The sequence below is a fragment of the Vicugna pacos genome, chromosome 19 (assembly GCF_048564905.1).
Source record: "Vicugna pacos chromosome 19, VicPac4, whole genome shotgun sequence".
Taxonomy (NCBI): Eukaryota; Metazoa; Chordata; class Mammalia; order Artiodactyla; family Camelidae; genus Vicugna; species Vicugna pacos.
The window spans coordinates 46,333,449-46,582,925 of NC_133005.1; the positions used below are offsets into that span (position 1 = coordinate 46,333,449).

The 249,477-nt window shown below is 60.4% G+C and overlaps 15 protein-coding genes, 1 long non-coding RNA gene and 1 other non-coding gene across 36 annotated transcripts; 8 read left to right on the forward strand and 9 right to left on the reverse strand.

The window, feature by feature from the left end:
- Window positions 1-5,858: 5,858 nt before the first annotated feature.
- EEF1A2 (eukaryotic translation elongation factor 1 alpha 2) lies at window positions 5,859-13,790 on the reverse strand. The gene is made up of 8 exons (XM_072943616.1): window positions 13,709-13,790; window positions 12,540-12,761; window positions 10,831-11,010; window positions 10,039-10,335; window positions 9,082-9,232; window positions 7,716-7,972; window positions 6,872-7,106; window positions 5,859-6,257 (listed from the first exon to the last, which is right to left on the reverse strand). The coding sequence occupies exons 2-8, from the start codon at window positions 12,681-12,683 to the stop codon at window positions 6,130-6,132; spliced, it is 1,392 nt and encodes a 463-aa protein (XP_072799717.1). The 5' UTR covers window positions 12,684-12,761; window positions 13,709-13,790; the 3' UTR covers window positions 5,859-6,129.
- Window positions 13,791-26,599: 12,809 nt separating this feature from the next.
- PPDPF (pancreatic progenitor cell differentiation and proliferation factor) lies at window positions 26,600-28,221 on the forward strand. Its single transcript, XM_072944580.1, has 5 exons — window positions 26,600-26,755; window positions 27,222-27,300; window positions 27,506-27,583; window positions 27,672-27,768; window positions 27,844-28,221. The coding sequence occupies exons 2-5, from the start codon at window positions 27,246-27,248 to the stop codon at window positions 27,959-27,961; spliced, it is 348 nt and encodes a 115-aa protein (XP_072800681.1). The 5' UTR covers window positions 26,600-26,755; window positions 27,222-27,245; the 3' UTR covers window positions 27,962-28,221.
- PTK6 (protein tyrosine kinase 6) lies at window positions 28,069-36,698 on the reverse strand. 6 transcript variants are annotated; one of them, XM_072944574.1, is made up of 9 exons: window positions 35,967-36,698; window positions 34,468-34,521; window positions 34,206-34,327; window positions 33,793-33,953; window positions 33,060-33,213; window positions 32,296-32,457; window positions 31,082-31,263; window positions 30,195-30,348; window positions 28,069-29,979 (listed from the first exon to the last, which is right to left on the reverse strand). In XM_072944574.1, the coding sequence occupies exons 1-9, from the start codon at window positions 36,194-36,196 to the stop codon at window positions 29,795-29,797; spliced, it is 1,404 nt and encodes a 467-aa protein (XP_072800675.1). In that variant the 5' UTR covers window positions 36,197-36,698; the 3' UTR covers window positions 28,069-29,794. The 6 variants fall into 6 exon arrangements, with proteins under 6 accessions (XP_072800675.1, XP_006209725.2, XP_072800676.1 ...); XM_006209663.4 differs by lacking the exon at window positions 34,468-34,521; XM_072944575.1 differs by lacking the exon at window positions 32,296-32,457.
- A 135-nt stretch (window positions 36,699-36,833) lies between these two features.
- On the reverse strand, window positions 36,834-45,888 carry SRMS (src-related kinase lacking C-terminal regulatory tyrosine and N-terminal myristylation sites). 2 transcript variants are annotated; one of them, XM_015243887.3, is made up of 8 exons: window positions 45,200-45,888; window positions 41,768-41,889; window positions 41,103-41,254; window positions 40,298-40,424; window positions 39,974-40,132; window positions 39,337-39,518; window positions 39,079-39,235; window positions 36,834-38,853 (listed from the first exon to the last, which is right to left on the reverse strand). In XM_015243887.3, the coding sequence occupies exons 1-8, from the start codon at window positions 45,559-45,561 to the stop codon at window positions 38,660-38,662; spliced, it is 1,455 nt and encodes a 484-aa protein (XP_015099373.3). In that variant the 5' UTR covers window positions 45,562-45,888; the 3' UTR covers window positions 36,834-38,659. The 2 variants fall into 2 exon arrangements, with proteins under 2 accessions (XP_015099373.3, XP_072800674.1); XM_072944573.1 differs by having other exon boundaries at window positions 39,331-39,518.
- A 2,495-nt stretch (window positions 45,889-48,383) lies between these two features.
- FNDC11 (fibronectin type III domain containing 11) lies at window positions 48,384-49,720 on the forward strand. The gene has a single exon (XM_006209662.3). It carries the CDS (start codon window positions 48,663-48,665, stop codon window positions 49,662-49,664), a length of 1,002 nt encoding a protein of 333 aa, XP_006209724.3. The 5' UTR covers window positions 48,384-48,662; the 3' UTR covers window positions 49,665-49,720.
- Window positions 49,721-50,847: 1,127 nt separating this feature from the next.
- On the reverse strand, window positions 50,848-77,175 carry HELZ2 (helicase with zinc finger 2). The gene is given in 44 exon segments (XM_072943538.1): window positions 50,848-52,278; window positions 52,360-52,527; window positions 52,616-52,775; window positions 52,909-53,127; window positions 53,196-53,336; window positions 53,468-53,660; window positions 53,742-53,796; window positions 53,799-53,857; window positions 53,983-54,022; window positions 54,025-54,129; window positions 54,216-54,254; window positions 54,257-54,364; window positions 54,445-54,543; window positions 54,591-55,285; window positions 55,287-55,779; window positions 55,782-56,639; window positions 56,642-56,770; window positions 56,773-57,099; window positions 57,102-57,195; window positions 57,197-57,692; window positions 57,694-57,966; window positions 58,025-58,271; window positions 58,274-58,351; window positions 58,354-58,406; window positions 58,529-58,603; window positions 58,832-58,979; window positions 58,982-59,017; window positions 59,020-59,198; window positions 59,200-59,428; window positions 59,431-59,600; window positions 60,345-60,378; window positions 60,381-60,471; window positions 60,473-60,825; window positions 60,828-60,955; window positions 61,042-61,105; window positions 61,108-61,203; window positions 61,206-61,400; window positions 61,403-61,483; window positions 61,486-61,534; window positions 61,898-62,005; window positions 62,088-62,220; window positions 62,530-62,651; window positions 62,903-63,590; window positions 77,099-77,175. Coding segments are annotated over 44 exon segments (8,277 nt in total). The 3' UTR covers window positions 50,848-52,186.
- Window positions 76,101-100,755, reverse strand: GMEB2 (glucocorticoid modulatory element binding protein 2). 5 transcript variants are annotated; one of them, XM_072944584.1, is made up of 11 exons: window positions 100,538-100,755; window positions 97,649-97,778; window positions 91,679-91,856; window positions 89,127-89,224; window positions 88,505-88,632; window positions 84,167-84,270; window positions 82,076-82,233; window positions 80,156-80,227; window positions 79,706-79,843; window positions 79,363-79,485; window positions 76,101-78,726 (listed from the first exon to the last, which is right to left on the reverse strand). In XM_072944584.1, exons 3-11 carry the CDS (start codon window positions 91,807-91,809, stop codon window positions 78,068-78,070), a joined length of 1,611 nt encoding a protein of 536 aa, XP_072800685.1. In that variant the 5' UTR covers window positions 91,810-91,856; window positions 97,649-97,778; window positions 100,538-100,755; the 3' UTR covers window positions 76,101-78,067. The 5 variants fall into 5 exon arrangements, with proteins under 5 accessions (XP_072800685.1, XP_072800682.1, XP_072800684.1 ...); XM_072944581.1 differs by having other exon boundaries at window positions 76,101-78,750; XM_072944583.1 differs by lacking the exon at window positions 97,649-97,778 and having other exon boundaries at window positions 76,101-78,750.
- Window positions 100,756-100,778: 23 nt separating this feature from the next.
- LOC140687497 (uncharacterized) lies at window positions 100,779-109,043 on the forward strand. Its single transcript, XR_012061895.1, has 3 exons — window positions 100,779-100,998; window positions 107,835-108,726; window positions 108,860-109,043. It is a non-coding gene; the product is annotated as an uncharacterized lncRNA (long non-coding RNA).
- Window positions 107,555-107,661, reverse strand: LOC140687512 (U6 spliceosomal RNA). The gene has a single exon (XR_012061902.1). It is a non-coding gene; the product is annotated as a U6 spliceosomal RNA (small nuclear RNA).
- Window positions 109,044-111,200: 2,157 nt separating the features above from the next.
- On the reverse strand, window positions 111,201-122,919 carry STMN3 (stathmin 3). Of its 2 annotated transcripts, none has more exons than XM_072944596.1 (5): window positions 122,895-122,919; window positions 114,147-114,242; window positions 113,704-113,879; window positions 112,283-112,474; window positions 111,201-111,581 (listed from the first exon to the last, which is right to left on the reverse strand). In XM_072944596.1, exons 2-5 carry the CDS (start codon window positions 114,226-114,228, stop codon window positions 111,522-111,524), a joined length of 510 nt encoding a protein of 169 aa, XP_072800697.1. In that variant the 5' UTR covers window positions 114,229-114,242; window positions 122,895-122,919; the 3' UTR covers window positions 111,201-111,521. The 2 variants fall into 2 exon arrangements, with proteins under 2 accessions (XP_072800697.1, XP_072800696.1); XM_072944595.1 differs by lacking the exon at window positions 122,895-122,919 and adding an exon at window positions 120,201-120,343.
- On the forward strand, window positions 122,719-151,203 carry RTEL1 (regulator of telomere elongation helicase 1). 7 transcript variants are annotated; one of them, XM_072944587.1, is made up of 36 exons: window positions 122,719-122,890; window positions 123,378-123,635; window positions 124,601-124,793; window positions 125,026-125,119; window positions 125,620-125,701; window positions 125,920-125,980; window positions 129,089-129,164; window positions 129,659-129,743; window positions 131,826-131,891; window positions 132,507-132,660; window positions 137,722-137,760; window positions 137,846-137,924; window positions 138,627-138,724; window positions 139,099-139,154; window positions 142,399-142,473; window positions 142,601-142,682; window positions 143,568-143,700; window positions 143,781-143,894; window positions 143,973-144,013; window positions 144,159-144,244; window positions 144,377-144,454; window positions 144,822-144,899; window positions 145,318-145,464; window positions 145,529-145,644; window positions 145,754-145,877; window positions 145,964-146,108; window positions 146,261-146,418; window positions 146,920-147,015; window positions 148,320-148,518; window positions 148,686-148,826; window positions 149,351-149,467; window positions 149,632-149,865; window positions 149,949-150,110; window positions 150,238-150,372; window positions 150,462-150,565; window positions 150,710-151,203. In XM_072944587.1, exons 2-36 carry the CDS (start codon window positions 123,534-123,536, stop codon window positions 150,869-150,871), a joined length of 3,912 nt encoding a protein of 1,303 aa, XP_072800688.1. In that variant the 5' UTR covers window positions 122,719-122,890; window positions 123,378-123,533; the 3' UTR covers window positions 150,872-151,203. The 7 variants fall into 7 exon arrangements, with proteins under 7 accessions (XP_072800688.1, XP_072800689.1, XP_072800690.1 ...); XM_072944588.1 differs by having other exon boundaries at window positions 145,562-145,644; XM_072944590.1 differs by having other exon boundaries at window positions 122,720-122,890; window positions 150,702-151,203.
- A 396-nt stretch (window positions 151,204-151,599) lies between these two features.
- TNFRSF6B (TNF receptor superfamily member 6b) lies at window positions 151,600-153,167 on the forward strand. Its single transcript, XM_006209710.3, is given in 8 exon segments — window positions 151,600-151,801; window positions 151,804-151,999; window positions 152,091-152,125; window positions 152,128-152,187; window positions 152,190-152,291; window positions 152,816-152,921; window positions 152,923-152,979; window positions 152,981-153,167. Coding segments are annotated over 8 exon segments (849 nt in total). The 3' UTR covers window positions 153,072-153,167.
- ARFRP1 (ARF related protein 1) lies at window positions 153,137-159,942 on the reverse strand. 2 transcript variants are annotated; one of them, XM_006209660.4, is made up of 7 exons: window positions 159,809-159,942; window positions 159,462-159,549; window positions 159,149-159,231; window positions 155,915-155,996; window positions 155,624-155,694; window positions 155,042-155,142; window positions 153,137-154,972 (listed from the first exon to the last, which is right to left on the reverse strand). In XM_006209660.4, the coding sequence occupies exons 1-7, from the start codon at window positions 159,899-159,901 to the stop codon at window positions 154,885-154,887; spliced, it is 606 nt and encodes a 201-aa protein (XP_006209722.2). In that variant the 5' UTR covers window positions 159,902-159,942; the 3' UTR covers window positions 153,137-154,884. The 2 variants fall into 2 exon arrangements, 1 of the variants encoding a protein (XP_006209722.2); XR_012061897.1 differs by lacking the exon at window positions 153,137-154,972 and having other exon boundaries at window positions 155,624-155,689.
- Window positions 159,943-160,276: 334 nt separating this feature from the next.
- Window positions 160,277-170,078, forward strand: ZGPAT (zinc finger CCCH-type and G-patch domain containing). The gene is made up of 7 exons (XM_031687613.2): window positions 160,277-160,437; window positions 160,759-161,408; window positions 167,577-167,710; window positions 167,940-168,095; window positions 168,845-168,964; window positions 169,052-169,460; window positions 169,649-170,078. The coding sequence occupies exons 2-7, from the start codon at window positions 160,822-160,824 to the stop codon at window positions 169,785-169,787; spliced, it is 1,545 nt and encodes a 514-aa protein (XP_031543473.1). The 5' UTR covers window positions 160,277-160,437; window positions 160,759-160,821; the 3' UTR covers window positions 169,788-170,078.
- A 78-nt stretch (window positions 170,079-170,156) lies between these two features.
- Window positions 170,157-173,055, forward strand: LIME1 (Lck interacting transmembrane adaptor 1). Its single transcript, XM_072944594.1, has 6 exons — window positions 170,157-170,687; window positions 171,553-171,671; window positions 171,850-171,907; window positions 171,978-172,065; window positions 172,142-172,497; window positions 172,596-173,055. The coding sequence occupies exons 1-6, from the start codon at window positions 170,157-170,159 to the stop codon at window positions 172,830-172,832; spliced, it is 1,389 nt and encodes a 462-aa protein (XP_072800695.1). The 3' UTR covers window positions 172,833-173,055.
- Window positions 173,056-173,665: 610 nt separating this feature from the next.
- Window positions 173,666-177,307, forward strand: SLC2A4RG (SLC2A4 regulator). The gene is made up of 8 exons (XM_072944599.1): window positions 173,666-173,935; window positions 174,226-174,356; window positions 175,261-175,370; window positions 175,856-176,031; window positions 176,106-176,206; window positions 176,288-176,561; window positions 176,646-176,719; window positions 176,806-177,307. The coding sequence occupies exons 1-8, from the start codon at window positions 173,825-173,827 to the stop codon at window positions 176,915-176,917; spliced, it is 1,089 nt and encodes a 362-aa protein (XP_072800700.1). The 5' UTR covers window positions 173,666-173,824; the 3' UTR covers window positions 176,918-177,307.
- A 181-nt stretch (window positions 177,308-177,488) lies between these two features.
- On the reverse strand, window positions 177,489-230,214 carry ZBTB46 (zinc finger and BTB domain containing 46). Of its 2 annotated transcripts, XM_072944597.1 has the most exons (5): window positions 230,024-230,214; window positions 209,296-210,265; window positions 197,413-197,697; window positions 181,280-181,455; window positions 177,489-180,630 (listed from the first exon to the last, which is right to left on the reverse strand). In XM_072944597.1, the coding sequence occupies exons 2-5, from the start codon at window positions 210,230-210,232 to the stop codon at window positions 180,256-180,258; spliced, it is 1,773 nt and encodes a 590-aa protein (XP_072800698.1). In that variant the 5' UTR covers window positions 210,233-210,265; window positions 230,024-230,214; the 3' UTR covers window positions 177,489-180,255. The 2 variants fall into 2 exon arrangements, with proteins under 2 accessions (XP_072800698.1, XP_072800699.1); XM_072944598.1 differs by lacking the exons at window positions 177,489-180,630; window positions 181,280-181,455 and adding an exon at window positions 189,283-191,733.
- Window positions 230,215-249,477: the final 19,263 nt, after the last annotated feature.

Below are 249,477 nucleotides of genomic sequence, written 5' to 3' on the forward strand. Positions count from 1 at the left end.
TGAATTTTCTCCCTAAAGCTCCTAAGGATACCTAAGCCAAGGGAGGAGAGCTTTCACAGGCAAGGAGGAAGGAGTCTGGGGTGTTGGGAAGGAGAGCAACTCCCCCCACTCCAGGAAAGGCTTTGGGTGGTGAGTATCTGCCAAATGGCGACAGGATAGCTCCTCACCGGAGTTCAACAAAGTAACCCTAGGTTTTTCCACGTTGCTATTTTCTAGCCTGATGACAACGTCTACCTTTATACCATCACAGAACAAGGAATCTCTGCTTCTGCTTCCCAGCTCACTGGCTTACTCTAAGTGCATCACTAGGCCAGCTGTGAGCCTCTCTGTCCCTCCATCCCTCAGCCTGTACATGGTGGGGTGATGCTGCTAAAGATGTCACGGGAGTGTAATGACAGTGCACAGCACCTAGAACAATTCCTGGCATGAGTAAGCGTTACATAAGCTTCAAAGTAAAAATAAATGAATCGATTCCAGGGCCGGCTCTGAGTGATCACATTTCCAACGTGTACCCCCTTCTTCGACACCAGGGCTGTGGATCCTGGGTGTTGGGAGACACACAGTAAAGGAAGGGCTGAGAGGACACCAGAGGCACCTAGTGTCCCCAGAGCCCGCCCCTACCCCAGCAGAGGCCGCTGCAGCCTTCCTTCTGAGAGAGCTGGGGCACAGGCAGCAGCCCTGGTCTCACCCAGACCCCAGGCCTAAAGGTGCATAGAGCCCCTATTCAGGCCCTTCCCACTCCAAGGAGCAGGAAGTTTGCTCAGAGACCTGAGACGGAGGGGGAAATTTTATAAAACCCCACTGTGGGATTCAGGAGCACCGCCCCACCCCTCTCCTCTCCCTCTGCCTGTCCTCCAAGTCCCCATGGCTCAGCACTGTGTCTTACTCTCTGGACAGCTGAGGCCTGGACCGCAGGACCCCAGCCGGCAATACAGGCCCAGCTTCAAACAGCAGCTGGTATGATGCTCATTGCCAGAGCCTGGGGTGGGCTCCCTGGGCCAGGGAGCTGGGCCCATCAGGCACTCGGGGCTGGCACAAGCCCAGGGCACAGCCCCCAGCCCCCAGCCCCCATGGGGCTGCCAGTGTGCCTGGCAAGGCGGCTTTCAGAGGCTGGGGCCACTTCGCCAAGCATCTTTAGAGACGGCCCAGAGCGTATGATCTGGTCCCTGCTCCACTGACCCTTCCAGGCCGCCTACTCTACCCAGAGTGGACACAGGACAAGCAGGGCCTGGACAACCTCTTGCCTCCTCCTGGTCTTGGCGCCTTGCTCACTGCTACCTCAGGCCCTCTCAGCCCATGTGCAGGCCAGGCCCTGGTGTGAGGCTGACTGGACCGCCATTCTGGTAGCAACCTTGGCTGGACTCCCAGCTGATGAGCCCACATTTGAGCTGTTTTTCTCCTCGTGCAGTCATGGCCACCCCCAGCCCTTCTCTGCCTCCTCCCCACCTGACCCCCACAGAGAGACACCAAGAGCAGGAAATAAAGCCAGGAAAGGAGGCAGCTCCCCCTTTCATGAGCTCCATCCCTCCACAACCCAGCCCAGCGGAGTCAGGAGCAGCGTGGACTCATACTCTACCCAACAAGTGTGGCTGCCTGGCTGGCTTCTCCCAACATGGCTGCTGGGCCAGGAGAGCTGCCCAGTGCTGCTCTCATGCAGCCAGCCATGGGCACCCCCAGGGGTGCAGTCCTGACTCCAGGCAGCCAGCCATCAGCGCAGGTGGAGCCGAGACACAGCTGGTGTGTGCTCACACACAGTCATGCTCAGGTACTCATATGTGCATGCACACGCATGCTCTCCTGAGCACGCACAAGATGCACGTGTATACACACACGCACACACACCTGCACACATTCACTGCCCCAGCTCCCAAGGACTCCGGTTCACTCCACCACGTTCTGCCCACACTCTACACAGCAACACGCAGATGTGCACGGTTCTCACACAGGTCTGTACGGCTGGGTACACACCCCTGGGGCACATGTGTAGTCTGACATACCTACGGTCCCACTCAGAGACATGCTAGGGCACCCAGGAGGAGACACACCCACAGCCACCCACGAAATGAGAAACCCTGGGGTCCCGTCACTGGAGTCTGAGGTCCCTGTTCAGACACAAAACTGTTACCACCAGGGTCACCCCAACCCCTGGAGGAGGGAGGGAAGGTGCTTCCTGCCTTCAGGGAAGGGCGCTGGGAATCCTGGGGAGACAAGGGCAGGAGAGCCAACCAATTTGCCCAGCTCAGCAGGACCCTGCAGCTCCACGGACTCATTAATTTTTCAGAGGCACCAAAAGTGCAGATTGAAGTTGCCAATCCGGTCATGGCGGGTCCTGCTTTAAATTATTCACCAGACCAGCAGAGCGGGAGAAACCTGGCCCCAGGCCCCAGGCCCCAGGCCCCAGGCCCCAGGTTCCAGCTTCAGGGGCCACTCGCCCTGCCTGGGCTTGGCACCAGCTCTGTGGCTTCGGAGAGGGCAGCCCCCTGGGCCCCTACGTCCTCCTTGGCAGCCCAGGCTTTCAAGCTGGGTGTGAGCACTGGTCTGTGTCCCCGGTTTGGGCCCCGGCCCTGAGGCTGTACCACTGCCCCCACCCCAGGGTTCACTGTCCGGGCTCTGGTGGCCCACCCCATCCACCCGCCGCCCCGCCCCCAGGCTCGGTGGACTCCGCCCCCTACCCTGCTCCTCTGCCCCAGCCTGCGATGGGAAAGCCCGCTGGACCAAAGGGAGGGCCCCCCACTCCAAACGTTTCACCGCGCCGCCTCAGCCCGGACTCCAGGGCCCGCGCTGGGAGCTGGACAGCGGCAGGGGCAGTTGGGAGGCCACTGCGCAGTGCCAGCGAGCACCTGACCGCAGCGGCTCCTTCCGCCCTCCACCTGCTCCATCCGCGCGCGCGCATTGGGCGTCCGGGGAGCCTATGCCGGAACCTGCACCCTTGCTTCCTGCACTGCGGTTCTTAAAGTTCAGTCCAGGCACCCCAGGGCCCAAGAACCTTCCAGAAGGCCCTCAAGGTCAAAGCTGTTTTCACAGCAATACCGAGGCCTGGTCTCTGTCCAGCCTGCTCTCCCTCCTACAGTGGGGTATTCGGGGCCACGTGCTGTGTGATCTTGTGCTTCATGCATTTCTGATTTTATTTCCTGGGCACAAAACCCATGGCTACGACCCCAGTGGTGTTTGACACTGAGGGTTTGAGAACCGGCACCCGGAGTGTGATGAAGGGCTCAGCTGTCCCACCCAGCCCTCCCCTCCCGACTGGGGCACATCTTCCCGCTATCAGGCCCCAGGTGTGGCCAGAGCCCACCCTTCCCCCAGAAGCCCCTCCGGAACAGCCCAGAGACCCTGGCTTCTGCCCACCCCCATCTCTGCAGGGTACTGGTGGTAGGGGAGCTCCAACCCGGAGGTCAGCGGGAAAATCCTGGGAGAAGTGCTGTGTGTGCTGCCCCCGCGTGGACACTGGGAGCTACTGCATGTCCTCACCAGCTAGGACCCAATTTCTCCTCCGCCCCCGCGGACTCCACTTTGAGAAAGGCACCAGGGGCGCAGCGAGGTACGGATCCCTACCAGGCAACAGAGTAGGAGCCTGTACCTTCCTGGGCCTGGCTTTATTACTCCATCCCCAAAGGGGCCCGAGGCGCCCAGATCCTCCTGAGATACCCCACCCTCCACCGCTGTGGGGACCTCCGTCTGCTTCAGATTACGCTGGGCACCAGGAAACGCTTCCACTTCTGTCCTCATGCCATCTTGGGAGTCCATGGGCCTGGAAGTATCTGTGCCCCCACACCAGAAACACGCCGACCAGAGGGGCGGGCAGTGTGACCCCAAGGGCAGCCCTCTGGTGGGCAGGACAGGTTGACATTGCTCTGCCCATGACATCTCGATGGTCAGAATTTGCTGGGACCAGAGAGTGAGTAAGGGTCCCCTCAGGGACCACACAGGGGGCTTCCTTGGACCCCAGCTGGTTTCACTCTTACCTTGTCTCAGGTTGGCAAGTTTCTCTGGCTTGACCCTAATTCTAACTGGGCCAAAATGTGTCAGAACAGCTTCCCGGGGCACAGCCTGTAGGATCACACCAGGTTCCTCTCACCAGCAATGGTGGCTCAAGGAGGCCCAGGACTGCCAGGGCTCCGGAGAGCTGCAGGAGGCCCCCAGTTTCCTTGGGTAGGGCCACCAGATAAAACACATAGTCCACTTTGAATCTCAGGTAAGCGACAAATACTTTTTCAGTGCAAATATCGTATGGGACATATTTACATTGAAAAGTTATCCACCATTTATCTGAAATCCAAATTTGACTGGGGATTCTGTGTCTGTGTTTGCTGACTCAAGCTGCCTTCCTTGGAGGCCTCTGTGGGTCAGCTCCGACCCTTCCTGGCTACCAGCACGACCCTGGGAAGGGCGTCCTGACCCACTTTCTGCCTGGCCAATTCAGCTGTCCTTTTCCTGGTCCTTTCTCTGCGTGCAGCCCATCCCCACTCCAAGAGGCCCGTCCCCACTTTGGGACTGGGTGGGGAGACACCAGCAGCCCCTCCATGGGCTTAACCCTGAACCACGTGCACCCTCCTCTCCTGGCTGGCCCCTTGTTTGCCTGCACAACTCCCATCCCCACCTACTGTGGTGAGCTGGTTATGCTCCCAAAGACTTCAGGCCCAACCCTGGAACCTGTGACATGTGGCAAGAAAGCGTTTTGCAGAAGTGACTGAATCAAGGGTCTTGAGATGAGATTATCTGGGATTGGTCAGGTGGGCCCTCGGTGCCCTCATATCTGTCCTTGTAGGAGGGAGGCAGAGGAGACTTGACCCAGAGAACAGGAGGCCATGGGACCATGCAGACAGATTAGGGGCATGCGGTCACAGGCCAAGGAAGCTTAGCAACCACCAGAAGCTGCAGGAGACATGGGATGGACCCTTCCCGAGAGCCAGTGCAGGGCGCGGGCCTGCCCACACTGGATCTAGTCCCAGTGGTGCTGACTGTGGACTGAGAGTTCATTGCTACTGTGTTAAGCTGCCAGCTTGAGGTCCATTTGCTGCCGCAGCCCCAGGGGTCTCACACTAGGGTGCCCTGCGATTGGCCCAGTGCTCACCCTGGAGGGGAGCCTGCACCCTGCAGCCCAGTTCCCGCTGAAGGCAGACAAGTCTGCACTGTGCACACTGTCAGGGAATCTGCTCACCCCCACCCTGAGCTCGGTCTGCAGCACCAACACCTGGCACAGTCTGGCTGTGTTCTGGGAGCAGAAGTGGCTGAGATGGGAGTGGTCCTGCTGCTCCACCCCCTACTCCCACCCCCACACCCTGTGCTCGCTGACCAAGGTCAGGGCTTGCTCTGGGGTTCCTGGGGCTGGAGTTCCTGGGTGTGCCAAGGGCCCCGATGCGAAGCAGGATGGATAGGAAGCTGTCTCCAGCCACAAGTGACCGGCTGGCAAGGACAGTAAGACAGGGCTTCCAAGGGCGTGGGAGCTGGAAAATCCGGGTTTTCTGTGTGTGTGTGTGTGTGTGTGTGTGTGCGCGTGTGTGAGACAATCACGCGTGGGGGAGGAGCCCTCAGCCCATCTGTCCTTGGAGAGAGCCCAAGAACACTCAACCCCCTTCTGCGGTCCGAAGTGGCTTTGTCCTGGAAGCCCCCACAGGGGGAACGCCAAAGCCCCCTCACCAGCTGGACTCGGGATCCAGCGCCCCACGGCCCACCCCAGGTAGCCCGGGAGGACACTGGTCAAGGCGCCGGCAGGGCTGGTGGACCCCGGGCGAGACGCCGAGCGGGGAGAGGCCACCAGCATGGTCGGGGACCTGGAAGGGGCCCTAACAAGCACCCTCCTGCAGGACAGGCCGCCCCGCCCCACCCCACCCCCAGCAGCAGGCGCACACGGCTCCGGGGTCGCTCAGTTTATTGGTAAAACGGGCACTGAGCGTGGTGAAGGCTGGACGCGGAAGCCGGGGCGGCAGGGGCGCTTTTCCTCTTAAAGAACTTCCACTGGACCTTGATGGCGAGCATCCAGTCGCTGACGGAGAGCCTCTTACAAGCGGAGGTGCAGACATGCGCCTGGAGGGGGGGCGGGGCTCCGGGGCCGCGCCGGGGGTGGGGCCGGGGGCGGGGGCGGGGCGCGGCGCCGCCGGGGAGGGTCGCGCCGCGGGCGCCCGTGCTTCACTTGCCCGCCTTCTGCGCCTTCTGCGCCGACTTGGTGACCTTGCCGGCGCCGCCGCTCTTCTTCTCCACGTTCTTGATGACGCCCACAGCCACCGTCTGCCGCATGTCGCGCACGGCGAAGCGGCCTGGCGGAGAGGGCGTGAGGCGCGGGCCGGGATGCAGCGCGCAGGCGCACTAGCGCCCGCAGCATCCGCCCCAATCCCTGCGCCGGTTTGGGGTGGGGGGAGGGGCAGTGGAGTGGGAAGCTCCCGTCTCCTAACTTCGGTGGCAGGAATGACTCACATAGAACTCGGCCAAGGCCTTGTTGTGAGAATTAAATGGCATGTGACCCGTCCTTAGAACATGCCTGGCACCGAATGTGCCCTTTTAGCTATTTTAACAATGGCCAGCAACCTTGCATAAGGCAGCTCTCCGATATAGATCTGTGGGTCATCCTGTGGGTATCTATCTGGGGCGGGCCAGCTGGAGGTGGGTGGTTAATCCTAACTCTGCTACTAGACTAGCTGTGGACCTTGGGCAAGTCACTTAGGGGCCTTCATCTGCAGGGAGGGACACCATCCCAGACCTGCCCAGTGGAGCCACCTGTGCTTCTGGAGACAAAGACCAAGGCTGGGGGCTTCTGCTAAGCTTTAAGCCGCAGAAGAAAAGTGCAGGACCCACCTCCCCCAGCAGGGGTCCTCCACCCTTGGCCTAGATTGCCCCCCTCTCCCCCCAGCCCCTCCTTCACCACCCAACTCACCGAGAGGAGGGTACTGGGAGAAGCTCTCCACACACATGGGCTTCCCTGGGACCATCTCTACAATGGCCGCATCGCCGGACTTCAGGGACTTGGGGTTGTCCTCCAGCTTCTTGCCAGAACGCCGGTCAATTTTCTCCTTCAGCTCGGCAAACTTGCAGGCGATGTGGGCTGTGTGGCAGTCAATGACCGGTGAGTAGCCGGCGCTGATCTGCCCAGGGTGGTTCAGAATGATGACCTGTGGGCAGGGTTGCACAAGGCCATCAGGCAGGCCCAAGGTGGGCACCTGGGGAGGGCACCAAGTTGAAGGAGGCTCTGCCCACCTCCTGGGTCCCTGGGGGCAGAGTGCTGAGCATGGGGAAGGTCAGGCTGGGGGGGGGACCCAGGCCCCCAGACCTGGACTTATGATCCTCATCAAGCCCCTGAAAAGCCACAAGAGACAGACAAGGACAAAGGCGCTGGTGATAAGACTGGACCTTGGTGACCATCTTTCAGTTGTATCTCAGTAAAGCCAATTTTAAAAATTGTAGTCATGTACGAGGTGACCAAAGAGGGCATAGTGAAAATGTAGAGAATAAGAACATCACAGACCTGTCCCAGCCAATAAACTGATAAAAGTGTTCTCAGGACCTAAGTGGGACCTCAGTGAGGCTGGGAGCAACAAGACCTGGGCCTGCACCCATCTGCTCTTTCTGCAAGCACCCTCAGCCAGGGTGGACCCCACAGGCTCAGCGGCCCCCTTGGTATAGTGGGGATCTGGGTCCTCCCTGGCTCCAGGCAGCCACCTCACTGAGGACAGCCCTGGTGACGACTTGGGGTGGGCCCCCCTGGCCACCAGGCTGCCCACCTGGGAGGTGAACTGGGCAGCCTCCTGGGGTGGGTCAGACTTGCTGTCCCCACACACGTTGCCCCGGCGGATGTCTTTGACGGATACATTCTTCACATTGAAGCCGACGTTGTCGCCGGGCAGGGCCTCGCTCAGTGCCTCATGGTGCATCTCCACTGACTTCACCTCCGTGGTGATGTTCACTGGCGCAAAGGTCACCACCATGCCTGGCCGAAGGATGCCCGTCTCCACCCGGCCCACGGGCACGGTACCAATGCCTGGGTGAAAGGAAGGGGCCATGAGGGCAGGCAGGGGCCAAGGGCTTCCCCATTCTCCCTGGCAGGCAGGGGTGGCCATGTGGAGGGAGGGAGGGGACAGGGAGACACTGAGCGAGGCAGACACTGAGACATGTGGACAGAAGTGGAGGCTCCCCCGGCCCCACTAGGAGAAGAAGGGACTGAGGTAGCAAGTTCCCAGAACATAAGGAAAACAGGCAAGGGGAGGCAGTCTGGAAGGGCCCCACCCTGCCCCTGGGTGGCAGCAGTCCCCAAGGAGGCACTGGGGGGTGGACCCTGCCTGTGGGCAGCAACATTGAGCGGGCCCCACTGGGGTGGCCCAGCTGGCCCCAGTGCTGCGGTCTTGGGGGTCTCGGGGCCAGTCCTGAAGGGCACGGGCGCCCAACACTTGCCACAGTCTGCTTACCCTGCAAGGCTACTCAGTAGGTGTCTGGTGCCCCCCAGAGCAGGGGATGGGGGCTCCACCCTGGCCTCCTGGGCTGTGACAGAGGCTCGCGTGGCCTCACGGAGACTGAGGTTGGTGGCTGTTCTCTGTGCTGGGTGAGCGTGATACCTGCACCCTGCACACAGGCCCCCAACGTCTCTTACCATAGCCGCCTGGCCAGGAGCCCCTATTGCCACCCCTCACTGGCCTCATACTGATTCATGGTTTCTGTACCATTTCACAAACAGCTTTTCCCATCCCTGGAAGAGACCTTGTCTCCCACAAGACCAAAACCTCCAGGTGAAGGGCAACATGTGACTGACCCCATGCCAAGGTCCTGGCTGAGGGCTGGGCACTTCTCTGGAGGGAGGAAGTTCCTGGCAAATATGAGATGGACTGCTGGGTGGGTGGGGGTAGGTGGGCGGATGAATGGACAGGTGGATGGACACATGGACAAATGGATACTGGATAGGTTGGGGTGAGGTGGACCGGTGGACAGATAGATGGGTGGATGGAGACGGGGGTAGATGGTCCCCCAGAGAGTGTGCAGCAGAAGGGAGAGGCAGAGATAACCCGGCCATGGATGGTCCTTGTCAGGGGCCTGTCCTCAGGAGGAGGTCTGAGGGTGGAGCTGGTGGGATGGGCAGATCATGGTGCCCTCACTCACCGCCAATCTTGTACACATCCTGCAGTGGCAGGCGCAGGGGCTTGTCCGTGGGGCGTGTGGGGGGCAGGATGGTGTCCAGGGCCTCCAGCAGGGACACACCGCTGGCGTTCCCTTCCTTCCGCTCCACCTTCCAGCCCTTGAACCATGGCATCTGGGCAGGAGGAAGAAAGCACTGTTGAAGGTCCGCCCGTAGTTGGCTCAGCCCTCCCTATGTGAGATCCAGTGAGGGGAGTGCCATCCACAGCACCAAACACGCTGCCCAGCCAGACCCAGGAGCCCCCGACCACAGAGTTCCAGAGCTAGGTCTCCCCTGGCTTCCCTGAAGTCCCCTCCATGTCCGCCTCCCTCAGTGTGGGCAGCTGCAGCCTGACCAGGATGAGCCCACCCTGCCGGGCCAGGGGTGTCCTCTGGCTTGGCTGTGCAAGGCACTGGGTCCTGGGCTCCACACATTCATAACAACCAGGCTCCACTCCTCACTCCCTGTTGAGTCAGAGTCCCTGGGACACGGGCTGCCAGGGCCCCCAGCTTCCTGGCTGACTAGCAGAGAGCCTGACCTGCTCCAGGCTTCGGGGAGGTACCTGGGAGCCCTCTAGGCCCTGGCTCCCATGGAAGATGAAAACTAACCCCACCACACAGGTGTCCCAGAGATGTGGCAGGTGGGCCTGGGCCACTGCCCACACAGTGTCTGCTGGGGGGGTGTTGTCCCTGGCCAGAGAAGGGGCTGTGGAGGCAGCCTCATGAGGAGGCTGGACTGAGGGGCAGAGGCTGGGGCTCCCCACCAGCGCAGACACCCACCGGGGCTGGCACCGCGCTAGTACAGACCCAGGGAGCCAGATAGAGTCGAAGGGAGCCCAGGGACGGCCCTCCGACCTCCCGCTCCTGCTGTCTGTGCCACACCCTGACCCAGGGTCGTCGGTGAGGGGTCTGAGCAGCCCCTGCCCCCCGCCGGGCACTCACGTTGGGCGAGGGCTCCAGCATGTTGTCACCATGCCAGCCGGAGATGGGCACGAAGGGCACGGTGGCCGGGTTGTAGCCGATCTTCTTGATGTAGGCGCTGACCTCCTTGACGATCTCATCGTAGCGCTTCTCACTGTAGGCAGGCTCCGTCGAGTCCATCTTGTTGACCCCCACGATCAGCTGCTTCACGCCCAGCGTGTAGGCCAGCAGTGCGTGCTCCCGGGTCTGCCCGTTCTTGGAGATGCCGGCCTCGAACTCTCCCACTCCCGCCGCCACGATCAGCACAGCGCAGTCCGCCTGCCGCAGGTCCCGTACGGTGAGCCCAGCCCCGCCCTGTGCCCAGGCCTAGGCCCCCGGGGCAGCAGGCGGCGGGCTGGGCAGTCGCCCTGGGGTAGAACCTGGGGTCTTGCCCTCAGGGGCAGTGTCTGTCTGTCTATGAATTCCTGGCAATGTCGGATTGTCGAGGACCGTCTGTGTGCATTTCTGCCCACATTTGCAGTGTCCCCATCCTGGCCTGTGTCCGTGTGTCTGTGAAGGTGGCCCTGACAGTGGCCGGTTGTCCATACAGGCATCCTCACTGGGCTGAGATGCCAGGAGACTTAATTAGTTCTTGGTGGGGGGCAGTGGTGACAAAGGTGAGAGGTCTCAAGCTCTGGCGAGGACGCAGAGGAGACCCAACTATCCTCAGTGACTCGGGACCCCAGTGTTCCCAGGACAGGTGCCCTCGCCCCACCTTTGGGCTCCGCCCACCTGGGCACCCTCGCCCCACCCCAGGCCCCAGGCCCCGCCCACCTGGGAGGTGCCTGTGATCATGTTCTTGATGAAGTCGCGGTGGCCTGGGGCGTCGATGATGGTGATGTAGTACTTGGTGGTCTCGAACTTCCAGAGGGAGATGTCGATGGTAATGCCGCGCTCCCGTTCAGCCTTCAGCTTGTCCAGCACCCAGGCGTACTTGAAGGAGCCCTTCCCCATCTGGAAGGGTGGGGGCGTGGCTCAGGACGGGACCCGGACAATGCTGGCCCGGCCAGCGGGTCCCCCTGGGCCGTGGGAGCAGCATGTCACCGCGGAGAAGCCCCTCTGTCCTGCTGGGACCCTGGGACTCTGGACCCATCTCTGGAACGGGGCATACCCATGCCCCGCTGGGCCAGCCTCCGCCGCCTAAACGGGCGCCATTCGAGCGTCCACCAGCAGGGGGCGCAAGGGCCTGGGAGCCACTCTCGGAGAGAAGCCGCCAGGCGGTTTCGACCCCTCCCCCACTGCCGAGGGCTCCCCTTTATCTGAAGCCAGCCCCCCCCACCCCTGTGTCGGCTGACGACACCACTGGGTTTCAGACTGTCCAACCAAAAAACCCCTCTGTGATTTTTTTTTAAGGGAAAAAGAAAGACATGGGATGAGGCTGCAAGGAGGGGCCTGGCTTTCCAGCTCTTTCTGCAGCCCCTAAAGCGCCCGAGTGGCGCCGAGGCGCCTCCTCCCTTCCCTGCCCAACCTGAGCAGGGGAAGCAAGGCCTGGGCTGCCCTCTGCCAACACCTGTGCCCAGAGCCCACGAGACCCCAATGCCCAGGGCCAGGGCTGCAGTCAGGGCAGCAGCTGTGGTCACTGCCCAGCTGGACAGGGCTCTGCCCTCTAAGGAGGCTCTGCAGCCAGGGCCCAGCTGGACCTGAACCAGACACCCTGCTAACACCCTCAGCGCCCCTCAACACCAGCCCCGCAAGGAAGGGGAGACGTAGCTATGGGCCCAGGAGCACCCCCACCCCCTCCGCAAGGCTCAGCCCAGGCCAGCCACTGCCCCCTCCTGAGCCCTGACCCCAGCCCTGCCATCATCCAGGTGAGAGCCCTCACAGCTCCCCTGGACGGGCCTTCTCCTATGAAGGGACACAGAGAGCAGATCCCCACTCCGTGGACACTTCCCACAATGGATCTCGGCCATGTGAGAGGACCGGCTTCAAGAGAGGGAGGTCAGCCAGTAGGGCCCTCTTATCCTCACCAGGCGACCAAGACGCTGCCCTCCAAGGGCGCCATCCTGGATAAACAGCCTGCCCCCACCCGGCATGGGGAAGTGGAGCTGATGGGCTGGGTGCCCATCGGTCAGCTATAAATAGCCACCCTGAGTCCTGGCCCAGCCCTGGGACAAGCCAGGACAGCGCCACCTCCAGCCCCAGACCTCAGCCCTGGGGACACAGGAACCCAACCCTGGGGGCTCAGAGACAGGCCCAGACCTCTCAAGTCCAGTGAGCCTGCTGTGGACCTGTGCCCAGCAGATGACAGCCTCCAGCCACTTCCCACCTCCCCCAGGGCCAGGGCCAGCAGGCCATCCCACCTCCTCCGCCAAGCACCGTCTCAGAGAACAGCCACCTCTGCTCCCCCTACACCACTCCCACCCCAACACCCTGACATACAGGTCTCCTATGCAGGGTCCTTTGAGGCTCCTGCTCCCTGCCCTGGAGGAGATCACCTGAGCCCCAGGCCCTGCTGCCGTGTGGGGGCCCCTTCCCGGGCTCACCTCAGCCGCCTCCTTCTCAAACTTCTCGATGGTCCTCTTGTCAATGCCTCCGCATTTGTAGATGAGGTGGCCGGTGGTGGTGGACTTGCCTGAGTCCACGTGGCCGATGACCACTATGTTGATATGGGTCTTCTCTTTGCCCATGCTGCCTGGGGGGTGGGGAGGGGCTGGCACGACCTGGGGATGCTCCGGCTCGGGGGGAGGGGGATGCTGAGCAGGACTCTGTGGGGTGGGGGGGGCACAGGTGATGGAGGGCCTCAGATGGAAGCCCAACAAAGACACTGCCCTGCACTGGCTGGGAACACACCCTGCCCACAGACCAGGCCCTGAGGTCTCCAAGCTTAGTGGGGGTGGAAGAGCCTCCCGAGCCTGTGCTTGGCCAAGCAGAGCCCGGTGGCAAGCCCAGACAGTCCAACTGCCCGCAGAGATACCCCTCCACGAAAGAAATTCACCCCCATCTGGAGGGACCGAGAAACACCCGGCTGGGTGAGCCCCATGACCAGTCAGGAGCCTGCTGATGAGTCACCCTGCCCTGTCCCCAGGACTTGCTCCCCCACCCGGAGTCCTGGGCCAGGACACTGCACCCGACCCCACCCCACCCCCACCCGCAGAGCTGCCACCAAGGAGAGACGGTCAGCGTTTCCCACTCCCCATCCCGAGCAGGGACAGCGCCATCTTCCTCTCATCCCTGCCCAGCTGGCTGGCACCAGGGGAGACAGGCTGGATCAGAGCTCAGGCACGGTGATGCGATGCCCAGATCAGGGGCCCAGAATAGCTCAGGCCCTCCCGGGATCTGGACGGGGGCAGACAGTAGGGCGGGGGGGGGGGTCTCTGCTCTGTCCAGAGGAGGGAGAATCTGGCCCCAACAGCCAAGCTCAGCAGACGCCAGACAGATGCCTCAGCCTGGTGGAATAAGGGGCCATCCCCTCCTCCTTCCCTCTGGTCACAGGGTCACAGCCCCTGCCCCATTCTGGAGGTTAGTGAAGAAACCTAGGCAGGCCAGGAGGGGACAGGTGGCTGGGGGAGGGAAAGAGGGTGAAAACCGTGCACCCTAGGGTGGGGACACTGGGTGGACATGCCGGCATGGCAGGGGGCAGGGTGGCAAGGACCCCTCGGGTCTCACTGCCTCCCTCTTCCCACTCCGTCGACAGGGCACCCCCAGCGCCCACCTTTACCAGCCCCAGCGCTGACGACCCTGCCCCAACCCGCAGGGCCCCAGGTGGTCCCAAGGTCACAGCTCCAGGGCGATCGCAGCAGCCCAGGAGACCAGCCCCCGCGGCAGCTGCCGCGTAAATAAGCGCCCTCGCTGTGCCCCTACCCCACGCCCGGGGACTGACCGCCCGCGCCGGGTCCGGGAGTGCGAGGCCGCGGCCGATCTCCGCGGTGAGCAGCGCAGCCTCGCCAGGCGCCGAGCCTGGCCCCTCTCTGCCCCTAGGGCCGGTCCCCAGGGAAAGGACCCTCTGCGGAAAGCTGGGCGCGGGGGCGGGGACCCGGAGGCCCAGCGTCCTTACCCAGAGCCGAGGTCTCAGCCAGAGGGACTGGCAGCACCGGCGCCGGCGGTTTTATCTCTCCAGGAGGGGGTCCACCTATTGACGGAGCAGGCGCAATGCACTGCGCCCCTGCAGTACGGCAATGCGGTACCCGCGCGGGCGGGGCCGGGGGGCGGGGACGCAGGGATGCAGGGATGCAGGGATGCAGGGAAGGCGGCCCGCGGACGCTTGCGGGAGCGGCAGGGGCGTGAGAAGGGGATGCGGCGAGGGAGCGAGCTACAGAGGCAGAGAAGAGCCCCCGAGGAAGGGCGGCGCGTGGAGACAAACACCCGCGGAGGCAGGGGAGGGGTGGGGACCCGGAGAGGGAGACAGAGGGAGGGAGGGGCGGAGATGGAGAGAGGCACCGGAGAGACACACAGCCAGAGGCAGAGGACAGATAAAGCGGAGACTGAGGCACCAGGCTCAGGCGCGTGGAGACAGGAGCAGTGGGCCCCACACAAGACAGAAAGACATTTTAATCATAAAAGGAGGCCCAAGGATGAGGCTGGTCCAGGGAGGGGGCAGGTGGGGCAGGGGAAGAACCGGTCAGGTCTGGGAGGGGGTTGCTGAGGTCGGGGGTCTGGACAGCTGTCCTGCCTGCGTCTCCCAGGGCCAGGGCTGGCCCTGCATGTCCTTGGTGCCTAATTTTCAAATGGAGCTGTGTTCTGAGACTTCTCCCGGAGGTGGCCTGGGGGTTCAGGCCGTCCTGGTGAGACCCCAGAATCGGCTTGTTTCCAGCACCCCTGCCTCAACGTACCTGCCGCACGGGCTCACCTCAACAGGCCCTCAAAGCCAGGTTCTCCCTATCTGCCCCATGATTTGGCCCTGAACAGGGACCTCCAGGGTCCCCTCAGCTGGCCACGTGGCCTGAGGCGCCATCAGCAGGCCCAGTCAGACCACCTCCCTCAGAGGCCCCTGGAAAGAACTGTTTTCCACCCGGGGCCCCCCTGAGTGCAGGGAATACTTTAAGTCCACCCCGAGGGCCCACCGAAGTCTTCAAGGGCTGCGCTAGTCTGCACGCATAGGCGAGGGTTCCCAGGGAAGCAGAGTTTGCCAGTGAAACAATCAGTTCCCAGATAGAGTTCCAGGCTGTGGCCCCTCGGCCTCCCTCACTCCTGGCCCTGGTGGGGTCACAGTGCCGAACCACAGCCAGTCTGTCAGAAGTGCGATGGTCACTGAGGATCCTGGTCATACCAGCGTAGTGGCCAAAACAGACCTTGAGGAGGGGAATGGGGTAGCGAAGACCAAGGTTGTGGGCCTCTACCAGGGACCTCTGATCTTGTCAGTTCACCCATGACTGCATCTCCCCGTGGCCACCCCTCCTGTCTGCCTCAGATGCGGAGGACGCTTGCATCTTTTCCAGCTTTGTAACCACAGGGTCCAGGAGAGGGTTAGGCAGGGTTTAAAAAAATGTGTGTTGAGTGGGTGAGAGCGGAGGCCTTGTGCCTAGCACCTTCTGATGGGCAGTGCCCATGGAGAGCCCCAGAGATGGGACCTCCACCAGGTCAGCAGGTAAAGACGGGCCCGGGGCAGTGGCTGGGGCCGAGCAGGTCTCCCCAGCCCATGGGGAGGGTCTCTCAGGGAGGGGAGGGGCCCTCCTTCCGGACTGTCCCAGAGTCTGCCTCACAGAACAGGCAGGGAGCAGCTTGCAAGGACCCAGCCCTTCCAAGTGCTGCTGATACCACCAAACGGGAGCCAGGGATTAAAAATAAACGCCTGCAGAGAAGGCGTGACCCGCCCCACCCTGCCCAGCTGGCCTCTATATTTACCACGTCCCCTCTTGCTGAAGGTTAGGCAGGATTTGGGAGTTGCTGTGACTGGCTGAGGCTGGGATGGGACAGACCAAGAGGGCAGGAGGCCTGGGTCCCTGTGGATGCCACCCCAACTCCCCCCAAGGGACCACCAGCTGCCTGCAGCCTCAGAGGGTGTCTATCAGACACCCCCTACACAGGTCTGAGCCTCGCCTCTCCACCCCCTCACCCACAGCTGGCAGTTGGCAGGAATCAAACCGCAGTGGGGTGCCCGTGCCAGGGGCTAGTCTGTGCTGGGAGGCCCGGCTGCCCAGAGCAGTGGCCACTGCTGGTGGAATGCAGTGTACTCCCTCGCTGGCCCTGGCAAGGGGTCTCCAGTGGTTTCTCCAAAGGGCCTCTGTGTCCCCAGGACGTGCCCATCAGCTGGACTGCCTCCGGGGCCCCGGGAGTCCAGGCCGCTGGGCCATCTGGAGACACTTGGGCTCATGCAGGCAGTGAGACTAAGGAAGGTATGATGCTAAATACTGACACACCAGCAGTGCTCACCTACTAACCGAGGCATGGCACAAGTAACTGGTCAGCAGCTCCTAACCACTGCGTCATATAAATAACTAGCAGACAGCTGCCACCGCTGCGTGGTGCAAATAACTGCTAAACAGCTACTAACTACGAAGTAGCACTTGATGTCTACTAGCGACTGATTCGTACTTAGTAACTAGTGAATAGTACTAACTTACTGCTAGTCCCTAACTAGTACTGAATAACTACTAACTACTAAGCAATACCGCTTACTGCGTCAGGTACTGAATTGCCACGGTCACCAAGCCTTGCAAGTTCGCCGAGTGCCGGGGGGTCCCCCAGGCAGCCTGAGGACCCGTGGGCCAAGAGCCAGCTGGACACAGAGAGGCAAAGCACAGCGCCCAAGGCCACAGAGCAAGGAGGCCGGGCTTGCAGCTGGCTCGGAGGGCCTGAGCCAGGCCCCTGTTACTTCCAAACGAGCCCTCCAGGGCCCCACCCGGGCTCTGCCCCTCCCCAAGGTCAGGCTCCGCCACCCCAGCCACAGCGGCTTTCTCCCACGTCTGAGCCAATGGGCACAGCGGCCCCAAGCAGCCCAGGGCACGGGCGGTGGAATGGAGGGGGGTCCAGCCAACCAGGCTAGGGCAGCCTCCCAGCACGAAGGGTGCAGGCCCCGCCCCACCTCCTTGGCCCCGCCCCGTAGCTCCCAGGCCCAGCCGCGAGCGGTTAGGGGCAACACAGGCAGCCCCCTCTTGGCTGGACTGCGGGGGTTTCACGAGCCTGGGGAAAGAAGATCCAGCTAAAATTAACCGTTATCAAGCTGTCAGCCCTGGAAATAAACCCGCCTTCCATTGGCTACGAGTGATGTCACCGCGGACCAGGTTAATAATAACCTGCCAATGCAGAGCTTTCTACCTGTGCCGCCTTCCTGGGGGCCGTGGCCAGCAGGTGGGGCTTGGGGGCGGGGTGTCTCAGAATGACCTCACCTCTGGCCTTGGGCCGCGGGCTGCCCTCTGACCCCTAAGCATCAGGTGCACATCCTCACATGTGGGTCAGTCTCCCAGCCTGCCTGGGCAGCAGGACCTCAGATGGCCTCAGAGGCACGTTCCCTGCCCCCAGCTCTCCAGCCCAGGGGTCTGAGCTGCCCTTGAGGCAGAAAATTAAGTGGTCTCCATGGCAAAGAAGAGCTCTTGGCTATAGAGCTGCCCTCAGAAAAGCGAGGTCACGACCCCTAATCAGAGAAGGGGGGCTGGGCTGGGTGGGGCGGGGCCATGTGCACACTAGCTGGACCCAAGGCCAGTCAAGGCTGCACAGCCTGCCGGCGCTGTGCTCAGTCCCTGGGCCAAATGAAATGGGGAGCTGGGGTGACTTACTGGACAATCCAGGCTCCCAAACACTCCACCCTCCCAGACACAGTGTCTGGGAGGGTATGAGGCCGACCTGAGTCACCTAGGGAAGGAGGCCTGGAGAGGGGCTCACAGCTCCTCAGAGAGGGGGAGGGGCTGCCTGGCCTGCCCCACCCCCAGCCGCGCTGGGGCCACCTGTACCTGCAGTGCTGAAGGAGTAGGTGGCCCCTGCGGGCTCCTCCCCAGGCCCTCACCCCACAGGAGCCCTCAGACGTCTGAGTGCAGCCCTGCTCACAACCACAGGCCGCCACCGGCTTCTAGGGAGCAGAGAGGGGGTCTGGTGGGCCGGCGCCCAGGGCCAGGGGCTCCAGCCTGGAGCTAAGAGGAAGGAGCGGCCAGGCTCCCCATTTGGTCCATTGCAGGCTGGGAGGCCAACCAGAGGTGGGGGTGGGGGGCGGGGATCAGCCTCAGGGGCCAAGAAGGGACAGGCGAGCTCCTCCTGCGGCTGGATCCAGATGCCCTGGCACTGGCACCGCCCTGGAGCCCTGGAGTGGGGGAGGCGAGGCCTCAGCACTCAGCCAGCCTCCCCACCCCCAAGTTCAAGGGGTGCATCTCCAGGCAGGAGTTGCCCAGGGGAACGTGAAGCTCGTTAGCATCTCCCAGCCCGTGTTTTCTCCTCTCTGAACGGAGCTCCCCTCAACTGGGCATTTGGGAATAACCTGGCCTGGGGAGCCCCACAGACGCTGGGGCCTCTTGGGATGGGCTGATGCCAGAGATGGCGGGCGGGGCAAAGGATGGGAGGGAGACTGAGGGGGACAGTGCCCCAGCTTGTCCCTGAACAGACCTAGAGACCTACAAATGTGCCCCGCCCCCAAGTCGGGAAACAGCCCCGCCCTCCCGCCCTTGAGAGCACCGCTACCTTGGCTCCTGCCGCGCAGACAGCGCCGCCTGCTTGAGCGCTGCGGGGATAGTGTGCATGGTGTGTATCCTCTGGGCGGTTTCCCTCACCTGCCATCATGCTGACGGCTGTGCCCAGGCTGCTGCGCTGGGGAGCTGTTAGTTTATTTTTGCTGCTGGGTGTCATTCCACTTCCAGCTTGGGGCTACAGCCAATAAAGCTGCTCGGAACCTCCCTGCGTCCCACCTGTGTGCGTATTTCCATTTGCCGCACACACAGCTGTATGTACATCACGCCAGTCTGCCATTCACTGCCTCTTGGCTGTAAGATCCCCCTGTGATACCTGGTCAGTGACACCGAACAAAATCATGGTGGGCATTCCTCCTTTACAGCGAGCAGGTCTATTTTCGCAGAGCAGGCAATGACAGGTGAATTTGCAGCCAAGAGGAAACGGATAGCTGGTGTTCTTCCTCGACAAAGAGGAAATTGTCCTATTGTTTTGCATGTCTGACGATTTGGGGCTGCATACTGAGCATCCTGTGAAGACCCCGGTCCCGACTCCTCCGGACTCCTTGGGAGACCGCTGCTTCGCGTCCCAGCGGCTGTTTGTGCTCATGCGCTGCTGCTGACCTGGGAACCTCGAAGTGCCTCCCAGGCCCTCGACTCGGTGACACTCGGACTCCAGTCTCTGCCCCCGCAAAGCTCTCTGCGGGACTCAGCTGTAACTTTCTTCGGTCGGGCCCGGGGTAGGCGTTGCTCTGGGTTGTAGCCTTTGCTCCTAAGAAGTAAGCAAGCAGGTCTCTCCCCTCTGGCTGGGCCCGAGCGTGGGGGCTGCCGCGTACGCGTCGTCGTTCAGTTGTACCACCGTCTCGTCACCACCTTCCAGTTGATGGGCATTCGAGTTGTTTCTTCTTTTTAGCTAGGAGGGACGCTGCTGCCACGCCAGTCCTGTCCGAGCTTTCTCGCTGGGTATCTTCGTCTTTCCCGGGTGGACATCTAGGAACAGAACTCCTGGGTCTTTTGGTGCCTGTGACCTTTCAAGAAACTGCCAGACGGCTTCCCACAGCGGCTGCACCTTTTCACGTCCCCGGCGGCCGGGCGGGAGGGCTCCAGCACCTCCACAGCCTCACCGGCACTCGCGACTGGTCTGTGCTTTTGATCAGAGTTCGTCTGTGAGTGTGAAGTGGCGTCTCGCTGTGGTTTGATCTGCATTTCCCTGAAGACTGACGATGCTGAGCGTCGTTCCGCACGTGTGGCCATCTGTGTACCTCCTCTGGAGAAGCGTCCGTTCGGACCCTTAGCCCGATTCTAAGTGGCTTGTTTATTCTCTCAGCACTGAGCTTTGAGGGCTCTTTGTGTCTTCCGGATACAAGTCCTTTGCAAGTATTTTCTCCCCGTCTGTGGCTTGTCTTTTTATTTACTTAACAGCCATTCATAGTACCAAAGCTTTCAATTTTGATGAAGTCTGATGCACCCACCTTTTTTCTTGCGTGGGATGATCCACTGACACTGGCAAACCCCCAGGTTTAGGACCTACGGCTTCAAAAATTTCGCTGAGATTTTTATCAAAACTGTATGAAATCTGGACGTCAGTTTGGAGGGAACGGGTGTCTGTTCTGCTGTGTTTCCACTCACTTAGGCCTTCTTTGATTTCTTTCATTAGCAGTTAGTTCTCGGCGTGCGGACCCTAGACATGTTTTGTAAGGTTTATACTTAAGTGTTTCATAGCAGAGGGTAGCCATTATAAACGGTATTTTTAAAATTTCTGCTTCTCACTGTAAATCACTAGTGTGTAAGGACACGGTTGGTTTTTGTGTGCTGACTTTGTATCTTGCTAATCTCATTTGCTCAGTTAGTCTTTTTGTGGGTTCCTTGATGACGGGCCACCATGTTGTCTGTGAAGAGGCACAGTTTCATTCCTCACTTTTGATCTATGTGCCCCCTGTGTCTTTCTCTTGCCCCACCGTACTGCCTAAGGCTTCCGGGGGGTGCTGGGTAAGCCTAGCGAGAGAGCCCCGCCCCGGGAGGGAGCCTGTCTTTCTCCCTCAAGCACACGTGGCCTTGCTCACTGGGAGCTGGCTGGTGTGAGCTCTCCACTGACGCTCTTTACAAGATCGAGGACACCCTTTTCCCTTCCTGGCTTGCTGAGTTTTCATCGTGAGTGGGCCTACCAAAGCTCATTGCCCATCATTTGACAGGCGTGCTCACGGCTGCCAGCTGGTGCATTTCCACAAGCACTGCTTTAAAGCCTCCGTCGGGTCCCCGCAGCGTCAGGGTTCGTCCCTCCAGTGCCACTTCCTGGGGTTTTCCTGGTGCTTTTATGCCGAGCGATTTAGCTCTTATCCCGAAGTTCAGTGTTTCTGAAGAGTGAACACTCTGTGGTTTGCTGTACACCTTGAGCTGAATTCCAGGGCACTGAGATCTCGTTTCTGACAGTTTCTCCAAGGCTCCTATTTGCTTTTCGGAGAGGGAGTTTTTTGACCTCCTCACTCCTTCGTGCTGGGAATCTGTAGTATCCCTTACTACACGACTCACCTTTTCCTGCTCAGGGCTGATCTCCCTTAGCCACTGGGGACGCAGTGGGTCCAAGCCTGGCTCTCACAGATTCGACTAAACCAGCAGGAAAACCGTGAGGTCACCGCTGGTGGGAACAGCGCTGCAGCTGGTGACCACACCTGACCTCCACGGAGCGCCTGCTTTGAGCTGGGCCCTGGTCTACGCATCCACACCAAGCCCCACGAGTCACGCGCGTCCTGTCTCACAGACGAGGAAACTGTGGAGTGGCGGGGCCAGCTGCGGCTCCCCGAGGAACCTTCTGGCCGCACAAAGCGACCCCCGCGATGAGCTCTCATCAAGTACTAGTCAGTAGCTTCATTTCTTCTGAGAACAGTGACATCACCGACAGAGGCTCAGCTCCTGCTCGAGGGCCCAGCCGCGGCTGTCACCCAGGGAGGCATCTTCTGACCCGAAGGTAGGGCGGGGCTGTGTGCCATCCTGATGGGAAACATCTCTGGCCCTCCCAAGGGTTTTCCTGTCCCCACTTCCCAGGTAGCTGGAGGCTCAGGTGCTACGTCCTGACCCCGGGCCCAGCCCTGCCCACCTTGAGCCCCAGACAAGCCTCCAAGCACGCGGGCCACCATCCCTTCGGGGCCGGTGGAAGGCAAGGGCTGACCTCTCTCCCCTGAGCTCAGCCCGTGCCAGACCTTGTCGTTACCGCCCACTCTGAAGTAGCCCCCCTTAGGCGGGGCAGCCAGCGTGGGCAGGCGGGTTCCAGCCCAGGCCTCAGGGCTCCAGAGCCCGTCTTCCCCCAGGGCTAGAGCCATTCCTAGGAGAGCCAGCAAGACAGCGTCCCCGAGGTCAACTCAGCAACTCCGAGGACGCCAGACGGGTGTGTGGCCACCTTGGGGTCATCCCAGATGGTCCACACACAGGCTGGGGATGGACAGAGGGAACCTGAGACCCCGAAACCCCACCCCTTTCCCCACTCTCACCAGGATGTGCCCCCATCCCCCTCAAGACCGCTGACCCAGCTCTGGGGAGGGACTGGCAGAGCCCCCACCTTCCTAGCTTAGTACACACAGCTTTTACATGTTCACTTAAAAAACCCTCTCTTCAGGTTGCCTGTTATTGAAGTCACCATCGGTGAGGCTGAGAGTGGGGGGGACTGGGGCAGGCTGGCCAAGCAGGCAGCTGGAAGGTGACCTGGGAAGGTGGGAGACACACTCATCAGTGCGCCTTCAGGGAAGGTGTCCAGCCGGGAATGGTCTGCAGACGGCCCCACTGCCAGCTCCTTTAGGGCAGGCCTTGGCCACAGAGCCACCGTGCCCAGGGCTGCTTCCCCAGGGGGCCACATGGGGCCTCACGCAGGTCACCCCCGACGGCGGGCCAGCACCCGAGCTGACATGTCCCCCGACTGAGCCCGTTCCCAGGTGTGGGTCACCAACACACATCCTGCATCCCAGCCTCTGTCCCAGCCTCTGCTCCCAAGACCTCAGCTTGTGACACTTGTGCAAGCAGGAGTCCCAGACGGGAAGTGGCCACGGGGGGTCACAGCCGAGTGCCCTGCCCACCCAGGCTCCCTGACCGGGCCTGCCACAGGGTGACCCCGGCCTTGCCCTCAGCCCCGAGCACAGGCTCACTGGCTCTGCCCAGTGCTCGGACCCAGCACACGTCCGCGCCCAGCGCGGGGTGTCACGTGGCCTCAACAGGCTGGGGGAGCCCTGCCGGCTGGAGCCAGGGGAACTGGAGTGGAGAGAACAGAACTGAATTGAGGCGTGCCATGCTCTGAGCATGGAAGAGGCAGCAACTGTCCCCAGGAAGTGTCAGCTCCCGGGGAGGAGAGGACAGCCTGAGAACTCCTTCAGGTCTCTCTCACGAGGGTCCGAAGCTTCCAGTCCACCCAGGAGGTGAGCTCTGCCCAGGGCAGGGGCAGCAGGTGGAGAGGGCTCCATGGTTTCCTGAAGAACGGAGGAGGGGTGTCAGGATCCCAGCCACCCAGCACTTCCCTTCTCCCCAGCTGACCAGGCCTGAGCCAGGCCCAGGGAAGCGCCAGGAGGCAAGGCCTGGGTCCCACGAGGAGCAGGCGCTGGCTGTGGCTGCGTCAGTGTCGTCCCAGGGGCCCAGCACTGTTCATGAGCCCTGTGGGAGGAGAGGCTGCCGAGGCCCCAGGGGCAGGACCACCAGGCTGTGAGGCCCGCATGAGTGACTAGGGTGTCACAAGCTCACCCACCCCTAGGGAGCCACTGAGACATCTCCTCTGCTCCCTGCCAGCAGAGAGCGCCTGACTTCAACCTCCCCACACCCACAGCCCAGTGCACCAGGGCTCTCTCCAGTCCCAAGCCCCTCCCAGCAGAAGCCCTGGTGGCCCTCCTGCCCTGGTCAGGGGGTGCTAAGCTGACCCTGTTCTCCAGGGCAGACCCATGTCCCTGCTCTCTGTTCAGACCCTGCCATAGGATAAGTCTGCCCCAGGGGTCCCACCCCATCTGGGATCTCACCTCCCATATTGCTGCTCCCCACTCCCCCCAGGGTACACTGCATCCGTCCCGCGGGCCCTCAGGAATGGCACCCGCCCTCATTTCCTGAGCTGTGCCCCATCCTGAGCAACTACCAGGCCAAGGATTCTGAGCAGACACCTCACCAAACCTTGCTTCCTGACAATATGAGCTGTCCATGGTCCTGGGCAGGCGCCTCACGCCGGCCTCTCCAGCTCCAGGCCCCGGAACCCCAGTCCTATTGGAGGCACCAGCAAGGGGCATACCACAAGATGCCCACACACCTGGCCGCCAGCCACGGGGACACGGGAGTCCAGGGAAGGGGTAGAGCCCTGTGGCTAAGGGTTCTTCAGAGCGAGACAAGACTAGAACATTCTTGCCAGAATGTCCCATCCTCCTGCTGTCAATTGCACTGACCAGTCTGCCTTATCAATGACCCCTCAGGGCCCCAGTGAGGAGGCCTGACTACCTGCCTGTCCAGCACACCTGCCGCCCTGCCCTTGCCCAGCTCTGAGCACTGGGTCTCAGAGTGTCTGTGCTGGCCCTGTCCCAGCGCCTCCTTGCTTGGCCCTCAGCTTAAGCCTGACACCCCGCCTCCTGTCCCTGCTCACCAAGGAGGGGCCCTGCCCTCTGGTCTGGCCCCTCTGCCAGAAGGAGCCCCCATCTGACTCCCCAAGCCACCCCCATGCCTGGCTGAGCTACACATACACAGAAGGTGCCTTGCCAACCCGAGGGCTGAGTGAACAGTGTGGTGCACGGTCCACGCAGGCCCAGTTTCACCCAGAGGCCCCCTTCAGTGCCCCTGCCTGGCTCTCCTGTCCTCACCACGAACTCACAAAGGCAGGTGCCGTTGGCCTCAGTGTCCTCAGCCTGGGGCGCACAACTGGTACCCAACCACCCCAATCACCTTCGTGAACCACAAAACACGGAACCCAATCATGCTGCAAGCCCACTGGGGGCTGCCCCTCTCTGGGGGAGGGGTCTGATGCCCAGCATCTCGGGGGGGGCATGAGGGGCAGATACTCGGGTACCAGGCAATTTGTCAGCTGAGGGGAGGGTGCCCTGTTGCCCATCCCAGGCAAGCATGTGGTCAGGGGCCGGCTGAGAGCTAAGACCAGAGGGGAGAGGCCACTCCACACAGCGGGCAGCTCTATGAGGCCCCGAGTAGAGTTGACGGCTGGAGCTCGCGTGAACCCAAATGGCCAATAACCCAGCCACATGGCCCTGGTGCATCTCATCCACTACCAAGCTCAGGGTTTGGTGAGTGTACGGGGGCAGGGGAGGGCAAATGGCAAGTGGTAAGAATTAAACTTGATTTTAAATTTAAGTAAAGTCATGATCCAGAACTAATGCCCTGGAGGGGCAGGAAGCCGGCCAGGGCACGGCTGTGGGTGACTCTGGGAAGCGAAGGTCTCTGGCTGTGAAGTGGGGTTGAGGTGGGAGCAGTGGGGGGCCATGTGCCTCTCCTCTGAGGTCTGGCCTCACTTGAATGGGCCACATCTCTCGCCGTGAGCACAGTTATCTTGGAGGCCCACGAAAGGCCCAGCTGGACAGGTGGCAGGGAGAGCCCCTGGAACTGTCCTTTTCCCTGTGACCAGCCAGGGTCCAGTCCGTGGGGACGCCAGGAAGAGATGGAGGACCAAAACTCACCTAGGCCAGGTAGCTCTCCTCTGAGGGTCCTCCCAGCCCCGCTGCTGCCCAAGGCAGGTCACAGTTAGAAGTCAGCAGCCTTGACCCACCACCCAGACCAATAAAGGGCCACATCCAGGGGCACCCAGATCCCTCCCCTCCTGGGGCCTTGGTTTTTTCGTCTGCTGCGTGAAAAGTCGGACTGAGGTGTGAAGTTATATAGAGCCCAGCCAAGAGGATTATGGGCTCTTCCTGGTGGCCCCCCTGAAGCCCCCACAGATCTCCCGAGACCTTCCCGACCACCAGGGCCGAGACTGCCCAGCCAGGGCCTAGCGACAAAGAGCCAGGGAGAGTGCAGGGAGACTTCCCCCCCTGCAGAGGGAGGCTGGGGCCTGGAGGAGGTTGTGCGGTGGAGGGGGTAAGCTGGTTTCCACACTGAAAAGGAAATCCTCCTCCTGACTGAAGAGGCAGGGTGTGGCAGGGCCCAAGCACAACAGGGAACATTCTGGGGTTGCCCAAACCAGAGGGCCTTACCTCCAGCTACTGGAGGCTTCTCCTGACAGCAGCTCTTTACCTCATCCACTGAAATAAGCCCCACTTTGCCTGCCCTGATTTCCACTCTCCCTCCCTCCCCCACGCCCCACAAGCAGCTGGATGCAGGCTGGAGCTGAGAACTGGGAGTGGGTTCCAGAACCCCCAGGGCTGTGAGGGGTCATGGGTGGTGGGTTCCGCAGCTTCCCACCCGCGGTGAAGTCCCTGAAGGGCTGGAAAGCTCAAGGCATGCAGCCTGTTCTGGGTACCACCGTGTGCCCGCGGGGGCTCACGTCTGGTTGGAGGGCTGAGCACGCAGAAGCAAAAACCCCCAACCTGTCTTGGGTGAGAAGGGGCGGGCCCCATCCTCAGCGGAGAAGGCCAGAGCAGAGGGGCACTGCGGGGCCTCGGCCTGAAGGGCTCAGCCCAGGGCTGTGACAGCAGCAGAAACGGACCAGAAACGCAGGGGCCATCGTCCAGCTGCTCGCCGCCCCCACAGAGCTGGAAAGGTGGGGGCAGGCTAGACCAGCTGGGGGCCAGGGCCCAAAGCAATGGCCAGAGCCCGGGAAGGGGGGTCCAGGAGGTGGGAGGGAGACAGGCTGTGCTCTAGGACTGGGGCGAGGGTCATTGAACTACTCCAACTCCAGGCCACGCCAGGGGGCGCTGCCTCGGAAGCCCAGGTCTGACCGACGCCGCAGGACTGAACTTCCGCCGGCGCAGGCCGGCGAGAGCCAGGCCAAGGGGGCGGGGCAGGGAGGTGCTTGGGGCGGGGCCGAGCCGAGGCCTCGCAGGGGTCCTGGGCGGGGCCTGGATCGAGGCGGGGCCTGGGGGCCAGCTCGTCCCGCCCCCCGTGACGAGACTGCGGCGCCGCCGTATAAGGAGACGCGTCCGCGCGTGCGCGCCCCGCGCGTCTGGGTCGTGGAGCTGTAGCTCGCGGTCGCTTCTGCAGATGGGCTCCGTGGCCTAGCGTCCCCGTCCCCGCCACCTGTGATCGTGCGCCGAGGCCCACGAGGGGTCGCCGCCGAGGTGAGGAGCTGGGGCGGCGCGAGGGTGGGGTCGAGCGGCCCTCATGGGCGGCGCGGGCCGGCCCGTGCGCGACGGTGGCGGGGCGGGTCGCACGGCGGCCGAGAGGACGGAAGGGCGGGCGGGGTCGGGGCCGCGGGCGGGCAGGGGCGGCGGGCCGGGCCCGGGACGCGGAGCTAGGGGCGCGCTGGCCGCTTCCACGAGCCCCAGGCCTGCGGCCCCGCGCACAAAGCGCCTTTGTTACCCCGCGCGGCCGGTTCGGGCTGGTTGGAACCGCCCGCGCGGAGAGGGCGGGCCGGGAGTTCCCGAGCCCCGCCTCGGTTGGGTAAACAAACCCAGCCTTTGTGCCCCGCCCCGGAGCCCGCGGGGCTGAGCCTGGCGTCCCGACCGGGCGGCTCAGCCCGGGTGGGGAGCGTCCCTCTCGACGGGCAGCGGTGACCAAAGGGGTTCCCCGACGGCGCCTTTGCAGGTTTCCACCAGCCCAAGCAAGATCATGGCAGCCATCCCCTCCAGCGGCTCGCTCGTGGCCACCCACGACTACTACCGGCGTAAGTAAGCCCCTTGCTCGCCCCCTCCCCAGGTCTCACCCAGCCCGTGGCGGCAGCTCCAGTGTCTTGAGAACCCTTATCTGGGTGGGGAGTGAGCTGCTAAAGATCCCTGGCACTGGCCCTGTGCTGCCAGCAAAGCCAGCATTTGGCCTGGTGGGCAAGGGGCTCAGTACCCTGCAGAGCTGACTGGGCCTCTTCTCTCCAGGCCGCCTGGGCTCCACTTCCAGTAACAGCTCCTGCGGAAGTGCAGAGTACCCTGGGGAAGCCATCCCCCACCACCCGGGTGAGTGGAGGTCCTGTTCCCGTCTGTCCCCAGGGGCCCTCTGGAAGGAGCCAGCTGCAGCATCCTGACTTCACTTTGCTTCCTTCAGGTCTCCCCAAAGCCGACCTGGGACACTGGTGGGCTAGCTTCTTTTTCGGGAAGTCCACTCTCCCATTCATGGCCACAGTGTTGGAGTCCCCAGAGCAGTGAGTCCACTTTCCTGGGGGGCAGTGACGGGGTGGGCAGGTGGAAGCAACCTCTGACCACACGCTCTCCCCCAGCTCGGAATCGCCCCAGACTTCCACCAGCGCGATCACCTGTGACCTGGTTCGGGAAGCCGTGGGGAAGCAGCAGCCTGGCAGCCAGCCTGGCAAAACCAACTCCAGGCCCCCGTCCTGAGTGGCTGCCACCAGCTGCCAGGCTTCCTTCCAAGGCGCTAGGCTCATAAGAGCCCTCCCCCTCCCCTTCCCTCCCCTCCCTGAGACGAAGCAGGCTACAGCCAACAGAAAAGTTGGGTTCTTTAATATCAAAACAGCAAAACGCCAAAAAGGAAGTTAAGAGAACCACGCTCTTTACTGTCCAAGCCACACGAGAGCCTTCCTGACACTTAATAACCCCGTGCCTTGCACCAAGTAGAAAATAAACTCCAGGCAGCCTGATGGTGTGTGTGAGCTGTGTGCCCCCCCGCCGTGGGAGAAGTCACCCATACTCTCAACCTTCTCACTTCCTGGGCGGTGGGGAACTGGCCTTGCTCCCTGGGCCTTCCTGGGGCCCCTCCCTAGGCGGCCACCCCCAAGGTCTGGCCCAGGTGCACATGGGGAGGCAGCTCTGGTGAGCATGGAGCCTCGCATCTGAGAAGGGGTAGGGTGCCTTGCTATGTTGGGGAGCTGGGGAGAGCAGGCAGCCCAGGAGCTGGACTGGAGGCCTCCAGGGCAGCCACTGAGGTCAGGGCCCTCTGTGACTGCACCCCTTGTCCCTGCCACTAATGCTGGGGGCTGGGCCTCTGGCTCTGGATTCAGGAGCCCCAGCTAGAGGGGCCCAGTGCCCCTTGAAGGACCTTGAGGAGGCCGTCCTCAAGCTGGTGTCGGGTGGTTCATGTGCCACGTCTTCCCAGGTGCCTTCTGGTAAGGGGTCACCTCTTCTAGCCTCTTGAAAGATGCTCTCTCGACAGGATCCCCCAACCCTGGGGGCGTGGCCCCAGGCACCCAAAACTAAGGCTGAGGAGTAGGAGGTGTAGGACTGCCCTAGAGGGGCCCTGCCACCAGGGACAGCCCAGCTCTGGGTAAAGTCCAATTCCAGGGGCTCTGTGTATGGTGGTGAGGTGTGGCTCATCCTCTGCTGGCCTCCTGGTGGTTGGCTGGTGGTGTCCAGCAGAGGTGGACGGGGGGAGTGGAGGGAGGCTTGGTGGGAGGTTAATGGGCTGGGCTCAGCAGGCCCTTGAAGGAGCCCATCCTCTGACCTCCCCATCTGCACTCTGCCTCATTCGCACAGGTCCATTCCAAGGCACTTGGATGGCTAGTGGCCTCCAAAGGCTGCACCCTCTGTCCTGCCTGCCCTCGGTGTGTCCAGACAGACTGCAGGGTTGGGGGGTGAGCTCCCCTGTGGTCCAAAGGCTGGTAGACAGTGATGAGCCAGGGGGAGGGGGCATACCTCCAAGGCTAGCCTGAGACCCACCCAGTCTTTTTGGCCACAGTGTCCAGATGAAGCCCCCACATCCCCTGGTGGCAGCTGCTGATTGCTGAGGCAGGTGGCCAGGGACAGCCGCCTCGCACCAGGTAGCAGGCATCAGGGCCCCTGTCAATGCAGAGTGCTGGAAAGTCCATGCCCCCTCAAGTTCAGGGGTCAGGCAGGGCCAGGTGGCAGAGGGAGTGCAGCCGAAGCCTAAATCCCCACCGTGCACAGCCAGGGAGGCTCAGTCCTGTCCTGACAGCCAGTGGGCTTCGGGTCAGGACCAGGGACAGGTCCCCTCCCTTAGTTCCAGAGCAGGCGTGGGCTCCAGAGGGCCTGGCACTTTCCAGAGCTGGTGTCTTGAGGAGTAGGTGGGAGGAAGGGGTAGTCTGAGCCCCAGACTGCACTGGGTGAGCTCTCCTGCCCCGGGACAGGGCGGGCCCAGTGCTGCCGGGGCCCCTACCTGGGAGTGTCCAGTTGGTTCAGGAGCTGCAGCCTTAGCACAAATCCTCAGTAACTCAAGGTCAGCCCACATCCTTGATCCGCGGTTGCTCAGGCCCTTCCTCATGGGTTGTCATACCTGGTGCAGCTGGAGAGCTGCTCCCGCAGTGCTTTGAAGCCAGGCCTCTGCGTGGGGTCCCTGTGCCAGCAGCAGAGCATCAGTTTGTATGTGGTGGGTGGGCACTCGGAGGGGCAGGGCATGCGGTAGCCTGCTTCCACCTTCAGGAAGGCCTCGTGGTTGGACATGCCTGCAGGGGGCAGAACAAGAGGGGCTGTGGAGGCAGAGAAGCAAGTATCCTGGGGCCCTGCCCTCACCCTCTGCATCCCTGGCACCTCCAGGGCCCTCCCTCAGGACAGCGAACCCTGGGAGGCATCCGGGTGCTCAGTGAATGGTGCAGGGGCCGTGTCCGGGTGACGGCCGCCTCCCCCCTGCCCACAGTTGGCAGCACTGGGTACCCAGTACCTGGGTAGGGCGTCTGACCCCTGCTGAATATCTCATGGAGGAGAACCCCGAAGGACCAGACGTCGGACTTGATAGAGTAATGCCCTCGGGAGAGCGCCTCAGGGGCAGTCCACTTGTAGGGGATGCTGTGGTCGTGGGAGAGGTAGATGTCCTCCTGCAATCAGATGTGTGCTGGGCGCAGGTCTCGGAGGCCACCGGTGCCCTCCCCCTGCCACGTGGACAGGCTTGGGGAGCCCAGTGCATGGCGGGCAAGTGTACAGTCGTGACCCACACTGTGTCATGGCCTCCTGGGACGCATGCCTGCTGAGCAGGAAGTCCCCACCCATCCATGCCAACAGGCCCCGCCCCAGAGGACCCTTTTGCAAAACCCGGGACAAGGGGCAGAGTTTCTCCCAAAGTGAGCTGCTAGGAGACCCTGGGAGGAGTCATAGGTTAGCAGCCAAGCAGGCACGGCGGGGTTGAGGGGCCGCTCAAGGAGCAAACTGCAGTGGCTGGGTGTGGTTTGCGAGAAGCTGGAGCTGCGCTCTGGGGCATCACGACTTGAAGGAATCCCTTCAGTTTCTGTGTTGCTGGGGTTCCTGAGAGGCTGACGTGCGCAGAGCTGGACAGTGGCCGGCGGCGAGTGAGTGGTGGTCCACTCCTCCCCGCCGCGCCCCACCCTGCACAGCTGTCCTCTCCTCCTGCAGCTCCCAGGCTCATGCCTCCACTGCCCTCCCGGAGCCCCGTGGCCCCCGTCATCTCACCCATCAGAGTTGCAGCTGCCTCAGCTTCCTGTTGCCCCCGACCCGGGCTCCTTGAGGGCAGGAAGCCCATGGGAGTCTCCAGCCCCCTGCCCAGAGGCGGCCCTGCGCCCCACACCCCCGTTCTCCACCCTCCCGCAGCCCTACCTTGATGAGCCTGGCCAGCCCAAAGTCCCCAACTTTGCAGGTGTTGTTTTCCCCCACGAGGATGTTCCTGGCCGCCAGGTCCCGGTGGATGTAATTCTGCGATTCCAGGTAACACATGCCCTCGGCCACCTGCGCTGTGATGCCCACCAGCTCCGAGGCCGGCAGGGCCTTCTCGTCAGAGTCTGCAGAGGCAGCGAGAGGCCAGGGTGAGCGGTGCGGCCAGGCCGAGTCCACTCTGCAAGTTCCTGCCCTCAGTGAGGGGCTGGGGCACAGGGCAGCTGGCCTGATTCAAAATTGGAACTGTGGGCCCCCTGCCATCTTTCTGGAAGGCACTTCTGTGTCAGAGCCAAACACAGTCCAACATGCCTTCTGGGATTTCCTTCTGGGAATCCACATTAAAACAATAGGAACTCAAAGGCATTTTTAAGGACGAGGGTGTTCATCACAGCATTATTTACATGACTGAAAACCTCAAAACTGTCAACAGGCGCCTGGCTAAGCGGACGCAGCACATCACGTGGTGGCGGGCAGACTGTCAGTTTCACATCTGAAGAGCATTTAAAATGGGGGCCGTTTGCGATGATCAAGCTGATGTGACAGCCTTCCCCGTGCCGGGGCGTGACGACGTCTGTGGACATGCACCTGTGCACACTGGCTGTCACCCTACAGTGCCCGTTTCCTCCCATTTAACGTCTCTGGGAACTGGGCCGCATCTGCACCCAGCGCACCTCAGCGGATTGGCTGCGATTGTCTGGTTTTGGTGTTCAGTGAAGTAATGGGACTTATGCAGGTGATGAGATATGTGTGTGGGTGTGTACACAGCGCAAGGAGGCACAGTGCCTTCCAGGAAGAGAAGCGCGGTGAGAACCGGGCCCGGGTGCTCTGGCAGCGGGAGGGGTGGGCAGGCCACGCCAGGCTCTGACCAAGGTGGCCTCAGTCCGCTGTGGGTGTAGGAATTCTGAGGGACTTCTCTTGTCTTTGTTCTCAACTGTGTTTTCTCCAGCTCCTCCAAGGACAGATGGTACATTTATCACAAGCTATTTTCAGTCCTTTCTCAGACAGGAAAGGCGGACGAAGCACCAAGGTTCCCAGGCAGCCCTGTGTGTGGGTGGGGGTCGGGGGTTCTCTCTCTTCCTGCTCACGTTTCCTGTTCCCTCCCACGAGCATGTGTCATTCTGGTCCCAGGAAAGGGGCCCAGGCGCCCACCCGCTCACCCCGCAGCAGCCCCAGCAGGCTCCCCTTGGGCATGAGCTCAGTGATGATGTACACGGGGTCCCCCACGGAGGCCACCGCGTACAGCGCCAGGATGTGCTTGTGCCGGAGCTTCTTCATGGCCTGGATCTCTGCCCGGAACGTGCGCTGGTGCAGGAGGTCGTCTGTGAGGACGAGTGGCCTCGCTGGGTATGGCCCTCGGAGAAGGTGGGTCCCCATCCCTGCTCCCTCCACCCACCTGCACGCCACAGCCACTCAGGAAACGTGGGCGCCTTCCCCCAGACGCCCTGGCTCCCAAGCCCGGTCCCCCCCATTCACACGAGGGTCTGCCGTGCCCGCCGTCTGCTCACCCCACACCCCAGGCACCGCCTGCACCCCGACTTGGTTTACGCCTGCGCAAGCCAGGGGTGGATCCAGGACGCTCCCCAAGTGTGTTCCCGGGCACCTGGCCCCTGGTCCTGAAGCAGAGAATCTAAGCCTCTGGGGGGGTCCCAGGACACTTTGGAAGAACCCATCCAGGCTTCCAGTGATCTGCTTATTTTAGTGGCTTTCCTTCCATTTACATGGAGAATTTTAAATTCCCTTCAAAGATAAACGCACTTAGGTCAAAGCAGGAAAGGAGGAAGCCGCCCAGACGCAGCGGTAGGTGCCACACGTGGTACGAGGCAGGGCAGCGTGCAGTCTGCGGGCGCCTGGACCCAGGGCTGGACAGGCCGCCCCAGCCCTGGTGAGCAGGGCAGGGGCGCCCGGCCTGGAGCCCACTCACCTCGGGCAATCACCTTGATGGCCACTCGGACCTTGTCCTTCCAGAGCCCCTCAAAGACCTCCCCGAAGTAGCCGGCCCCAAGCTTCCGGCAGAGCGTGAACTCCTCTCGTGGCCTCTCCCAGTCGTCGCAGGGGGGCAGGGGCTCAGGCACGTGCTGCAGGGATACGGCAGGGATGCCGGCGGGTCAGGAGTCCCCACTCTGACCCCAGCAGGGGGAGCCCCTGGTCTGCCCTCAGATGTAGGGCCACGTTCTGCTTGGGAGCGTCCCAGTGTCCAGTGTGTGTGCCAGGGGCTGCCCCCAGCCTGGTGGACCCCTACTGTGTCCTGTAGACAAACACCACCCCCACCACCTGCTCCGGGCCGGTGGCATTGGCCTGAGTCCCACTCACACAAAACTCCTGTCCAGCTGCTGGCTGGGGCACGTGGCCCCTGTCGCCTGTCCCCAGGCTCCCACCCCCCAGAGAGACTCAGGACGTGGCAGAAGCACAGCTGACCTCTCACCTGCCTAGGGGTGAGAGTGACCAGGCAAAGGAGAGCGTGTCCCCTGCCCACCCTCCTGCTGCCACGCACAGCGGTGTCCAAGCACAGCTCCCTAGGCTGAGTCTCCCTGAGTGGGCCCCGCTGATCAGGGTGTCAGGACCCACCCCTGCCCGAGGGCTGTGCGCCTGAGGAGGGAAGAGCTGTAGGTGGGCAGGGGCTGCGGCAGGGCCTGGCGGGGGTGGGGCGGCCCTACCTTACTGCAGGGCGAGGTCAGCCGCAGGCCATGGGACAGGCTTTGGGCCTTGTGGTGGTCCAGGAGCTCCGGCAAGCTGCAGAAGGACACGGCCTCGTTGAGGTGCAGCCGGCCGGCCCGCCGCCAGATCCTGTAGTGCCGCACGGCCTGTGCGTCCCGCACTGGATGGAGGGGGGCGCTCATGAACAGGCGCAGGGAGGGGCCGCAGGCGGAAGCTCTCCCAACCAGGGAGGGAGAAACCTGCCAGGACCTCTGGACAAGCGCCCACCCGGGGGTCGGAGCTCCCGGAGCAGCGCGGGGGCAGGGCAGGCCAGAGTGGCTGGGCTCTCTGCATGCAAGAAGGGTTTAGGGACAAAGAGCCCCAAAATCAGGCACGGGGGCGCTACAGTGTGGACGAGGTGGGAAGGGGGTACCCGAGAGGACGTAGTCGGCGCCTGGCTTCTCGCTGACCCTGATCAGGAAGGCCCCCCGCTCATTGCCCTTGGCCTGCAGTCGGTGCGAGGCTTCCGAGCGAGAGATTCGGCCGAAGAACCACCTGCAGGGCGAGGATCCTGAGCAGTGAGGACCCCCACCCATGCCCCAACCCTGCCCACCTGGAGTCCCAGCCCCCAACTGACCCTCTGCCTCCTCACGCCCCCAACCCTGGCCCACAGCTGCCCCCTGACACTCACTGACCTCGAGTCCCCTTCTTTGCCGGACACCAACCCCAAATGTCCCACGTGGCTGGTTCTGGACACAGGGAAAGGCCCTCGCGACTCAGCAGTGGAGAAGGCCCCTCCCACCACCCTGCACAGTGTCCCATCTATGGGGACAGAGCCGCCCCACCCTGTGGGTACAGCACCCCCCACAACCTCGGATGTGGCTTTTTAGCCACACTTAGGTCATGTCACTCTGTGACTCTGTGGCCACCTTCTGCACCCAGGCCACAGTCATGTTGTGCTCTAGTGCTGTGGGACTGGGACCGAGTGTCTGAGACACATACGTGCACCCGCACGCTCACACATGCGCACACGCGCACACGTGCAATCACACGCATTCTCAGACACCAGCTCCCAGTGCGGGGCGGGGGACAAGCCCTGGACTCTGGAGGGCAAGGTGGGGCCTGTGGAGTTCCCCAGGCGGCCTCTGCTGCCAGCTCCATTGCCCTCTGCACCCCCAACTGCCTCAGGCCCCGCTGGAATGCCAGCCCCTGCAGGGAAGATCACGGCCTGGCACAGAGCCCTGTGGGGTCCCATCCCACCCCCAGCTGACCCAGCACCTCTGGAATCTCCCCTATTTGCTCTTCCCAATTGTCCTGCCACCTTCCCACTTCTCAAATGTGCTGAGTTCCCAGGGCCTCGGGCCTTTGCACCAGCCACGCCAGCCCCTGCACTGCTGCTGTGGAGGCCCCAGTCTGCAGCTGGCTCCTTCCAGGAGGAGGTGCCCTGCGTGTGGCCACTGTCTGCCCTGCACACAGCAGGCAGGCAATCAGTGGTGCATGGGGAGAGGAGCTGGGTCATGGGGGCGTGCAGCAGGTCTTGGGGATCCCTCCTCTGGACCCTCCCTGCCCAGAGCTCAGAGAAGCACCTCAGGTCGTTGTGCACATACCCATGCCAGGCTGCACCCCTCAGGCCCGCAGCTGCCTGTGGGAGCCACCTTGCCGGTGCTGGGGCAGCCATGCTGGGACAGGGAGTGTCTGCAGCCCACACCCCATGCAAGTGTGTCGCAATGGCCCTCCCACTCCCTCTGACGAGGCCACCCATCTGGTTTCGTGTGTTTGGAAGGTGAGTCAAACTCCTCTCCCCAAAAGGCCCAGTCTCTGCCTCCGACCCCTGTGCGGGTCCCGTCACTGTCAGCTGGCCGCCCTCTCTGGCGCCTGGCACTGTGAAGTGGTCCCGAGGGAGCCCAAGGAGGGGCCGCAGCCTCAGCAGCCCCCGTCCCCAGGTGTCAGGCAGCAGAGCCCAGTCAGGTATCCCAAGACCAGGATGGTGGGTCCAGCCACATGGGGGCACGGGGGACAGAGCCACGGGCCCCTCACCCCGGTCAGCCCCATGCCCCTGTCCACCCCGAAGCCCGGCCACCGTGGCACAGAGCTCTGTCCTGACAGCTGCCCTACCCTGAGCTCATGAGAGGCAGCGGGGCCCAGGGAGTAGAGGCACCCTGGAATGACCAGCTGGGGCGGCAAGGACACTCACGGCTCAGACTCCACTGTTTCCTCTTCAGCCAGATAGTTGAAGGGCACGTAGCCCTCGGCCAGGGCGCTGCCCGCCGCGTCCAGCAGCACGGCCCACCACCACTCCTCCTCCTTCCTGGCCACGCGGAAGAGGTTCCCTGCCCGGAAGCTCAGCTCCTCGGCTGTCCGGGCCTCGAAGTCCCAGAGGCCCACGTACCTGGGCCCCCCGGTAGCCTGGCCTTGGGACCCCATGGCCGGTACAGCAGCAGAACTGGGCCTCCTGGCCTCGCCGCCTTCACTGGCCCAGCTCAGACACCGCTGGCTAGGAGCAGCGTGTGGGCAGGGCTGACGCTGACAGGCCAGCCCGCCCCACTGGGCCACTGCCCACTTCCCTGACAAGGTGGTGGGGCTGGCCACTCCTGTGCCACCAGGACGGCCTCCCCCAGGCCTCCCCAAGCACCCTGGACTCCTCCCTGAGGGCCCCAGCAGCTGCCCCCCATTCTCCTACCCCTGGGCCAGATCAGTCTGGGCACTCATCTTGCCTCCCTGCTGTGGGGAACCTGCCCACCAAGCAGCCACTCAGGTGTCCCGGACCTGAGCACCAGGGGAGGGAGGGTGGGGTAGCTGATCGAGCCAGGGCGCTCCCTTCCCAAACCTCCCAGGGCTGCTGGGACTGAGCCAGGACACAGCATCAGGCAACTCTCAGCAGAGTGGCTGCTGGAAGCCCCGGTGGGCACTGCGTCTCTCCCCACGACCGAAGGGTCTTCAAGTGCCAGGTGCCTCCTCCTCACCACGGAGCCCGCGCAGTCCCTGAGCCCAGCAGGGAAACCCTGCCATGACAGGATGGCGGTGAGGACGAGGACCAGGAGAAATCACACTCTAACCCTACTTCCTGGCACTTTTCCTTTTATTGAGACGAGACTGGGACCACTCGCTTCACTGAAACCAAGTCCAAGTGTCATTTCCCAAGTTCGTGAGCACACAGAGCAGCCCGCTCAGTTCTGAGCAAGGAGGGGCCAGTCCCGGGGGCAGGGACCCAGGGCTGGGCGGTGAGCTGCTCGGCCCCCCTGGGCTCCAAGGCCCCACCCCGCACGCCCACCCCTCACCGCTGCCGGGACACCTGGGCGCCGCATCCAGGGCCTCGGCCGGCTGTGCGGGGGGTTTCCCGGGGCCACACCGGGATGCGGCCGCGGGAGGGCTCTGAGGTGGAGATTCTGGTCCCTCCCTAGGCACCACCACCAGACCTGTTTGGCTTGTGCTGAAGAGATGCCCCAGGGATGTGCCAGTGACCCCAACCCTGAGCACACCCGCCTCGCCGGTCACCGCCCAGCACAGCCCTCCAGCCACAGTACACCTGCCAGCCCCGCTCCCCACATGCCACAGTTTCCAGGAAACAAAGCGGGTGAGCCCTCCAGCGTGGCCAGAGCCCTGAACCCCACGCCACTTTATCTGGGAACCACCCAGAGCCGGGTCAGGGGCTGCAGACCAAGGCAGACCCCCTAGCTGCCTGCGGTCCCAAAAGGCTCAGGCCAAACCCACCTGCCCCTACCGTCTGCCTGGGTCGGGAGGACGGTGTCCCAGGCTCTGACCCACAGCCAGGCCGACTGGGGCCCTGAAGTGGCCTGTTCCTACCTCCTACCTAGTCCTTTGGGCTGCCTCTGCCCACAGTGCCCACCTCTCCCCTCTGGGAAGGCTCCAGTCCCCGCCCTCCACTGTCTGCCTCTTGGAGACCAAAGCCATCAGGGTGAGCTGGAACCAATGTGATGTCCTGCCCAGTCCACATTTGGTGACACTCTGATGTGGCTTGAAACCAGCCCTGTGGGAAGTCGCATCCTGGAAACTGGCTGCTTCCTTTCCCAGGGGAGCTGGTCATCACCCAGGTGCCCAGACGACATGGCCTCTGCCCCACCCCCACCTGCACAGCCAGGCCAGCACCCAGCCCCACGCCTGAGGCACTCTGCCTCCCTGACCTTTGTCCCACCCCCAGAGAACCGACCCCCAGCATAACTTAGTCACCTTCCAGTGGCCTGACCCATCCCACCCCCCTCCCCAGCCCTCTCTGCTCCAGCCCCAGGGAGACGGAAAGGGCTGTTCGTACAGCTTCCGCAGCCTCAGCCGGTTCCTGCCAACAGCCCAGGAGTCGTGCTGCCCCTGGGTCCCTGGTTCTGGGCGCAAAGATGCTTGCGGGTGGGGACCAGCTCTTCCTCCGCTGTGGTAAGCCAGCTAGGGGACCATGCATCAGCTCCAGCTCCTGCTCTGATCTAGGGGCTGATGTGTGTGCTGATGGCCGCGCCCCGCCTGTGCTATGTGGGGCCAGCGCCCCGATTCCACCAGAGAGCCCCAGCACTGCCGCTTCAGCAAGGCCACAGCAGGACTTTGGAGACACTGGGAAGCCCACCTCTCACTCTTGACTCTGAGAGAGCTGAGGGGGCTCCATCTGGCCTTCTCTGCAGAGATCCTTATCCCACCAGGGACACCAGTCACACCAGGAGAGGACCCCAGCCCCTCCTCTGTCTGAGCAGGTGTCTGCATATGTATGCCTTGCATGCACATGCAAATGTCAGAGCGTGTCAGGGCGTGTGGCCCAGGGCCAGAGGCTGCGCGGGCTGGCAACAGTTTTGGGGCACCAGAGACCCCTGTGTGTGTTGACCCGTCCTATGGGTTGGGAGGCTCCTCGGCAAGCGGGTGGCCCTGGCCAGGTGTCTGGGGCCCGAGTCACGTGAGGGCGGGGTGGCGGCGCCTGCCAACGGCACCCAGCTTCTCCTGCAGGGTGGCGAAGTCCGGCCGCTCCTCAGGGCTCCGCTGCCAGCACTGCAGCATGAGCGCATAGACCTCGGCGGGGCAAGCAGCCGGGCGCGGCAGCCGGTACCCTCGCATAATCTGCTGCAGAGTCTCCTGGTTGCTCATTCCTGGGGAGGGGGATGAGGGGCTGGGTGGGGGCTGCCTCGCCTCTGCCTGGGGTCACCGTGGAGACCTCCCCCCAGCCATCGGCCAGACCCTGCCAAGCAGGCAGCCTTGAGGCCTGGAGCCCCTTCCAGGGTCAGTGACCCCCGGGGCAGGGACACCTCTTGCTTCGGGCTGGCTCCCGCGCTTCCTCCCTCAGACTACGCCTCGCCTCTGGCCTTGAGGCCCACCTTCGTAGGGACACTGGCCGTAGGTGAAGACTTCATAGAGCAGAACTCCGAAGGACCAGACATCCGACTTCTGGGAGTACAGGCAGTAGTGGGCTGCCTCAGGCGCCGTCCACTTGACAGGGATCTTGGAGCCACTGCTCGGGGAGTAGATGTCGTCCTGGGTGAGGCAAGACCAGTCAGGCAGTGGGCAGAGTGGCACCCTCCCCTCCCAGCCGCTCGGCCGCCCCACCGTGGTCCACGGCCAGAGCTCACCCTGACCTTGAGCAGCCGGGCCAGGCCAAAGTCAGCCACCTTGCAGGCCAGGTCGTCGCCCACGAGCACGTTCCTGGCAGCCAGGTCCCGGTGCACGATGCGCCGCTCCTGCAGGAAGCTCATGCCCTCGGCCACCTGGCAGGCAAAGGTCAGCAGGAGAGGCGGGCTCAGGGCCTGGCCTTCGGGGCCTGCAGGCAGGGCCGACAGTCAGGGCGCAGGCATCTGCCCGTCACTTCCCTCCATGCGCCAGTCTAAGACGGGGCGGAACAGCACTGCCCACCGAGGCTGCTGAGGGCTCTGTGCTGCCGCAGTGACCCCACGGGCAGTGGCCACTTGGAGCAGGCGGCTCTGTGGCAGCCTGGCCTGGGTCAAGAAACGGACCAACATTGGGAGGGGGCGCCCAGGGCTGGGCGGGGCCCCTGCTGACATTGTCCAGGGCTGGTGACATGGAGGCCCGCCCCATCTGCATCCCACCCAGCCCAGAACACAGTGCCCAGACCCCAGCCCGACCTCGCACGTGGCCAGAGCCCACCACGGCCATCCGAGCCTCAGACGATCGAGCGTCCAGGATAGAGGCCTGGAGCGCAGTCAAAGGCAGGCACGAGCCCAGGCTGGAGTCCTCGTCCCCTCCGCAGACACTCACTACCCAGGAAGGCCTGCAGGCTGCCCCTGCGCATGAGCTCAGTGACGATGTACACTGGCGCGCCCACGGAGCACACCGCATGCAGCCGGATGAGGCGCTGGTGCCTCAGGCTCTTGAGCGTCCGGATCTCCTGGGCGAGATCGGTGAGCTTCATGTCGGCTGCAGGACAGAGCAGAGCTCCAGGACCCACCCCTCCCTCCCCTGACCCCCCACCCCAGGCTCCAGGGGCACCACCCCTCCCCCATGCTCTCCCACCCCAGGCTCTGGGGGGCCCCCGCTCCTCCCCTGTGCCCCCCCACCCCAGGCTCCGGGGGCCCCATCCACCTGGTTTGATGACCTTGATCGCCACTGGCACAGAGCCCAGCCACAGGCCTTCCCACACCTCCCCAAAGTAGCCTTCGCCCAGCTTCCTCTGCAGGGTGAACTCAGAACGTGGCCGCTCCCACTCGTCCTGCTCGGGGGTGGGGGGCACTCAGCACCTCTGCACGTGGCTCCTGGGCAGAGTGGGCACTTCCTCCCAGGGTGCCAGGTCTCCCACCCTCTGCCCCTGCATCCCAGCTCAACCCTGGTCTTGGGTGGGGTAAGTGGCCCAGCTGCTGACCTCCCCAGGCTTGGCCCTAATTGCTTCCGGACCAAAGTGGCACCTTTGCTGGCGGTAGGCATCAGCTCACAAACACTCATCACCACCCGTCTTGGCTGTCATTAAGAGACCAGAGGAACCAGATCGCCGCCTGGCCCCTGGCAGGACTGCTCGCCCAGGATGGTTGCAGAGACACTGTGGCCCCAGTGCAGGTGTGGCAGGGTCCCTCCCGCATCCCCCACAGCCTCCGCATTGGCCTGGGGCTGCTGTGGGCGCCTTCCCCAGACTTGTCCCTGCCCTCCTGGTGCTCTACTGCAGAGCTGGGCGGTGGGAGAGGGCACCCTACAGGCCTCTCTCCCCCTGTGCCAGGGATCCCCTGAGATGGTGAGAGCAGACCCAGCCCCAGGGCAAGGCCCCAGCCAGAGTGTGGAGGAGGCAGTGGGACACCTGAGCAGCACCTGGCCCAGGCCAGGCCAGCCGGATGTGCTCCGGGCAGCATCTCAGGCCTGGCGAGGGGCAGCCTGGCAGGTGGGGGGTCAGTGGGCTTACCTGGGGCACACAGGGCTGGATCAGCTGCCAGTGGACCTTGTAATAGGCCAGGAGCTCCTCCAGGCTGGGGAAGAGCTGGTCCTTCTGCAGGTAGAGGCTGCCGTCGGCTGCCATGGAGATGCGGTAGTGGTGGACTTTGGCCTGGGCCCGGACTTGGGGGCACAGAGAAGGAGGCTGTGTCTTGGCTGCAGCCCGCCCTAGGCTGTCCCAGCACCCCAACCAGATGACCCACCCAACCCTCCTCGGGGCCCGGCTCAGCCCCCGCCTTGCGGCCCTGAGATGACTGCAGCTGCGTGGAGGCCACAGGGGCAGTGGGAGGGCCGGGGGGTCCCTGCTGACAGTGTGCACAGAGCAGGTGCTCAGTGGATACTCGGGGGACAAACGAGTCCACATGTGGGTGGAGGAGCGGGGGAGCGGCAGGGTGAGTGAATCGAGGTGAAGGGACCAGTCCAGGGGTGAACGGGTGGGCAAGCACGTGAGTGAGTGGTGACGGGAGAATGGGTGAGTGTGTAAGTGAAGAAACACATGCGTGCGGGGGCGGGGGATGGGTTCGCCAGGCCCGTGGTGGCTTAGGGGCTGCCCTGCCTGGGCAGCAGCCACCCAACAGCCGGGGCAGTCAGCCTGGCGGGAGCTGGGCGCGGGGCCTCAGGGCAGGGACACGGTACCTGACAGCGAGAAGTCCCCATGGCTGCTCTCACTGGGCCGGACGAGGAAGGCGCCTGGCGCGTTGCCAGGGGACAGGAGCAGCTGCTGGGCCTCAGCCCGGCTGATGCCACTGAAGTACCAGCTGCAAAGGGTGAGCACAGCGGTCCTCACACAGGCCCCACGTGGGTCTGAGGCCCTGGAGGCCCACCCTGTGCAGATAGCAGAGCCGAGGCCCGAGGCCCTGCAGTCTCTCAGGGAGAAGATGCACACGGTACCCGAGGCTGGTGGCCCAACCCAGGGTCTTGCACCTGCCCCAGCCCCCAGGGCTCAGCCTCTGGGGTCGTCAGGGACCAGATGGGAGGACCACTGGGCTGGCAGAGGAGTGACACAGCCACTAGCAGTGACCTGTGTCAGGTGACTGTCCACCACCTCAGCCATAGGCTCTCCTGCTCGTAAAATGACCATGAGCCCAGGCCACAGGCTTAACCCACCGAAGTCCAAGGCTGCAGAGTGGAGGACTGCAAAGGGAAGGGGTCCACCAGGGACCAGGGGGCCCTGATGAGCTGCCCCCTGTGTGGGAGGGGCTGCAGTTGTGGCAAGGAGGACCAGCGCACCACCCGGCTGGACGCAGCCCGCACACCTTGGGAGGCAGACAAGTGAAGTGAGAGAAACAGGACTCGCCCTGGAGTGGCTGGAGAGGCTGTGGAGAAGCTGGGGGAGGCCAGAAGCATCGCATGTCCGCCCCTGAGGGGCCGTGCCCAGCGCAGGCCCCCGCCCCCAGCCCTCTGCACACACAGAGGTGCTTCCTCTGTGAAGCCAGGTGTGCTGAGGTGGCTCTGAACACCAGGGCGGCAGGGGCTCCCAGGCACCCACTCCCCGGTCTGTGTAGGATGCTCAGACACCGGGAGCTCAGATACCTGAGCACAGAACAAGAGCAAGGGCCTGCCTGGGGCTCCCCCATCTGACACCCCATCCAGGCCGACTGGCTACCTAAGTGCAGCTCCCTGGTTCCACATTCTGGGGAGGAAAATGGAAAAGCCCCTAGCCCCACTCCATGGCCTGTGCCTGCTAGCCGAGGCCCAGAGTGGGGACCCCACCCCTGAATCAGCAGCTTCCTTCCTGGAGCCTCCTGCTTCTGGATGCCTGCCCCCCGGGGTAGGGGGCACTGCTGCCCAGGGACAGTTTAGAGAACACAGCCCCTCATCCATCCTGATGGGGGGACGGCAGAGGGATCTGGGGACTGTGGAGGTGGGGCAGCTCTCAGACCACTGTGGGGTGGGCAGAATCAGCAGGGACCCTGGAGGACCCAAAGCATGATTCAGTAAGTCAACACAAGGTGGGGGTGTCCCCAGACGAGGGGACGAGGTAAGCAAAGCTGGCTGTCCTGGGCAGGTGGGCACCGCTGGAGCCTGGGGTGAAGTTGGGGCCTGGTAGGACAGGAGCCTGTGCCCACCCTGGGGAGATATGGGGCTAGGCTGAGGCTGGAGGGAGCGGAAAGCTGGAGACAGGAAGAGGTAGGGCAATGGGGGCGGAGAGGCAGAGGCCTGGGTACATTAGGAGCTAAAATCAGCAGACACAAGAGGAAGGGTTAAGAACTTGAGGACGTGGGACCACAGAGACCAGACCTGGCTGGGCAGCAGGCTCGGGGAAAGCCGACACATTTTTGGGTCACTTTGATTCGGGAGCAGGAGGTGCAGACGTGAGGCCGCTGGGCTTCGTCCACCAAGGGCCTCCACAGCCAGGCCTTGCCCTCCTTCCGGGGTCCTCAAGCCAGGAGAGCCTCCCCCACCGTGAAGGGGCTACAGGGGCCCTTCCCAGGCCTGCCGTGCTTCCCAGCCCCCAGCCCGCCCCGGACCCACAGCAGGGCCGGGAGCAGGCTGAGCCTCTGTGCACACCCGACTTCGGCGATGTTCTCAGAGTGGCTCCCCCTGCCCAGCTGACCCAGGGGCTAATGACACTGTGGGTGTAGTCAGCCCTTTCATCCCAGCAGAGGCAAACAGTCATTAGCTCTTCCTCCCAGCAGCCCCTCCCCTCCCCCCGGAACCCTACCATCACCTCCAGGAGCTGTTCATGGGATCTGTCCTCCACCTGGAGTGACTGTAGGCCCCTCCGCACCAGAATGGCTGGGCACGGTTGGGGCTAGAGTCCCCTCAGAAGGCACCTTCCTGTGATTCAGGCTTTCCCCCAGTTGCAAATCCCCCAGGAGACTGTGGGAGCACCGAGGGGCCCCAGGAGGCTGGAGGTAGCTGGAGTGAAGCTGAGAACGGATGCTGATCGGCACAGGCCTAGCTTGGTGCGGGACCAGGGGCCCATGTCAGGGCGAGAACTGGGTGGTGGGCCTAGCTTTGCTAGCCCTGTCCACCAACCAGCTTCTGGCCTCTTCTCAGCCAGTACGTCACCCCTCTGCAGGCTGGGGCCGGGCAGAGGCATCTCCGCCCCGAGGGTTCTCTGGCCGGGGCCCCATCCGCCTGAAGTCAGGGATTACAGGGCCACGCATCCAGAGGAGACAGGTAGGGGCCACGCCCAGGCTTTGGGTCAAACGCTTGAGGCCCACGTACCATGTCCACAGCCATATGGCGGGGCCGTGCTCAGAGCCGGCACACAGCTGTGCCAGGAGGCTACCCTGTCCTGAGTGCAGACCCTGACCCTGGGCAGAGAGGTCACCTCCTCTGAGGAGCCCTCTGGGAGAGTGCCCCACTCTGCTTCCCTCCATGATCACAGACTGGCATGCAAATAGCCAAGTGTCTGTGCCAGCCGCTCCCTTCCTGTGGACTGCCCTGGCCCCAGGGGCCTTGAGGACTCGGGGGAAATGGGCAGGTTCCCCCAGCTGTATCCACCCCCCCCAAACAAGCCTCCTTGGGAGCAATCCCAAAGGCCAGGGCCATGCCTGCCCCAAAGCTAGCCCAGCACAGGAGGCGGGGGCACTGCGGGAAGGAGGACAGGTGAGAGGGGCAGGTGAATGCCTCTCTCTGACCCACCTTATCACCCCTTCCACCCCGGGGTCACCACCTGACCCCTCACAGCATAAGGACGGCCTCTCCGCTGATTCATGTCCTCACTCTCAGTCAGAACTGCATCTGAGATCGTGGCCCCTGGCCCTCTAAGCAGTGGCCACTCAGCAAACACTGCTCAGTCCCTGTGTGAGAGCAGGAGGACCTGGCCAGCAGGGCAGGGCCCTAGAGTGACAACCATGCCGGGTGCCTGGCCAGCAGCACACACACACACCATGCAGCTGACCCCTGGCGCCACCTAGCCACTCCTGCCAGACGGCGTCCTTGCCGCCTTCCCTCCCAGGGGTACCGGGCTCGGCTTGAGGTCACAGGCTGTCTGTGCCCCAAGCCTGTGTGCTTGTTCAGCTCCGAGGGGCAGGGCCTGGAGGCGTATCCCTGGACGGGCAGCCCCCCGACTCCATCCTGTGATTATTCCTGACTCCCCCGAGCGGTGGTACTCACGGTTGGTCCGAGAACGCCTCAGGGGTGACCCTGGTCACGCACGTGACGGGCACCAGCCCGGTTCTGGGCGGGCAGGAGAGCCTGCGGGCGAAGATGTAGCCGCCCTGCTCCCTGAGGGCGTAGAGCCTGTCCCCGCGGCCGACGCTCAGCTCCTCCGCGCTCCGCGCCCTGAACTCGCACAGCACCCTGAAGAGCTGCGCGGGCGCCGGGGGGCTGCAGGGCTCCGCGGAGGGGGGCTCCACCGCCGCGGGCTCAGGCTCGAGGTCGGCATCGGGGTCCAGGAACCCCGGCGCGCCCGCCGGCCAGATCTTGTCCCAGAAGAAGGACAGGAAGGTCAGCCGCTTCCTGAGGAAGGGCTCCATGCCCCGCGACGCGCCAGGCCCCGCGGGGCACCCCGACGGGACACCAGAGGGGCGGTGGGATGGCGAGCGGCGGGGCCTCGCTGCGCGGGGCCTCAGCTGGCGCGCGGTGCTGGGGGACGGTCTCCCCAGGGGCTCCCGGCCAAGCGCGCAGAGCCCCCGCCCGCTCCCGGCGGTGCGCAGACCAGCGCAGGGGCCCCCAGCCCCGCATACACGACGGCGGCTCCTCTCCCCGGCCTCGAGGGTGTCTCGCGGGCCAGACTGGCCCGCGACTGCTCTGATCCGGCTGCGGCTGGGGTGGGAGCCGCCGCAGAAGCGGAGTCGAGGCGGCCTGGAAGAGGGTGTCCCAAAACCGGCGTCGGGGCGGGGCTACGGGGCGGGGCCTGGTGGGTGGGGTCTCGTGGGCCGTAAAAGGCGGAGTGGGGAAGTCCCTCTGGGGAAGGAGTCGCCAGCGTCTCGGCTGTGCCAGGGTCACTCTGCCGGTGTGACCTTGTAGGACAGTTCTGCAAGGTGTTTCCCTTCGGGGAAACTGGCAAAGGGTACTTGGGATCTGTGTTATTTCTTACAGCTGCAGATGAATCTACAATTATCTCAAAATGAAAGTTTAATTTTAAAAAATTAGCTGAGGAATGAGAAATGGGGAAAAAAGAAGATCGGAGCTGCCAGAGGTCCAGGACATGCCTGGCCCAGAGGAGAAAGGAAGGCTGCGCTGCCCCTCCACCCCCTCTCTGTGCGTGGGCCGCAGGTCTGGGGCCTTCCTCCCACTACTTTTCATTCCCCCCCCCCACTTTCCAGGTGCCAGGCACCCCTCGACCTTCAGACAGCACCTTCCTTTCCACATAATCCAACTCTTGCCCCTCGGACCTCTAAGTAACCATAACAATGACAGACCGTAATTACTGAGTAAGCGCCCAGGTCTCTCCTTCCCAGGCCCGACCTGCGGGGGCTTCGACGCTCAGGCCTGGACCCAGAGGACAGGCTGACTGGGGCTTAGCCTCCTCCCAAGAGTGAGGTCAGTAGGAGGGATGGGGGTGCCGAGGGGAGGCTCTGCCGCAGAACAGCCTGGGCGGGGAGCCAGGCGCAGACACGCCATGCTGGAAGGGTTCCCGCCACTGACCTCCCAGTAGTTGGAGGCAGAGGCGTCCCTTGCCTTGAGGAGGCTCCCGGGTCGTGACGCCCCAGGTTCCCAGGGAAGGGAGTCAAGTCTCTGGACGGTTCGTCCAAGCTGAGACCAGGAGGCGGGCCCAGGGCTGAAGATTCGGCTGGGAAGAGAGGTTCCCTCCATCGGGGTCCTGGGACCCGGGACCGCGCGGCGCGCTATCTTGCCGCAGCCCCTCCAGCCACGGGGACCAGGTCCCCACGCCTTGGGCTCTCCGCCCACCCTGCCTCCACCCCCGGGAGGGCGGGGCGTCACAGAGGCCGGCGATCCCCATGGCAACCGGCTGGACGCCGAGCGCGCGAGGCTGGGCGCCGGTGGCTCTGCGCACAGTGGGCGGCACTGCTCGGCGCGCTCCGGGAGGCAGGGCAAGTGGGCGGGCGCGGGGAGGCTGGAGGCTCGAGGCGGTGGGGAGGCGGGCTGGGGGTGCAGGCGGAGGTGGGCAGGCAGGCGCGAGTGGAAGTTGATTTAGGGGCAGTGGGCTTGGGGTCAGGGGTATGAAGTTGGAGGTGGAGTAGAATGTAGGTCTGGGAAGGCCCGCCAGGGCAGGCAGCTTCTTTCCCAGAGTTCACCAGCAGCCCCTCGACAGTTTTCCAACTGAGGCCGCTGGCAAATGAACACACTTCTGTCCCGTAGCCGGATCTGGAGAAAGAGTTCCCTCCAGAGGTGGCCTGAATCTGCCACAGCCTCTGGCCACCATGGGACTTGGAGTCCTGGGTCCTAGTCTCTGTTTGCACCTCACCCTGATACCCTCTCTGCAGCACCAAGGCTGGTCTGCCTCTGCCCCAGGAAGTTCAAGGCCTGGCCTTTGCCGGTGGGGCAGGGGGGAGGGGGCAACGGAGGGTGGGGGGACCAGCTTGAGTCCCAGCCTCACTTTGCACTTAGCAGTGCAGACTTGGGCGGGTCCCTTAGCCTCTCAGCTCCCATTTGTAATTCATCCAAACTTCAGGGGATTGGGACAACCTGAGATCTCCCAAGTGAAACCACTGGGTCTGTCTCACTGAGCTTGGAAGTGGCTGGGACCTGGGACAACAGCCAGGGATGCTGGCTCCTTCTCCAAGGAGCCCCAGCCTTGTGGCCATGGCCTGCCAGGCCTGGGGGGTGCACTGGCCCCCTCCCACTGACACACAGAGCTGGGAACCCACATGGGGGAGGGTGCAAAAGGAGACCCAGGCTCTGGGGTCCCTGCTGGGCTCAAAGCCCTGACTGAGAGCAAGCAGCAAAGTGTCCTGGCCTCAGGCACCCGCCCTGTGAGGCAGCGTGATGACACCTCACCACTTAGGGGCCTTTCTCCTGGAGTCAGTGAGCTCTCCAAGTTATACCTGAGACCCCAGGACACACCCTCAGCCATCAGGAGCTGGCACGATTACTCCTCAGAGCTGAGGCCTCGGCCAGCCTGCCCCCCGATCTGGCCCCGTCCCCAGCTGCCTTGTCTCTCAGAGACCTTGGTCCTCTGCTCTGTGCCTGCAGTGAGGCATGGAGGGTCTGCAGGACAGTGGTGTCCCCCACTGAGGTCTGGTGCTACTCAGACAGGATCACACTGAGTCCTCTCAGCTGCTCCAGAGGGGCACCGCGACCCCATCCAGATGTGGCTGCACCACTGGTCAATGGCTGGGTTCTGCACGGGCTGTTCTGGCCCCAAGCGCAGTCTCAGCCCTGCTCTATGCCATCAGAGCCAACAACCAGTAGTGTTGGCCCCTCAACGTCCACTTGCACCCAGATCTGCAGCCTGCCCGCCTGGCCCTCCAAGCAGCCTCTTTCCAGAGAGTTGAGCCCTCCTCCCCCGGCCCCCGGGGAGGGCAGAGGGCCCAGCAGTGGGAGGGGAAGTGGGCCTGAAGTCACCCACACACAAACACTGCCCCCAGCGAGCCCTCAGGTGGGTGGCAGAAGCCGGTACGATGGTTCTAGCTCATGCCCTCCCCCCTCCCCCTTCCCCGGCTCCCAGACCATGAATTTCCAGGTGACAGGCCTGGGCCTGGACAAAATGAAGCTGGACAGCCCCCAGTCCTTCCTGGACCAGGAGGAGGCAGAGGAGGCTGAGGACAGGCAGCTGCTGGAGCCCGAGGCCTGGCGGACCTACGTGGAGCGCCGCAACGCTCTGCGTGAGTTCCTGACCTCAGACCTGAGCCCCCAGTTGCTCAAGCGCCACCATGCCCGCATGGAGCTCCTCAGAAAGTGCTCCTACTACATCGAGATCCTCCCCAAGCCCCTGGCCCTGGGTGACCAGAACCCGCTGGTGCTGCCCAGCACCGTGTTCCAGCTCATCGACCCCTGGAAGTTCCAGCGCATGAAGAAGGTGGGCACAGCCCAGACCCAGATCCAGCTGCTGCTGCTTGGGGACCTGCTGGAGCAGCTGGACCACGGCCGCGCTGCGCTGGACTCCCTGCTTGAGTCGCCCGACCCTCGGCCCTTCCTGGCCGGCTGGGGGCTCGTGGAGCGGCGGCTGGCGGACCTGTCAGCCGTCATGGACAGCTTCCTGGCCATGATGGTGCCGGGGCGTCTGCACATCAAGCACCGCCTGGTGTCCGACGTTGGCGCCACCAAGATCCCGCACATCCGGCTCATGTTGAGCACCAAGATGCCCGTCATGTTCGACCGCAAGGAGTCGGTGGCCTACCAGGACTGGGTCAGCCTGCGCTGGTTCGTCACCATCCAGCCAGCCGTGCCCGAGCAGTTTGAGCTGCGCTTCAAGCTGCTGGACCCACGGACACAGCAGGAGTGCCTGCAGTGCGGCATCATCCCCGTGGCCGCCTGCACCTTCGACGTCCGGAACCTGCTGCCCAACCGCTCCTACAGGTTCACCGTCAAGCGGGCCGAGAGCTACACGCTGGTGTACGAGCCCTGGCGGGACAGCCTCACCCTGCAGACCAGGCCAGGGCGCCCCGAAGGGCCAGCCCCCAGTCGGCTGGGCAAGCCAGGCCTGCCCCTGACCACACCTTCCGAGAGATGATTTTCTGATATTTATCCACTAATAAAGAGGAAAATAAACACATGCACACAATGAGAGAGACCAACCTGCTCAAGCTTGAAAGGCGGCAGCAGCTGTGAGCGTCTTTCCTGACCCAACCCAGCCCACCCTCAAGCCCCAGGCCTCCAGCTCCTGCACCTTTTCCAGGGAAAGCCCCGGCCAGTCTTTCCAGGACACTGACCCCTGGAGCGAGAAGCTTCAGCCCAGCATGCGGCTGCCCCGAGGGCTCCACCCCTGGGCCCCAGCCCCTCCCACATCTCCCCCACCCACCCCCTCCATGACCAGCTGTGGGCCCAGCACAGGCTCCGCTCTTTCCCGCCTCCTGGGCTGGGATTCCCCAAGGGAAGACAATACCCCCAGGCCCTGCCCAGGCCCCACTGGGGGCCGTCACCGCCCTGTTACCACCGCCCCAGTTCCACTGCCCCCAGTACCCCCGCCCCAGTTCCACCGCCCCAGTTCCACCGCCCCCAGTACCACCGCCCCCAGTTCCACCGCCCCCAGTTCCACCGCCCCCAGTACCACCGCCCCCAGTTCCACTGCCCCCAGTTCCACCGCCCACAGTACCTCTGCCCCAGTACCACCGCCCCCAGTACCACCGCCCCAAGTACCTCTGCCCCCAGTACCACCGCCCCCAGTACCACCGCCCCAAGTACCTCTGCCCCCAGTACCACCGCCCCAGTACCACTGCCCCCAGTACCACCACCCCAATACCACCGCCCCAGTTCCACCGCCCCCAGTACCCCCGCCCCAGTTCCACCGCCCCAGTTCCACCGCCCCCAGTACCACCGCCCCCAGTTCCACCGCCCACAGTACCTCTGCCCCAGTCCCACTGCCCCCAGTCCCACTGCCCCCAGTACCACCGCCCCAAGTACCTCTGCCCCCAGTACCACCGCCCCCACTTCCACCACTCCCAGTTCCACCGCCCCTAGTACCACCGCCCCAGTACCACCGCCCCCAGTACCACCGCCCCCAGTACCACCGCCCCAGTACCACCGCCCCCAGCTTCACCGGAGACACGGGGCCCATGGCCAAGAGGACATTTCTTTTAACGAAAATTAAAGTCTTATCTTCTCCCCAAACGAAGCTGAAGTTCACTGCAGCCCCACCCAGGGTGACGCCCACCCGGGGTGGCCGAGGTCCCAGTAAGGGAGCCTGGCCAGGTCTTGTTTGGGTGGTCCTCCCTGCAGTTCGTCAGCGCTTCCCACCAACTTCCAGCGTCCAGCCCGTGCGGGTGACCTGGGGAGTCTGTCCTCGTCCTCTGTGGTCGTGTCACCCCCCAGATCGGCCAGCAGCTCGCTCCCTCCCCGCACACACGTCCACTTCTGGAAGGCGATGTGGCCGTTGCGTCCATGGGTCCAGGAGCGACAGCCCTGGCTGTGCTGTGTGCCCCGGCTATGGCTGAGGAGGACTGTCAGTGGGAAGAGGCCCAGAACCACCCCCAGTACACTGATAACTAGCTTTCCGCCCCTCACCACGGACACTATGGTGGTCACCACGACAGACCTCTGAGAAGAGAAGGTGTGGCCAGGAAGACAGCCCCCCCCACTGACACGTGGCTGGTTGAGGGGCCCCCAGCTGTGCCAGGAAGGCCCAGCAACCCCCTCCCCGGCTGTGGACAGTGCACTGCAGGGTTGGGGCGGTCTAGCCTGGGGCCCCCTCCGAGGCCTCTTCAGCCTCTGACGCACTCATGGTGCTGTGTGCTGGCCAGGGGCTAAGCCATACTGTCACACGCTCTGCGGCATCACACGGCAGGACACAGACACGGCCTGAGGGGCAGATCCAGGTCCTCAGTACTGCAAAGAAACGCAGACCCAGCTGGGTGGCCCTGCCCTGGGAGCAGGCCCGAAGCTGCGAGGGGGCTGCGGAGCTCAGAGTAGAGCCCCATGTCCACAAGGGGCTTGTCACCTGGTTCCCCTGCCTGAAGGACACAGGGGTGTGGGTCTGAGTTAGATGGGGCACTGATGGCCGAGAAAAGGCCCTGTCTTCCCTCCGGGGAGGCCTCCCTGCCTTGAGTTTGGGCTGAGGACCCTGCTCCAGTAAGAGACGCTAGCTTTTGGTTTATTTGAAACTAGAGAATGACTCGAGCCCCACAGACCACACCCAGTGTAGTCAGAGACGGTCCAAGAACAGCCCCGACGGGGTTCCCGTCCTGACCCCAAACCTTCCCAGTGACACTAGAACCACTCCAACCCGAGATGCTCCCTGCCACCAAGTGCCCCAGTGCAGCAGCTCAGGAGGGTGGAGCGCAGACTCGTCCCCTTTCCTCCCAAGTCTGCACACAAGGCGAGGCTGGCCTGCTCCCAGCCTGGGTGGTAACTGTGCACGGCCACAGCTGGCCCCCCGCGACCCCTGCTCAGTCTGGCAGTGACCACTGAAGGCCCGTGGGTCCTGCTGAGAGGGGCCCGCCAAGGCGGTGGCAGAAGAGGGCTCTGGACTCTCCCGTGCTGTCCTGGAAGCCTGAGGGCAGTGAGGTCTTCAGGGAGAGTGTGACTTCCCATAGACTTTCACCTCCGAGGCGGGGCCAGGCTCTGCTGGGCCTCACAGAGGTCCAGGAGTCAGGACCAGACCGGGCAGCAGCGCAGAAGGTGGTGGTCTCCTGCGAGGGGAAGCAGGAGTCAGAGGTAGCCCTGCCTGCAGGAGGAGCGGCCCCAGCCCTCCGTCCCTGACCAGCTCTCACCGATGACACAGAGCCCCTCCTGGGCCCGGGCGAGGGCCACGGTCACTTGGATGGGGTCCGCAATGATGCCCAGGGCGTTTTTCAGCCAGTTCTTAGTCGGTCGCGGGTCTATGTCACTCTTGTCACAGGTGCGGACCATGCTCACTATAACATAGTGCCACTGGCTCCCTTGGAGGCGAGGCGAGTCTGGTGAGGCCCCTGCCACCCACCCACCTGACCCCTCGCGCACAGGCCTCCCGCCTGGTGCCAGCCCCACCCTGACTCTTGGTGATGGAACACACGGTCACTCGTGGAACATCTTCCTGATGCTCAAGTCTCTTGCTGATCTCAGCCAGCTGGGCAATGTAGGGCGTGAGGATGGCAATGTTCTTGGGGCCCACTGTCCCCCTCAGAGGCAGCTCTCTGGCGATGCAGACCTGAGGGACCAGGGGTGCCGGTGAAGCCAGCCCTGATGTCTGTCCCACCCTGGGCTCCCTCAGCGACTCTGCCTCCTCCCCCAGGGAGCCCTCCCAAGCAAGGGGTACCAGGGAGGGCCCGGGGGAGGGCCGCCACCACTGCCATCTCCTCATCCTTCGCCTTGGAATCCTCACCCTCTTTGTCCGTAGACAGCAGCCGGCTCTTCTCTTTGCTCTGCAAGTGGCCAGAGATGACCGAGCAGCCCTTCTCATCAGCGTGGCCCAGGACACTGGGCGGCCTGCCCAGGCCCTGCCAGGTCTTCAGTTCCCTTTCGTAGAACTCCCCTGAGGGGAAGGCACAGATGCGCTCATGCTGGAAGGCAGGGACAGGAGTCAGGGCCAGGCTGGCCCTCGCCCACCTTGGGCCCAAGAGCTCTGGGCACTCAGCATGTGGTACTGCACGTCCCACAGGCAGGCACCCCTGAAGTACCTCTGTCACAGATACCGGTCCAGCCCCAGCTTCTGCAGCAGCTCACTCTTGACCACAGGCCGCAGCTGCTTGTGGTCCCCGAGAAGGACCACCTGGGAGGACAGGCAGGCATGGTCCTGACCCCTCGGCCAGCAGCGCCCCACCCTGGAGCTGCCCACGTATTCCCTGCACCTCTGCACCCCCAGGGACACACGCCTGGGCTCTCAGCTCCTGCTTTACCCACCTTCTCAGCCTGGGAGAAGTTCACCAGGGGAATGACGGTCTCTGGCTCCGAGGCCACACCCGCCTCATCCGCAAGGATCTGCCGGATGTCCAGGTCCCCAAGGCTGGCGGAGCCCGCATGCCAGCACGTGCACAGGACGGTGCAGTGCCGGTCAAGCTCGAATTTCTAAGCCTGCCCTAGGACTTTCCTGTACCTATGGGGACACCATATGGTCGCCCAGGCTGCACCCCTGCACCCTAGGCCAGGAGGCAGCCCCATGGCTTCAGCTGCTTACCAGCTGAGGTCCTCCTTGGAGAAGATCTCCCCTTCCTGCAGCCGGGCACCGAGGCCCTGACGTCAGCCGCATGGGCGTTGGAAGACTGCCGGACCCGGTGATGCAGGGCGATGCTCCTGCGGCGGGTGGCAGTGAGAAGACCTGTGTGAAGCCGTGTTGGCTCCTGCCCGAGGCAGGGCCAGCTGGACAGCCCCCGCCCCTCGCCTCCACCCTGTATAGAACAACAGTGGAGAGGCTGCACCTGAGGGTCTGGCTGGGCCTCCCCACCTGAGGGGTCTTCTTAGGGGGCCCCTGCTGCCCACACCCGGCACTGGGCACTCAGTGGCCTCCTCCTGCTCCCTGTGCACGCGAAGGGGCTTCAGCTTTGCCCTCCTGCTCAGGAGAAGTGCTGGGGAAGCCAGGGTGTGAGTGACAGCTCCCGGACCCAGCTCCCCCGGGCAGAGCCCCTCCGGCTGCCCCGGTGCGCCTGCCAGCACGCCACCGACTGGTTGGAGGGGCTGCAGCACAAGATGGGGGCCCCCACAGCTGGCCACTGTGGGAGCCATAGGCTGGCACCTGCTCCTTGTTTGACGTGCAAAGCCAGTAGGCAGTGTGGACACCCAGCACCGTCTTCCCAGAGCCTGTGGGCAGAGCATGGGTTGAGCAGAGCCCCCACCTGCCTGCCTGGGCAGTCCCACAGCTCCCCCAAGGTGGGTCCCCCCTGGTGGGCCCCAGATGACCGTGAACTGCTTCTTCAGAGCCTCCCTAACGGCCTTGTTCTGGCTTGGGTTCAGCTTGTGATGGCCTCCAGGAATGTCGAAGGCTGGTCATCCAGGAAGCTGCTGGGGGTCCCTGAGGAAGGAGGCAGACCTCTGAGGACTGGCCGGGGCAGGGCCGGAGAGGTGAAGCTGAGGGCTCCCCATCCACCCACCTCTGTGGAGGGGCTGCTGGCTGGCCCTGGGCTATGCTGATGACCCACGGGGATGCACGCTTGAGCCAACGCACAGCTTCTTCTTGGCAGCTGGGGCAGGTGGGGGTGAAGATGGATACCAGACACCAGCAGGATCTTCCCGGGCAAGGAGCACTGCCCACGGGCCACCACCCCAGAAGGAGACGGGGGTTCCCAGCACACCCAGCCCACCCGCCAGCCTCTCCCCGGAAGCCACTCACAGGCCCCGGGCGGTGAAGCGGCCCCAGGCCTCAGCACCTCTTCCAGAACCACACCCATGGCCACGTGCTGAAGGAGGAAGGGCACCTGCTTAGGTGCATCCCGCAGGTCGGCCCAGCCCTCCTTTGGGCTCCAGTCCTCCGCCAGCCCGGGTGTCACCCAGGTATGTGTGTCGGGGTCATTGTTTCGGACAGGGATGACGCAGCTGGCCGGGGGGCGTGGTGTGGCCAGCAGCCCTTCGAATCGGATGCACGGGTAGCAGTGGCCAAAGCTGATGTCAATGCCATGCTCCCGGAGGAAGGCGGGCTCCAGGCAGAAGGTGCCCTGCAGCTGCCCCTGGGGCGTCTGCTCCGCCCCACAGGGTATGGCCACATCCTGCAAAGTCACAGGATCGTTCTAAGCCTGGAGTCAGCGTGGGCAGCCGACTCCAGGCTTAGTCTTCCACGTCCTGGTGCCAGTCCCGACCCCCCTGGGGCACACAGGGCGAGAAGCCGTCCCCTGGCTGCTCCACGTGCTCCAGGCAAAGGCTGAGGTCAGGCGCCACAGACCACAGCTGCGGGACCGGCTCCAGGAGCCTACGCTACAGGGCGGCACTGAGCTGGAGCTGTACGTGCAGTGTATCCCCACTACCAGCTCCCGGGCTGCCTCCACGAAGGGCCGCAGGCGCTCCACCTCGCCTGTCCCGGCTCCTGCTGCTGGGGCTCGAAGCTGGGCTCGCCCCACTGTCCACCCTCGGCTTCTTCATCAGCCTCAGCAGCTGCTGCCACTGGGTGGCGTCCACAGGCTGGACACATGGGTCAAGCGGGGTGCCGGGCAGTGGGGGGCACCGCCCACCGGCCTGCGTGGAGTAAGCGTGGTGCCGCCATAGGAGCTGCAGCTGCAGCCACTGGCCAGCCACAGAAGTGCCTGGCCGGCCGCAGGGGTGCGTAGCCGGCTGCAGGGGTGCTTGGGTGGCTGCAGGGAGCTGCAGTGCACGGGGTCGAGGTCCAGAAGGGTCTTGTGGCTGGCTGGGAAGAACAGCTTGAAGCAGGTGTCCTCCGCGGCCACCACAAAGCCCAGCTTGCTTTGCGGTTGGGTCTTGAGCCGGGTGGCCAGGTTCAGGCCGCGAGCCCAGCGCTGGAAGTTCTGGGCGCACCTGTACTGGCCACTGAAGTCCTGGCAGAGCTCGTCAATGTCTCCGGGCGTGCAGGGGGACCCTCCTTGGCCCAGTGCCAGCAGGATCTGCCGCTGCAGCACCACATCCAAGTACCTGCAAATGGGTGAGGTGGCCCAGGTGTACCTGTCCACCTGCAGCAGGTAGTGGCCATCCAGCTCCATGCCCTGGCGGCTGAAGACTGTGCGGCCTTGGGCCCTGCACAAGTCAAGGAGGGCAGGAGCCAGGCAAGGGTGCACATCGTCCGTGGCGATGAGATCCGCCAGTCAGATGAAGCCCTGGGCGTGGGCTGCAAGCTGGAGTTACCTCTAGACGGAGACCAGGACGTGGAGCTGCAGGTCTGGGGAGATGTAGGAGCTGAAGCTGCCCAGCCGGTGGTGGCAGAGGTGTGGGGACAATGGCACCCAGTCCTCCTGGTCCTGGCTCAGGGCTCGGAGCCAGCTGAAGCTGGGCTCGCGCTGCACCCGCAAGGGTGTGACCCCCTTTGTACCCTCACTGTCCACCAGGAATTTGGCCACCTGGCTGTTGAACTGGACCATGTACTCCTCGACCATCCTGTGGGCCACGCGGAGGCCCAGCACGCTGTCCCCGTCAGCTGCTTGTAATGACCGTCGCCCCTGAGGCGGCGCTGGCGCAGCAGGCGGGAGAAGTAGCACGCGGCTGCCACGCAGGCGTGCACAGAGTCCAGGCAGGCTGGCAGCTTGAGGCCGGCGCCCCGGTGCCCCCGGTCACCAGCTCCGCCTCCGTACGGGTCAGCTGGTGGTCAGAGCAGATCACAGCGGGTGCAGAGCACTCGCTCTTGAGCTGGCTGCTGCCCTTCTCGGTCGTCAGGAAGCGGGAGACGGCTAGGTGGTGCTGGCCTGGCAGGAGGCTGGCTGGCAGCATGGACCCTGCTCCTGGTCAGGGGCGTAGATGGTGGCCCCCCCCCGCCTGCAGGCCTCCAGGCCCAGCGCCCTCATCCCTGGGCATGCAGCTGGCCATGTCAGCGATGTGCGTGGCCACCTCATACATGGGGCCCCGGTCCTGGGCGCTGATGGCGCCGTCCAGGTTGCAGGTGAGCGGGGGTCCACGGCGAAGGCCAGGAAGCTGCTGCAGCCCTCCAGGCAGCTGGGCGCCCGGCTGAGCTCAGCGTGGTGCCTGTGCAGCGCCTCCGCGGACCGAGGCCGGGTGTGGGGAGGCTCCTTCAGCCTGCAGGCCAGGTCCAAGATTTGGAGACTGCTCCCAGGTGGTGGCCTCGGGCAGCACCTTTAGGACGCCCAGTGGGTAGTAGAAGTGCTCCCACCACAGAAGGACACACACCCAGAAGAGGCGGCAGTGCCGGGCCTCCACCGAGAGCGGCTCGTGCCCCACGCGCTGCACGCGGCCCTGCAGAAGGTGGTGGACAGGCACCTGCAGTGGGTCCTGCAGCCCAGCCACGAAGACCTTGGTGGCACAGCCATTGACGGGGGTCATGACGCAGGGGTCCCACTCGTCCACATGGCACACGAACGCCAGCTGGCGATGCTCCCTCTGATGAATGCTCAGCACGCAGCCCTGAGGCCACCCGGCCCAGCTGAGGACCTGCACCAGCGCCTCGTCCCCAGGGAATGCCATCCCGCAGTGCAGGCGGCCCTTGAGCTGGTTGGGCCCAAACTTCCCATCGTCCAGCGGACGCTCTCACCTCCCGGAGGCTCTCTCGCAGGAAGGCGCAGCGGCAGTGCTGCTGGGGCCACTTGTGGAGAAGTTTCTGCTGTTTGGCTTCCGGCAGGTTCACATACTGCCACGCCGGCTGGGGAGACAAGGGCCGGGCGAAGCTGTCCAGCAGCCCATCCTCCTGGACGGTCACTGTCACGTCCCGGGGGTGGTCCAGGAGCTGCTGCGGGCGGGGCTCGTTGCTGCCGAGCTCCCTGTCAGAAGGCCAAAAGCCCACAGGGCCCTCGGGCTCCCTGATCTCTGGGGCTGACGGTCCTGCCACAGCGCCTCTGGGGACCATGCCCCTCCCACATGTGCTGTGGCCCACCCCCCACTACCCCCTCCTCTGGAACAGTGTCCTTGGCATCTGCTGCCACAAACCTTTCTGTTTCTTGGGCCGCAGGCTGCCAGCAGCTGGCCCAGCTCTGCTTCTGGATCTGCTCCAGCGACAGGCCCTCGGGGCAGACGGCGCCGTGCTCCACACACTCACGGAGGAAGCTCCCCCAGAGCTTGCTGCAAGCCTTCAGGGAGCAGAGGGCCACAGCGTCGCCCACGCCGCCACCTGGGCCTGCGTGTGGGTCGTGACGGTGCTGAGCACGCGGGCGTCCGTGAAGCACCCTGGGGCCGGTGCCCCCGGCTCAGCAGGCTGCGGGTGGTGTGCAGCGCGCCCAGCACCACCACCCGGAAGTCCCGCCTGAGAGGGGGGCAGTTACAGGGTCAGGCTGGGCCAGAAGAGGGAGAGGAAGGGAGGGGGGAGGGGAGGGGGAGGGGACAGGAGGGGAGGGGAGGGGCCCCGCTTCCCCCAGCACCGATCACCCACCTGGCAGATTCTCAAAGCTGCCCACAGACACCTGGCCCAGGTCCCTCTTCCTCAGCTCCTGCCTCAGCGCACTCACTGGAGACACACCACCAGGTCAGGTGAGGGGCCCCAATGAGGCATAGCGTCCCCTGCCAAGGACAGGACCCTGGCTCCCAGGTCCTGGGAGGTGAGTATCTGAATATCTCAGACCCTCGTATGGAAGGAAAGCAGACAGAGGAGGCCTACCAGGCCACAGGCGGAGGGAGGCTTCCCCGGGAAACGGGGCTTGGGGGAAGCTGCCCTGGGCAGCAGGGTCTCACCTGGGCCCTGTGGGACACAACGCGGTGCTCCTCTGCTCCCGGTGGCCCCAGCACTGGGGCCAGGAGTTACAGACCTCCTGTACCTTCTCGACAACCTGAAGAACCTCGGCTGCATTCAGCCAAGACGTCGTGGAGACGTCGCACTGGAGCTGCCCACCACGCAGCAGAACTGGAGCGGGTACCACCGGGGTGGCCAGGGATCTTGCCGCTGGCCTGGATGGAGCGGCCGCTGGCTAGGGAGACGTGGTCGAAGACAAAGCAGACAACGGTCTGGGTGGAGCAGTAATTCTTGTACAAAATAATGCAGCTCCTCTGGGCGACCTGGAGTGTTTGCTGCCAGTGGTGCTCGAAGAGGCGGTGCAGCAGCATGTCTGGCCCCCGGGCGCCCTACCACACTGAAGAGCCGGGGCGTGCCCTGCACGTGGTTGCCCGCCAGCACCACTCGGGTGCCGGGCGCAGCGTAACGCAGCGGGGTGAGCGTCTCCCACTCCAGCATCTGGGAGGCCTGGTCAATGAGGATGTGGGAAAAGAAGCCAATGGGCACCCCGAGCTCGTGTGTCTGGGAGGTGCTGGCCAACACAATGTGGTGCCGCTCCATGTCGGCAGGCGAAAGGCCTGGTGGTCCTCGGTCAGGCAGCAGTACCTCAGCGTGGCCGCGTCCGTCAGGCTGGGCGGGCAGTCCGTGTGCACCACCCAGAGGGGAGCGGCCTCAGGGTGACTGCTGCTGACGTAGGGGCGGAAATACTCCACAGTGTAGGTGTCAGCCGCCCTGTGGTGGAGAAGGGCACAGCGCCTGTCTGCTAAAGTGCCTCCCGTGCGCCCCCCCTGCCCAGACAACAGGCAGTCCGACCCTGCAGCAGAGGGGACAGACAGAGAAGCAGGAGGTCAGTGCCCGATGAGAACCAGACAGCAGCAGAGCCCTGGGGAGGGCGCAGCATGGGCCGGGCCACCAGGGCGGCCCGAGACTGGGTTGACCCTGAGCAGCCAGGGAGCAGCAAGACCTGGCACCACCTCTCCGAAGGAGACAGGACCACCAGCTAGGGCCTCTGCCTGACACGGGCCCCTGGAGCCCCAGTCCTGTAACCAGTCAGCCCTGGCAGAGATGGGGAGCCCCGTGCTGGAGCAGCTGTCCATCTGGGGGGAACTATGACAGGATTTTCAGAACACCCAAGTCTCGCCCCAGGAAATGCTGGGGTGGGGGTCAAGCCACAACCCTACCCACCACTCTGCCTGGCCCATGTTCCTCTGTGGACAGGAGACCATGCACCGGGCTTGAAGCACAGGCGTCCCCTGTCCTCAGCCCGGTACTGACTGTCAGGGAGACTCTCAAGTGGCTGGGACTGGCCCCAGGGGCTTCACTGCCACCAGCCCAGCCCCCACCCTCTCCTGGAACTAGCCGCTGAGATCTCCAGTGAACCTGGGAACCAGCCCGAACCCCAGACCCCCAGGTCCCTCCTCTTCTCCTGGGGCGAGGCCGGGGAGCGGGGAGAGCAGCCCAGCGGCCCCAGCTCACCTGTTGGTTCGCGTACAGAGGAGCACCTTACGAGGGGCTGGCAGGCGACCTCCAGGGAGGCCATGGCCAGCGTGTAGGTCTTGCCCGTGCCAGAGGGGCCACAGACGAGCAGAGGCGCAACAGGCTGCCCCTACCCCAGGGCTGGTCCCTGTGATGACCGCCACAGCCTGCTTCTGCCTGCGGTTGCCCTGCAGTGTGGGTGAGACAGGCCCAGGGCAGGGCAGGGTGCAGGCTGACAGGTCAGGAACCACCAGGCCCTCCTCTGGCAGTGCGTCCACTGCCCGGTGCCAGAGGTGGAAGGGCAGCAGATCAATCTGGAACTGCACTTCCAAGATGGGGCGCCCAGGCTTGGGCTGTAGCCCCAGGGCCGCGCAACAGTGGGCAGGCAGCAGCAGCCACAGCACCTGCCCCGAGTTGGGCCGCGTCTCCACCCACACCCCGCACACCCTGGGATCAGGCCCAGGCACGGGGGCCACGAGCGCCTTCTCAGCAGAAAGCCCTCGTCCACGTCAGGCATCGAGGAGGGGATGGGGGTCTCAGTGTGCAGGGCTCCCCGTGGCGGCAAGAGTGCGTCCAGGACTGACGTCTCCTGTGCTGTCCGACAGTTCAGCCTAGGGGGAGAACATGGGTCGGCTGACCAGGCCCGCGGTGCTGCAGCGGGCACCAGGCAGCCCCTGCCCCCGCCGGCCCCACTCACTTGGCCACCGGGTGTCGCTGAGCAGCCTCCTCCTCACACAGAGCCCAGTGCAGCTGCTGCCGGGGCCGGTGGGAAAGATGGGGCCCTGGTCAGGGGACTCCAGGGCTGGAGCAGGCCCCGTGGACTTGGCCACCTGGGCACCGCCATCCTCTCCAAGCCAGGCACCACGTGGCGGTTGCCTGTGTTCCAGCGGTCCGGCTCCTCAGGGAGGTGGCCAGGTGGGCGTCGCCCAGGGCCCCGGAAGTGCTCCCAGCCCGCCTGCAACTCCAGCTTCCTAAGCAGCACCGGCCGGCAGCCAAAATCAAAGACCACCCATTGCTCGAAGGTGCCTGGGGAAGCGCTCTGCCCGAGCACCCCACCCGGAACATGGCCAGACAGCCGGGCACGCAGAAGTGCTCTCTCTGGGCAAAGACCCGGCCTGTTGAGAGGCTGGGGGCCACCGTGAGAAGTCTGCTCCAAGGTCTTGCTTGAGCAGGGCCACACATCGCAGGGGCTCTTGGGGCAGAAGATGGATGGTGAGGTGGCCCCTGGAATCCACCCTGCCCATCAAGGTCCAGGCTGCAGCACTGACCCCTCCCTTCCCTCCTGGCTGTGACCCCAGCAGGGCCCTTGGCCTCTTTGAACCATGAGGCTTCCTCTGCAAGATGGGGTCACTGAGCCAGCCTGGATAGCCATTGTGGCCCAGGTGATGGGGGCAGTGTGGGGCGCTCAGTGGGGACCAGCCCAGCACTCCCTCTCTGCACCAACCCCAGCGGGAGACACAGGCTTGCTTCAGATCCCAGACTCAGGAGAGGCTGCCCAGGGCAGAGCTCCGGACCCCAGACCCCAGCTGCCCCCTGACTGTGCAGCTGCTCACCTCAGAATAGATGTTGAAGGTCCAGGCGTGCGCCGCCTGCCGTTCCCAAGTCCACCGCACCAGGGGCCGCTTGCAGCCGACAGATACATGGTCAAGGGTCTCGGCCAACTGCCCAGGAAGCCAGGGGTCAGCAGGGCAACCCTGGGTCAGCTCTGCCCCCATTCTCACAGCCCCCACTTACCACCAGTACCTCACCGGCACTGTCCTGGCACTCAGCCAGCAGCTTCTCGCAGTGAGACCCCAGCCCATCCTGCCAGGCCGCTGACCACCTCAGCTTCACGGTCCAGAATTCTGGGTCCACTCCTGCAGCTCTTGCTTTGCACCTTGTTTCAGAAGTCCCCGAACTCACAGAGGCTGGGCCTGGCGGGAGCAGGGGTGATCAGCAGGCCACACGGGGGTGAGGGCCCTCAGCCCAACACTGACCCATCCACGTTGGGGAGCAAAGCTGATACCAGGCAGAGGGCAGGGAGCACCCCCATCCCACCCACTGCTGCACACCCAGAACCCGGCAGGAGTGGCCTCCGTGGACCCCCCTTCTCCACCCCTCAGAGGCCACACAGAAGACAGGGAATCCTGGTTCCAGCTGAAGGGGGTTCATCCCCCATCCCCAAACCCCGCTTTCCTGTCCTTACCGCAGGCAGAGCTCCAGAGGGGCGAGCCCAGTAGGCAGGCTGTGGTGCTTCAAGGGCACGACTAGTTTCGATTCCAGTATCTGTGCATGCTCCAAGGAGGAGCAGTGGTTCTCGGAGGCCTCCTGGGAGTGGCAGGTGACAGGCAGGCATGGCAGTCCAGCTGGACTCTGGGGCGCTGCCCATAGGGGGCTGTGTGCCCATCCCCACTGAGGGCAAGGGCCGTGAGCAGGCCCTTCCGACCGAGCTGGGCCTCCCACACAGGCACCTCCACAGTGTTGTGATCACAGCGGCGGCGGGACATGCCGTGCCGGCACCAACACCCTCGCTACACGCATTCGCAGTAGGCCAGGGGCTGGTGGCCCCAGACACCTACCTGCACCACCAGGACTTGTTTTCGACAGCCCCCCGTGCTCACATGAGCCAGGAGAGTGGGGCAGTTCCCATGATCGGGGCACCAGCCTTGGGGCTCCACTGGACAGATGCGCGGGGGGCGGTGCTGGAAGCAGGGAGAGCGGAGTGTCTGGAAGGGGCCACCAAACTCCGCGAGGATGGCATCAGCCGGGGCCAGCGGCTTCCCCTGGGCCGCGCCGCTCTGCGCCCCCACCTTCACCCACAGGTGGCCGACGTTGTGCTCGAGCTCAAAGGGCCAGACTAGCGCCCCCTCGGGGCTCCTGGCGAAGGTGCACCGGTTGCCGTGGCGCCTGCAGCCAAGCCCCGGGCTGTAGTAGCGGCAGACCTCACCGTGCACAGGCTGCGGGAAGCTGGGCGGGCAGTCCACCTTGCGCTAGACACTGCTCTCGGAGGCTCTCTTCAGGCGGGCCAGCAGGATGTCCCAGGCACAGCTGTGCTCCACCCTGCTCTGCAGATAGGTGCTCTCACTGAGATGTGGGGTGCAGCAGGAGCAGGCCAGACACAGGTCCACCAGGGCGCACAGGCTGGCCAGGGACGGCTCCTGGGTGGCCTTGGGGCTGGTGGGCTGTGTGACGGACCCTGGCAACTCCATCTCTGCTGCTGGCCTGGCTCCGGGGGCCCTCTGGGGATGTTCACCAAAAGTGGGAAATCTGGGGCAAGAGCAAGGAGTGAGGTCAGGAGAGCTGTACGCCCTGGGTCCAGGCTCAGACACACTCTCCTCTCCCACAGGCCAGGGGCCAAGGGAGCAGCAGCAGGGTCGAGAATTCTGCTAACGTGACGGGAGAGGGGTGTCTAGTCCAGGGAAGCTGGGCCCCATGATGCTGACCTGACTGAGACCAGCCCAGCCCTGGCCTCTTGAAGGGTCTCTGGGTCCTGCCCACAAGAAGCCAGGCAGGCTGCACGGGAAGGAGGCTGCCCAGAGACCAGGGAGAGCCCTGGGAACCCAGGGCTCCCGGCGCCACCCCCCAGAAGCCCCGCTTCCAGGCCTTTGCATTCCAAGGTCCCTCGGGCTCTGGGTCTCCTGACTCTCCCAAGGACAGCACCCCTTTTTCTGTGACATGAAGGTTGTCTCCTGGGAACAAGGCACCCACACCTGCCTGGATGGGGCCGTGGGAGGGGTCAGGAGAACAGAGCAGGTGGGAGGCAGGACCAGCAGCACCAGGGCTGCAGGAGGAAGCCGGACGGCGGGGAAGGGGTGGTGCCCAGCATAGCTGGGACTGAAACTGGTCCCTGCAGACACTGCTGGGCCTCAAAGGGAACTTCCGAGGGAAAGTTTGAGAGCGACACGAAGATGATGTTTGACAAGGAAATGATGGAGCCCTGAGCGCCCTGGGCTGGAGAACCCTCCTGCTCCAGGGATGCCAAACCAGGGGCCGTCTGCAAATAGGGGTAAATGAGGGAATGCAGGAACAGGAAGAGCCGCCAAGAAGCGGCAGTTCAGCAGTAAGAGCCCTAGTTCCTCCTCAAGGGACACCTGGACAGCTGACACGGTCTTGAGCTCTGCAGGAGCCAAGGCCCCACCAGGTGGAGGGCGGGTTGATGCTGACTGACTCTCCTGGCTTCAATCAGCCAAAGCGTGGACTCCGTCGACCCTGGCCCCAAATCTGCTGAATTCTCCTTTGTTTGGGCCCCTTAACGAACACGCGCGCGCCCTCAGCTTAAGATTCCCCAGTTTCGCTGCTGAGGACACACTGCGTGGGATTCCTGCTGCCCTGACCTGCTGCAGCTAGTAACTGCTTCCTCCTCTCGATCTCTGGCTCAACACCAAGAGGTAAAGTCCGCTTTGGGTAACAAAATGTTCTGGCATAGTTTTTCCCAAGAGCACTTGTTAAAGAAGGAAACAATTGTACAAAACTTGCTTACAAAAATCAGAAGTACGAACAGAGAGACAACAACAGCAGCAGAAGTCAGAAGCAAGCCACGGGGCTGGGACGGAAGGCAGCCTGACCCTGCTGTGCTCCGAGGTCACGTCACACGCCTGCGTCCTGCTCGGCGGGAAGGAAGAGTGTGCAGAAGGCGTCTCAGCACATGCACATCGTGACCTGTCCTCCAGGCCCTCTCTGGGTTGATGGGAGGGAAGGGGGCAGGGCACAGCCTTCAGAAGCATGACGCGGCCACTGGGGGCGCGACATGAGCTGCTTCGCGCCAACAAAGCCCACGATGGTGGAAGATTGGACTTCCAGTCGACCCTGAGCCTCATGATGCACTCACACAATACTTCAGCTGCCACGTGACACCCCCACAGGCGCCGTGACAGTCCTGAGCTGACCATACAAGGCCCCAAAGTGGACTCCGGGAAGTCCCCGCCCCTTTCCCAAAATAGTTGGGATAATCCCCCCACTTGTTAGCGTCTAAAGTTCCCGAGCCCATAAAACCACCGCACCCAGGGCCTGTCGTGCTGGGACGGCCCACCCTCTGTCCAGGGACTGTGCATCTCCCTGAATAAATCCGCTTTCATTTTACTTCTGAATTCTTTCCTGCATGAAGCCAAGGACCCTCACTCTCAGGGACTTCCTGGAGACCAGGGACATGACCACCCTCACAGACCCCCATCACCCTGCATCGCCCTCTGGCCTCACAGGCATCCAGAGCCAATAGCCCGTTTCCTCATCTCAGCAGGAATTCTCCCCCAAACTCCAGGCGCAGGGTTCCTCAACCTCTTCAGCCCTCCCTCTCCTTGTCAAGCAGGCCTCACCCTAACCCTGGACCCCTCTGCCCTCCCTACGTCATCAGCAGGTCCGTCCACACTGGCCTCCCTGTTAGAACAGTCCTTTCAAAACTCTGCTCTGGGAGGGACGTGGAGGGACGTGGAGGGACGAGGTGGGACTAAGTCTAGGAAAGGACAGTGGCCACAGCCTTCATCATGTGAGTGAAGCACGGAGTCTCCGTATCTCCCCAGGGTCCCTACCAACCACAAAGGGAAAGGTGGCTTTGTGGTGCAGACGCCCAGGGACAGGATGTCAGCACAAACAGGACAGCCTGACTTCATGGGCTCTGGGCACGACGCACAGGGGCTCACAGGCAAACCTTAACCAGTCTCAAGGAAACATCACAGACTCGGCAAATGACCCTCAGAACGTCCAGACGCAGAACGTGGCCTGGGTTCTCAGAGGGGATTTGTCAGGAAAGCACGCGTGTGAAATTACTAGACGGTTCCAATTTGAATTGGCATCTGTAATATTGCATCGATGCTGAACTTCCTCTTGACAACTGACAAGAAGCACCAGTTCCCACATGAAGCAGGAGGGGTAAACGGCATGGTGCCTGCAACTTGCTCAGACGGTTCAGAAATGAAAGTTCTTACAGACGACAAACCACACAGGACACGATGTGAGCAGCTGGTCAGTCTAGAGTACATGAACGTTCTTTGCACATTTACTACACATTTGTGTGCATTTGTTTGAAATGACATTAAATTAAAAAGTCACAGAATCATCCTCTGACCCCCTTGCTAACGCTCCCCTCTAAGGCCCGCTGCCTTTGCCTGAAGACACTGGAAAAGCCCCAGAGGCCCCCCGCGGCATCTCCGTAGGGCCCAGCCACGTCCACCTGCAGTATGGTCTGGTCCTCGGCGGGGCCCAGCAGCCTCACCCAGCAGAACCCACCCAGCAAGACACCCACCCCAGCAGAACTTTAAGGGCCGTCAAGAACCCCCCAAGGACACACCCAGCGACCCTCCCAGAAGGGAGGGCGGTCACACCCCGGCCCAGGAGCAAGTGGGTTGCTGAGTCCACGGATGGGAGGGTCCCCGATCGCATCAGCATCCCAGGGGGTCCTGGTTTAGCTTGTGGGGAGGGATCAGCCTTCCCCTGGCTCATGGGGAAAGGGTCACAGGGGACACATCCCACTGGGAATAGGGGATGGGTCGGGGGGCGATCTGACCACGAGGTGACACCCCAGGAAGGGTCTCCACCGTGGCTAGCCCCCGCTGCTCTCCCTGACCTGACTCCAAAATGCCTCTGCATGGTGGGCTCTCACCTCCACCCATGCGCCCCCACCCCACAACCTGAACCTCTTCAGGGGCCCCCAGACCAGTCCCTGAGCAGAGGGCCATCCTGGTGAAGACGCTGGACAAGCGCACCCTCCCCCCCAGGAGGAGCTGGCAGCTGCACCCCTTCCTGCCCCCACCTGAGGTCTGACTACTGGCAGGTCCTCCTCCAGGGCAGGGCCTTATGGGCTGAGGGTTCCTCCCTGTACCCCAGGCCCACCGCCCACCATCCTGGGTGCCCTGTCTCCATGGGGTCTTCCCCAGAATGACCTGCTGGAGATGCCCCAGTGACAACGAGGGAGGGTGGGGTGGGCTGCACCCCAGTCCCACAACGCACCCTGACCGAACACGCGGACTCCAGGCAGGGCCTGTGCGCAGAGTCTGCCGTGACTGGGGGTCCAGTTGGGCCTCCAATGCCAGAGCCCGCATCCTGCCTGGAGACGCAGACGAGGCTTGCTCCCGAGGCCGGAGATCTGAGTTCACACTCCTGGCCACACAGCCCACCGGGGTCTCCAGGACCTGCTGCTGCAGGAGGGGTTGGCCGCTGATGGAGTGTCATCTGCGTGGCAGATGCTGGGCTGCAGGGGACACGATCCTGCCTGTGGCCCGGAACACGTGGAGCGCGGGACAGAGCCCACCGCCCATGCTGGGGGAGGCACGGGGCAGGGGGAGGGGTCCCACGCCCACAGGCCCTCAGCTGGTCTTGGAAGGGCGCTGGCCCAGGGCAAGGGCAGGCCACCCCACGGGCGCTGCTGGGGCCTCTCACCGAAAGCAGCTCAAGGGAGATCATCAGCATCTAAGCTGAATCGCAGAGCTTTTAGGAAAAAGAACACTTCACAGCCTTGGGGCAGGCAAATATTTCTTTCAAAGGACATGAAAAGCACTTTTAAAAAGATCGATAAACTGGATTTCATAAACATCGAAAACTTCTGTTCTTTAAAAGATGCCCATGAGAAAAATGAAAAGACAGAGCATCGACTGAAAGAAGAAGCTCAACATACACATATTTGATGAAGAACTGTATTTTCTGAATCTTAAAACTCAACAAATTTGAAAAGCCCAGTTTTCTTGGAACGAACAAAATAATTGAACAGACACCTCATACTGAAAAGTATACAAGAGACCACATGCATGTTGAAAAGGAGCTCAGATCCCTGGCCGCCAGGGAAATGCCAGCCAAAGCCAGAGCGACACGCTGGGAACCCGCTGGGAAGGCTCGGTTTGGGAAGACTGGCGGTACCGGTGGACGGGGCGCCGCGGGGCAGGCGGTCCCGGAGAAGGAGGACCAGGCCTAGCTTTCTTGGCACGAGAAGCCGTTTTCGGCCTCCCCGTTCCATGATCTGAGCTGTTCCCAATGCTTGGCCTTGAACAGGAGCAGGTCTCAGTAATAAGATTTTTTCTATTCATTTTTTATTTTGGGGGAGGCAATCAGGCTTTTATTTGTCTGTTTATTTTTAATTAATATTTTTAATGCATGCTAGGCACATACTCTGACCCTGAGCTACATCCTCCCCAGGATAAGACCTTAAGGGAACAGAAGAACAAAGGACTGGAACCAGCGGGAGAAGCGGCAGGGGCAGTGCGTCAGCCTTTCTGGCTCTCCCGGCTTTCATCGCTGCAGCTCAGACTCTGTGTGCCTTAGCCCCGAGTCTACGCCGAACTCTCCCCCCCTGCTCAGGCCCCTTCACCAACATGCACGCAGCCTTAGCTTAAAACCTCCCCGGGTTTGCTGCTGGGGAGCCACTGCCTGGGAAAGGCCCGCGGTGCCCTCCTTACCCGCTGCGACTCCTGCACCTTCCTCCTGGCCATCCTTGGCGCCGTGGTCTGTCAGCTTCACACCCTCCGGGAGTGCGTGCTGGTTCCGGGAGCAGAGCCGGACTCAGCCGCAGCACCGTGCCGCCCCCACTCCGCCCTCGGGACGTCGTTCCGCCCGCACCTCTGAATCAGGCTATGAAATTAATCCTGGGAAATTGTGCCTCAAAGGCCAGACGCTTCCTGTGCGGGCAGCTGATCAGCTGGGTTTACGTGTGCTTGCGAGTACTTAGTTGACAGCTGAAGGAAATCGGGCCCTACGTGGCCAAGATGGGGTTCTTCTGGGCTCCGAAACTGAGTTTTGAGCACGCGGTTAGAGCTGGCAGCCTTCTTTGCCTGCAGGGTCTGCTGGAAACAGCCGTGGTAAGTGTTTGCCCTTTTCTGAAACTAGATTAGCGGGGGAAACACAGGGCTAGCCCTTGGAGCCTTGGGATTGGAAGGTCTGCTAAATTGTTGAAATTTTAGAGAGCTCTCATCTCATACCATTGCACCCATTTTCTTTCTTTATTTGTTTCAACTTTTCAATCATAGTGCACACCCCCTCCATTTCTTCTTCTTTTCCTTTGATCCTATCTGACCAGGTGTTTTGAAGCTTTTCGATATTTTGGACAAAGTTCCCAAGGTCAAATTCTAAATGAAGTTCACTTGACCTCCAGCTAACTTGAAGGTTTTCCAGAGGGTCACAGGAATACCTCAGAACACTCGTTTTTCTCTCCATCTCAGAGACAGAGATTAAATTAACCAGGCTTGTTGGGTATGTCAAATTACATGGGAAACTTTACCTAATGAGTGGGGATACAGCGTCTTAGGTTGTGCCATACAGGTGAATGCTATTAACACAGATGTTCTAGACATCATATGGAACTCCCGAAGTTCTGGTGTGTCCTGGTAAATGAGCTCAGTCACGATTTTAGTAGTTATCGTAAATTGTTGTATGTCCCAGGAACCACCTTTCTTCTTGTCAGTCGCATTGTAATCAGATCTTTAACCTCACATTTTTAAAGACTTTCGTCATTTATGGACAGTTATGATTTTATCCTGATGTTTTGGCAAAAATGCTTCATCTTCAAAAAGATTCATAGAAGACTTTTTGGCAGGTACAGGTTTCTGATAACTTTCAGATCATAATGCTGAACTGGGTAAGAAATTAAAGAATTTCTTCTGGAAAATCTGATGGCTGCATAAAACTGTTAACAGAAGATCACGGATCAGTCACATAGGGCTGAGCAAACGTATGAGTATGGGTATAATTTTAGTTTTTCTCTCTGAAATATTACTTACTGGGTTTTAATCTGCGTTTTCCAGATACAAGGAACCCTTTGGACTATACCCCGCAAGTAGAATTGCAACATTGATCCTTTCCCTCTACCTGATCCCTCCAGAATCTGGAATCTCTTAGGTTCCCAGCAGCTTTCTCAGGAATATAAAGAAGTCCAACTCCCAACTGGTACAGGAATCTCCAGGCAATCTGGGGACGTCAAGGAGAGAGGAATTCACCCACATCTGTCGATATCACAGATGGAGTCCACGACACACCTCTGGCCTGGCTTTCTTGGCCTGGGTGTTTTTAAAGTTTAGCCTGAGGATTCCTCAGGAGAAGTTTTAGCACAGCCAATTTAAAGAGTCTACGTGGTCAGTTAACCAAACTTATCTCACAAACAATTAGTCTTAATTTGGCTATATTTGGTAGGGAAATGAGGGTAGTTTTAGAGAGAAGGTTGTGTTTCAGTGGGTATTAAATTCTGGTTTTGCTAATTGAGGTCTGTGTCTACTGGCTAAGACTCACCTTCCGGACCACGCCCTGTAAAGTTTGTTATTAAAAGGTCACTCTAAGTTTGTTTCTGAAGCTCATCACGAACTTTGGAAGAAGACTGGATTCACCACGACCTGCAACCAGGAGATTACTCATGCTGGACAAGACATCAGATAAAGTGCTCTTTGCAGCCGGTTTGGAAGATACCTCATCAAGCCTCTCCCGAATGAACTGCAAGTCCTGTTTCTTTCTTTCTTTCTCTGTCTTATGAGGGGGAGGTCATTGAGTCTATTTGTTTATTTATATGTGGAGGAGGTGCTGGGGATGGAACCCAGGACCTCCTGCATGCTAAGCGTGCTCTCTGCCACCTGCGCGGCACCCGCCCCCCGCAACTCCTGCTTCTGACCTGCGGCTTCAGTTGGGACCAGCACTGCCCGACCAGGACGAGACGATGACACCCGAAGCAGACGGCTGAGCCAAGACGCCAGGCCAGGCCTGCAGCACGTAAGGTGACAACTGCTCACAGTTTTGCTTATGAACCAGTGTATTTCCTCCTTGGGCTCAATCATACGCAAGTTTCAAAAATCAATCCAAATGCTGAGTTTGTGGCCAGTTACCTACGCCTAGTGCTCCCAGGTGGACTTGGTGGATTTCTCTCCTCCAAGGCTCTAACTGAACGGCCTTGAGAAATTTTGTTTTAAAAGCACCGTACGAGCTAATGTTACCACCAATATCACTAAGCGAGACCCTCTTACTTGGCCAATTAGCGGGGACTATACTGAACTGGGCCATAAATACGGCTTTTCACCAGATGTTGACTATTGAGTAGCTCCTAACAGGACCCAGTGGTTGAGGAAGCACGGTCACGAGCTTTGTTCGGGGTATGCACCGTTGGTTTCCTCTGAGCTCAGGTCGCCTACGGGCAGCCGTGCAAACAGCCCCTGTCAATCTGCGACATCAGTCTGTAACATGAGCAAGCTGGTTTCTGTCAGGTTCCCAGTGATATGATCGTTTGGCCACAGTATTTGTTGACTCATCTTATGACCCATCAAGTGTCAGATTTCTGCTCTGAATGATCTTCCCAGTTCGGAGAATACCAGGGAAATGGTTTAGTTCAGGAAGATCTTGACTTAAATCTTTGCTAATGACATTTTGGTGATCATCGTGAAACCTGTAAGGTGCTAGCTCCTTGCCTTTCATGGTGCGTCGTCTGCTCTAAGATAATGATGCCTAAGCGACCTGAAACTATAGATCACGTCTAGAGTTCTCTATATCGTGATGGACATACACCATGCGCATGTGAAAACACAGGCTTCAGTCTTACTGAACTAGAACTGGCTCTCAGTCCTTGCCGAACAGTCTTCTAGTATAGCCCCCACCCCCAGGCCCGAGAGAGAGAACTGGCTGTTAGGACCCTGCACTGAGGGGCGCGACGGGCCCGAGGCAGGCAAGCAGCCACCCTGGCATCAAGGGACCAAACGTTTGCTCGCCTAAAGCTTTCTGCTGAAAGACTAATGATCAAAGAGGGGGAAGTTGTGAAACAAAATTCACATTTTACGGCAAAACAAGGATTTAAACGTGGTTTTTTTCTCTGCCCGTTGGCCTCTTCTCTCCCAGCACTGTGCACTGTGTGTCTGCGTTATGTGTTGACCAGACCTCCCCGCTCCTCAGAAATGCCTGCCCGACCGTAAAAAGCAGCGTTCTCCCAGCATCAGCGGGACGTCTCCTTAAAGACAACACTCCTTCTTGGTCCCGTGAGGGGCCGTGACGACGCTTAAACCTGGACTGTGTGAACCGTCAGTGAGGCGCCGTGTAACATGCAGCCCTCTGTCTCAAAGTTCCCTAACTGCCTTGACTCCCTGTGGGCAGAACCGTTCTCAGAGGATTCTGAGATGCTGTTCCTGGGTTATAATCCTCAATTTGGCCCAAATAAAATTTCCATTTCTTTCTTAGATCAACTGATTAACTTTTCATCCGCACAACCTAGAACGTAGTGGGGGAAGCCCACAAAGTAAACAGGATGAGGAGGAAGTGTTATTCAGTGCAAGTGGGAACCCACCAAAAACAGTGTTTTTCAAACTTTTTGCCTGGAATCTGCAACCGAAGTTTCCCAAGTACCACTTTGACTCCACGTGACGCACACTGCGCCTTCTATCCTGCTCTCCTTGTTCCCTCTGTTCGGCTGTATCCTACTATCTTCATGTTTAAGAGAACACAATCTTCTAAACTGACTCCACAAACACTAAAATGTTACCGTCTGTTTGAAAGACAGTAACCAAGAAGCTATGTCAACCATTATCAACCAGAAGCCAAACCTTAAAATACACAGAGCACCCAGTTTGACCTATAGATTTAGGGCAATCCCAGTCAAAGTCCCAGCAGGTTATTCTGTGGACATCGGCAAGGGTCACGTCGGGGGGAAACAAAAGACCCAGAAGAGCCAACACGATACTGAGGAAGAAGAACGAAGTCAGAGGACGGACACCGCCCGACTTCGAGACTCACTGTAGAGCTGCAGGAATCAGGACAGTGGTGCTGGTGAAAGAACAAACAGATCAATGGGGCCGAACAGAGAGCCCAGAAACAGACCCACAGACAGACTCCAGTGGTCTTTGACAGAACAGCAGAGACAGTCTCTTCAACAAACGGTGCTGGAACCACCGGACGCCCACCCACGTGCGAAGGTGAATCGAGACCCAGGCCTGGCACCACGCACGGAACGAGCTCAGAGTGGGTCTCAGACCTAGAAGCAAAACGCAACACTCCTGGAAGGTAACACGGAAGAAAATCTAGGTGATCCTGGGTATGGCGATGACTCCTAGGTACACCACCAAAGGTGTGATCTGTGAAAGAAATGCTAGATAAGTAAGACTTCATTAAAATAAAAAAATAGGTCCTGCAAAAGATAGTATTAGGAGAACTAGAAGACACGCCACAAACTAGGGGAGTATATTTGCAAAAGACACACCTGATAAAGGACTGTTACCCAAATACACAAAGAATTCTGAAAACTCAACAATAACAAAACAAACAACCCGATTTAAAAACGGCCAAGTACTTTAACAGACACCTCACCAAAGAAGACATACAAATGGCAATTCTCAAAACTCAGAAGCAACCAAGACGTCCTTCTGCAGGTGAATAAATAATAAACTGGGGTGCATCCAGACAGTGGAATATTATTCAGCACTAATCGAAATGAGCTGCCAAGTCATGAAAAGTCATGGAGGAAACTTAAATGCACTTAACTAAGTGAAGAAAGCCGGCGTGAAAAGGCTACAGACTGAGTGAACCCAACTGCATGACATTCTGGAAAAGACAAAACTATGCAGACGGCGAAAGGATCAGGGGTTGCCAGGGGCTGGGGAGATGGCAGGAGGAACAGGTGGAGCCCGGGGGACTTCAAGGCAGTGAAACCCCTCGGTGTGATGCTGTGCTGGTGGGTGCACACCACCATACACGTGTCCAGATCCGCAGATGCACAAGCAAGAGTGAGCCCTGGCGTCAACTTCAGGCTCTAGTGACAGCATCCTGTCCGTGTAGGCTCACTGGCTTTAACAAATTTCCCACTGTCATGAGGCTGTTGGAGAGGCCTTGCCGGGGGTAGGGGGCATACAGGAAACCTCTGTATTTCCCACTCAAGTTTGGTGTGAACCTAAAAATAAATATGAATAATAAATAAATAAAATACATGATGTATTTTAAAGTATTTTATTTAAGAGATGTCAAATCAATTCACTGGACAAATTGGAGACTGTAAGTCACCTCTCTCAGAAACCAAAAGATCAAGCTGAACAAAAAACAAATCCAAGTATAGAAACAAAAAACAAATCCAACAGCTAGTTAACTAGCCTGTTCCAAAAGATGCGAAACCCACTTGGCCAAGAGAAAACACACGTTTTGTTTTCAAGCACACACGGCACTTACAAGAACTGATGTGGTACAGGCACCCAGCTGGGTGGTGGGGACCCCGAGATAGGGGACCTAGGCTGGGGCTGCGTGGGGACTGGAGGGACATTTGGGAGATGAAGATCATGTGGGACAGGGCGGGGAGTCCCTCCCGAGGACACCTGGGCTCTGGAGACCCGACACGCATCTGGTCCGCACACCCTGCCATATACAAGTGCCCCTCCCAACCTGCGGACTCCCGCATCGGTTCTGCCAACGTGGGGCCCAGCCACACTGCAGGGAGTGCGTCTGGGATGGACCGTGCGCTCCCCATGTCCCTGGGAGGGGTGGGCCTTCTGTCTGTCGACTGGCTGTGTTGAGGCTGCACCTGTGCCCTTTGACCCTCTTCAACGTTTTCACTGATCAAAGAACAGGTTTTTGTGGGTGTTCTGCAAATCACTGGAGGATAAAAGTTGAGTTAGAAGGGCCTGCCTCACCTTCAAGCCCCCACCCTTTCTGGACCCTGCTCCCCACCAGCCCTGCTCTGCTCCTGGCAGTCCTGGCCAGCCCAAGGCTGCAGGAACCAGTGTACACAGGCCACAGCTGAGTGAGGCGCCAGGTGCAAGCTGGATCCACTACCAGAGTTTGGACCTTCAGAGGAGGAAGCAGCTTGGTGCTTGGAGTCAGGGTCCCCGCTGCCCTGGGTCCAGGTGCTGAGTGTCCGCCACCCTGAGCCTTGGTGTGCTTCCCTGCACGCCTTCTCCACAGTAACGACACTAACAAGTGCTCAGCCACACCCCTCCCAAGCAGCCTCGTAGGGGTCCACCCCTCCCTGGGCATCTGTGGGCCCTCAGATCTGGTGGCCCAGGAGACAGTTCTGGGGGCAGCACCATCCACCCAGTTGCTCCGGCCAGCCTCCTAAGACCTCCCCTCCAGACGCGGCACCCTCCGCCACTCCGGGGCCATGGGGACTGCACTCCTGCCCTCCCACTGCCCGCCCTCCGCGCAGTGGTCTCTCCTGGCCACCCAGATGCTCCGTTCATGTCCCTACACCACCGTCCACTCCTGACATTTCCTCTTGGGTGGTTCCCAGGCCAGAGGACGTGAATCTTTGAGCAGGAGCCTCAGCCTTGCTCAGAGGAGGCAGTGCTGAACTGTGCCCACCAAACGGGCATCGCACAGGCTCCACACCAGCTGCTCCACGGCTGAGGGCACGGTAAGGGCAGCAGGGCCACCCGCCCATCTGGGCTACGGAGCCCCCTTCCCACGCCTTGCCCACGCACACGCGTGAGGAGGACCCTGAGGCGTGGCCGGGGGCTTTCCTCCTTAGTAAGGAGGGGGCACCGTGGTCATGAGACCCCTAGGAAGGGCTGTACTGGGAGCAAGAGACCGAGGACACAAAGGGACCCACTTGGCCACCACTGGCCTAGGCACTCGAGGCTCGGTCAGCAACTGCCACTTCCAACTCAGGGCCAACCAGGCAAAGCCGAAGGTGCCCCCCAAACTGGTTGTGAGGCCAGCCACCCCCGTGAGCCGCACAGACCTTCGCTGCCCCAGCTTCCCAGCTTCTGCGAGCATGTATCTGTTCTCTGCCCAGGCAGGCAGGCCACGAGCACAGGTGCTGGGGACATGGCAGGAAGACCCCAGCCCTGGGTGCCGGCAGAAGCTGCATCCCCAGGGACGGGCCCCAACATGGACAGCCTTTCAGCACAAGAGGCAAACACGAGATATGAAAAATGTTTTAATTTTAAATCAAAGTACCAAGCAGATACTTGCAAAACAGCATACAAAGTAGAACTCAGATGCCTCCCGTCCCCAGGCTGCCTCTGAGCCCCTCAAATCGAAACCCAAGCACAGGACAGCCCCTGCTGCCAGGGCTGAAGGGGAGGAAGGGGCGGGTGCTGACAGTGAGATGGCCTGACCCCCAGAGCCGGTGGTCTCTCAGAGGACAGTGGGCCCCTCCCCACACCCTGGGGCTTGGGGCCCGCCAGGCACAGTGTCCGCGGGAGTGGCTCCGGGCACCTCCGAGCGGGCAGAGGTGCCATGAGGGGCTGCGAGTTGACTCTGAAGCCTCCGTGGCTTCCATCTGTATGGCTCTGAAATGAACTTTCCACCCAGTGCCCCACGGCCTGCAGGTGTGGGCGGCTTTTGAGGACACGGCAGGTCTGACTGGGACAAAGGTTCCAAGGACAAGACACCCAGTTTTGTTAGCGACACAGCCTGCCACAGTCTGAGCCAGACGCCCACGGGGCCCCACCGCTGCGTGTATCAGAGATGAGGCTGGAGGAGAAGCGCGTAACAAACGAGGAAGTGACATCACGCAGGAACCGGCGACCCATGACAACGGCCGGCCAAAAGTGACGAACAAGACAGCCTCAGTGCTTGATGTGGGGCAAGGGTGCTGAGGCGGGGTCCTGGGCCCCTGACGGACACAGGACGGATGGACGGAGCCCAGGTCCCTTCAAAGTGCAAGGCGGACAGTGGCTTCTCTCCGGGTCTCTGCAGGTGACAGGAGGCCCGGGGTGGCCGTGGGGACCCCCTGCTGCAGCAGCTTGAGGCAGGGCGGCCTCTGCCTGGTCTTCTCCTGAGTCCAAGATCAGAACTGCAGCTAGCCGGCTGGTCCACACAGCCTTCCGCGGGCATCTGGGCACCTGCTTTGCCCAGCGCTGGCCCCCAATGCCCTGGGGCACAGTGTCAGCCAACGGGGTGCAGCTCACCTCCAGGTGGCGACAAGGTCCCGGGGGCTGAGGCTGCCACACCGGCCCCAGCAGCACAGGCGCTCGTGGGCCCCCATCGAGGCACGTAAGCACTGGGTGTGGACCCGCTATCCCACGCCCGGCCCAGGACTGACGCCCAGGGCTCGCCCGCCAGCACTCCCTGGAGGCCGTCCCTGCAGCCCCTGTGGACAAAACACTCTGGAACCAGAGCAGACAGGGAAGCCTAGGCACTCAGCATCGCTTAGGCTGAAAACACTATAAATCTGACTCTTCCTAGAAGCCGACTAAGGAGTTCACTTAAAAACACCCACAGAGCGTGTGCAAGAGCCCGAGCCCCGAGCGTCTGCCGGGTGGTGGGGGGCGGTGCCCCACCCTGACCCGTGCTGCTCAGGCCCCTTGGCCCTCTGGCCAGGCGGGTGCCGGAGGTCTCATCCCGACTCCACAGCCCCTGAGCCACGACAGACCTGCTGACACCTGTTCCGGGGACGGGAGGACAGGGTGCTGGCCACACTAGCCCTACAGAAAACTGTGGGAAGAAACCAAATCCATAGGATCCATGAGTCTCCACACTTGGGGGCAGTTCCCAAGACACGTGCTAGCGACGGCCTCCCAGCCGGCGGGCAAGGGCTCTGCTCCCCGCTGCGCGCACGCCACCAGCCACACCTGGGCCTCCATGGCCTCCCCCGTGGGCTCCCGACCAGGGCCCAGTGTGTAAACAGTATTAATAAGCAACAAGTGGAAAAATATATTTCCCAAGAAAACAGGAGGAGGCTCGGGACTCGGAGACCATGTGCCAGGCCGTTGCAACGCCCCTTCCTCTCCTCACGTCTGTTTTGGCGTTTCCTCTCTTTGGTTCTGCAGCCCCACGTGGCCCCGTGGCCACTGGGCGCTAGCGCCGAGCTCCCACCCGGCCGCAGCCTGAGAGGCGGCCAGCCCTGTGCCCGCGAGGGCCTCACCCTCCGCTGACAGCTACTTGTGCTCGTGGCCCTCTGCCATGGCGGCCACCTCGATGGTGGCTGTGTGCTCCTCGGGCCCCGGGGCGGCCACGGCACTCTCCATTGCCCCCGTGGGCACTGTCACGATGGTGCTGCCCCCGGGTGACACCTGGGCCACGTTCTGCAGGGTGGGGCCCAGGCCGGGCAAGGTGAGCAGCTGCAGAGGGCTCACAACCTTGACCACAGTGCTGCCATCCTGCATGGCGGCCGTACTCAGGACCGTGAGGCTGGAGGCGTCCGGGTGAATCTCCACCGTGTTGGGGAAGGTGGTGCCTGAAGAGGCCAGTACCGTGTAGCCCCCCAGCAGCGGCGAGGCGGGGGAGCCGGCCGGAGCAGCCTGGGGGGCAGCCTTGCCCAGCACGGGGGAGGGCAGGGTGGACACCACTTTGCCCAGGGGCACGCCGGCAAGCTGGGAGACGGGCACGCCCGGGGTCAAGGCGATAGGAGCAGACTGGGCAAGCACCTGCGAGGCGATGGCAGCCGGCCCAGACGTGGCCCTTGCAAGCCGGGGCCGCTTCACTGGGGGCGGCAGGGAGACGGGCGTCAGCGTCATGAGCACGTTGCTGAGGTGCTGGGACTTGTGCTTGAGCTCCTTGGCGCGGCGGCGGTGCTCGTCACACTGCTGCTCCAGGGCTGCGGGGACAGGGCGCGGAGTGACTGTGGGGACGGGGGTGGGGGCGTGACTGGGGGGACGCGGACAGGGACAGGGTGCAGGCGTGATCACGGGGCCAGGGTGTCCTGGGGGGCAGCAGACCACACACAACCTGCCCTGACCAGGCCTGTGCGGACTTGGTGTCTGACCGCCCCATCCCTACGGTGACACCCTGTCCTGTCCCCGCAATTCCCCTGCAGTGACGCTCTCTGAGGGCCAGTCTGATGGGGACCTGCCGCTCCACGGAAGCGTGAATGCGTCTGAGGCAGCACCTGCCAGCTGCCCGGCGTGGGGACAGCCTTCCCTGTCCTCTGTAATGCCTTCTGCCCTCCTAATGTCTGTGTGGGAAGCTGCTCTCATGACGTGTTAAGACACAAAGATCACGACAGACACGTAACCTGCCTGCCTCACACACACCCACAGGCGTGTCCCCAGTTAGGCGCCCCAGGAGCAGGGAGGGAGGCACAGTCTTGCGGGTGAGCCGTGGGGCTGCAATGCATCCAGGGGTGGTCTGGCGAGGGTCGTCACGGTGTCAGCAAGCCGGGTGCCCCCAGAGCCCCCTTGGGAAGAGTGCTCCCATGCAGCGGTGCAAGGGCCCGCAGGGGAGACCAGCATACCTGCCAGGTCGCGGGCGTACTGCTCCCGCGAGCGGTCCATCTGGCACTTGTGGCTGGCCAGCACCTTCTTCACCAGATCCAGCATGCCGAAGTTCTGCACGATGTTGTTGAGAAGGACGGCGTCTGGTGGGGGGTGGGGGGTGCACACGGTAAGGACACCGCCTGCAGCAGGCCTGGGGGGCACCGCGCGGCCCCGAGGCAAGGAAGGGCCTGGGGGGCGTGGGTTACCTGCCCCCCACCCCCCACCCCCCAAGCTGAGGTGGCTGGGCTCAGCTCTGAGCTGGGAGGAACAGGCTGCAACCATGGGCCCCCCACCCCGCGCAGAGCAGACACGGCCCCTCACCTCGGAGCTGCAAGGGAGGGTCCTGGACCCGCTGTTGCAGGCCCTTCATGGTCTCCAGCAGCTCCTGCTGGAACTCCTGGATGACCTCGTCCAGCAGGCCAGCATCCTTGAGCCCTCGCCAGAAGGCAAACGTGTCATCTGTGAGAGAAGGAGGGGCTCAGAGACGGGGGCCTGTACTGGCAGCCCCCCGCAGGCTCAACCCCAGGGAGGAACAGAGAGCCGTCTGGAGGACGAGGCTCTGCGGGCAGCAGTGTCCCCGTGATGACAGGCGGGAGTCCGGTGGGTCGGCCAGGCGGGAGACGGCATTGAGCACGCCTCCAGACACTAGGACAGTTGCCAGTGCCCGGCCCCGGGCAGAGACCCCACAGGCCCGTGCCTCCACCGGGAGGGCTCTGCACGGCCTTGCCCCGGGGCCCTCCACCGAGAGAAGCTGCAGGAAGGGCCCCGTACCTCCGATGGCCGTGGTCCAGTCCCCAGGGTCCTCACAGGTCTCTATGGTGATGGTAGCGGGAGACCCGTTCACTGCAACCAAGACGGGACGGCGTGAGCGTCTCTTGCGATGGGCCGGCATCCCCCACACTGCACCCCAGCTCGAGACTCTCCTTCATCCCATTTTCACAAAACTGCCGGACGTGCACGAGCGCGACAGAGGACTCACGTGCCTCGGGTTCTGAGCTCCCCCTTAGGCACACAGAGGAGCAGGCACGCCCCAACCCGCCAGTCTCCTCAACGCCCCGCCGCTCCTGTCATGCCGACAAGGAGCTGCTGCACCCGCCAGCCGGGGCCACAGGGTGGCCTTCCTGCCCAACCTGCTCTCAGGCCTGCAGCCTGGGGCCCTTTGCATCTGCCTCACCGACACCATCGTCCATTGGGGCCACTACCACGCTTCCATTTTTGTAAAGCCCCAAAAGTGGGACGTGGACCGCTGTATGCCACCCAGAGGTTCACCTCTGACCCCGTCTCTGGCGTCTGCAGAGCCCTGGACACGGTTCGGATTTGGACACTTGGGGCTTAGAAATAAGCCCAGCAACACAATGTCCAGGTAGACTTTTTGGCCTCTCCCACAGCTGACGGCGGTCCTGCCAGGGGAGGCCAGATGCTGGGAGTAACTCTCCTAGTTTGGGCTCACAGGGAACCTTCACGCTACAAGTGAGTCTGCGTTCTGAGGACCCCAGCTGAAGAAACCACCACGTGGGTGAGTTTAAGAAAAGCAACAGACTCGTCCAAACCATCGCGGGATCACAGGGTTCAAAGAGCTAAATCCCAAACCCTCTACCAGACACAGCACCTGAGGTGTGAGAACCCGGTCCCTTCCGAGAGGTGGGTCACCGCGGACGCCTTCTGTAAGGCAGAGCAGAGTCTGCACCCTGAGGAGGCCCTGTTCTTGCGGAAGCCACCAGCCCACCAGGAGTGGGATACGCATCTCCTGGTGTCTTCTGGGGTTGGGGCCTTGCCATGACCCAGCCCCACCCACACTGCCTCGTGCAGTCCCAGGGGCCAGACCAGGACCCAGACCACTTGCAGACAGTGACCACTGGATGAGCAACGGGCCAACGAGGGCTAGGCCCCAAAGCCAGTAGCCTGCGTGTCCCTGGAAGGATGCCACGACGGGGCCACTGCCAGCCAGGCTGCCAGGCAGGGCGTAGCGACTGCACAGGGGATGAAACCCTGGCCTCACCTATGCCCCCAGGTCTCCCTCACCATCCTCCCAGGTACAGGGCAAGGCGCCTCGACCAACCACCGTCCAGTCTGCGATAAGGACGGCCCCTGGCCACACGGCAGCAGGCCCAGACTGGCCGTGGGGTCACAGCGCAGGGACACTGTGGCTCCCATCTTGGGAAGCATGGCCCCACCCAGTTCTCAGTGGGCAAAGCGAACAGGGGCCTCATTTCATTCCAACTGCAGTTTTAAAAAGAATCTCTACTCAAAACCCTGGAAGAAGTTCCAGGGAGTGTTTAGTCCTTCCACGCTTCAGAGCTACGGACACCAACACAAAAGAGTGTCACACATGCGTCAGCAAACGCAAGCGGCAGGGAACACTGAGCGGGAGCCTGGCCACGCAGGCCTGCGGCCCCAGGGCGAGGACGGAGGGCAGGCCGGGCGCTGCCCGTGTGGCCGGAGCGGGGCTGGGCCCTGGATGCTTGCCTGGTTCTTCTTTGTACACATCTCTACACACGAACAACTGTATCTTACAATGAGAATGGCTTAAAAGGAGAACGCGCTTCAACCTTCCCTGTGGAGGGAGCTGCCATTCAGCCAGACTTCCTCGGTGGGGAAGAAGGAGGTGGCCACTGACCCCTGGGGCCCAGAAGGGACAGTGAGTAGGTGGGGAGGCCCCGCTCAGGCTGGTAGCAAGGGCCCAGCACATACCATCGGCCGTGGCGGGTGTGAGAGGGATGTACTCGGCTGGCGTGGGGCTGCCCAGGGACGCACGGGCCCCTGAGAGGTCGATCTTGGTACTGCGGCAGGTGTTGGAGCAGACCCTGTCGTGCTGGTAGAAGTCCAGCTCTCCGGAGTCCATGATCTTCCTGTGCAGGCGAGGGGACGAGAGCTTCATGGGGGGCCCAGGCGCAGCTGGACGGCCTATGTGACTGGACAAAGATGCCCCCCTCACCCCTGCCCACAGGCATGTGCTCAGATCCGTGGAAGGAATTGGGGGGCCTGACCTGGGCAGGTCCAGGGTGGCCTCTCCAACACCCCAGCCCAGCTCCCTCAGCCAGCCGCCCTGGCCATCTGCGTGGCTCTGTGGGAAGTGGGACCATAGTGGCTGGTGCCCGAGGGAGACACGAGGCTGTCCTGGAGGTGCAGTCAGCACTGTGGGGGCTGGGCAATCCCCCCGGATGCTCTGCTGCCTGCCGGCCCCAGGGACAGCCCCAGGGCTGACAAGGTGTGGATGACGGCAACCCTGCCCAGTGCACAGCTGGAGAGGTGGAAACCTTCCACCAGCACCCCGGCTCCTCACTGCCCAGAGGCTGCATCACGCCCGCACCTGCCCCGATGGCCTCCCTGGCCCTCCTCTGCAGCCTGGCCCAGAGGTCCTGGATTTAAGTCCAGTGTCTCAGCTCATCTGCCCTGAGCTGCCCTGGGGCTCCTGCCACCCTCAGCCTCTGGGCAGCGTGACTGCATATGGGTGGACACACTTCCCAACTGTGCTCTTTCAATGAAATGGCTGCGGCTAGGCCACCGAGACACTCAAGATTGGTGAGCAGCGCCTCGAGTGCAAGGCCCCGGGCCAACAGGAGGGCGCAGGGCGGCTGCTCCAGAGGGAAGCTGGAGTGGGGAGCTGCAGGGTGCCCAGGGTGTGCTCCCTGAGGGCAGAAGACAGCTGGGTGCCAAACATGCCTGCAGACGGCAAGAAGCCACTCCTCCCAAGAACAAATGCACAAAGGAGAGGAGCAGAGCAGCCCCCCAGCTGGGCCGGGCCCCGTGAGAACCAGCAGCCCCGTGCACAGCCGCACAGAGGGCCCCGGTCAGAGGTCTGGCTCTGGCCGAAGAGGAAACGTTAACATGGGGAAACGAGGCGCTACTATTCCAGGGCCGTCCACTCAAAAGCTCAGTTTGTCCTCAGGCTTCTTGGAAGGGGCACCACCCCTCGTGTCTCATGGGCGCAGGGAAGCAGTCAGAACCCCCCCACAGGAGAGCCCGAGCAGGAAGCCCCAGACCTCAGACTCCACGTCTGTGTGCGGTGGGTGGGGGCCGGCCCGACGCTCCCCACAAATCCCGAATCAACCTCAGCGGGAGGACGAGGTGTCGGGAGAGAGCGAGAACAAGACCTCGGCACCCACAAGGGCCATCACGCCTGACTCCAAAGACAGGGAGGTTGGGGCTCTGGGCCGAGGCCCCCTGAAAGGTCAACGTCACAACTGTCACAGCATCACACAACAGTCAGCCTGGCGCAGACCAACACGGCCAGGGAGCACAGACGTGGCCCCGACGGGCCCCTTGCCCGGCAGACTGGCCGTCCAGAAGGGACAGTGACTGAACAACGGGCCAGACTAACGCACCGCAGCTTAGACGGGGCATGCTCTCTACTGGGATCCAAGTTTGGTGACGGTGGTGGAAGAGACGAGCTCGCTGCGCCTGCAGGGGACGCACGGGTGGGACGCACTCACAGCAACCTGTGGGTTTCGCACGCCCACTTCAGGAAGAAGTACAAACCAACAAGGCATGGAGGCTACACTGAGAGATCAGGCCCAGGTGCCTCTCCGACGTGCAAAGGCCGTACGGCAGCACTTACGTTTCACTGGGAAACAGCTGCGAGTGCTTCTGGTAAAGAGCTGGCGGATGTCAAACTGAGACAGAGGCCCTTGCAAGCCTGACACGGTCGCACGCTGGCAGAGGTGTGGGCCGTTGCAGCCCCAGGGATACTGTCCGCGCTCCTCGTGGGTGCAGCGCACCTCACGGGGTCAGCTGTGCTGCATTGGCCCCGCCCCACCCACCGCCCCGCCCCACCCCGCCCACCTGAGCATGATGCCGTTCATGCGGATGGCTCGCTTCCAGTCCTTCAGCGTGGACTTGCCCGCCAGGTGCACAAATTCCTTGGGGCTGATGACATGCTCGTCGTACTGAGGGTAGAAGAGCAGCCAGGGTCAGGACGGGCCCCACCACCCTCCTCACCAGCCTGGTCCCCCGTCCAGAGCCGGCCCCGGCAAAGGGCACCACGCAGGCCGCAGGCCGCTCTCCACCTGACACTCAGGATCCAGCACTGGTGACTGGTGGGCAAGAGCACCCCGTTGAGACCAGCCCAGCCGGCATGCACAGTGGCCACAGCGGGTGGCCAGGTGCCCAGCCCGGGAGAGAGCTGAGTGCTTGGCGGCCTCCCCAACAACACCCCTGGGCCCAGCACTGGGGAGGGCAGAGGTGACCACATCACTCAGAAAGGCATGGCACACTCCCCCTCCAGACAGCACCCAGCAAAACTCCTGACGCGTAATTTAGCCCAGATGGGCACACACATCACACCGGGCGCGGGGCGATACAACGCACCCACATCCGGCAGCTGCGGACGTCCCCTCGGCCGCTGCCCCGGCCCAGCAGCACCCGCCATCACGGAAGCACACATCATTTCAAAGTCAGGGAACTAAGAAAAGAAACGCTGACATACTGAGGAAGTCATTCTGGCTTATTCAGTTGTTCCCTTAAACTTGATGCTAACGAAAACAGCCTATTGTGACCCATCAAGCAGGTATTACACGTCCGCTTTATTATTACAGAAAAGAGCGCACTGACCAGAAGAAAAGAATGCCCATGTTAAAAGTAAAGGTTCAGTGCCCCGATCCTGGGTGCCAGCGCCAGTCCTCTCTCGCCAACGAGCCTCCCGTCCCGGGTGCCGAGGCCACGCCGTGCGTGCAGCACGTGCTGGGCTGCTTTCTGAGACCTCGAGGAGATGCGTCCTTGGCTTGTCTGATGTCCCCCGTTCTGACGGGACACGAACCTGTGCTGGAGGCCCTGCTTCTCAGGAGCAGCTTCTGGGCTAGTCCTCCATTTGGCTCAAATGAAACTCTTTTCTCTTCTTCTTGTACATTGATGATTCTCAACACAGCTGCCCTACCCACTCACAGGGTTCTGCCGGTTTCCCCCAACGGTGCAGCACAGACGGCCCGAGAAGGTGAAGCGTCCTCTTCAACCTTGTTAAAGACCCGAAATAAAACTGCACTGTCTCAGAAAACAAGCAGGAGGGGCTGGACGAGTCCCCGGTCTCAGCAGAGGCAGAAACCAAAGTGCCACCTGTGTCCGGGCGCCCTGCTGGGTGAGCCCAGGTCAGCCCAGATCACTGGCCAGGGGAGCAGAGCCCTCGGTTCTCAGACGGGTCACACTGTCCTCGTCACGCCACACAGATGCAAGGGTTTTACACGCTGAAGGTTTGCTGCAAACCTGTGTCGAGCAAGTCTCTCGGCACCATTATTCAGCAGTGTTTGCTCAGTTTGGGTCTCTGGGTCACAATTTGGTATTTCTCACATTTCTACCTTTTTCATTACTATTATATGTGTTACCGTGATCTGTGATCAGTGACCTTTGATGTTACCACTGTGACTCGCTGGAAGCTCAGGTGACGGTTAGCATTTTTTAACAATAAAGCATTTTTAAGTTGAGGTATGTAAACTGGTTTTAGTCGTGATGCTATGACACCATTAACAGACTACAGTCCAGTGTAAATGTGGTTTTTATACGTGCAGGAAAACCAAAACGTTTGTGTGACTCCCTTTATTGTGACAGTGGCCTTGTTAAGGTGGCCTGGAACTGAACCCACAGTGTCTCCACCACACTCGGTCTCAGCAAACGCGACCCACCCGGGAACCCTCTTGATGGACGTGGTCGTCCTCATTTCCAGAGCACCTGCCTGCGCGCTGAGTCAGGAAGCCACTCCCTCCCCTCGCTCAGCTGGTGGGGAGATGGCCCAGCCCAGGCAGGTGGAATTGAGGACCTCCCTGGCCGTGGCCCGAGCACACAGGTGCGCTGGTCATGCCCCCTGACCTCCCTGCCCCGTGGCATGTCGAGCCTCCCGGGACGTGCATCAGGGCCAGGAGGAGCCCCTGCCTGCAGACTCACCCCGCCTCCTGCCACCCCGAACCCTGGACCACCTTCCCTCTGCCTGAAATCATTTCTGAGAACATCCCTAGTTATGCCTTGCTGGTGGCAAACATAGTTTTGTCTGAAAACGTCTTCATTTCCCCTAATTTTTGAAGGTGGTTTCACCGCGTGTGGCTGACCCGGCACTTCTAGGGCCTCAGCTGCGGGGGAGTCTTCTCTTGGCAGCTCCAGCGTGGCGGTACCTACGGTAAACCTCTGGGCTCCTGCCCGCTGCTCTGCTGGGACTCCCCCCTCTGCAAGGTGGGACAGCACAGGGCCACCTTGAGACACTTGCGTGAGCTGCTGAGTCTCGCCTTCACTCCTGAGAGCAAGGCTCCCATGAACATGCACGACTCTCAAGGCCAGGAAATTACTGCTGACGCAATGCTGTCTAACCCACAGGCACTGTTCCAACCTCACCAACCGTCCCAGTGACAGGCTCTGTGGTGACATTTCTCTCTGAGCAGGACCGCACGCCACACTGGCTGCCGCATCTCTCCTCCTCGAACCACACGGCTCCTCAGCCTGCCCACGTCCTCCTGACCCCGACGTCGTCCGTGAGGCACGTGGGCCAAGGTCTTGTAGACAAGAAGCGTGTCCCTCAGTGTATCTGATGCTTTCCCTCAGTGGAGCCAGGCTGTGTGTTTCGTCAGGAGCGCAGAGTCCTGGCCACTCCATCAGGAGGCCCGAATGTCGTCCATCGTTTGGGGAGCGATCTGCCGGGCCCCACCAGTGTTCTGGAAGCAGGACCTTCGTGACGGGGACACCCTGAGACAGCCATTCCTCGGCCAGCTCCCCGGACGTCCGGCTCCAGCGCCTCCTCCACGGTAGTCAGCTGGCACACGTACTGATGTCACAAGCAGTGAAACACGCTGCAATAAACGAGGGCTCGCAGATGCTGCTTCCACCCGAGTCACAGCCCACGCTTCTCGCTCACCACTCTGACAGTGAAGTGTCTCAAGCAGCCAGGGGAGGTCCTCCGGGCTGGCACCTACACAGCTTTCTGAGTAGCTGGTTTCTCTTCATTCACTCAGTCTGGGATGTCAGACCTCTGTAGGCCACTCTCCTTCCGTGGTTATGAGAGCCCTCAGCCCGGGGACGTCTCGGGGGCTGGTACTCTGAACAAGGTCCTCACGTCTGTCTTCCAGTTCACTAATCATGCCTTCAACTGTGTCTAACCTGCTGGAAAATCTATCCACCTAGGGCTCAGTTTTAACTTTTTTCATTTCTAGTTTGTTCTTCCAAATCTGCTCATGCTTTACTCATGTTTGAGCCTCTCTTATTTCTTGAAATAAACACAATTGCTTTATATTCCATGTCTCAAAACTCCAACCTGCAGCATTTGTGTGTCTAATTCTGCTGCCTGCGGTTCCTGTGTGCACTCAGGCTCTTGCTTCCTTGTGTGCTCAGGGCTTTGTTTTGTTTGACTGTGTGCTGCTCCTTTTCTTGGAACTTTGTCTGCTAAAATTACTTGAAACCTGGGATAAAGATGAGTTCTTCCAAAAAGGACTTTTCATTTGCTTCTGTCAGATCCCTGGGAGAGCTGCCAGCCAGGACCCACTTACACCTACATGCTCGGCCTAAGTTTTCAGACTGTACAGGCCACGTGTGAAACCTCAAGGGGCCCCTGTCCGCCCGGTGCTAAGACATGAGAACATTTTCCTTGTCCTGGGGGACAGAGGGGCTGGGAGGACATGCGCAGTGGTCACCCAACACTGGAGACCTTTGGAAGCAGCAGCGTCACAGAGACCATCCCCGCCCCCAGCTTGAGGAGGCATCTAGAAGGTGCTTTATGAAGATACCTCAGGTAGCACTGCCAGGTGCTTTCAGAACAAGGTGAGTCTGGACACCTGAGCCACAAGTGGCAGGAGCACACCCTCCCCTTCATCCTGCTCCCAGCTGCTAACCGCCCAGCCACTCACCCTGCCCGACAGCCACCACCAACCCCAATCCCAGCAAGAACAGAGCTGCCTCCTTCCCAGCCTCTCTCCACAGCTTCCCTCCAGGAACAGATCGACGTGCCCTCAGTGAAAACCCTGTCTGTCCTTGGAGGCTCCTCCCTCTCCCCTCTGCTCTCCCAGGCATAGGATTTGGGCCTTCTCAACCCCTACCCCGCAGGCCACCCCCCAGAGGAGGGGTCTCCTCTCGTTTTCTTTTCTTCGCACTGCAGTTCGGGGAGGCTCCCTGCAGCCAGCCCACGCGCTCGGTTTGGCTGCATCAGACCCTCACCTGCACACACTTCACGTTGATCCCAGGACACACGAACTTCCTCCAGATGAGGTTGGCCCTGCTGTCCCCGCAGGTGATGGGGTACACGATCTCAGCCTCCAGGCCTTCCTCCTCCTCAGCCATCTTCACTTCTCAGAGGTGCAGAGGCAGGGAAGGGGCAAGACAGAAGATCAGTCACAACTTCCCCAAGCACTTCCTGCAGGGGCACAAACCTAACTACCAACCTGCAAACCAGGCATCACAATCCGGGAAGGACTGAGACAGGACCCGGGTGGGCAGGGCCACGTCGCATCAGCCCAAACTACAGAGCCCCAGAGGAAACAAACTGCCTGCAGTGACTCCAGAGAAACCTATTCTTAGCATTTTGGTGAGTTCTGAGGCCTTTGATGAGGCAGCAGCAAAGGACCAAAGGTGAGAGAGAGTCCCCATGACCACTCACAGATGGCGCAGTACGGAGAACCGCAAACCTGCGCTGGCCCCTCACCCCAGGCCTCCGGAAAGGAGCCGCACGAGGGCCCCGGGGACCTCGATGGTCAGCCTGCAGCCAGGAGGACCACTGCCTTGGGAAAAACTGTCTGCAGAGATGCCAGCAGGCCCCGCGGCGGGAAGGCAGGCTCCCTACCTAACACAGCTTCCTTGAGCTGTGAGGACGCAGTGAATGCAGCTGCAGCAGCCGCCGCTGCATTTTCTGTCTCCATGTTGTCTTCTGTCAGGTCACCCCTGGGAAGGAAGGAGAGGAGAGGGGGAGACATTAACACCCCGAGACAGCGAGCCCCGCAGGGGCCCGTCCCTGCACCGCCATCCCCACAGGTGCTTCTCCAAGTGGCCTGTCTTGTTCCAGCTGCATCTCCGGTGCCACAAAGTGCCCGGCGTGTGACACCAGCACAACACCTTTGGGGGAAGCGATGACCACAGGACCGGGAATGCTTAGCCTCCACAACTTCCTTTAATAAAGGTTTTAATTTCTATCATAATGATTTCATATGATTATAGAAACTATCAAAAAGTATAAAATTTCAGAATGAAGGAAAAAGAAATCACCCTTGGCCTAACCTCGTTTTATACAAAAATATAAGACAAATCAAATGTCAAAGTAAAAAAGGTGCAACTATAAAAGTGTTATAAGGAAAAAAAATTTTTTTAAATCATTGCAAAGTGGTAAAAAGGTGTTTTTTTTTTATGTGACACAAAATCCAGAAATAAGAGACAAAAAGTTTGCCTTAAAAAATAAAAACTTTCTGTGTGGGAGGAAAAAAACCCAGAAACAATGTTTTAAAAGAGAGAATTGGGGGAAACTTACACAACATAAGGAAGACAAACAACTCCCTTCCTCATAAGACACAAAGAGCCCCAGGGGAGCTGGCCAAGCCCTCACTGGGGGCCTCTTCCGACTTTCAAGAGATGCAAACAGAGGCCCCACCCAGCGACCAGGGACAGTCAGTCCTGGACAGGGCACTGCCTGCAGCTTGGAGATCAGGGACCTTTGACCAGGCCTCCCTTAGGGAAACTAACCGTGCAGAGAATGCAGTCCCACGTGCGGCCCTGTGCAGGACATCTCAAATGGGGCTACAGTCTGGCTCCTGGAGCCCAGGAGGAGACCCGGACGGTGGGCGGGGCCGGCGGAGCTCCCCTGGTGACCACTGAGGGCACAGCGGTGCTCTTTTCTGCACGAGCGCCAGCCTCAGGCAGAGGGGCACTTGAAAGCAAACGCCCTCTCAGGGGGGGCTCCTGGGCGTCCAGAGCCTCGCTGCCAAGCGAAAGGGAAGGGATGGGCCCTGAAAGCAGCAGGAAACCCTCCGGTCTTTAAACAGAGCAACACGGTCAGGGCAGCAGAGACAGAGATGGATTTCAGGGGCAGGAAATGGGCTGGGGAGGCAGGTGGGAGGCTTCCCAGTATGGACCTCGGCAGCAGAGGACGGGCACAGCAACATGTCCCCTGCTGAGGGGACACGCGGACACCTCGGGTGCAGCCAGGGCAAATGGGAGGCTGAGGCAGGGCCCATGCAAGACAGGCTCGGACCCCCTGGGGCAGCCCTCCAGGGTCCCTGTGGTCACTGCCCCCGGGGCAGCCGCCGACCCAACTTCCAGCACCACAGACCAGGTTTAAGGCCCCTGAGCTTCCAGAAACTAAGTCAGAAAACAGCCTCCCTGGGGCCAAACGCAGCACTCCCCGTTCCCTTGCAGGAGGAACTTTGCGCAGTGGATCTGCAGTTCGGCCAGGGTCAGGGCTTGGCTGGATGTGGGGGTCACCGCGAAGCCTTGGTTGAACAGAGAATCCCCTGGGAAAGGTGAGCAGGAGAGAGCCCACCTGAGCCCAGAGGGCCAGCATCTAAGCAGCAACAGAGAAGGCCAGGCCCCCAGGAGGGGCTGCTGCGGAGATGGAGGGGCGTCTCCAATGCCGAGGGCACTGGCCAGGGGGCCCCAGGCTCTGCCAGAGGCCCTGTGCTCAGGGCAGCAGTGGTCGTGGGTGCAAGGAGAGGGGCAGCAGATGCAAAGGCACTTCCTCAGAGAGTCACACGCCCTGCAGTGAACACGGGCGTCGCCCCGGCGAGCTGGGGCAGCCTCCCAGAGCCAAGCCTGCCACCACTCGGCCCACAGGAGGGCAGGTCAACAGCCTCAGTTCCAACGTCAGAACTCCAAAGCCCTGAAGGGGCCCCAAGGGCCAGGCAAACACGTAACAGCCGCAAGTAAACTGTGTAAAGCAAAAAAATCCAGCGCCCTGAGCCAGGGACAGGTCAGTGCTTTGCTCTCAAGAAGGAAGCCAGCAGCTAGATCAAAAGTCAGCTTTTTGGGCAAACAACACCCCATGTGGATGGGTAACAGGAGAGGTCAGGAAGGGGGCTCTCCACGTCGTGGTGAGGAGGGTCCAGAAAAACCTCTGGCTCCTCAACTTCCTTCTGACGAGACCATCCCCACGGGGCCCACTGCGCCCCCTCAAAGGAGACATGAGCGGGCGTCTGGGAAGTGAAGGCGCAAACGCGGTGCCAGGTGCCAGGGAGAAGAGGCGGAGCAGCCTGTCCCAGCCCCGCTGGTCCCTGCACTCCCCGCTCCGGCCCCGACGTCCTTCCCTTCAGGGTCCCCGCGGCCAAGGAAGCTCCTGGAGCCCCCAGCTGCCCCCACCATGGCCCAGATGCCCTCCAGACTGCAGCTCCAGGGACAGGTGCCCGTCCTCACCCATGAGGGGCCAGGTTGGTGGTGACCAGCACGGTCTTCACCTCCTCCACGCCGCTGCCATCCACCGCCGTGTCAGGTGTTGTCACCACCACCACCTCCTCCATGTGGACGCTCACGTCGGGGGCGGCCATGGCGCAGCGGGAAGGGAGCAGCGCCAGCGCCCCTGCCCGGGCGGGTCCTGCAAGGGCGACAAGGTGGCAGGGTGTCTGCACAGGGACCGCGCTGCTCTCCACAGCAGTGGCGGTGACAGAAGGGCCATCCTGGGGCTCCTGGCTCCAGGGAGGGTGGGATCAGCTCTGCCACCATGAGAGCTCCGACAAGGCAGGATGCGGGGGCGCCCCACGAGCGCTGGGGGGCTCGGGGTTACCCGGCAAGGAACCAGGAGGAACCAGGAGTCGGGTTTCTTGGTTGTTACTGGCCCTGGTGTCCCCAGGCATGAACTCAGGGCTGTGCACAGAAAGCCCTCAAACACAAGCCCTGTCTCTGGTGGGAAATCCTCCCTACTACCGTTCTCACCTTTGCTGGCTTCGCCCTCCCAGCAGTCCCTCCAAAGCCCCGGGATGGCAGAGACCAGGCAGGCACCTAAAACTCTGAGGAACTGGAGGCACGTCAGTCCACCCTCTGATGCCTGGCTCAGGGCAGACCACACACCGAGGTATCACAGCACAGAGGACACTAAAAGACCTGGTTTTTAGCCAGAGGACAAGGAAGCGGGCTCTGGGGTCAGAGAGTGAGGGGGACTGCAGAGAGGAGGGAGGTCAGAAAGGGCTCACACCCAGGGTGCATGAGGGCTTGGATCACTCCTTATCTGCCCGTGTGAGACCCTGACCCTAAACGACAAACTAGAGGCTTCGAGAACTGACCTACAGGGTCAACTACCACACACGTCTCAGACTGGCCATGGGGGGACCTACAGGGCAGACCCAAAGAACCCTGCACAGGCTGGAAGACTGAACCGATTAAGGCTCACGCCCACAGGAGGGCTCAGAACCTGCAGCCTCCACCTGCCCGGGTCCACCTCCTGCTATAACAGAACACCACATTCTCCACAAGACTCGCCCGGGACGTGGAGCCTCAAACACGACATTCAGAGTATTCAGAACACAATCCAGGCTTATCTAACAAACAAAGAACCAGGAAAGTCTGACCGATTCTCAGAGGAAACAATCATCAAGAGAAGCCCACTCACAGGCGACCACCGGGGTCAGCAGTGACTTCAGAGCAGCTGTTACTCCTGCTTCATGAGGGGAGCCAGACGTCCCTGAAAGTATCGGCACAGGAACAGAGGTCACAGCCAAGTGGAAATTAGAGCTAAGAAACATAACAACAACAGAAATAAAAAACTCCCTGGGTGGGCTCAATATCGGAATGGAGAGGAGAAAGGAGGGAGGCAGTAACAGATCAATACAAACCACCCAGCCCCGGTGACAGGAAGGAGGCGGACGAGCAAAACGAACAGAGCTTCCGGGAGTGCAGGACGGGACTGAAGAGCTGGACGTCTGTATCACTGGGTCAGAAGGGAAGGAACGAGCGTGACGCTGAAGAAACACTTTGAAGCAGTGATAGCTGAACGCCCCCCAAATTTAGTGAAAACATAAACGCGTACACTCAAGAAGCTCAGCAAATCTCAAGCAGGAGGAACTCGGAGAAGCCCACGCCCAGGTCATAACCAAGCTGCTGAAAACCAACGACAAAGTAAAAACATCCCAAGATTGAAAAAAAGGCACATGTTTCCCACATGGGAGGAATGGGCAGCCCGCGGACTCTGGTCTCCAACGTGCAGGAGGAGAGAGCTCCCAGCGCTGCGTTCGGCAACAGTGGAGAGATCCTCCGGAAGTGAAGGCAAAATAAAAGCATTTTCAGACACAGGGAAACTAAGAGAACTGGCCACGAGCAAGCGGACCTGCTCTAGAAGAAATGCGAGAGGACGCACTTGAGACAGAAGGACAAGGGCAGCAGCGGGAGGCCTGGAGCCTCAGGACCGCGGGAAGGGCACCCAACGTGGGAACCGCTGGATGAGGAGACAAGCTGTGGACGGAGACACACCTGCAAACCACGCGTCTCCCAAAGAACTGGCACGCACAACCCGCAGCAACAGTGCAGCGTGAGAGCAGACAGGGGTCAGGGCAGACACCTCAGCAAGAGACGTGCAGAGGCAGGCAGGCGCACAGAAACGCCCGACATCACCCCCACGACGCACCCCAGCCCTGGCAGCACCGCTTGAAAACCCAACAACCAAAAGTCGACATTCGAAGAAGGTGAGGCAGTGGAGCGACCGGAATCTCAGACACAGCTGGTTGGTGCAGCTCCTGGGAAAGTCTGGAAGTTTCTCATAAAGTTTCATGCACTCTCAATACAGGACCCACCAACCGCATTCCTGAGTACCTGCCATGGCAAATGAATACCTGGGCTTCCCCCAAATCCCACACACACATTTTCGGGACAGCTTTATCCGTAACTGGCAGAACAGGAAACAACTCAACAACCTTCAGCAGATGAAACAAGCAGAGAAACAGACTATGGTCCACCCATACAAAACAGGACGACTCAGGGATAAACAATAACGAGCGACATGCCAGCCCCAGCGGCTCTGCAGGCTCGTGCGGGCGGGCCGCACGGCCGCCCGGGGACAGCGACGCCGTGGCGGGGCTCTCGCCCACAGCAGGCAGCTGCAGATGGCAAGGAAGTTCTCTGGTATGCTCACACCACACTGTACAAGTCTACAGAGCTTGTAACGCATTATGTCCACAAACAACGTACACTCCCTGGTGAAAAAACACTGCATCGTTAAAAATGCTAACCACTGTCTGGGCCCTCGGTAGTAGCAGCAGTGACAGCAAAGACTGCTCATCACAGGCCACCACAGCAAACACGGGAACAACAAAGAGTGTGAAACAGCGCGAGAATTACTGAAACGTGACAGACACCGAAGTGCACAAGTGCTGCTGAAAAGACGGCAACGAGACTTGCGCGACGCGGGCTCGTCAGGCCTCCGCAGCTCGTGAGCAACGCGGGACCTGCAAAGCACACAGAAAGAGGTGAGCCTGTGCCGCGTGAGCCCCTGCAGGGCGTCCTGGACGAGACCGAACCGGGCGCTGCGGAGCAAGGCCGGGGGCCGGCTCAGGGAGGACACGCCCACCAGGAGAACACCAGGAGGGTCTGGAGGGCCGGGACTGCTCTGTCTTCCGGTGGTGGGGGTGGCTACACGAATCCGCACGGGGGTAAAACTCAGAACTGTACCCCAAAAACCATGAAAGGTTACTTTACCACTTGGAGATCTTTTTAAAAAATTAAATTGGCCAAAACATGCTATTGCACTCTCACACACGGTCAACTGATTTCTGACAAGGATGCCAAGACCACTCCAAGGGGATGCGGACTGTCTTTTCAACATGTGGAGCTGAGACAGCTGAACACCTACATGCACAAGAACAAAGCTGGTGCTCACCTTGCAGCACATTCAGAAGTTAACACAATGTGGGTCAAAGACCCAAACATAAAAGCTAGAACTATGACACCCTTGGAAGAAAACATAAGGGAAAACCTTCATGACGTTGGATCTGGCAATGATTTCTTGAATACGACGCCAAAAGCAGAGGCTTTTAACTCCGTTAAAATTAAAAATTATGTGAATCAAAGACATTCTCAAGAAAGTGAAATAAAATGGAAGAAAACACTTGCAAAGCATGTATCTATCTGGTAAGGGACTAATATCCATAATATAAAAAGAGCTGTTACAATTCAGCAACAACCAAACAACTTAAAACACGGGCAAAGGACTCAGACATTTCTCCAAAGAAAGCATGCAAATAGCCAGTGAGTCAGTGAGAAGATGTTCAAGCTCCCTTATCACTAGGGAAATGCAAATTAAAACCACAAGGAGATACCACTTTACACCCCTCAGGATGGTTATTACAAACACGCAAACAAATGGAAGACAAGAGTAGTCGGGATGTGGAGAAGCCGGAGCCCCTGTGCATGGTCAGCAGGGGAGCAACAGGGCGAAGCCGCTGTGGAAAAGCCCAGCAGTTCCTCAAAGAGTTAAACGTACAATTATCATGACCCACCTGTTTCGATGTGATTTCTTTGCCGTTATGATTCCTATGTGAAACGCACAGGATTCAGGCTGTGTTAACCCTATGCTAAGTAGCTAAAAATGGAGCCTTGGTGGCCAGTGTCAACTTCCCTGTTGGTTGTTTTAAAACATCCACTGCAGAACTGCAAGAATGCTAGAGTGATAAACCCGGAGTGCTACTTTAGATAAGAAATGTGTTTGGTAACAAACATCACTGGAACAGAAGGAGCAAGGGATGGAGACAGACTCCCTGGGGCGTAACTGCCACTCCCACTGACAGACTCCTTAAGAGACCTTCAACCTCCAAGCACAGGGTCCAGAGGCTCTCCGTGGAGGACCAGCTCCAGGCTGTCACCACGCCCACACTCCCTGGTCTGGAGGTCGCAGCCGCATCGCCATCGCGGCCCACTGCTCCCTCCCTCCCGCTCCCTGAGCGCTTCTGTACCCCTTCCTATCTTCCCTGCTTTGGCTAAATTGTGCTGTGCTCACTGTGTGCCACGAACTGAGTGATTCGTGAACTGAAAACTGGCTGTCCCGACCCCGCGACTCTCAGGTGGCCCTACCCCAGCCCCACCACTGGCCCTGCAACAAACACCAGCAACCCCAGACACTCTGGCACGCGCAATAGTCACACACAGCCTCAGCTCTGTGCCCACTGACGGATGAAGGGATAAGCAAACGGTGGTCCATCCACACTGCGGAATGCTGTTCAGCTTTTGAAAGAAAGGAAATCCTCAACATGCTACAGCACGGATGGACCACGAAGACACGGTGCTGAGTGAAACAGGCGAGACTCAAAAGAGCAAATACCGCATGATTCCACTTGTACGAGTGATATGAACGTGAATCATCAAATTCACACAGACAGGAGGTGGGACAGAGGTCACCAGGCGCTGGGGAGATAGGGTGGGAAGAGGGTCAGTCTGAGAAGACGAAAAAGTTCTGGAGGCCAATGGCGGTAAGTGTTGCCCAGCAATGTGACTGTATCTAATGCACTGAAATGTACACTTAAAATGGTTAAAATGGCATATTTTGTGTTATGTACATTTTACCACAGTAAAAAACCTTTTTTAATGCTACTGCAACAGAATGACTTATTAGGACTAGATACGGGCTAAAAAGAAGAGAATACATTAAAAATCTGCTAAAAAGGAAACATTTTTAGAACCTCATTTTTATCACACTTGTTCATGTGCAAGTGACATCACCTGCCCGGCATGGTACCAAACGGGGAGCAAGTCCAAGGTCGGGTGGGGACCACCCTGGGCAGGCACCTGCTCCTGGCTCCCTGGGCAAGCTCTTCCAGAGGAGCCATTGCCCTCCAGGCCCCTGCGTCCCCAGCTCACTCACTGTAATTAAGCCTTTCCCATCAGAATTAACTGGCCCAAATTCAACCACCAAATACAAAACTTGGCCTCAAGGGCTCAAGGTTTTTGCTAAATCACACTCCGAGTACATTACCTAACACGCCAACATTTTTGAAAGTCTGTCGGAGAAGGAAAGGTCTTCAGACTCTCCTTCATTTCTTGGGTCCTGGGACTCGGCAGGCTTCACTCCTCCCCAGCTGGGAACAGGTCACTGACAACACTACGGCCACCGGCCCAGGTAAGATAGTGCGGAGAAAGGAAAGAGCCACCCACAGAAAATGACAGCAGTCCCCCAATTAACCCCAGGCCCCGATGTGCCAGGAATCAGGAAGCGTGGTGACTGCAGAGAAAGTGGATCTTAAAGAGACACCGTTCTCAACCAGAAAGCACAGGCAGTTGAGGGAAAGGCCACAGGTTCCGGGGAAGAGCAGTGAGTTCTGCTCCACCCACAGCCCTGGACCCGCTGGGTGGGGGCCCCGGGAAGCTGGGTAAGAGGAACACTCAGTTAGGGGATCCACGTCAACTCACCACAGAGAGCTCGCTCCAAGTTGGTGAATCTAAACACCAGGACGACTGACGAGATGCTGGAGACAAGAACACACCCCCTTCCCTCGCTTTAAGAGGGTATAAAAGATGAACCACGCAAGGAAAGGCTCATCTGAAAAAATGAGGAAAAATAAAATACTTTAAAACCTCAGAATGACCTCACACAGCAATCCATTTACTATCACTCCAATTTAAACCCGCAGCCACCTAACAGGACAGGAAACCTCCAGCCGCCAGAGCTGCTTGTGCTCAGGTCTCCCAGACTTCATGACTGGCTCTGGATGCTCCTCAGCCGGGAAAGCTGCAACAGTGCATCTGGCCACAGGGACAGACTTACAGCTTTGAAACAGAGAGCTTTACACAGTCATGAATCAAAGACCACTTTAAAATCACCCCTAAAGGGACGCTGCTCTAGGGTGTGCGCTTCCCAGGATTTAGCAATCTCACCGAGGCACCTCCACTTTCCTTAGGTGGGCTCCATCGGGGCTGCGAAAGTCACGCTTCAACCAAAAGCTGCAGAAGGGCAGGGACCCACCGCATGGGCCACTGTCCTCACCCAAATTTCAAAACTCACAGAGTGCTAAGTAACGCAAATGCACAAAACAGTATTCCTGCCAATCCAACTGGCAACAGTATTAAGTTTTTGGAAGACACACACAAAAGTTACTTCACAGAAGATAGTTTCAGTCCTTGATACAATAAGGTTTAGACACAAAGCAAGCACTGGAGAGAGCAGTCACGAGCCTGCTGCGGGCATTCCACCTCCCTGGTGGGCACACATGGCCCCCGCAGCCCCTGATCCTAAAGCCTGGGTTCCTTACTAGTATGAATGGAGCCCCAGTTAATTCTGAGGTAAGTAAGCTATGAGGAAATATTTTTTAATAACATTCTTCGGCATAAAAACACAAAAATAAGACAAAAATGATAGCGTGCAGTCATTACATCAGATTCAGATCTGGCTTTCTGTGTCTTCTGAAAAATCACAAACGTATTCCCTTGATAAAAATACCACTAGAAACATATCAGAGGTCACACACTGGTGACCCACAGGTACAATTTCTTTGATACTCAGTGTTTCAAAATTTTTATTAGTTGCCAACTTTTCAACATTTACAGGGTTCACATAAAAAAAAACAAAAACTCCAGATTTCCAGCTTCTCTTGAAAACTGTCAGAAGCCATCTCTAGAGGTGGTCCCTCCAGTCCTGCCTTCCCTTAAGAATCTGGGCTTCCGTGGTCGTGCCCTCCTGGGGGGGGCGCAGGAGGCAAATGCAAGAACTCTCCAGTGTCAGCCACATCCTGCACATCACACGCAGCCAGGCGGGACCTGGCTCTTAAGTGTATCACAGCATGCAAATTCCTCCCCCGTCCAGGGTGTCTTCCCAAAGTTTTAAGACACTTCCTGTAAAGAAACAATTTCTAAACAATCAGTCTGCTTAATTTATCGTTACATTTGGGGTTTATTTAATCCATTCAGTTTTATCTTAGGTAAGACTGATGTACACTGTGGTACAGTACTGTGGCCTGTTGGTGGGAATACAAATTGGTGCAGCCACTATGAAAACAGCAGGGAAGTTCCTCAAAAGACTAAAAATAGAACTACCATATGATCAGCAATCCTACTTCTGGGTGAATATCCAAAGGAAATTAAATCAAGGTCTCCAAGAGATGTCTACACCCCCCGTTCACTGCAGCATTATTCACAATAGCCAAGATATGGAAGCAACCTAAGTGTCCATGGACCACTGAATGCATAAACTTTGGTATATACAGCAGATAATTTAGCCTAAAAAAACAAGGAAATTCTGCCATTTGTGACAACGTGGATGAACGTGCAGGACATTGTGCTAAGTGAAATAAACCAGACTCAGAAAGACAAAATACCACGTACCCCTCACAGGAGGAATCTAGAACAGTCAGAGAGGCAGAGGGTGGAAGAGTGGTTGCCAGGGGCTGGGGGAGGAGAAATGGGACAAACTAGTCAAGAGTGCAAAGTCTCAGTAAAGCGAAATGAGCAAGTCCTAGAGGTCCGCAGTAGAGCACGGGCCCACAGTTACTAACACGTGTTGTCGACCTAGAATTCTGCTAGTTAAGTGTTATTATCACAAAATGATAATAAATAAGAGCAGGAAGAGGCCCCTGGAGGTGACGGACGGTTTATAGCATTGACTGCAGTAATGGTTTCATGGGTATATGATCTCCAAACTCCACACTGTATACATTAATTATCTACAGCTTTTATCCATGAAAAAGAAAAAGACTCATGTAATTGAAACTTGTATTTGAAGTGTCAGCAAAGAAAGAACTTTGATTCACTGTTAGAGTCAATGGACTAAATAAATCATGAAGTGTTAACATATCAATACTGGACCCACATTGATTGGTCCCTACCAAGGGGTCCACCAAGGGGTCTGGACGCACGAGGTCCCCACGGGAGGGGAACACCCACGCAGCCCCACTGCAGAGGGGACAACCACGTGGCCCCCACGGGACGGGGGACAACCTCGGGGCCCCCACGGGAGGGGGAACATCCACGGGGCCCACGAGAGGGAGGACCCCCACGGGAGGGGGGGAAACCCACGCGGCGCCCACGGGAGGTGGGGGAAACACGCGGCCCCCACCCACGCGGCGCCCGCCCTCCCGAGCTCCAGAGCTCCCGCCGCCCGCCGCCTTCCGGCAAGATGGAGGCCGCGCCGCCGCCGACGCGCCTGACGCGGGCCCGTGACGCCCGTGACGCCCGCCGCGCGCCGCCGCCCCTCCCCCGCTCCCCTCCCCCCGCCGTAACGTCCTGACGCTCCGCAGGGACCCCTGACTGGACGGCGGCGCGCGGCGGAGCGAGAGGCCTCGCCGCGGGGGGGCGGCGGGCGCTTACCTGGGCCGCGGCCGGACCTGCGCGGGCGCCGGCGGGCGGGCGGCGGCGGCAGGCGGTGGCGGCGGCGGCGGCGGCGGCGGCGGCGGGCTCCGCTCCTTGTTGGGGATTCGGCGGCGGCGGCGGCGGCGGCGGCGGCCCGGGCGCGCGCTTCCTTGTGACGCAGGCGGCGGGGCCGCGCACGCACGGGCAAGGGCGAGTCCGGAGACTTATTTGGCGCTAGGCGGGGGGAGCGGGCGGTGCCGAGAAATAAGGCCCGGTAGGGCCCGGCGCGCTTGCGCAGGGGCGAGGGCAGGGCCGGAGGAGGACGCGGCGGCCCCGCCCCCGTCGGCTGGCTCTGCTGACCGGACCCGCGGACGCTTCTGCCCCAACTGGACCTCCGCGTGGGTCGGAGCGAGGGGACAGGACCCGGGAGAGCATGCGTAGGGTGACTCGCTTGGGGTGGAGGGAAACATGCATGACCAGTAAGTGACCAGCACCAGGTGCAAGTGCCTTTGTGTCCCGCGTGGGAGGGCCGCGCGTCTCTGCGTCCTTCTGCGCGTCTAGTCCGAGTCCTGCGATTATCACGTGTCACTTGTTATAGTAAGCCTTAAGAACGGTTTTGAGCATTCCCATGTTCGAGCCCGCGCACTGCCTCCCGGTGTTCCGCGTTGCCCGCCGCCGAGCTGTCCTGTGCTGCAGCCACTGGCAAAATGTGCTTGCTTAAGTTTGCATCAGAGTAGAGAGAGTTCCTCAGTTGTCACTGAGCCGTAAACGACGCTCTGGTGCAGGGTTTGGAACGCTCTGAGAACGCTCCCCTTTTTAAAAAGTAGCTGGAACATAAATGGGGTTTTCCAAAACGGGAGAAGGCGAGCCTTGCGCAGCCTGCATGGATGGCCTTTGCCTTGCGAGCCAGTGCATCTGTTTGATGGAAGGTGCGGCGGGGGCCCTGCCCGAGCCGAGGCCGGTGTCGGGCACTCGGATCTTGCCCCCGAGAACTCCTGGAGGAGGCGGGCACGGCCCCTTGTTTCCCTGAGCTGCTGCTCCTCACCTGCGCCTGGCAGTTAGGGGGGCCAGGGGGCGGCGGGCACGCCAGACTCTCCCAGCTCAGGCGCCGGGTGACCGCTCCCACTCGGGGCGGAGAAATGGACACACGTGCCTTCTTTCGAAGCAAGCCGAGAACCTGTGTTTATACTTAAGTGGGAAGAGCACTGAGGCCTTTTCCCGGACCGGGACATTTTCAAGCAAACTTCATTTCAGCGATGTTACAACTGGGAGAGTTGCACTTTCATTCTGTTTTCAGTGATGTAGAGTTTACTCAAGCCAGTGATGGGGAGGTCTTTCTTTCCAAAGATTAAACTGCGAGCTTATATCAGCGTTGCTGTTGTACTGTGTTTTACATGAGCGGGTGTGCTTGGCCTGTGTGTCATTTATCAGTTTCCCTGTCCTCGCATTCCAGAAGGAAATGCCAGTGTAGTGGAAGGAAGAGGACTTGGAACCACGCAGGAGACAGGACCAGGCCTTCGTGGCACCTGTGTCCTGTGCCTGCTGTTGGGCGGTAGGGTGAGATGTGGCTGCTGGCCCGGAGTCTCTGGCCCCGACTCCCCCGTCTTTTCCCACTGCTGCGTGGCCTCCACCTGTTTCTGCCGCAGGACGCCAGACCTGGCGTTTGAATCTCCGCTCACCTCTTGTGTCTCCGAAACAGTGAGGTTACAGCCCTGGGCTCTGCTTGGCTGACAGGATGGATTAGTTCGTACGTGTGGAGGGGGTGCATGAGGGTTTCTCCCCAGGAACACCCATGTGACATGCCCGGCCACCCTGGGCTCCCAAGGGGAGGGGAGCTTTCACTCTTGGTCAGTTACAGAGGAGGGGAACCCGGGAGAGAGTGTCATCAGCAGGCCCCGGATGCTGTGGGATTGCTACACCCCGCCCTGTACTCACACCAGAGGCAGAACCAAGGCAGGCAGGCCTAGCTCCGCCAGCAGCCACCTGTCCCTTCTGTCCATCACTCTGCAGGCCACAAGGTCCAGGCAGCCCTATCTGGAGGAGGGCGGCCAGTGCACCAAATGTGACAGAACCCTGCACGGGGAAAAGATGCATTCAAGTGCAAGACACACCAGTCAACCGATCCAAGAGTAAAGTTGATTGATACGGTTTCAGATTCACACTGCAGCCAACTTTTAAGAAACTACCTCTCACCTAGCTTTGGTTTAGTATTAAAGAACAAGCTGATAAAGTACACTTTCTTTTTCCAACCAAGTATCTGTGTAAGGCCAGGTTTTTTTTTAATATACTCCAACCATTCTCACAATTTTTTTTTTTTAGGAAAATGTCATTGTTTTTCATTTTAAAATGTTAACATGTTGGGGGAGGGTATAGCTCAGTGAGTAAAGCACATGCTTAGCATGTACGAGGTCATGGGTTCAATCCCAAGTACCTCTGTTAAATAAAAAATAATAAATAAATAAAATAAACCTTGTTACCCTCCCCCGAAAAAACCCCAAAATAAAAAATAAAATGTTAACATGTAATGGGTGTATTATTTTTAAATGAATTATTATTTTTACATTTCTGAGTTTTAATTTCTAACATGATCACTGTTGATGTGTGTAACTCACATAGACAAAGCTCTTTGGGGGTCCTCCATAAGTTTTTAAGATTATGAGGCCCCTGAAACCAAAGAGTTGGGAAAGTTTTCTCAGAAGTACTAGTACATCCATAAACTAGATGATCATGCAACAGTGAAGTGACATTTATGAAGATGTGGGAAGAGCGCTAACACGTTAGCATGTGGGCTACACAGAGGTCTGAACAGTGGCCACCAAATCCCAATGGGCAAATCCTCTCCAGGGGGACAGGGTGTTGGTGCATCAAGAAAAATGCGTCAAGATTTTTTTCTTTATACTTTGCAGTGATACAGTGAACATGTATTATGTTTGTAACCAGAAAAAATGTTAATAAAATAATGCCTACTCTATTTTCCTCATAGTGGGCTTTGTGAAGATTAAAAACATTTTGAAATGTCTTGAAAAAATTATAAAGCACTTTAAGTATATAAAGTTTTATTGAGTAACATGCAGATTCTCACAGGGCAGGACTGGGTCTTCCAATCTGTCTCTCTTCTCTGCAGTGAGACACATACGTAGTAAACATTAAACTAACATTGGGTACGCACTAAGTGTTTTAAAGCTATGAGTTATGTATCTACAATTGCTGGTCTTGGTTGAACTCTATCTTCCAAAGTTACGTTGATGTCTCAAGTCGAAGTCCCAGGACCTCAGAATGTGACCTTATTTGGAAATAGGGTTGTTGCAGGTTTAAGTAGTTAAACAATGAGGTCGCGTTGGGTTGGGTCCCAATGACTGGTGCCCCATAGAGACACACACAGAGGTGAAGCAGCGCTGTGACAACAGAGGCAGAGATGGAGTGATGCCCTCTAAGCCATGATGCCAAGGACACCAGCCAGCGCTCTGCTGGACACCCCAGTCCCGGGGGAGGCCCCCAGCTGCAACAAGGAGAGCAAAGTTCATTGCAGCACCAGCCCTTCAGGCCGGGGTAGGTGGGGCAGAAGTTCAAACACTTCTGGCCACAGCATTCTGGCAAGAGCGGTGGCCGAGCGCTGACAGAGCAAGCCCTACTCAAGCAGAGACCTGATGGGCGTCGTCCCCACACCGGGCCCCTCCCCAGCCTGTTGGCCTGGCTGCACCCTTCCAGTCCTACAGGAACAGGACCTGACCCTCCCCGTGGAGTCTGAATGCTGAGTGCTGGGGTGCCCTGGGGTGCACCCATCTTGGCAGGAAGGATATCCCCACAGGCTGTGGGCCCCCATCTGTTGAAGTGTTCCAGGCCCCAGCCCTTTTTTTTATTTTTTCTTTTTTATGTGTGTATTTATTTTACAATATATTTTTTAATTGCAGTATAATTGATGTATAATATATGTTACAGGTATACTACATAGTAATGCGTAATTTTTAAAGGTTATACTCCATTTATAGTTACAAGACATTGGCTGTAGTCCCAGTGTGTACTGTACAGCCTTGTAGCTTATTTTACACCTCCACCTCCGTGTTCCCCCTTCCCCTTCCCTCTCCCCTCTGGTTCCCTTTCCACCTCTGTGAGTCTGTTTCTTTTCTGTTATATTTACCAGTTTGTTGTATTTTTTTAGATTCCACATGTAAGTGATGTCTTAATGTATTTGTCTTTCTCTGTCTGACTTACTTCACTCAGCATAATGCCCTCCAGGTCCAGCCATGCTGGGCACCAGAAACTAGTACAACATTTTAAATCAACTCTACTTCAATTAAAAAGCAAACAAGCAAACAAATCATTTAATATATGGGCAGAAAAAATGAATAGACATTTTTCCAAAAGAGGAGATGCAGATGTCCAACAGGAACATGAAAATTTGCTCAGCATCACTGATACCAGGGAAATGCAAATCAAAATCACAATATCATCTCACACCTGTCAGAGTGGCCATGATCAAAAAGGATACAAATAACAAATGTTGTTGAGGGTGTGGAGAAATGGGAGCCCCTGTACCCTGTTGCTGGGAATGCAAATTGGTGCAGCCACCATGGAAAACAATATGGAGGTTTCTCAAAAACCTAAAAATAGAACCACCATATGGCCCAGCAATTCCACTCCTGGGCAGATATCTGCGGAAAACAAAAGCATTAATTCAAAAAGATACATACACCCCGCTATTAACAGCAACTTTATTTATAACTGCCAAGATAAGGAAGCATCCTAAGAGCACATGAATAGGTCACATATAAAGAAGATGTAGTATATATGTGTAATGGAGTACAACTCCCCCATGAAAAAGAAGAATATTTTGCCATTTGGGGCCCTTCATTCACTTTTTTTTTTTCCACTTCAAAAACCAGAAATTTTTAATTGGCATAAGCATTTCCATTGCATCAAAAACAACAAAATACCTAGAAATAAGCTTAACCAAGGAGGTTACCTATACTCTGAAAACTGTACAACATTGATGAAGGAAACTGAAGATGATACAAAGAAGCAGAAAGATTTCTTGTGCTTTTAGATTGGAAGAATCAACATTATCAAAATGGGCACACTACCCAAAGTAATCTGCAGATCCAATGCAACCCCTGTCAAAATACTCATGATTTTTTTTTGCATAACTAGAACAAACAAAATTTATATGGAACCATAAAAGGCCCAGAATTGCCAAAGCAATCTTTTGTAGGTCTTTTTTTTCTTTCTTCTTTTTGTTCTCTTTTCCTATGGTTTGATGACTAGAGAAGTTCTTTTAACATTTGTTGTAAAGCTGGTTTGGTGGTACTGAAATCTTTCAGCTTTTGCTTGTCTGTGAAGCCTTTGATTTCTCCATCTGAAGTCTGAACAAGAGCCTTGCTGGATAGAGTATTCTTGGGTGTAAGTTTTTCCCTTTCATCACTTCAAATATATCGTGCCGCTCCCTTCTGGGCTGTAGAGTTTCTGCTGAAAAAGCAGCTGATAGCCTTACGGGAGCCCCCGTGGGTGTTATTTGTTGCTTTTCTCCTGCTGATGTTAATATTTTCTCCTTCTCCTTAGCTTTTGTCAGTTGGGTGACTATGTGCCTTGTTGTGTTCCTCTTGGGTTGATCCTGTGTGGTACTTTCCGCACTTCCTGGACTTGGATGACTGTTTCCCCTCCTAAGTTGGGGAAATTTTTGGTGATTATCTCTCCAAAATATTCTCAGGTCCTTTCTCTCTTCTCTTTCTGGGACCCCTGTAATGCGAATACGAGAGTGCTTCGTGTCCCAGAGTTCTCTTAAATTGTCCTCATATCTTTTCATTCTTTTTTCTGTTCTGCAGTAGTGACTTCCACTAATCTGTCTTCTAGCTCATTGGTCAGTTCTTCTGCCTCATTCAGTCTATTCTTGGTTCCTCCTAGTGTGTTGTTCATTTCAGTGGTTTTATTCTTCAGCTCTGGATACTCTATATTTTCCAGCTCTTTGCTAAAAACTTCACTCTGTGCATCTAGACTCCTCCTGAGTTCTCTGAACATCTTCACCATCATTACTCAACTCTTTCTTGGATAAATTGCCTATCTCCTCATCACTTACTTCTTCTTCTGGGATTTTATCTTGTGCCTTGGCCTGGAAGGTACTCCTCTGCTGCCTCATATTGTCTGTTATTCTATTTGTATTTTTAGGTAGGTTAGTTACATTTCCCGACCTTGGAGAGATGGCCCTCTGTGGGAGACGTCCAATGTGTCCCAGCAGTGCACTCCTCTCTAGTCACCCAAGGGCCATGGTCCAGCCAATCCCAGTGTAGAGTCTGGCCTGTGTTTGTGGATTCCTTCCACAGCCTTTGGGATGTTGTTTTCTTATTTCTGGTATCTGCCCCTAGTGGATGAGGCTGGAGTACAGCCTTATGCAGGTTTCCTGGCAGGAGGAGCCGGTGTCTGCCCACTGCTGGGTGGAGCTTGGTCCTGGACCTCTGGTGGGTAGGGCCGTGTCTAGAGGCCTTTGTGGCTCAGGAAGTTTGCTAATGGATAGGGCGGTTCCCACCCAGTATGCTGTTTGGCCTAAGGCTTCCCTACGGGCTGTTGGTTGGGACTGGGTCTTGGTACTAATGATCCAATCAAAATGTCAGTCTCCAGGAAAGTTCATGTAGATGAACACTCCTGGATTGTCTGCCACCAGCTTTTATGTCCCCTGGGTTAGCCACAGCCATCCCCTACCTCCCCAGGAGACCTTCCAAAACCAGGAGGCAGGTCTAGCTGAGGTTCCTATAAAGTCACTGCCTCTGCCCTTGGACCTGGAGCACTCGAGATTCTATATGCTTCCCAAAAGAATGAAGTCTCTGTCCTGTGGGGCTTCTGGAGTTAAGCCCCACTGGCTTTTGAAACCAGATATCCTGGGCTTGGGCGGAACCCTGGGCTTGGGTGGGGCTCAGAACTCTCACTCCTGTGGGAGGGCCTCTGCAACTTAATTATTCTTCAGCTTGTGGGTCACCCATCTGGAGGTGTGGGGACCGATTGTACTGTGAGCACGCCCCTCCTACCCCTCCCCAGCCCTTTTTTTTTTTAAATATGGAACACTTCACGAATTTGCGTGTCATCCTTGCACAGGGGCCATGCTAATCTTCTCTGTATCGTTCCAATTTTAGTATATGTGCTGCCGAAGCGAGCACTCCCCAGCCCATTTTAAAGTGGCCCTGTAGGGTGGAAAGTTGGCCTTTCCAGGCAGCCAGATCTGGGAGAGCCGAGGGTCACTCCCCCTTCACGGGTTCAGGAAGGATGGAGCCTTGCCACAACCTGACTTTTAGCCTCCAGACTGTGAAAGAACTCATTTCTGTGGTTTCAGGCCCCCTAGTTTGTGGTACGTGTCACAGCAGTCCTGGGAACCGAACCTAACTGCCGAATTGCATGATTACTTTTCTTCAGCAGGAAGAGAAAGACTGTGGTTTGTATCGACTGTTTCCACCCTCGCTTCTAACAGCCACACCGGAGCTTGCCTGATGGCGAAACGCATGAGGGGCTGCGGGGGCCCCTTTGGGACAGACATCTGTGCTTCCATCCCACCTGCTTTGCTGGACACCCCATTTCAGGGTGGGAGGGGTCCACTGTGACCCCAGGGGGCGAGGGAGCACCTGCTGTGTCCAGAACTCAGGGTCACTGGAGGCAAAGTGTCTGACATGGTTTTCAAATCTGTCCCCAGATTCTGACACCCTTCCTTTCCAAAGGTGGGGCCCAGCCCCCCTCTCGAGGGTGGGCTTTTCTGAGTGACTCACTTCAGACAAACAGAATGTACATGACTTCCACGACTACCTCATGTGGCTGCCCCCTTTGTCTTGGATGCTGCCCTGGGGACCAGCTGCCGTGCCATGAGGCGGGGAACTGAGGTCTCCAGCCAATGCCTGTGTGAGCCAGCAACTTGGAAGCATTTGCCCAAGCCCCAGTCCAGCCTTCAGATGACCAGCACCTCCACCAGTGTCCTGACTGCACTCTCCTGAGAGGCTCTGCACCAGAACCACCCAGCTCCTGAATTGCTGATTTGATGGAAACTGAGATAATTCATTACACACAATAGATAATTATTACAGCTCTAACTGGCCTCCCAGAAGGACTCCCATTTTTGCTTTACTTTGTTAAGGAAAAGCATGATTGCTTTTCTGGGGAGGATTCCCCACCACCCCCCAATGTCAGAGGCTCCATGTGGTGACTGCCCCTCAGTGCCTTACCAGGGCCCCTAACAGGTAAGATGCCAGGCGTGTGACCAGCCTGGTCTTCTGGGAATGTGTGAGCATGTGCCTGTGTGCCCAAAGGATGGGCATGCAGAAGTCACACCTCATGAAAATATTTTCAACGTATTTCCTTCCCCTCCTGCAGATTTCTGATGTCTCCACCCTATTGGAGGCTGTGACTTTCCCACCACTCCCTGGAGACGGAAGGAGGGGTGACAGTGAGAGCTCCTTGGAGGCTGGGGATATAGCCAGGACTGCCCTAGGAGAGAGCCATGGCTATGGGAAAGAGGTGAGTGGGTCTCTCTGGGTCCTGGGGAGCAGGTACCTCTCCAGGGCCTGTACCTGGGGCCATGTGTGGGCCTGAGCATGGGCAGCATGGACATCTGCCAAACAGCAGAGGGGTCCCTCTGGGCACCTCAAGGGAGCTGTCTGGGTCCCCACATGTGAGTCAGGATGTCTACTTGTTCTCTTTTGGCCACTGCAAGTCCCCATCTTGGGGCCAGATCTGTGTCTGTGAATAATCAGCTGCCCAACGGGGCCCACAGAACCATGGGGCACAGCCCTGGGACTCGAGGGTCCCCCCCAGCCTCCAAGCAAGACCCAGAATCCTAAGGCTGCAGTGAGAAGGGCTAGCCTCAGACCTAAGACTCCAGTCTTCCTCCAGTAGCGACCTGAGAGCCGGACCGGCAGAAAGGCCCTGGACTGGGGAGAGCTGGGGTGCCCCGCTCCCCGCAACAGGCAGGCCCCAGGCCAGCCCCACCCACAGCCAAGGGCTTGTGTGCTGTTAATGTGCTCTTTTCTTAAAATTGCTATGGTCATTGGAACTATTCACCATTTAGGTGATAAAACACAGGGGTGGGGCTCACACGCGGCATCCCCGAGGCTCCTCGGACCCACAGATGCAGGACACCACTGGGCAATTTAACCATTTCTTAAACACACGGTTTTTTTTTTAATCATTCGATTTAATTTTAAGTTCACTTTCACTACGTGGATGAGATGGGTGCGTATGACACTTGGCTTCCGCTATGAGAGAGCTGCCACTGCTAAAAGAAATCCAACCCTCAGTTCCCTTTCTGCTCCCCTTTCTGAGTCCCACAGAAGCCACTTGTGGGCACGGCTGGGTTCCAGTCCTGCCTTGTCACTCCCTTGGGGGCTGTCTTGGTGGGGACAGGGAGAGGAGGCATGGGTCCCTACTTCCCCTTAAGCCCACTGCAGGGCATCGGTATCCACCGTGCTCTCCGGCTGGGCCCTGAGAGGCCACGAGCAATGTCCCCATAGGTTTCTGTAGAATGAAAGCTGTGGGCGCTGTAGGTGGCAACCACCTGGGTTCTGAAGCACTGGCCCTGGGTCCTGTGAGAAACCCCTCATGCTTTCCACCAAGAAGATGGTCAGCAGGGATTCTGCCCTGAACCCCCGACAGTAGGCTGGGGCTGCCATGGAGAATGGGGGGGGGGGCAGGTGCTGCAGTAGAACAGCAACCGGATGCCCTGTGTCTGGGCAGGTGGCAGTCCTCAAAGGCCGGCGCTGGGGGATCTGGAGCTCCCCCCGAACTGAGGGAGAGGAAGGTACCTAGCCAAGTAGGGTCTTGGCACGACAGGCCTAGAGCCAGGCCTCTGACCTGCAGGCTGGCAAGGGGGCCACCAGCCAAGAATGTCAAGTATGGAGCAGGTGGTGGGGATGGCTTGAGAACCCTGCCTCTGCCCTCCAAAATCTGAATCTGCAGGCATCTGGTCCCCTGCCCCACAATATCTACTCAGGGCTCCCTGAAGGATACTTGTGGCTGCACCAACTCACACTTGACCACACTTGTCCAGAGGCAAGCCTGAAAGCCCTGAGACCAGGAGCATTCTGGGAGTGTCTTTCTACTGGAGCAGGGGGCACAGGGGAGGGGGCCAAGACTCCAAAGGGCTCTAAGGACAGGTCCTCCGAGGGCCTGCAAAGCCCAGGGGAGGGGAGGAGGGACAGCGGGAGGCCAGCTTTCCCTCACAGGTGCTGGGCCAGAAGGAGGAGGGCCCTTCTCAGAGGAAGGGCCAGCAGGGCATGTCCACGCTGCCCACATCCCTCTAGACCATGGCAGTTTGCCCACTCATGGGTCCCTGGTGGAGACTGCCCACTCCCCTGAAGACTCAGACCAGGCCTCATCCCATCCCACCCTACTGCCACTCCCATCAGGGGCAGTAACGGCAGGCTCCCAGGCCAGCCCAGGGTGCCACCACGTTAAACCAGTTCCTACCCACCAGTCCCCCAAACTCCACTGTACACACAGCTCCAGGGTTGGCCACAGTAACAGGATGACCGGGCCCCACACTGCCCAGAGGTCCTTCTCCATCCACCGCTTTCCTCCTCCACCCCTCCCATGGGCCCTGCCCCTCTCCCAGGGAAGACACGCAGGTGCTGTTGCCTTTGCCCGTGGTCAGGGCTGGCTCCGACGTGCCCTAAGTGACAAGGCGCTCACAGAACAATCCAGCATAAGGACCCATGTGTTCCTGTCACCATTGCTGGATTTATTGAGGTCCCACCAGGTCCACTAAGAGGGCTACCAAGAGGGGACCCCGCCACCGCCCAGCCAGGGGACTGAGGGACCGCGAGCCACACCCTGGTGGCTCCTCCAGGGTGCGTCACAGACTTGCCACAAGGACTGGGCAGCTCAGAGTGCGGAAAAAGAAGCTGAAGCCGGGAGTGCTGGAGGAGAGGGAGAAGCGGAACAGAGCTGCCTCTAGAGAAAGGTGAACAAAACGAAACCAAAACCCGACTGTGTTCTTGTCTCGTCTCAGGGTCCAGGCGCCGCGCTGTCCGGAAGCCCCTTAGCCGGACATCTCCTCACGCTGCTCCTTGTTTCTGCGCACCTCCGCGGCGTGCAGCTCCTGCGAGGACAGGCGGCATGGGCGGGGCCCTGCGGCTAGGACGGAGCGCGGCCTGCCCCTCCCATCCCTCTTGGGCACAGGGGGTCCTGCGCTCGCCCCCACTCCCGGCTTGGGGGCCCTGCCCTCCGGCTCTCAGGCTTTAGGATTCCTGGAGTCCTTTCCTCCCTAGACTGGCTTGGCCCCATGTGCAGGAGGTGGGACCAATGAGGACACATTAGCGACCAGGACTGAGGAACAACAGAGAGCAGGGGGAGGCCCGTGTCTCGGCCTGAAAGTGCGGCTTGAGGACCGGGGCTGGCCCTCAGTGCTACTGGGGTTGTGTCCCGACCGGAGCGTTGTGACTTAAGGGATTTCTCGGCGTGTGCAGGCTCCGGGGCCCCCTGGCACTAACCTCGTCCTGCTGCCAGGGGGCTCTGGCCCGGGCAGGGGCTCGCCTCACCCTGAGCTGGCCCTTCCAGGACAGGCAGTCACCGGAGAGACCGGACTGCGGGAGCGCTGGCGGTGCAGTGGGCAGGGTGCCGCCAAAGGAAGGGGTTCCTGGGGGCCCTCTGCTCGGGCCCTCGGCCCCGCCCCCTACATCGGCACGCCCCTCCTGCCCGGCCCCGCCCATGCACCGGCCCCTCCCCCTCTCCTGCTCGGCCCCTCCCCCTCTCCTGCTCGGCCCCTCCCCCTCTCCTGCTCGGCCCCACCCCGGCGCGCACCTTCTCGCGCAGCCGCTCGCGCAGCGCCGCCAGGTGCGCCTCGCGGATCTCCTTGCTGAGCTCCATCTTGTAGTTGAGCTTCTCCTCCGCCAGGCGGCTGAAATTGTTGTTCTCCTCCAGCGCCTTGTGCAGCACCTCGCGCTCGTGCTCGCGTCGCTCCGCCAGCTGCTTCAGTACCTGCGCCTCCTGCGTCTGCGCGGGCGGCGGAGCGTGAGGGGCGGCGCGGCCCACACCGCCGCACCAGTCCTCCCCGCGCCGCTGTCCGGGCCCCACCCAGTGCCCGCCGTCCAGCCCAAGCCGACCGCCTCCCGCCCACCGGGCTTGTCCTCGAGCTTGGGCCTGCACTGGCCTGCAGTCGGCGAGGGTGACCTCCTCGTCCCCAGACAAACCCTTCTTGTCCGTCCAGAGCCGCAGAGCTGCCCTCTCCCCGCTGGGCTCAGGGCGCCCACGCTCTGTACGCTCGGCTGCCTCTTCCAGACCCCGGGCGCCCCTCGGGAAAGGTTGGAGGAGCGGAGGAAACTAAACTCGTAGGCAGCCACTGAGCCTTCCCTGTCTCTTCCTCAGACATCTGCTCGCTGAGCACAAAGTAGGTGCTTAATATACACCGGGTTCTGAGCTCCCTAGGGTCCTGGGGGCAAGGGAGGGGTCCCCAGGGTTGCTGGGAAGGGACGAGTTGGAGCATGGAACGTGGGGCTGCTGGCGCCAGACAGTCCAGCCCTGCTGGTGGTCCCTGGAGGAGACTCGAGGCTCCCAGAGGTAATTAGCCTCCCTCAGCCTCCTTCAGAAGGCTGCTGGGCTCCCACCCACGTGCCAGTCATCACTAGTTAACCCTGAGAAGCCTGGGTCCCCAGGTCTCACCAGACCTGCTGTAAGGGAGATAAGAGCCACTGCCCCTGCCCAGTGGGCTTGGGCACCAGGACAGCACTCCTGAAAGCACGCACTCTTCCACATGTGTTTCAGCCTTAGAGGGGCTGATGTGAGGAGAATCGGTGGGGAGGGGGCCCCGCCTGTCCCAGGAGCCCCCTAATGCCCAGCAGGTCTGACTCACAGCCCCCAGCATGAGAAGGCTTTCCTTTGGCCTCCCCTGCCCAGGAGGATAACAGCCCAGCCTCCTCTCCCAAGGCCCCTCCTGGGGTTAACACCTGACCCTCCCACCTCTACCAGCATGGCCAAGGGCACCCCCCTACCCCACCAACAGTGTCTGGTTCCTGTCTCCCTCCAGCTGACTGCCATTGAGGAATCCTTCCTTTTCTCTGCCTCATTCTGATTGCTCAAGAGGCAGTCTGGGGAACACAAGACCCTCCCTGCTACAGGCCCACAATCAAGCAGGTGCTTGGAGTACCCTACACCTTGGGATGCTGTCTGTGGCCAGTAAGACCTCTTGACCATCTTCATCAGGACCTGAAGAGGAGACTCCTTACCTTCCTCCGCTCCTCAGCTGCCTCCAGCCGCTTCTGCAGCTCCTCCAGGGAGGTGTCCTTCCTCTTGGGGGGGGAGGAGAGCACAGGGCTCTCTGGGGACAGGTCAGAAGGGGACTTGAGGATGACCTCAAAGCTCTGGCCAGAGGCCCTCTTGTCCAGCTGCTTCACCTCCATGTCTGCAGGGCAAGAGCAGGAGGGGGCTTCAGGAGGGCTGGTCAAGATGGGGGCGGGCTGAGCACCCATCTAAATCAAAGGCTGGGGGAAGGAGTGTGGCTGCTCACATGGGACTCCCAGGGCTGGGCCCCCAGGGCCACCCACCCCCAGAGGGCCCCTCTCCAGAAGCCAGCCTCCCTGGAGGCTCCTGGCTGCCATGGGAGGGGGAGCAAGGTCAGGTGATGGCAAGTGCCAGCAGGGCAGGGGCCAGCAGCGCCCAGCACACTCACCCCCATACTGGTAGATGGTGTTGGGGTGCGGCTGTGAGTAGAAGCAGGAGCAGATGAGCGACAGCACCGACAGCTCCTTCATCTTCTCCTTGTAGGCTGTGGGCATGGCGCCAGGTGAGCAGGTGGCACCGCACTCACGGCCCCCCTCCCGGCTGCCCGGGCCTCCGACCTCTGACCCCATTGCCCACTCCCTCTGATGTGTCTCTCTGGGAGCCTGTTTGTCTTGCTCTCTTGTGTCCCCACATCGCTGACTCTCCGGCTCTTCCTCCCAGGTGTGGACTCTCCCTTTCCCTGGGCTCCCTCCCTGCAGGTTGCCCTGCACTATTCGCTCCATTCCTGTTTCCAAGCCCCTGTGTCCACCCCCAAGACGGTCTGCCTCCCTCCCCATCCTTGTCTCTCTTGGCGTTTCTGTTTGTCTCCCCTTGTCTCTTTCTTTCTGTGTCTTTGTTCATCTTTCTGTCTTTCTGGCTCTCCATCTGTCACTATGTCTCTTCATATCTTTCTGTGTCTCTGTGATTCTATGTCATTGTGTATCTTCCCGACCTTGCCTCCCTCTGCCCCTCCACCTACTTCTTCCTCCCCTTTCCCTCTCATGGACATTTGCCCAGTTGTTAGAGAGACAATCCTGACTGGGCCACCACAGATGTGGAGCTTCTGGGAGCAGCACTTTCTTGGGCTGTGCTCTGAGATGAAGCCCTCAGACCCCCCTGTCCACCCTTTTACCCTGTAGTGTGGCTGCCCTGGGATGAAATCAGGCTCTCAGCAGACACTCGCTACCCATCAAAGGCCAAAGGGAAGGGAGCTGTCCGTTCAGCACCACAGCCCGCCCCCTAGCCTTACCGGGCATGTGCCCACAGCCAATATCTCTACTAACCCAACCAGAAAATGGAGGTGATGCTGTTGAGGCCCTGGGCCTTGTCAGCAGAAGGGGAGCTACCTGCTCTCAGAATGGAAATAATTGGGTTACTTGTGTTCTATTCACAGTGAGCCAGGCCCCAAAGTAGACCCGTGGATCCCATGTTTCACTGGCTTTCAACAATCCTCTAAGCCAAATACTGTCACCCCAATGCAGCCAAGAAGATGCTGGGCCAGGTAGCTCACAGGGCTTGTTCAGAGCTCTTCCAGGACCACCCCAGGTGTCTGGGTTCTTTCCACCACTGCAGCAGGCCCCAAGACCAGGAGGCTCAGACCCACACCTGCCTCCCTGGCTGGAGAAATTGGTATAGGCCTCCAGAGAGACACTGCAAGGAGAGGGAATGTGGCTTCCATGAAGGAAAAAGCAGGCACAGTTACCCACATCATTCTTCCAAGGGGCAGACGGTTTGGACAAGAAACTTTCTGATGAAATTTCACGTGAGATAATGTTTTTAAATTGAATTCACATGAAACTGGGGAAGGCGTTGGTGCAGAAGCAGGACACGGGGCAGAGTGACCAGGCCCTGTGTGAGGGGACAGCTTGTGGCGAGCAGAGTCCTCCCAGCACTGGTGCAGGGAGTGATGTTGTTTGATCTAAATGTTCCGATGACCCAGACTCTTCTGGATTGAGCCCAAGAGGCTGTGAAGGGAGCACGAGGGAACCCTGAGCCAGCAGCAGGGAGAGCCTTTGGGGTCTCAGAAGGGAAACGAGGCGAAGACACGTGACGTGCTCATTGGCTCGGGAGGCGAGGAGGGCAGGGTGAGGGGGCCTCAGAGGGGACTTAGTCCGGACTTGCCAGTTGTATTTTCTCACAAGCAGAATCTAGTCATGTGTTATTTGTGTCATTGAAGTATAGTTTTAGTAGTAACCTGTGACGAAAAAGAATATGAAAACGAACATAGGTATGTGTGTATAAGACTGAAACACGAGGCTCTACACCAGAAACTAACACAACATTGTAAACTGACTCCACTTCAATTTTTTAAAAAATGGCAAGAGAGAGAAATTATGTAAAGATTGGAATGAAAAAAAAATTTTAAGTTAATTTTAAAAAGAAGGCAGATGGCTACATCCCAGGACTTGTGCTTAGAAGTTAGAGGTTGTAAGGTCAAACAGACCAGCTCTTCAGGAGCAGCAGACCAGGAGACATTTAGCCACTTGGAGAGGCTGGAGAGGCAGCCAGCCCTGTACTCAGAAAGGAAGATGGGTCAGGGGAGTGGGGCGGGGGGGTCTGCGTCAAGGGCCTACCTGGGTCCTGGGAGAGACCAGGAAGGAGGGGCCTCAGTCTCACCCTGCCAGCACCGCCCACCCTGGCAACAGACACCAGCCCCCGTCCTGACCTTTCAGATAGCCCTTCCTCATTGCAGGTCGGAACTTCTGAATGAGTTTACCTTACAGGTCAGGAAACTGGGGCCTCACAGCTACTCAAGGCCCTCTCTGCCGTGAGCCTGAGATTTTCCCAGGAAAGAGAACTGAAGATTAACTACAGAAGAAGAATACCTTTACAGAGGTTTGCCGGGGTCCCCTTTCTAGGCACAGTCGCCTCAGCATGGGAGGAGGCGGGCAGCAATTCAGGGGGAGGAGGGGGAGCTTGGGCAGGTGTGAGTATGGGCGCTGCATCGTCAGGAGAGAGGGGAGGGACAGCGGGCTGGGGATGGAGGTCAGAGTTCTCTGAGGTATGGCTCTGCCCAGGGCAAGTCTCCAGCTGGGAAGCAAGGGACTCTGTCCTGCGGCTTCAAACAGGGATGCAGGGTGGCATCTGATGGTTCCAGAGACCCCCGGGTTTGTTTTTCCAGGCTGATGGCCCACGAGGACCTTCCTTCTCAGAAGACCCGTCCTCAAGAAGCCCAATGGGAGGGGGCTTGGGAGTGAGGCCTGCTCTGTGGTCAGGCTGCAGATCACAGGGGACTTCATGGCAGGTGGGGGATTGCAAATTTGGAGAGAGTGAGCAGAGAGAAGCCTGTTGTGGGTAGCAGGGAGGGGAAGGGGAGCTAGAGAACAGGGCCAGGCCCAGCAGTACCCGCGCAGAGCTGGAGGTTATGCCCGAGTTTTCAGAGCTGGAGGGACTTAAAGTGTGTCTCATTGCAGAGGAAGGAGGTGGAGACCCAGACCTCTCCACAGACCCTCTGGGCCTCAAGGCATGCCCTCCCTTTTCTCCCCTCACTGGGACTCTCTCTTCCTCCCCCATCACTGACTTCAGGAAGTCCTTAAAAACAAATCTCTCCCGCTGGATTGCTTTCACTCCCCCTCATGTCAAATGTTAAATGCAAAATGCACATGGGCCTTTTGGGTGATTACATCCCAGACAAGTGAGAGCTAGAGGAAGGCACTAGATCAGCTACAGCAGCTCCGTAACAATGATAATAGTGCCCACGGTGGGGGGAGCAGGGGGTCATAGTCCTCTCAGCTGACTCTCAAGACCACCCAGCCCAGGCAGACACCCTCATCAGCCTCATTTCTACAGAAGAGACAGGCTCAGAGAGGGCAAGTGGCCCACCCAAAGTCACACAGCATGCTGAGATGGGAGCCTTATGGGAGGGCCTTCCAGAATCAGGAGGGAAGGGGGCCCCACAGATTCCTGATCATCCCTAGAAGGGCCCTGGAGGCTGCTAACTACTTCTGGACAGATGAAACTCCTCCAACAGTGCTAGGAGCCCTGCATGGCAGGAATCACAGGCAGAATTCCCCTTTTTCTGGGAAATGTGACTACAACAGTCCTGCTACCTGGCCTGGATCGGGCATTCACCTCTTGCCAGGCCCCAGGCTAAGCACGTTTCCCAAAATGTCTCATTCAACCCTCAGAACAAACATGGGGGCGGGTGCTGTTACTATTGTCCCCTCCATATGGGGAAACTGAGCTGCTGAGAGGCAGGGTAGCATGTGCAAGTCCTCACATCTTGCCAGAGTTGCACAAGGGGGTGAATATGGGCAAGATTCTATAAAAGTGCGTGGAGAGCTTAGTGCCTGAGGACACCAGGAGGTGGTGTCCCCAGAACACAGCCCAGCAGGAGGCACTGGAGGGACAGGCGGGGGAAAGCTTTCCAGTCTTCAGGAAGAGAAAGCTAAGAGCAAGCCTGCAGCAGCCACAGACCAGGGCAGAGAGGACCTTCAAGGCCATCTTGAGGCACAGAAGGCTGCTCCAATCAAAGATGTGTTTTCATAGAGAAGCTGTCGCTGGTTTACCTCTATCAGTTTTGGCCACAATTGCCAGCGCTGTCATGTAGCCACTTGTGGGCCAGGCCTCCCTCCCATCAAGCAGTTATGGATGGGAGAAGCTGCAGGTGAGCACAGGCATGGACACACGTGGGCCGTGCTCTGTGGAGGGCAGCGCTGATGACAGAACAGGAAAGTCCCAGCCCATGTGCGGTTGGCCAGGGGGCAGTTCTCCGGCTGGCACTGGAGTACATCTTTGAAGCAATGGGATGCTGGACAAAACTAACCAATTGTGTTTGTAGTCTCCCTTTTGACACTAATGGCAACTTCGACACCCAGAGAAATCCTGGGAACAGGTGTGGGTCAGCAGTGCCCCAAAGTCTGGCAGAGAAGAGGGTCTGGTGTGGGGGCCCTGAGGTTGGAGGGTCTGGACCCAGCCCCGATGGCTGCCCACAGTGCGGCTCTGGCTGTGTCCCTCGGCCGCCTAACCCCAGTCTGCTCATGTCAGATGGAGGAGAAGGAAGCCTGTTCCCGGGTGAGTGAGGGAAACGCTGATAAGTGCTCCCAGGAGTGGCTGTACACTAACCCCCAGCTCAGGCACAGGTGGTGAGTGAGGACCCCCAGCCTCACTTCAGGCTGGGTCTGGGCAGCACCAGCCACCCTCAGTTGCTGGTCTCAGTAACTCTGAGGATGCCATCAAGAGGGCAGGGGGTGGATGAAGTCCAGATGGACAAGACCTCCAGACTGGGTGCGGGAGTGGTGTAGTCAGTGACCCACATGGTCCCCTCCATGTAAGTAAGGTACAGAAGTCACTTGGGGCAGGAACCCGCCGAGCCTGAGGGGCGGGGTCAGGGCGCTGAACACGTGGGTGGGCGGGGCTCCAGCGCCTCCGGCCAAAGTGGGCGCTCCCGAGAGAATAGGTCACCTGGGGAGAGGGGATCACAGCGACCGGCCCCCTAGGGCTGAGGGAAGGGTGTGGGGGCGGGGATAACAGGGTGGAGGTGGGGGTCCGCCTGCCCAGCCATTCTGGGCCCCAAGGGCAACGATGAAGCTAGTCCCGGGGCTGCCGGACAGGGCAGAGTGTTCCTGGACAAACCTACGCCGCGTCCTCGCGCCGAGGGTCGCCTGGCAGCTCGCCCGCGTCCAGTTTCTGCCCTGCGTTTTCCGCCTCGCTGCGTGGCCGCCCCTCCACTGGTGCTCAGCGCCCGCAACCGGCCAGAAGGAGGGGGTCGCTGCACTTAAGAGCAGAGGGTCCGCAGCTGGGGAGGCGGGGCGGTAGGGGAGGGAGAGGCAGACGCCCCCATGCTAGGAAAGCTCGGAAACCTCAGAGGCCCTTCCCCCATCGAAACCCGCAGCGCAAAGGGCGGTGGCTTTTTCGACGAAGGGCGGGTGGCACCATGTCGCAGAGGGTGGTCCCGAGCCCGCAGCGGCGAGGGGAGGGGCGGCGACGCGGGGTGCAGGCGCGGCGAGGCTCGCTCTTGGCTCAGGTTTCCCTCCCCCGTCTTCTCGCGGCACCCCCTCCTCCCCCTCGGCCGCTCCACTGGCGCAGGGAGGTTGAGGGCCTCGCCGGCCCTAGGCTGGGACTCCCGCAAAGGGGTCCCGCCCTACTTTCTCCGCCCCCCCCCCGGCGAAGGCGCGGTCGCATCAGGGTCTGCAGTCGCCTCACGGGACCCCGCAAGCGCGCCCACCCATGGTACGGCGGCGCCCCTGCGCCGACGCCCACATTCCAAGAGCGGCCCCTGCCCAGCAGCCCAAGTCCGCTAGGCTGGCGCCGCAATCCCCGCCCTATGGGCACCGGGTCTACCCAACCTGGCGGCCCCGAACCCAGGCTGTAGTGGGTTCTGCCCGGTGCGCGCCTGCACCCTTGCAGAACGCGGGGTCCGAGAAGGGAAAATGGTCCGCAGCCGGCCCAGCGGCAGGTGAGGCCAGACAATAGCCTGTGCTCAGAACCCGCCTCCCCGAAGCTCGAGGCCCCGGGCGCTTACCGGACAAAGTGCTGGCCATGGTGCTGGCGGTGGCGGGGTGGCGGAGGCTGGAGAGGCGCGGGCGGCGGCTGGAGCTGCAGTAGGCGAATGCTGCAGTGGCGGGGAGGGGAGGGAGCAGGGAGGGCGGGAGGCGGGCTCCGCGAGGAGAGGTTGGGGGAAGCGCCTGGCTGTGGCACGGGCTGCAGCCGTCAGAGGGAGGGGACAGTGGGAGGGGACCACGGGAGGGGAGAGATCAGCCTGGGACGCAGAGCAGAGCGCTGCAACCAGCTGCTTATCCTCCGACCGCTCACAGCTGTGACCCGCTGTCCTCCTACACACTTGGTTTTGTGTGTTCGGGAGGATGGTGAAGACAGCCCCCATTCCCTAGAGTGGGTGCAGCAGGAGGGGATAGGGCTCAATGTCAGGGTTGGGCGAGAGCTCTTCACTGAGGCCAATGTGTGGGGCTTTCTGTGTGCCCAGGCCTGTGCTGAGGGCAAAGCAAGTCATGGACAGTGAGGGTGGGTGGTCTGGAAGGCTTCCAGGGGGCATCCCCCAGGATGAGCAAACTGTAAGGCAGAGAAGAAGCTAAATTGAGGTGATGAGGCCTCAAACAAGGACTTTGGAGCAAGACAGAGATGGGAGCCAATGCTGTGTGACCAAGGGGGAGTTTCTGACCTCTCTGGGCCTCCATTTTTCAGATGTAAGTTGAGACAATGGTGCCAGATTGTGAGGGAGAGATTTTCACACTTAGTGAGCAAGTGGCATCCTGCCCCCACCCCATCCTCTGGACTCAGATTGATACCCCCAAAGGGAGAGCCTTTCCTGCAGTGACCATGTCACCTATTTGCCGATGGGGAAGGGAAGTCATTCCCAGACAGACAGAATGTCACTCTTGTTTTAGGAACGGAGCCTCCGAGGCCAAGAGAAGTGCTTATTCCATAAGCAATTAAGTCCTAGGGCCAGGAAGAGAACTCTAGGGAAACTTGGGAACAAGCAGAGAAATGAGGAGAGCTCAGAAAGATGAAAATCAGGGAGAAACTCAAGGATCAGAGTCAGCCTGGAGCAGGGCCAGCAGGTGTGTATATAAACTCACACGGATGTGCACATACAGCAAGTATGTGATTGGTTAACATTTGTCTTGTGGTCCACATGGTGTCTAGTCCACCATGGGAGTCCCACAAAGCCAGCCAGAGCAGACCATAGTTCAGGTTTGCTGACTTGATCGAGATCCCTGTGCCCACTGAAAGGGGCTTGCGACAGCCAACCTCTGTCTCCTTTTCTCTCATCTCTTAGGGTTGGGTACAACAGCACTTCCATGTTATAATTTACAGGAGGCTGGGAAGTCCCCATGCACAATGTGTAACCAAGGTCTTGGAGTCCTCAGCTCCAGTTCTGGCCGGGAAGTTCTTGAAGTTTCTGGGTCCTGACCTTCCCTTCCTTGGGCTTTTGTCGGGGGAAACACTACTACTCTCAGAAGATGGGGAGTCTGGAAGTGAAGAGTGGACTCCCAGCTCTGGGACTCGCTGCTGTCTTGGGGCAATCTACTAACCACTCACCTTGTGCTTCCTCTCCTCACCTGTAAGGAGTGGATCATAAAGGAAATTATCTCAGGGGTCACTGGAAGGACAAACATCTTAATGCCTGCATAGATGGTACTGAAACTTGTGCCTGGTCAGCATTCAGCAAGTGTGTGGCCAGGTCTCCTAATCTTCTCCAAGCTCCATGCTGAGACAGATACTCTACCATCCCCTCACCAGAGACAGGTGGGTGCAAGTTGATGCTAATGTGTGGCAGGCACTTCCCCAAGCATGATCTCACACACATCAGCATGGACACACATGTGGCATAAAGGTGTTGTCAGCGGGAAAGCATCTGGACATTAAACAGCCTATGAGACACTTGCTCTAAAATCAGCGTTGGTAGCTGATTGTGGGCTGTCACTGCAGAGTCAATTTCTTCCAGTGCTTTTGGGGGCATGCTGGGGTCGCCTAGACAAACATTTCTGACCACACAGAGCTGTGTAGACACCTGGAACACCCCCTCCCCCGGTTGACAGCCAGCTTGTGCTCAGTGCTGGGGATTCAGAGGGGCCCGCGCTGTCTAGTGGGGGACATTGACTGTAAAAGCGGCTGCACCCAGGGGACAGTGAGGAGAGGAGCCAGTGAGGCGGTCAGGAGCCGAGTCATAAGGAAGGAGCAGTCATTTGCGAAATTTAAGGCGAGTGATCGGCTCAGATTCCAGAATTAAAAAGACCTCCGGATGTTTCAAGAACCACAGGAAACCAATTAGAAGGCTTGTGCAGTTGTGGGGGCAGTTGTGTGAGGGGGCTTGGCCCAGGGAGGGGGAGTGGAATGGAGGCCCTGGTGGGGATGATATCGAGGGAGGAGAATGCGGGACCCCAGTTCCGTGCCCGCAAGTGAGGAGGTGCAGTCCCTGGGCTCAGGGTCAACGGAAAGGGCAGGGTGGGACTGGAACGCAGCGCGCCTATAGTGCGCGGGCCCCTCGGCAGGGGAGCGGTTTCCGGCCGGAGCAAGCGCAGAGGACCGGAATTGGGGGCGGAAGTGCGGCGCGTCCAGGGACGACTACGCGCCTCAACTCGCAAAGTCGGAAGTCCTGCGGATTGAGGACGCGGTGGTGGTGCGTCAGCTGGACTGTGGCGAATTCCTGGGGAGCCTGGTCGAGGAAGGCGCCCCACGGACACCCTAGCACCGGTACCTGTGGCCGCGCGGGGGCTTCCGCAACTGCAACTCCCGGCAGGCCCAGCGCCGCCCTCGGGCTGCGCGCCTGGCGAGTCCGCCGCGGAGCACTGTGGGGCGCGTAGTGCCGGCTGCGCTCGCGGAGGGGCCGACCCGCAGGAAGGGCCTCCGCGCGGGGTCTAGCGGGGCGGACTGTTGGCCCCAGTGTCCAGGCGGAGCTGGGCCTAGTGGGGTTGAGCGGCTTGCTGGGCGCCGGGCGGGTTCGCGGCCCAGGGCGGAGCAGCACACGTGCTCTCTCGCCGCACCTGGGGCCGCTCGGTGGCGTGGTGGCGAGCGGGAGAAGAGGCAGGGCGGACGAGTCGGTTTTTTGTGGTGGGACGTCACGGGCTCGCCTTCCGACCAGTCCCCTGCAGGGACTTCACCAGCTGACAGGCGGAGTGGCCTGGCGCTCCAGAAAGGGTCGCTTCTAACAGTCTTGCTGTCATTCCGCCCTCTGCCCTAGGGGCTCCCGCGGAGAAGAGCACCATGTCCCAGCGCCACAGGCTGGCATCGCTTCCCTGCAGTGGCTGAGACCCTGAGATGTTCAGAGGGGTTTTGTCTCCCAGACCCACACAGCCTGCGTTTCCGCTTATCTCTGCCCTCCCGAGAATAGGCCAAAATGCCCAAGATAACCCTGAATGGTGTGACAGTGGATTTCCCTTTCCAGCCATACAAATGCCAAGAAGAGTACATGACCAAGGTGTTGGAGTGTCTGCAGAAGGTGAGGCTGCAGACGGAGGGCTTGTAGCTGGGGGATGTGTCAGCGTGGGTGGAGCCTCAGCAAAGACCTTTGTGTTCACTCGGGGTCCTGCTGGTGAAGGTGCCCTTCTGAATGCAAGACTCACCCATAAATAGGGCCCATGTTTTAGGTGGGGTAGGAGAGATGCTACACCCGTGAAAAAGTTGGTTCTAGACGGTGGTGAGTGCTCTGAGGAAAAGACACAAGGTAATAGGCTTACGAGCACCTTGGGGCCTCTCTGAGGAGGTTGCATTTGAGCGGAGACCAGATGAGGAGGAGCAGCCAGCCATTAGAGGGTCCGAAGGAAGTATTTCCTCACAGAGGGGCAGCGGCTGCCCAGCCCTCCTTCTGGAAGGTCTCCAAACCTCAGGGGGGTGCTGAAGGTGAAATGGGTGCAGCTTGTTTGCTGCTGGGTTTCGGGCATGCCTTCTGGTACCCTGTCAAGCCCCCAGCCCCCGAGGGCTGCCCCTGCAGCCGGGCTCGCACAGAGCATGCACGAGGAGCCAGGTGCCCACTCCTGCAGCAGCTGGGACGACAGCTTCCCAGATAGCGCTTGCATGTCTGCCCAGGGTCCCCACTCAGGCTCCCAGGTGAGACTTACGTAGGCCGTCAGAGTCCTTTCAGATAATGTAAAGGCTTGGATCCAGAATGCAGAGTTAATCTGCTGTTTTGAGACTTGAGACCTAATTAGTCATCTTTTTACTTATATTGGGCTGGAAAATACTGTGATGTTTCAGGTAATGCTCTGCAAATTGTTTGCTAGGGAGGGCTGACTTAATCTGCAGCTTTTGGTTTGAGCGTGGAAACGTCCTGTGGAGGTTGTGCCCCCTGCGGGGTGGGCTGTGCTTGAGCAGAGCTACCCTGCTGACTGCTGGGCTTGTCCCAGGTGGGCTGTGTGACCTGCTTGGTTCCTGCTTCCCCATGACCCTGTTCCTGGCCCCATTCAGAAAGTGAACGGCATCCTGGAGAGCCCCACGGGCACAGGGAAGACCCTTTGCCTCCTCTGCACCACACTGGCCTGGCGGGAGCACCTCCGGGATACCATCTCTGCCCACAAGATTGCCGAGAGGGCGCAAGGGGAGCTCTTCCCCCATCGCGCCTTGTCCTGGGGGGACGCCACCTTGGACGGAGACAACATAGGTGGGGCTCCCATCTGCTTATCACCTGGCCCCTGTGGGGAGGCACGTAATGGAAGGAGTGTTGTAGCTGCCACGCCATTTCTTGACGTCCTGGCTGTAAACCTGAGGTCACCCCTGGGAGCGAGTGTCTAGTATCTGATGCTTGGCTGTCCCCAGGGTTGAATTAGCTGTGTGCCCCCGGGATAACCACACACACGTGCCCTGATCTCTTCTGTTTCCTTGTACCTGGGCAGCATGCTACACAGACATCCCAAAGATCATTTATGCCTCCAGGACCCACTCACAGCTCACGCAGGTCATCAGCGAGCTTCGGAGCACCTCCTACCGGTAGGTGTGGCGGCATTCATCCTGCCTCAGGGTCATGGGGGTGAGGGGGTGGTGGGGACGGTCCCGGCACAGTGGTCGATGGTGGTGTTCTGCCTGGACTCCACCCTGAGGGTGCTCCGTGCTCTGAAGTGTGGGGCTACTTGTGAGTTGACGCCCTGACCTTGGAGCTCCTTGCGGCCCTTGTGGCATCAGCAGTGGGTATGGGTCGGGGCAGCTGCGAAGTGGGTGCGGGAAGGCTCCGGCACAGCTGCAGGAGCGGTGGGGTCCCGCCCCGGCCTCCCGGGAGAGGGAGTATGGAAGTGACAGAGTCTCCTCCCACCTGCCTGCTTTTCTCTGCTGGGCCTCCCTGCTCTCCTTGGACCTGGCTTAGGGGCGCCCTGCCACAGAGGAAGCCCTCCAAGCCCAGGCTGTGTTCCACGTCTCCCTCTGGGTGCCCACATGTGTCCCCTATGGCTCCTGCTGCCCTCTGACCCTTGGGCCCCACAACTCTCTCCCGCCAGGCCCAGAGTATGTGTGCTGGGCTCCCGGGAGCAGCTGTGCATCCACCCTGAGGTGAAGAGGCAGGAGAGCAACCACATGCAGGTGGGCTCCTCTGCGGCTCTGCTGGGTGGCTGCTGCCCGGGCTTTAGAGCCCCCAGCTGTGCCCCTGAGGGACTGGGGGTGAAGAGCTGGTGGGGGCGGAGCCAGCGTGGGGACCTCCTGCACCATCTAGCACGGCCAGCACGTGCCCACCAGCCGGCCCAGTGCTCTGCCCACTGCCAGCCGCCACACTGGCCAGGACCTCATCCTTTGTCTCCCAGGTGCACTTGTGCCGTAGGAAGGTGTCGAGCCGCTCCTGCCACTTCTACAACAATGTCGAAGGTGAGGAGGGGGACACAGCCTGTATGACCTCCCAGGGCCGAGCGTGGGGGCCCTGGCCTGCTGGCTCTCGCCCCTGGTGCTCTGGGGCGGTTGTGTCCCACTCACCAGGTGGGGCGGGAGCTGGGTGCGTATCCTAACTGGACCTCTGTTGGAGCATGGGCAGGAAAGCTCCCGCTGTGGGGCTGCTGGCCAGGCAGGCCCCACCCTCCCCTCACGGGGTGTTCCCAGGGCTCCAACTGTGCAAACAGCCTGGTTTATGCTGAGCGTGTGCTCCCTTCCGGGAGTCTGGGATTTGGGTGCCTGCCAGACAGGGCGCCGGCGGGAGTGACCCCCCAGTGTACCCTGGGCGCTGGGTCTCTGGAGAGCACGTCCCGCATGTCACAGCTTGTTCGGGGGTGGCAGCTGGGGAGTGGAAGCTCCTGCACGTGCTCACCCCCTCGGGGCCCGTGCGGCGCATCTCAGCGTGGGGGGACGCTGGCAGCCTCTCCAGCTTCTGCTGCCGTTGGGAGGACAGCCTCACCCAAAAGCAGGTGGGAGTGACAAGCACACGGCTCGTGACAGCGGCAGGCCCTGGCATGGCACAGCTGTGTGGGTGCCCACAGCCCTGTGACGGGGACACCCTGTCTCCTGTCACTGCCTTTCCTGGAGCCCAGAGTGGAGGGTTTACTGCTGGTGCCCTTGCCTCCGAAGTTCTGCTCTTCTGGCTTGTGGCTGCCTCTCCTGGGTGGAGCCGGAGGCAGCGGCAGGGATGCCCGTCTGTGGTGCAGCTGCTGCAGGTTCCCGTCTGCAGAACGAGCTCTGTGGCCTGGGGTCCCACTTCTGTGGGATCGGGGCTCCCTCTGTTTCCTGCTGCAGGGTTGGGACTCAGACCTGAGGTGACAGGGCTCCAGGACACTCCCACTGGTGGGGTTTGGCGTGCCCACTGTGCTGGGTGGAGCGTCAGGGCGGCACTGTGTTCCCAGAGGCCTGAGCGGGGGGTCCCCGTGTGAGGCGCCCCTGTGCCCTGCTCCTTGTAGAGGTGGGTGGGGTGTATACCTGAGGCGAGCCCGGTCTTGGCTGGCTGTGGGGTCCACGTCTCCTGTGCGGCTCAGCCTCTGGGGCGAGGACCCAGGGGCTCGGGCTTGTTCCTCAGCACCTTCCCATTTGCTGCCTGCCTTGATCTGCTGGCACTGAGGACCCTTGGGACCGCGGGGAAGTGTGAAGGTGAGGGTGGCCCCCAGCAGCTGGCCCTGGCCCCAGCCCCGGGCCAGAGGTTGCAGGCCGCCGGCTCTGCTGCCTCCACAGGAGCCAGGCCTGCAGGCATCCAGGCTCCCCAGCCCCGAGCCGGAGATTGCAGGCTGCCGGCTCTGCTGCCTCCACTGGTGCCAGGTCTGCAGGGGTCCCGGCTCCCACAGGCTCCTTTCTCTTCTTGTTCCCCTGCTCAGCCTTCTGCCCTCAGTCCTGCCTGTGGTGCTTGGAAGGGAGGCTCCCCATCTCCCTGGGACTGCCTGCTCCCTGCAGAGGGGGTTTCAGATGTCCCGCTGGCCAGAGGCCAGAGCCTTTTGGGTCAGAACCACTCTGGCCATGTTTCTACAGCAACTTGGGAGTCAGCTTGTCCACTCTGCTGGGCCAGCCCTCACCTGCAGGGCCCCCCACCTGCAGCACCCCTCACCTCACCTGGGGAGCCCTGAGCATGGGGGAGGGGAACAGGAGGCCAGAGGAGAGGGTGGGAGCTGGGGGGAGCTTTCGGCCCACAGTGGAGGCACTCCTGGAGCTGATGGGTGCTGGCCCCCTGGGCTGCATACCGGGTCCCCACTGCTCCAGGCCCTGCATGGCAGAGCAGGGGCTGTCCCAGCTGGCCTGCTGGCTCTGGCCTCCCTGGTCCCCAACCCACCTGCTCTGCTCCAGCTCCCGCTACCCAGTCATTGGCAGTGGGGAGGGTGGTGTCCACTCACCGTAAGCTAGCACATCCTTGCTCTGTTGAGCCTCTTTTGCCAGCTGAGCCGCGGGATGTGAGGGGAGTCCCCAGCAGATGCTCAGGACTTGGAGAGGGGAGAAGTGGGCAGAGACCCCAGGAGGGGTCTGAGGAGGGGAGACATGCGTGTGCGTCTGTGCCCTAGAGTCAGCCCTGGTTGGGGCCCCTCACCCCTTCCTCCCTGGCCCCTCCTCCTCACCCCCTCCTCTTCTTCTCAACCCCCCGCCCCCCAGGTTACTGAGCTCTGGGGCTAGCCTGTGCAGAGCCTACCGATTGGCTGGTCTGTTGCTGTGGTGCTGCCGTGGGGATGGCTCCTCTTCCTTCCCTCGCCTGCTGTCTCTGGGGCGCTCCAGGCTTGGGCTTGGGTCACCCTGAGGGCCCGTGTATTCTGGTCTGTGCAGTTTCAAGCTGGGCCTGGTTCCAGCCCCGGTGGAGCTGGAGCTGGGGGCCGTGTCCACAAGGAGCTACCCTGAGGCTCTCTGGGTGCTTGTTAGAGTAGACCTTTGGTCCTGTCTGCTGGGACCAGGCCCTGGGGTCCCTGGGTTAAAGCAGTTCCCTCTCAAGGCCCTTCTTTCCCTGGGCTGTGGCCAGCAGGGAGTCAGGGCTGCCATCCTGAGGGAAGGGTCCTGGGGCTGTTGGGCTCCTCCCCTCCCACCTGCCTCAGTCTGCAGCCCCTGCAGTGTCAGCGTGGGCAGTGACAGCTCTGTGTCCTCTCCTGCCTCCGCAGCCTGGCTCCTCCATGTGGTGGGGAAAGTGGAGCAGGAGGAGGGGACTTGCTGCCAGACTGAAGCCCCCAGGGCTTGTGGGAGTCGCCTGTCCTTGAGAGCGTCTGCGGTGGCTGTGACAGGCTGAGGGCTGCCCTGTCTTGGGGGCCCTCCTGTTGGTGCTTAGCCTCAGGCCAGTGGCCACCTTCTGAGGTGCAGAGCAGGGCTCCCTTGGGCTGTGCTCTAGGCCTGGGGCCCTCCCCAGGGGACCCTGAGACCCATGGGCAGGGATTCTCTCTGGTGAGTCCCCAGGGGTCTGAGTGCCCCCCTCACCTGCCCCACGGGAGGGTCGTGGGTGGCTGCACCCACTGCCTGCTAGCAGGAGCTGTTCATCCTGGGTGCCTCTTGGGGTCTGGAGGACTTGATGTTTATTCCTGCCCGCCTCCCCAGAGAAGAGCCTGGAGCAGGAGCTGGCCACCCCCATCCTGGACATCGAGGACCTGGTCAAGAGTGGACAGAGACACAAGTAAGGGCCCCGGCTGCGTGCTCCCTCCACAGGCAGGGCGCATGCATGCTTTCCTTTCCTTTTTCCTTTTCACATCACGAAACTAACAGTTGTGTGGTATGAAATGTGAGCAGCTGAGAGAACTCTCAAGTAAGAAGCATGGCCTTCAGCCCAACCCGCGTGTGGCCTGGTGGGACCCACCTGGCCAGCCTTGTCACCTGCCAGCAGGGCCTCATGCCTGCCCCCCCAGTACAAGCTCCCTGACCTCGCCCTTCCTGATATCTGCTGCTGACCTTAGCTTCAGGGCTCAAGTCGTGATCAGATGGGGCTGCCTCGCTGACCTGCCCAGGACCAGGGGTGGGTCTTTTTGTTTTTGTGGATTTTTAAACCAGTGATCCACTCACAGGGTTGAAAGCTCGTGGTGTGAAGTGCCTCACAGCGAGCCCTCCACTGTCCCCTGTCTGGGCCCCGCGGGAGCCCCCAGCCCCACAGCACCTACCCCATCCCCCCTGCAGGCTGTGCCCGTACTACCTCTCCCGGAGCCTGGCGCAGCAGGCCGACATCATCTTCATGCCGTACAACTACTTGCTGGACGCTAAGGTGAGGGCTCAGCCTGTGTCCCTGAGGCCCCTGACAGCAGGGGCATCCCTGTCAGACCCCTGCCGGTTCAGTTCCTGGGATTAGACTCCTGCTTGGAGCAGCAGGCTGGTGCCAGTGGACCGGGTCCCCCTCACTGCTTAGGGCTCAGTTGACGACCAGCCGGGGGCTGTAGCTCTTCTGCGCCATCTGGGGGCGTGGGCTGGCAGGGTTGGGAGACCCCCTTGTCCAGCTGTTGGCGTCTCTCCAGTTGGATGCCCAGGAGCGTCCAGCCCTAACGCTGGCTTTAAGACTACCGTGTGCACAGTCTCTGTTTCAGCTGTGCTCGTGGTGGAGCACTGCGGGTGGCCTCCTGTCTGGGCCTCTTGCTCACGCGCTGTCCCACGGTAGATGTCAGTGGAGAGCCCGCCGAGCTGGGATGCAGGGCTGTATCAGCCAGCATCTTTGAGTGCGGCTGTGCTCGGGTGATGGGGTAGGGGTGAGATGTGCGGCCGCGGACAGGACGCCTTGGAGCAGCGGCTGACACGGGACGCAGTGCGTGTGAGCGTGGGCACGAGGTGAGGTGGCCCAGACTCGCACCTGGAGAGCTTGCAGGTTTGCCCAGGATTTGTATGTGATTCTCACAAAGTGGTGCTTTCAGCCTGGCTTCCTGGCCCGGGCCCCACCTCAGAACAGTTCTGTCACAGCTGATGAGCTGGTTCCAGAACTCGTGTGGAAACCAGAGATCAGACAGAGCAGGATGGTCTTGACAGAGGACAGGGTGGCTCACGCTTCTGACCGCAGGGCTCATTGTGGAGCAGGATGCTGGCGGGGATTGCAGGGTGGCGTCCAAGATAGACCCAACGTGTGGCAGCTGGCATTTGACAAAGTTGCCTGGGTAGTTCAGTGGGGCAAGGGAAGGTGGGTTTTTGTGGGGTTTTTTTTCCAGAAATGGTGCCGGAATAGCTGGACACCTATTTGGGAAAGAATGAATCTCAGCTGATGCTTCATGCAGTTTAAACCTAAATGTCAAAGTTTGAGCCTTCAAAGCCCCAGGAGGAAGCATGGGGGGTTGTTGTGATTTGGGGGCAGTGGAGACCTTTCAGCGTAGACACACAAGGCACCAGCAGTGGGGACAAACCTGATGAGTTGGTCTTTGCCACCACTTAAAGCTTGGCCTCTGAAAGGATCAGGAAGTCTAAGGGGTTAAATGTGTGCTCAGAGGGAGAGGTACCCCCGCTACACCTGTGTGCCTCTGACCGCACCCATGGGGCGTTCGGGCCAATTCCTGGTACTCAGCCCCGCCAGCGCTGGGAAAGGCCAGACAGACCTTCCACCCGAGAGACAGTGGGGTGGCCAATCAGCCTGTGCCTAGAAGACGTTCCTCATGGCCGGTTTTGAGGAGATGCAGGTTAGGACCTCAGGCCGTGACGTGCACACTGAAATGGCTCAGACTACAGAGACTTGAGATGACTGGTGTCGGGCGGGACCTGGGGCACTGAATCTCAGGACATGACCGGGAGCACAGCCACGGCAGAGCCTCGCATGGCCAGCTCTTCAGAGCTCCCTGCGTCACCAGAGCCTGGACAGCCCCGACTGTTAGCGGGTGGTGTCCCTCGTGTCCCATGGGCAGGGTAAGGGGGCCCTGCCGCTACGTGCAGCCACCCACCTGGGTCAGAACGCTCACCCAGAGCAGTCCCAGTGGCTGGTGTGTTGTGTGTCCTGCTTTGGGTGGCGGCCACAGGGTGCCCACTCTTGTCAAAACTCAACTGCACACGTAAAGTGGGCAATCATACGAAAAATAAGCTTCCAGTTAAGTCAGTGGAGAGAAACTCTGATGCCAGACCCCACCCAGGTCGTTTCCGTGACCCTTGGGGGTTTAGAAATCCCTCACAAGCTGGGCTGGGTCTCCTCCTCCACCCTGTGGCTGCGTGTTGTGGTTGGGGTCACAGGACTGCTCCCTGTGCAGTGAGTGTCGCTAGGACGGACACCACCAGCTCAGCGGGGTGGGAGCAGTGCCCACAGCCCATCCAGCTGACGCCCCAGCAGGAGGTGTGAGGGTTGGGCCATGAGGGCAGGGCTCCACTGTCACCCCACTTGCTGTAGAGTCGCCGGGCACACGGCATCGACCTGAAGGGGACGGTCGTGATCTTTGACGAAGCTCACAACGTGGTGAGTGTTGGGGTGCTGTTCCTGATGCCGCCTTCTGCCCACCTGCTTTCCTGTGCAGAAAAGTGCAGGCCTTTCTGTCCACCTCGCGCCTGCTGTCAGGGCTGAGCACACCTGGGCCAGGTGGGCTGGCTGGCCTATGCCCACATCTCGCAGGACCCCTGGGCCCCTCCTGCCTGCCACTCCTCTTCCCTTTGTCCCTGGTGACCTCCTCCCCGCCCCCCTCTCCACCTGCTCCCTGCAGCCTCTGTCAGGCCCAGGAGCTCCATCTGCGGGAATGCTTGGCCTTGACCAGGGCACTGGAGGGAGGCCCCTTGGGGAGCCTACGTCCTGGGACAGAGGTGGCCACCCTCAGCCCCCTTGGTTCCAGGCTCTTGTTGCCCCGGGGGCCAGATCTGACCTTCAAGAGGCGCTAAAAGCCAGGGTTTCGTGGGAAATTTCCTAGTTGTAAAACGTTGCAGCTCAAGGAAAACTGTCTTCAAACACTGGACGAGACATCCGTCTCTGGAGCAGTGTGAGACCAGGGCTCGGGGGGCTCCCTGCACCCCACCCCACATCTGCCTCCCAGGCCCTGACCCCACGCTGTGCTGCCATGACGTGGCGTGCTTGGGGTCGCAGGAGAAGATGTGCGAGGAGGCCGCGTCATTTGACCTGACGCCCCATGACTTGGCCTCGGGACTGGACGTCATAGACCAGGTGTTGGAGGAGCAGACCCGGGTGGCGCAGCAGGGCGAGCTGCACCTGGAGCTTGGCGCCAGCTCCACCATCGCAGGTAAGCTCGCTGGGGCTGCAGACGGGCGGGCGGGGCCCGGGCCCTTCTTTCACGTTGGTTTCTGGGGACAGTGTCAGCTTCTGTGAGAGGCTTGTTGGCCTCATGCACCGGGGGTGGGCTCCGCCCCGCTGCTCAGCGTTTTCTCCTGTCCTTTCCACTGTTCCCCTGCTGGTTGGACTTGGCATCTACTGTGTGAGGGGGAAAACCAAGCGTATTAGCTGTAAAGACATCTTACAACCTGTGAGCATCGTCCACACAAAACTTGCTCCTGTCAGAGTCCTGGCCAGCATGTTCCTCACGCGGCGGTGACCGCAGTGTGGGTGGCACTCGATGGACGTGGCTGGTTAGTCTGGACTCTCCGTGCAGCCGGCATCGGTGGCTGACGAGGAGTCCAGGCTACTCTGTAGCAAGTGTTTCCGCTGCTTGGCTGCTGCAGGCTTTTAGCATTTGTGTCTTGCTCTGCGAGCGGCTCACGTGAGCGTGCGGCCAGGCGTGAGTGGCCGCCTGGAGCCCCCAGCCCCACTCCTGGCCGGGCTGCGGGGAGCAGAGGCCCCCTCACTGGGCGCCTGCTCCCGCCCGCTCTGCGAGGCGCTTGCGGGCTGCCCTGGTGGAAGGAGGTCAGGACCTCCGTGTTCTTAGACTTTACGTTCTTAAAACTTACTGAACTTTGTCTGTGTGAGTCGTATCTGTCGAGAATTACTGTGTTAGAAATGAGAGCTGAGAAGCTTCTGAAGCTTTATTCACTCACTTAAGTGACAAACTGTTACATGTTATGTCTGCAAGAAAGTACCCTAGACAGGGAGGCTTCAAACAGGCAGAAATGCATCCTCCCCGCCGCGGGGCCAGGCGCCCACGTGTGGTGTCGGGGTCCGCAGGGCGGCTCCCATGGCAGCTCTGCGGGCTCTTCCCCTGCTGTGCCCTGGCTTGTCAGCATGTCACCCCAGCCTCCGCCCCCTCGTCGCAGGGCGTCCTCCCCAGGGGCCGGGGCCCGGGGCCCAGACGCCCTGTTCTCGTGGGGACACCTGTGACTGGATCAGGGCCCAGCCCAGTTCATGGGGCCTCGTCCTAACTGATCACCCTGCTTCCAAACGAGGTCACATTCACAGGGATCAGGGTTTAGGATTTGAGCGTGTCTTTCAGGAGGGCACAACTCAATCCATAACGTATTAGCATAAACAACGTTTTTGTTGAACTGTTTTAAAAATTGTAAGCGTGGCACTGCTTCGGTTTTGTGTTTCTTTACCGTCTGGCCCAGTGACAGGCGGTTGGGTCTCGTAACTGCTTTCTGCGTTTGTGCCGACACGATTCCGCGCGGCATGTGCGTGTGCACTCGTGCGGCTGCTGAGAGAAGGGACACAGGTGAGCTTTTAAGGCAGCACAGGTGTCTCCTCTCTGGGTCCTCAGCCGCCCAGGCAGGCCAGCGGTGCTGGGCCCTTCCGAGGCTCCGGGGTCTCTTCCCTGGCCTGCCTCTGCTTCTTCCTCATGTCTCCTCTGACTCTGACCTGCCACCCCCTGGTAAGGGCCCTGCTGTTCCGTTATCCGGGGCCACCTCCCCAGCTCAGGGTCCTTAACATCGTCACGCTGCAAAGTCTGTTTTGCTGTGAAGGCAACATATTCGCGGGTTCCGGGGATTGGGACATGGGTGCATTTGGGGGCTGTTGTCAGCCTGTGGGAAACTGCACCGTGTGTGTGTTCACGGGGCGGGGGAGGAGGCACGCGGTCTGTTGGTGGTGGCGGCAGCACAGCGAGGACTGGCTGCAGCCCTCCTGACCGGCCCTCGGGCTCGAGCCCCTGGGCCATGCCTGACGCACTGCCGGCCAGGCGGGAGCCTGCCTGTCCCTGGCGGGGCTTGGCCGCTGCGCCCTGCTGCTCGGGAGTCCTGGTCTGGACGAGAGCTCTGTACTTTACCATGTTGACCTGTGACACGAATTTCTAAATCTCTGTTTTCAACTCCGAATGTGTGTGTCTGAGTCACAGGTGAGTGTTTCTGCGGGGAGTTGTCTAGACGTAGATTACCTGGTTGACTCCTTTTTTTCTTTCTGAAGTCCGGTCGTTTTGCTGCAGTTTGTCAGCGTTGAGTTTCTGGATCGATGCTGTCCAGGGCCTGCTGAGCTCTTTCAGTTGTAGTTCAAGTCTCTTTCTGCTGGGACGCTGTCCTGCAGGCAGAGCCCAGGGCCGGCCCCCTCGTCTCTCCTGCCTGAGGCCACAGCCTGCCACTCCCTGGAACCCTTCTGTCTCCAGTTTTCTTTGACTTACAGTTCCCGCCTTCCCTCCTGTTTCTCTGAAGACAGTGTGGCATGTGTCTATTTCTGTGTTCCTTTTAATTGAACCTTCATTTTTGAAGTATGTTTTTCTCCTAATTGTGTTTGGGTTCTGTACTTCACTGCTGACCTTCAGAAAACTTGACTTGTTTCTTGTCTCACGTCTTGTCAGACGTCAGCATTTTCTGTTTCAGATAATTTGCGGAACTCCTAGTCCTCTTCCCCCAGACCTATTTGCCCGGCGTCCTGAGTAGAAGTTTCCTCTCTCTGTGTCTTGAGGGCAGTGCAGACCTGGCACCTTTACTTTGTCTTAGTGTGCGTTTCCCGAGAACAAGGATGTCCTCATGTGACCGTAGTGCAGTCACCCGATCAAGAAACCAGCGTCCATAATTTTCCCCACTGTCCTCAGGTGGAGCCGAAGCAGCGCACTGGACACTGTGGTCCAGGCCGCGCGGCCACATCCTGGGGTCTCCGGCCTTCACCTGTCAGTGTCTCAGCTGCCGTCTCCCGGCCCACGCATTTGTGAAGAGGAGGGTCAGTTACTTTGTTTACTGTCCTGCAGCGTGGACTTGTCTGACGTGTCCTTGTGGCTCGACTCAGGTTATGCATTTTTGGGGGCTCCCGCCGAAGCCCCTGGTCTCGCAGGCACCACGGGCCCGTCCTCACGTTTCTGGTGGCGCTGATTCTGATCGCTGGCTTCAGGGCAGTTGTGGTGTTTCCGCAGTGAAGTTGCTGTTTTTCCATTCGTCACTCAGAAGTAACCTGCGGCACGATTCGTGGTCCGTCCCGGAACTGAGGATGTCCACAAGGTCTGCGGACGTGGGCGTCCCACCCCGTGCTGGCCGTCAGAGCCGGGATCCCACCGTGCGGAGGCCTTGGCTCACCAGCGTCACAGCCACGGCCCGGTCTGGTCCAGAACCAGCAGTTCTTTCTCCTGTTCTCTCTTCCGCACTTGTGGCCTGTGTGTGGTGGTGAGGGAGGCAGCTTCCGTCCCTCAGGACTTTGCTCGCCTGTTGGACCCCAGTGCTGTGGACGCTGCTCAGCCCACCCGGCCGCCCGGGTGGAGGTCTGCTTGCTGGGCTCGGTGGTCTGGGAGCGCGGAGTCTCTGGGGCTGTCCCGGCCCTGGTTACGCCACGCATCGCAGGCCCGTTTGTTCATGTGCGTCTTTCATTTCTTATTCCATCTGTCTCCATTTATGTTGATTTTTTGATTATTTATTGATTTATTTTTTTGAGTATTTGAAACACGAGCATGGTCTCTAGTCCAAGTCACAGTTTACTCAACAGAAATGTCTTGTTCGTTTCTGGTTTATCCTTTCTTTGATTTTTTTTTTTTTTTTTTTGGTTTTCACAAGAAGCAGCAGATGTAGGTGTATTTCCTTCGCTTGTCTTTCTCCCGCATAAAGGACCTACTGTGTTTGGTGGACACTTCACTTTACAGAGACTTGCCGACTCCCTCCTGCAGGTCTCCGTGTCTGTTTGGCCATTGGTGTGGCCTTTAGGTTGTTTCCAGTACTTTGCAGATACCGACAGTGCTGTCTTGTGTCCTTTTGTCTTGTCCGAAGGTTCCTTCAGGGTCAGTTCCAGGAGGCAGGATGCCGGGTCCAGTCAGGCCTCCCGGGCTCTGCGCAGGCAGCTCGGGGACTAGTGTGCCTGCTCCGTGACAGTGGGCATGCTGTCCCTCATGATGGCCTCGCCAGCAGAGCGTGGCGTCAGGCTCTTCCATTTTTCCAGCTTAAAGGTGGAAACGGCCTTGGCGCGGTTCTGGGGTGCTTTTCTCTTGGGGGTGACTGACACTGACCACTTCCTCGGGTGCTTCAGGACCACGTGTGTTGCAGCAGCGTCCCCGAGGGGCGCAGAGTGGTCCGTGTCCTGAGCGTCCCCCTGCTGCCCTTGCTTTGGCCTCCAGGTCCCCACGGCCGCTCTTGCCCCGACAGTGTCTCAGACGTCCCTTGTTTTTGGCGACCTTGACCCTTTGGAGGAGGAGTGGTCAGACATTTTGTAGAACGTCCTTTCCTTGGGATGTGTGTGGCGTGTTTCTCAGGATTTACTGAGGTCTGGGGATCTGGAGAGGAAGAGCTTGACGTTGAGTGCCCTCCTCATCCCGTCCTGTCGAGTGTCCCTGCTGCCGGCTCGGCATGGTGCTGGACCGTGCTGGCTGGCTGAGGTCAGCTGTGGCAGGGCCCCTTCCCCACACCGCCCCTCCGGGGGAGGCCTCTGCATGGCCCACACCGAAGGAGCGAGCTTATGCACTGGGGTGTTGCCCTCCATGGCCCCGAGGGGGGCACTGGTTTCTTGGAAGTGACGCCAAGGGCAGAGACGTCAAGGGCGAAAATAGATAAACTGAACTTAACAGAGTCAGGCACTTCCGTGCTTCTGAGGATACCATCAAGAAAGCAAAGACGGCCCACAGGATGGGAGACGGCTTTTGCAAGTAATAGATCTGAGGAGGGATTTGTGGGTAAATACAGAGGAATTTCTTACAACTCGACAAAAAGACAGCCCAACCCAGTTTAAAAATGGGCAAAGGGTAGAGACAGACCCTCCTTCAAGGATGTACAAGGTGGCCAGTGTGCACATGAAGAAAGGACCCATTGGTCCTAAGGAAAATGCAGTCAGAACCAGTTCATGTGCGTGTCCTCAAGGTCTCTCTGAAGGTGACTGCCACAAGCTCCTGCCGCTTCCAGCTCAGCCCAGGCTGCTAGGATTTTAGAGCCCCTTCCCTGGTCAGAGTCCTGGTGCCTTAGGACGCGGAGGTGGGTCATAACATGCAGAGCTGTTGAGCTTTTTCCTCCTCCAGGGCTGAACATGGAGCTGGAAGACTTGGCAAAGCTGAAGAGTAAGTGCCTGGTCCTGCTGAAGCCCCTCCCCACTGGCCCTGCCCCTCCCTGCTGGCCCCGCCCCTGACAGCCCCACCCCCACAGTGATCCTGCTGCGCCTGGAGGGGGCCATTGATGCTGTGGAGCTGCCTGGAGGCGACAGCGGCGTCACCAAGCCAGGGAGGTGAGGGCCAGGGAGGGGAGGGGCCCTGTCCCTGCAGCGTTTAGTCCAGCCCTTCATTCGAGGTGCGGTTGCCTCTAGAACAAGGTGCCTACTTCCATGCCACCTTCTGCCAGGACAGAAAGTTTGGTCACACCGTCACCTCCTTAGGCCGGTAGTTGGCTGGAATGTTCTGAACGTCCTCCAGGCCACAGGATTTGTTTCCTGTAGCAGTGCTGGGACCCAGGCCCAGGTTTGTCCAGGCGAGAAATGTTCTGGGATGTTCTGGAGCGCTGGGCTGCCTGCCCTCTCTCTCCCTGAGCTCTGTCTGCTCTGCTGTGCTCAGACCCTGGTGGGACCCAGAGGAACCAGGAGCCTCCGCCCACCTTCCCCAGGGCCTCTGCAGCAGCCCATGCCCTTCCTCCCAGCTCTTCCCAAAACGGCTCTTTGGGTGCATTGCAAAGAGCCGCTGCCGCAGGGAGGCCCTGATGGCCACCTCCCAGCCCCCACCCCTGGCCCTAGCCCAGTCCTTTCTCTGCACCCAGGTCTTGTGCGGGCTGCTGTCCTACCCACCAGGGCTCCTGCCAGCAGAGGCCTCTCACCTTCACGCCTGGCCCTCCTGGAGGCTCAGAGCTTGTTTCTGAGTGAAGGAAACTTAAACCGCTGTTGGCTGACTAGGGTGCAGCCTAGTCTCCCGCAGAACCTGAGCTGCCTCTTTCTCTGCAGTTACATCTTTGAGCTGTTTGCGGAAGCCCAGATAACGTTTCAGTCCAAGGGCTGCATCCTGGACTTCCTGGATCAGATCATCCAGCACCTGGCAGGACGTGAGTCCCGAGCCACATGCACCCTGTGGCTGCCCCCACCGGGTGGGGATGTGGCCCTCGGAACTGCATTTCTGACCTTTCCGAGGCCTTGGCACATTTGGCAGCGAGTGTTCTGTAAAGCAGTCTTCCCCGTCAGCTCCTTTTTGGAAAGAGCAGTGAGGGACCTTGGTGAGCTGGGGGTCCCACCAGCCTCTCCCACAAACCTCCTGCACCCCGCTTCCACTCAGAGGGTTTCCACCGGGCAGCTTGTGCCGGCGGGGCCTTGATGTGCTCCTGGGCTCTGCGGGGGCGGCCGGGCGGCCCCAGCCTGGTTTGGCTGGAGCCTCTTTTCTGGTCCTGAGGGGTGTGGGGTCGTCAGCATGCTGCTTCTACAGGTGCAGGGCTGTTCACCAACACGGCAGGATTGCAGAAGCTCGCGGACATCATCCAGGTGGGGAACGGCGTGTGACCAGGATGGAGGAGTCACCCTCTCTTTCCTGATGGAAGCTGGGGGGCACCTCCTTCCACTGGAGCAGTTCTTGATCCCACACCTGGGGGCAGGACACGGCGCCCACAGCACATACTTCAAGTCAGCACCCTCGGGGCTCGCTTCCTCCCACCCTGAGCGCACACCGCAGGCCTGGGGAGGGGGCTGCACGCGGTGGCTCCAGCCAGTTACACCAGGGCCCAGTGGGCAGCGGGAGCTGCATAGGCTGAGCGCCTGGTGGGTCCCCGGGTCTTCAGACTGGCCCAGCTGCTCCTGCCCAGCCAGCTGCCCTCACCTTCTCTCCAGTTTCTTATTGACACAGTTTCTCAGGGCAAAGTCAGAGCAGAAGCCCGTCTCAGAGTTAGGAGCATGGACTCTGTCCCCCAGCCCCGTGTTGCTTTGCTGGGCCATCCTCGCCCAGAGGACATTCAGACATGAGGAGAGTGCGTCTCGCTACACTCATGCTCTTCGGTGGCCTGTAGGGCTGTTGTTTGGAGTCAGCAGGTGGTCTGCATGTCCCTGGGCCAGGCGGGCCTCACTCTGGGCTTCGGGATTTGCTTAAGGGTCGGGGGGCCTGTCTGGCTGCGTGCAGGCTCAGTGGGCTCGAGGCCCTGGGTGACCTGCTGGGCAGTGCCTGCCACTCAGTGGCCCCACCCCATCTCCCCACTCTTCACTGTGCTTCTGAGGCTCCACCCACACCCCCCCCCAGTCCACACTTGGCACAGTAGGGCCGTGCAGGGCAGCGTCTCTGCCCCCCCAGTATCAGGTACCAGCAGCCCCCGTCTGGGCCATGCAGCAGGTAGCGGCCTCATGCCATCTCGGGCATTTGTGCCCCCTGCGTCACTGCCTGCTCTGTCTTCCTGAGGCCGCCACTTCCAGTCTCTGATCTGGGTCAGCTTTCACCCTCTGTCGTATACAAACCATGTCTCAAGGTCCAGCCCTGAGCTCTTCATGGATTCACCACAGGCTGCCTGTCCGAGCAGCCCGATGCCTCACCAAGGCCAGCAGCCTGCCCTGTGGCCCTGCCCACGCCTGCCCAGCACACCCACATTCCCTAGGGGCCCCCCGCTGGCGCCCATAGGTGCTCAGGAACCAGCTTTGGAGCAGGCAGCTGCCAGCCACACGTAAGCGGGTGGAGAGACACCCAGAGAGAGTAGGCCTGTGGGCAGCCCAGGGCAGGCCAAGGCGCCAAGTCAGTCCCTGGGGCCGCTTAGAGCAGCTGCCAAAGGAGATTCCAGACTCCTACGTTCGGTGGTGTTTGAGTTCCAGAGTCCAGAGTTGGGAGGAACCCATCCACGAAGGGGCATTCCAGGGAGTGGGCCTGCAAAGGCCTGGGATGAGGGTGCCGTGGGCTGGGCCCCTTGGGAGAGGAGAGTGCCCTGCACACTGACCTGTTTATCCGCAGGGACCCGAGGGGATGAGCAGAGGGCCTACCTGGCAGGGGTGGCGCCTCCAGGGCGGGGCCGCAGATGGGGTCAGTACTCCCCTAGACCCAGCAGTCCCACTGCATCATGGTCAGAGAAGTGCCAGGAGGAAGTGTAGCAGAGCCCGGCCTGCAGGAAACATTCCTGCTTCTTGATACAGCTGCACTTCCAGGGGATGGGGTCCCAGGGGAACTTGCAGAGCTGGCTGTGGGTGGGTACTGGCACTTAGCCCGCGAGGAGATGCTACATCAGGCTCTCCCGTGGGCCCTGGCTTCTCCCCACCCGCTCACCCCGGTGTCCGGTGCTCAGACAGAGCAGCCACGCCAATGTCTGAAATTATCCCTTCCCTGGAGGCAGGAGGACCACTCCTGGGGCTGAGATGCAGGGGTTTGCAGGGGAAGCCAAGGCCTCAGAGTGGCCTCACCTGCTGGCGTGGCCTCCGCCCTGGGGTCAAGGCCAGTGGGTGGCTCTGTACCTGCAGGCGGACACTGAGGCAAATCGCAAGGCCAGGTGTCTGCCATCTGGACGGTGGAGGGGAAGGTGCCTCCTGAGGTTCCTCCTGCTGGCGCTTGCTCAGGCTGTGTCCCAGGGCACAGTGCCCCACTGGTCCCCCGGAGTCCACTGAGAACAGAGCGTAGCTCCACGCTCACCCCAGCCTCTTCCCAGCCCTTCCCGTTTGCAGGAAGATTTGGGGGTGAGGCTTCCTCTCCTGTGTGCTGGCAGCACCTGGTCTCTGTTTCACGGACACCGGACACCGAGTAGGAGGCGAGGCTTCATCTCTGGTGTCCGGCCCAGCAGAAGCTCCCTGGCACGGTGCAGGGCGGGAATTACACCCCCTTTCCTGCGCACTCGCTGCGCGGCCTTGTCTGCTGGGGTTGGGGGCGCGCTCCCCCCGCTGCTCCTTTACGTGGGTCTCCTTGGCCTTTTTTCCGCCTGGCGAGTTTGGGCGGCAGTCTGTTCACTTCCTGTGAGGCTCCGGTTGGGCTTTTGGCCTGGCTGCCCTTGGACTTGCAGTTTCCTGTGGGGGAGCCAGCGGCTTCATGGTGTTAAGAATGGGCAGAAGATTCAGTGCTCTGCTCTGCAGGGAAGTTTTAAATTCTGTGTCGGGAGGAAATGACCCTCTTTCTTAGTTTACTTCTGGTGTTCTTTGTACTTGCTGTTGCCGTCGTAAAGGGGGCTTGTGTGAGGAACCTGCTGGTTTTTGTCTGTCGGCCTCAGGTGGAGGTATCTGAGAAAGACATCTTTGTAGTTCTGAGCATCTGTCATTTTGTTTTCCTGGATGTTCTGAGTAGGCAGTCACGTCGTTGGTAACATCCAGTGTTTCGCACCTTCTGCTCCGCTGTTCACCTCTTGTAGTTCTCTCTTGGCTCGTTGCATTGGCTAAAAGCGCACTTCTTGTTTTACTCCTCCTGTCCCTTCTGGGAATCAACTAGGTTCCTTGCCGCTGGCCCAGTCCTGGGTGAGAGGGGAGGGGTCGGGCTGCTGACTTGGGCCTAGTCCCCGTGGGAGCACATGGACTGGCTGCCAGGGGGTCGGGGGGCGCTGCAGGGTGACTGTGTCTCCAGTGCAGTGGGGTCCTTGAGGCGAGGGGACAGGCAGTTCCCACTTCTCGGCCTGGGGTCCTGCCCCAGAGTCGCTGCCGACGTGGAGGCAGGGGCAGGTTATGCTGCGGCTTTGAGCACATCTGTCCTGTGTGGGTGCAGCTCAGCAGGAGTGGCAGCCTCTGGTGTGTCTTGAGTGACCAGTGTGGCCTGCCAACTTTGTCCCCCATCTCTTCCTTCTAGAGCGTGTTTAGCGTGGACCCTGCTGAAGGCGGCCCTGGTTCCATGGTGGGGCCTGGGGCCTCTCAGTCCTACAAGGTGGGGGCTCCCTCCAGGATGCAGGGCCCCCGGGCGGGGGTCTCAGTCCTACAAGGTGGGGGCTCCCTCCAGGATGCAGGGCCCCCGGGCGGGGGTCTCAGAACACCCGTCCATTCCACTTCTCCAGGTGCACATTCACCCAGATGTTGGTCACCGGAGGGTAGCCCAGCGGTCAGATGCCTGGAACATCACAGCGGCCAGAAAGCAAGGTACATAGAGCACTTCAAGGGGCCCGGACAGGCTCCCCTGCCCAGCCTGGTGGCCCCTCCTCCAGCTGTTGGCTCCCAGCTGCCTGTTGGTCTGTTCTCCCCACGAAGTCGCTACCTGCTTTCTGAAAGTCAGAGAGATCAGAGTGAGAAAGACCTCAGGGGAGGCCCGGTGGCACGGGGACTGCCTGGAGTCACCTGGTGGGGGTCCCACCTGACATGTTTCTACAAGGGGTCTGTCAGCCCACACACTCCGCAGAGCACACAGGGGGCCTGGGGCCTGGGGCTGGTACTGGGTCCCCAAGGTCTCCTGTGGTGACTCCTGCCATCGCTGGTGCGGGGCTGGCCCCGACGACGTGGGCCTGCGCCCACCGCCTTCTCGTCACAGGGCAGACCCCGTCCCGGAAAGTGGTTGGTTCTTTTTTGGGAGTGTCCCTGCTGACCTTGGCATGGCCTTGACTTTAATCCTTAAAGCATCTGCTGGTGCTGTTTCCATTTGCTGAGGTCTGCAGGGGAGGTGGGCGTGTCTGTGTGTGTAGTAGGCACAGCTGGTTTCCTGCCTCCAGGGGAACGTGGGCCCGCGCCCCTCCCTCCTTTGCCGTCCTGCCCGGAGTCTGGTGGATGGTTCCCCATGCCCTGAGCCACGTGGATGTCTGGGGTAGGGGTAGGCTGACCTCTCTGGAAGTGACCTCGGCATCCCCACCCACCTTGGGGGTCCTGGGGAAGCTCCTCTGGGTCTGCATCCTGCTCCTGGGACCCCCGAGGGAGGGCCCCAGCCATGCGCTCAGCTCCCTGCTCAGGCAGGCCCCGGGATCAGACCGTGGGAGAGACGCACCAGGGCTGCTGGGGGGCCCGGGGGCCGTGGCCTCACTCTCTCAGCCCCCGCAGGGAAGGTGTTGAGCTACTGGTGCTTCAGCCCCGGCCACAGCGTGCGTGAGCTGGTCCGCCAGGGCGTGCGCAGCCTCATCCTCACCAGCGGCACACTGGCCCCTGTGTCCTCCTTCGCCCTGGAGATGCAGATGTAAGGGCTGCCCCCCTGCCCTGGGCTGGTGGGGTGCTGGGGGACCAGGGTCTCTCAGTGCCACACCCGCCTCCCTCTAGTCCTTTCCCCGTCTGCCTGGAGAACCCCCACGTCATCGACAAGCACCAGATCTGGGTGGGGATCGTCCCCAAAGGCCCTGATGGAGCCCAGCTGAGCTCTGCCTTTGACAAACGGTAGGGGGCCTGGCGGGCTAGGAGGTGGACGGGCCAAGTGCTGGGGACCCTCACGGCAACGGCGTCCTGGTTCCACAGGTTCTCTGAGGAGTGCTTGTCCTCCCTGGGGAAGGCGCTGGGTGAGTGCCCATCCAGTCCCAGGGCCCTGCCCCATTCTGAGCCCACCCCCACTCTGCTCCCTGTCCTGCCTGGTCGCCCTCGGGGAGCCAGTGGGAGCCTCTGCGGGTCACCCTCTCCTGCTGACCAAGGCTGCGGCACCTGCAGGCAACATCGCACGCGTGGTCCCCCACGGGCTCCTCGTCTTCTTCCCTTCCTACCCTGTCATGGAGAAAAGCCTGGAGTTCTGGCGGGTGCGTCTCTCCTCTGAGTGTCTGCCTGGCGGGGGAGGGGAGCCCCAATGGCCAAGGGTCTGGTGGGGCCAGAGGGAGGGCCCTCATCTGAGAGGGTGTTTCAGGAGTCCCCTTCCCCACCTCTTCCCACAGGCCCGCGACTTCGCCAGGAAGCTGGAGGTCCTGAAGCCCCTGTTCGTGGAGCCCAGGAGCAAAGGAGGCTTCTCGGAGGTCTGGTCACTGGGCTCCACTGCCCTGCTGGGCTGGCCACTGTCCCTGACCAGGGGCTCAGGCCAGCTCCAGGCTGTGTGGCACTTAGGTCCTGCTGGCCTTTGAGAAAGTTTGGGCACAGGGACAGCGGCAGGAGACACTGTGTCTGTGGGGCTGGCAGCGAAGCAGGGCTCCCCGCCCACCCAGCCCTGGGGCCTCTGTGTTTTCTGGGAACAGCGAGGGTGCCTGTGCCATGGAGAAGGTTCTGGAACCCTCCTGGCTCACTCCCTGCTGGGACTGCTTCACCTCAGAGGGGGATACCTGGAGCCTTGCTCGTGGAGGTGGAGGGGCCCCCACAGGGGCCAGACTGACTAGCCAGTCCTTCCAGGTCATGGATGCTTACTATGCAAGAGTGGCTGCCCCTGGGTCCAGCGGGGCTACCTTCCTGGCCGTGTGCCGGGGGAAGGTGAGAGCTCCAGGGTCTGGGTCCGACGCTGGCTGGCCCTTCCTCCCTGTCTGGTGCCAGTGCCTGAGGGAGCTCAGGGCTCCTGGCCTGGGGGCTGCACTGTGGGCGATAGGGGCCCACCAGCCACTCAGGCCCCATGAGCAGCAAACACAGGAGGTTGTGGGCCTGCTGGTCTGGGCTGGGGTGGGCCCTGGGCAGGGAGGACGGAGGCGGGTCTGAGGACGAGGAGCTGGTAGTGGGGCTCTGGGGGCGGTGGACCCCAGGTGCGGCCTGGCTCAGGGTCGGAGGTTTCTCCCACCCTGCGCATCCCTTGGGGGAGATGGCTGTGAGGGTCTGGGCATGGGTAGACCCTTTGGGAAGGTGGGGGGCATACATGGAGGTAGACAGGGGAAAAAAAGAGTGGCCACTGCCCCCCCAGGCCAGTGAGGGACTGGACTTCGCAGACGTGAATGGCCGGGGAGTGATCATCACAGGCCTCCCGTACCCCCCACGCATGGACCCCCGGGTTGTTCTCAAGATGCAGTTCCTGGATGAGATGAAGGGCCAGGGTGGGGCCGTGGGCCAGGTGAGATGCGTGGGCCGGGCATGGGGGTGGGGTGCTCTAGCCCCTGTGACCGAGCCTCCCGCAGTTCCTCTCCGGGCACGACTGGTACCGGCAGCAGGCATCCAGGGCCGTGAACCAGGCCATCGGGCGGGTCATCCGGCATCGCCACGACTACGGGGCCGTCTTCCTCTGTGACCACAGGTGCGGCCCTCCTCTGCCCGCCTCCAGGACACTGGTTCTTCCCTCTGGCGAGTTTGCGCGGGAGGTGGGCGGCGGGGCTCCTGGGGCTGATGGCCCTGCTCCCTGCCAGGTTCACCTGTGCAGACACCAGAGCCCAGCTTCCCTCCTGGGTGCGCCCCCACGTCAAGGTGTACAACAGCTTTGGCCACGTCATCCGAGACGTGGCCCAGTTCTTCCGCGTGGCTCAGAAAACCGTGAGTCCCCAGTGCTGGCTGGCTGTGCCCTTGGCCCTAACCAGGGAGGGGCCAGGTCAGACCCCAGCCATTTTACGACTGTTTAGATGCCGGTGCCCACTGTTCTGGCTGCTGCCCCGAGTCTGGGCGAAGAAGGTACCATCTCAGCGGCCGTGTCGCCCAGCTCCCTCCCCACCAGGAAAGCCATGAGTCTGGATGTGCATGTGCCTAGCCTGAGGCAAAGAAGCACGGGTGTGTGTGGCTGAGGGACCTGCTGGGTGGGGGCCTTGGGGTGGAGGGCAGGGCTGGTGGCACACTGGGCCCGTGGCAGGCCCAGCAGGCCTGACTCGCTGGGGGCTCTGCTCTCCCTGGGGACGGTGCTGCCCACACACGTGCTCCTGCAGGGTCCCCAGTCGCCGAGGATGCGGAGGGCAGCCTGTGTGTGGAGTATGAGCAGAGGCCTGTCCAGGCCCAGCGGCGGGCCCGGGGGCTGCTGGCTGCCCTGGAACACAGCGAGCAGCTGGCCAAGGGGCCTGGGGATGAGGCCCTCTCCGGGGAGGAGGTATGCGTGCCGAGGTCCCTGGAGGTGGATACCAGGGGCTCTCTGCCCGTCTGCTCTTGGATATCGCCACATCAGCCCTGCCCGACCCCTTTGTCAGGAGGACGGTTGGGGTCTTCCAGCACCTGCCTGGAGAGCTGTGTGCCGCCTCCCCCCCACCAGCACAGCCCCGACCCTCTACTGGTTCCCCCACATGCCCTGGGGTTCTCTCTGGGGCATCAGCTGGGCAGTCTGCTCTGGTTCCAGCTCCTACTATAGACAAGGCAGGTCCTTTCTGGGACCTTCTGCCCTGGGATCTTTGTCCAGAGCCCGTACTCTCCCGCCTGACCTGCAGCTCCGTGCCTCTCTCCCGCCCTGCCCTCTGGGCCCCGGGGTGAGCCGGTTACTGTAAAACTGCCGCCTAGAGCCTGCTCTCACACTTGGTTCCCAAGGGGTGCTTCTCCCTGCCCTGCGAGCTTTGGAGCCCTGAGGGTGTGGGCTGAACCACACCTGTGTCTCCCTCAGGCACCCCTCCACTCCACCTTGTCAGTCCTGCGTGAGAAGAGACCAGCCGATGAACAGAGAGGCAGGAGGAGGAAGGTCAGGCTGGTCGGTGCCCCGGTACGTGAGGCGCCCACAGATGGGTCCGGAGGTGCGATGGGAGCCTCCAGCTGGTGCGGCTCTGCGTGGCCCCCGGCCAAGCAGTGGGAGGTGTGAGTGGGCCAGACCTCCCCACTGGCCCAACTCAGCTGTACCCACAAGGTGGACAGGTTCTGGAGGCCTGTTGGAGCCGGGCCAGGGAAGGGAGCCTGCCGGCCTGTGGGCAGGGGCAGGGCTCTGTGTGCCTCCCCCGCCCCGGTCCAGGAGCAGGTGCAGGAGGGGAGCGAGCGGCAGACCCGCAGCCTGCACGCCTCCCCCAAGGAGATGGCTCTGCAGCCCACTGCTGCCGTCCACCCCCAGGGCCCTGGTCCCATCCTTCGTCTATCTTCACTCTCTGCTGAGGCACCTCAGGCCCCACGGTGCCCTCAGGAACAGCGTGGAGCCCCTGCGTGCGATGCCACTTCCCGTTTCTGGGGCCTCCAGCAGCGCCCACTTGGGGCAGTACTTCTGCGTTCTACAGAGCTGGGGTCAGATTCGGGCCTTTTGTTTTATTCTTTGGTGGGGTCCACACAGGCCCGTGGGCTCCTTCCCTGCGAGGCTCTGCCTACCAGCCTGGCAGGAGCCAGGCCCCAGCCCTTTAGGCAGGTTTGGTGTAGGGCCTGCTGCCGGGCTGGCTCCCCTGGGCGGGGTGGGGCTCTTGGCATGAGTGAGGATGCTGATGTGCCTGAGTGAGGAGCGTGGTGTTCCCAGCCTCGGATGAAAGCAGTTAAGAGCAACGGAGTTACATTCTGGAAGCCTGTGGAAAACCCCAGATGCCACTGCCTTTGTCCACTTCCCTTGGCTTCTGGAAAGAAGCGGGCGGTGCTGTGGGGCCTGACACTGAGGAAGTGGCCTCTGAAGGCCAAGCTAGATGGCAGCTTGGGAACCTGGGCCCTCCTATTTGGTTTCCACGCTTCCTTGCAGCAGGCCCGGGGCCAGGGCTGGGGTGTGCCCCAGAAGTGGGGCAGAGGGACATTTGAAGTCCCTGAGACATTGTGAAGTGTCCCGTGCTGTGAGCTGACCGTCCTCCAAGCCAGGTGCGGCCACCTCAGCTGCCCCTGCCTTGGGCATGGGGAACTTGGCAGAGGAGCCAAAGCCCCCAGCCCAGTGAGAGTGAGTCTGCACTTGGTCCCTTTGTTGCTCTTGGAGGGGCATGGCCATCTGAAGCTGAAGCTGGCTCCCCCGGCTGCCTGCATCCTCCCTGGCAGCACCTGGCCGCGGCTCGCTGTCCCTGCGGACCAGGAAGGGTCAGCACCACCTGACGGGGCCTGGGTGTGTGTCAGCAGGAGGTGCCGGCAGCCGGGACGGAGGTGGGCAGAGCCAAGCTGTTTATGGTGGCTGTGAAGCGGGCACTGAGCCAGGCCAGCTTCGACGCCTTCACCCGGGCTCTGTGGGACTACAAAGGCTCTGACGACCTTGCGGCCCTGACGTCGCGCCTCGGCCCTCTCTTTGCTGAGGATCCCAAGAAGCACGGCCTGCTCCGAGGTGCGCTGGCTGCAGAGGCTGCCTGCTGGAAGGGCCGTGCTGCAGCTGTGGGTGGGGGCCCCCGGGGGCCACGGCTGACTTGCTCCCTAGAAGAGGTGCGAGTGGGGACCCCGGTCCCAGAGCCTGCAGCCCCCAGGACCCCAGGCCAAGACCCCTCCCCCCCACAGGCTTTTATCAGTTCGTGCGGCCCCATCACAAGCGGCAGTTCGAGGAGGTCTGCCTCCAGCTGACGGGCCAAGGCTGCAGCTACCCGCCCGAGCGCGGCCTTCCCCGGAGACTGGGGGCCCAGCTGGCCCTGGGCCCCAGCGGTGAGTGGGGCCCTCCAACTTGGACCCTGAGGGTGGAGTGATGCCTGGCTCTTGGGGTGGGTCCTCACGTGGCGCATTTCCCAGTTCCTGAGGCTGGCGGGTTCTGGCAGGGTGACACCACTTTGGGGAGGTGTGGGCCCCAGAGCATGCACAGCTGGGGCCCAGACCTCCCAGAAGGGCCTGCACCTGGGGAGTCATTCACCGCGTCTCTTCCTGGTGCGGGCCCTGCACTTCCAGAGCCTGGGAGCTGCTGCCCCTGTTAAGGAAGAGGCCACAACTGGGCAGGGGCCCCCAGAATTGCCACCCCTCGGCCCTCTTGGGGACTTGGTGCCCACGGAGCATCCTCCTGCCTGTCCCACCCCCCAGTCGTCAGGGACAGGAGTCAGGGTCCTCCTGCAGCAGTCTGTGGAGAGTTGTGTGGCCTGGTGTCCCCTCGGACAGACCAGACCTGCCCCCTCCCCAGGGTACACTTAGGATCCTCAGGAGCCAATTGTGTGGCTCATGGTGTCTCCTCGTTACTTCAGGAAGGAGGGAGCCTGACCCCAAGCTGACCCTGTCCCGGGATGCAGCTGGGCAGCTGGACCCCAGCGAGCACCTGAACCAGGGCCGGCCCCACCTGGCTTCCAAGCCGCCCTCTACAGGTACCTGGTCCCTGAAGAGGCTTCAGACCAGAGCCTGAGCAGCACTGACTCCTGGTGGGAGGAGGCTCCCAAGGACCACTCCAGCTCTGCGCCCTCAGAATAAGGGAGGCCAGCGCATGTTCCCAGGAAGCCAAGTGGACCGAGAACTGTGGCCTTCCCACCAGGAGACCCCGGCAGCCGTCCACAGGATGGGTCTGGAGCCTCTGGAACAAAGCAGCAGAGCCCGCCTGCCGTGAGCGCCTACCTGGCTGACGCCCGCAGGGCCCTGGGGGCCACGGGCCACAGCCAGCTCCTGGCAGCGCTGACTGCCTACAAGCGGGACGACGACTTCGAGCAGGCGGCAGCTGTGGTGGCCGCCCTCACCACTGCGAAGACTGAGGACCTGCCCCTGCTGCATGGCAAGTGGCCCGGGCGGGTGGGCAGCCGGGCAGGCGGCGTAGGTGGGTTGCGTGGGGCCAGGCCTGAGCTGCGCTCCCTGCAGGGTTCGGCATGTTTGTGCGTCCGCATCACAAGCCGCGCTTCCGGCAGATGTGTGCAGACCTTAGCGGCCTGCCTGCCCTGGGCACCGGCACTGAGACCCTAGGACCCCAGGATGGGAGCCCTGCCGTGCCTCCTGACCTCGCCCATGGGGCTCCCAGTCCAGGTAAGGTGGCCAGCCTGGCTCTGCTGCCCTGTACCACCCCCCCCCCCCGCACCACTCAGCCCTGGCAGGGTGGGTAGCGGGCAGCAGAGAAGTGCCAGGCGCCCCTCAGACTTCTTCCCATCTCCAGGCCCCTCGCAGCCAGAGAGACCGGGGAAGACCCAGAGCAAGATTTCCTCCTTCCTTAGACAGAGGCCGGTGGGGGATGTGGGGGCTCCCAGCCAGCCCCCCAGTCCCCACCACGGGCAGCCACAGTCTGAATGGGGTAGGTCTCGCGGGAGGCAGTGCAGGGAGTGTTGGGAGTAGAGGGCCGGCCAGAGCAGGCTGTTGGTGCTCACGTCGGCCCCCTTGCAGCGGGCTTGGCGTGTCCGGGCTGCAGGGTGGAGGACGTGGTCCCCTTCCAGTGCTCCTCCTGCGACTTCCACTGCTGCCGGGCCTGCTGGCGACGGCACCTCCAGGTCTGCAGCCAGACCCCAAGGACCTGGCCCTGTCCCCCGTGGACATGGCCTGCTGGGCGTTGCCCCACGCGGTGGGCTGAGGGGGTGGGGTGGGCACTGGTGTCTGGCAGGTGTGTCCAGTGTCATGTCTCCACAGGTCTCTAGGACGTGCCCAGCCTGCCACACTGCCACCAGAAAGCAGAGCCTCAAGCAGATCTTCTGGCTGGAGCCCCAGTGAACGTGGAGACCCTCTGGGCGCAGCAGGGTCTGCAGAAGCTGCGGCTACCCCTGCCTTGGGCACAGCTTGGATACTTGCCTGTTGGCTAGGGGTGGGCCAGGCTTGACAGCACAAACCCCTTGGCCAAGAGCCCACCTGACAGGCCAGTCCAGTGTCTGTGGGGACCCCAGAGACGGCCCCAGCCAGGGTCTGGGCCCCGGGTGAGAAGCCTTGAAGCCACCTTGCGTTCTGGGGAGGGTCCACTAGAAGGTGCTTCCTCAGAACCTCCCAGGCTGCCCCGCTGGCTTGTGGGTGGAGCCCCAGGAGCTTTGCTGCTGAGCTAAAGAGGAGGAAGGAGGGGAGCCCTGCCCCTCCTCTTTGGGGGACCTTCTAGGGACCTGCTGTTAGTCAGGGGCAGGGCTAATAAAGCTGCTGGCACTACTGGGATGGGGTCTGCGTGGCCTAGGCAGGGTGGTGGGTTTGAGGGTGCCGGGAAGGATGGGATGGATGTCTTGGCAGTCTCCCTCCCACCTGGTTTCAGCGGCAGGTGTCTCCAGGGGCTTTGTCCCAGTTTGTCCGTAGGCGGGGTGCTGCTCCCCCCTTCCACCCTCCCACTGCCAGGCCTGGGAAGGGGGCCATGAGCTGCCCATGGTGCTTAGGGGCCCTCACAGGACCACCCTTCCCCTGGGCTCTGGGGAGGCGGGGGCCAGAACTGGGTCAAAGCCTAGGCCCCTGGTCGCTGACGTCTCCCCTTGGCGGGCAGGGGAGGGGCTCCCGTGGAGGCGCAGCCAGGCCGGCCCTTACACGACCTGGAGGCCCCCGTTGCTCCAGCGAGACCATGAGGGGCCCTCCTTGGTCGCTGCCATCCCTGCCGCTGGCTCTCGCAGCCCACGGGGCGGCAGGGGACACGCCCACCTACCCGTGGCGGGACCTGGAGGCAGGGGAGTGGCTGGTGTGCAGCCAGTGACCCCCAGGCACCTTCAAGCAGCAGCCTGAAGACCGGGACAGCCCCACGACGTGCGGCGCGTGCCCGCCCCGCCACTAACATAATTTTGGAACTACGGGGAGCGCTGCCACTACTGCAACGTCATCTGCATGGCGCGTGGGGAGGCGGCGTGGCCGTGCAGGGCCACCCATAACCACGCCTGCCGCTGTCGCCCCGGCTTCTTCGCACACGGCAGCTTCTGCCTGGAGCACACAACCTGCCTGCCCGGCGTCGGCATGGCTGCCCCCGCTGGGTGCGGGTGCGTGGGGCCGCCGTGCCAAGACCTCAGCTGAGTGAGGACGACCCCGGCTCTCCTGACCCCGTAATCTGTCCTCGTCCTCAAGCACCCGCAGCCAGAGCACGCAGTGCCAGCCGTGTCCCTGGGCACTTTCTCAGCCAGTAGCTCGAGCTTGGAGCAGTGCCAGCTGCACCGCAACTGCACAGCCTGGGTCCAGCCTTCAACGTGCCGGACTCCTCCTCCCACGAGTCCCTGTGCACCAACTGCATGAGCTTCCCACTCGGCTCCAGCAAGCTGGGGGCGCCGGGTGAGCCGGAATGGGGTGTGGAGCCCCAGCTGTTGGGTCCGAGGCCAGCCCTGGAGCGTGAGGCCTTGGCTGGCTCCCGGGAAGGGCTTCCAGAAGCCATGTGGGTTCAAAGGGCACCAGAGCCCCACGGAGCCAACCTCGGAGAGCTCTGGGGCGGTGGGGGTGGCCCAGGGAATGCACCTTGCAGAGGGTTTTAGCGCTGGTGGGTGATGCCATTTCCCGCCGACATCGGGAAACAGGCTCAGAGGGTTTAAAGGCCTTCCACGAGGTCAGGGTGGTGAAAGGGGCCGAGCCCCTTAGCGTCCCATCTCGTCCCTGGCGTTGACCCACGAGCCCCGCCCCCAGCCCGCCTCCCTGCTGCCGGAAGTTCCGCGGCTGCGGTGGACCCGCCACCACAGCTCAAGCCTCGCCCACTTGTTAGCCCACAGGGGTTCGTTCCTCCTTTGTTCTGTCCTCACCACCCCCTGCCCACAGAGCCTAGCGAGGACCTGACTGAGCCCCCACCTCGCCACACCCTCCTACAGGGACCAGGGAGTGCGAGCGGGCCCTTGTCGACTTCGTGGCTTTCCAGGATCTCTCCGCCCAGAGGCTCCTGTGGCTGCAGCAGGTCCTGACCAGCCTAGGCACGGAGCCCGCCAACGCCACTGCCGCCAGTGGCGAGGGCAGGCTGCACGGCCCTGCGGCTGAGACTGGCGGCAGCTCACGGAGCTCCGTGAAGCGCCGGCCAGGCTGCCCGGGCTGGAGCGCAGCATCCACAGGCGCTTCCTCCAGGCGCCCTGAGCGCCCTCCCGTCATTTATCCACTCCCGGCCTGGGCCCCCCAGCCGTACCAAAGGAGGCTTCTGACCTGGTTCCTGGGTCACTTTAGTTTTTATAAAGCGGATTTGTCAGAGTGTGGCGTCTGACCGGCCACAGTGGGCACACCTGGTGGGGAAAGACTGGGCAGCCGACCTGAGTGTCCAGCTCTCTCAGGCTGGCCCCACCCCCATCTGACAGACTTCAATGGACAGTGGGTGGCAGCTGTGGGGCGCGGTGGGGTCCCTGAGGCCCGCTCTGCGATCCCCCATTGCCTGCTCAGCAGGCAGAGCCTTATGGAGGGTGGGTGGCCAAGCCCAGGGGCTCCCACTGCAGAACAGATGGCAACCCAGAGCAGTGGGCAGCAGCCAGCAGGCCCTGGGCACCAGAACTCCCACTCAGCCCGGCACTCTCGTGAACTCTGCCCACTTCAAACAGCAGGGATTTCCTAGGAAGGGACAGCCAAGGCCTCCTGGGAGGCCAAGGGGTCCCACTGGCTTTCTGGGAAATGAGGCTTTTCCCTCTGGGGCAGGTTCAGAAAACGGCTTGACCCACCCACCCAGGGGGACTCTCAGCCTTACCCTTGTTCTGGGAGCCCTCCCTCCACCAGCCCTGGAGCCCCCTGCCTGACCCCCAGGAAGGGCCCCAGTGAGAGGCAGGGTCACAGCCTTCCCATGAGTCATCCCACCTGCAGCTGGCCTCCACCCCTAGCCCTGACTCGTCCCTTCCTCAACAACTCCCAGGCCCCACCAGGGAGAGCAGTCTGGGGGGCCTGACCTTCAGAGACAAAGCTACCAGGTCTCCAGAGGAACAATGGACAGGAGCCACTCCAGCTGTCTTTATTTTGCCCATGGCTCGGCTCACTGGGTGTTGCCAGCCCCCATGGGGGCTGTGGGGAGGGTCCTCACCTGGGGGGCCCCTGCTCCTGGGCATAGGCCTGGAAAGGGATTTCTAGCTGCCTTACTCCAGACCCGAGGGGCACACCACCCCTCACCCCCAGCTAGGAACGCACCCGAGCTGGTGACCACAGTCATCCTAGACTGGTGGCAGGCTCAGAGGGGGCACCCACTCCCACCATGACCACATAGCTTCCCCTCCTGGCTGGGGATCAGAACAAGGTGGCTGGACCAGTGTAAGGGGCACACTGCCTCCCAGGCAGATCTCCCCTGCCCCGTCCTGAGGCTGCGTCACAACCCACAGCCCTACTGGCTTGCAGGGACGAGGGCCAGGTCTCCCTTGAGGTTAACACCAGGCCTCCAGCCCACTGCCAGGATCAGAGGGGAAAGAGGCTGAGGACAGTCATGACCCCACCAGCTTCCTCCACAGGCATGATACCCAGAGCCACCCTGCAAGCCACAGAGGGCCCCACCACCCTGGAAAACCCTATTTCCAAGCAGGGTCCCATAAGGCCCCACCGGGCACCAGGCATGCTGGCCTGCTGGGGCAGCAGCTCCAAAAGGAGAGTTGGCCTGCCAAGGCCTTACCCCAGGGCCTGCAACCTGGGCCTTGGGGGGGGGGCATTGGTGGTGTCCAGGCCTGATGTGGCCGCGGGCCCCAGTGAGAGTCGGGTGAGGGTCCTGTGTGGCACTGGCCTGGCTTACTGCCCCGGCCCCCCTGGGAGAAGCCCTTGGATGCCTACACTTATCTGGACACAGAGAGAAGTTTGTCTTAGAGAAGAAACAAAGCAAATGAAAACCAAAGGGCACAGCAAACCCAGCCCCAGGATCAGCAGTGCAGAGCCAGCAGAACTCCTCTAGCACGCAGGGATGCACGGTGGGCACCAGGGGTCACCGGCGTCCTTACGTGATGTCCCGCTGCCGCGGCGGCCGGTGCAGATTCCGCACGACGCACTTTACCATCCACTCGATGCCCTCGCGCACCCCCTTGCTGTGGAGACAGTGGGCATGAGACAGGGCCGGCCTGGGCCCCAGCCCACAGGGTGAGGGTCCCACTCACCCTGTGAGGGCTGAGCAGGCCTGGGTCAGGCAGTCACGCCTGCCGATCTTGGAGGTGCAGTCGCTGAACGCAGTCTTGATGTCAGGGATGGAGAGACAAGTCTGGAGGAGGCAAAGCCGTGAGGAGCAGGGCCCCGCAGCCAGACCCCAGCCCCAGGGCAGTGCCTAGAGCTGCCTGGCTGGACATGGGGGCCGAAGAAGGGTGTGAAGCAGTGGGGGCCCTGGGGCTACTCCACCTAGGAGGGGTCTGAGGGAAATGAGGGGTGGACAAGATGCACGTGGTCTGAGGTGCACCCCAGCTGTCACGCCACAGGAGCCCCAGGAACCAGCTGCCCAGTGGTCCCAGGGGTGACACTGGCACAGCTGCCATCTCAGGGGCAGCAGACAGCTCAGGGTCAGTGCCGACTCCCACCCTGGGTCCTCTGGCATTTCCTTCCCAGAGCTTGCAGCTGAGTCCACCGCTGAAGGCGGACAGAGCGCGACTATCTCCAGCGGATGGATGGCGTGGGGCAGACGGGCTTGGGGCGTCTGAGGGAGACAGCAGCCCTCCCTGAACAGACCCCCATCCTCCAGGGGCACTCACCTCAACGTCCTGCTTGTTGGCCAGCACGAGGATGGGGACGCCGTCCAGTGCCTCACTCGTGACCATCTTCTCTGGGGCGGGCAGACAGGCGGCAGTGAGCACCCACTGTCCACCTCTGCCCAGAGGTCCCCACCTCCCTGCCAACCTGTCTACAGCACAGACGTGCTCTCGGCCACAGCTCTCCTGACCTGCATCTGGCCAGCCTCCCCTTACGCCCAGCTCTGAACATGTGGGATGTGCAGCCTGGACCCAACCACTCCACTCCCCCACTGCCTGGCTGACCGCACCCACCAAACGCGTGCTTGGACTCTGACAGTCTCTCCTCATCCGTGGAGTCGATGACGTAGATGACGCCGTGGCACTCCGCGTAGTACTGGGCAGGAGCAGAAGCAGGTGCTGAGCCACAGGCAGGGGCAGCCCCTGACTGGAAGACCCTGCTGGGGTGCTTCCTGGGGGTGGGGAGGTAGGCAGAGTGGTGACGTGGCCCCAGACCCCTTGGACTTGGGGAGGCCCCCCCCCGCCCACTTCCTAGGTGCTGTGGCCAAAGCCCACTTCAGTGTCTGCTCCTGACAACCATTCACAATCACTGGCCTGACGGGGCCCAGACCAGGGAGTCTCTATGCAGACCCGGGGGTCGGGGGAGTACACGAACAGGGCCTCGTGCCTGCTCAGATGGCAAGCCTGACCAGCATCCACTGGTGAGCCAGGGAGAGGCCATCGAGGGGCAAGGCTAGATATTCAAAGCAGCTCTGTCCCCTGCACAGGAGGCGGCATCAGCGAGCTCCGAGGCTTGCAGGCTGGACTGGAGCCGGGGTCTGGGGGGTGGGGGGGTGCTGGGCCTCCTGACAGCAAGGGCGACGGAGGGGACCCCACCAGAACCACCGGAGCCCACCTTGTGGGGAGAGTTACAGGGGGTGGCATGGAGCAGGGGCACAGGGACAGGGAGTCTGCCTTCTGTCCTGATCGGAAAGAGCACGGAGTGGGGGAGAGTATAGCTCAGTGGTAGAGAGCGCACTTCGCATGCACGAGGTTCTGGGTTCAATTCCCAGCACCTCCATTAAAAAAATAAACCTAATCTCCCCCCCCAACAAAAAGAAAAGAGCGCTGCATCGTGTCTCGTGGAGCATGTAACTGCATCCTTGCGGCTCTGCCCCGGCTCCCTGCCCACTGTGAGCCCTGGGACCCGAACACCCCGTATGCGCCACAGGACACGACACTGTGTTGGGCACCCCGACTCCAGGATGAGACAAGCTTCTGTTCTCCGGCCAGCCTGCTGGGTGATGTGAGGGCCGCGGGCTGGCCTTGCTGCTGAGATCCGGGAGTGGCAGCCCGACAGCCGAGGCCTCGGTGCAGGAAGGGACAGCGTGGGAATCACCGTGCGGCTCTGGGGGCGGCAGAGGACACCAACCCGTGCGCAACGGGGCCCTGGCAGACAGGTGTTGGATCCACCGCCACAACCGCTGGACATAAGGTGACAGCCCAGCTGTGGCGGCAGTGACAGGAGCCACACACCTGGGGCTGATGTGAGCAGAACCAGGAGCGCAAGGGGCTGCCCCAATCCCACGGCACCTGCTCCACCCAGACCCCAGTGGTGACATCACCTGAGGCTGCACGGGGTCCCACACAACCGGTGGAAAAAGATGAGCCCAGGCGTGGCCTCTGGGTGGGCATGTGCTGGAGGTCACCCAGGTGTGGCCTGAGGCTGGCGCACACACAGACCCGTAAGTGGCAGCACACAGGATGAGGCTGTGAGGTGGACGCAAGGAAGTGGGCTCGGGGAGTGAAGGTCCAGCACATGTCTGCCTGGGACAAAGCGACTCAGCTGGCCCATACGGTGGCATGGTGGATGGCGCGGGGCCAGGGACGGCCTCAGGACACAGCATCTGGGAACCAGGCAGGGAGCAGGAGCTCCCCTCTCCACCCCTCCTGGGGACTCACAGGGGACTCTTGCCGCCTGTCCCTACAGCTCTAGGCTCTGCAGTATTGGGGTTGGGGTGTGGTCACCCCATCACACCCACTCACCAGGGACACTACAGGAGACCTGCTAAGTCGCAAACCCTGGCTGACTCCTGAGCAGGTCAGGCAACTCTCGCCCAGGGGCCAGTGGAGCCTCCATCCTGGCACAGGTATCTGACCCCACTGGCAAGAGGCTGGGCACCCACTGCGCTCCACGGCCGGGGAGCGTATGAGAAACCCAGGGACCCCCAGTGAAGGCGAGCTCAGTGACCAGGGCTTAGCTCCTTGAGATGAAGTCATGCCACCTACAGACGTGAAAGCTGAGGACTCGACCAGGCACCAAGCTTGGGAGGAGCCAATCCCCAACGCAGAGCCTGAGTGCAGCGGGCACCTGTTACCTCGCTGCCTAGCAGGGCCCACTCTGACCCACAAAGAACCACCTTTCCACACCACAGCTGCTTAGGGCAGCCCACCGTGGTGACTTGCCCGGAGGATGGGAGTCTCGGCCAGCTCGGCCTGACAGGAGGCAGCCACCTGAGATGACCGCGGCCCGCCCAGTCCCGCATCCTCCCCACACACTTCCCGGTGCTGACCTCAACACATCCTACACCCTGGTCTCTGTCACCGTATCTGCTCCTGGGACCCTGGCCTGTGACAGGATGTCAGGACCTCTGTGCCTCCCCACCTGGGTATATGGCTTGAACAAGCAGCCCCTGGCTTGGCTCTGCCTTGGTCCGATTTAAATGGCCACAGAGAGCTTGTCAGTGACTGGCCACAGGACAGAACCTGTTCTCGTGACCGAAAGTCAGGGCAGGAGGGGACAGTTTGGGGGGAATGAGGAAAAAGTGACTGGGTGCTGCTGCTGGGGTCAAACCAGAAAACAGGGCCTGTGCACCGGGCCCCAACAAGTGTTGGGGCGGGCACATCCGTGCCCCCGGCCCTGGGCTGCACCAAACCCACCAAGGCAACCCACTGGGAAGGGGCGGGGAAGAGGCTGGCTCTTCTCTCACTACTGGACCCCACTGCCTGGCACAGGCTGAGCTAAAGACGGGCTCCAGTCTTAGGGTGTGTGGGGAAGAGCCCCATGCTGAGGTCTCAGAAATGCCTATGTCCAAAGAGGAGGCAGCTGCTGTGGGCCTTGGAAGACATCCTCCCCTGAGAGGAAGAGGCGACCCACAAGGACAGGTCCTAAGCCAGGACTGAGGGAAGAGGACCCAGTGGGAGAGGCTCAGGCCCGCTGCTGAAGCTGAGCGCCAAGGAGGCGTGTGTCTCCCGCATGTCTGCTCCCTGGCTGTCCTTTAGCCTCATCCCGTGCTAAGCAGCAACAGAACTTCCAAGCCAAAAGGAACCAAGTGTGTCCCGCTCCTGGGGGAGCAACTCAAGAGCTGGAACAGCCCTGGGGAGGGGAAAAGGCGGCTCAGGAACCAAGTCGGTGACGGAAGTTGCTGACAGGAAGGAAAGAAGGTAAGTCCAAGGTCTGAGGAAAGGGAGAAGGAAACCCAGGTGCTACCTGGAGAGAAATGGTGCAAGGGGTGGGCTGGGAGCCCACAGGGCATCCACCCCAGTTACCTTGTCCCACAAAGACTGCAGCTCCTCCTGCCCTCCTAAGTCCCAGAACATGAGGCGAGCCTTTCCCACGTCCACAGTGCCGACTAGGGAAGAGAGAAAAACAGGTGAGGCTGTGGCCCTGGTCCCTGCACGCCACCTCCCAGCTCTCCTGGGGAGGAGCAGGCCACTCCCGCACCCCTCCACACTGGGGCCAAGGGGAGCCGGAGCAGTGCGTCACAGACAGGGTTCTGGCCGCCTGTCTGCTGGCCTGCAGGCATCACAGCACTCTCGGGGGCCTGTCCCCCAAACCCACAGCCCCAAGACCCTCCCTTACTGTTCAGACCCACGGTGGTGGTGATTTTGGACAGACTCATCCCCTTGTAGTTCTTGTTAAACCGGGTTTTTGACTGCTCCAGGAAGGTCTGAGGGGAGAAGGAGAGAGAGGCATGAGGCAGGAACCGGAATACTTTGCAAGACTGTTTCTCAAATATCCCTCCTTGGGGCTATTCCTTTAAAACAAAGCAAAACAGGACAACATTCTGCTTTTACAGCAGCTGGTGGTAACTGTCTCACGGCCTTATATGGGGTTTAGGTCCTGTCTGGGTGGAGAACGTGCAGCTAAAGGTGTAAAGCCAAAACGACCACTGCGGGGAGCGGGTGCTGGCAGGAACAGGCACCTACCGTCTTGCCGGCATTGTCCAGGCCCAGGATCAGGATGCAGTACTCGTCCTTCTGGAACATGTACTTGTACAGGCCTGACAGCAGCGTGTACATCCTGCCTGGGCACCCGACACCAGGAGTGGGCGATCCGGCCCGCACCCGCCTCCCAGCTTCCCCCAGGTGGCCAGCGGGGCCGTCTGGAGCCCGGCTTGGCCCGCCGCCCCTCCGCCGCCGCCGCAACTGCTCCCGGCGCCCGCGCCCCCGCTCCCCGACCCGGGGCTGCGGCCGGGCTTCGCTCCGCTCCGGCCTACCTCGCCCGCCCGCCCGCCCGAGCCGCCGAGCCCCCGAGCCGCCGCGCCGCCGCGGGTCTAACCCGCCGACCCCACGCCGACCCTGCGCTGACCTCGCGCGCCGCCCGACGGGACGCGGGCCGGCCGCCCGGGAAGGGGCGGGGCCGTCCCGGCGGCCCCCGCGCCGGGCACTTCCGCCGCCGGCGGTGGCGCTCGGGCGGAAGTGCTTAGGGGCTGCGAGGGCGGAAGCGGGGCGCTGGGCCGCTGCGGCCGGTGAGGCCGCCGGGCGGTGTGTGGCGGCGGCCGCGAGACCACGCGGAGGAGGACCCGGCCGGGGACGCGACGGGGCCCGGGTCCGAGGTGACCGGCGGAGCGGGGACGGGCGGCGCGGGTCGCGGAGGGTGGCCGGGCCCGGGGCCCCGGCCCGAGACTCGGAGAATCCGGAGGAGCCTGACAGCAGCTCCCGGGACGCCCGAGAAGGGAGCCGCGGCCGTGGGGCAGTGGCCAGGGGCCGGCTCTGGCTCCTCCGCTCGGAGCTGGAGACCCCTTCGGCCCAAACCGGGAGAGCGGGCCCTTCGCGGCTCCGCAGGCTGTCCGCCGAGGGCGGCAGTCGGCGCAGCGCTCGGTGCCGGCCTTGCGGGGTGGCCGGTCCTGAGCTCGTCTGGCTGCTTTCCCCCGCAGCGCTGGTCCCCACCCAGGGACCCGCCCCTGCCCGCCGCGAGAAAGCAGCCCCCTCCTTGCAGGATGGACGAGGAGAGCCTGCAGACCGCCCTCCGCACCTACGACGCGCAGCTGCAGCAGGTGGAGCTGGCCCTGGGCGCCGGCCTGGATCCCTCCGAGCTGGCGGACCTGCGCCAGCTGCAGGGGGACCTGAAGGAGCTGATCCAGCTCACCGAGGCCAGCCTGGTGTCTGTCAGGAAGAGCAAGCTGCTGGCCACACTGGATGGAGAGCGCCCAGCCCGGGAAGATGCTGATTGCTTGGCTTTCCAGAAGGCCGTTGCTGAGGGAGCCGAGGTGCCAGGAGCCCCTGGGGCAGAGCTGGAGACGGTTCCTAAGGCAGAGACAGGGCCTGGACCCACCGAGCCTGAGCAGGAGGAGGAAGAGGGGGAGGACGAGGAGGACGGGGCAGAGCTGAGCGGCAGGAAGGTGAACGCCCCCTACTACAGTTCATGGGGCACCCTGGAGTATCACAACGCTATGATCGTGGGCACCGAAGAGGCAGAGGACGGCTCCCCCGGCGTCCGGGTGCTCTATCTCTACCCCACGCACAAGTCCCTGAAGCCCTGCCCCTTCTTCCTGGAGGGGAAGTGCCGCTTCAAGGAGAACTGCAGGTAAAGCCTGGGGTCCTGGGCCCCTGTGGGGGGTAGGGGGCTTACAGATGAGACCAGGGCACGGCTGGCCCTCTGTGCTGTGTGTCGTCCGTCTCTGCCCAGCAGGGTACTGACAAGAAGAGAGTTTTGGGGGCCAGGGGATTCCTACAGCAGTGTCCTTGTTAAGAGGTTTACTCGGATTTTCCCAGGTAGAGCAAGTGTAGGAAGGCTTGTTGAAAAGAATGGACGCCACCCACCCCTACCATCATCAGTTGTACTGTTCAGATTGAAACATCTACAATTTACTTTTATTATAGAAACTTTGTTATAGAAACTGCTGAACAGACAGGACGTTACAGAGTTGCGTGCTGACTTCCCACCATCCCATCTAGCTTCATTGTTTGTTAACAATTTGCACGTCTTGTGTCATCTTCCTGCCCATGGATGGTTTTAAAGCAAGTTTTAGAAATTGCTGGGGTTTTCACCTATAAATACTTCAGGGTGCACAAGTAATCTAACTGATCAACATAGTCATTGTCACACATAGCAAATTTAACGATAACACCTTGTTTATATTCAGGTTTTCACAGTGGTTGTGATGATGTTTTCCTTGAGCACATAACTTTAATTTTGTTTCTTTTTACTTTATCTTTGCAAAGAATATCTATGAAGATTTGTAAAATTTTTCTTTTCTAGCCAGTAGTCCAGGGTAACTGTCTCAAGTTCTTTGGTTGTCTTATTTTTTTGTTTTGTTTTGTTTTGTTTCTTGACAACCAGGAAGTTTGTCTTATTTCTTTGTAGGTTCTTGCAGGGCCCAGAGTCTTACTTGGCGCATTTCTCCCTTTCTCCTTTTTTTGTAAGTTTTGAAGAAATGCAGCGCACCTGCAGAAAAGTCCGTAGTTCATAAGCCTGCTTGAGTTCCCACAGAGTGGACGTACCCGTGTCACCAGCAAACAGATCAAGGAACAGAGGCGTAGGCCCTTCCATCTTTTCTGCCACTGGTCCCTCTGGAGGGTCCCCCCGCGTCCCTGCGCAGGGTCCCATATGAGGGTGAGCGCTGCCGTGTCTATGTGCTGCTTCCTCTGGGCAGGCGCTGTTCCGAGAGTTTCCTACACACTAACTCAGGTGAGCAGCAGCCCTGCCAGGCAGGTCCTGCACCCCTCGGTTGCCCAGGTCACAGGGGCAGCCAGGCTCTGCAGCGCTCCCAGCCACTACGCTCAGGGGCTGCTTGCTCTGTCCACCTCAGGCTGGACCAGTGCCGCCTGCAGACCTCCACATCACCACACCCCAGTCTCATAATTGTTTTCTTCATTTGCTTTGGGTTTTTAGAAGTGAAATAACACAGATAATGTTGAAGCACACTGTGACCCACCACTCTGTCCCCTCCCCTGCTGGGAGGCTCGGCATCACAGCGTTGGTGCCTCTCTCTCTAGTGCACGTTAGTTCTGTGTGAACATGTGTGTCTGTAAATAGAACACGTTTGTGCTTTATTTTCTAAATAAACAGTATCACCCTAGGCTTCATTTTGCAACTTGTGTTTCTCACTAAGCATGTTGGTGGGAGAAGGCCCTGTTGGTATCTATAGAACTTTTAACTACTGTGTAATTTTTCTTCACGTGAGTACACCACACTTTATATATCCTGTCTCCTGACGTTGTCCAGTTTTTATTGCAGACAATGTGCTGTGAACATTGTACTACGTGTCTTTTTTCATACACAGTGGGGTGAGAGTTTCCCTGAGGTGTGAGGCATGGAGGGCACGTGCCTCTCTGTTCCTGCCTGGCAGGCAGTGTCCAGGCCCTGGTCTTCGCCAGGGCCACCCGCGCTTGCCTTCTGTGACTCACAGCTTCCTGCCCATTGAAAGCTGGGGAAGTGTTCTTGATTCAACTTGCATTTTGTCGGTCATTGCTGAGATTGGGAATTCTCTCATGCACTGGCTCTAACTTAATCTCCATGTATCAGTATCCATATAAAACAGATATAAAACAGAGATGACCATCATCTTTCGCGGCTGTTAGGAGAATGGAATGCATTAATATGCATTAATTAAAAAATTTTGAACAGTACCTAATATGTAGTAAGGACACAGGAGACTTAAAATTTTTATCTTGTTGTCGTAAATTAAAATCACATGCAGGAAGTACAGGTGTATCATGGGAATCATTGTAACACCCTAGTACTCACCGCTCAGATCAGAACTACAAATTTGCCAGTTACCCCGGAAGTTCTCCCTGTGTCTCAGCCTACATGCAGCTCTCCCCTCCTCGTCTCCCTCCTCCAGAAACCACCACTGTCCAGACTTTTCTGGTGGTCGCCTCCTTATGTTCTGTACGGTCTGTCACTGGGGCCACAGGCATGAACATTGTAGTCTGACTCGCTCACGTTCTAACCCTGCTGTGCCTGCATCTGGCCGTGCACACCCTCTGCCCGCCGCCCTTGGACCCCAGTCTCGCTGTTGAAGACCAGACCCTCTGACCGTCGGCCCAGCCGGCAGTGGGATCCAGGGACTCGGGGCACTGTTCTTTACTAAGGAAGCGCCTGATGTCTCCTTGTTCTTCTGTGGTGTTGGCTGCCAGTGATGCCCGACGCCTACATCCAGTGATTCGGTGCAGGTTGCCAAAAGAGATCTTTCAATTCTGTCAGTTGGGTTTAATTTACTTGCTGGAATGTGGTAGAGAGACACCTCTCCTCACCTCCGACCTGGCTACTTAGTGGTACGGCTCACATAGAGAAGGCAGGACCATGCCGAGCTCTTCTGTCTTGTTCACTTGGCCTCCCAGATAATGAATTGGTTCTCTTTAATCCTGAGAAGGTGATGAATTCGCTTTTAAAACAATGTTCAATGGCCTTACGGACTCATGGATTTAAGTATATTTGATTTTCAGTCACTGAGATTCTGATCTTTGTTGAAACTCAAATTGTCCCACCCTTGGCTCCTTTTGGCCCAGGAGTCAGGACTCCACACTCATCCCTGCTCTTCCTACTTCAAGCCCAAACGTGGCCAAGTCTCCCAGAGGCCCTTGCTTCTTCCAACAGGAGGCGGTATTTCAAGACCCATGACGGGCCCTGGGACGCACTCTTGCTGGGCAGCCCCCATTCTGGGTCTTTGCAGCAGATAGAGCCAGGAGATGGAGGTGGACACACGGATTTACACTGACTGTATCTGTACACATACTAGGTACTTGTTATTAAGGACGGAATACCTTGTGAATTCATCATCTTTTCTGAGCCACACCTGTGTTTCCTTCTCTACCTCAAGGACACAAGAGGATGGGCTCCAAACGTCCCACAATTAGTTTTACCCCATTTTACATACATGATGCTCTCAGAATCACAACACTCATTTTTTATCTGTGATGACTGAAAACTGTTGAAAACGTTTTTACACACGCTACCCGCATGCTTCCTGCTGTCTGCACTAGACCCGCACCATCTCCCTTTTACTCTCAGCCTTCGTCCCAGAAGAAACCTTGCTCTGTGTGCTCAACCTCGCTCCATCTGTCAGGGTCTTTCTGGTCGTTGTGGGCGTCTGAGGCCACGGGAGGCCTGGCACGTTACTTACGTTCTGTTTGTCTTTGCTTGAAGAGCAGTTTCACAGAATATGAGAGTCTTGGCTCATGTTCTTTCTTTGAACATTTTATATAACTTACTCCATTCTGACATAAAGCATTGTTGAAAAGTTTAATTTTTCCCACATAAATCGGGGCTCTGATAAGGGTCTAGCTTCCAGCAGGGCTGATTGGCCAGGGCCCCGTGTTGAGACGTGACTGGTCACATGTGTGGGCTGAGTTCCGGCTCTCATCTCGTCTGTGGGGCCACACGGTCAGTTTATCCTGGGACGCACTGTTTTGACGCCTGGCTCTGTGGTGAGTCTCGAGGTCAGGATGTGCATAGTCTTCTAACGCTTTCCCTTCCTCTCAAGGTGGTTTTGGGTATTAGGGACCCATTGTAATTCCGTATCAGTTTTAAAGCATTTTGTTTCTGTGTAAAAGATGGCAGGAATCGCACTGGGTCTGCAGATACAATGCCAATTCTAATTCACGAGCCCAGGGTGTCCTTCCAGTCACGCTGGTCGTCTTCAGCTTCTCAGCGACGCTCTGCAGCCTCACCCTTGGGCGGGGGAGTTTGTGGGGCTCTTCCTCGCTTTGATGCCGTTGTGAACGAAGCTGTCGGTTTCACTCCTAGCGTGGTCCTTGGTGATGTGTTGCAGCAGAGCTGATTTTTGCATGTCAGTCTTGTATCCTGCAGTGTTGCCAGATTCATTTGTTAGCTCTGAGGGGACTTTCTGTGGGTCATTTTGGGTTTTCTATATACACAGCCATGTCACTGACAGATAGAGGTTATTTTGCTGCTCCCTCTCCTGTTTGGCTGCTTTTGTTTCTTTCTCATGCTTGATTGCTCTGCCCAGAACTCCCAGTACCGTGTCGCACAGAAGTGGAGAGCGGGCATCCTCGCCTGCCCCTCATCGTGGGGAAGCACCCCGTCTTTCACTGCTGAGCAGGAGGCGAGCTGTGGGCTTCCCAGACATGCTGCTTATCCAGTTGAGGAAGTTCCCTTCTCCCCCTGGTTGGCTGAGTGTTTTTATCATGAAAGGGTGTTGGGTTTTTCCAAATGTCTTTCCCTCATCAGTCAACGCGCCCCTGGGTTTTCCCTTCATTCTGTTTATGCGCTTTATTTCATTGAGTAAAGGTCACGTGTTGAACCACCCTTGCATTCCTGGGATGAACCACACTTAGCTGTGCTAAATGCCTGTTCTCAGGTTCAAGTTTTTACTTATTCTGGAGTGGATTTTTGTGAACGTTGTGAGGTAGATGACTGAGTGGTGTGTTTTGGGGTGGGGTTTTTTTTGGTATGGGAAACCAGTTTAGTTTTTTTGTGATGAAATCTGCAGCCCATCCCTTCCTGCCTCATTTGTGATGCTCGCTCTGTCCTGAGTGAGGTTGGCTGTGTGCAGAGCTCTCCAGGGTGTGCCTGTCATTCCATTGGTCAGTCTTCCCCTCTCCTGGATTCACGTTCATTTTATGGGTGTGCCATTCACTGCTCCCCACAGTTGGGAATCTAGGTTATTTCCAAGTATCTCACATTTGGTTAACGTCCTTGTGGCTAAATCTGTGCGTACTTTCATTATTATTTGTTTAGAAGTATCTCGTGGAAGCCCTTCTGGGTTGAGGAAGGTACAAACTGTGGGGCCCTCATCTTACTGAGGACTCATGCAGGCATTTGGCTGGTGGTGTCTCAGGGTATGTGTGTGTCAAGGGCGTATTTGGCCAATGCACCTGGCGGGTAGGCCTCTGCTCCTTGGTTGAGCAGGGCTTTTCAACTGCAGTGTCCACCCAGTCCAGGTGGGGCCCGGTCTGGCAGCTGCTGGTGCCACTCAGTCATTGGCAGTGCCCTGGCCGCCTGAGGACAGGCAGGTGTGGGAAGGAGCTGCCCAGAGTCCGGCCCCGGCAGGCCTCCGAGGCTGTCTTTGTCCGCCCCGGGACATGATGGAGGTACCTTCTGTTTTCCCTCTTGTCACTGCTAGGGCAGCCATGGCCCCGCTGGCTCTGGGCGGGGGGCCGTGCCGTCCTGGCTGCTCCTGTGGGGTCAGAGCAGTTTCCTCTCTGCAGCGGCGGCACTCAGGGGCTGTGGGTGGCTTTTCATGTCTTTATTTGGCAGAGTTAAGGCTGCAGCCCTCTGTCCCCGCCCCTCCTCCTCCCCTCCTTCCTCCTCTCTCCCAATTTGCATGTTGATTTCACCGTTTCACTGATGTCTAGACATCAGGGCCGCGCTGGTACAGCCAGGTCCTCCTGGTCAGCTGGGGAGGACCGAGTCCTGTGAGCACATGCCCCGCCTTGCTCACTCATGGTGTCCAGGCCCTGTGTCTGGCAGAGAAACAAGGGGTGCTCTCCTCACAGGGGGGGCTTCCAGCCACACTCTCCCAGGCAGTCCCGCAAAGGAGCTTGTCCTGGGGGCACCCAGTCCGTCCTGAGAGTGAGAGCTCAAGCACAGGGAGGGAATACACATATGCGTGTGTGTGTGCCTGTGGTGTGCACACATGTACGTGTGTGCGTGTGTGTGCATGCACATGTGTGTGTGTAACTGTCCTTCCCTCCAGGGCAGCGCCCAGGCAGGTAGACTTGATTCTCCTGGGCCCGCGCGGCCCTGGTGGGCCATGTCTGAGTCTGCACCCTGCGGCCCTCTCCGCAGGTTCTCCCATGGGCAGGTGGTCTCTGTGGAGGAGTTGCGCCCCTTTCAAGACCCAGACCTGAGCTCTCTGCAGGCCGGCTCTGCCTGTCTGGCCAAGCAGCAGGACGGCCTCTGGTACCCAGCACGGATCACTGGTGAGGCTGCCCAGGGCCTCCCTGACAGGGCCCTTCCTGGGAAGCCCTCTCCATGCGTCACACGCATTGGTCCTGTGTGACCACCCCTTTGGTTGGGCATTGGGACTCCACGCCTTGGCCAGGAGGAGTGAAACCACCCTTGGCCTCGGCCCCACCCTATTCCTAGCTCCCGTTGTGGCTCTTGTCATGTGTTGAGGCCACTGACCCAGCTGTCTTGGTGCCCCTACAGATGTGGATAGCGGCTACTACACAGTCAAGTTTGACTCTCTGCTGTTGAAGGAGACCGTGGTGGAGGGGGACAGCATCCTGCCCCCACTGCGCACGGAGCCCACAGGGTCCTCTGACTCAGACAGCAGCGATGCAGACGACCCCAGCTATGCTAGAGGTATGGCTGCGGCTCGGCCTGGGAGCAGGACGGCGGGGGCGGGCAGCGTGGGCAGCAGCCACCCCAAGAGACTCCTCCTGGTCAGGAAGAGGATGCATATCAAAGGGGGCGCTGGGTGTGGAAGCCCCCCAGAGGGGCTGGAGCTGATGAACAAGTGTGGGGCAGGTCTAGGGTAGGTCCAGAGACTCACGGACACAAAAATGCAGCCCTCATCTTCAAGAAGCACGTCAGCAATTACAGTCCCACAGGAGCCACTGGAGGGGCAGGGAAGAGAGGGATGCCTGGTGCGCATGAAGGAGCAGCTCCTTCCAGTGGCTCCCTTCAGGGCCCAGGTGCCTGGTGGATGGAGGAGGAGCTGCGTTCAGACAGCTGGAAAGGGAGAATTTCAGGAGGAGGATTGGCTGGCAGTGTCTGGCCCTCCTGAGGGGAGGTCCCTGTGGGACCTGTGATGTAAGCCAACAAGTGGAGGGGAGCGGAGCCCACTTCCTGGGAAGGTGGGTCAGGAGAAGGGCCGTGCAGGATGGGGCCACCATGTGACCAGGTTGTGGCCCAGAAGCATGGAGAGGGCCAGGCTCTGCCACAAGCCCTGCCCATTGCTGTCACCACCACAGCCCTGGGTCACCGGCAGGGAGCCAGAGGCACAAGGCATCGCAGCCCTAGCCCAGAGCTGAGCTCTTGGGCTAACCCTGGCCAGAGCCCCGCATGCTTTGGACCTGTCTGGGTCAAGCCACTGCCCTTTGATTGCGTAGTGGTGGAACCCAGCGCTGCTGACCCCGGGACCTGCAGCTCCGCCTTCGCTGGCTGGGAGGTGCACACACGAGGCATTGGCTCCAGACTCCTCGCCAAGATGGGCTATGAGTTTGGCAAGGGTAAGTGTGTCCTGCACCAGGGAGATGAGGGGGCTCCCGCAGCTCAGCCCGGGTTCCAGCAGCAGTGCCAGCCCCGTGTCCCCTCAGGTCTGGGCCGACACTCGGAGGGCCGGGTGGAGCCCATCCATGCCGTGGTGCTGCCGCGAGGGAAGTCGCTGGACCAGTGTGCGGAGATCCTGCAGAGGAGGACCCGGGCCAGCAAGGCCAGCACCAGCAGGCCCCCAAAATGCCGGGGGAGAGGGGTTGGACCTGGGGGTCACCCACCCCCTCGGAGCGTGTTCGACTTCCTGAACGAGAAACTTCGGGGCAGGGCCCCCGGGGCCCTGGAGGCAGGGGCCGCGCCCGCAGGGAGGAGGAGCGGCAAAGAGGTGTACCATGCCAGCAAGAGCACCAAGCGGGCCCTGAGCCTGCGGCTCCTCCAGACCGAGGAGAAGATTGAGCAGACCCAGCGAGTCATCCGGGGTATCCAGGAGGCCCTCGCCCGCAACACCGGCCGGTACGTGCGGGCCTGGGCTCAGGGCAGGCCCTGGCGTGGGTACCCCGCCCACCATTCACGTGCAAGCTGGCCCTGAGCAAGGGTGGCCGGTCTGGGGGCGCTGTGGGTTGGAGGATGATGGGAGAGGCCTGGACGGGGGCTGGGCTGCCACGTGCAGAACCCAGGCTGAATGGCAGGCCCCTCTCTAGGCACAGCGTGACGGTGGCCCAGCTGCAGGAGAAGTTGGCAGGCGCCCAGCGGCAGCTGGGGCAGCTCCAGGCCCAGGAGGCAGGCCTGCAGCGGGAACAGAGGAAGGCAGACACCCACAAGAAGATGACCGAGTTCTAGGGCTCCCACGCGCCACATGCACAGAGCCTAGGGGCCCTGGCCCCACTGTCCTCTGCAAGACCAGCCGTCACCCAGCGACTCAGACGCCACCAGTAGAGGGGCCAGTCCAGCCCAGGCTAGACCCCACGGCTGGCCTTCCTGCCAGCCCAGGGCGCGTGGACACTGCTGAGGGGCGCTGGGGCTGGGGTTGCTTTTCAACACGAACTTGCCCCTTGAGCCCACCTGCCAGTGTCTTCAGGAGTCCGCTCAGGATGGACATTAAAGTGATGTTGCTGTAGTATCTCACTGGAAGCTTGGCTGGCTGTGGGGTCTTTCTGGAGAGGAGGGGTCTTTGCACCAGGACTCAGGTCGGGACTGGAGGGGTCCTGAATGAGGCAGAGGGCCCAGGAGGACTGGCATTCTCACTGCCCTCCCAGAAAGGGCTGTGCTAGCAGCTCTGAGGCAGATCAGAGCCTGAGGTGCCCCCCTTGTAGCCTGAACCACAGATGGGTGGAGCCGCTGCTGCCACGGTGGGAGGAGACCGGGCAGGCCCCGGGGGTGTTGGCAGCCCAAGAGCCTGGGTTCAGCCCCAGGGCTGGGCGGCCACAAGACCACCCAGTTCCCGTGCTGTGCCTGGTGTGCCCACCTCATCGTGGGTGGAGACAACCTACGGCCAGCTCTCAGGACAGTGCCGGCTCACAGCGCACCCCCACCCGGTACTGCCGAGACCCCAGGCGGGGCCGCGGCAGGTGGCTGAGGCTGCAGCGCGGGGCTGAGTGGCTGTGTGGGGAGACGCAGCCTGACGCACAGGCAGGAAGTGAGGTGGGAGCTGGGCTGAGGGCTGCACAAAGGCACCACGCCTCAAGGTGCCCAGGCTGCCTGCTGCCCCAGACAGCGGAGGAGGCGTGCGCCTCGGCCTTGGTAAGTGTCTGCTCTGGTCTCCAGCCTGGCCAGGGCCCCAGGCCGCTTAGTGCCTTCCTCGGGCAGCTGAGGACTGGGGTCTGGGAGGATTGGGCCCTACCAGGTCAGGTCACTGGGGCCTGGGTCCTCCCTGGGTCTGGGCAGACTGGCCTCCACCTCCGAAACACCCCATCCCCTGGCTCTGTGCTGCTGGACTACAAGACCATGCTGGTTGTGGGGTAGACGCCCTCTCCCCTCAAGCAGCTCCGTAAGACGCCAGGAAGCAGACGTCCAGTGGCAGAGACAGTTGGAGCGGTGAATGGAGAGGTGGGGTGGGGCAGGCAATGCCCAGAGCAGCCCTTCCTCCCCCTCTACCGGCTTTCCAGCCCCTCAGGGGCCAGCGTCTGTAGCGGACAGCTAGGGGGCGTACCTGAGACAGGAGCCATGCCTGGGCAGGATGTGGCTGCAGGTGAGTGTGGCTCATGGCTTGCAAGCCTACGGTGTGACCTCAGGGCCTCCCTGGCTCTCAGGTTTGGGCTGCAGTGACCACAGCAGGGCTTTGGCCAGGTCACAGCTGCCCTGCCCCTCCTCACTGGCCATGCTTGGCCATCACCTGCTCATCCTCACCAACTCAAGTGCCCAGGGGCCAGGCAGAGCATACCTCACACTCACCAGGAGTCCCCAGGCAGAGGTGGGAAGGTAGGCACCTGGGCTGTGTCCCCTCAGCCTCTGTAGGAAGGAGGGGTGCTGAGCCTTGGGGGTTTCCTGTGTGCTGAGTCAGCGCCCAAGGGGGAGGGAACCGCCCAGCAGCTGGAGTCGCAGGAGTGGGCCTGTCAGGGAGGTACCCAGTCCCTTAGCCCCCAGCCCTCTTGTCTTCTGCCTCCAGGCCTTTCCACGGCTTTGCAGGATGAGGCCACAGGTGCCCTTGGCCCCTCCTGCCCTCTGGGTCCTAGGGTGCCTCACCTTCCTGCTCTGGCTGTGGGTGCTGTGCTCAGCCTGCCACAGGTATGTCCACCCCTGGCCTTGGTGGGGCCTGGCTCAGCTCTGCAGCCAGAAGGGGTGGGGCTCCAGGCCGGCCTAGCACCAGCTCTGTACACATGCCTCCCTGTGGGCCTCGGACCAGGGGCCGATGCCCTTGACCCGCGTGTCTGCCTCACTGGCCTGATGACCCTCTTGCCCCCAGGAAGCGGGTGCCAAGGCAGCTGTCCAGGCTGCAGGACAGTGTGATGCCAGTGGAAGGGGTGAGTGCCAGGCTGTCCCCAGGGCCAGGGTGGGGCCAGCAGGGCACCAGCCAGTCTTCCTCACCCCCAGTCACTGATGAGACGGCCCTACCACCACTCCCTCAGCAAGTCGGACACCAGACTGCATGAGCTGCACCGCAGCCGGCCCTGCAACAGAGGTGAGCCAGTGGGAGAGCCGGGCCTGGCAGTGGGCAGGCATCCCCTGACCCTGAGTGATCTCTTCCCTGACCCCAGCCCCAGCCCCACGGCCCGCCAGCATGGATCTCCTGTGCCCGCAATGGCCAGAGGTGTCCAGAGGCACCAACAGGCCCCCAGCAGCCTTCTCACACCTGGAGCTGCCCCTGGCTGCGCCCTCCACCAGCCCCGAGGCCACCTATTCCAATGTGGGGCTGGCTGCGATCCCCCGGGCCAGCCTGGCAGTCAGCCCTGGGGTGTGGACAGGGTCATGGCTGACCAGCAGCTGTGCCAGGCCTGGGCCTGCGGCCAGACCCGTGGTGGCTGAGTATGCTTGCATCCAGAAGTTCAAGGGAACAGATCGGGGTCCCCAAGGCCTGGAGCTGGGGAAGGCTGAGCTGACCCCAGCCACTCAGGTATAGTGAAGGATGTGAGGCAGGGTGGGTTGGACTGAGCAGGTCCTTGGCAGAACGGATGGTGCTGACCCCTCCCCGGGTTGGCTTCCTCTCTCCAGGTAGACCTCCTGTACTCCAGGGTCAGCAAGCCTAAAAGGAGGGACCCAGGACCTGCCACATGCCAGCCCAACCCCAATGGAGGGGGAGCAGTTCTGGCTCTGAGAGGTGACTCGGCCTACGAGGTCCTTCCACTCAGGGGTCTGGGTGTGGACAAGAGCCTCCTGGAAAACGTGTATGAGAGCATCCAGGAGATGGGGGCTTCTGTGCACCTGGAGCCCTCTAGCTCGAGCTCCTAGCGGGAGAGGACATATGCAGGGCATGGAGCCCCCTGCTTCCTGTCTAAACACCCAAGTACCATGGTCCTTCCTCCAGAGTGGCGTGCCACCCTTCACTTCCCCCACAGTCTCCTCCCACACACAGCTGACAGCACAAATTCCAGATCGCAGGGCTGCCAGCCTGTGGGGTCCCTGGGGTCCAGGGCAGCCTCTCAATAAACCCCCAGCTCAGGCGCCGAACACAGCCTTGCCTCACCGCCTGCTCTTCTTGAAAGCCTGGGAGGCTGGGCGGGCGGGGAGTGTGGGGAGGTGGGAAAGTAGTTTAAAACCTCCCCTCTTTCCGCCTGGGGACACCGGCGGGTCGGGCTCAGAAGACCAAGTAGGGAGGGAGGCAAGCCCTGGGGGCTGGTCCCTAGGCCAGTGGGTCCTCAGGGCAGTGAGCCGGCCCGCCCGGTGGCCGCCCCAGGGTGGGACCTGGACCCGGAATGTCAGGGAGGGCTCCGCCACCCGGCCCCTGGAGTTACATAAGGGGTGGGGGAGGTGGGCGGCCGTGCGTTAAAGAGTAACCTGCTCCTGGGAAGCCCGCCAAGGAGACGCGGCCCCCTCCCAGATCCCGCAGCTCGCGTAGCAGCACCCCGCGAGGAAGCCGGCCCGCCGGACGCCACGGCCTGCCGGCGCCGGGCTCGGGAGGGGGCGGGGCGTTGAGCGGGCGGGCGCGGGCCGCACCTCTTCCCCGGCCGGCGCGGGAGCGACCAGCGCGGGAGCAGACGGACGGGGCGGGGCCGGGCCGGGCCGCGGGGCAGGCCAATGGGCACGCGGGGGCGGGGCGGGGCGGGGCCTCGGGCCTCGAGGAGGGGGCGGGGCCGGCCGGCAGCCTCCGGGCAGCGAGGCGCGGGCGGCGGCCGATCCAGGGCGGGGGTCGGCGGCCCGGCCAGCCCGGCCCGGCCCGGCCCGGGGCCGCGTCCCGAGTGTCCGCCCTCGCCGCTGCAGCCTTGGTGCCCGGCCGGCCGGCCATGGAGGCCGAGCGTCCCCCGGCGCCCGGCCCGGGCTGCGGGGGTCCCCCTCCCCGCGCCGCCGGCCGGGACCCCGCGGCCACGCTCGTGTCGGTGCCCGCGCCGCCGCAGGTACCGGGCGCGGGGCACCGGCAAAGTTCCCGCTGCGAAGATGGCGCCGGGCTGCACGAACTTTGGGCCCCCGGGCGGGGCGAGCGAGGGCGGCACGTCTTCGCGCGTGTCCGTGGGGCCGGCGGGGCTGGGCCGGCGCCCGGAGCGCTTCCCGCCGCCGCAGCCGGGGGCGGGGCCGGAGGCGGGGCCGCACCGGCCACAGCCGGTTTCGGGGCGGGCGCCCGCGAGTTGGGGTGGCGGCGGGGTTGGGGACCCCGCCGCTGTCCCGGCTGAGCCGCCCGCGTCCGCAGGGCCCTGCTGTGGAGTTCGCGCTGCCTCAGGAGCCGGAGCCGCGGGCCGCGGACCTCGGGGCCCCGGGGGCGGGGGCGGGGGCTGCGGGGCCCCGGGCGCCTTTGGCGCACGTCCCGGTGCCAGTGCATAGGTGAGCCGGGGCCCGCGAGCCGGGCCGAGGGGGGCGTGTGCACACGTGCGCCCGCGTGTGCAGGGGTGGTGGGTGGGGCACGGGCAGGAGCCTTCCCGACCCCACCCCCGTAGAGGGCCTCGGTGGAGGGCAGGTCAGGGTCCTGACCTGGGTTTCTGCTCCCACCTCCCAACTCTTCAGCCTTGGAGGAGTTGATCAGAAATGACCAACGTGTTAGTAGGCCTCGTTCCCCCCAAACCATGGGGGCGAGTGCGCAGAACTAGGAGAGAGCGGTTGTCTGTCTCTGTGCAGAAGAGGCTGCGGGCCGGTGTGGAAGCGACTATCCAGGAATCCCGGGCCCCTGGTGGCCATCTCCCCGGCCCTGCAAGCTGTGAAACCCTCCAGGATGCCTGACACCCGCGCTGACTGCGCAGGCAGGGGCGGGCTCTGGTCTGGCCGGCTGGGGCCTGGGGCCCGGCTTGTGCTTGGAGCCCAGTCTCCCCTGGCTGCTGCTGACTGCTGGCTGCTCCCGCCCTCCCAGGCCTGGCACTAGGCCCACAGCTGCTGTTGCACAACCCTGGTTAATGTGTGATTGGGGGAGGGCTGGACCTGGCCTGGGCTGGCCCCACCAGCGGGGCCTCAGACCCCTGTCCAGCACCAGGGTCTGAAGACACCACCTGGAAAAAGCCCAGGCTGCAGAGAAGTCAGGCTGAGGGAGGACCCCTGCCCAGGCCAGTTCTTGGTGGTTCCTGGAGATTTGGGGCTTGGCCACCTGAGCTGGGGGTGGGTCTGGGCCTCCTGCCCAGCTCCTGGAGTGAGGGAGTCTGGTGCACACACGTGCCCAGGCCTGCACGTGTACTGGGCCATGGGAGGGGCCTGAAGTACTTCCTGGGCCCCACCTGCACCCCGCCCGCATCTCCTCCAGAGCCCCCCGAGGAAAGGCCCAGCCCGATGAGGTCATGGCTGCTGCAGCCCTCACAAGCCTGTCCACCAGCCCCCTCCTGCTGGGGGCCCCAGCTGTAGCCTTCAGCACAGGTGAGACTTAGAAGCCTGGCTTGGGGTGGGGGTGGTGGCAGGGCCCTGGACCACTGTCCCTCCAGTACCCTACAAGCCTCCAAGCCCCTGTGCAGTAAGCAGAGGCCCCCTATCCTGGAACACCATCTTCTAAATGCATCTCTTGAGGCCTAAAATGTACCTCAGGACCCCCTCTGCCCCTCACCGAGGCCCAAGCTGCAGTGCCCAGGCCCGTAGGCCTCTGTGATCTGTCCATCTCCTGGCTGGCTAGGTGTCTGCCCACACGGGACTGTTCTGTTTTTCCTTCCATGTGCTGGAGAGGCTAGTCAGCTCCTACTGTAGCCAACTCCTGACCACTGCCTCTTCCAAGAGGTCCTTTCCCACCAAGCTCACCTGAGAACAGGTGAACAGGTGGAGGCTCCGAGTTAAGGGCCTCGAAGCCAGTTTCTGCAAAGCAGCCTGAGCCCACCGGAAGTGCCAGCAGTGGCACTGGTATGTCCCTGCAGAGCCCAGCTTGGAGCCCTGGAAGGAGGCCCTGGTGCGGCCACTGAGCAGCTGCAGCAGTGGGGACTGGGGCTGGGACGTGGCCAGTGACCAGTCCTCTCCATCTACACCGTCGCCCCCGCTGCCTCCTGAGGCAGCCCACTTCCTGTTCGGGGAGCCCGCCCTGAGGAAGAGGAAGGTGAGCCTGAGGACAGCCCACTGGGCAGGATGGACACAGGTGTCCAAGCCTGACCCCTGGTCATTGTCACCCAGAGCTCGCTGCAGGTCCTGTTCCAGTGTCTGTGGAAGCGCTGCGGGAAGGTGCTGAGCACGGCCTCTGGGATGCAGAGACACATCCGCCTGGTGCACCTGGGGTGCGGTGGGGCCGGCGGTGGGGGGTGGGGGGGCGGCCAGGCTGGGTTCCGCTTCAGCTCCACCCACCGCGCCCCCAGCAGGCGGCAGGCCGAGCCCGAGCAGAGTGATGGTGAGGAGGACTTCTACTACACAGAGCTGGACGTCGGCATGGACTCGCTGACCGAGGGGCTGTTCAGCCTGACCCCGGGGTCCCCCACGGCCTCCATACCACCCTCCTTCCCCCGCCTGGAGCTGCTGGAGCCCCCGGAGCCCCCAGCCCTGCCCACTCTGCTGCACCCACTGGCCCTGCCCCCACCCCCAGTGCTGAGCTCTGCAGCATCCCCCCAGGTGTGCCACAGTGACCATGCCTACCAGGTAGGTGAGGCCACTGGCAGCTGCTGGGTCCGGGTCTTGGGGTGCTCCGGATGAGTGTGAGGCCACAGCTGTGTCTCCTCTCAGGGCTGCCAGGCACCCACCCTGCTGGAGCCACAGCCCACCCCAGCCCTGCCCGCCAAGCTTGGTGCCAGTCTAAGGTGCGTGTATGTAGAGGGGCTGGGGCAGGCACCAGGCAGGGAGGGTCCCAGCCCAGCAGCACCCATGGCCTCATGTGTCCCCCCAGGAAGCCCCGAGGTGATGCCAAGAAGTGCCGGAAGGTGTACGGCATGGACCATCGGGACCTGTGGTGCACAGCCTGCCGCTGGAAGAAGGCCTGCCAGCGCTTCCTGGACTGAGCCCCCCCACACCGAGGCCTTTCCTAGCTGCAGGGTTTTCTAACTAGGGGGGCCCCCACCATTCAAAGTGCCTCTGAAGAAACCAGCCTTTTGCACTAAAGCCAAACCTCACAGCTGTCCCCTTGGCCCAGGATCCCCAGGGGTGGCCGCCCCTGCCTGTCGGCCCTGGACTTGTCAGGGGTGTGATGAGCCCAGCTTTGTGGCCACGTGGGGCCCAGTCCTCAATGCACTTTGAGGGGGTGTTGGGGAGGGGGCTCCCCCACCTGCACTTAACCTGACCATTTGAGGGCCTGGGATGGACATTTGTACCGTGTTTTCAAAGCTCAGGTGTCTCAAGTCTGGGCCGAACCAGGCGAGAAGAAAAATTAAAGATTTGGGGTTTTTCCAAAAGCCGTTTCTGCCTCCTGGGTTGGGGAGGACATGGAACTGGGGTCCTGCCATGGGCAGGAGCAGTGGGTGGGCAGGCAGGAGGCCAGCAACCAGGCTGCCTGGGGGTGGGGGTCACTGGCCACCTGGACCCAGGTGAGGCTGGAGGAGGGGACACTGTCTGAAACACACAAGAGGCATCTACTCAAGCAGCAATTTCCCAATTTATTGAAAGTGATCGCTTTGTAAGAATGTCTAACTAATCCCGTCACAGAAAGGCCCAGAGTGCGCCCAGGCAGACAAGAAATCTCAAGACCACTAGGCGAAGTGCTGTTCACCTGTCAGCGGCACAGGGAGCAGACAGCAGAGCTGTGACACCCCATCGACTGATTACGAGAAACTCCCCCAAGTAATAAACACATCTCCAGCACAAACACAGGTTTGTAATAATTAATAAAAATCGATATAGTATAGATTATCCCCAGAAAAAAGTCAACAGTCTTCAAACACTGCCTGTTTTTTGTCTGTTTTGTCTTTGTTGACAGGTTGAAAGCATGTTGAAAAAATAAATATTTAAGAGAAGCACACAGCGCCCTCACTACACGTAGTTCTAAAAAGGGCCGCACACGGAACACAACATAGGGTCTAAAAAACAGAAACACCATTAAGTATGGCTTTCTTAAGAGTTGCACATGTCACAGAATAAGCGAAAATAATATTATCTTTCATCATATTGCAAAAAGTTCCAGTTTTTGCATTTTCTCAGGGTTTTCTTTTTAAAAGGAAGATGTGCAAAGTTGGAAGCAGTAGCTGTGTCTTCAGCAGAGGCCCCTATCGAGTCCTGGCAGTGTTGTGACTGTCCCCCAGACCAGAGTCCAAACCTACAGCCTGGTCAGGATCCAGAGTTTGATACACAAGTCTTGGTTTCCCAGCCCCCCACCCCACCCACAAAGACCCTGCCACCTGACGGACCGTGTTCCACGGCGTTGCCAATGCCAAGTACAGACACACACAAACAGAGAAGTACAAAATGTGAAATGTAATCTGCACGTCTTTTTCCTGTTCATAAAAAAATATTTATTAGTTTAAACATTGATTTGGGGGGAAAAATCACGTAAAAACACCATTACACGTTTTTTCCCTCCGTGCCTCCTGAGAGGCTATGTGTTCGTCTCATCTCTGAAATTCAGCACTGAGTTTACCGCACACGAGAACAAGCAACACTGGGGGCTCGGGGGCAGGAAGTGGGACCCTCAGTTTTCCTGGAAAGAACTGTTTCAGGGGAGAAAATGCCCCGGTGGCACTGACGGCAACACCCGGAAAGGGGACAGGGCAGCAAGGGCGTCCCGCACGGGGAGCGAGCAGGGCGGGAGCGGGAGTCCTGAGTGCGGGCGGAGGTGGCCCGGGTCGTGGGCAGGACGGCCTGAGAGGTGGGCCCGGGACCAACCCAGAGACACTTGGTAGCGAAGGTCGGTTTCCAAATGCGTTTTATAAGAAAGGAAGTCTGTTTATAAAAGGGTTAGAAAGTTGGGGAAAGGGACACGGGTGAGCGCCCTGCTGACAGGCTCAGCCAGGTCTCCTGTGAAAGGCAGAAGGGGGCCGGAGCCCCCAGCACCGGACCCCCCTCCCCCAGCCCCCGCGCCAGCCTTGAAGCTCACAGCTTCCCCAGCTGTGGGGGGGGGGGGGCGCAGCCCTCGTCTACGGATGGTATTCAAAACAAAAAACAAAGCTGTGACTTCTCCCCTGGGCAAGACTTCAGGTCAGCACCCTTGGCCAGCCGCCCCCGACCCCAGCAGCCGGGAGGCTGTGCTCCGGTCGCCACCACCGGCCCCAGACGGTCTGCGGGGTTTTCCTTTCTCTGCCTGGAAAACCGCAGGGCTGACGGCTGTGGGAAACGAGTGGAAAAGCCCAGCGCCACCTGTGGCGCCCCAGCTCAGCACCCAAGGGGTCCTGCAGTGACAGACAGACGGCCCGCGACAGGAGCGGCGAGCTGGGAGGCACGGAATGTCTGTGTCATGGGCCTGGTCAGGACCCGCGGGAAGGAAGACAGACCGGTCTGGGCCCTGCAACCTGGGAGGGAGACGTCCTCACAACGCAATGCAGGGCCTTGGCAGCTCAGAAAAGAGCGCTGACAGGTCGCGAGCAAGATCTGGAAACACGCCAAAGAAAAAGACAGCCCGCAGGCTCCGGCGCGAGGAGGATGACACTGAACAGAACCACTTCACGCGATTACCTGCTACCTTAGGACTCAGGCAGTCTGGTTACCCACGCGGGGAGGGGCGCGGCAGCGGGACACCCTCCAGTGTTAGCAGCAATGAAGGCAAGCCCGCCGGGAGGGTCAGCAGGACGGGCCTGGGCGGCAGACGGCCCGGGCCCTGAGAAGTGCACGCAGAACGTGGAGCAGGCCCTGCAGCGGGAGCACCCGGCTCCGCGGCCGCCCCACGGAAGATAGCACCTGGGAGCCCGGCCCGCGGTCAGCAGCTGCCCCGTGGTCAGCAGCTGCCCCGCGTTCAGCACCAGAGCCCGGAGGCAGGGGGGCCGCGGGGCCTTCCGGACACGGGACCTGGACCCGGACCCTGCAGGGTGGCCGCAGAGCCAGTGGCCTGGGGTGCAGCGGCCGCAGGCAGTGACCAGGCTGCAGAGGCGGAGGGGGAGAGGGGGGAGGGTGGACACGGTGCCAGGTCTGCAGCTCCCGGACCTGAGCCCCCGGGGACGCACCTGGGAGCCCGGCGGTGTCCACCCTTTCCTGGCCTCAGACCACAGTGCGCCGGAGCCCAGACCGTGGGCTCCCCCGTTGTCCACCACTCCCACCTGCTGTGGAGACCACACAGCTCCCTGGCTGCCCCCGCACCCCGGCTCCACGCTCGGCTGGAGCCCCACTCACTTCTGAACCCACGGGCTGGCATCTGCGCACATCGGGGGTGGGGCACACACGCCAGCGGCGGAGGCAGACAGGAGGCCCCAGCCCCAGCCTAGGAGATCCAGGTGAAGTCCTTGTCGCCACCCCCTGCGGGGCTGTGGGGCCCCCGTGGCGAGTCCTCGTCCTCCTTGTCATCCCCCAGCAGCGCGTCCTCGTGGGCCAGGCCCACGTCGTCCTCATCCTCGCCCAGCTCCTCCTCGCCCTCGCCGCGCGGGTCCTCAGGGTCCTCTAGGTACGGCCCATCGCCAGCAAACAGCTCAGGGGAGCCCTCGGCGCCCCTGCTGTCCAGGGGCCCGGCCCCGCTGCGACCTGCGCAGTCTGCGCACACACCGTGGCGTCGCGAGCCATGCTTGATGCCCACGCTGGCGGCCGACATGAACACGCGGCTGCACAGTTTACACACGTACTTCTTGTCCTTGCTGTGGACCTGCGGGGACAGGATGGTCAGTGCCGGGGGAGGGCGGTCAGTGCAGGCGGACAGCAGGCAACAGGCCTGCTCAGGCCCCTGACTCTGGCTGGGGCCACTGCACACACAGAACTGCAGGTGCCACCACCACTCATCCCTGTCCAGAAGGGCGTGGGCAGTCGGCGGGCTGTGTCCCTCCCCTCATCGGGGCTGGTCTGTCCAGAGCTCAGGTCTGCTTGAGGGTCATGCTGTCTCCTCTGCCTCGCTCCCTACATTTCTCTGCAGACGCTGAGCAATGATCTCTGAATTCTGCCCTCTGAGGGGAGAAGCCCCCACAGCTGCTGGCTAGGGCCTGGAGGCCTGAGGGGGCCAGGTGGTTTGGAGGCCAGGTGATGGGAGCCCCAGGACAGCGGTGACCGGGAATGACTCAAGGCACCTGTCTCCTGAGAAATCCGGGCAGGGCGTCTGGGAGCTGGGCCAAGTGCGGACCTGGGCAGGAGGGCCGGGGGTTCGCCAAGGGGAACCCCGACTGCCACTTCAGTGCTCCTCCTACCGCTGTGAACCCGCTTCCTAGAGTGACCAGTGCTGCCTCCCTCCTCTAGGCCCAGAGAACCCCGGCCCAGGGCCTGCGAGGACTGTCCTGGACTAGCCCCGCCCGCCGCCCACTCACCAGCGTGTGCCGTTTCATGTGCTCGCGCCTGGTGAACTTCTTCCCGCAGATCTCACAGGGGTAGGGCCGCTCGCCGGTGTGGGAGCGCATGTGCCTCTTGAGGATGCACTGGTGCATGGCCGAGAAGCTGCAGTACGGGCATTTGAACTTCTTCCTGATCACCGCGAACTCGTTGACTGGAAGACAGCAGACGGTGTTGAGCCCGGCGCCATGCGCCCGCCACCCCCCACAACCCACTCGGACCCCTGCCCCGGAGCCCAGTCTCCACTCGGGGCTTGGGCTTCCCTGCAGGGCTGATGTCCGGAGCTGCGGGACAGGCCAGGGCCCCAGGCCAGAGGTGACGGCCCCCACTTTCTAAGAACACTTCTCAGGTCAGCCAGCATCTCCCACATCAGCCCCCAAAACACAGAGTCCACACAAGGAGTCCCGGCAGGAACGCCAGCACGGACGCGGGCAGGAGCCAGCGGGGCCGCCGCCCCATCCACACGTCTCACGCCCGCACGCCCGGACACCCGCGCGCCTGCGCACCCGCACGCCCGCACGTCCACAGGCTGGTGGCTTTACCCAGAGCAGAGCTGCTGCCTGGTGGACACAGCCCAGCAAGAGGCTGGCCAGCCCCAAAGGCACAGTGAGCCTCTGCCGCAGGGTGTGGGTCATCCCCACTCTCCCTCCCCTCATGAGGGGAGTTAGAAGTCGGGGTCCCCGGTGTCAGTCCTGCCATGCAAGGCCCCCCACTGGGTACAGAGGCAGCTCACCCCGAGTGACGCCACAGCCACCCCCTCTGGCGTCGGGGGCATCTGCCCTGTGCCCAGGCCCCAGACCCCCTCACCCCAGGCTCACTGGGGTTTCTGGGAGCAGCCCAAGTACTGGGCAGCATTTCCTCCCACGGGAGAAGCCTGGGGCAGCCGTCTGGTCTCCGGCGTCTGGGAGCAGCTTCCTGGCGCTCACACCGCCCACAACCTGGACGGCCACAGCGGACATCCGCCAGCTGTGCAGTGGCACCGGCGCCCAGGGGACAGACCCAGGGTCCCGACGGCCGGGCCAAAGGCAGGCTGGTGGAACCAACCCTAACCAGCAGGAGCGGGACCCTGATCAGACCCCTGCGAGCATCCAAGCACAGCAGGCTCCAGCCTCCATCACAGCCACCCCGGAGATGCCAAGAGGGAAGCAGATGAGAAAACAAAGGCCACAGTGTCACGTTGCCCACAGGAGTGGGGAGAGGCTGGGAAGCTGACCAGAAGCTGGCCCTCCTCGCTGGGGGGAGCCCGCCAGTCTGCTGCAAGAAGACCAGACAGCTTGAGAGCCCTGCACCCCGGACCCCGGGTCACACAGAGGCAGGGACCCTCACCACCATCTCCGTGAAGCGTGCCGCCTGGGCCCCCACCCATCCTGCTGCTCGGACCCCCAGCCATGGGCATGTCACCACTGAAATGGCACCAACTGGGCGGCCCAGCACAGTGACCCTGAGCACTGCGGCCTGGACGCCAGGCCCCTGCACACATGTGAGGCTGCGCCGGCTCTGCAGCTCCATTCCTGAAACACGCCCGCTGGAGTGTGGGAAAAACACCGAGCGGAACATTTTTTCTGACTCGTTAAACAAGCTGTGCAGCCTCTCCTGAGACATCGTAAAGGGGGTCCATGCATCAAGCAACCAGATTTCTTTATCTTCCAGAACACAGGTCAGCGAGGCCATCTGTGGGTCTGCCAGGAGCCTGTCTGCTCTCCTGGACCTGAGAGCTCCTTACTCTGGGACCTCCTGCACCCCACAAATGCCAGGCCGTAGCGGGGACACACCACCCCAGGTGACCCTGTACCTGCTCAGGCCTGACCGCTGCCCCAGCTGAGGCCATCGCGGCCCCAGGACAGGGCTGTGTGGACGGCATCATAGCTGATACGTGGCGCTGCCCTGGGCCCAGCCACCCGTCCACCCCCTTCACGGTTTCCGTGCCCAAACGCCTGGGAATGGTCACCAGACACTGTCCTAAGAGGAGAGGCATTTTGGTACATGCAGGAGCATGTGTGAGCGCGTGTGGCTGGGAGCTGGGGCGGGAGGGCTGGCGCCTCCCGGGGAAGGCACACGAAGCAGGAGACGGGGACAGTCCCCGTGTCCCATCACACACAGTAACCACGGTCCACCACGTACCATGCTGAGACCACCTTTCAAGCCATGATTTTTATCTGTAGGTTCTTAAATGTGTGAGTGTGTCATATTTGATTAGACAGAAATCCTACTGTCGAACGTGTACGTTGTCTAGGTTTTCTACCCTGTGAATGATGCTTTGTAAGGTCCCCACGGGAGAACATCTGCACTCAGAGATAGACCCTGAGTCGCACGCCAAGCAGGCCCGTGCGCCGCTCTCTCAGCCTCCTGAGGGCACGGGGGACACAGACCACGGCCACACTGCCAGCAGCACTGCACCCCGCAGACTCAGCCGGCGGGCCGGGGAGGCAACCAGAATGTCCAGCAGCTCTGCCATGGGTGAGGAGCCAGCCCTCCCCAGGCAGGGCTCCCATGCCCCGACAGAGGGCACCCCCAGCCGGGGGGGTCCCGCGGAGGGTGCCGAGCCGGGAAGGAGGGACAGGCACCCAGCCCGGCATGTCCAGCGCGGGACCCCCTCTGGGAGCTGGGCCAGGCACCTCCTGCTCTTTGCCCCGTCCCTCGGACCACTGGGCCCACCCGGCTGCCCATCAGCGAGGCCGCACCAGTGCTGCCCGTGCATCCCCACGGGTTCCCTCAGCATGAGACCTTGATTTTCGTGTCATCATGGAGTACAGCAAGGGTGCCACCCATTCTGGGGTGGAAAAGGAGACCAGGGAGGTGAGCTTTTAGGTTATTGTATTTAAAACAGCCTTTCTGAGAACAAAGTTAGCCACTGCTTCTATTCTGCTTCTATTCACACAGCAATTTAAACTTGAACGCTTATTCTAGCCTGTGTTTAACAACTCAGACCTACATGTTTAAGAAAGAACTTATCTCTGTACTAAGTTGCTGGGTTTTCCCCTAGAACAACAATTCAGGGTGCACAGACCAGGGTATGATGCGCCATCAGGGACCCCCCTCCGTCCTGCGCCTCTGGGGCCACCCCGCTGCAGGTGGCCCGCTTAGGACACGCCTTCCGAACTCGCCCCATGATGATGCACTTTGCTGTTTCCTTCATGTGTTATGAGTCTCTGTTGCTCATCTAACAAATACCACAAACTGGGCAGCTTAAAGCAGCAGAAGCCTATCCTCGTCCAGTCCTGGAGACCAGACGTCTGAGGTCAAGCTGTCTTGGGGCCGCGCTCCCTCCGGAGGCTCCAGTGGAGGGACCTTCCTGCCTCTTCCAGCTTCTGGGGGCTCCAGGCGTCCCTGGGCTGGTGGCCGCCTCCCTCCCGTCTCTGCCTCCGTCTCCACGTGGCTTCTCCCTGTGTCTGTGTCTCTCCTCTTCTGTCTCTTTTAAGGATATTCATCACTGGATTTAGGGCCAACTTGGATATTTCAAGATGATCTCATCTTGTGGTCCTTAATTTAATTATGTCTGTAATAGGGTCACATTCACAGGTTCCAGAAGTTAAAACATGCGTGTAATCCTCTGGGTGGGAGGCACCATGCTACCTACCGTGAACAGTACCAATTCTCATGAACACTAACAAAGCCTTACAAATTCATAAAGTGAGAGAGCGATCAAAACAAATGAAAAAGCACAAATGTTAAACTGAAACACTCTCCCCAGTCTGCCCTAAAAACAGAATCCTTTTTGTCTGGAATCAAGCTTCCAGGGTGAACAGCAACCTTGATAATCAGGAAGCCAAGTGAGAGGCTGGCACTAGTGTATTCAAAACATGAAGCTCAGTCACGCTGGGGTGCAACTTTACAGAAATGCATCCGCAAGAACACCGCTCAGCAAAGCCAGCCCAGAGGAAGCAGGCCTCCGCCTCGCACTGCGGGGAAGCAGGGCTGTGGTAAACGTCGCTGGCCAGTGACGTCCCAGAGCAACTTCATGATCACACCCAGGACTCCAGAAAAGGCTAGAGGACCAAAGGCGGCCGCAGGCTGCCAGTGAACACAGGGGGCTCTGCAGGAGGGCATGCGAGCCTTTCAGCCGTAACAGTCCTGGATTTTTATTCTTCCTCTGATTGTAATTTCTCAAGATGCTGCACTTCAAGTGCATTTCAGAAATGGACTCAAACACGGACTTTTGCTTTTTCGTTTATAAACTTACAAGGCTACCGCTTTGTTTTGTTAGAATATAGTAAAGCTACGATGAGTCCTGATTATTTTAAGGAGGTTTTTAACCTTACGTGAAGCGCACAAGCTTCAGGTGTGCAGCTCAGTGAGTTTTTACTCTCACACGGACCCAGGGAACCACCATCTGAATGGGACACGTGGCACCCCTTGCGCCCCGAGGCTGGTCGATGGCCGCCCTGCCCTCCATCACCAGATGCTGGCTCTGCGGCTCGGCCGGGGGTCCTGACCGCTGGCTGCAGCGTGGCTGGCTCGGCACAGAGGCGGCCTGGGCTTGCTGGCTGCCGGGGGGTCTTCCACGTGCCCAAGGACCACGTGCACGTTCTGCAGCTGACGTGCACAGCGGGCCTCAGGCGGCTCTTGTGTGTCTTTTGGGGGACCAGGTTCTCCCTTCTGTTGGATGTGTGCCTGAGAGAGGACTCTATGGGCTCCACAGACACAGCCAAGGAGGCTTTTCATGGTGGCTGCACCAAAGTACGTTCCCACTGGCCATGCACGAGCCTGTTCCAGTCGGTCGTGGGCAGGAGTGCGGAGGGGCTGAGACCTGGCTTTCATCAGCATCTCCTGGCCCCTAGTGACCCCGAACCCTGGGTCACTTGGACACCCTCTTCAGTGAAGTGCTTGTCCAAGCTTCTGATCATCTGAGCTGCTGAGCCTTTGAACTTTTCAGTTCTATGCATGCTTCTGAATATTCAGATGCGTTTACTGCAGACGCTCCAGGCTGTGAGTGGCCCTTTCACTCTCATGATGGCGTCTCTCAGCGCAGAAACTAACCACTGTGATGACCTCGTTCGTCAGACTGCTCTCGTCAGTGCTTCTGGGGAGCTGCCTCGGGAACGTCTGCCTGTCCCCATGACTGCAGAGACCTAGGGAGCTTCTGGAAGACGCTTTCCTTCTACGTTTAGGGTCATGAGCAACACTGTCTTAGTCCCGTCTGTACTCTGGGGCTTAGACAGCTGGGGCCCCGGAGGGGCTGCCCTCCCCGGGGCACTTCCCGGAGACGGTAAATAGCCTGCCCCGGGGCATAACATACAGACCAGCCTCCTCCACCTGCTCCCACTCCAGATCATGGCTCCGGCCCGTCTCCCTGAGGCCAGACAAGCATAATGACACTTTCTCATACCTTTTATTGACAATCAGCACTTCCCCCTCTGGCTACTGGTCACCGTGGCAACAGCTGGCTCTACTGACCGTCCGCCATGGCAGCCACCGCCCCGGCGACCGGCTGTGTTCATCCTTCCTGCCGCACGTCCACTTCCTGTCTCACTGGCGTTTGCTCCCTCTCTCCTCCTGCTTCCTTGGGGCTAATCTGCTACTCTTCTCCTCACTTCCTGACCATCCCCCAGCTGGAACCTTCCCTCTTTTCTGGAAAGTGCAAGTAGGACTGTAGATGTCCCTTAAACACACTGCAGCTGGGTCCTCCGCGTTTTGACGTGTTGTGTTTCTATCATCACCTGGTTCACAGTCTTCCAGCGTCCACTGTGACCTGCTCTGGCGTTGACTGCTGTTGACTTTTAAAAGCTAGTTTCACTGAGGTCGGAGACCACGCTCTGACTCCATCCTTTGGGGTTTGCTGAGACCTGGGTCATATTCCTGGTAAAGTCAGTCTACCTGGTAAATACTTCCCGTGCATTTGGACTATTCGACACTCATTCGGTGCAAACCGTTTGCTTGTGTTGTGACAGGGAGACACTTCTCCAGAACAGAGACGCAAAACTCCTGAACAAAACAGCAGCGGAGCCGACCACACAGGGAAAGGACAGCCCTCGTGACCCAGTGGGGTTATTCCAGGAATTCGGGGTTAGTATCTGAAAACTGCCCAAACCTCCTGCAGCCGCACTGAGCCTGTCGCGGTTCTGAGCCCGAGCGTCCAGCAGGTGAGTCTCCCGCTGAACTGATCCTCGCCACGTGAGGTCCTCGCGACATCAGGGACTCTTTTTAGGCTAGTGTTTCCTTGGTTTCTCTTGTTTATTTTACTTTTGGTGGGGGAGGTAATTAGTGTTACTTTTTGTTTCCTGAAGGAGGCGCTGGGGACTGCACCCTGGGCCTTGTCGTGCTGCGCACGCGCCCCACCACGGAGCTACACCCGTCACCTTGGTTTCTCTTCTTCACCTTTTTCCTTTTAACCTTTCTGTGTTCTTATCTATGAAGCTTGTTACCTACAAACAACAGATTTTCCTTGAAAAACAAGCTGACAGTCTTTTCTTTTTCGTGCACGTTCAGCAGATTTGCAACAAAGGGGCTGTTGGTGTAGCTGGGCGACCGTGTCGCTGTGTGTTTTCTGTTTGTCCTTTTGTGGGTTTGGGGCCTTTAACCCTCCTTGCTTGCCTTCTTTCAAATTGATCAAGTATTGCTCCATTTTTCTGCTCATAAGCCTTTGAACTGCGCGTGATTTTTGTTGCCATTCATTGTGACTTTTGCGAAGAAGCAAGAACCATCCAACCGCCAGGCTTGCTCACCTCTCCCGTCCTCTGAGCTGCAAGTATCGTGCATACGCTCCTGTTTGTGTCAAAGAACCATAAATGTTGCTTTAAACGATCAAGATGTTTTCCAGCGAGGGCTGTGTTTAGTACTTCTTGTCAGCTGGCAGTGAACCCCTCAGTTTGTTTGCTGGTGTGACACTGTCTTCTCGCAGCCTTGGTCTGTGCACGCTCCTGGGGGGCGTGGGGCCCGGCGTTTCCGCAGCCCCCCGGGGGCGCCCCGCTGCGGCCCAGCTCCCGTGCTTCTGCCGGCAAGTCAGACCGCCATCTTGGTGCTTTTCCTCTTACCGGCCTTCCGCTCGGCTGCTTCTGCAGTTCTTGTTTTTGTCTGTGGTTTTCAGCCTGGTTCTGGGGCTGCTCTGCCCTGCTCTTCCTCCTGCTCTGGGGTCACTGGGCTTCTTGAACGTGTGCATCGACGTCTTCCATCGTTTTGGACAGTTCTCAGCTGCTGTCTCTTCAGATGCTGCTTCTGCTCCAATTTCCCTCTTCTGGACCTGCGGCCACACGCGTGTCGGACATTTCCACTGTTCCCACATGTGTCTTCTCCTTCTCTGAGCTTCGGCCTGGACCCTCTGTCTTCCAGCCGCTCGCCCTCTGCTGGCGGTGCCCAGGCTGCTGCTGAACTGCCTCGTGGGTCCTCAGCGTCACACAGGTGTGTTCAGTCCCAGCAGGCTCACTGGGCTCTTTCTTACAGCCCAGTTCTCTTGAAAGCCTCCCCCTTAACCTCTCTTTCACCACCTCCTTGAATGTGGTGTAGACATCTCCCGGTTTGACTCCTGGGAGTGGCACCTCTGGGGTCTCAGCCGGAGGCCTGGGGTGCATCGCCGGGCCCCTCGGCCGGCCCGGGCTCGAACCCCGCTCAGTGCCCAGTGCCGCACGGTGGCGTTAATCTCTGCTCCTTGGGCTTCTTCCTGCAGGACCCTGGCTCTGTGGGCGTCCCAGGAGTCGAGGGGCTTGTCTGCAGACTTGGGGGCTGCTTCTCTGTGGCTTCTTGCTTTTTGAGATTTTCCCCCTAGGCCCAGACCCCCTGGCTGCCCCAAAGGACACTTCCCACGCTGCTCTCTGCTCAGCCTCTGTTCCCTGCACCAGCGTTTGGGGAGTGTGCTGGAGAAAAATCCAGGAGCATGTACAGCTGATCTGTCCTCATCCTGCTCCCAAGGGCTCAGCCTCCAAGTCCCACCTGCACCGCTGTGTGCCAGGATGGGTGTGTGCATGTGTATACATGCGTGAGCGTGCATATGCATGCATGCGCGTATATGCACTGTATGTGTGTGTGTATATGTACTGTGTGGGTGTGTGTATGTGTGTCTATGTGTGTGGGGTTTGGGGGGCCAGTGTCTGAAATAGTTTTTGCCTGGAGGGTAAACCCAATACAAGCTAGTCATGGTTGAAACTGGAAATTCACAGTTTTTTTCTTCAGGACGTTTTCTTTAAAATAAATTAATGCCCTTCCGTCAGCACCTCAGTTACGTGCAACCACCGCGCTGACAACGGTCCAGACTGGGCTGTTATACACTTAGAGTGTGCGCTGCATAGTAAGCCAGCGTCCCCGGGCAAGAAACCCTCACTTCTATACACACATGCCCGACCACGTGCGGCTGGAACCCGAGTTTCTGAGGCCACCCACTCACATGTTGAGAATATGGTAAATATGGCAAGACGCCTAAACGAATCTGTAGACATGGAGAAAGATTTGCGGCAGTCAACAGATCTCAATAACCAACCATTTATTACTGCAACCCTCTGTGCTCAAGAAAGGGCAATGTTATGTATGGATGCATTTTTAAAAACTCTTTGAAATCCATTCCTGAGCCACAATATTTCAGTGAGAAATTCGATTAAATATGAGCAATGCAATACCTCGATGAACTTGCTGAGAACCTTCCGCTGGATGACTGGACACACTTAAGGGAAGTGACATCAGATGTGAGAGTGAGCGCGGGTGGCCATCCAGGCCGACACGCCTCTCACCTCCCTTCCCCATGGACCACAAACTTCTTTCTTTCTTTTTCTAGGAGCAATTATCTGTCTATTTTAAAAAGAAATTCAACTTGTTTAAACTAAAAGAACACCAAAACATTTCACTTATTTCCCCCACTTCTGGAAATCACCGAACTCCCTCCACTGTACCTACGAGCTTGTGTGTGCGTGTTTCAGATTCACGTACAGGTCACATCACGTGGTATTTGTCGTCCTCTGTCTGACTTGTTTCACTGCGCACGATGCCCCACGGCCCCCGTGCACTCGTCTTGTCACACGTGGCAGGATGTCATTCTTTTTTATGACTAATATTCCACTGCACCTGAGTGGTGTGTGTATATAAGCGATTTTCTTTATCCATTCATATCTTGGCTTTTGTAAATAATGCTGCGATGAGCAAATCTATTTCTTTTAGGCATGATGGAAACTTTCTGAAATTTCTTACTTGTTTTTAAAAACTAACATAGCCCTTCTGCACAGCAGCGCAGGGCCTCTCCATGAGCTGGCCTGCTTGTGGGCCCCAGCCGTGCCACGCCCACCCAGGGAAAGCCCCTCAGGGAACCGAGACAGGGAAGCGGCCTGGGCTCTGCGCAGCCACCCTGGACGCGCGCTCTCTGAGCCCTAGCAGCCCAACGGTCCTGTGGTGACCAGCGAAAGAGAAGAGGAGAGCCCCCTCTTCTCAGGAATGACGCTTATGCACAAACCGGCACTTACTGAAACCCACGGGGAAGCGGGCCCCTTGGACATGGGCCACCCAGCGGTCCTTTAACTCCCAGGGACACCGCTAGGGCGGGGTCACCCTGAGCCTCTCTCAAAACCCAACTTTTCTCTGTCCTCAGAACTCGTTTCATGACAGTAAACGATGGACGGGGCAGAGGGGCAGCCTGGCTGCACGTGGACCACGGCCTGACCACGGCCCGGCCACGGTCGGGGTGGGGATGGGCCCGCTTGCTGGACCGCAGGGAAGCACCTCTCTGCCACAAACCCATCCGCACGGCTCTGCCTGGGCCCTGAAGCCCACAGGGCCTCAGCTACCTGCAGACACGGGCCGTGTCTGGTGCAGGCGGACGGTAGCAAGGACAGGCACCGTTTCTGGGAAGAAGCCCAGCTTTGGTGACTAAAGGGCAGCACACGCCGAGGACACGGACACTGGGCTTCGTCCCCACATCTTTCCAGAAAGGAACAGGGTCAGAGCTGTCTGGTTCCTCGCCTCCGGGACGGGGGCACAGTGTCCTGCCCCTCCTCTCCTGCCCTGCCCCTACAAGTCGGCAACCTTGCACAATGCCGGTGACCCCAAACCTCACCGCCTGGAGGCTGGGGCTGCAGCTGCCCCACCTGCCCAAGGCTGGGCACTGAGAGGCTTTCGCTGGCCCTGGCTCACGCCGATGCCCGGGCCCGACTGCTGCAGCCTCCCCCCGGCCCTGCCACCACCCGCTGGCCACCTGGACCTGAAGATCAGGCTGCCACAGCAGACAAGCATGTGCCAATGTCTGCCCCCGTGTGCAGAGTGCCTGTTCCAGCCTGTCTGGCCTCAAAACCACTGTCCACAGCGGAGGCGTCTGTCTCCTCGTGGCTCCTTAGCTGACTCCAGAGCGAAGCCCTGGGCAAGTCCATCCGGGCTGTGAGAGGCGCACCAGCCAAGCAGTGAGCCAGAAAGACCCTGGGCATCCTGGACGGGACGGCCCCTGGGAACCCCGGGCACTGGCTGGAGCCAACTCCAGAGGAGGCCCGTCGCTTGACCCCGGCCTCCAGGTCCAAGGGGCATCGATCTAGAAGGAGAGACAGACGAGTTACAGACTGTCGGGAGCAAAGGGACCAGGAAGACATCAGCACAGACACACATCACCCCTACTCACCGGGTCCCCGTCCAAGCCCCACAAGGATGACCAGTCACGCGTCTGGAAAGAAGCTCACAGTTAACTCTCCAGAGCAGACACGCAAAAAACAGAACGCCAGCCCCTCCCACCAAGACCGTCCTGTTCGAAAGGAGTGCGTTTGATTTATTTCTAAATACAATTTATGTGGTTAAGCTCTCCTGGAAGATTTTTGTTTTCTCCAGGGAAACAATCGAACCTAACAGAACTGCCTTTAAATAAACGCCAGGGACACCGCTAGGGCGGGGTCACCCTGAGCCTCTCTCAAAACCCAACTTTTCTCTGTCCTCAGATCTCATTTCATGACAGTAAACGATGGACGGGGCAGAGGGGCAGGCTGGCTGCACGTGGACCACGGCCCCAGCCACGGTCGGGGTGGGGATGGGCCCACCTGCCAGACCGCAGGGAAGCACCACTCTGCCACAAGCCCACCCACGCTGACCTCAGACGCAGCAAATGGACCTCTGTAGCCATAGTCGGCGACAGTCAGGAACTCGCAGTGACCCAGCACCGCAGCAGAACCCCTTCGACACCGGCCGGAACGGCTCCGTCTGAGGAGCTAGTTTTCAACCTGCTGCCGTATGAGGCTTCTCATTAGCATGGAAATCCCTCAGAAAAATATCTTAATTTAAATATAAAAACACATTTGACTTTGTGTAACATGTTGCCGTGAGGGTGAAGCAACTATCACTGCAAAGTGGGCGCTTGGGTCACCATGAGTGACACCGGGCTGGGTGGGTGTGGCTGGGGGGGGCCACTACCACAGAGGCTCCACACAGCCCCCGAGCTCGCTCAGGACACGCGGTGCCCACGGGGACGCATGCAGTGGACAAGTGTCTGGTCCAGGCTGCCCAGCCGGCCGCTCTCACGTCTTACCTGGGTGGGGGGGTGGCTCCCTGGGCTCCGGCCGGCCGTGCGCCAGAGCGAGCCTCGTGGGCTCTGAGTGGACGAGAGTGGAGGGGCTGGAGGGCGGCGCCTCTGCTCAGACCAGCGTCCCCCCAGGGTGACTCGGGCTGGCGCCAGGCCCTGGAACACAGGGAACGAGTCTCTCCCATGTGAACGGACACCGGCTGCTGGGCTCTAGAGAGTTCCAGAAGCACTGCCCCTGCCGGGCCTGCAGTGAGCAGAGCTGCCGTGCGATGCAGCCAGGGTCTCGCTGGGTGAGGGTGCCGGGCACTTTTATCAGCTCGCCACTCCCAAATGCAGGGTCTCCGTGCGCAGCTTGCGTGCGTGGGGGTCTCTCTCCCAGGAGCAAAACGATCACAACAGGGCGGGCTGGCACAGAAGGTCAGACCCACACGAGAGTGTGAGGCGCACGCACAGCTGCGCCTCCCGGGAGCCTCATCTGGAAGGTGCTTCAGGGTGTGTATGCCTGGCTATTTACCTGAAAGGCCTAATGTGTCCATCGACGCCCTTTCACAAGAGATGGTCTAAGACTCCAGGATCAAGGTCTTTGATTCATTGCCAAGCACCACATGGAAACAGTCTTTATACCAAAATCAAAACAAAACCCAGCTGCAGCTGCTCTCCTGAACGTCGGGGTCAGCCCGCAGAGAACCGTCGAGAACAGCGGAAGGACACTGCTGGCGGCCCCCGGTCCAGCCAGACCCCACCCGCCGCCACCCGAGGCCTGAGTTCTGGCCCCGAGGAGCTGGTGGGAGCCTCGCACATCCTTCCCGCAAGACAGTCAGGAGGAACCTTGGCTCCTCCCTGGCAACACCGCCCAGCCGACACGTGCAGGACGTGCGGGGCTTCTGGGAGGCCACGAGGCGGCGCCGCCCTGTGTCCCCACCCCAGTAACCAGAGTGAGCTGGTTCACCTCCAGTTTATTCCCCTGAAATCAAAGTTACCTGTGTTCTCACAGCATTTTTCAAGGTCTCTTCTGGATTAACACACACCCCCAAACACAGCTCAGGGAACAGCCACGCTCTGAGCCACGCACGTGCTTGTCAGTTTCTACTCAGTGACCAGTGACTTTTAGCAGGTGGGAAGCCAGCCTACTGCTGCAGACGTGATACAAGTAAAAGAACCAAGTTAAGCCGAATCAAAATGAAAAGTACAAAAGTCCTCTGATGGAGAAGTCGGTTAAAGAGCAATGGCCCAGGAACAAGGCCACCTGCGGAACTTGGCTGGCAAGTCAGTGTTGTCAGACCCACAAGAACAGGAAGCTCCAGAAAGGCCCCGTGGGCACTGGCTGTGGGTTTCTGCTTGGCACTGCCTGTGCATTCGACGATGCTCTTAATTTAAACACCTGCAACCACCACCCCTTTCTTCTGCAAAATTGCAGGCCGGCCATACTGGGGCACCACAGGCCCCCCTCGAGAAGACCAGGCAGGCCCTTGGGGACCCTGCGCCCAACAGACCTCACATCGGGGATGAGCCCTACCCGCTTCTCCAACCATGAGCCACGGTCGTGCTGTCGGTCCGATGGGCACCCCCAAAATTACAAAATGAAGGGCTTGGCCCTGGAAGAAGCTTGTCAACAATCAGCTCCAGGAGCCTGGGGGTCGGTCAGGAAGCGCCCCCAACCCCCCGAACCCAGTGAGGAGAGAGGGTCACCCACCGTCACAGCACAGGCCCCCATCTCCTTCCCAGGGCACTCGGGGGGCTGCCTCCTGGAGCCTGGGCAGCAAGAAGCGGGCAGCAGTATCCTTGCTTTGCCATCAGTAGCACCTGGTCTGGGGCTCTTTTCTTTCTTTGAACCTGCTTCCATGTCCCCGGCGCACACACCACCCCTGTGCTCCCCAGGCCGCTGGTCGCCTGGGGCTCAGGGGCACGCGTCCCGGCCGGGCAGCACCCAGGGGGGCCCCCCCATCGGGGCGCTCACATCAGGCGGGCCCCTAACAACATCTTGAACTGAATGGAAAACTGTGACTCGTCTGGAAACAGTGCTGGCAGTGGGTGGACGTGGGGAACTCTTGAGGGGCTGACGTCTGTCGCATCTGTTCGCAGAAGCCGAAGTCTGGGAACCGAGCCACACGGAGCAGACTGACTCAAAGGCATCTCTGACCCTGGACCTGCCACAGGAATCTGGGCCTTGCAGGGCAAGTGTCTGCGGCAGGTGCCTGGAGCGCTGGCCCCATCCTGGCTCCCCGCAGGCATCTCCCAGCCCCGCCTGCCGCCAGGGACCCACCTGCCACAGGGAGGGTCAACCACACAATCTTGGAAAATAAGGCTTTTTTCTGGGTGTTTCCACTCCTCATTTTAGTGTAAGCCCCGAACAGGCAGATAGCTGACGATGTGAGAAGAGCGTGTCCCACAACAACCCATTCCTCCAGCAAGGCCGGCAGCCTCTCTGCCCCACCCACCAGGCACTGCCCAGCCACCAGCGAAGGACTCTGCCAACCTCCCAACCCTTTCACGAGGGTGCAACTATCAACAACAGCAACAAAGTGGGAGGTTTAGAGGATCAAAAGCACGGAGGTTAGAACAGCCTAGAAATGACAAAATACCAAAACCCAGCAGTTCGCTTCCCTGGAGTCACAGATGGACTGAAAGCACACGAGCTCTGGGCTCCCCGCAAACTGCGGAGGGAGGTGTGCGCAGAGCCTCGGCCACGCCCGGGGCAGGTGTGGCTGCCTGACTGCCATGTCAAGAGCGAGGGGACACGCAGCATTCAGTGACCCCCCTCAGAGGGGACCACCCGACGGGGTCACCACCCACTCCCGTGACTGCACCTGGTGCCAGGATGGGATCTGGGTCTCTGCTGGGTGACGGGGAACCCAGAGGAGTGGAGGCCATCTCTCCTGTGACCCTTGGTGCCACGTCCCAGAGCCCCGCGGTCAGACCGCTGGCCCGACCAGGTGAAATCAGTGTTTTCGGGCTAGCTGGACCTTGGCCCCACCCAAAGCGCGGTTCCCACACAGACACAGGCCCACTTGGAAGGCAGAGGCTGCCAGACGCGGGACGGCAGAAGCACCAAGAAATCACCCGCCACAACACAGTGGTTCAGCAACGGAGGGGCCGGTGCCGCCCTCCCGGGGCCTCTGACACACAGCTTCACCCAGAACCGAGGGCAGAGACAGGCGGAACGGCTGTCCCAGCCCGCAGGGGAGGCGCTGGAGGCCCCCAACCTCCCCACCCAAGATCCACAAAGCCTGCCCAGCCAGCGCCTCCCCTGGACAGCCACTGGGTGGACTTGCCTATGCTGAACCCCAGAAGCCACAAACGCCCCAGAACCAGCGCTCTGACTTTACCAGACCAGCAAACAGCCAGTGGTTTCTGCTGACAAGCAGCATTCGAGCCAAGAGGGAGTTTATCAGACGCAATTTGCTTACATGTTCCTTGTTCTACAAATACTATTTTGATTTAAATTCACAACCATGTGAGTGACGCTATTCCCATTTCTCAGATGCAAACAGTGAGGCCCAAACACGTCTGTTAAAGTGTGTCCAACACCAAACAGCCTTGAGCCAGTCGGCCGCCAAGTCCGACCCAGCCTCGCTGCAGCCGCCCCAGCGCTGGCACTCGGGAATAACGAGAATGGAAACACATTGTCCACTTCCAGTCTTTATTGACCACAAGCAACTTGCATCACAAAACTTCGGATATTTTAGTGGTCGTGAAAACAGAGTCATGAAAACATTGTTTTTAAAATTAGAGTAAAAATGAAAGATACACTTTCCAGACCCCCGACACCAAAGACGGTTGCAGGTTCTCCTCTGCTTCCTTCCAGGAAACCACGCCTGGATCCCCACTGTCACCCAGGTCCCGCCAGCCACACGCGCTGGGGCTGCAGGGCCTTGGGGTGGCCCCCCAAGCTCTGCATTGAGCCCCCTGCTTTGGGGGTGCGTCCCCTGGCCCTGAGGAGGAAACGGCCACACCTGCGCTCCTTCACATGCACCAACCCAGCAGAGTGCGTCTCTCTCTGGACAGACAGCCAGACACGGTCAGTACCTCCCCCAGGCGCCCAGAACAGGCGGTCTGCAGAGCCCTGAGCCAAGCAGGAGAGGCCCCCTCTCAGGCCGGCACCCGGGGGCCCACGGCCTTCCCGTCCTGTCTGGAGGAGGCCTGGGCGGCCTGTCGGAGGCTCAGCCGCTTCTGAGTTAGTCTGTTATTCGCTTCTGGGCAACTGAAACTCAGCTGGAGACATTTAAGGTGTAAACACAGCACCCAAATCCTTTTAAAAAACTCAAGTGTATCCAGAACTACCTGCTGGAAACAGCGACTACGCACCCTGCCCAACCCCACCACGCAAAGTGAGTCGGGGCAAAGGCTGGGGCTGGGGGCCAGCAGAGGGCGCCCGCGCCTTCCCTCCTGCCGCCCTGACTTGTGAGGCCTGCCCCGGCCTGTCCCCGGCCCGTCCCAGTCTCATCCCTGTCCCCAAGCTGTTCCCATCCCAGGCCTGTCACAACCAGAGCACTTCTCAGCTCCACTGGGTCGAGAGTTAGAGGCCTCGATTTCAAGTGTGAAACGTCCCCCTCCTGGTGCCCCGATAGCCCCACACTGGCTGCCTCCTCTTGGAAGGCAACCTTGACCCACCAACCCACAGGCACTCCTGGCCAGACAGAGCCCGGCCCTCCTGTCAACAATCACACAAACCCGAGCGCGAGCGCGAGCGGGGCCTGCACTTACGGGACAGGGAGTGGGCGCCCTTGGGCAGGTACTCCAGCAGCAGGGAGCCGTCCTCCCCCAGCGCGTCGGCCTTGAGGGACAGCAAGCTGTTCTTACTCATGAGCGCTGCCCGCAGGTTGGCCACGGCGGTGGCCTGGTGCAGCGCGTCCTCCTTCTCTGGGGTGAGAGGTGGGCCCAGGTAGCCGGCTTCTCCGCCCAGGAGACCCTCGTCCATGTGCGCGTAGAGCTCCGGCCGCTCCCCGCGGCTGTCCGAGCTGCTGGCTTCGGCGACGGTCAGGTCAGCGCCTGGGGAGGGAGACACACGTCAGAGAACTCGCAGGGCCCTTCAGACTCTCCGACCGGCAAACGGGCAGATCTGGGAGAAGCCAGGCCCAGCTGCTCATGGTGAAGCTGGACCCCGTCCCCCAAGCCAAGGTCCCAGGACAGTGGAGAAGCCGAGCCAAGGCCTCAGGCTTGCCGTCCAGGACAAGGGGCTCGGCTCCAGTATCCACAGTGTTCCCACCCCTCAGAGGAGGGGCCGCACTCAAGGTGGGTCAGTGACCTAAAGCAAGAGCCAGAAAGCCTCCACGGCCTCAGCAGGGCCCCGGGTCCTCAGATGTGACACCAGAAGCACAAGCACTCACACAGGTCGCTTGGACCTTGTCACAATTAAAGCCTCATATGCCTCGACGGACACTGGCGGCAATGTGAGAAAACAGCACGGAGCAGGAGGAACTGTGTGCAAACCACGCGTCTGGTACGAGGCTCTGTCCAGACTAAGGCAAGAGAAAGACAAATGCCCCAATCAAATTTGGGCAAAGGACTCGAACAGATGTTTGTCCAAAGCAGATACACAAATGGCCAGTGAGTGATGCTCACCATCACTCACCGGGGCCGTGCAACCCAGACCACGCGAGCCCGCCTCCGCCCACCCATCCAGACTGCCGCCATCGATGAGCCCCGGTAACCAGCGTGGGCAGGATGCGGAGACGGCGGAGCCTCCTACGTGGCGGGTAGGAACGTGCAGAGGCGCAGCCGCTGTGGAAGAGTCCGGCAGCGCGTCGGAAGGCTGACTGCAGTCACCGCGGCAAGTCCACCTGCAGGAGGACCCTGAGAGCATGTCTGTGCAAGGTCACAGCAGCGTCGTTCCCGACAGCAAGTGCAGCAGCCGAACAACGATGGATAAGGGGGTGGGTCCCTCCAGGCAGAGGAGTGTTCCTTAGCCACAAAAAGGGGTGACACACTGACACTGTGGGTCGCCTTGAAATCGTTATGTTCAGTGGAAGAAGCCAACACAGACGGACAAAAATTGTATGATTCCACTCACACCAAATGCCGGAAGAGGCAAATCGAGAAAGGCAGGAGACTGGGAGTGCCAGGGGCTGGGGGAGACAAGGGTCCTGGGGTGAAAGCTGAGGGGTACGAGGTTTCCTTCTGGGCTGATGAAAACGTCCTAAGGTCGACCAGGGTGATGGCCGCACAACTCCGTGAATACACTAAAAGCTAGGGAACAGCATGCTCTAAGTGGGTGGATTGTAGGATGTGTGAATTATATCTCAAATAAGCAGTAAACTAACGAATAAAGTGTAACTGAAGAGGGGTCTGTGACAGCTCTGCACTCAGGTCCACACGGAGTGTCTGGGAGGGACCTGGAGCCACCTCTACCGCCTGGGTCACGGAAGTGCCCCCGAACGGGCTGGTGCCAGGCAGACCTGGGGAGCTGCCGCTGGTGAGGGGCCCAGGGACGTGCACAAAGTCCAGAAATGGGGAAAGCAAGACCCTTCAGGAGACAGAGAGGGAGACGGGAGAGGAGGGGCATGGGAGGGCGCCGGCCAGCTCAAAAATAAAGGTGGTCCCGGCACCAACGGGCACGCGCCTCAGAGCTCAGGGAAGCAGGAGAAACACAGACCCGTCTCACATCACGACGTGGGGATGGGGGCAGAGCACACGCCAGGGAGACCCGGGAGGGGTCTGTGAAGCAGAAGAGACGTGGGCCAGACGCACCGAGTGGAGCTCTGACCTTCCCGACACGCGTGGAGTGGGTCAGGACGAGTGCGGGCTGCACGCCACGAGCACCTGGTCATCACGGGAACACGGACTCAACGCAGAGTCTCTCCACCTCTATGTACTCTTCGCAATTTTTCAGAATAAAATGCTGGGGGAGTCTTAAAGATGAGGATTTTTTGGATGATCAGGACGTCTGTTAGGGAAGTTCAAACCCCAGACCTCAGCGAGAACCTGTGAACGGAACAGCAGTTGTGCTTTGGGGAAAACCGGAAGGAAAGGTCCTCAGGGCCTGGCCTCGCTGTGCCGAGAGGACGAGCCGGCAGGGGCTCCCGGCGGCTCAGGAGGCAGCGCACTTCGGGGAGGGCCACACAATCGGGGGACCCGCTGCCCCGTGCCGGGTCTCACGCTCGCCAGGCCTCCCTCCGTGGGCTACAAACACCCGGATCCAGTCAGTCAGCACGTTAACAGAACTGCCAGCCCCGTCCCAGCTCCTTTCCCCACGGGAACCGGACCCCAGAGATGACTCCCTGTTGTCAGCACCCGGGAAGATGAGACAGCGGTCTGAGCTGACTCCTTCGTGGAACTGCCTAGGAGCAGCAGCTTCCCGCGGACGTGGGCGTCCAGGCCCGCCGGCCTCCGAGGCCAACAGGAGGGCCTCGGTGCTTCTGCAAAGCCCTGGGCTGCCGGCAGGCCTGGCCCCGGTGGAGGGGCCCCGTGAGGCCGCGACTCGGGGAGAAGTGGCCCAGGTGACAGACGCGCTCAGTGTCTGGAGGTGAGCGGAAGGCGGCAGGCAGGCCCAGGCTCACAAACACAGGACCTGGCACAGCTGAGCCAGGTGTGCACGGCGAGGCTGCGGGACCCAGGGAGCACGAGCTCCCTGCAGAGACCTGAGGCTTCCTTACAGGTCCCACCTCCAAATACAGCCACACGGGGTCAGAGAGTCGACGTACAAATTTTGGGGGGACACAAACAGACTTAAAATTCAAAAAACACTGGATTTTAAAACCAAAACTTTAATTAGCTTAGATTAACAATGTATGTTCAAAAGCGTGTAAAGAAATGAAGAATTAGCTGAACGAGTCCCGCCACATGTGAAATTCTGAAAGGACGGTTCTGAAGAAGGATGCCTGGGGCCCATAACTGAGAACTGCCGTGAAACAGTGAAGCGGTTTCCAGCCACAGCGAAACAAGGGGGTCCAGGAGGGGCTCCTGCTAGTGTGAGCACTGACACAAGATCGCAGAGCGCAGTCCAAAGGCTCACTGCCGACCACCCTAAAAATGCTAGTGGGTGACGGTCCCCCAGTGCAGTGTGACCAGGGGAGGGACTTCTACAGTTGTCAATGACAACACTCCCAAATGAGTGTGCCTCAGAAATGTTACCACCATCATGGGAATCAGAACCAGGCACCCCGTGAAGCTGTCAGACCACCTGTGACCAGGCGATGGCCTAACAAGGAGCTCCCGCGGGCTCCAGAGAAGAGACATCCAGCCCAAGGCAGCTGGCGAGAAAACCCGCGGAGACGTTCCCAGCACCCGTGATGCACCTTTTGCAAAGCAAGTGCAGCCAGGTCTGCACTCTCAAGTCCTGGAGTCTTTCCACTGGGCGTCTTGCTCGAAATTCAAGCCCCATTTCTGGAAGTAACACACAGGGCGCCTCCTGACACAAGGACGACACCATTCAAAAGAAACCTCAAGGGTAGAGTCCATCCTGAGACGAGACCGGGGCGGCTAAGGGTACTTAACGATCCTGAAATCATCTCAGCAGAAGAGGCAGGTGGACACCCGTGCACAGGGCGCCCCTCGCTGGCCCCAGTTTGCTCCTGCGTCCACTCTGGTGTCTGGCTGACAGGCGGCGAGCCTGGTGAGATGGGCTGGGGTGGAGGCTCCGCGCGGGGGGCACGCCCCAGGTACTGTGATGCGGAGGGACAGAGCCAGGCGCCAGGAGAGTCAGAGGCCAGGCCTTCCCAGGCCCTTCGAGACCAGAGCTTGACTTGAGAAAGAGGGATTTAAGACGACAAAATTCTTCAAAAACAACAGGAAGTTGAAAGCGTATTCACACTGCAACAAATCCCCGCACAGACGAGTCTGACGTCACGTAGAACCACAAAGCATGCTCCTGCCGGGTTGAAAGCGAAAGCCACCCCAAGTCCTGGGGCGGGACTCGACCCCCCCACGCAGCGACGGGGCTCACGTTTACAGGTCAAATTCAGGACGCGTGTCTGTGCTGCTTGGGGGTGGATCCCAGCTGGCGCTGGGAGAGCTGGGCGCTGAGGCTCGGGCCTGAGCTTCAGGAACCACCTCCGGCCACCGTGTGCGTTTAGGACAGGTGGGTCCCTGCTCCAGGCTGGGGTGGCACTTCCTGAGTGAGGACCTGGGGACCGAGGGACCCTCTGAAAATGTCACATCTCACCTAACACTTTCTATTAACTCTAAACAGTCATTTGTGGCAAACAGACTCAGTGATAGGACAAAAACTGAACTGACCAGGGACCGGACGAGATGGGCTGGCAGCTCTCAGTGGCTCAGCAGCGCCTCCCTCAGGCTGCAGGGTGATGCCGCAGGCGGCATCCTAGGGTGGCTGGACAGGGAGGCCGGCCCCCAACACAAGGGACAAAGTGTGTGCAGGCACTCCATGCCCGCGCGACAGGAGGACCTGGCCCCACGGACACCCTTGGCCATGTCCCCAGGCTGACCTCTGTTTAATAAAGGAAGCAACCAGATTAAAATGTCAACATGTAAGTCTAAAGGGCCAGGTGCTAAAGGTACAGACTGACTCTAGAGGGGAAAGGGGGTCCTCCTTCCTGCAAGTGACATTTTGAAAAGTTGACTCACTTACAATCCTCAGCTGAAAAGCAGAAAAAAGATTATAATTAACATAAGCATAATTTCTAAACAATTCAGCTGGGTGACACAGTGCGAGATGCAAAGCGGGGTAAAAACAGACGATGGAACAGGGGGAGAACGGCACAGCCACGAGCTGCAGGGTCCGGGGGCCTGGCTGTCCCAGGAAGCCCCTGGAGTCCCGGCCTGGTGGACAGCAGGCATGCAGTTTCTAAGATTTCCCCAAATCTCCACTCTCCATTGAGAGCCTTTTTGCAGACGTCACAGCCCTACCAGCCCGGCCTGCCACGTCTCATCCACAGAACGGGTGGGCACCCCGTCACACCCATGTGCAAGCAGCAACATAGCGGAACCTTCTGGACGAGCGGGAAGTGGAAACCGCAGGCCGAGGCCGTCTTCCCGGGAGGCTCCTCCCTCCCGAGTTACAGCTCCAACCAGACCTCAGTCCTCACTCTCAGTAGATTTCACAAACAATGCAAAAACCTGTAATTATGCACTTTGTCTAAAATTTGCCTTCTTATCTTATGTGCCTGCAATGTGTTCTTAAGTGTCCTGCCTCTTCGTCCAAGTTAAAATCCAGTTTCCTCACTTTCTGTGACCATCAGAAAGTTTTCACATCATGTAAAAAATATGCTTTAATTTAGAAATACAGCTAGCAAGGTACGTAGACAAACAATAAATACACAGTTAGCAAGGTAATTCAATGGGCAGATGGTTCTGGAACAACTGGACACCCATGTGCGAAAGGAGACTCTGAGGCTGGCCCCCGCCCCGTGCGAGGCCAGCACGCATCCCAGGCCTGTGTGTCGCACTACGAGCCATCAGACCTCCGGGGAAAGCCGTGGAGAAGCTTCGTGACCTCAGGCACAGGTGCCTCGCACAAGGCCCAAAAAGCAGGAACCATGAAAGTTCACAGACTGGACTTCATCAAAATTTATACTCTTCCAAAGACACTGTAGCTTGAAAAAATGAGCCAAAGACAGAAGCTGCTTTCAGAACGCACACCCCGTGAAAGACTTGCCACCGAGGCAGGCGAAGGATGCGCCCCTCGGCGGAAGACGCTCCCCGGGAAGGGGCGTCAACGGCAGTTAGGAGGCGGCCCATCAGAGGCAGGCCCCCAGCCAGCGGGGCCCCAGGAGCACTGGACAGCCAGCCTCTCAGACCTGACACCGCACACAGCCCTGACCCGAGCCCTCTCAGAGGGAGACAAGGGAACCCTGATAAAGCCTGGAGGAGATGGGCATGAGAACCATAAAGTGACACCTCAGACCCTCCGGGACGGCTGAAGACTTGCAGACGAACCATCTCAGCTGTGTACACGCTCCGGGGAGGAATCCGACAAATCACGGAAAGACGTGTCCTGGGACGTTTATAGCCGTTGGATCACAATAGCCGGAAATAACCCAAATGTCCATCAACAGGCGCATGAATAAACCGGCTGTGTCACAGCTGGAGGACAGGTACCGTCTGGGACACGATGGCGTGAGGACACCGAGACCACACGGCGAAAATCACGGCCGCAGACCCCACGGCTGCGGATGCCGGGGAGGGCGGCCCAGGGCCTCTGGTGGCAGCTGCCCCGGCCGTGGCTGTGCCAGGGCCACGTCAGGGGACCATGCCACAGTGGTTTCCTGGTTAGGGAGGAGGGAGTCTGACTGGGGAGAGCGCAGGACCAGCACGTGGGCTCCCGTGTTACTTCTTACAAGTGGCGGGTGGTGCGCAATAACCTGAGAACGGACGTCAGCAGACAGGGCGGCACACACCTGCGGCACCCTCACTCCTAGGCTGGCCTGAGGCAGGGCGGCACTGAAAGGGGCAGGAGGGGACGCTCCGGGCAGGAACGGTCTCTGTCCTGACGACAGAGGCGTAAGCACTTGTCAGATCTCAACTGCCAGCTGAGCGGTCAGAATTCAGACGCGTGTGGAGCCACCAGAACCGTCACGCGGGACCCCTGGGGAGGGCCTGGCAGTTTCTCATAAAACTGATGTCACCCCTCCCTGTGACCCGGCCCCTCCCAGGTACTCACGCAGAAGCAGTGAAAATGTAAATCCACAAAATGGGCCAAAACTGGTCATGGAACTTTTACTCACAAGAGCAAAAGCTGGGAGCAGCCCAGATTTTAGCAGACAAGAGGCAAGAAACCAACGGGCAGATCCAACGACGGAGCGCTGCCCACAACCCGCGAGGCGTGAGCACGGGGCTGGGACCCGGCCTCGAGTGCAGGCGGGCGGCTGTGCTGGGCGGCCGTCCACGCGTCTGCGGTGAGGTGCTGACATCGGCCGCTCTGACACACTGGAGACGTGGTGGGTTTGGGTGACTCCACGGACACACGTATGACAAAGCGAAACATTAGCAGGTGGGGGATCCCTTCTGTTTGTTCAACTTTTCTCTAAGTGTGAACGTTTGCCCACTAACACGGTAGGGAGAGAGACAAAAGGGTATTCAAACTGTACACTCAAAATCTGCAGCTTATTGAATGTGTATTATACCTAAAAAAACAGGAAAAGGGAATGGTAATTTTCACCAAACACCCTGTAATGGTCCCCAGTGTCCAGGGTCCTGGAGAACGCGTCCTGACCGGAACGCGTCGGCAGGTGTGAGGAGGTTGGGGACCCTGAGACGGGAGATCACCCTGACCGTCGGGGTCACTATCCACACATGGGTCCGTCCAAGGGGAAAAGGGAGGTGGGAGATGGCACCGGAGCTGGGGACAGAGACGCGGGGCCACGACCCAAGGAAGCAGATTCTGCCCTGGAGTTGCCAGAGGGACCAGTGCCCTGGACCTGGGGTAGCCCCCGGGCCGGGAGAGGACGAGGCTGGGCCGCCTTAAGCCGTGGGTCTGTGCTGATCTGTCACAGCAGCAGCAGCGGGAAGGGAGCCCAGCCCTGCAAACACCAAAGTCACACGTGCCGTCAGCACGGAAGGCCGGCACGGGGGTCCACGCAGCCAGGCTGCCAGCATCAGGGGAGGCCCCTGGCCCGGGAGGGGCAGGCACGGCCGGGGCTCGTCCACAGCGGACCACCGAGAGGCCCGCACACAGAGCCCCCAGGAGGCGGCCCCAGCACGGGTCTGGGGGTGTCTGGGGGGATGAGTCACGCTCTCCTCGCCAGCTGAACGGTTGGGATTTGCCTTTTCTGGTCGTATATTCTGTCTCGGTTTTTTAAAAGTTTGAAAAAAACAGTAGCATAAAAGTTTTCAAATGAACAGTTAAAAATTACACTCACTACCCCTTTTTAAATCTGTGTAAGTGTAAGCTTGCAAGCTGTGCCTGTGAGTGTACACGTACACACGTATGTACATCAAGTGCCAAATGTGCACATGTCACCTTGAGCGTCTCAACGTGACTGGGCTCGGCGGCCCCACGTGGGGGGCACACGCTCGCTCTCAGGGCTACACTGCCACTGTGTACACACGGCAGCAGACAAACCTGCTTGGCTACAGAGGACAGAACCCCTCAAGTTCACCTCAAAGCCGGGCTCAGTGAGATGCTGCTACCCTGCCTCCAGGAGGCAGAGGCCGCACTTCCCAGCTGGGCCCTTTATCTTGAGTAAGCGGTGGGGCCCGTCCTCCAAACCCGGCTGATCCCAGAGCAGAAAGGGCAAAACAGGACACAGCAGTGCTGCCCACAAAGTGGGCCCCGGCCAACGCCGCCTCCCCTTCTCCCCTCCCCGCCGAGCAGGGAAGGCCCCACCGCCCTTTGGGGGTCCCGGGCGAGACTGGGCTCTCTGCGTCGCCTCCAGAGGCATCGCTCCTTCTCTCCTGATCCACCCAGACGCCCTCAAGCTCTTCCCTGGCCGTAGGAGCAACGCAGGGTGTGATGGCGGCGTCCCCCCAGCTCTGCCGGTCAACCGGCCTCAGCTTCCGTCTGGACCAATGAGAGGCCTCAGTCTTCATGAACTCAAGTTTTCCAGAAAGTCCAGGGATTTCTGCTTCAGCGAAAAAGACGCTCTGCTGGCCACTCAGCAAGACCAAGGTGGCGAGGATCCTCCGTCCAGGCAGCAATTCAGAAGTGTGGCCTCAAGCTGGGCCTGGGTGGTCACAGGGGCCCAGGCGAGGGTCCCAGGGCCGCCCCCCCCACCGCCCGGGATGCGCTTCTTGTCCATCAAGGAGATGGGCCTGCCCCTCCTCCCCCTCCCACCAGGACCCCACCAGTGGTCCGCTCTCTCGCTTCAGGACAAGGTCGGCCTCACCACCTCCCATCCCTGTGAGAGTCTCCCCCACATTCCCAACCAAACTTTGGATGAAGACTACTGCTGTGGTGTCGGGGGCACCGGCCAGCCCCCCACAGATGGCAAGGTGGTCAGCCAGGATGGATTCCAGGCAATTCTGCTGGTTCCTGAAGGAAAACCATCTGGGGGGTACAGCTGAGCACCCACACTTTTCAGGAACCTGCTCTAAACCTGAACCTGCTCTGTGGTTCCAACGCATTCTTCAAACCCCAGGACATCAGGGTCCAACCTTACCAAGATCCAGGCACAAACATTTACTTTGCAGAACCCACACGTTTTATTCTAGCTCCGGACTTTATTTCTGCAGATCCTTTAAGGAACGTGCATGGGACGTGGGGACGGGGCACCTGGGCTCTTCCTGGACCAGCCCCTGAACTGGAAGCTACAGATCCACTGCATCAAAGGCTCACAGCCGCCCCAGGGTCCAGGACGTGGGTGTGAGGCCGGAGGGACGCCGCGGGCCTGGCCTGTATCCATAACACGCCTGACATCTTAATGCTGGTTCCCACGGGCGATCATACAAACAGGCTGCAACTTGGAGGTAAATTTCAATGGGTGTTTTCTTGGAAGCTGCTGGGTTAGCCTGCACTTGGCCGTCTGCTTGGAAAAGTCAATCTAAAACCAACAGGCCCCCAGCCCCCAAGGCCGAGGTGGGAACACAGGGGGACAGGGCACGGACCCACTGCAGTGCTGGGCATCTGAGCATCTTCCCAAGCACCATGAGTGACCTGCAGGAATTGCCTGACACATTCCTTTGGAAAAGGGTCTTTTCTCTTATAAATGGGATGAGAATGAAAAAATGCTCTTCTCTAAGATGTAATAAATCTTTAATGAAAGCAAACTGACATCCATTGGGGATCACAATTTATGCTTCCAAACCCCAGCCCAGGGCCAGAGCGGAGGAATACATGGCCACCGTGACGGGCAGAGACGTCCCACGCGAGCCCACACCTCATGTCCTTGTCTTAGCAACTCGGGGTAATCTCGCAGTTGCCTTGGTAACCCGAGGGATTTAAGACATTAGCAGAAGTACACACAGCCGAAGTCACTTGTTGGATCCTAAAAACACCTTCTGCTCGACAACTGCATTTAAAACATCAAACCTACGGGCGGGGGAAGCCTCCGTGCTCTTCACACGTTGATGGACTCGCAAACCTAATGGCCTCCAGCACCGCGGCAGGTGCAGGTCAGGAGGGGAAGTCTCTGCGGCCCCAGAACGTTCCGTGAGTCATCCTGGTGAACGCTGCTCTGCAAGCTTTAGACTAAGCTGGTGAAAGACCATGAACAAGGGGACAGACACAGGCGAGCACTGTGCCCACCGCTAGCAGGGAGACAGGTGGCCAAACTCCAACAGTCCTGAGGGCCGCCCGTCAGGACGTTCACCACGTCCCAACCAGGGGCGGGCAGCTGCGCAGGGCCCAGGGCACTGCCTAGCACGCAGTGACTCCACCGAGGCATAGGCCCTGGCTAAACTCACTTGGCTCGAATCCCCGGGAGCCCGGCCCAGTGCTCGGGGCTGGAAACACACAGCAACAACGGGCGTGAGAACGAGTGAGCAAGGCCACAGGGTGTCTGCGGAGCTGCTGTTGAATGGATAGAGTTTCAGCTTGGGGTGACGAGACAGTTCTGGAGAGTGATTGTGGTCTCGTACTTAATGCCAGCGCACCTAAAGTCTACGATGTGTGTACTTTACCACGACAGTAGAGCCAGTGTACCCTCCCTGGCTCAGGACCCCAGCGGCTGGCTAGCGCAGGCCACCCTGGGCCACCCGAGCACAGGCTTAGCATTTGGGACGTTTTTCAGGGCTTGTGCCCCACACTTTGCTGCCTTCTGTCCACCTCTGTCCACGCACAAGTGCCCACTGATTTCTAACCTTCTTCCTGGAGGGGGCTCCCCAGTGTGGGCACTTGTTCAACACCACTGAGCCGGACACCAACCCCTGTTCCACCATCGCCCCCCCACCCAACGCGGCCCTCTGGCCCCGTCTGCCCCTCGGACGGAAAAGCTTGGCGTGGAGGCACCAGGAAAAGCGCCTGGCGTTCAGTAAACGTTCAACTTGTTTACTAGTCTGGGAGACACATGAAGCTGTCTGCGGGGGTGAGGACACGACCATCAAAGCTAAGCTTAGAGCCCTGGCACCTGACAGACTCGGGGTCCGGGAGAGGCTCCCACCACTGCAAGAAGAAAACACATCGTCTCAGCGTCACGCGTGACACTAGTCATGCAGCGAGGAAGCGCCCCCCGCTGGGAGGGGGCGCTGTGGCCACAAGCCTTCGAGCCCCTCAGGACGGGACGGATCACGGGCACAATGAGGCCCGAAGGACACGCCGCGGCGCCAGCCCAGGACTGGGCCACACGGCTGCCGTCCTGCCCTTCACCCAGAGCCCGACACCTGATGCTCGCTCCTCTTTTTCACATGTTAACGTTTCAGTCTTTAAAAAGTAAGTTACCCAACTAGCGCTCCCGGGAGACCCCTGCACGGCGGAAAGCAGACCCCACACCCGCTGGGCTCCTTCCAGGCATCACCCCACTTGTCTGGCTGCAGACCCCACGGCCTCAGAAAAGCCCCACCCAGGCGGCCTCTGTGTGCTGGTGGCACTGTCACTGCACGGACAGGGACACCAGGGAGTCACCGCAGCTGCTGGGACACAGTGGCCGCATTCCCTGCTCTCACACCAATTTACTACAAGAGGAGGTGAGCCCCCGGAAGCCCCCAGTGTGAGCCCGGAAAGGGGCCACTTTATGTATGGAGCGAGAGGCCACGGGGCCACCGACAAACAGTGCCCTACGGCGCCCCAGCCCCGCCAGGGACAAACAAAGGGCTTACTTGAGTCGCGGCTGCTGAACGGCCACCCGGATGTCGGGAGGAAAGACGGCACTGGGGAGCCGGCCCGGCTGTCGGCCTCCACCTGCTGCGTGATGTGGCGAACTGTCTCTTTGTTTTTCCGATTCTTTCTTCGGCCTGTGGGCTGCCAGCCGTCCGCCCCGACCTGCTCTGAGAACGAGTTCTGGACGGCAGTGTCCCTGGAGGAGGGCAGCTCGCCACCCCCATAGTGAGATGGTGAGACCTGCTCCTCCTTGATCCGCAGAGGCCCGTAGCCCACATCGCCAGGCCACAGCGGCTGCAAGGACAGGTCGTCGGGGCCATCGGCCTTGGGCTCCTGGTCCTCCTTCCCATAGCTGCTTCCGCCTTCATGGCAGCTGGCGATGGCCGAGTCTCCAGAAGAATTGGCGGGGCTCGTGCGCCGAGCCAGCCACGGGGAAATGCTCCTCCCGGCCATCACGGCTGAGATCAGTGCGTCCGCGCTGCTGCCAGATGGGGCGCCGATCTCGAGCTCCGAGAGCTCGTCTGAGGCGTCCGGCTTGATGCTGATGTCCAGCGCGGCCTTGATGAAGTCGTGGCACGCCTGCACGATGTCCGTCATCTGCAGGAAGCTGGCGGCGGACATCACCTCGATGACGTTGCGGCTGGTGAGGGCCAGGTGGGCGGAGTACATGAAGTCGATGATGGCCTTGAAGCCCTGGGCTGTGACGATGTCCAGGTGTGTGACGGTGGCCTGCTCGGACGTCTTCTGCACCTGGCAGTACAGCGTCTTGAAGTAGCGGCTGCTGCCCAGCAGGACGTTCTTGTGGGCCTTGAAGACCTTGCCCTCGACCACCACGCACACGTCGCACAGGACGCCGTGCTGCCTCTGCTCGTTGAGCTCGCGGAGCAGGTGCCGGTAGTGGGACGCGATTTCCATGTCTTCCTTTCGGTTGTTCATTTGGAAGTGCTGGTGCGGCCTCCTCTACGGACTCTGCGGGGGCGAGAACAAAAGAGTTACCCACGCTGTCGACACCCGAGCCAGGCAGAGTTGGGCCACATTTGCGGGGACGGAGGGTGACGGCGGCAGAGTGCCTGGCAGGGCGGGGCAGCCAGCGAGCCGATCGAGGCTCACCCCCGTCATAATGGACACAGGGCCCTGAGCAGAGTCCTGCACACTGCAGCTGACCCTCAGAGCAATAAGCAAATACTCAGAAAGACGGGAAACGCCAACACTTCAAGCACTTGAAGCGAGTTTCTTATCCAAACAGAAAATCTAGGTTAAGTAATCCAAGTGCGCCTTCATCCCTCACCCGTGGAGAAGTGTCCTTTCAAAGTGCAGGCAGGGGAGAGTACAGTTCAGTGGTGGAGGGCGTGCTTAGCGTGCACGAGGTCCTGGGTTCAATCCCAGCAGCTCCACTAAGCACATACATAAATACACTTAATTATCCCCCACCTAAAAAAGACCAACAAAAAGAAAACAAAACAAAAATGCAACAACAAAAAACACAGCGACAACTTCCTACACAAACAAAATCCGCAGAACAGAGCAGTAAAGGCCGAAAGCAGACGTTCACAGCCTCAGCCCCGCAAACTTCCAAACCCAACCAGCCCCAGAGGCAGGAGGCCGGCTCCCCTGCTGACCTGGCCCCTGCGGAGAGGGGGCCCACAACCAGCTCAGCCCCCAGGAGGGCTTCGGGTGTGGGGAAGGTGCCCCAGGAGACCGGAAGCGCCCCAGTCATTTCTGGAGCTGGGGCTCCCCCTGCAGTGCTCTCCCTGCCCCGCTCCTCACGTCTCCCTCGTTCCCCAGGGTCTCCTGGGGCTGCTGAACACAGGGCCACAGTCTGGGGGCTGAAGAGCAGGGCATTTCTACCACCCCGTCTGGGGGCCGGGGCAGGGTGTCAGTGGGGTTCTCTGAAGGCTCCTGGGAGGATGTGTCCTGGGCCCGGATCAGCTTCGGCCAGTGGCCAGCAATCCTCGGTGTCCTTGGTGTGTAGAGCCGTCACCCCATCTCTGCCTCGGCTGTCACACAGCCACCACCATCTCCTCCTACTAGGACACCAGTGGTCAGGTTGGACAAGGTCCACCCTATTCTAGTGTAACCTTATCTTAACTAATTACATCAAACTTGGTCACATTCTGAGGCACTGGGGGTTAGGGCTTCAATATACAAATTCTGGGGGAGACACTCACCTGAGAAAGACAGTTGTTAGTCTGACTGTCCTGTTAAACAGACCATCTTCCAGTTGATCTGTCAGCGTTCACCCCAGACGCCAAAATGCATTCAATTCTGAGAAAACTAACCTGGTCCAGGGTGGGGTGTCCATCTGTCTTTCCCTCTGCGGGTGGGGTTGGGGGGGGCCTCTTCATTTGTGCAACACCTTCCCTGATTTTATTTATTTATTTATTTATTTCTGGGCTGGGGGGATTGGGTTTGTTTGTTTATGTTTTAAGTGGCAGTGCTGGCGACCTCACGCACACCACGCGCACTCCAGCACTGAACTATAACCCCCTTCTGCAACACCCTCCTTTAGACTTTACAACACAGGTTCTCAAACGTCACCTGAGATCACCTGAAAACGCCCAGCGACAGAAGCACTTACTCTGTCCACACTCCACGGGCTGGGAAAAAGAGGCAGGAGAGGGTGGAAGCCTCTCGTCCCCTCGTCTCCCCTGACGGCCCACCCGGCACCGTCCCTGCCATCCCCCCAGTCACCCCCCTTCCTGCGGCCACGGCCGAGAACAGAGACCCTGGCCCCAAGCAGCCACCAGACTCGAAACCCAAAGTAAACACGCTGCTTAGCTCGTGGGTCAGCCTTTCGGTCCCAGCAGTGCGTCCTGACCCCAAGGACGGCCCCTGAGGAGGACAAATATGAAGAACGTTAAGAACTGCGGCTGCAGGGCTTGGGGGCTGGAGGCTCGCACACACCCAGGGTCTGACTGTGGGTGCCTCCGGGCTCTGCCCCTCCCCCCCGCGCGTGGGAGGCGGGCAGGAGGACAGAAGCCCGTCCGGTGCAGTGTCACACCTCACGCCTGGCGTTGCAGACTCAGGTTCACTAGACACTACGGGAGGCACCAAAACAAGTGCCAAATTGCGGAAACCAACCATTTAAACTCAAGGCGTCTGTTTAATGCCCAGCATCCACAAGAAGCTCTCGGTCGTGTGTGTGCAGCCAAGTGTCAGAAGCCTCAGGCAGCCTGTATTCAAACTAGAAGACACATGCTTCACTATCTGACTTCCTATATGAGTAATAAGTGTCCTTACTCACCAGTGAAACAGACCCGCTAAGAGTTCGGAAGAATACCGAAAAGGGGAAAACGCAAGCTCCGTTTTGGAGAAGCAAGAACTGCCTCCCAAGGCTTGCATTTCTCAGATAATCTCCACCTGTATGGAAAGTTCTAAAACGGTGGGGGGAGGGCACAGACGCAGTTCAGTGGCGGCACGTGCGCTTATCTTGGCCGCAGCCCTGTTTCAGTTCCCCGCACCGCCATTAAATATAAATAAATAAGCACAATCACCTCCCTCTCCCCCCAAAAATGAACCAATGATAATCCAAGATTAGTGGAAATGTTAAAGATACACATAATTCATCCAAGCCCAGGGAAGCCCTAGGAGAATAACAGTCCACAATCTCCCTGCATCAGTAAGAGGGTGAGAGGGTCGCGGGGTCCTGCCCGTCTGACCAGCGGGAGAGCGGCAGGCTGCCCAGTGCTTTTCGGCAGCTGAGCCTTTCGCATCTTAATGGCCTGACAAGGAAGACTAAAGCACGTGCACCACGGTTCTTCTTTGAGAAGGTGGCAGAGCATCTGCCCTGCCCTGGTGGAGGTGCCGCCTGACGGAGACGCACCTGGCTGGGGGACCCACGCCTGAGCACCGTCATCTCTGAGCTGCCTGCACTGCCGTGCAGATCACAGGGCACCTTCATGCACTCACAAGTCCCGTGGACACCCCGTGGGTAAGGGACCCTCAGGGAGCAGCCTGCGATCCTGAAGAGACTCAGGTGCCACGTCGCCGTAAGGCGAGGAGCTGAGGCCGGGCCCCCGCAACCCTGGGGCACAAGGCGCACAGTTCTGCAGGGTCACCCGGGGGGAGGGCGGGCTCTGCTGTCCCCCTAAAGAAGCCACACTTAGAGCACGGAACTGCTTGGCAAACCTCCTCTCTGCGGGGTGGCGTGCCCCGAGGACCCCCCTCGTCCACCACCTCCCACCTGGATGGCAGACACTGAGCAGGCGGCCTGGCTGTGTCCTCAAAAGTTGAACAAACCCACATGACCCAACCATTCCAACGTGCCCTGCCTGGGAGGTGAAAACACGGGTCCACCTGAGGACTCACACGGTCACAGCAGCTTCAGTCACCACAGTCAAAATTTGGAAACGACCAAATGTGCGTCAGCAGGTGAGCAGACAAACAAAGGAGAATCATCCCAAAGGTGGGTCGGGCTCGCGGGGACCCGGTGCCTCCTCGCCCCCCTGCGCCGCACTCTGCGGGCCTAAACATCCTTACCACGCAGACACGCAGACACGGGTGAGTCCCAAAATAACCCCTCGGCGGGAACGCAGAGACAAAGGGACAGGGTATGAGTCCCTCCTTATGAAACATTAGAAAATGCCAAGTGCTCAACGGGGACGGGGCAGAGGCAGGCCAGTGGGCGGCCTGGGGACAGCGAGGGGTGGGTCCCCAGGGCTCAGGGAGTCCCCGGGCAGGGACACGTTTCACAGGTGTGTGCAAACCCGTCGAATTACACCCTCCCAATGGGGGCGGCTGTTGTGGGTAAATCACATCCAATGACGCGGGTCAGAACTTGAATTTGCAGGAATATTCTTGTTGACCATAGACCTGTGTGCGCTTGCTGCCATTTGCTGTGGATTGAACCTTGTCCCCAAAACTCACTTGCTGGAGTCAGTCCCCAGGACTTCAGCATGTAACGTTATTTGGAAACCAGGTCCATACAGACGTCATTAGCTAAGATGAGGTCATTAGGGTGGGCCCTAATCCAAAGTGACTGGTGTCCTTCTAAGAAGGGGATACTGGGACACAAACACTTCGCAGGGGGGCGGCCGTGTGAAGACGGAGTGATGCAGCCACAGCCAAGCAAGCAGCAGCGCTGGAGAGGCGTCTGGGACAGACCCTTCCTGCCAAGGGGCCCTCCATCTCGGACTCCTGGCCCCCAGGGCTGGGGGGCGTCTCTGCTGTTTAAGACGTCAGCCCGGGGTTCTGTCAGGCAGCCCAGGGCGTCCACAACATTCTGCTCCACCACGGAAAGCCCCGAGCCAGCGGGGTAGTTCACAGAACTCCCCTCCTCTGCTGACCCCATGTGTCCCACAGGCAGAGCCCAGGCAGCCCTGAGGGCCCTCACCGCGGGGACACTGGTTCGCTCCAAGGTTTACTATCTTCTGAGAAAACGAAGGTTACGACGCCAATTATGCAAGATCATGATATAAACCACACTTCATAGTCGTTATTTTATCACTGTTCATGGTTGCATTTTAAGATTTAAAGACGAGCCCCTGACTGGAAAGAAACACTCCGCACTTGTTAACAGAAGGCATCCTCAGATGCCAGACAGAATGGAACGGGCACTGCCCGAGGTTTCTGGCTGCCCACAACTGACGCCTCGGATGCCGGAGACCAGCCCGACCTCTGAATGCAAACCTGGGGCGCCACAGCTCTCCTCGGGCCACCTGCCGGCCCCCTCCACAGCCCCCTCCCTGACGCCCCACCACAGCTCCCTCCTCCACCCCTCCCCGGGCCCCTCCCTACCCCCACACCCGTGACCCTCCCTCTTCCCTGCTGCTGCTGCTTTCAGTTCCTTCACCTCCATTGGGCCTGGAGCACCCCCACCTCCTACCCCAGCCTTTCCTACCTGTGCAAATGTCACTTCCTCTCTTGGGCACACCCCCCTGACCACATAGAGCCAGACATGTGCTGTGACCTCAGGGCCCCCCTTCCAAGACGGTCAGGGCGCTGTCCCCTCCCTGCCAGCCTGCCTCACGTCCCTTGGCTCTCACAGCAGAATTCCAAGCCTTAACCCTTACCCGTTAGCCCCAGTCAGTTCACCTATGGCCCCGATGTGTGAGCAGGAGCCTAGAACTGTGCTGCGCACTAGGCCCAGGTCAAAGGGCCCCATTCCATCGCCAGACAGGGCTCCCAGGAGGCCAGAGCCAGAGCCCCACAGGGTGCGCTGAGGGCCTCAGAGAGGGGCTGGGGTGGGGGCACCTTCCCAGAGCAGGGGACGAGCCAGTCAGGCCAAGCAAATGGGGGCTTGAGGGCCAGGAGAGGGCCCTAGGAGGGAGCAGCACGCATTCAGAAGGCGGCACTGGCTTCCAAACAAGGCCTCCTGGAGCCACCATCTCCGGGTTCAGGGCCCTGGGTAGCCCCCTCCCAAGCTGACCCTGGCCTGGGGTGGAGCAAGTCCTAGCCTGAGTGTCAAGGGGGCTGGAGAGAGTTCACCCCTGCACTCCAGGTTTGTGCTGGTGCAGACACAGCACAGCCACCCCAGTGAGCCAACTGAGCCTGGACCCCTCAGGGTGCCAGCCACTGGGCCGCCTTCCCTGGCTGGCCCTTCCCGACATCACACAGACAGAGGAACCACGAGCACCTCAGCCACAGCATCTCGGGGGGTGAGGAACCCCTGTGTTTCAGGATGGTTCAATGCGAAGCAATGGCCACAACGCAGACCAGAGATGGCATAGCACCTTGGGGGTCTGGTGGGAGAGAGAATGGAACAAGGAGATGGGGCCAGGCCAGCCAGAGACCCCCAGCCAGCCAAGGGCAGGGCCAGTCCAGGCCTCAGGGCCAAGATGGGGAACCCAGAGGCCAGCACTTCGAAGGGAGATGCAGACTCTCAGGGGACAGCAGCCCCCCAGCAGGGGTCCCAAGCACCCTGATTCAGGTTCTGGCACAGGGAGAGTGACTGGGGCCCTGGGGACAAGTGTGGGGACAGGGAGGGAACAGAAGAGGAACAGGCAGGGTCAGGAAGGCCTCCGATGAAGACTAAGTCAGAGCCAGCCAGGGGCGCCAGGTACGTCCCTCTGCCGGTTGGAAGCTGGTCTGGGGAACTTGCATTTTGGGGTTGGGGCGAGAAAGGGGAAGAGGTCCCCTCTTTACGCCTGTGCTCCCAGGCACCTCCCACTAGACTCCAGTCTCATTCTGGACCTTTCTTCCCTAAACCACACTTGATCGTAATGAGCAGCTAAACTCCTCTCAGCTCACTCAGGCTGTGTGCCGGGCCCCCGGCCATACAAATCCGCTTGTTTTAACAGGTGGATCTACAAAGGCAAATCCTGCCGTGACACAGAGGGATGCAACCCCACCACCACCACCGCAACTTAGCTACTGACACTTCCTCCTCCTTCAGGAAGCCTCCAAGGGCTCCTCCCCTGACGGCACACACGGGGCCTCTGTCACCTGATGCTGCCACACTGTCCCTCCAAGTCCGGGAGCCTCTCAGCAGAAGGCCCACATCCCAGCGCTGATCAAGCTCAGTGCACACCCTTGGGGTCAACAAAGCCACAGGACCTTTTTACATGGAAACTGGGATTTTGAAATCTTACATTTTAAAATAAATATGGCTTAAATGTCCCATCTTAACCGTTGGTAGAAGTGGAGCGAGATGGCAACTTCCTGGTCCTGGCTGGGGCTGAAGGTGGGCAGTGAGGCTGTGCCATTGACCAGCCACACACCCCATGACAGCCCAGTGCCACGTGCTCTGGGTCTCATAGTTCAGAGCGGACGCCACACGTGTGGCTGACGTGTGGGCTCTGAAGCTCTGGGTCAGTCACAGCTCACAGCAAGGTTGGGGGATGGGCACTGGGTTACCAGCTGTTGTGGGGTGAACCGTGTCCCCAGAAGACAGTGCCTGTGAATGTCAACTTGTTTGGAAATAGGGTCTTTGCAGATTTTACCAAGTTCAGATGTGGCCATAACGCAGTGGGACTGGGGATGTGGCCACCAGCCCAGGGACGCCCTCAGCCACAGAGCTGAAGAGGCAGGAAGGACCCTCCCCTGGAGCCCGAGGAGGGAGCTCGGCCCTGCGACACCGCGACTGTATGTCTGGCCTCTGAACTGAAAAGGAACACGTCTCTGTTGTGTTAGCTACCAGTTTGTGGCACTTTGTGACAAAAGCCCGAGAAAAAGCCACACATCAATGTAAATTTTTTTTTAGTTTTCTTAAAAAGAAAGCTGACGAGGCTTAACAAGGCAGAAGACTATTTCCTAGGATTTTAAGTCTGACACGCGCTGTAACTTGAAGCGTCACCTCTAACACTCGTGCTCTCCGCCACCAAGAGAAACAGTCTGCATGGGAAGTAAGTGGGAGCAAGGCCTGCTCTCCAGCAGCGCGACGGTCGCTGCTTGTCTTTCTGCCTTTTTACTTTGAAACACTTTCCAGCCTCAGGAAAAGTTACAGTAGTAATTCAGAGAACTCTCATCTACCCCTTAAACCAGATCCGTGATTTTTTAACACTTTGCAACATTCTTTTACATCCAGTAACTGCTGGAATCAGTCTCCGTGAAAACAAGAGAAGGCACCCACTTCAGATGCTGCCTGAGAACCGCTGGTGATGCGGAACCTGGGCCTGGACCCCACGCGGCGGCAGAAACACGTGTCCATCACCTCTTAGGCTGGCGGCAGGCAGGGAGCACCACGGATGGACGACGGACGCAGGGGCCTGCGCTAGTGTTTGCCCGGCACAGCAGAGTCTCAGCCAGCCAGTCGGACGTCTCCAAGGCCCCGCTCTCATTTCTGCAAAGGCCTTTCAGACGGTGAACACTCGTTAGATGCCGAGTAAGTGAGGGCTGGTGGCCGGCTGCTGAGAGAATGAAGAGAGCTGTCCGAGCAGGAGGCAGACAGGGCGGCTCCTCTGACACAGGCGAGTCCAGCCTCCACCACTCGGCAACCCCCTGCCTCGGGATCATCCAGTCCTGGGCTTCCCCGTGGCATCGGTGGCATCGGTGGCATCAACGACACGGCAGTCCCAGGACCGACCAGGCTTCAGCAGTGAACAGGCCACACTGCCCCGACACCCCCACAGGGGCCAGCGGGCCCCTGACTGAGGGGCTGATGCAGCACCAGCTGGGGGCACAGGCCAGCCCAAGGGGCCCGAGACAGGGGCAGAGGATGGACACAGGAGACCAAGGTGGGGCAGACCTGGCCAGGGGCCCCGGCATGGGGGTCACGTGGACCGCTCGGAATCAGCTGGGTGCTAGCTCAGCGGGTGCTGTAGGTCCCAGGGGACAGGGTCCTAAGGGGAGAATCCCGGGGAGGGGGCCCTGAGGGAGGGTCCTGGGGGAGAGGCTTGGGGGAGGGCTTCTGGGGCAGAGGCCTTGAAGAAGGGGCCCGGGGGGAGTCCTGGGAGGCCAGGCTCGGGGCACCCTGCCCCACTCCCACGTCTGCCTGGGGAAGCCCCTTCTGCCAGGTGTGGGCTGGGACAGCCCCCAGGTGCTGTAAGAAATGAAAGGACAGACCTGGGAGCTGCCACTGACTTGGGGACTTGTGGGGAGATGTACCAGGGAGGGCTGGGGGGCACACAGGGGCTCCCCAAACCTGCCCTATTGACAAGTGTCCACGGCCCACGGGGAGGGCCCCCCCGACCCAGACCCCTCCTGAGGCTTCACCGTCCCTGGCACAGAATGGGGCGGCACAGTGCTGAGGGGTGGGCACCTCTGTGTGAGGACAAAGCCCTGCAGGGTCTTGGCCAGGAAGCGAGCATCCTTCTGGAGCACATCTTGTGTGCTTGAGTCACAGGGGTGCTCCAGCTTTACTCCAGTTCTGCTCTGGGGCCCCTACCCCAAGGAGACAACCCCGACACACTGAGGATAAACAAGCCCCAACTCAGGGGAGCAGCAGTGCCGCTGACATGGGCACCGGGATGTTTATGAGAAAGAAGGGGGAAATCAGAGCAGAGAGCAGGACCGAGCGTGTGCTCAGACCCCTTCCCCTCCCAGCAAGCCCCTCACTCACAAAACTCACAGGTGAGAGGCGTGTCCACCACACGCTTGCACGGGGCAGGAGGACACCAGGGAACTAGCGCCCAGGAGGCAGAATCCAGCATCACACGAGAGACCCCACACTTCCTCTCCTTCTGGGCCCCTAACGCAGGTGGTAGGGATCACACGGTGTCTGTGCTTGACCTTCACCAACTTGAAAAGGATGTTTCAACTGAAAGGATGGCAGATCGTCCACCCCCTCAGGCCCAGACCCCACATGGACGCTGGCTGCGTGGATGTGAACACAGTCTCACGCGGAAAACCTCAGGCTGTCGTGAGGCCGGGTACCCCCCCCGGGGGGGCACAGGCGGCTCCTTCCTGCCCCCTCCCCTGCCCTGGGCCCACCAGCACCGAGGCTCTGGCTCTGACTTCTAACGAGAAAAAGGACAGTCCCCGTGGGCCCGGGGCACAAGCAGCACTCTCTCCACAGGTGTTTCCCGGGGCCCTGGAGGAAGGCGTGGTGCGCGGGGGAGGGGACGGCCAAGTTGTGCCACCTAGCAGGTTCCCTTAAATATGGTGACGTCGTTGACTGGTGTCCAGGAAAGCCGGCAGCAGCTCCCCTTCCCACCGTGACCTCCGGCTCTGCCAGAGCCCGTCTTTTCCTCGAGGGACGGGGAAATTCTAGGATCAAACCCTATGTCACTCAGCCATGCATATATTTCATCAGCTGCCACTGGCACAGTGGCGGCCAGCTCAGCGTCTCAGCCCGAGTGTCGGCTGTGCGTGAAAATGACTTATGTGGGGGGGTGACAGTTCAGGGGCGGAGCACACGCCTCGCGTGCCCGAGGTCCTTGGATCAGTCCCCGTTGCCTCAACTAAAAATAGGTAAATAAATAAATAAGCCTAATCTCCCCCCCAAAAAATAAAAACTTAAAAAAAAGGACTTATCTGGGGGAAAAAAATCTAAGGTAAGTTAGTTCACATTAAAATATTTAAAATATTTAAATATTTATTGCAAAAAAGTTACTTTAAAACGACTTAAAATTATGTTAAAAAAGATGTTCTTCCACTTTATTAACGGATGGCAAACCTAAAATTTTTAAATAAAACTTACACAGGTGATAATTATTTTCTAAACTCCACGTACGTCTCCTTAACAAAAGGTGCACATACCTGTACGAGCAGGTGCCAAACAGAAAACCATCAGAAATCCCGAAGCAGACGCCACCGCCACACTTTGGGTGCTGAGCACACGGCACTCGGGTCCCCGAGACACGGAAGGAGCCACGCCCACCCTCACCTGGCCCTCCCAGCCCCTCGCAGGAGGACAGGCCAGGGCTGCTTCTGGGCCCTGGACGCCACCAGGCAGACCAGCACGTGGGACCAGCAGCTCCGACTCTTCAACACAGCACAGAACTGAGTGAAGGGAGATTTCAGAGGCGTCTGCGGACTCAACCAGATCCAACTCAAGGCAGCCAGCAGTAAAGACATGGGCAGTCTCCCACCCCAAGTCCACACCGGGGACCCTACGGAGGGTCACGGCTGCGTGTCGGCCATGCCAGTGAAGCCGAGGAGGGCGAGACGGAGTGTCTGTGATCTGCTTTAAAATCGTCCAGAGGGAAAAACAGAAGGAGACGCGTGAACGGGAAGAGAGCCGCTGGGGGTGACTGCTGCTGGTGAAGGAAACACCCTCCCAATTCTGGGTCTGCCCGAAAACTTCCAAAGTAAGATCCGAAAATACAAGCAGGTCACCAAAGAACAACACGCCTTTCACAGACTGGGGAGCACGTGCAACTGAGCGAGGCAGGGGCTGGAGGAGGCATCTGGTCCCGCAGCCCTCGCCTCCCGGGCTGTGCGGGCCCGCGGCAGGGGGAGGCACAGCCCTACGGTCTGCAGAGGGCCCGCCTCCTCCCACACATCAGGCAACAGCCGTTGTTTGCGGGCTGACCTCGGGGTGAGCGGAGTGACAGCAGCAACCCTGGCCTCCCGAGGGTGCGGGCCCTGGGGCCATCAGATGAACAGCATCTCTCCTGGCAACCCCGGGACCCACGGGGAGGGACCACACCTGTGACTGCGGACGACACGCTGGGGACCGCAGCCACACCCATACCCCCAGCCCCGCAGGGACCAAGGACCCCCCGCAGCCATCACGGCCTCAGACTCGGACTTTCAGACCAGCTGCTTCAGGACACTATCTGGTGTGAGGGGAAGTTCCCCGTGTCGCTGTAGTGTGAGAGCTCTAAATGGGAAGACTGCGTCTCAACAGTTGATACCCTTCGTGTTCCTGTGTGTCCTGGCGTTAAAAACGCCACCCTGAAAAGGGGCCTCGGGTCTCACCAGCTGCCTGAGGGGGAGGAGGGTCCAGGTCTGACGGGGGTGGGGCAGGTGGGCACACGTGCACACAGCAGTGCAGGGGGCAGTAACCACTCGCCCACAGCCCCTGGACCCCTGGGGCTCAGCCCCCCTCCCCACCACGCCTCCCTCCAGGCCCCCCGTGTCCCCCTCCTGGGCAGGGGCTAACTTCTGTCTGTGCTCCATCGCTTCCCCTCTGGGGACATGTGACCCAGCAGAGCAGGACCTCGTGGGCTGCCGTGTCCCCAGGCCGAGACCCCTGCTTCCCGCAGGTCTGCCGGGTGCTTGCTGATACGGCGGTCACCGGCCACATCTGCTATGCCATCCAGGGAAAGGCGGGCGTGAGGCGACAGGTGATGGATGGAGAGCCTCAGTAAATGCTGGCACTGAGAAATAAAGGTGGAAACGTGTCCAGCAAACCCCAGCTCTAATGGTGCTGTGGGTGAAACCACGCCCCCGCTCCCCCAGAAGATACGACCAAGTCCTCCCTACGGGTGCCTGGGAACGTGACCTCATCCGGAAATGGGGTCTTTGCGGATGTAATCAAGTTAAAATAGAGTCGCTCTGGTGGACCTGATTCAGTATGACCGGTGTCCTTATAAGAGGGAAACCTGGGCACCAGGGGCCAAGGCCGTGGGAACGGACAGGAGACTGAGGGATGTGTCTCGGCCAGCAACACCCAGGATGGCCAGCAGCTCAGAAACTGGACGAGGCAGGAGAGGTCCTCCCGGAGCCTCCGGGCGGGTGGCCCACACCTTGAGCAGGCCTTCCGGCCTCCAGAATAAATCCCTGTTGTTTTACGGGGGCAGGTTTGTCGTACTTCGTTATGACAGCCCCGGGAACCTTTTAAAACAGCAACCTAAGTCACAGTGACTGCAGGAAGGGCCCCAGATCTGCGTGGTCCTGTGCACCAGGCCCACCCTCGTCCGACTCAGGAGTGTGGGCGAGGTTGGAAGATGCATCTTTATGAAGCTCTCAAGGGCTTCCGAGATGAGCGCCACTGACGCGGTCCACCCGCCACCCAAGAGACACGTGGCGAAGCTGCTCGTGTCCGGACCCTGGAAGGGCTTCACAGCACGTGGCTCCACCTCGCCTCCGCACCTGGGCCAGGGCGCGCATCCCCACCCGCCGCGGGCTACTCAGGGGAACGTGGGAGTGCACGTCCTGTGCCAGCAAAAGAGGTGAAGCCGGGCACCCGGGTGGCTCTGCAGGGAAGCATGGACCTGGCACGCCCACTTGCCGCAGCTGCACCCTGGGCGGCTTCCGGACGACGGATGGACAAACCAGTGTCTGTCCTAACAGCTACACGTCCGTCTCAGTGTCTACCAAGAAAACTACACCCACGGCACCAAACTCATGATTTCTTGACTATTCTTGCTTCTCAAGACCAAGCAAAAGAAATTTACGAGTGAGGTCGGTGGGATCCCCAGTGTCCAATCTGGGCAGAGCTCGAGGAAGCTGAAGAGACGGTGCCCGCCCTGCTGGCTTCTCCAGGCACCACGCGTCTGCTGACCTCAGAGGAAGACACCTCGTGTTTGAACCACCTCCCGACCCTCTGCTGGAGAGGATTTGCCAGACCGGTGAAGGCGCATCTCCTGGGCTGACCTTCCCGATCTGCTTCTCCCTGGAAGTACTCCCGGCTCAGCGCATCCTGAGCTCCCAGCTGGTCGCACAGGAACCACCGTCACTGCGGTACTGCCGCTGTCGGAAACGTCTAGCCACCTCTGCTCAGGGGTCCTGGCAGGTGGGGTTTCCACCTGGTGCAGAATGTGAAGCAGCAGGTGACTGAGAAGCCAGACCAGGGAGGAGAAGGAAGGAAGCTGCAAGAGCGCCTTTCCACAGCCTACTGCTTCCCACACTGCCCAGTCCAGCTCCGTGACTGGGCGGAGAGGGACATCCAAGGACAGTGTCGTCTGGTCCCTCTTTGTTCTACCCATAACGTAAGAAAAAACAAGAAAAGTCAGCATCTCCAGTGTTAAAGGCCCCTTTCCTCAGGCCCCAGTGGGCCCATCACTGACCCCACAGAGGCCCATCACTACCCACTTCTGAAAAGTTCTTCAAAACACTCTGAGGTTGAGGAGAAGATCTTCCCACAAAATAAAAGTGATGAAGTCCCAGTGCTCCTATACCATCATAGGCCATGGAAGACCACCACATCCTTGTGGAGCAAACATGAACTTCCTGCTCATGGAGCGACCCACGCACAACCAGAAGCGAAAGCAAAAGTGACAGCAGGTGGCAGCGGGCGCAGGGAAACAGCACGGCCATGAACGGGACTGTTCAGAGAGCAAGGCGCGGGCTGCCCCCCAGGGGCTCTGCCTGCCTGGCGGAAGCTCGGCTCTTTCGAAGTTAATGCCCATGTGGCTTTGTGTCCAGACTCCTTTGGTTTCCCTTCAGAAACTAAAAACTAGAAATGGACACACCGTCGGGAACAGCCACCTCAAACCACGAGGATGATCTGGGAAACCTTCAGGATGTGAGGAGACCCCGGGCTCTCCCAGGATGGCAGGAACACGTTTCCTCAGCTCTCTCTCCTCCGAGAATCTTTATTCAGGGAAATAACCGCCTTCAACGTTTAGTCGGTAGTGAAATCTCATCACTAGCATTTTTAGAAGCCAGTGGATGAAGCACTGGTCTGTAGGCTCTGAAACGGGCAGCAGAGAACACGCACTCAGGCCACCAGCCAACAGAAGCCACCCTGAGGTGGTTTTCACGGGATGCGGCAGGGAACCAAAGAGCAGAGAGCTTCTGTCCCACCTCTCTGAGTCTGAGTGCCCTGAAGCAACCCTAGACCCCTGCCAGGGGGGCTCCACCCTGTTTGAGGGACAGGCCCCGAATGAGAATGTGTCAAAAGCTCTGGGACCTCTCCCCAACCCTGGGGTCTGGGGCCCTCGGGCCCCAAGAGAAGAATGCAGAAAGGCCCTTGGTGCTTTAACCCCAGGAGCTCCCTGGCCAGCCAACGTAGGGCTCGGTCCCACGTGGCCCAGCAGTGTCCCCCACCTGGTCCCTGGATCTGAAGACCCACTGTAAAGTCAACGGCTGCTGTTTGGGAAGAAGCTGAGCAGCACAGATCTGAGGGCACAGACCTGACGCACGTGGGACCTGCCCATCAGTGGGGGTGGGGCGGGAGGAGGCGGGCCGCATCCTGGGCTCCAGGCCCCAGCCCTACAGCTCTGCCCCATGAGGCCACTTGCTGCCGCCCCCGAAACAAGCATCCTGTCCCTGTGTCCCGCTTCCCGTCGTGACCTCTCCTCCTCTCGGGACCAGAGCGCGTGCACCGGCAGGCCTGCTCCACTTTCTGCTCAGAAGGGCGGATGTGGGCCACGGAGCCAGCCGCGGGGCTGGTGAGAACAGCTGGATCACGCTGGAAAAGCAAGCGGGGTTTTAAGCACAGACGGGAGGGTGCAGGTGACACAAAGCCGCCCTGTGAGAGACCAGGGGTTGGGCATGTCTCAGGCCAGCGTGCCCACTTCCCTCCAACGGGCGCAGGAGTCTGGGCCTCAGAACCACCTTGGGAGTCAAGTCTCTGACTCGACCTTGCCGGGAGCATAGGGGACACCGCTGGTCCGGGCACTGCAGGGCGACCTCGGCCTAGGAGCCGGGCGCCCCGTGATCCTGGGCCACTGCCTGCACAGGCAGCTTGCTTCCCGCCTCTACGGGAACTACTGCTTCTGTCGACATTTTCTGAACTGTCTTTGAACTTCCCAAGTAAAAGGAAACTGCTGCTCAAAAGCTTCATTCCTTCGAATGGGATGAGATGAGAAAACAAAATACACCCGTTTAAGGTGTGAACAGACCGCACCAGACACAAAGGCCCGCAGAGGGCAGCGTCTCCAAGGCCCGTCCGAGGCGCCTGCCCGACACGCTTCCACCGAGGCGCCGCCGTTCCACTCGTCCACCCGAGTCCCGCCACACGACCTCCCTCCGCCTCTGGGGCCTGCAGCACAACCGGAACCACACCCCACACACACTCGTCTCCTCCGGTCCTCCGGGGCCACCCTCACAGTGGCACCCCCATTGCCCATCTACCCTCTCACTGTGACCGCCTCCCCGAGCACTCACAGCGGGCCGACTGGTGGGTTACAAGAGTGTGTTTCCAGAAAGCCCGTCTGTCTGCATCACCCCACACCATTCCTGTGTAACTCAGGGCAGCCAACCTTTGTACGTGGGGGATCACTCCTGGGACGTCAGTCTGGAGAGCAGCGAGTCCACACTGCAGACAGGTAAGTGGCTGGCGGGGGGGATTCTCGCTGGGCTCTCCGGGCCCTGGGCATGGCCGGATGACTGCGTCAGAGTGGAGCCGCGGAAGCTCACAGGTCACACCCTCCGTGCTCTGAGAGGGCGACCTGCCCAAAGCAAGTGTCCCCCTTCCACGAGGCAGCCGTGGCTGCTGCAGATTCTCAGCCCAAGAGGGCTGCTCCACGGAGGAGGATGACCCCCGGCCTTGGGCCTTCTCGCAGCAAGACCATGTAACCAGAGGGAGATGAAGCGGCTATGGAAGCAAAACCTTACAAAGAAGTGCCTCGACCCGCAAGTAGCAGTGCTGCCTGCCTTACGTAAATAAGGACATCTGAGAATCAGTCACAAATGCGGATCTTTCCAGAGGAGGACCGCACACCTGTCCCACAAGGTGATGCAGTGACGAGGTGCCCCTCGGGGACCAGGAACAGGACTGCTTCACTGAGACTTCCCCCAAAAGATGAAGCGTGCTCTGTGACCCTGGATGTTTAGGATGGAATTTGTGTGCTGAATCAAGACCTTTGGAAAGCATCGCTTGAAACTAAATCACTTCTCACACCCACCCCCCACAGCCAGTCAGCCCCCCAAAGCTGCCTGGCCCCAAGGGTCCTGCCCTCTCACTTGCTATCCACTCTCTGCAAAGCAGAAGTTAGGACAGAATTCGCTCCCCAAGTGCCAGGACCAGGAGCTGGTACTGTGGGTCCAACGCTGGACTGGGGAGGGGTCTGCAAGGACACCCTTTCCCTCCAATAGTTCTTAGAGACTCAGACGTGCCCCACCACCACCACCATCCTGCTCCGAGATCTCACTAGCATTTGTCACCCACAGTGGGTCACATCAGTGGTTCCTGTATGCCCCCCACCCTGGCCCATCCCAGGAGGTCACCGGCCCCTCTGCAGGAACTCTGTCCCCAGTCTGGCCCGCAGGCTGGTCTACAGCAGGGCTTCAAATATGCAGTCTCTGTCAGGAATAGAAACTCCGTGAGTATCTGCCCAGCACGACTAGAAAGACACAACAGCTCTGTAAATGCTGCTGAAAATACGCTAACATCATTTTCCGACTTTCTAAAGAGCTTAGGTCACTGACTTTTTAAGGCCAAACAGTGATGTTTTAAAATATTTAGTCATTTAAAATCTAAATAAGAGTTAAGCAGCATGGCTGATACAGAACGGAACACTGCGTAAATCACACTGACATCAAATCTGACAGGTCTGGCTTGTTTTCATCCTTTACTAGAACAACTTTTTAGTTTGTTAGGAACTTTTCCATGATGCCCCCACCTGTGGACAGTACCACCATACATATTCTGCCATCACCCGCACATCGGAACAGTAAGCCCCAACTCATGTGTCAAGTGCATAAAGGCAGAGAAGAGAGAAAGCCTGGACACCCCTGCGGTCCAAGACCCCAGCTGTACTGGCCGCGCCAGAGCCAAGAGCGGAGGACACGTGCCAAGATTAAGATAAGACAACTGTGTATCAAAGACGAAACTGAGTCTTGCGGCCTCAAGAGAGATTTTCAATCATCCATTTATTCTGACGAGTTAGGCCCTTCAAGCAAACTTGTGGTGACAGAAGAATCTTTCTTGCTCAGGGGATGGGGCAGATTCACAAGGGAATTCTTGACAACCTACCATCACTCAACAGACTTTAAAATCTGCTAAATCAGAGAGAAGAGAGGGCAGGGTACAGCTCAGTGGTAGAGTGCACACCTAGCACGCATGAGGTCCTGGATTCAATCCCCAGTACCTCCACTAAGTAAATAAATAAATTAATTAAATTACCTCCCCCATCAAAAAGAGAGAGAGAGAAAGCCTACATTTTTATGAGAACACGAAGCCCCCAGAGCAGGGGCCAAGATGGAGGAGCAGTGGTTTCTAGAATTCTCCACCCACTTTAACGCAGCAGCCAAGAGGGCACCTGAGCACCTAAGACATCGGCAGAGCGAGGAATTAGCTCAAGTTCACGGCTCCCCGGGCCCGCTGCAGACCTGCACAGACAGTTGTGCGGGTGCTCTCAGCTGGTCGAAGGCCTCTGGTAGAGAGCAGAACAGACCGCACGGCTGCCCCAGAAACACAGACCCCCGGGACACCGTGGCCCACTTTCCCTTAATTTGAAAAACCCCACATAAGGACAATGTTGGAAAGTTGTTAATACTTGGTTCAACATGTTTGCAAATAACACATCGTCTGACTGTAGAAGTCCTGGGAGCTGCCTCACCCATTCTCAGTGCTGACCACACCTTCCAGTGTGAATGTGTGACCTACGGCAGCAAGGCGTCACCCTGACCTGGATAACTGAGTCGGGACTTGGAGCATCCCAGAGGGTTGGTGCCCCCGCAGCCACCAGTCTGCCAATTCCGAACGTCAGATACAGGATGTGGACAAACAGCTCATTTTCAAACACAAAACAGCTAAACCCGAACAGCAATTATCTCACCTAATCAAAACCAAATTCTTACACCCAGGATGATGTCAGTGAGGCCCACTTACATGTCATCCGGAGACTGGCTTCCAGGAAAGGATGAATTTTTGGTTTATCCTAAGGTAAGTACTTTCCACCACTTCCTAAAGAGAACTCTCGCAACAACCCTCCCCCAAACACACACACCTTCCCTTCAGTAAAGGGAATGAAAATAATTATCAAGAGGGCACACTGTCTAAGTTCCTACTTAAATCCAGTAACTTCTGCTTCAGATCACTCACTCCTTTCCAGAATAGCAAGGTGTCCAAAGTTTTAAGTTCAAAATGTACCAAGTGGAAGGGTTCTACTATGAGAGAATTCTGTTGTCTACTTCATTATTCATGCGAAAAACCCTTCTAAAAATGTCCCTTTCGGGGAACAAACTATTTCCCACTCTCGGAGAGAGTGCCTTGCACAGGCAGCACACAGGCCAGCAACAGAGTGAATCCAGTCTGTTACCCAAAAGGGAAGTTAGCTTTGATAAGAAATCCATTATGAAAGATTCTACAACAGATATAATTAAAGCGCACACTAGGGCTCCGCACAGGTGTCTGCGCCCAGTCGTTTCGCTAAACGTGTGGTCTAATTAGCATTTCTGTACACAATGCTGATAACGATCTTGCCTCCGTAATCCGCGACAAATGCGTCGCTGAGATTGTAGCTCGGAAAGCGTGAGGAAATTCGCTGAGAATCTCAGTCAAACTTTCTTTTGTTTGTATTTCCTCGGTGTCAGAAAATACCAGCTCTTCACCCATTTGGTTTGCACCCAGGCTCCTCGGTCCAGCCCTATTGTGCGTGGTCCGTTAAGCCCGTAAGTCGTGAATTTGTTAACAGAGCTGGAGGGACCCCAACTAGCCAGAATCCTCGTCCTGGTGCAGAAATCCCCCATTTGCCATCGGGATTGAGTTGTCAGACAGGGACTCGCGCTACCCTGTGAAACTGACATGTCTATTTACAGAGAAACAAAGACGCGGCTCGCGGCGGACCCTGCTCCCTCCGCGCGCCCCGTCCGCTCCGCGCGCCCCTCGCCGCTCTGCGCGCCCCGTCCCCTCCGCGCTCCTCTAGCCGCCCGGCTTTGAGGCCCCCGAGCCCGGATCAACCAGTAATTAAAATGGAGACGAGGCTGGTGCCTGGCTTTAGGGGTAGACAATGACCCCCAAGGCCCGGCGGGGCGCGGGGACCCGCCGCGCCCACCTCCCGCAGTTCCGACTCTTGGCAAACTCGGCGCGGGCGGCTCCGGGTGCGGCTCGGCGGCGCGGGAGGGGGGCAAGCAGGGAGGCGCGGGCGGGGGGCGCCAGGACGCCCCCGGGCTGCCTCCTGGGGACGGCGTTGACGCAGCAGAAATTACCAGCTGGAAAATTCCCCTTTCGGAGGTGACGGGGGAGGAACCGCGGCGGCGGTGGCGGCGGCAGGAGGCGCCGAGGGATAGGGGGCGCGGGGCAGCCCCGTCGCCGCCTCCGCCTCCGCGCTCAGCCCCGCGGGGACCCCGCGTCTCCCTCGCCCGCCCCGCCCAGCCGCGCCACCCAAGCACGGGTACCGGCGGGGGCCAGGCCGGGGTCGCTATCGCCACCCCGGGAGCCGCAGCCGGGCGCGCCGATCGCCGCCGGGAGGGCGCCCCCGCGGGGCGGGGCGCGGCGGGGCGCGCGGGGCGGGCGGCGGGGGCGCGCCCCGGCTCGGAGTGGCCCCGGCCAGGAGCGGCCCGGCCGGCTCGAGCCCCGGCCCCGCTGCGATGTGCCAGCCCGGCCGCGGACAATGAGCCGGCGCCGCTTACCTGTGACCCCATGGGGCGCGGGCGCGGGCAGGCGCCGCGGCCGCCAGACCAGCGCCGGTGATCGCCGCGGCCGCAGGGCGAGCGCTGCGTCCGGGCGGGTCCGAGCTGCGCGCTCGCCTCGGTTGCTGTGTCCGTCTGTCCGTCCGTCCGTCAGGCCGGCGCGCGCCCCCGCGCCGCTCCAACCCCCCGGCCCCCGCCGCCCGCGCGCGCGCCCCGCCGGCGGACCCTGACCCCGCCCCCCGGCGCGCGCCCGGCCGCTGCTGATTGGCCCGCGCACTGGCCCCGGCCCCCGGCCACCGCCCCGGGCCCCGCCCCGCCGGCCCGGCCGCTGCCCCGCCCCTCGGTCGGCCGGCTCCGCTCGCGGGGTGGAGGGGGCCGCGGCGGGGGTCGGTTCGCCTCCGCCCCCCCGTGGGCGGCCGGACAGCGGAAGTGCGGGCTAGAGCTCGCTGGGCATTGTGGGAAGCCCCTCCGCGGGGCTGGCGGGGGGCGGGGGCGGCGCGGCGTGGGGTCTCTGGGCGCCGGTGCCCCTTCCCACGGGGACCCAGCCCCCGGGAGACCACCCGATGGGAGATGCGGGTCGAGGCGAGGGCACCGCAACGCCTGCCTGGACTGCGCACCCTGGCTTGCCCGCGCGGCTGTTCCTCTGGGACGCGAGGGTCCCGGGACCACAGGCCGTCCCCGCACCCCGACGCGCAGTCGCGCCGCGCGCCTCTCGCAAACTTCGCGCCTTCCCCGCCGGTTATGCAGGCAGCGCGCTGTGCAACCAACAAGCGCTCCCACGGCACCCAGGGGCTCGGGGCCGCGCTGTCGAGGGACCTCAGCGCGCCCAGGGAGAAGTGCACCTCGGGGCGCGGGCCACGGGATAGTGCCTGACACTGGGGCTTGGGTTTGGCCAACTTAGGAGAACCGGCGGCAGCGCTCGTCGGTCCTTCCCGCTGCGTCGTTTGTCCGCTGTGGGTGAGGGTTCCCGCGAAGGAGCGGGAAGCCAGCGGCCTGGGCCTTGCCCCGCTTCTCCCGCAAGCGATCTCGAATCCTGCTGCCCGAGATGGGCCCTGCCCGTCCCTTCTTGCCCTTGCTTCCCTCGAGTCCTCGGGGCGGGCAGAATAGGAAGATGGGAAGCTGGCCCCGCATTCCTGGCTGGCCTGTGCGGGGGCAAAGGCCACCTCGCTTCCTCTCCCGGGCGCGACGGTGGGAAGGGAGGTGAGCCTGTGGCTGGCTAGCCGCGCAGGGGAGTCGAGCACGAGCGGGCCATCCAATGGGGAGGCGCCGCGGACCGTCTGCGCCCTACCTCCCTGCGGGCCCAGCGCCGCGGAATTCCTCGGGAGGTGGGAGGTGGCGGGCATTACGGACGCTTTCTCAGGATGTGTGAGGAGGCATTCACTGGGCTGCAGTGGGAGTGCAGGCTAGGGGGGTTGGGGAATTCTCCTTGAGTGAACGAGGGCGGCCGCGGTCTGGCAGCCAGCGATGAAAGGCTGGGACACTCCCTCACTGCAGCCGGCGCCTGGAAATGGCTGTGCAGACACCCTCACCCTACTCCCTTACCGCTGCCTGGGCCGGCGTCGCTGGCTCAGGAGCCCCCTCCCAAGCCTTTCCCCTGGAGGACCCTCTCTGTCACACCTCCCTGGTCTGGAACCACAGGCCCCATTCTCCTTGGCCCTGGCAGGTGGGGGCTGGGCACAGCCACCCTCAGTAGTGGCTGCCTCTAGCCCTCCAGGAGGGTTTGACAGGTCACTCTGTTTTCCCTTGAAGGGGACAGAGGATGCTCCCTACAGAAGTTCCCCCCACACAGAGACCTAGGCAGACCACTCCTCTGATGGCTACCCTTCCCCCTCAGAGACTGCCCCCGTCTCCCCCAAGGTGGTTCAACCCCCAGACACTCTCCAAGGAGAACAGCACTGCTAGGAAGCCATGTCCATCGTCTGTGCGGGAACAGAGATCTGCTAAAGACTGCCTTGGTGGAGTACCCAGTGGTGCTCACTCGTTGCTCATGAGGCCTGCCCATGAGAACATAGTCTTTGTTTCGCTGGTACCAGGGCCCACCCCACCTGCTAGCCTCAGGCTTCTGGTCTTGGTAGAAAGCCTTGCTGAGGTCTGGGGTGAGTCCCTGGGGCCCTGGGACTCTCTCCACATTCCCCCACCCTGCATGATGATGAATCCAACACCCCCTTCCCCAGCAGCCCTGCCAGTGACCGGGGACTGAGATGCCCATCTTTTCTGCTCCAAGAACCAACAGAAGGGCAAGCAGCCTGAAGATGAAGCTGATTGACCAGAAGGGCAGAACCAAGAACCATCTCAGAGAGCCCTGATCAAGCCGAGCCTGAAACTGAAGGCCACCCACCTCCAGAGAGTGATGGTTCTGGGAGCTAATAGTCCCCTGTCAGAAAGAAAGAAAAGGAAGAAGGAAGGAAGAAAGAGAACAGAAGGAAAGAAAAGAGGAAAGAAAGGAGCCAGCAGCAGCAGCAGCTGTGGCCTCTCAGCAGAGCCCAGAGAAGAGGAGGATCATGTAGCTGGACTCCCTGGAGCCAGCTCGGTGCGTCTGCTGTGATAGGGAGATGTTGGCTGCACAGACCCAGGGGCCCCACGTTCATCGGTGCCCAGGATTGGACTCACAGCAGGCAGACACCAGGCTAGGTCAAAAAGCCTCCACTGTTGCTGGGGTCCTCTGGACCCTGGTGCTGGGACATGCCCTGCACCTCAGCCCTGAGGCCTGGCGCAGACGCCAGGAGGGATCTGCCGCCTGACAACCTTTAGCGGGTCCTTCACTGTCTGTAGAAGGGTGGCCTCCGTGTGGACAGCTCTGCCCCAGAGGTGGCTCTGGGAATAGGTGAGGACCAACAGTATGGGGTCGGCCTCAGTGATACTCTTTGACCAGGGCACCCAGTGTCCAGAGCCAGTGAAGCCAGCAGAGGGATGTCTGGGAGGGCCTGGGGAGTAAGGTGCCTGAGATGGCCCATAAACCAGCTGTGGTCCCTGCCCTCGCTGCGCTGGTGGACAAGATAGGTGAACAACGAATGGTCAGGGTTCTGCGCTGGTCCTTGTGGTGGTGGTGGTTCTGGAATTCACCCCCAGCCACGTGTGTGAGCATGTCTGAAGCCTGCCCAAGAGGCACCTTGAGGCCATGAGGGGCTGGGGGCCTGGAGAGTGATCTGCCCTGAAGCCAGGACTGGGGACTTGGGGGCCAAGGTGCAGAAGCCTTCCAGGTCCACAGAGGCACTTGCTGATGGCCGGCCTTCTGGGCACGCTGCCCCTGCTCCCACTTACAGATGCCTTGAAGGGCATTCTCAGTTCAGAGAGCTGTGTGGTTAGCAGGGCCCCCCAAAAGTCCTTGCATAGCCCCTGCACCATGTGCTCAGCCAGCCCTCCACCTGCCCTCCACCCTCACTGTGTGGCTTCAGGGGCAGAGTTGCTGGAGGGGATGCTCTGATATCAAGAGACCAGGGGACCCCCCCCCCTTCAGGCCCCAGTCTGCTCCTATGAGGCTGAGCCCAGGAGGAGCTTTGGGAAGAAGATGAGAGGGACAACAAGCATCCCTTTGCATCTTCCTTCCCCGTGTCCCCGTGGGTAACCCCCTTATCAGGGCCCTCTCCACCCCGCCTCCTTCCTCCAAGGCCACGTTTCCCCATCTACCCCAGCGGGTTCTCCAGGGCTGTCTTCCTGGCAATCACTGGTCAGGAGACCTGCCTGTTTATCCTCCAGCCAGTGGTGTTGCTCAGCCGTCCCCATGGCAACAGCCCTGGGAGTCCTGCCCCTCCCAGGAAACTGCCCAGAACCTGTCCCTGCCCTTTCCAAGCCCCTGCTGGAAGCACCGGGAGGGAGAGAGGCCGAGGGCAGGGCGGGAGATCCAGGCCTGAGGATGTCTGGGCTGCGCAGCAAGAACTGACCTCTGCTTGTCACCCTGGGCTCTGCGGATGGACCAGAGGCCACCCCGGGCTGCAGCAGAGCCCCACCCAAGGGCTGGGGGGCCGCCTCCCTGAGACTAGAGCCAGGCAGGACCTCCTCCCAGGCCTGGCTTGGCCACGTCCGGTGCCAGCTGGCCCTGCCCTCCTGCTGGGCCTCCCCGAGACCTCCCTCCAGAGCCAGAGGCTACCTGCCAACCCCACGGCTGCCCCACCCCAACTGTCCTCCGGGCCTGCACCCCTGCCAAGCCCCACTGCCGCTCCAGCTGCCACCGCCAACTGTCGCCCCGTTCCATTCCAAGTGCTCACCCCCAACCGTCCTTCCAAAATGCCACTGCCAACTGCCAGCCCCCTTCCTTCCTGAGCCCCAGCTCCCAGCTGCACCCCCTAAACCCTGCACCAGGGCTCTGCATTCCAGACCATCTCTCCAGAAGAGAGGCTGTGCCACACCTGCCATGTGCCCGGGAAGGGCTGGTGTCAGAGGGCAGGGCAGAAGGCTGGAGGAGGAGCCGGGGGCTGAGGGCTTGGAGGATGGGGCAGAAGCCGGGGAGGAAGCAGAGGGCAGAGCCACCGTCCTGCCAGCTGCAAGGCCAGGCCGCCGGCGCAGGGTGGGGAGGGAGGCCAGGTCCAGCCTAGGCAGGCCCGGGTTGAGGGGCTGTGGGCGGAGCTGGAGCCTGTTCCTGGGGCTCTGTGAACAGCTTGGCCTGACCACCTACCTTGGCCTGTCCTGGCCACTTTGCCACACTCCCCACCAGGCCTCTCTTGGGGCCACCAGCTTTCCCCAGCCCCAGGCAGGCTAGCCCTCGGGCCTCCACTGTCTGAGGCCAGTCTAAGCTCAGAGGGTGGCACGGGGCTCCCTCACTGGGCCAGCCAGTTCCTTTATCTTCTCACCCTGCAGTGAGAAGGGTCCTCTGGTGGTCCCAGACTTCGCCTTGCCACCCCCTCTTCCTTCCTGAATCCCCCTTTCCCTGTTTATCCTGTGGTCCTTGTGGAGGCTTCATCTGAAGATGCTCCCGTCCTCCCCGCCCCCACCCCGCATCTGGTCTCCACAGCCTCGGCTTCCCCTGAGCGCACAGCAGGCACCCTATCCAACTGGCACCTCATCTGGCCCTGGGAGGAAAGGGGAGCCAGGGCCCGGCTGAGCCAGGAGGCAATACTGCCTGCCACAGGTGTGGGCCTAGGGCTGTAATTCCATCTCAGGCGGGCTCTGGAAACTGGGAGGCCACAGGGGACCAGGCAGTCAGCACTGGAGCAGGGCAGGGGGGCCGGGGGCCGGGGGCCTCCGTCCCCGCTGGGGGAGTGCAGCTGCTCCCCAGGGCCACGGCTACCACAGCTCGCGTTGCAGGAGCTGGTGATTGCTGCAGATAGTCACAGCAGGGAAGGGGACACCGGGCTCTCCCCAGCATCCTGCGAGGTCAGGATGCGAATGCGTGCACTGGAGGCTATGTCACCAGAGCCTGATCGAGCACCGTCCTGGGAGGAAAGGGGGACGGGCACGTTCCCTGAGCCCCTCCTCTGTGCAGGAGTCTCCCAACGTGGCATGGCCCGATGGGGCAGGGCTTGCCCAGGGTCACCTGGCCCACTTATTGTGCTAGGGGATGGGAGGAGGAAGAGGAAACGGAGGTGATGGGGGGGCTCTGTCCTGCAAGGTCCAGGCCCTGCCCCCACCAGAGGAGGGTTTTCAGGGTCCCCTAGGCGGGCTTGGAGGGGCCTGGGCCCTGTAACCCTGCCTGCTGCCTTGACTCAGCCATGTACCATCCGCTCGCTCACCCCACAGCTCTCATGGAGCATATGGAACCTGCCACATGCCGGGATGGCCTAAGTCTGGAAAGCAAGACAAAATTCCTCACATTCTGGGACAGAGCCAGCGATGAACAGGTCAGCCAGGAGACCAACTGGAGCCTCCCGATGGCAAAATGGACCCGAGAAGATGGCTCCACAGAGAAAGGACTGACACCAGGGCCAAGGCAGGGAAGACACAGGGCAAGTGTGTAGCAGTGCTGGTGGAATGGGGCAGGACACAGGACACGGGAGCTGATGGCCAGAGCTGGGACCACCTGAGCATCACAGTAACATTATGCTGGATGTCACACAAAGTATGAAGCTGTCCCCACGAGGGTGTGCCGACATGAATGCCCAACAGGAGGACTCCAAGGGGCACCCTCCAGGAGGTGGAGGGGAACCCCACACACATCCTGAGGGTGGGCACCCCTGAATAAGAAAGCGAAAAGGGAAAGGGAGGGGCTTTACCATGGAGGAAACTGGCAGGCAGCACCCTCTCCGGTGACCAAGTGAGCGTCACCAGGGATGTCACGGGACGTCAGTCCCCTGGTGGGATGTGACGGATGAGAAGGGCACCTCTCCTCTGCTTGTTCTTCCCCAAATTCATGACCCAGGTCTAATCGTGAGAAAACACATCAGAGAAACCCAGACGGAGGGACATTCTGCAAACACCTGACCGGTTCCCCTCAAAACTGCTGAGGCCATGAAACAAGGGACATCTGAGAAACGGTCCCAGCCCAGGAGTCTGAGGAGACGGGCCAACTCTGCAATGGGGTGCCCCAGGTTGGGTCCTGGAGTGGGAGAGGGACACGGGTGGAAAAACTGGTGAAATCCAAACAGGGTCTGGGCTGCACTTGAGAAAGCTGCCTTGGTGATGCTCACTGATAACTTAGGGGGGCCTGAGCTGAGTGAGGGGCACACAGGGGCTCTCAGGACTTCCAAGTGTCCCCACCTCTCCAGATACCTAAAACCCTTCCAAAATAAAAGGACCCAACCAACCAGTGGAACAAACCTCCTCCCTCCGGACAAGGGCTCGGTCCTCGTTCTCACTTCCGAAGGTGGCCTCAGGCACTCCCCTCTCCTGCTCACTGAGGTATCCAGTGTGTCCTAGGCAGGGGCCAGGGCAGAGCCCCACCCTCAGAACGCTTGGGCCCTGGGGGGTCCGACAAGCCGTGCCTGGAGGGCCACCCTGGTCCTGGCTTCAGCTTGGTCTCCTTCTCCAGCCAGCCTCAATCTCAGACCCCTACTAGTCCACCAGCACTCTCCTCACCTCAGCTGAGGGTGGGGACACTAGGGTCCATTCTCTGGGACCCATTCTTCAGGTCCCCACTAAGATGGAGCAAGATGACCTCCACCCCTGCCCAGGTGAGGTCAGCCTCTAATGGACCCTCCCCCATCCCCACACAGCTCGATAGTGAAGCCAGCCCCACCCCAGCTGGTGACGCTCCTTCCTGGGAGGCCCCACACAGCTCAGCCTGCAGGTCAGCCCAGCCTGGGGGAGAGGGAGCATCCGAGACTAAGCAGAATAAGCCTCTCCAGCCACTGCTGGTGCCTGGGGCACCCCCGGACCACTCAGCCTGCTCAGATGGCCTCTGCCCCGTCCCTTACCACCCCCGCCCCCAGACGCATACCTGCTTTGGAAGAGAGAGACTGCTGGTGAGGGGGCACCATGCCCACCCTCAACTTCACCCAACACCAGCTTCACAGGCGGGGCCTAGACGCAGCAGCTCTTCCCGCCCCAGGGCCTTTGCACCTGCTGATCCCTCAACCTGGAAAGCCTTTCCTGCTCCTACCACCTGGTGGTTCTCAGCCACCCCTGAGGACTCACTCCCAACCCTGACCGCCCTGCTGCCAAGACAGCTGCCCATGCTTGCTCGGGGAGGGGGCCCACCCAGATGGGGCCCTGCTTTGGCCTAATGCCTGCCCCTCTGGAGGGTCCTTCACCCTCTCCCTGTGCTCCACGAAGGCGGGGCCACGTCAGACTCCCTTTTGTGTCCTGAGTCCTGAGGGCCCAGCCTGGACAGAACTGGGACCACCCCCTGATGTGTGATTTCAGATGGGTCACTTGCTTCCCTGAGCCGCAGTCTGCACCTGAAGAACCTACCTGACCAGCAAAGTGAACAAAAAACCAGCCCCAGAAGAAGCTACCTTTCTCATCAGCACCGTTACTTAACAGTCACCAGGGCGAAGCAGCTACGATCAAGGGGCCCCGCCAGCGGGGCTGCTGAAGCCAGCTCCTTGGGTGTCCCATGGGCCCTCCTTCCTCTGGGGTCTGGGCTGAGTTGTCCCAGGGTGCGGCTAGGAGCCGCAGGCAGAGCTGGCAGACTCTGGGAAGGGGCTGTGTTGGAGGAAAGGTCTCTGCATGCTGGGGAGCTGGGCAGCTTCTCATGGTCGCCTGGTCCAGTATGAGAGAGAGCTGGGGGCAGGTATCCCTCCACTGGGCCCTCACCCCTACACACGCAGGATACATTCAGAGGGAAAACTCTGGGGAGGGCTCTGGAGGGGGCTTGGGGCCTTGGCCGAGGCCTTGAAAGAAGGGGATGCCCCTGCCTGGAGTGGAGCTGCTGGAAGGAGCCGGAAGGAGCAGCCATCCCACCTGGTTTGAATGCCACAGCCCCAGAGCTGGCCGGGGTCCGGGCACCTCAGAGCCCCTCTCCCTGTAGTCACGCGGGAGGCTCTGTCGTGCAGGAGTGGTCTTGCTGCCACGGGCTGCGTGGGGCTCCAGTCCCTCCTCCCACTGGGGGTCCCGGTGCCGGGGTGGTTTACAAAACCAGAGCCTGGAGGCCTTATCAGACCACAGGTTTTCCTGAGGAAGGAAGGGTGGGTGTGGGCCTCCGGGATGGGGCGCCTCCTCTGGGCGCGCCGGGCCTGGCCGAGGGCACATGGGCGCTGCCCTCCCGGGGGGGAGGATAGCCTCTCCCTCGGACACCCTACCCTAAGCCCTAGCCCCGCCAAGGACAATCACAAGGAGGGAGAGGCCCAGGCCAGGGCTCGAGTTTCAGGAACTCTAGGTGCACACGGGAAATTACAGGCAGATTCTAGCCTTTCTGGGAGTGTGCGCAGTGCCCCCGTCAGATTCTCGGAGGGGCCATTCACCCCGCAGCTCCACTCCTGGGGGGCCCAGTGGAAATATGGACTCACCAAAAACCATGTACCAGAGCATCCAAAGCCACCCTCTTTGTACTAACCCCAAAGTGGAAAAACCCAAACGCCTACCAGTGCCAGGGCATGAAGTGAGGTGCAGCCTGTTACACAGGGGACACTGGGCAGCCGTGAGGATGGCCCCCTGTGACTCCCAGCACCACTGCAGACTCGCTCCCATGACAGGCCACCTTCAGAGACAGGTGGGATGGCGGGCCGACGGGATCCAACGTGACGGCCTTTGGAACGTGGGCCCAAGGGGCCTCTGGGCCGTGTCCTGTCCTCTTGTTCCAGCTGCAGTGACAAGACGCACTCAGTTTATGGAAATTCATGAAATACACACTCAAGGTATGTGCACTTCTCAGTTTGCATGTGGTTCTTCAATAAGAAGCCATATAAAACCGCTAGATCCTCCACTGACCCCTCCCTGAGGAAAGATGGTTCCCCAGGTTGTCTATCCTCGCCCCTCCAGCCCCGTGTGACTCCCTGCCTGGGGCCTCCAGGGAAGGCCCCGGGACCCTTTGCTGGGGGGCAGGGAGGGCAGCAGACGGGATGGCAGCCCTGGGGGATGTGCTGGTGGAGGCCCTGGGGCCCCTCCCACTCTGGGGACTGAGACTCGGGCCAGGCTGACTGCCCAGGGCCTTCTCTGTCTTGCTCAAGAGTCAGGCCCAGAGGAGCCAGGCAGGGTGGGGGTCCCTGAAGCCTCACAGGTGGGGCCAAACGGATACGGGGTCCGCCCTGCTGGAGCCGGGCTGGCTGGCCTTGGAGCGCTGGCAAGGGCCTGGGGGACAGCCCGCTGCCTGCTGGGCTGGGGGTGTCTCCCTCCTCCTCCTCCCTCCCCTGCAGGGGCCTCTACCCCTTCCGCTGCCAGAGGCTGGGGGCTATTTTTAACTCACTGAGCTGCTCCTGCTGAAGGTGGACAGAGCCCTGGGAGGAAGGAGGGCAAGAGAGAAGGCCTGACAGCTGCCTTCCTGCCCCCACCTCTCCCGGGGTCCCGGCTTTCTCGGGGGACTGGCCATTCTTGATCTTAGAGAGGAACCAGCACACCACCCCACAAATATATACATACATGAAGGCCATACAGATACCCCAAGATTCAACCACACGCCTGGGAGTCAGACTCACACGCACGCACGCACGCACGCACGCACACACACACATACATGCATGTCCCGGGACCTGCTTAGAAACATACCAGATGCACTGAGACCTGGGAGACAAACCCAGACTCACAGCGATGGCCAGTCAGCCCCATCCCACCTGGACACATGAACACAAGCACGCTGTAGGGCAGAGAGGACCCCGGGGCACACGCATAGATCGTGTGGGGGAGGGGCATGCAGGTGGGGGCACTCGGCCCCTCTGCCCCTGCCGCCAAGTTCCAGCCCAGTTTCCCTGCAGCCTGCTGGGGCCTGAGCTCCTGGAGGCTCTCAGCACCTTCCCTCTAGAGATTCCCCACCGTGGCCTCACTCGCCCCCAGATGAGGGGCAGGATTGTGGCAGGAGCCGCCTAGCTTCGCCCCCACATTCCACCCACGCTTTTTCAGGACCGGAAACCGGAGAGAGGGATGGGGGAGGCGGCCCACGGAGCTGTAGCCTCAGAGCACGCTCAGCCCCTTCCCTTCCCTTGCCCTGCTCCCCACTTCCCCTCTCCTCCCCCGCCTTTGTTCCCTGGAGCAGCTCCTCACCACCCCAGCAAGGAACTGGAGTCTGTCCTGGGAAAGCCCAGGTGCTGGGCTGGGGCCTCTGTCTCCTGCATCTGGGTCTAGGGGGAGGAGGGAGCTGAGAGTGACAGATGGGGCTCAGACCCATGGGGCGGGGGCGGGCCGGCAGGCTTCCAACTCCTCTCCACCCCACACCCCCACCTCTGCCCCTGGAGGCCCCGGAGGGATGGAGGAGGGCGGAGAGCCGGCCTGGAGGACAGGACATCCTCTTGGCAGGACACAGGACGCCAGGCCGGAGGTTCCCAGCCCCAGTCAAGGCCACAGGGGGGAAAAGGTCACTGGGGCCTGGGGCTCACCAGCTCCAAAATGGGCTGGTGCACTGGTAGCTGGTCCAAGCTGCTTCAAGCAGTGACTTCGGAGAGGACAGCAGAGCCAGCCCCGATGAAACACCCCAGTCCCTGACCCCCTCCACCCCACATGGCACCAGCCCCAGGGCCCCCCTCTCAGGGAGTTCCACACCCTGACCCCCTCCACCCCACATGGCACCAGGCCCGGGGCCCCCTCTTGGGGAGCTCCACAGAGCACGGGGACCAGCAGGCTGGGGGGTCACTGTCACTTGCACCATGGGGAGCCACCAGCCCACAGGTTTGCCTTCACCTCCCCACTCGGGAGCCCCCTCCCCCAGGTGACTCCGGGGGCCACTGCCCTAGAGAACAGACCTCAGACTGGCCCTGGCGTGCCCTTGCCCAGGACTGGACGCCTAGGGGCAGTCCCTCTGGGTCAAAGGCTTCGGGGACCCCTTGCTCCTGCACGTCTTCCTGCAGCGGGCAGCAGCAGAGCCTGGCCTTTCCTGAGCTGGCACTGTCGGCCCAGACTGGCTGGGAGTTTTGCTCACTGGCCTGGGAGGTGAGGCTCCCAAGAGGTCACCACATCCAAGCTGCCCGATCTAGGGTGCCCCCTGGGCTGTGCCTGTTGCCGTGGTGAGCCCAGACCAGTGCACTCTGCCTGCTGGGGAGGTCGGGCCTGTCCCACCCCTCCTCCCACACCAGTCTCCTGGCTTCACCCTGACGCCCAGCACTAGTGCTGACTGGTCATCCAGCGGAGCTTCTACCAGTCTGTCCTGGTTACCTGAGTGGGAGACAATGTCTCATCTAAAAACAGTCTACAGGGATGAGCTTCCTCAACCCTCCTGCACTGCTGGTGGGAGTACAGATTGGCACAGCCACTGTGGAGGACAGTATGGGGGTTCCTTAAAAAACTAAAAGTAGACTTACCATGTGATCCAGCAATCCCACTCCTGGGCATATAGCCGGAGAAAAATAAAATTCAAAAAGACCCCAATGTTCACAGCAGCACTATTTACAATAGCCAAAACATGGAAACAGCCCAAATGTCTGTCAAGAGATGACTGGATAAGAAGCTGTGATACGTATACATAGTGAAATACTACTCAGCCATAAAAAAGAATAAAATAATGCCATTTGCAGCAACATGGATGGACCTGGAGGTCATCATTCTAAGTGAAGTAAGCCCGAAAGAGAAAGAAAATTGCCATATTATATCACTTACATGTGGCACCTTTAAAAAAAGGACACAAGTGAACTATTTATTATTTATAGCTTAGATGAGTGATTTCTTGAATGTGTGTGAGCACGTTTGACTGTCCTTTATGACTGGATTACTGTATTCCGTTGATTTTTATTTTGCGTTTGGCTGTATTCCTTTGATACTATGTAAGTTTGGGGGAGGGTCTAGCTCAGGGGTAGAGTGCGTGCTTAACATGCATGAGGTCCTGGGTTCAAGCTCCAATCCCTCCTCTAAAAATAAATAAATAAACCTAATTACCCACCCCACCCCCAAAAAAGTTTATTAAAAAAAAAAGAAGCTAAAGCTCTAAACTGTTCTGAGAAACAATGATCAGTACAATATGTAAACTAAAAAAATACGTGCAGTATATTGTGCATATGTATTTACATGCAATATATCGTATATGTGCAGTTAAATTGTAACAATAAAACTGAAAAGTGAGAATAACAAAAAACAAACAAAAAAGAAATGAGTTTTCTCAACACACAGCTCGAGTCTGCATCTGCCTCTATTTACCTGAGTTAAAATCACCAAAGGGGCTTTAAGCATGGAGTTGCCACGTGACCCAAGAGAAATGACACCTCTGCCGAGAAGCCAGCACCAAAACCCAGCTCTGTCTCCTTCCCCATCACCTTCCCTCCTTCCATTTTCCTTGGTTCCACTCACACTCTTTATCTCTTTTTAAAAACTAGCCTTTATTAGAGTACATTTTTTTTGCTTTTTTTGGGGGGAGGTATTAGAGTATAATTTACATACGATGATATTCACCAATTTTAAGCAATTTGATGAGCCTTGACAAGCCTGTAATCATGTAACCACCCCACTAGCGTGGCGTCTGTGGCCACAGCCCGGCTCATGCACAGCTGGGCCATCTCACTAAGCCCTTCGCTCCAGGAACAGCCCTCCTTTCTCCCAGACACTCAGCCTTCCCCTCTCTTTGGCTTCCTTCTCGTCTGCTTTGATTTTATATCTTGTCCCAAAACTACTGGACGTCTGAGCATGTCCATCCTCTCCTGCCATCTCCTTCTCCTTGCTAACACCCCAGCCACTGCTCTTTGCTGAGAAATCAACCCAGAGGATTGGCACCACCAGGAAGCAGACCTGGAATGGACCCTCGACACTCCTGGACTCCCTGTGTTTCTCCCGGGCCACTGGGCCCTGCCGGCTCCCACGCCTGGCCCTCCCTGCCTTCTGGAGCCTTCCTCCAGCATTAACCCCGCCCCGCCTCCAGCCCTTCCTCCTCGAAGCAGTGACCACTCTGAAATGCAAGCCTGAGTCTGGAACTCTCTTGCCAAGAATCTTTCAGTGGCTCCTGAGCAGTGGCTTCTTTTCCTGCTCCTGATCCTCTCCCCAGGGTCCTGCCCTATTGCCCCAACTCTCGGCCTCACTCCTGCACCCCTCCCAGGCTCCAGCCACACTGGCCTCGTTCTTATTCGCCTGAGATGCCAAGTTTCCTTCAGCCCCTGCGCCTCTCCCAGGCCAGGCACCTCACGCCACAGTCTCACTCACGACCAATTGTGAGCCACCCCTCTGGTCTCAGCGCCTGACACCCCTCCCCCATCCCCACCCCCTGGGTGTTCACCCCCTGAGAAGCCTTCCTTTAGGTTAAACCCTTACATGTGCCCAGCTAGCACCCTGGGGACCACACCACGCTCAGCCCTGTCCCCAGCCACTAATCCTGCAGGCCCTCAAGGAATGGTTCCTGCCAGGAAGGGCCGGGGTGGGGGGGGACTGGAGGGTGGGGTGGTTCAGCTCATCACAGGCACAGAGAATGACTGAGGGAGAAAGAACCACCTTCATCCGGCCCTCCTGGTGTCCAAGACAGGACCCCAGACCAGGCTCGGACAGCTGTCGTCAGCTGGGGTACGGGGAGCCTACCTGGGGTGCTGAGGGACCCGGGAGACTCCTGCCCTGTGCAGGTCCCTCAGGCATCACCTGGGACTTTCCGGGGCTGTGCCACTGATTAAGACTTTGCTGGTGGGGCCGAGGCACTCGGGCATTTCCTGCCCAGCCTCACTCCCTGAGGCCCTAGCCCTGTGGCCCTGCTCCTTCCTCCCCCGCCTGGGGGCTTTCCACAGAGCCTGAGGCCCCGCTATTTTTAGCTGAAGGAGAGGGGCCAATTCTTGGCCCCACTGCTTCCCCTGAGGGAGCTGGGCAAAAGTGGGGTGGGGTTGGCCCCCCCCCCCCCCGCAGCCTGTTCGTTCTTCCCTGCCCCCAACCTCCCAAGCCAGGGTCCACCTGGGCAGCCCAGGTGGCTGGTGCATGAGGATGTCCAGGGCCTGGGCTGGAGCCCTGGGGTGAGGTGGACGCAGGGCCTGGGTGGGCTACCGCCCACTTCCTGTGGCCTCACCCCTGCATCAAAGGCCGCTGCGGGCCTGTGGTCACTCCCAGCTCCCACGCAGCCGGAGGGGCGGGGCCGGCGCAGGAACCCCTGGCAGCTGAGTCCTGCTCCCGGTAGCTTCAAAGCAGCAGGGTGGGCAGCCCTGCGGTTAGTGCAGATCCCGGGGGCAGGGTGGGGGACAGGAAGGGGGGATAACGGGGCTCTCTCCTCTGCTTCTTTGCCCTGCCCACTCCATGGCCTTCCTGGGTGGGCTCAGGGCAAAGGCCCAGGCGCTTTCCTGGCCCTCAGATCCTGTCCTGGAGCGGGACTGCCTTGGTGGGGGGTGCCTTCGTGACTGCACCATGTGTGTGGGATCCAAGCGGGGTCACCCCACAGTGCAGCCCCCTAGAGAAGCCACAGGAATCAAAGTGGGGGCACCCTGGGGCCCCGGAGGTCCCCGGCTGCGGTGAGGCCAGGCGGACAAGCTTCCCTTTCTTCCCTGCCTTCTCCCTCCCTGCTCGCCCCACTTTTCTGCCTGAAGTGGGGGCAGCGGGAAGGGGAGGGGACAGGGGAAGAAGGGCTTGCCTGTCTGGGCCCGCCCTGGAGCGGCCCCTGCCCCCACCCACCGCAGAGGTGGGCTGGCCAGGCTGCAGTGGGCTTGACCTCACGCCAGCTCCCTGAGGACCAAGGACTGGCAGGGAAGTGGGGTGGGGGCGCCAGAGCCTCCAAGCAGCCGCCCCAGAGCTCAGCAGACGTGAGAACAGACAGTGCCTGTGAGCAAGTTGGGGGAGGAAACTTCCAGGGTCCCCTGGGGTCAGCTCCAGGACAGTTGCCATTTTTAATCTGCGCAAGAGACTTAGAAGGAGCCGCGAGGGCTGTAACCTAGATCCACTCAGAGCCGGCCCCGGAGGTGAGGCCCCAGAACAGTCCCTGCCCCAAGCTGTGTGCCCCCAAGGGCAGAGGGACCCTGGCCGACTTTGCCCTGTCCTGCCAGAGACTGAGCTCACTGTGGCCCTCCCAGCCAAGGTCCAAGGTAGCCTTACAGGGTCTGCCTGCTCTGGGCTGGCTTGGCCCCACCCCCAGCCTCCAGGCCCTTACCTCCCTTCTCCTCCACTCTTGGGTGCGGGTAGGGGGGCCCCAATCTAGGGACCTGAAGGAGCCCCACTCATGAGCCTGCAGCCCTAGTGCCTGGGCTGAAGCGAGAGCTAGCTTCAGTCCACCCATCAGGGCAGGTGGGAGACCCGTGCCCCAGGAAGACTGCCCTCCGTATCAGGCACGGGGTGTCCTGGAGGTGCTCTCTGGCTCTCTGGGTTCCCCACCCGGTCCAGTCCTCCTAGACACTTTGTGCTGGCCCAGGCTGTCTCTCAGATCTGTGCCCTCCCCCCAACTCTGAGACCCCACCTCCACCCCCAACCCCCTAACTGCTTCTCCACTCTTGGGGTGCCTGCCTGGACCCAGGAGACTCAGGGTGCTGCCCAGGGGTGCAGTGGGGGATTCCCAGTAATGCCCACCCTGCTGGTGCTAGGATGGGGACTCCCATCATCCTCCCATTCTCCAAGGGCCACTATGTGGGCTGCTGCTTCACAGACACATCTCCCACCTTCCACAGGCCTCACCACCCTGTTAAAAATGTGACCTGGGGGAACCAGGAAAGGTGACCTCTGTGCCCTGGTGTAATCAGAGCCCCAGAAGAGCAGAAGAGAGGCTATACCGGGAAACGCGGCCACCTGCCACCATCGCTGGTTTTTGGGGTCGCATGTCGAAAATTTGTAGCATCCAGAGAGCCTAAGACCTGGCTCTTACCATCGCCCCATTCTTCCCCTTCCCAGGGCCGGGACTGGCCCTCCGAGGCCCAGAGGTCCAGGCCTTAGTTTCCATCCAGCCACCACAAAGCCGGCTGGCTGGCACCAGGGTCCCACAGGTGAGGGGCCTCTAAGTGGCAAGGAGCGAAAAGCAGGACCGGATTGCTGACTGGCTCCTGGAGCCTGGCCTGGTCAGCAGGTCAGGATCAGTCAACACTCATTAAACTTATCCCCACACAGACTGACAAATACTAAAACACCAAGCTGCCTCACGCAACTCACAGGCCAGCACAAGCTTTTGGAAAAGTAACCTGGCCACACCCAGGCACACTCTTAGGAAACTGATTTGCAGGGAAAGCACTGACCTGCAAGGGTCCTCGGACAAGTGTGCTTGTGGCAGCTAAGGCTGATGAGAAAGATCCAGAACCTGGGTATGCACCAGCTGAGGGGACACAGGGGCCATCCTAGTCAGGACAGCATGTTGTGCGTGTTCGTGGGCAAATACAGGAAGGTTGACATTGGCATCTCTGGGCACCAGAGCGAGCTCGACAAGGACAGTCATCCTTCCCACACTGTCCTCCTGGCTGCACTGAGCCTATGTTACATTTTGAACAACAGAAGGAAGCCCCGCTTCACATCAAACTCTGTGCTGGGTGCCGCGGTGGTAGAGGGGCTCCCAGGCTGGAGTGACACTGGGCCCCCAATGTGTAGTGACCCTTCTGAGTCGGGTATGGGGCCCCAGGGACCACCCAGGAGCAGGGCTGTGGCCCACACAACGCCAGGGGGCACTGCGCACACACTGGAGTCTGCATACATGGTGCAGACTGTGTCCCCCCAGAGGCCTGAGCCCCAGCGAACTGGGCCCCCATTAGATTGGCCTGTAGGGCTCTCGACCCCGACCCAGGCTTTCCCGTGATGGGGGCCTCGTGTGTGGGGAGGCTGAGACCGACACTGCAGGAAGGCAGGAAGGAGGCGGCCGGTAGGGCATCATGCCCCCACAGCCCCACCACCCTTGAGGGGGGCAGTTCTCTCTGATTCCAGATGTTCAGCAGCTGTCCCGGCCACTTCCGCCCCTTCTCTGACCCTGCATCCGCCAGGAAGCATCCCCTCCTGTCCTCGGGCTCCGAGCCACCCCCCACCTTCCCGGCACCCCATTTCCTGAGCAGAGGCGTTTCTGCAGACTCAGCTCCCCCCCCCCCGCGGGCCGCTTCAGCTTTCCCAAGGCCGGCCGGCCCGGACACCCTCTACCAGGGGCTGGGACCTGGCCCCTGCCCGACCCTCCAGCCTCTGGGACTGGTTTTCTCTCTCTCCCTCCCTTCCTTTTCTGAGGTTGGCAGCATAAATCAGGGCCTCCAGGGAAGCTGAGCAGAAGGGCCAGGAGGGAGCCTGCCTCAGTGGGGGAGGGTGGGAGCCCTGTGGGGTGAAGGCCAGAGGTCACAGAGCCCAGCAGGCTGGAGGGGGGCAGGGAATGCATGCTCAGTGTCTGCCTGTTGGACACTGGGAGTAGCCTCCTCTGTCTGAGAGCAGAGAACCAGGGACACAGCCCCACTTTCCCTGAGCAGACGTGGGGGCGGGCACAAGAGGTCACTGCTGTTGCAGCTGGTCCAGTCTGAGGGGTTCTTCTGGTGAGGGGACAGCACGAGGAGGGCTCCCTTCCTGCCACATGCCTTCCCATCTCAACAGAGCTGCTGGTTCTGGGACACCCGTGCTCCCGTGGGCTGGGGGCAGGACTAGGGGGTGGTCAGGGGCCGGCTAAACACAGGGTGAGGGCTCCAGGGGGCCAGCAGCTCCAGACTGCTGACCTCTGGCCCTCAGAATCCGGTCTCTAGCTGCCCCACACCGGCCCCTGCTTCCTGCTGTCCGGGGGGAGCCAAGGCAGGTGGGCCTGGCTGCAGGAAAGCCTCTGCTTCCAAACATAAGCCTCAGAGCCAGCTGAGCTGGGAGACTGCCCCTAGGAGGATGCCACTCCTCCAAGCCCCATCTTTCCTCGGGGAATCAAAACAAAATGTGATGTGTCCAACATACTGTGTGGACAGTCCTGCAGGACACCCCACCATGTACCCCTGCATCTGCCTGGGTTTTGGCTGAGGACCAGCAGGGCCCTCTGCCCTGTTGCTGGGGGTCACTCCTGAGGACTCAGAAAATGAGCCTGGAGCCTCTGGGTCTGCACTCCCCTCCCCTGGCCAGGATAGACAGCACCTGAGTTTATGAAAAGGTTCCTAAGAGGGTAAAAGCCCCCACCCTCCCCTCCCTCAAGGCTTCCATCTCTACCCCAAACCTCAGGGCCAGGATGGACATTTCAGGACGACAAGGACCACCAATCCCAGAGGGCAGCTCGGCCTATCCCTTGACCTCAGGTGTGGTACTTGTGGGCTCCCTTCCAGGGCAGTCCTCCCACTGCCCCTGCTGCCACCCAGGACCCAGGGAAGAGGGCAAGTGGTTGCAAGACAGAAGGAACTGTAGGGGAACCCTTGCCCAGGTGGGCCAGTGGACCTTTGGTCCTCAGGACCTGAGCAATGAGTGAAGCAGTCCAAGCTAGAGTAAGAGCTGGATAATCAGGAAAACTTGGAACTCAGCTGGCCTGGGGAAGGGGTGCTGGGAGTAGGGCTGCCAGACTTAGCAAAAAACAACCAACACATCTATGAACAGGATATCCAGTTGGGGTTGAATTTCAGATAAACAATATTTTAATATGAGGAAGACGTTTCATGCAATACTTAGGACATACTCATCCTTAAAAAGTATGAGTTGTTCATTTGAAATTCAAATTAAACTGGGTGTTCTGTATTTTACCAAAAAACACGGGTAGGGGGATAGTCAACCTTCTCCACTCACTCTGCTAATTAACCCCTCCTGCCCCCAAGCCCTAAGGACAGCAGCAGTCCTCAGCTCTGCTTTCCAAGCCTGGCAGGGCTGACTGGGACAGCAGTGGCCGTGACTCAGGTGCACAGGGCATGCCAGGCTCTGGAGCCCCCTACCCAGAGGGCTGGAGTCTCTGAGGCAGGCCTCTTGGGTTCTGAGGGCCTGGATGGCTTCTGTTGCGGGTCCAGGCAACAGCTGAATGAGCCCCTGGAACCTGGCTCTTCCCATGCTCCCCGCTAATAGACTCTAACCCTGCCCCCTCTGCTGGCAGGTGGACTGGCCCTCTCTGGTGCAGGAGAGAAAGGGGAACCCACCAGAGCCCTCCAGAAAAGAGGAAGGTACAGCTTGTGGGGTGGTTTGTAGGGGAGGAAGGCTCACCAGGGGCTGAAAATGAGGAACAC

Coding starts and splice junctions, on each gene's coding strand:
- EEF1A2 (XM_072943616.1), bottom strand. CDS start 12,683: ATGGGCAAAGAGAAGACCCATATCAACATAGTGGTCATCGGCCACGTG. Junction 9,233..10,038: donor TGCTGGAGCCCTCGCCCAAC/GTGAGTGCCCGG, acceptor CCTCCTGCCCAG/ATGCCATGGTTCAAGGGCTG. Junction 7,973..9,081: donor GGATGTGTACAAGATTGGCG/GTGAGTGAGGGC, acceptor CCTTTCACCCAG/GCATTGGTACCGTGCCCGTG.
- PPDPF (XM_072944580.1), top strand. CDS start 27,246: ATGGCAGCCATCCCCTCCAGCGGCTCGCTCGTGGCCACCCACGACTAC. Junction 27,584..27,671: donor AGCCATCCCCCACCACCCGG/GTGAGTGGAGGT, acceptor TGCTTCCTTCAG/GTCTCCCCAAAGCCGACCTG. Junction 27,769..27,843: donor GTGTTGGAGTCCCCAGAGCA/GTGAGTCCACTT, acceptor GCTCTCCCCCAG/CTCGGAATCGCCCCAGACTT.
- PTK6 (XM_072944574.1), bottom strand. CDS start 36,196: ATGGGGTCCCAAGGCCAGGCTACCGGGGGGCCCAGGTACGTGGGCCTC. Junction 33,954..34,205: donor CGCCGACTACGTCCTCTCGG/GTACCCCCTTCC, acceptor CCCTCCATCCAG/TGCGGGACGCACAGGCCGTG. Junction 30,349..31,081: donor GGCTGGCCAGGCTCATCAAG/GTAGGGCTGCGG, acceptor ATCTGATTGCAG/GAGGACATCTACCTCTCCCA.
- SRMS (XM_072944573.1), bottom strand. CDS start 45,561: ATGGAGCCCTTCCTCAGGAAGCGGCTGACCTTCCTGTCCTTCTTCTGG. Junction 39,236..39,330: donor CCCGGCTGCTCAAGGTCAGG/GTGAGCTCTGGC, acceptor TGCCTCACCCAG/GACGACATCTACTCCCCGAG. Junction 38,854..39,078: donor CGGCCAGTGTCCCTACGAAG/GTGGGCCTCAAG, acceptor CCCCCTCCCCAG/GAATGAGCAACCAGGAGACT.
- FNDC11 (XM_006209662.3), top strand. CDS start 48,663: ATGAATTTCCAGGTGACAGGCCTGGGCCTGGACAAAATGAAGCTGGAC.
- GMEB2 (XM_072944583.1), bottom strand. CDS start 91,809: ATGGCCGCCCCCGACGTGAGCGTCCACATGGAGGAGGTGGTGGTGGTG. Junction 80,228..82,075: donor CACACCCGCCACGGCCGATG/GTATGTGCTGGG, acceptor TCTTGGTTGCAG/TGAACGGGTCTCCCGCTACC. Junction 79,844..80,155: donor CTGGACCACGGCCATCGGAG/GTACGGGGCCCT, acceptor CTTCTCTCACAG/ATGACACGTTTGCCTTCTGG.
- STMN3 (XM_072944595.1), bottom strand. Junction 112,475..113,703: donor CAGCTGAGGAGCGGAGGAAG/GTAAGGAGTCTC, acceptor CCGCCCGCGCAG/ACGCAGGAGGCGCAGGTACT. Junction 111,582..112,282: donor GCGAGCGGCTGCGCGAGAAG/GTGCGCGCCGGG, acceptor CTGTCCTCGCAG/GAGCTGCACGCCGCGGAGGT.
- RTEL1 (XM_072944587.1), top strand. CDS start 123,534: ATGCCCAAGATAACCCTGAATGGTGTGACAGTGGATTTCCCTTTCCAG. Junction 123,636..124,600: donor TGTTGGAGTGTCTGCAGAAG/GTGAGGCTGCAG, acceptor GGCCCCATTCAG/AAAGTGAACGGCATCCTGGA. Junction 142,683..143,567: donor CACAGCGGCCAGAAAGCAAG/GTACATAGAGCA, acceptor CAGCCCCCGCAG/GGAAGGTGTTGAGCTACTGG.
- ARFRP1 (XM_006209660.4), bottom strand. CDS start 159,901: ATGTACACGCTGCTGTCAGGCCTGTACAAGTACATGTTCCAGAAGGAC. Junction 159,232..159,461: donor CACCACCGTGGGTCTGAACA/GTAAGGGAGGGT, acceptor TCTCTTCCCTAG/TCGGCACTGTGGACGTGGGA. Junction 155,695..155,914: donor AGAGTCCAAGCACGCGTTTG/GTGGGTGCGGTC, acceptor TGCCCGCCCCAG/AGAAGATGGTCACGAGTGAG.
- ZGPAT (XM_031687613.2), top strand. CDS start 160,822: ATGGACGAGGAGAGCCTGCAGACCGCCCTCCGCACCTACGACGCGCAG. Junction 161,409..167,576: donor CGCTTCAAGGAGAACTGCAG/GTAAAGCCTGGG, acceptor CCCTCTCCGCAG/GTTCTCCCATGGGCAGGTGG. Junction 168,965..169,051: donor GGGCTATGAGTTTGGCAAGG/GTAAGTGTGTCC, acceptor GTGTCCCCTCAG/GTCTGGGCCGACACTCGGAG.
- LIME1 (XM_072944594.1), top strand. CDS start 170,157: ATGAGGCAGAGGGCCCAGGAGGACTGGCATTCTCACTGCCCTCCCAGA. Junction 171,672..171,849: donor CTGTGCTCAGCCTGCCACAG/GTATGTCCACCC, acceptor TCTTGCCCCCAG/GAAGCGGGTGCCAAGGCAGC. Junction 172,066..172,141: donor CAGCCGGCCCTGCAACAGAG/GTGAGCCAGTGG, acceptor CCCTGACCCCAG/CCCCAGCCCCACGGCCCGCC.
- SLC2A4RG (XM_072944599.1), top strand. CDS start 173,825: ATGGAGGCCGAGCGTCCCCCGGCGCCCGGCCCGGGCTGCGGGGGTCCC. Junction 175,371..175,855: donor AGCTGTAGCCTTCAGCACAG/GTGAGACTTAGA, acceptor ATGTCCCTGCAG/AGCCCAGCTTGGAGCCCTGG. Junction 176,562..176,645: donor ACAGTGACCATGCCTACCAG/GTAGGTGAGGCC, acceptor GTCTCCTCTCAG/GGCTGCCAGGCACCCACCCT.
- ZBTB46 (XM_072944597.1), bottom strand. CDS start 210,232: ATGAACAACCGAAAGGAAGACATGGAAATCGCGTCCCACTACCGGCAC. Junction 197,698..209,295: donor GTTCAGCAGCCGCGACTCAA/GTAAGCCCTTTG, acceptor CTCCCTCCCCAG/GCGCTGACCTGACCGTCGCC. Junction 180,631..181,279: donor ACATGAAACGGCACACGCTG/GTGAGTGGGCGG, acceptor CTGTCCCCGCAG/GTCCACAGCAAGGACAAGAA.